We start from the raw sequence: 288,358 nt of genomic DNA, 5'->3' as shown, positions 1-288,358 counted from the left end.
TCTGCCAATACCTTGATTTTAGCCTTGTGAGATTCATTTCAGATTTGGGGCCTCTAGAATTGTAAGAAAATAATTTGCATTGTTTCAAGCCACCAACTTTGTGGTAATTTGTTACAGCAACAATAGGACAAACATATACTAAGTTGGAGAAGTATATTTCATTTTTATATACAAAAGCATACATAATTAGGGTAATATTATTACACGCAGTTTAAAAACCTTATCTTCTTTAGATTTGTATTTTCTCACTTTGCAGAACATTTGTAATTATTACATATATATCGCTATATAATATGATGTCAGGAAATAATGTGTAAAATAGAGCAATATTTAAATAGGGAAAAATACACACACATGAAGATGAGTTTAAAGATGTATAATAATGAACCAGGTTATTTGTTGTATTTACACATTAATCGCACTTAACAGTTGCAAACAACTATATTCTTAAGTTTTCAATTCTTTTTTTTTTTGAAACAGGTTCTCACTCTGTCATCCAGGCTGGAGTGCAGTCCGACAGTCATAGTTCTATGTAACCTTGAACTCTGGTGCTCAAGTGATCCTCTTTCTTCAGCCTTCAAAGTAGTTAGGACTACAGGTGCATACCATTACACCCAGCTTTTTTTTTTTTTTTTTTTTTTTTTTTTTGAGACAAGTTCTCACTTTGTCACCCAAGCTGGAGTGCAGTGGCATGATCTTGGCTCACTGCAGCCTCTAACTCCCTGGCTCAAACAATCCCCCTGCCTCAGCCCCCTAAGTAGCTAGGACTACAGGCACACTACCATGCCTAGCTAATTTTTAAAAAAATTTTCATAGAGATAGGGTCTTGTTATGTTGCCCAGGCTGGTCTTGAATTCCTGGACTCAAGCAATCCACCCACTTCGGCCTCCCAAAGTGGTGGGATTACAGATTTGAGCCACTGTGCCTGGTCCCAGCTAATGTTTTAATCTCACTATGTTGCCCAGGCTGGTCTCAAGCTCCAGGCCTCAAATGATCCTCCCACTTCAGCCTCCCAAAGTGCTGAGATAACAGATGTGAGTCACTGTACCTGGCAATTTCCAAAATTTCTACAATATGCCTGTGATACATGTAAAATTCTCAGAAAAAGCAATAAACATTATTTTTATTTTTATTTATTCATAAATGTTTTTTGAGATGGAGTTTCACTCTTGTTGCCCAGGCTGGAGTGCAATGGCATAATCTCAGCTCGCTGCAATCTCTGCCTTCTGGGTTCAAGTGATTCTGCTGCCCCAGACTCCCGAGTAGCTAGGATGACAGGCATGCATCACCATGCCCAGATAATTTTTGTATTTTTAGTACAGACAGGGTTTCACCATGTTGGCCAGGATGATCTCGATCCCTTGACCTCGTGATCCACCTGCCTTGGGCTCCCAAAGTGCTGGGATTAAAGGAGTGAGCCACTGCGCCCAGCCATTATTTTTATTTTAAATATAACTTGGATTTTACACACTGCTCATGGAAGGTGACACAAGAGACATTAATAAACTAGTTACCTTTTAAAATTAAAGGTTGGTGCCTGAAAATTGATGTTTCCAAATTCACCAAAGCAGAAAGGCAAACAAAATATTTCAGCTCATTATCATAAATGTCCAACATATTTTTATCTAAATGTAAAAACAACAACAACAAAAAAAATGCACATCTTATAAGAAAACATATGGCAAAAATAACTTCACAGCTTGAGTCAAAGAAAAAGTTGGCATTGATGAAAATGTGTGCATATATTCTAAATACAATTTGAAAGGCAGGCACATAAATGTGGGTAACACCTTCCTCATTTTTATGCTAACAGGGCTGAAAGGAAAAGAATTAATTACAACCATCCATTGAAGGCTCCAGGGAGTACTGAAGTTATTTTTATATTTTTCTAGACTTGTCTTTTCCATTTTTTCACTACGCACTTCTATTAGTTTTCTATTGCTATATAAAAAATTGTCGCAAATTTAGTGGCTTAAAACAATATACATTTATTATCTCAAAGTTTCCAAGGGTCAGAAGTCTGGATACAAGCCTGTTGGTTTCTCTGATTACCTTTTCACCAGGCTGAAATCAAGGGGATAACCAAGGCCATGATGTCATATGAGGTTGGAAGTCATCTTCCAGGCTCACTGGTTATTGTCAGAATTGATTTCCTTGTAAATGTAGGAATGAAGTTGTCATTTACTTGCTGACTGCCTGTCTAGGACTGCTCTAGGCTCACAGAGGTCCCTCTCAGCTCTTCATAGCAGTTCATAAACTTGGTTGTCTCTGTCTTCAAAGCTAGCAAGTGAAAAATTTCTGCTGCTTTGAATCTCTCTGACTTCTTTCAAGTATTGACCTGATTAGGTTGGGTACACCTCAGATAATCTTCCTTTTGATTAATCTGAAGTCAACTATTAGGGATTTAATTACACCTGTAAAATCCTTTTGCAGCAACATTTGGATCAGTGTTTGATTAAAAATTGGGCACATATATGTACACCAGGGCTAGGGAGTCCTGGGAAACTGATAATTCTACCTACTTCATACTCTAACTATTAAACTAGCGACTTTTTCCCTAAAGGTCTTGGACTTTTTCACCTCTGTTCTGAATTTCTCATGTCATCCTCCATATTAGAATGCCCCTATCATGTTTCAGTAGGAGAATTTTAAAAATTTTATTTTTTAACACCCTTATTGAGATATAATTCACATACCAAGTAATTCAGTCATGTAACATGTACAATTCAGTGATTTTTACTGTATTCAAAGAGTTGTGCAACTTTCACCACAATTCATTAAATAACATTTTTACTACCTCAATAAAATAAAAAAAATAAAAGTCCAGGTTAGACAGTAGCAAGATGGTTGACTAGAAGTGCCTAGTACTCATCTTCCCCACAAAAAAGGACCAAAAGAACAAATAAACAACTGTAATACAACGAAAGCCTGTGAAGAAGCATGGTGGAGTACAGCAGGGAGTGGTGAAGTCCCTGTGGATCACAGAAAGCGAGGATAGCAGCATAGAGAGAGGAGCAAGGTGAAACTAGGCCGCATAAAACTTAGAAACTAGGCCTCATAAAAAAAGAACTTAAAAAAATTAACACCAGGTGGCTCTGGATAGGGTCCCACCCTGCCTCGATAGGGTCCCACCCTGATAGGGTCCCACCCTGCCAATTCCGGGAAACAACCTCATAGGGTCCCACCCTGCCAATTCCGGGGGTCCCACCCTGCCTCGAAGTTCCCGGAATCAACAACTCCAGGAAAAAAAACCTCATAAGGTCCTGCTCTAATCAATTAGAACAAGACACCTTGCTCAGGCCATAGACAGACCCTATTACCACGCGCCTAAAGCTTTGTTTGAATTTCACACCCTAAGCTGTGTTTGAACTTGTGTTTGCCTATATAAACAGCCTGTAACAAGCAGTCGGGGTCCCAGGGCCAACTTAGAGCTTGGGACCCTAGCGCGCTAGTAATAAATAACTCTCTGCTGTGAATCTCGTGTTGGTGATCCTTCGCGGCGACCCCTGCCCAGGAGGGAATCGACAGTTCGGTTCCAACATTTGGTGCATTGGCCGGGAAGTGGGGTCGTCCGAGGACCCCCGACCCATCCGGCGGAGACCCATCTGGCCCGGGCCACAGACTGCTGACTGAACGGACCTACCAGGTACTTTCGTTTTGTTCTGTCTGTCTTGCCGGCTAACTCTGAACTCTGGGGAGTACTCCTTCTGAATTAAGTGGGGGAGGGGGACAGACGTGTCTGGCACCTTCCCACTTACGCCCCGGGGGACGCCCTGGCGGTAGTCTGGGAGAAGGCTGACGACTCAGTCAGCCTCCTTAAATCTGTAGGCAGGTCGCCCCTGCCGTCTGAGTATTTTATGATCTTGTGGCGCCACTCTCTGGTCGCGCAGCTTCTCCTTACTTGTCTGGTCTTTGTTTTTGATACTTTCGTTTTGTCCTTGTTATACGTGGACGAAATAAGACAGACGTTGACGACTCCTTTGTCTCTGACCCTGACTCACTTCCCTGACGTTCGGGCTCGAGCCCACAACCTCTCCATAGAAGTCCGTAAGGGACGATGGCGAAAATTCTGCTCGTCCGAGTGGCCTACCCTCCATGTTAGGTGGCCCCGGGACGGAACATTTGACCTCCCAATTATCTTACAGGTTAAAGCAACAGTGATAGATCCTGGGCCACACAGACACCCAGACCAGGTAGCCTACATAATTACTTGGGAGGATCTGGTCCGAAACCCTCCCTCTTGGGTGAAACCCTTCCTCCATTCCCCTTCCCCACCCCAGTCTACCCTTCTTGCCTTAGAAGCCCCCCCCAAAAAAAAAATCGGAAACCGGACCCGCATAAGCCAGTCCTCCCAGATGAACCCCAGAGGGATCTCCTCCTTCTTGACCCCCTGCCTCCTCCACCTCAAAACCCCCTTCTGAGACCTCCACCTTACGCTTCACCCTTGCCCCCTGTCTTGTCCCCAGCTCTTTCCTCTACCGCCTCGGCCCCTACCCTTTCTCCAACTTCTCCCTCGGCCCCTCCCTCCACCCCGTCTCCTTCTCAAGCCCCGCCCAAACTCACCCCTCGGACGCCGCCACCGACACCTCCTCGTCTCCACTTGCGGCAGACTGAGGACCCAGATGGCCCTTCCACTTGGCAATCCTCCCTTTTTCCCCTCCGTACCGTCAATCGCACGGTCCAGTACTGGCCCTTCTCTGCCTCTGACCTCTACAACTAGAAAACCCATAACCCTTCCTTTTCCCAAGACCCCCAGGCCCTAACCTCGTTAATAAAATCCATTCTCCTCACTCACCAGCCCACTTGGGATGATTGCCAACAACTCTTGCAGGTCCTCCTAACCACTGAAGAAAGGCAGCAAGTCCTCCTGGAGGCCCGGAAAAATGTGCCAGGACCAGGAGGCCTCCCAACCCAACTTCCCAATAAAATAGACGAGGGATTTCCCCTCACCCGCCCAGACTGGGACTATGAAACGGCACCAGGTAGGGAGAGTCTCCGAATCTATCGCCAGGCTCTGTTGGCGGGTCTCAAAGGGGCAGGAAAGCGCCCCACAAATTTGGCCAAGGTAAGGACCATAACTCAGGAAAGGGATGAAAGCCCGGCAGCCTTCATGGAAAGGCTTCTGGAAGGGTTCCAAATGTATACCCCATTAGACCCAGAGGCCCTAGAACATAAGCCTACCGTAGCTATGGCATTCATAGACCAAGCTGCATTAGATATCAAAGGAAAACTCCAAAGACTAGATGGAATCCAAACCTATGGATTACAGGAATTGGTTAAGGAGGCAGAAAAAGTGTATAATAAGAGAGAAACCCCTGAGGAAAGGGAAGCCAGGTTAGCGAAGGAACAGATGGAGCGAGAGGATCGTAAGGACCGAGTGAGGGATAAGCATTTAACAAAAATCCTGGCGGCAGTTGTGAGAGAAAAAGGACCAGGGAGAAAGGGAGAGAAGCGGAGGCGGCCAGCTGGCCCCCGTGTCTTCGCATCATGGCAGCCACCGCTATGCTGGTCAAGGACTCTGCTAAGTTAACCCTTGGGCAGCCACTAACTATTATTACCCCACATGCTCTAGAGGCCATAGTGCGGCAGCCCCCGGACCGGTGGATAACCAACGCACGCCTAACCCACTACCAGGCCCTCCTACTGGACACGGACCGCATCCAGTTTGGCCCTCCGGTCACCCTAAACCCTGCTACGCTGCTGCCGGTACCAGAAGACCAACCAAGCCCACACGATTGTCGGCAAGTACTGGCTGAGACCCATGGAACACGGGAAGACCTTAAAGACCAAGAACTCCCAGACGCGGATCACACCTGGTACACAGACGGCAGCAGTTACCTTGACTCAGGTACCCGGAGGGCGGGAGCGGCGGTAGTAGATGGCCACAACACCATTTAAGCACAATCACTACCTCCTGGCACGTCTGCACAGAAGGCTGAGTTAATAGCACTAACCAAGGCCCTAGAGCTGTCCAAGGGAAAGAAAGCTAACATTTATACTGATAGCCGGTATGCCTTTGCAACGGCTCATACTCATGGAAGTATCTATGAAAGAAGAGGTCTCCTAACCTCAGAAGGAAAGGAAATCAAGAACAAAGTTGAAATAATTGCCTTATTAAAAGCCCTTTTTCTTCCTCAAGAAGTGGCTATAATTCACTGCCCCTGTTGCAGTAAGGCCAAACCAGGTTTTATTAGAAGCTAGGAAGCCCCCGGTTTCCATATCGGAGAAGCCCCAACTAAAAGCTCCTCAAAGCACCTCCCCGCCCTTAATCTCCCTCACCCTCGCCGACATGTTAGGAATTAAGGTAGCGGCTAAAGTTGAGACCAGGACAGCAGCCCTAGTGCATGGTAACCATCATCTGCAACAACTTAAAGTAGCCATAGATGAAGACCTTAGAGCCATAGAACAATCTATCACAAAACTTGAAGAGTCCTTGACTTCTCTGTCTGAAGTTATATTACAAAACCGACAAGGACTAGAAATTGTCTTTCTGAAAGAGGGCAGGCTCTGTGCAGCCCTGAAAGAGCAATGTTGTTTTTATGCAGATCATTCAAGAATAGTTAAAGATTCTATGGCAAAACTAAGAAAAAGATTAGACAAGAGAAAAAAAGAAAGAAAATCTCAACAAAGTTAGTTTAAAAATTGGTACAACCAATCCCCTTGGCTTAACACCCTAATCTCCACCATCTTAGGACCCCTCATCCTGCTCACGCTCATCCTGACTTTTGGGCCATGCATACTCAACCGCTTACTCACCCTTATTAAAAATAGATTAAACATAGTACATGCTATGGTTCTGACCCAACAATACCAGACCCTCAGGACTGAAGAAGAGGCTCAAGATTGAGCCTCTGACACAAAAAGAGGAGGGAATGAAACTAGGCCGCATAAAACTTAGAAACTAGGCCTCATAAAAAAAGAACTTAAAAAAATTAACACCAGGTGGCTCTGGATAGGGTCCCACCCTGCCTCGATAGGGTCCCACCCTGATAGGGTCCCACCCTGCCAATTCCGGGAAACAACCTCATGGGGTCCCACCCTGCCAATTCCGGGGGTCCCACCCTGCCTCGAAGTTCCCGGAATCAACAACTCCAGGAAAAAAAAGCCTCATATGGTCCTGCTCTAACCAATTAGAACAAGACACCTTGCTCAGGCCATAGACAGACCCAATTACCACGCACCTAAAGCTTTGTTTGAATTTCGCGCCCTAAGCTGTGTTTGAACTTGTGTTTGCCTATATAAACAGCCTGTAACAAGCAGTCGGGGTCCCAGGGCCAACTTAGAGCTTAGGACCCTAGCGCGCTAGTAATAAATAACTCTCTGCTGTGAATCTCGTGTCGGTGATCCTTCGCGGCGACCCCTGCCCAGGAGGGAATCGACAGTTCGGTTCCAACAAAGGCACCCCACCTCTACTGCACCATCTCTTCTGCCAGGATCAGATCAGTTCCAAGTCAGGAGGGACTTCCCTTTGTGAGGAAAAGGTAAGTACGAGGCCCCCAACACCCCACATTACTACCACAGACACCTGCAGTTTTTACTACAGAAGAATTCACCAGTCCTCAAAGGCCCTCAGCCCAGTTTGGGGAGCTGCTTAGAATTTAGGTGGCCACATTGTTCCAGAGGAGGAAACTACATTGTGCACCACCTCCTGCCCCATGACCCAAGCTGTTACAGCATGCTGCCATTCTGAAACCAGAGTCACTGCTGGAGTGTGGCCTACTCTGGGGGCCAGTAGCCTCTTCATCTCTCTTGTCCTAAGGCTCTGCCATCATTCCACAATGCTTACATAGGTGGTTGCAGTGTAATGATCCGACCTGCTCAGAGTGAAGCCACAAATAGGTGTGACTCCAGTGCCCATGCCCATGTGATGTCCTGCCGCTCAAGCAACAGGTGGTTCTGCATAGTGTGAAAACCAACCTTGAGTGAGTCAGGCAAACTGCCATAAACTACAGCTCCCAGCAGGAGAAAAAGTTTCAGTGACCTGCCCCTGGAAGCCCTACCCTCAATCTGGCTGAAATGCTATGGGCCTGTACCCTCTCCAGAGAAACAGCCTGGGTGCCACACTCTGAAACTAACCAAACCAGCATGCTCCTGTATCCTTGGCTGAAGAAACAAACCAACAAAACTTTCTCTGGGAACCCTGCCCTAGAGTTAGCAGAACTGCTTGCTTTGCACCTGCACCCTCAGCCTGAAAAAGAGACTAAGGACCCTATCTCCAGTGATTCTGGCTTCTGACTGGCCGACATATGACATACAGTGCCCCCAGCCTGAAAATAAATTCAATGAGGCCACCTCTGACAAAACTGTGCCACCAATGCCACCATAATCTCCCTTAGCCTAGGCAACTAAGGCATTGGCAGACATCTCTGACATGGATTATAGGAGAATAAACTGCATGGAAACTATACTACCACATTTATCCAGAAACAAAGCTAATGCATACCAACCAACAGACTCCCTAGAACCCATCTACAGGAATAAGTCTTTGCCTACAAAAGCTGCTCCACAAAATTGAAAAAGGTAGGCTATTCCACCAGATGTTCAGATATCAACTTAGGGACACAAGGAACATGAAAAAGCAAGGAAACATGACACCTTTAAAGGAACACAATAATTCTCCAGTAACAGACCACAAAGGAAAAAAAAAAAAAAAATATATATATATATATAGAAATGCCTGAAAAAGAATTAAAAATAATAATCTTAAGAAAACTCAGTGAAAAATATGGGATTATAAATAAACAATTCAATGAAATCAGTAAAACAATTTACTATCTGAATAGAGAAATTTGACACAGAGATAAATATAATAAAAATAAAAATCTTGGAGCTGAAGGACTCAGTAAATGAAACAAAAAGTGCAACTGAGACTTTCAACAACAGTCTAGATCAAAAAGAAAAAAGAATTTCTGAGCCTCGGTTTGGTGGCTCATGCCTATTATCCCAGCACTTTGGGAGGTCGATGCGGGAGGGTAGCTTTAGGCTAGGAGCTCAGAACCAGCCTGGGCAACATAGGAAGACCCCCATCTTTAATAAAGAAATAAACAAACAAGCAAACAAACAAACTTAGGCTTGAGTGGTGGCATGTACCTGTGATTCCAGCTACGCAGAAGGCTGAGGTGGGAAAATTGCTTGAGCCCGGGAGGTTGAGGCTGCAGTGAGCCATGATCACATCACTGCACTTCAGCCTGGGCAACAGAGTAAGACCCTATCTGAAAATAAATAAATAAATAAATAAATAAATAAATAAATAAATAAAGTTCTGAATTAAAAGACAGATCTTTAGAAATAATAAATTTAATAAAGTTATAGGATACAAAATTAACATAAAAATCAGTAGCATTTTATATGGTAATATATGCTATATGTAGTAGCATTTCTATATACTAGTAATGAACTATCTGAAAGAGAAATCAAGAAAATATTCCCATTAAGAGTAGCTATTAAAAAACAAGATACTTAGAAATAAATTGAACCAAGGTGGTAAAAGCTCTCTTCACTAAAAATGGTAAAATATGTTTAAAAAAATTGAAGATTATGAAAATAAATGGAAAGATATCCCCTGTTCAGGGATTCTAATTAATATTGTTAAAATGTCGATGCTGGCTGGGCGTGGTGGCTTATGCCTGTGATCCCAGCACTTTGGGAGGCTGAGGCAGGTAGATCACAAGGTCAGGAGTTTGAGACCAGCATATGCAATATAGTGAAACCCCATCTCTACTAAAAATACAAAAATTAGCTGGGCATGGTGGCACGTGCCTGTAGTCCCAGCCACTCGGGAGGCTGAGGCAGGAGAATTGCTTGAACCCTGGAGGCAGAGGTTGCAGTGAGCTGAGATCACACCACTGCACTACAGCCTGGGTGACAGAGCAAGACTCCACCTCAAAAAACAAACAAACAAAAAGAATGTCCATGTTATCCAAAGTATACATTCAATGGAATCTCTAACGAAACACCAATGACGTTCTTCATAGAAATAAAAAAAATCCTCAAATTCATGTAGAAGGACAAAAGACCCTGAATAGCCAAATAAATCTTGAGGAGAAAATAAACAAATGAACAAACCAAACCAAAAACCAAAAACAACAACAACAACAACAAAAAAAAACAAAGCTGGAGGCAGCACACTGCCTGATTTCAAAATATGCTTCAAAGCTAGAGTAACCAGAACAGAATAGTATTACTCTAAGAACACAGACACATATACCAATGGAACAGATAGAGCCTAGAAATAAATCTACAAATCTCCAGGTAACTGACTTTTAACAAAGGTGCCAAGAAAACACATTGGAAAAATAATAATCACTTTAATAAATGGTACTAGCAAAATTGGATAACCATATGCAGAAGAATAAAACCAGACCCTTATATTTTACCATATTCAAAAATCAACTGTAAATGAAGATTTAAATGCAAGACCTGAAACTATTAAACTACTAGAAAAAAACACATAGGAGAAATGATTCATGACATTGGACTATGCAAATATTTTTTTGGATAAGAGCTCAAAAGCATAATCAAGAAAAGCAAAAATAGATAAATGGGATTGCACTAAACTTAAGCTTCTGCACAGAAAAGAAACAACAAACAAAATGAAGAGACAACCTACAAAATGAAAGAAAATATTTCCAACCTTTATATCTGACAAAGGTTACTGTCCAGAATATATAAGAAATTTGAACAATTCGAAAGCAAATAATAATAATAATAGTAACCTGATTTAAAAACTGGGCAAAACACCTCAGTATACATTTTTCCAAAGAAGATATACAAAAGACCAACAGGTATATGAAAAAATGCTATTAGTAATTATCAGGAAAATGCAAATCAAAACCACAATGAGATTATCACCTCACCCCACGTTAGAATGCCTATTATCAGAAAGGAAAAAGATAACAAGTCTTGGTGAGGATATGAAGAAAAGGGAACCCTTACCCGTTATTCATTGAAATGTTAAGTTAATACAGCAATTATGGCAAATACTATAGAGGTTCCTGAAATTATTACAAATATGACTGCCATGTGACCCAGCAATCCCACTACTGGGAATATATATGAATGAAAGGAAATTAAAGAGATATCTGCACTTTCATGTTGGCAGCACTATTTACAATTGCCAACATAAGAAATCAACCTCAGTGTTCAACAACAGATGAATAAATTAAGAAAATTATGGTATATATACTCAATGGAATACTATTTGGTCATTTAAAAAAAAAAGAACAGAATCTTATTTTACATGAATGAACCTGGAGGACATTATGGTAAGTAAAATAAGTTAGACCCAGAAAAACAAATACCACATTCTCACTCATACGCAAAATCTAAAAACACTGATCTCATAGAAGTAGAGAGCACTGGTTAGCAGAGACTGGGTAGGTAGGAGGGAGGAGAAAATAGGGGAGATGATGGTCATTGGGTACAAAGTTATCATTAGAAAGAAACAATAAGTTATGATGTCCTATATTGCACAGTAGGGTTACTCTAATCAGCAATAAGTTGCTATATATCTCAAAATAGCTAAAAGAGAGGATTTTGCATGTTCCTACCCTAAAGAAATAATGTTTGAGAAGTTGAATATGCTAACTACTCTGATTTGATTACTGCATAACGTACACATGTATCAAAACATCACATTGTATCCCATAAATATGTACAATAACTATGTGTCAATTAAAAATAAAAAAGAAACTCATATCCATTAGCAGTTATTTTCAATTTCCCCCAGCTATCCTCCCCCATCCTAGCCCTAAACTACGAATCTATTTTCTTCTCTACAGATTTGCCTATTCTGGATATTTCATATAAATAGGATACATAATATGCCATCTTTTTTTTTTCTTTGAGACAGTCTTGCTCTGTTGCCAGGCTGGAGTGCAGTGGCATGATCTCGGCTCACTGCAACCTCCACCTCCCAGGTTCAAGGGATTCTTCTGCCTCAGCCCCCCAAGCAGCTGGAACTATAGGCATGTGCCACTACGGCCAGCTAATTTTTGTATTTTTAGTAGAGACTAGGTTTCACCATGTTGGCCAGGATGGTCTCAATCTCTTGACCATGTGATCCTCCCGCCTCGGCCTCCCAAAGTATGCCGTTTTACGACCGATTTCTTTCACTTAGAATGCCTTCAAGTTTTATCCATGTTGTAGCATATATTGGTACTTCATTCCTTTTTATTGCTGAGTAAAATTTAATTGTATGCACAGACAACCTTGTATTTACTCATTTAACAGCTGATGGACATTTTAGTTGTTTCAACTTTTTGCCTACTAAGAACATGCTGTTACAAACATTTTTGTACAAGTCTCTCTATGGACGTACATTTTTGTCTCTGTAACCTGGGGGTGGAATTGCTAGGTAATGGTGAGTCTATGTTTTGAAGAACTTCAAGATTGCTTTCCAAAAGAGAATTCATTTGCATTTAAGTTTTCATTCCTGTCACTATTGTATAGGAGTCCAATTATTGACATCATTGTCAAAACTCACTATTATATATCTATTATATCTATTTTAATACAGCCATCCTAGTGGGCATGAAGTTTGTAGTTTTGATTTCCACTTCTTTAATAGCTGATGTCATTCAGCATCATCTAAAGTACTTACTGACAATCTGTATACTGTCCTGAACCTCTTGATTTTTAAGGTCCATCTAAAAGATCCCCTCCTACATGAAGTTTTTTCTAATTCTGCTAGCCAGTTGTGATTTGTTCTCCTCTGATTCATAACTGCACTCTTGTGTTGAACTTAATTTAATTATTGATCACTCTGTGTAAGATACTATACCAAGAGTAATTGAAAACAAATTTGTGAAGCAGATATTGGTTGATATTTGGTCCTCAAGAAGTGTACAACCATGTCAAAGACATAAAACATATCTGTTCAGGTCACATTGCATATTTTGCTTTCTTCTTTCTAGTGTGTAAAATTGATAGCATGAAATTGCTATCTTATGGCCCAGTGTTATAAACAAAGCCAATAACTATTAATTGAATTGAACTGTAATCTCAGCCCAAATTATCTGTAATTTGGGGATAAATTTAAGAAAAAACTAAAGCAACAAAACACTTCACTTAAAATTATTGTTAGTTTGTTTTCTGTCTTGAAATCTTCTTTCAGGTGAAAGTTTCTTAAAACACAGCCAAATTAGCTCAAACCACCTGACCATTTACGTCTTTCTCTCTAATGTATAAAATCATATAAAATTTTGAAAGAGGGTTATCTCAAATGGCCTCATTTATTTCCTATAAAAAATGCAAATCTCTGAACATTTAATTCCATTTGAATATTATATTCACCTTTCAAAATCAAGCTGAAACGCCTCTTCTTTTATAGTCTTTTTCTGTTTTTGTAAGGCACTTACTTGATTTGTTTCTCTAATCTTCCTATTTTATATTTTAGGCCCTTAATAGCAATTGTCATGTTGAATTGTGGTTAGCTATTTATGCCCAGATCTCTCCATAAACTGTTTATGCTATAGACCATAGTGAGTTTCTCTATAAATTAAATTTTTTAGCTCCTACTATTGTTGCTGTAAAATCCATTTGATTAGATGTTATCCATTTTAGATAATTCAGTGAGCAATATTGAATCTTTTACCAATAGAATCTATCACCAATAGAAAGCAAGAGCTTTTTGCTATTTGTAAAATTTTTCTATAGACTTGAAAGGCAGCAGTGGCAAACATATTTAAAGTCTATGTTTATTTTATGCTTTCCTCATAGAAAAAATATTACATTAATTATTTGATATACAGTAACCTAGCTCCTTTATTTGGGTTAAAATAATATATTTCTTCACCATTAAAAATTATATTTAAGGATTTAACAAATGACTAATTTTGTTTCTCTTTTTTTTTTTTTTTTTTTTTTTTTTTGAGACAGAGTTTCACTCTCGTTGCCCAGGCTGGAGTGCAGTGGTGTGATCTTGGCTCACTGCAACCTCTACCTCCTGGGTTCAAGCTATTCTCCTGCCTCAGCCTCCAGAGTAGCTGGGACTACAGGTGCCTGCCACCATGCCTAGCTAATTTTTGTATTTTTAGTGGAGATGGGGTTTCACCATGTTGGCCAGGATGGTCATGAACTCCTGACCTCAGGTGAGATCCACCCTGCTTAGCTTCCCAGATTGCTGGGATTACAGACGGGAGCCACTGCGCCCGGCCTTTTTTTCGCATTTTTAAAGAATTATTTAAAATTAGCTATGTTATCTTACCAAAAAATTTTCAACAGCACAAAGAAATATTAAGTAGCCAAACTTAGAACAAACCAAAGAGGTTATGCAGGTCTACATAAACACTTTGAGATAAATGCAATTATCAAGATAACATATCATTTTAAAATACTGTGCAGAATTTATAACAGAGAAAAGTCACTGACATAATTTTTTTTTCAGTCTAATCGTGTTTTTTACTTTTTCACCAGAGTTTGACAATTTTCTAAAACAATCTTTTAGGGAACAAGAACTTCCCATTTGAATTGATATTTGTAGTTAACAAGATTTGAAATTTTTTTTTTTTTTTTTGAGACGGAGTCTCGCTCTGTCGCCCAGCCCAGGCTGGAGTGCAGTGGCGCGATCTCGGCTCACTGCAAGCTCCGCCTCCCGGGTTCACGCCATTCTCCTGCCTCAGCCTCCCGAGTAGCTGGGACTACAGGCGCCCACAACCGTGCCCGGCTAAATTTTTGTATTTTTAGTAGAGACGGGGTTTCACCGTGGTCTCGATCTCCTGACCTTGTGATCCGCCCGCCTTGGCCTCCCAAAGTGCTGGGATTACAGGCGTGAGCCACCGCGCCCGGCCAAGATTTGAAAATTTTGAAGGACAGCATTTAAATCTCTTTGTCACTGCTATGGTTTGCACTAAAATGAATGCCTGGCCCTGTAGAGATTTGTTTTAAGCCCACAATAAACATGTCACTTAAACACTCTAGGACTCAACATTTTGTCTTGAAAAATAGGGAGCAAATGTTTTTAATGCCCCTCCCAGATCTAACAATGTATGATCTTTCTGCTCATTTTAAAACCATTTTATAAGGAAATACTTGATAGGTAGTATTTTATATTAGATATGTTTCTAAGGAACAAAGGGAAATAAACAGCTCTATTCTAAAGTAATATCTACTCTGGGCTATTTTTAAATATATTTTACTTTATACTTGCAATGATGTGGTAAGACAGTTATAGCTTTGCATTAAAGATAAAAATGAACAGATTATCAAATTTAAAACAAAACAAAACAAACTTTGTTTCAGATCACATGGCTAGTAGATAACCCAGCTAAGATTTAACCCCAAGACTCTGTTTATATATCTCATTAAGTATACCTTGTATGTTATTTTTACAATCTAGTCAAAACTCAGTGTCTAAGTTTAATATAGACCTGTAATATATGCCAGATTTGGCTCTAGATTATTAATGGCAAACTTCTCTTCCCCATTTCCTCCTCCTCAATGTAAAGCACAAGGTTACTTTTCGCAAAGTATACCTAGAGGGGAGAAAAGCTTTCTCACCCATTGCAAGGTTCATGGCTGACTCCCTTATAACAGAAGACAAATTAAGAGAAAATGTACATTTATCAAATATAAGTTTTCATGACATAGAAGCCTTCCTAAAACAGGATCCAAAGAAACAAGAGAAATTATTTTTTTATGGATATGCATATCAGAGGCGTTCGAACAAGAGTGACTACCTTGAAGAGCAGCTGGGCAAAATTAGGCTGAGACCTGCTGGGCTGCATTCCCAGGAAGTTAGCCATTTTTAGTCACAGGATGAAATAGGAAGTTGGCACAAGATACATAGTCATAAAGACCTTTCTGATAAAACAGGTTGTACTAAAGAAGCCAGCCAAAACCCATCAAAACCAACATGGTGACAAAAGTGACCTTTGGTCTTCCTCAATGCCCATTATATGCTAATGATAATGCATTAGCATGCTAAAAGACACTCCCACCAGCACCATGACAGTTTACAAATGCCATGGCAACATCGGGAAGTTAGTTGCCCTATATGGCAAGGGTCCCCAACCCCCAAGCTGTGGACCAGTACCCATCCATGGCCTGTTAGGAATCAGGCCGTACAGCCACAGATGAGTAGCACGCGAGTGAGCATTACCACCTGACCTCTGCCTTCAGTCAGATCAGCGGTGATACTAGATTCTCATAGAAGTGCAGACCCTATTGTGAACTGCACATGCAAGGGATCTAGGTTGCACACTCCTTATGAGATTCTAACTAACGCTTGATGATGTGAGGTGGAACAGTTTCATCTCAAAACCACCCCATACACTGCCACCCACTAACAGAAATTGGTCCCTGGTGCCAAAAAGGTTGGGGACCATTTCTATATGGTCTAAAAAGGGGAAGAACCCTCGGTTCTGGGAATTGCTCACCCCTTTCCCGGAAAGCTCATAAACAACCCCTTGTTTAGCATATCATAAAGAAATAACTGTAAGTATACTCAGTCGAGCAGCCCACGCCACTGCTCTGCCTATGGAGTAGCCAGCCATTCTTTCAGTACTTTTGTTTCTTAATAAACATCCTTGCACTTTACTCTGTGGACTACACCTGAATTATTTCCCGCACAAGGTCCACGAATCCTCTCTTGCAGTCTGGATTGAGACCCTTTTCTGATAACAGTCATGCAAGTGTATAATTAGAGGACAAAGGCTATGGTAATAAACTACAGTCAACTTAGCAAGGTCTATTAGTTCAGATTCTTCTCCGTGTTCCTGTATGGTATTATTTTCCTCTAAGTATAGGGTGGACACTTCTGGAATGAAGGTTCTATGACCTACTTTAGAGAGAGGCCAACAAATTCTATTATAGCCTCCTTCAAGGGAAAAGCGTGAGGGAAAGTGAGAGTGCACATCCTGCTTCAGTTCCTTCCTGCTTCAGCTCCTTCCTCAAATGCCAAGGTGCTATATTTTGGGTGACATATCCTGAACCCCATTTCACCTAAGGCTTACCCTAGAGTTTTACTTTAAATTGTCCCTCTATTGTCATATCAAGAACACTCTTTTGGAGTTAACATTTAAATGAAAATGCATATTTAGATAATTAATATATTTCAACACAATCAGATGTGCCAAGATTATACAAGCAATTGCTGGAAGACCTTTAAAAAGTGTGAAATTCCACTGACTCTTTTTACATGTAACTTATTAGAAGCAGCATTTTACTCTCAACCAATGAGGGGAAAAACAATCATATTATGAAAGCCAAAATAACGACTGCATTCCACCATCCTGTGTTATTTAAGTCTGCTAATTGCTTTATTTTGAATCCCGGTGGCTTGGTTAATTGAGGTGACTGAAGTTCTTTGAAAACCTCCACTCTTGCCAAACTTGGCTTTTCATGAGTCACTTTGAAGTGACTTGGATGCTTGGTGAAAGGTAGACAAATACAGTCCCACCCCACCAGGTGTCCTTGCCTTCGAAGGCTTACTAACTCCCCAGCTCCAGGAACTAAATTCTATTTGGATGCTTCTAAGGAGAATGCTGAAATCAGAGTACAATAATATTGTGCAAAACTAAATGTTTAAAACTACCTCCCAAGTCATTCTGAATCTCATTACGCAATACAAATGGCCAATTCCAGCATGCCTATATTCCAGAATATCCTCACATAAAAGTTGATTTGAAAAAAAGTAAAAATTACAAATTGAAGTATGAGGTTATTTGAGCTTTGACTGAATATAACTGTTTTGTCACATTTCTTACTTTCTAAAGTAAATGCATGTGATTACTGAGTAATATTAATTCAGTAATGGCAATGCTTGAAAAGTAGTAACTGAGTTGATAACAAGGAAATTTTCCAGATGGTTTTAAATTATAATTCAGCTCAGAACCCGGGTTTCTGTAGACATTTTTTGCCCAAAAATGAAATAAATTTTAACACTAAAACCTGACATGCTAAGGATAACTCGTTAATATAGTAGAATAATATTTCTCCATGTATTATAATAAGAGGATCCCTTTAAATATCAAAAATATTGGGAAACATACAAATGATAGTAATCATTCAGACTGGGAAATTCATTGCTTTTTCATGGAGTTACAAAAAAATTTAAAAACTACTGTTAAATCAAAAGTGGTAAATTATTTAAGAGGAATTATATCAATGAAACCACCTTTGAAAAATTGTAACTGAGAAAATTATGATGGGGAAAGAGAGAGAGAGCAGAACTAACCAACCCCATCTTGCTTCTAACCTCTAACCTGTCCTAGTTCTTTCCCAATTAACCTTGGGAAGGAATTTAGTTTATAGTTTAACTTTGAAACAAAAATAATAATAGCTCTTTCCCAGAAAAAACAAAACAAACAAAAAACCCTTTGCGCACGGGGACCAGTCTGCCTTTGTAGTAAGGGAGGAGACCACCCCTCATATCATCTTATGCCCAACTTCTGCCTCCAAAGAAAGAAGAAGTAAAAACTAAAAGGCAGAAATGAAATCCACAGGGAGACAGCCCAGCACCGCACCCTGGGCCTGGTGGTTAGAGATCAACCCTTGACCTAATCAGTTATGTTATCTATAGATTACAGACATTGTATAGAAAAGTACTGTGAAAATCCCTATCCTGTTCTCTTCTGATCTAATTACCAGTGCATGCAGCCCCCAGTCACGTACCCTCTGCTTGCTCAATCAATCACGACCCTCTCACACGCACACCTTAGACTTGTGAGCCCTTAAAAGGGACAGGAATTGCTCACTCAGGGAGCTCAGCTCTTGAGGCAGGAGTCACGCAGATGCTCCTGGCCGAATAAACAGCTTCCTTCTTTAACTCGGTGTCTGAGGGGTTTTGTCTGCAGCTTGTCCTGTTACAGTAGGACTACAGTAGCTACAGGATTAGAAATTACAATTTAGGGGCCATGGAGCAAGAGTCTGAACTTCCCCAAATTGCTCCTGGGAATAATATCACTGTTGTAAAACCTAAGATCAGTGCTTGAGATATTTTGCAAACTCTCCATTCCAATGCACCAGCTGACAATGTCCAGACCAGTAACCTAATTCAACCAAATCTGTGATTCCACCCAGGAACAGAAGACAGCAAGAACTCACTTCAACCCCCTATGATTTCATCTCCAACACGACCAATCAGCCCTCCCCACTTCCTAAGCCCCTATCCGCCAAATTATCTTGAAAAACTTTGATTCTCCAGTTTTCAGGGAGACTGATTTGAGTAATAATAAAACTCCAGACTTCCTCACAGAATGCTCTGAATGAATTACTCTCTCTCTATTGCAATTTCCCCGTCTAAATTGGCTCTGTCTAGGCAGCAGGCAAGCTGAACCCATTAGGCAGTCATACCAATATCTACATTTATTAAAAATATGTACTTAAATAAAGTTTATTATTCAAATCTCAATAAGGTTTGTTGTACATTTGGATTAACAGGCACCTTGCAACAAATCTATGACTCTCCAGAATTATTCCGCCTCCTGTTTGGTATCCAATGTTGGAAAAAAGAAAAAAAAAAAAAGAATTGGTTTCTAGCCCAAATTTTGAAAATAATTATGTTCAGAACTTATGTAATTAAATTGACATCTTGGTAATGCACTTTATTCTCTAGACTTAATTTTCTTCCCTACCAAAATCAAGGGCTGAATTTTATGATTTTCATGATCCCTTTTAGCATTTCTTTCTGATACATTAATCCATTTTTATGAATTTTAAAAAGCGTTGTGATTGTTCTTGTTATTATGGCAGTGTTATGACATACAGATTGAATAATTGAGTATTAATTCACATTCTTGGATCAATTTCTGTCTACAGCAAAACATATTTTGCTTAATTATTTGTATATTTTAAGTAAAAATATTGTGTGACCTGAGGTATCAAGATCATTGCTTTAATAAACCACTTTAACCACCTATTTTTTTTTTCCAGAATAGCCAGCGTTTCCTCGTAAGTTATTTTCTAAAAACATAAGGATCCCTAGAAGCATGATACGAGGCACTCTTTTTCACTACCACAACCTTCGTTCCTTATGTCTGAAATTTGCCATATGCTTTGTGAACCCCGAATATCTTTTCAGAACTTACCTAAGTAAATTAACATCTTAGTAATGCACTTTAACTGAGACAGGTCTGGGTTAATTTAGAAAGTTTAGTTTGCCATGGCGACGATGGGCACCTACAACACAGCCTCAGGAGGTCTTGATGACATGTGCCCAAGGTGGTCAGAGCACAGTTTGGTTTTATACATTTTAGGGAGACATGAGACATCAATCAACATATGTAAGATGAACATTGGTTCTGTCTGGAAAGACAGGAAAACTTGAAGCAAAGGCAGGACAACTGGAAGCAGGGAGGAGGCTTCCAGGTCATAGGTAGAAAAGAGACAAACAGTTGCATTCTTTTGAGTTTCTGATTAGCCTCTCCAAAGGAAGCAATCAGATATGCAATTTATCTCAGTGAGCAGAGGGGTGACTTTGAACAGAATGGGAGGCAGGTTTGGACTAAACAGCTTCCAGCTCGACTTTTAGCTTAGTGATTTGGGGACCTTCAGATTTAGTTACCTTTCACAGCTTCAATTCTACCAAAGGTGTTGGTAGTCAATAACTGTCATGGATATTTAGCAATATTCGCTGCATTAAAGATTGTATTAATCCCTGTCTTCCTTTTTGTGCTTCGGAAATATCAGACATGGAGTAGATTTTACTTCAGATAATTAAGAATTGGCTCTTGGATCTTGGTTCCAGGTAAATTACCTCTGAGTTTGTGAGAACAGAAAATGTACTGAGTTTTAAAAGTGTCTTGAAAACACATTGTATCAACGTCAATTGTGACTTTTACATAATGCTAAATTTTATGAAAATATCATTACAGTTAATGCTCAAGGATACATAAATTCCATAAAGAAATACCAATTACTATTAATAATATCAGATAAAATAATGCAAAGGATACTATAATAGAAGTCATAGAATCTAAGTTACATTTCTAGCTCTTATAGGAGTTGATAATAGGTAATTTAATTTGGCAGGTAATTTAATTTTTTAAGGACTCTCTGACCCTTGATATACAAAGGGAGGGGGTTGGACCATGTAATATCTAAATGCAGCCCAGTAATTGAAACAGAAAAAAGAAGGAAAGAAGGAAAGAAGGGAGGAAGGGAGGGAGGGAGGGAAGGAAGGAGAGAGGGAAGAAGGAAGGCAAAAGGATAAAGGAAAATGAACAGAACTGATAAAATCATTCTTCATGCTGCTATGTGTAAGGAATTAGATGTACCAGCAAAACCCACTTGTTTCTTCTACTTCTCTCTCCATGCCTACAGTGCCAAATCAGTATCTTATTTTGCTTTTTTTGAACAAAGAACATAAGGTGAAAATGTTGTCAGTGTTTGAGAAATGTATTGCCTTAGGTTCTGCCCCTTTCTCCTCTGCTCTCCTTTTGCTCTTCTTGGTTTGTTGGTTTATTTCAATCCCCTAGTCACCTTTTCCCTTCTCTATTTCTTCCAACATAAATAGAAAGAGAACTCCTGAACACATGTTTTTATGTTCTCTCTTCTTCCCACATAAAAGAGGATCTGAAGGAGCAGGCTGTGGTTGGTGAATGGTGAGTGGTTATGCTCATCAATATGCATACTGGTGTGTCTCTTTAGCTCTTTGCACACTAAATGCTGCTCATCACATGGGCATTGAGTGAGCTCATAAAAGCCCATGGAAGCAGGCAACATCAATCCTCTGGCTTCCAGCTCCCTCCTCTGTTGCAATGAGGCCACATTTGGCTGCTGCACTTGAGAGAATCAGTTTTTATTGGCTAAAATTGCTTTTTGCTTCAGAGCTCGCAAAACTGCCTTAGGAAAAACAAAACAACAACAACGAAAAACGTGGTCTGTTTTTCCCTTTCATGTAGCTTTTGGGACAGCCCAACATGACTGGCTTGTGTGTGTGTGTGTGTGTGTGTGTGTGTACATATATACATATATATATTTTAGAATATATATATTTATGTGACATCTATTTTATACATAAATATATATATATATTATACATAAATATATATGTATAATATATATATTTTATGTATAAAATATATATATTTTATGTATAATATATATTTTATGTATATATAGTTTATGTATATATATTTTATGTATATATATTTTATGTATAAAAATATATATATTATGTATTATATATATTATAATGTATAAAATATATATATTTTATGTATAAAATATATATATTATGTATAAAATATATATATTATGTATAAAATATATATATATATTTTAGAAGAGCCAGTTAAAAAATTATGTTTATAGATACTAGAAAGTTATTTGTTACTTAAAAAAAAGGAAAAAATAAATTGAAAATATGTCAGATCATTCATAGTGCATCCGTCAACAGCAGCAGCTCCCTAACCCTTAGAATCAATGTACTAATGATGGGCCACTATGTCAATTTTAAACTATCAGAAGAAGGAAGGAGTAAAGAGGACCTCAGTAACCTGATTAAGTATTGCAGGTGAGAGAGAGCAGATCAACATAAACAACAATTCCATTTTTATTCAGTGCCCCTTTTCATCTGAAGAAGTGAAGCATTTCAAAATGCTTGAAGCTCCCTCCTGGTAGAAACTTGCTTAGTGAAAGATGCTGACTCATTTCTGTGAATGACGATATTGGATATTGTAATCTGCATTATTTAGCCTGTTGTGTGATATTAATTCATATTTTAAAAAGAAAGGAGAGAAGACAAGAGAGAAGGAAGAGCGGAGAGGAGAAACAGAGATGTAGAAGTGAAGGAAGGCTATATGCCTCAGCTGGAGTAACTTAGAAGCCTGCAGCACAACCAGAAACGTATGCTATTTCCAGATTTCTCATGCAAAAGACAAGTTATAAAAATAGGATTTTATTCACCAGGATGAATATGCAGATTGTCAGAAAAGCAATAACTTTACTGAAAGTTATTGCTATGGATGAAAGCTCCTGATCTAGTTCTGTTATTTTTTCACTGGGATGCATTGACATCTACATGAAAATCCATTCAATAGACACTGTTAACATTTATATATTCTGAAAAGCAAAAGCATGGGCATGACACTCTTAGTTTCTAAAAGAGTTCCATTCCCTAAAGTCATGTAAGTCCAAAATAAACCAAGATCAGAACCGAGAATATTATGGTCCAGATTCCTTTGGCCTATTTCCCGAATGAATTAAGCTTAGTGCATTTGTATGAATTGTTCTATCAATCTTCATTTGTTCATATTTTGTGCCAAGAAATATTTTAGTGTTGAATAACTATATGGTACTGAATAAGGCATATCTCTCTCCCTTTTGAGCTTGCAATCAAGTGGGTACAAACAAAAAACAAATCATAAACACATAAATAAGGCAGTGTTTAAGTGAAGTTAAGAAAAACACTCTAGATACTTTAAACAGAGGAGTTTGAAACAGAAAGTTAATAGAGAAATACAGACAAAATGGTTCAAAAGGCTGAAGAAATGAAGGTCAGAGCCCTGCCACTGGAGCTTGTATGTTCAAAAGCCCTCCAGTGTCGTGTAACCACATTCAAAGAGCTAGTGTTGCGCCACAGTTGCCTCTAGCATCCATGAGACTAGAGAGAATACACTGAAACACAAAATTCGGCCTTTCAATAGCATCTTGGTCTTCTTATCTCAACAACCTTGTTTGTCAGCATAAGCAAGACAATAGCCTGTACTTCACTTCTGTTTTTCAAAAGTTACTTAAAACTCAATTTTGAATGAGGATTCTAGTGCAAATAAGTCTGGTAAGTGTAGATTTTTTAACTCACCAGTTCTGTGCTATAGAAAGGCAGTTTAGAGGGAGGGTAAAGTGGAGGTTGAGTGGATCAATTCACATAATCTATCATACTGCAGATTAAGATAAATAGTATAAGGAAGTAATATAAATGATGTGACAGAAAATAAAATGTCAGTGGTAGTACCTTACTATGAGAGGCTGGTCAGAGAGGGTTCTTTGAGTAGCTGACATTTGATTGTAGACCTGAAGAAAGGCACTGATGTTAGCCATCCGAAGGGCTAGAGAAAAAAAACCTGCAAAGCAATGAGCAAGGGGAAAGACAGTGTATTGCGAAGGGGCTTGATGCATCTGAGGAAGAGAAAGAAGTCAAGTGAGGCTCAAGTGCAACAAAGTGAGAGAGTGGGTCTTGAAGGTATAGCATGAAGAGAGGAAGTCAAGTAAAACCAGAGTCATGCTGGATCTTACAAATCACAAGATAAATAAACAACTACTAAAAAGGTTCAAGCAGAACAGCAATATGATCTGATTCACTTTCTAAACAAACTATTGAGTCTATGTGCTACATAGAAGGTGGATTGAGATGATTCAACACGGAAGCTGGAAAATAAGTTAGGGACTCTGTGATAATCCCTTATGGCTTAGACTCACAGGCATTGTAAGTCGGCTGCAGGAAAACAACAGAATTTGAGGCATAGCATGGGGTAGACCTGACAGATCATGATATGTCCCATGGAACACAGCAAGGGTATATTAGAAAGAGAAGATCAAAGGATGGGTGGAAAAATTCATTGCACTTCAGTGTCTTTTCCTCATCATTGCTGCTGACCTTGTAGCTTTTATTTTTTTCACCTCTTGAACTCGACATTTGATATTTCCTTTAATTCTGACTTTAGTTCTCCTTCCGGACTCCAGTTGTACTTACCCTTTGGATTGAGACCATATCTAACATATGACAAGAACAGCCTAATTCAGTACAGTCTTATCTACTGTTCATTTGAGCTAACATGAGCAGTCAGTTTGGCCAAAAACTTTGCTGATGACTTTGGGGGAGTGATGGTAATTGCATAACTTCAAAGATTAACTTTCCCGATTCTATAAGAACACAGATCTCAAAAATAAGTAAAATAAGTTTCACAACATTTGTTTAATACATTCTTTACAAAATACTTTGACTAATAAATGCATTACTTCAGGATTACTTGATCTGGGAGTGGGTGACCAAGAATTTTGCCCTCCTTTTTCCACGCTGACAACAAAAATATTTATGTTCACTGTGTCAAATGTCAATGCTCAATTTTTTTTTTAGAAATAAATGGCATTTGCATAGTTTGAAAACAGCAGAACTTTAGGGATTTTTGTTGGCTACTTAGTCAGTTATAATTTTCTAACCAGGCTGTGGCAAGCAAACAACTTGAAAGAAAATTGACAGGAGACAAGAAGCTCTAGGTCAAAGAAAATGCTCTTAGATGACAAAATGAATCAAGGTACAGGCAAACACCTCAGAAATAAAGGTGATAGCAAAGTTGAGGAAAACAGATGTTATGTTGACCTCAGTTCATTGGAATCAAGCAACTAATTTGCTTACCATCGTCTAATACTTTGAAATGGTCCCTGAGGAAGCCAGGAGTAGTGGTGAATTTGTAAACTGGATACTTCCACATTTTGGTGAGGTGCAGTTTGTGAGAAGGAAAGCAATCCCTGTTGGAATGCAAACACAATGCTGCAATAACATTAGCATAATGCAAAGTCCCAGCTGACAGTATTCCAGGCAGCAACCTGAAATATGGGGAAATAACCACATCGGTTTTCTATCCATTTCACTGCTTCAGTGAAACACATAGCCAAGCATAACTCAGCTGATAGGTGAGACAGACCCTCCAGCACAATGGGACACTGTCAGTAATACCTTCAGCATATTCAGTCTCAGTTAGAAGCTGAGAGTCTGAGTTGACACTCTTTCAAAAGGTCTAGAGCCTCACTCTCAAACCTGTATCAGTTTCAAGTAGCTAGTCATAGTATTCAGGTCTAAAAATGTATTAAATTACCTGTTTACAGCTAGAAGTCAAGATGCCTGGGTTTTTGTGACCTTGGTTCTATTCCTTAACATTTCTGAGTTTCAATTACCTGTTTTGTTAAAGACATATATATATAGTGAGCCCCATATTTAAGACAGGTCTCAATCAATTTAGAAAGTTTATTTTGCCAAGGTTAAAAACGTGCCTGTGACACAGCCTCAAGAGGTCCTGACAACATGTACCCGCGGTCATCTGGGTACAGTGTGTTTTTGTTCATTTTAGGGAGACATTATACATCAATCAATACCTGTAAGAGTTGCATTGGTTCAATCTGGAGGGGCAGGACAACTGGAAGAGGGGGCTTCTAGGTCATAGGTGAATTTACAAATTTTCTGATTGGCAATTGGTTGACAGAGTTATTATCAGTTGAAAGGAATATCAGGGTATGATAAGGAGTTGTGGAGACCTGGGTTTTATCATGGAGACGAAGTCTCCAACTAGCAGGCTTCAGAGAGAATAGACAATGAGTATTTCTTATCAGACTTAAGGTCTGTGTTGATGATAATGCTGGAAGGGTATAATGAGCCATGTCCAACACCATTTTCCATCACAGTCTGAACTAGATTTTCAGGTAACTCTGGAATGCCCTTGGCCAAGACAATGGGTCCATCTAGATGATTAGGAGCATTAGAATTTTATTTTTGGTATATATATGTACATATATATATATGTGGTATATATATCTTTTTTGTATATATTATATAATATATAATGCATAATATATTTAGTACATTTATTTATAATATTTATTATAAATATATTATATTTATATATAAGATATATTTATTATAATATATAATCCAATGAGGAAAATAATTATTTATCTAACATGTAAAACTTCCTGCTACATGGTAGGAACTTTACAATTTTTTTCTTCTGCCTTGGAAGAAAATAAATGTTGTAATTAAGGAGCATGAGTTTTATAGTTAAAAACAACAGATTGGTTCAGGTGCAGGGGCTCTCACACCTGTAATCCCAGCACTTTTGAAGGCCAAAATGGGAGGATCGCTTGAGCCCAGGAGTTCAAGAGTGGCTTGGTCAACACAGCAAGACTCCATTTCTACAAACATTTAAAATTAAAAAGAATTAGCCAGGTGCAGTGTGTTGTGCCTGTAATCAAAGCTACTTGGGAGGCTGAGGCTCAATAATCACTTGAGCTCAACAGTGTGAGGCTGCAGTGAGCTATGATTGTGCCATTGCACACCAGCCTGCATGAAGAAACAAGAAACTATTTTGAAAAAATAAAACAAAAAACAGCATACTAGGGGCCAAAACATAGGCAAATTATTTGAAATATTTAGCTTCAATTTCCTCATGTGGAAAAGAAAAATAAATGTAACTTCTGAGCTATTATATCACAGAGATAGTTTACGTGTTAGACAGTCTATATAAAACACTTAGCATAGTACGTAAATAAAATAACCATCCCATTCATGTTTATTAGAGGAATTAATAAATGAATGAGTTAATGATGTTCTTATTTCAATTGGAATTCAAATACTAGTTATCTAAATCAGCTTGATCAATTCTACTCAATATATTTATATTGTCACCTCTCAACCTCAGTTTTTATCTAGAAAATGCACTACTTGATTAGATCAACAATTCTCAAACACTCATGCATAAAATAAGCATTCAGAGACTTCATTAAAAATTAAGATTCCTTGGTCACATACCAAAGGAGTCTTAATTAAAAGGTCTATGGTGAGGCCTGTGAATCTGTATTTTAAAAAGCATCACAGTTGATTACGGTTCACTTGGACAAAACATATTTTTTAAAAAGTCTGCGCTAACAGCCATTGCATTACTGGTTATATACCCAAAGGATTATAAATCATGCTGCTATAAAGACACATGCACACGTATGTTTGTTGCAGCACTATTCACAATAGCAAAGACTTGGAATCAACCCAAATGTCCTTCAGTGACAGACTGGATTAAGAAAATGTGGCACATATACACCATGGAATACCATGCAGCTATAAAAAAGGATGAGTTCGTGTCCTTTGTAGGGACATGGGTGCAGCTGGAAATCATCATTCTCAGCAAACTATCGCAAGAACAGAAAACCAAACACCGCATGTTCTCACTCATAGGTGGGAACTGAACAATGAGATCACTTGGACACGGGAAGGGCAACATCACACACCAGGGCCTATTATGGGGAGGGGGTGGGGGGAGGGATGGCATCGAGAGTTATAACTGATGTAAATTACGAGTTGATGGGTGCTGACGAGTTGATAGGTGCAGCACACCAACATGGCACATGTATACATATGTAACGAGCCTGCACGTTGTACACCTGTACCCTAGAACTTAAAGTATAATAATAATAATAATAAAGTCTGGGCTAAGATCTCTCCGGGCTCTAAAGTTTTCTTCTTCATTTTCATTACCACAAACTATTTTAAAAAAAAATCTGCCTGCTACAATTTGAGGTTATTTACTCATTAATAAAAGAATCCCATGATCATATATATGTATGTACAGGCACATGCACAGATGCACACATACACACACACACAAACGTACTCAGCTGAACACTCACAGAAATTCCACTCTCACATCATCTGTACTGTTGATTAAAGCACTTAGTTTTGAATAATGGGAGAAGCAACCATGATGCAGGGCAGCCATGTTGTAAAATTCCTGGAGGTATCTTAATCATACTGATCAGCTAGGTCAGCCAGCTCATATTAGAAATCTCCTATTCAAAATGCCTAAAGGATATTCTCAAAGTCACAGAGTGAAACTGAGACTAAAACAAAAATTGCAGCACTCCTGACCTCATTATACTTCCTACTTCCCAAATAACAATGCCTAAATACTAAATCTCTACATGAGCAACCTGACACTTATCAAGTCCTGTCACGTTCCCCTTTGCGTCTTCAGAACCAGCCCAGGTTTGTGGTTGAAGTGAAGGAATGTAACTACAGGAACCTTTTCTCATCTGTTTTAAATAGCCTCAAATTTCTTCTATAGGAAGGCAGACACCTGGTAATCTCAAATTGAAGCCAAAGCACAAAGATAACTGGTAGAAAACACCAATCACTTCACAAACAGAGCATGAAAAATTTCATCACCCTAACAGCAGATCTGCTTTACTCCTTGTACATTTTTCTATAGAGTCATTTTGTGAATAAATCTTCCCCCTTGGAGAAGCATATTCCATTAGCCGCCAAGGTTGAGGAATGAGAGGAATCGGTGCTGTGTGAAGAGCAGCTCAGTTCACACAGCCTCGGGGCTGGCACCTTCTCAGTCTTTCTTAATGGTGCCTTTTGGGAAAAGTGCCTTCTTTTTATATCGAAACAGAAGTACATTCAATTTCCCATATGGGTATGACCCTAGAAAGAGTAGCAAGAAATAGAAAAACTAGACACTCAAATGTATTTAAGTGAGCAGCATGAAAAAACAGGAGTATTAGCTTCTCTTGTCCAGTTTTATAGTTGAATTCAGGGTAATCTCCAGCCTTTACAGTTACTGGAGGCAAAAATTTAATCTGACGTCAATAACAGGTGATGAATAAATAACACAAACTCAGACACGGGAGTACATGTGTGGTGATCATGAGAATAGGCCTCTCAAATCTCCAAATGCAGGAAGTGTAATTGACCAAGAGTCCCAGCTGCAACCCCTAAAACCCACTGCTGTGTTTGTGCAGAGGACACATTTCCTATGGCAACTCTCAGTCAATGACAAAACATGGTAGAGATCCTAAGGCAGTCTAGCGCTGGAGAAGCTAGCCTCTTCTAACGGATGACTTTGGCTTGCTAAATTTTCCTTAAAATGGCAAGTGTAGTCTAAGATGCTTCCATCCAAACTTTTTTCCTGCTTTCTCCTTCTCCTTCACTCTGGGTCAGACTTATATCATGGGCTGATGACTCTCTCGGACTCTCCTGGCTCCCTCCCCATTTTCTCCCACAGTTTTTTTAAATAACAAATTTCTTAATATTTAATCCCCTTTTGGTGTGCTTATCAGAAAACTCAGACTAACACAAAATACTTTTGCATATTTTTAAATTAAATATTTCAGTAAATTATTAATCAGAGTTGTAATATTTAAATAGGTGGGATAAGAGCATGGTTTTAGTAGGGGATGGACCAAATAAGTTTAATTTTGTTCTAAGCATTAGATCTACTTACTCTGTACAAATAGTACTTCAAGTTGTTCATATTCAGCCAAGTTTATCAGAAGAATATTGTGAAATTTAGCAGTAAAGCTCATTAGTAATACGGTTTACTTGTGTTTAATTTAATCTTTGTAGACGGCAGTCCCTCCAGTTGCCCTAGGGCAAAGTGTCAAATAGATTTATTTTATCGAAGTCTTCATAAAAATGGTACTATGTGTCAAGAGTGCTGTATCACTGAATATGAGACTAGTTAGTAAACATCTTTTCATCAGTGATGTTTGACAACACTGTTCTTGCACGGAGACTACAGTGATGTCAGAAAGCAGATTGAGCACTTTACTGTTTGGGGACCTGAGTCTTTGATGGACATCATCTCTCTAATTCAGTTTTTTGTATGTTTAAATAAAAGACAAATATTCTTTGAAATGAAATATCAAACAGGACTTTAACAAAATAAATTAAAACAAGATAATTATGATTAAAATTGGGACTAGCCTTCCTTAAAGCCCCTGATTCAGGCCCTGATATGCTCCCTCACCAACTTAGGACCCACTAGAAGGAACTGAAACCAACACTCAAATGAAGTCTTACTATTCTCTCTTCAACACTAAATTAATGCGCCCAATCTTTATAAAAATAAAATTCATATATCTAACATTATTAATCATGAAAGCTAATTCACTGAAGGTGATTTATCATAAAAATCACACACTGAACTTCTCACGAGTTCATATTTTTCTTCATGATGAAAAATATATATGGCTTGCAGAGGATTCCTATGTGCAGAAAATCATTTCGTATAGCTTATAAGTCTGACACCACAGTGGTACTCAAATGTGAAAGCACTTTGAAAACAACTGACGCCTTATTTTAAAGCACCCATTCCCTTCCAAGATTTACTAAAAGAGAATGTTCAAAGGTTAAGACCAGAGATTCTGTTGCCAATCAAAGCAAAATGAGATCCCAGAAGTGATTTTGATATACAGGTAAGTTTGAGAACATTATTTCCACAAGAAATAATGAATCTAAATTATTTGGATTAAGGGCTAATTAGTCAATTTCTAATTAAAATTTCCAAGAAGATCCAAGTCTTAATTAAAACTTTGCAGAATATTTTATGATAGTAGGTGGGTTTCTAAATACAGTTTAACTTTACTTTTTCTCATCTATAAGTTAGAGGATATCAAAATACCCATTTCCTGTACAATTTTTATGAGAACATTTTCTTTGAAATATGAAAGCTTAAGTGTTCGTAACATGGGTTTTAAATAAGCATTATTCACCAGTATACACATTGCAAGCTGTATATGAACTATCTGTGTCCTTTTCGAAGGTCAGCCCCTCTACCTGATCATTAGATCCTTCTCCTTCTTGTCTACTCAGGAACATCATTTAGACATTCCTTGTCTCTATTCTGCTTCATGATTGTTATCGACTTTATTGATTGCTCTCATGAAGAAACTCATGTGCTATAGTATCTCTGAATAAATTATCTTAACTACATATCCTTTCTTAGCTGCATCCCATTTCCTGCTACCCTTAAAAATAAAATTTCTTTATATAGTTATCTATATTTTTATCTCCAAATTTTCTCTTCCAGACACCTCATACCTAACATTCCATCAAACACTCGTCTCCATGTAGGTTATACCTGTAATTATATAACTTGGTAAATTAGTCCTGTGACTTGTCTTAATGGAAACAGTGTTCACTCTCTGTGAAATATCTTCTCTTGGCTTCCAGGGTATGACAGTCTTTGTTCCTGCCTTACCACACTGACCATTCCTTCTTAGTTCCCTTTACTTGCTTTTCCTCATGTTTTCAACGTTTTCATGCTGGGATTCTTCAAAGTTCAGTCCATGGCCCTCCTCTCTTCTCTGTCTGTTTACAGAATAATCTTACCTAGTCTCATGGCATTATGCATATGACTCCCAAATTTAAATGTGCAACTTGAACCTGACACACGAATTTCAGACGTGTCAATCCAACTCTCTAACCGACCTCTCCATTTGATGTCTAATAATCATCTCAGAGTTGACTTGTCCTAAACCAAGTCCTTGATATGTCTCCCAAAATTCTGCTTCTTCCACAGTCCTCCAGATTCCAGCAAACAGTAACTCTATTTTTTTTTTTTTTCTTTTTTGAGACGGAGTCTTGCTCTGTCGCCCAGGCTGGAATACAGTGGCGTGATCTCGGCTCACTGCAACTCCCGCCTCCTGGGTTCAAGCGATGCTCCTGCCTCAGTCTCCCAAACAGCTGGAACCACAGGTGCGTGCCACCACACCCAGGTAATTTTTTTGTATTTTTAGTAGAGACGGGGTTTCACCATGTTAGCCAGGATGGTCTCGATTGTTCTGGAGTCTTTTTCTAATACACTACACACAATCTATAGGCAAATTCTGTTGGTGTCATCTTCAAAATCTACCCCAAATCTTACTATTTTTACAGCACTTCAACCACTAGTACCTTATCAAAAACCACTTCTATATTTCTTGTAAATTATTGGAACAGCCCTTTACCTGGTCTTCCTGTTTCTGCCTTTTGCATCCCTTCTTCCTTCCTCTCCTTCACACATACCACTAAATCGCAACACTGCAACTACAGTAATAAATATATCACTTCTGTGTACAAAAGCTTCTGGTGGTCCTCCCCTCACTCAGGAAGTCTTTACAATACTCCACAAGATCACTTTCTGACCTTTCCTGTTGGACTTGTTTTGAATTTCTATCTTGCCCACTCTGTTGCAGCCATAGTCTCCTCCCTGCTGATTCGTAAACACACTGACCATGCTCTTGCTTCAAGAACATTTCTATTGCTGTTCTCTCTGCCGGGAGGACAGTTCCTCTAGTATCCACTCACCTCATTCAGTTTCTGCACAAATGTCACTTTTACAATAAAGTCATTCCTAAAGAACTAACTTAAAATTGTACCCTGCTAAATAGCAATGCCCTTACCTCACTTAGAACACTCTAAAAGTGCTCTAAAGGACTAAATTAGCAATTTAGCCCTTTAGTACCCCACTGATTAGCAATCCCCTTACCCCACTTAGAGAGTGCTCTACTAGTACTTTAGACAGCAGCATCTAAACAGTGATGCTACTATCAGACTAAAAATCACCATCATTAAGTAGATACATAAATTTAAATCAAATAAACTTAATTATCTAATTTGAACATTATATTTCATCTACAATATCCATTTATTCAACAAGTATTTATGGACCATGTTGTACAATTTTCTAGGTGCAGAAGATACATCACTTAACAAAGCAGATCACTATACTTGGTTACTTGGAGTTTATATTTGAATTGGTAAAATATATGGCAGAAACTGAAAGTGTTGTAAAGGACTAAATTAGTAATGAGTAATTTAGCCCTTTAGTACCCTACTGATTAGCAATCCTCTTACCCCACTTACAGAGTGCTCTGCTTGTACTTTAGATAGTAGCATCTCAACAGTAGCATCTAAACCCCTTGGGATTGCTAATTACCCTACTTTAGGAGGTAATTACATGAGGAGGGTGAAGCCCTTATGGGAGGAATTAGGGTCCTTATAAAAGTCCTCGGGGCAGTGGGTCCACTCTCTTTTGCTCTTCCACCATGTGAGGACACAGCATTCAAAGCACCACCTTGGAAGCAGAGATAAGACTCTCACCAGACACCAAACCTTGATCATGGACATCCAGCCTTCAGAACTGTGAGAAGTAACATTTCTATTATTTATGAATTATCCAGTCTGGTATTTTATTATAGCAACATAAAGAGACTGTGATAGAAGGTATGAGTTTTTGTTCTAAATGAGGACTGGGGGTGGTAGGAATTTGAAAACAATGCTAATATAACAAATCAATTAGATTGCTTCTAGCTATTTTATTTTTCTTTCATTAATTAGTAATTCCAATCCAGTTCTGGGTCTGAAGTTTTGCATGTAAAACATGTTCCATTTAGATATTTTCCTCTGAAAGGAATTGGGGAAATATTGCAAAGACAAAGGAAAAGGGAAAGGAGTGATTCTGACATTTATGAATTTGTGATATTATGTACTGAAATTATAACCTGATTGTATGTTTCCACCTAATCTGCATAAAGGGAGGTTATTCAGGTAAACTACTACTGTTACTTATTGAATTATCCCAGTGTCACTTCTCCCTACAACACACGTGGCATCATAATAACATGATGGTGTCACTCTGCCATCTCGAATAAGTAATCAAAGAAATCAAGATGTGAGTTATAATGAGACTGTTGGCAAAGCATGGAATTTCTTATGAGTAATATATTTTTTGTTTGTTTGTTTAAATTTGAGGGGAAAATTATATATTCTGCATTGATAAGTTAAATTATGTTTTTTACTCCATTAAAGTAAATATTACTATTATCTTAAAGATTAATTTTTTTAAGATAAAATAATAATTGTAACTCAAATAATTCAGTTTTAAGTATCTAAGCTTTTTATTAATGTAGAAGAATCACAGATAAATAGATAGGAAAGGGGACTGTGCCCTGGATTTTTTTGTTTTTAGACAGTGTCCTGCTCTGTCACCCAGGCTGGAGTGCAGTGGTGCGATCTTGGCTCACTGCAACCTCCGCCTCCTGGATTCAAGTGATTCTCCTGCCTCAGACTCCAGAGTAGCTGGGATTACAGGCTCCTGCCACCAAGCCCAGCTAATTTTTCTGTTTTTAGTAGAGACAGGGTTTCACCATGTTGGCCCGAGTGGTCTCCAACTCCTGACTTCATGATCTGCCTGCCTCGGCCTCTGAAAGTGCTGGGATTATAGGCGTGAGCCACCGCACCTGGCCAGGAATTTTTTTTTTAAGAAAAATAGAGAATACCTATCCCACAGGATAGGATTATTATAAAGAGGAAATGAGGTAACATTTGAAAAGAATTTTATAAATTTATTATTACTATACTATGAATGTTTGATAGAGAAAGAAAGAACAAATGAAAGAAAGAACACTATTACTAGAATAACAGTTGTTCCTTACCTACACCATCCAGAAAGTTTCTATAATACAGTGAAAACTTCAGTGACATTTTAATTATTAAATCTTGGGGACGATTCAAAACCACACCAAACATACTCATTTAAATATCTCATGACCTCTTGGTTTTAAAAGTTTGTAAGATAACTCAAATTAGCCAATTTTAAGTTTAAATTAAAATAATATATACAATTGTTTTAATCTAATATAATTTCTAAAACTTTAGGAAGTATAGTAAAATCCATGGAATTGGATGTTAAACTTGTTAGTATATTTTAAAGGAAAATCTGCAGGGCAGAAAAATACACAAGGACTAGTTGATCCTTCGAAAACTTCGACTATTGTCACTTCTCAAATATAAATTAAACTTTTAAAAAACTTTGTTTAGGAAGTGTCAAAAATTGTTAATAAGAAAAGTCACCAATAGGATTGGAACATGTTACTTACATTAATAGTGCATACTTTCACGCTTAACATCAGGTTTCTAGAGTTTAAAAGTGTCCCTCAAAGTTCATGTGTTGAAAACTTCATCCCCAATGCAACAGTGTTGGGAGGAGGATTCCAATAAGAGGTGATTAGGGCTTTGCCCTTATGAATGCATTCATGTTGTTATTGCTAGAGTGGGTTAATTATCTTGAGGGTAGGCTTGTTAAAAGGAAGTTCAGGCCCCACTTTATCTCTTGCTTTCCTAAATTCTCTCTAGCCTTTCCACACTTTGCCATGGGATAGCACAGCAAGAAGGCCCTCATCAGATACAGGCCCCTCAGCCTTGGTTTTCCAGTCATTAGAACTGTAAGAAATAAATGTATTTTCTTTATAAATTACCTAATCTGTGGTAATTAGTTACAGCAACACAAAATGGACCAAGGCATAGGTGTTATTTTTCTGCATTATTTTTGGATCTCATCCTGACCTAAGATCGCAATAGCTGTATCATTAGTGAGTCAACTCAGTTGGCTAACAGCATGACAGTAAGATATAAAACCACTCATCACAACAAAATGGGCAATCTCACTTGTGAAGAAGCTAACTCCCCCAAAATGGTAAGGAAAATAAAGCTTCTGTGCAACTAGGTAACATCCAAATGTAGACAAAATGAGAAAAATGTGGTTGATAGAATCAAATTAAAGTGACTTTTCAAATATTCTAAGATGCAATGTATTTTTATTTCTGGAATATCATTTTTGAAACACAGTAGTACATACTCTGCCAAGGGTGAGACAAGCAAATGCTCTTTATCTAGCTTATCTAAATAACCCATATATAATAGCTTATGATATAACCTAATATAAATAACCCGATATATAACCTATGATAATTATAACCTAGAATAATTAAAAATGTTGACTTTTCCAAACCAAGAAATTAATACAGGAGTTTTAAAATACTATATCATCATTACACATTGAACATGGAATATGCAGAGCTGTTTATTCACTGCAAAATTTTGTATTAATTTATTTTTCTATGGTAGTTTGAGAAATTCATTGTAAAATATAGGCTTCAAATTATCTTAATTTTCAAGTTCTCTTTTAAAAAATACTTTCTTCTATATTAATCTTTATTAAATATATACAGCTTTGTGATAAACACTGTGGGGTAGAGAAGTATGTAAGACTTGCTTTTGTCACCAGGAACTTTCAGTCTAGTAAAAAAAAAAAAAGCAAACTATGAAGGATGTGGGTTAGTAAATAAATAACAATGAAGTAAATAAAACTCAGCTCAAACAAGCACACCAAGCCCAATTCAAGGATCCAGGAGTCATAATATATATTTGTCACAGTGGCTTTTCTATGGGAGTTCACCTGCTATTGGGGGAGATAGACTGATATACAGATCATTCTAGTGTAAAGCAGTAATTTACAAAACAGAGGTGAGCACAAAGTAATAAATCCTTCATTTACAGAGTGTTTTCTGAGAATTTATGAAGATATGCTTTCAAATTATACACTAACACTTGTGATCATTTTTAAATGAATGCGCATGAATTAGCCATGGATGATATTACGAGCTTTGGCCTTGGTGGGAGAAGATACAATTTCTGTTAATTTCAGTACTTCCACCAAGTTTTATGATATTGAGCTAGTTCCTGTAACCTCTTCATCATTTCTTTCTACATAAAAAGAAGGGTTTTGCTACATTGGGGTTCTAAATATGGGATCCACTGACACTCAGGAAAAAGTCTGTGGGTAGAATTCACAGAGTCTATAAATTGGAATGGAAAAACAAAATCATATTCACTAACTTCTAATGAACATTTAGCATTTCCTTTCATTATGAATGTGTATGGCTAATCATAGAAATATTTGCAGCACCTCCAAATTTGACACTATGAGACGTCAGTCACAGGTATTTTCATACGACATTATAGAATTGCGATACTTCAATATGCTAATGAAATAACATTATTTCACCCTGTTATGCAATATTTTAATATGTAATAATACATATTGCAATATCACCAATTAAGTTTTTAAAGAATATTTTGATAATTATATTTCAGTGTTGTTGTATTATTTATAATTCCATGTATACATTTTATGAATGTAAAAACATTATTTTGAAAAATGGGTTCACCAGACTTTCAAAAGGGTCAAAAAAAAGGAAGTCAAAAATTCCTGCTATATACAATCTCAAGGACTCAGTACAAATATATAATATTTTCAGCATTGAATTATTATCTAGGGCATTTATACTTTTCTATTCTCACCATGCAATAATTTCTAAGAGTGTTAAGGCAAAACAGAGATTAGTAAAGACTGGAATACATGATGAATTTTTAGGGCTTTTAGCGTATACTAGGGGTGTAAAGCATCTGAACATGAAAATTGAAAACAACAGCAAGTAAAACTAACAAGCAATGCGGCCACATGTTGTAGAATTTCTGTGTGCCTTTTTTCCAGGAACATTAGTTAGCTTAGACACTCATGTGTCTTTAATCCATTTTGGTTTTCTGACCCCTTGGCCTGGCCTCACCAATGTTCCTGTGACCAATCACCTAATTTCACCTTCTGGATCACCTCTTCCTGACACTAGATATCAAGCAGCCTGACAAAAATCTTGAGAAAATACTTAGGAAATCTTCTCAGAGAGTTTTATAGCAGATAAAGACTTTAGTGAAGGCTCTGAGAAATTATAATATTTGGAAAATTAGAGGACGCAGTTGAGGATTTCCCAGCTTAGAGGAACAGATCTGGAGGAGAAGTGCGTGTCTTGGCAAATAAAGATGATGGCCTATCCAGAATCAATTCTATTAATATGTGTGTGTGTCTGCATACATGTGTGCATGTTGTGGGACTGTGGAAAATAATTCAGGGTAGGCATGTAAGCTCAGGTTACACTAAATCAGGAAAACCAGGAATTTAGAAATTATACATGAAGAAAGAGATGAAAAATACTACTTTGAATAAATTACCTAAGAAATAAGGGGGAAATGAATGTATGTACATGATTAGCATCATCATTACTACTTTTATTCTGTGTTTTGTATTGGCTATGCTTTTATGCTACCTGTAATTCTTTCAGAATCTAAAATTTATTTCTTTCTGGATATTCTAGGCTTATTTTTAAATTATTTTCATGGTCTTCATTCTGATTTGCAGAAAGAATAGTGCTGTTCATGATTTTGCTCCTGTTCCACCGACTTGCTGATTTCTGCTCATTTTTTCAGGAGTCACCAGAATGTAAGGTGGGATGGGGGATCAGATTGGGTTAGGCCCGTGATAAACCTTGAGCAAACACTGAGCAAAACATTCTTTGCTCTCTGAAATTATTGCAGTTTTCTCTAGTCTGAGGGGGCCACTTAGCTCTTTCCTTTATTTATATTCTTTATTTACTCACCTAAGCAGTGGATAAACAATGTATTTGGAGCCTCATTAGGAGTTTAATGAACTTTAACAGAAGGAAGTCTTCTGAGATTTCTAACAAAAGTAAACAAACAGGTATAGTTCTACATGGCCCCACCAGCTTAAGTGACAGTATTTAATTTTATAAAATTTAACTAAGATGGAATAAAAATGATATTATTTCTGAAAGGCAAAATTTGCCATATAATAAGTAGATGTGAAAAATATACTTATTATAAAATTACTAAGCAATCTGATAAAAAGATGGGATTCATATCTTGTAATTTAAATGTTTTATAATACATTTACCCCAACATAATTTCAGTGCAGTGAAAAGCAATTTCAGGCCTTCTTTCTACAATTTACAAATTTGTTAAATGGTTACAGTCAGGGGTTTCCTTAACTCAATAGCACTGCATTGATTTACAAAACACCAGCAAAAAGGTCTCAAGAGTTGTTCATATTTACAAAGGAAAACTTTATGTAGTGATTTTTAAGTTGCCTTTTATGAATAGGAATATAAACATGCTTTAGAATTAAAGGGGTATCAAAAGGAAATTTGCCATTTTCTGATGTTTATAGGCTTTTCAGCCTGCTACCCAAAGCTTCAAAAATAAACATAGTTTAGTAAAGCTTCTAAACTCAGGGTGTGTAGAGAAACGACAAGGAAAGAAAGGAAAGAAAATGGTTTGTGTCTGAGATCATGATAAAGTTTATGGTTGCTTCTCACTGGTGAAGATAAACAAAATGTAGCCGAATGGAAGCATATCTTCTGTATCTTGTCCATTTTTACATACAAGGATAAAACATATGAATTGATTAATCAAAGGGTATTTCAGAATGATCAGAGAGACATATAAGTTCTGAAATAAATATTTATACATATAGAGGTATTATTTAGTCTTGATTCTGGAAACATAGAAGTCTTGGAAGCAATTGCAATCTTAACTAGTAGTTCTCTGTCTATGGATTGGTGTTTTTCAAGAATGCTGTTTTCGAGAATTGTAAAATTTATAGGAATTTAAATCTGTTCTTTTGGAGAGTTGTGACAGGTTTTTTATTTTACCATGTTTTTAGAGTGTAGTCCTTTTCTTTCTTGTGAAGATGAATATTATAAACATTGTTTACATGGCACTTACTAGCCTGTTTAAGGCTGTAAACTGCTTCAAATGCTTTAGAAAGTATTTTATTGCTTCCATTTAAATATATAAAATTAACTAATTACAAATTATATATCCAATTATTTAAAATTATTTTAGGATATCTACTTGATTACTAGTGATATGGTTTGACTGTGTCCCTGCCCAAACCTCATTTTGAATTGTCATTCCTATAATTCCCACATGTCATGGGAGGTACCTGGTGGGAAGTAATTAAATCATAGGGGCAGTTACCCTCATGCTGTTCTCATGGCAGTGAGTGAGTTCTCATAACATCTGATGGATTATAAGGGGCTTTGGCCCCTTTGCTTGGCACTTCTCTTTGCTGCTGCCATGTGTAAAAGGATGTGTTTGCTCCCTCTTCTGCCATGACTGTAAGCATGCTGAGGCCTCCCCAGCCATGATGACTGTGAGTCAATTAAACCTCTTTCCTTTATAAATTACCCAGTCATGGCTTTGTCTTTACTAGCTGCATGAGAATGAACTAATACAGTAAACTGGTATGACAGAAAGTGGGGCACTGCTGTAAAGATGCCCAAACTTTGAAAGAGAGTTTGGGACTAGGTAACAGGCAGAGGCTGGAATAGTTTGGGGGGCTCAGACAAAGATAGGAAAATGTGGGAAAATTTGGAACTTCTTAGAGATTTGCAGGGCTCAGAAGACAAGAAGATGTGGTAAAGTTTGGAACTTTCTAGACACTTGAATGGTTTTGACGAAAATGCTGCTGGTGATATAGACAACAAAGTCCAGGCTGAGGTGGTCTCAGATGGAGATGAGAAACTTGTTGGGAACTTGAGCAAAGGTGACTCTTTATAATCTTATGCTTTAGCAAAATGATGGGCAGCATGTTGCCCCTGCCCTAGAGAGCTGTAGAACTTTGAACTTGAGAGAGATGATTTATGGTATCCAGTGGAAGAAATTCCTAAGCAGCAAAATATTCAAGAGGAAGTAGAGCAAAAGAGTTTGGAAAATTTGCAGCCTGACAATGCAACAGAAAAGGAAAATCTGTTTTCTAGGGAGACATTCAAACTGGCTGCAGAAATTTGCATAAGTAATCAAAAGCCAAATGCTAATTGACAAGACAATCAGAAAAATGTCTCCTGGGCATGTCAGAGACCTTCACAGCAGCCACTCCCATCATAGACCTGGAGGCCTAGGAGGGAAAAATGTTTTTTGGGGCCAGGTCAAGGGAAACCCTACTCTGTGCAGCCTTGGGACTTGTTGCCCTATGTCCAAGCCACTCCAGTCAGGGTTAAAAGGGGCCAACATACAGCTCAGGCTGCAGCTTCAGAGGACACAAGCCCTAAGCCTTGACAGTCTTCATGTAGTGTTGTGCCTGTAGGTACACAGATGTCAAGAACTGAGGTTTGGGAACCTCTGCCTAGACTTCAGAAGATGTATGAAATCACCTGAACATCCAGGCAAAAGTCTGCTGCAGGGGTGGAGCCCTCACAGAGAACCTCTGCTAGGACAGTGCATAAGGGAAATGTGGGGTTGGAGCCCCCACGTAGAGTCCCCACTGGGGCACTGCCTATTGGAGCTGTGAGAAGAGGGCCACCATCCTCTTGACCCCAGAATGGTAGATACACCGACAGCCTGCACCACGTGCCTAGAAAAGCCACAGGCTCTCCAGGCCATGAAAGCAGCCAGAAGGGAAGCTGGACCCTGCAAAGGCACAGAAGAAGAGCTGTCAAAGGCTGTGAGAGCCCACTTCTTGCATCAACATGACCTGGACGTGAGACATGGAGTCAAAGGAGATCCTTTTAGTACTTTAATGTTCAATGACTGTCCTGCTGGATTTCAGACTTGCATGGGCTTGTAGCCCCTTTTTTCTGAGTAATTTCTCCCGCTTGGAATGAGTGTATTTACCCAACGCCTTTACCCCTATTGTATCTAGGAAGTTATTAACTTGCTTTTGATTTTGTAGGCCCATAGGCAGAATGATCTTGCCTTGTCTCAGATGAGACTATGGACTTGGACTTTTGTGTTAATGCTGAAATTGATGTAGAAACTTTCTTGCTCACTTTGCCAGATAGGACCTACAGCTGACAACATCCACCGCCACCCCCTGCCTGGGCCTCACTTGGCCCCGGGCCTGCAGCTGGTGGCACCTTGCCCACTCATCTCCCCTTGGCTAATATTGGCTGGCACAACAGCTCAGTCTGAGGCTGGGCTGGGAACACCCCAGGCCACCTATATTATATCTTGTACTCACATATGTTGGTTCCTGAGCTCTTGTCCCATGTCCAAGAAGATTGAGGATACACTGACAGTTGAAGGGTGAGGATGGGTGGAGAAGAATTTTATTGAGTGATGGAACAGCTCTCAGCAGAGATGGGAAGCAGCAGGGGGTGGTGCCCCACCCCTGCAGTTGGGTGGTTTTGTTCTCTCATTGTGACTGGGTCTGGAGCTTTTTATAAACTCAGAATGGTGAATGTGTGCTAATTGATTTGTGAGTATGCAAAAAAGGTTAAAGTGAAGACATCACTCAAAGGAGGTCAAGACAGGGTAGAAAACCAATTAGGAAAGAGCAGTTATATGTAAAATAGGTGAAGGGTGGGGATCAATCAGAGCAAAGTATCCCAAGCAGGAAGACAGGTTCTCAATATGGTCTGAGGCTTTATCTTGGCTTTCAGGCTTTAAACTGTCTTCAGCTTGAAGGTGGAGATTCACTGGGGCCTACCCCTTTCTACCTAGGCACTGGACTGCCTACTGTTACTATCAAAATGAATTAAGACTTTGGGGAACTGTTGGGAAGACATGATTGTGTTTTGAAATGTGAGGACATGAAATTAGGAAGGGGCCAGAGGCAGAATGATATGGTTTGGCTGTGTCCCCTCCGAAATCTCATCTTGAATTGTAGTTCTCATAATCCCCACATGTCATGGGAGGAACCAGATGTAAGGTAATTTAATCATGGGGGCAGTTACTTTCATGCTGTTCTTGTGATAGTAATTGAGTTCTCAAGAGATCTGACGGTTTTATAAGGGGCTTTTTCTTCTTTTGCTCAGCACTTCTCCTTGCTGCCGCCATGTGAAGATGGACATGTTTGCTTCTCCTTCTGCCATGATTGTAAGTTTCCTGAGGCCTCCCCAGCCATGCTGAACTGTGAGTCAATTAAACTTCTTTCCTTTCTTTTATAAATTACCCAGTTTCAAGTATGTCTTTATTAAGCATATGATAATGGAGTAATACAACTAGTTTATTAGTAAGTAATCAAGTAATCTCTTTTTGAGACAGGGTCTTGCTCTCTCAACTGGGTTGGTGTGATCACAGCTCTCATGCAACCTCCACTTCTGGGGCTCAAGCAATCTTCCCACCTCAGCCTCTTGAGTACCTGGGTCTAGAGGCTTGCACTACCACACCCAACTAATTTTTGTTTATTTATTATTTATTTATTTATTATTTTGTAGAGATGTGATTTCTCCACGTTTTTTAGGCTGATCCTGAACTCCTGGGCTCTCATGTTTTGCCCGCCTCAACATCTCAAAGTGCTGGGATTACAGGCCTGAGCCACTGCACCTGGCCCAGCTAGTAGTCTCTTGAAGTACAGAATTGAAACTGGCAAAATAAATTGGCTACAGGTTTTTAGACTGGATTATATTAATATATATTATTAAAAAGATCATACTGTCCCATTATTAAAAATTATTTGAAAATAAAGTCAACCATAATCCCAAACCCTGATGACCCATTTACTTCTTAAATTATTATTTTTCACTTTCTGTTTTTTAGTCAAGGATGTTTTTGCATAGTTTATTTATTTATTTTCATCATTTAGGTATGAGAGCAAGTATTTCAATCTTCATAGGGTTTACCTCTACCTTAGCTAAAGAGTAAATCTCTGTTCCCCTCCCATTGTCATGCTTCCTTATATTTCCTTTTGTTTTCCTTTATAAGACCTTTAATATGTAAAATAATTACTATTTTATGGTTGCTCTTTCCTCAGTTGATGTTATCTTTCTGAGGGCAGAAATGTTGCTTATATGTTTCCAGTTATAGTAATAGAAATAATGCCTACCCTATAATATATAATGAATAAATTACTGAGTGAATTAATGAAAAAATCAGAAAAGCTATCATGAATTAAGGGCTGATACTAAAGATATCAGCTAGCCATTCACATAGCAGTAAAGACTGAAGTCCTTAGATTTCCAATGATTAGAAAAAGCATCTATACTCCAAGGGTAATTCTTAGAAAATACCTTTCTTTTAAGGATGGAAATATATTTTTATTGTTTAATGTTATCATATTGTATAAAATGTACTATAATTTGTTAATTTATTGTTTCAATGATGACCATTTGGCACAGTTCCAATTTGGGATTATTTATGAATAAGATTGCTGTAAATATACATACATTTATAAACCTTTGTGTGAACATTTTATGGACATACTGTTTTGAAGGGTAAATGCCAGACAGTTGAATGCTAGGTTACAGCATTGGTGTACCCTCACCTTTGTAAGAAACCGCCATAAATATATGGCAGAAATATATCCAGAATAATTGTACCATTTTACATTCCCTATAGAGTATGAAATTTCCATTTGTTCCACATACTCACCAATAATTGACACTGCAACATTTCTTTAACTATTTGTATGGATAAGAGTTGTTATCTCTTTATGAAATAGTATCTCTCTGACGAGTAATGATGTCAAACAGTTTTTTATGGGTTTATTGATTATTTTTACATAATCAATAAACTTCTCAAAGTATTGAGTAAAATATATTTTCCTATTGTATTTTTGCTTTTTTAAATTATTAATTTATGTAAGTTTTTGTATATTCTGGATGCAAAGCATTTATCAACTATATTATATATTATATATGAGAAACATAATAATACATAATATATAAATTATATATATATATACACACACATATAATGAAAATAGTATGCTATTTTCTTCCAGTATGCTCATTGCCTGCTTATTTTTTTACCGTGTGTCTCTTTAAGGATAGATATACTCAATTTCTATGAATTTAAATTTAATATTTCCTTATAATAAGGATAGTGCTTTTTGTCCTATATAAGAAATTTTTATTTAACCTACAGTTGTAAAGATACTCTTATTTTTTAGAGAAGCATTATGACTTTACCTATGATTCTTTTAAGTCTATTATCCATCTCAAATTAAATTTTGTCTAACAAGTAAAATAGAGTTAAAGTTCATTTTTTTCCATATGGATATCCAATTGTTACAGCAGCATTTGTTGAAACGCCTTTCCTTTTCTCACTGAATTACACTGGCTCCTTTGTCAAAAATCAGTTGACTATGTATGTGTGATTTTTATTTCTGGACTCTATCCTTGTTTCTGATTTTAAGGAGAAAGCATATGTGGTAGCATTAAGGGTAATGTTATCTATAGATTTTTTTTCATAGATGTCCTTTAAAATAGAAGATACTGTCTGTTTCTAGTTTTCTAAAAGACCATTACAGTGAAACGCTGAATTTTTTCAATTGCTTTTTCTGCTTTTAGTGATTAATCGTATGATTTTCCCCTTTATTCTATAATGTGATGATTTAAACATTGATTAATTTCTAAACCTAGGATTTTGTGAAGAATTTTTGTGCACTATAATGCATTCTCTAGTTTTCTTATTAGAGTCATCATAGATCATAAAATGAATCAAGAAATGTTACTTCTTCCTTTTTCATTTTCTGAAATCATTTGTATAAGATTGATGTTGTACCCTCCTTTAATGTATGATGGAATTGACTAGTCAAGGGAACTGGAACCAGAGTTATTTTTTTAAGAGTTTTTTTTACGAAAAATTCTATTTTTTAGCAAGAAACTTTTCCATTTCTTCTTGGTATTAAATACATTGTTATAAAGTTGTCTCTTATGTTTTTCTTCCTTTTAATTTCTGTGGAATCTGTGGTAATGTCCTTTCATTCTTAATATTGCTATTTATGTTTTCTCTTTTTATTATATGATTAGTTTTGCAAGGGCCATGAAAATTGTTTTACTATTCTTTTTGTTTACTTTATGATCTTTTTATTTATTTCCTATCTGCTTTTTATTTTATTGATTTCTACATTCATGTTTATTTTTCCTTTCTTCTGTTTACTTTGGACTTAATATGCTTTGTTTCTCCAACTTTTTAAGTTGGAAGCTTAGAATTTTTTATTTAGAAATATTTCTTTTAATATACCCATTGCATATTATAATTATTTCTATATATATTACTTTAACAGGTTTTTACATGTTTTGTTTTAATCTTCATTCAGTGCTAAATATTTTCTTCTTTCCCATGTAACCTTTTAGTTCATAACAAATGTAGAAATGTGTTTATTAATTTTCAAGTATTTGGATATTTTATAAATAGTATTATTGAATTTTATTTATTGGGGGTTATTTAAAAAACACATTCTACCTGATTGTAAGCGTTTGAAATTTACTGAGAATTCTATTATGGCCCAATTTGTTCATCTTGGTCAGTGTTCCATGTGAAATCGAAAATAACGTGTATTCTGATGTTAATGGGTGTAGAGCTCTGTAAATTTCATGAAGTGAACTCTTTATTTCTGATATAATTTTTTTAATTCTGAAATTTCCATTGAAGTCTTTTTTATCATTTACTCTTCTCTGTTGAAATTACCTGTTTATGCATTAGTCCACCTGTACCACAAGATGCTTTAATACACTTACCATTGTTATCTTACAATTTTTCCTGACTAATTCTAACATCTGGACCATCTATGGATTACATTATATTGACTATTTTACTTTTCATAAGTCCCTTTTTCCTACTTCATTGGGTCTTTCAAAAGATACATATTTGCCAAATTTTATCTTTACATCTTGAGGTGGTTAATACTGAATGTCAACTTGATTGGATTGAAGGATGCAAAGTATTGATCCTGGGTGTGTCTGTGAGGTTGCTGCCAAAGGAGATTAATTTAACATTTGAGTCCGTGAGCTGAGTAAAACAGACTCATCCTTAATCTGGGTGGGCACCATCTAATCAGCTGCCAGCATAGCTTTGATAAAAGCAAGCAGAAGAATGTGAAAAGGCTACAATGGCTTAGCCTCCCAGCCTACATCTTTCTCCCACCCTGGATGCTTCCTGCTCTTGAACATCAGACTCCAGGTTCTTTAGTATTGCACTCGGACTGGCTTTCTTGCTCCTCAGATTTCAGACAGCCTATTGTGAGACCTTATGATTGTGTGAGTTATTACTCCTTAATAAACTCCACTTTTTATATACATGTATCCTATTAGTTCTGTCCCTCTAGAGAACCCTGACTAATATACATCTTAAAACAATGAGCAGAAACTGAAATGAATGAAATATTTCCCCCAGAAAACAGCATATCTCTTGCTCTCTCAGGCTGCTAATGAAGGAGGATGAGCCGTTTTAATTGGTGATTTAGCTCAGTCTTGGATTTATTGTGGCATTAGATCGATTAAGTTTACCTCTGTCCTTATATTTAAAAGGTGTGGTATTAAGACATTTATTTGTTAGGTTTTGGGTTGTGAGCCCTAGTGAGATTTTCAGAATTCTTGATGCTTTATAACCTAATTAGCAGTTTACTGATTTGTCAAAGATCTCTCTCTCTCTCTCTCTCTCTCTGTCTCTGTCTCTGTCTGTCTCTCTCTCTCTCCTTTATAGCACAGCCAATAGTTTTTTGACTTGCTGGGGAATTCTCTTTACTTTCCAGCCCTACCCTTGTCTTTCTGTTCCTCAGGAAATACAGACTTTGGTTATCTCTGCAGTACACTCTGTGAATATTTGATGCATTTTAGGGTTATTTCTCTGCCCTTCTTTCCTGCTTCCAGCGATTAGCAGGATTATTCTTCGTACTTGGTGAAAGTGGTATGTGTTCTGAGGCATCGCTCTTTTCCTGTCCTCACAGCTTTGAGCATTCTCCTTGCTATCACTGTATACTGTAGGCCCACAGTAAAAAGGCAGTGTATAAAAGTACACTTACTTTGTTACTAGAGATCCCTGGGATTCTAGGCCATCATGGCAGTCAAAATGTTATCACTTCCCATTTAATAGAGATTATTATTAATCCTTTAATGCTAGAAGGATCTGTCCACTGTCACTGGAAGTTGTTACCCTACAGTGAAAGCTGAAAGCTTATACTTATTGACAGGAAATGACAGTAAATTGGGATACCTGAGCTTGGACTTTAAGTACATAGTCTTACAAATTCTGATGAAGTCTATGAATGCTATATATGTACAATTAGGCACAAAATGTGAGGGGGTGATGCCCTGCTAAGAAAAATAGCAGTATCATTTATATTTTGGTTATTTCTCAGGTACAGGAACAACAGTGATGCACACACTTGTTTTCCTTTCCTTTCTTCTATTTTCTTTTCAAGGATACATTTTATTAACTAATCACCATGCTGTGCTTTAGGCCTCCAGAACCTATTCATCTTATAACTGAAAGTTGATACCATACAGCAATCATCCCTCCCCTTCCCTCATCTTCCAGCCCCTAGTAACCACTATTTACTCTTTTTGGTGTGAGTTTGACTTTTTAAATTTACTTTATTTTGAGCTCTGGGATATGTGTGAAGGACGCGCAGGTTTGTTACATAGGTAAACGTGTGCCACGGTGGGCAAACACTTCTTTTCTAAATTCTAAAGGTCAGTGTTTTGAAACTTTACATGCATTGTCCTAGAAGCTGAGCAGAATTTTCTGTGGGCTAAAATACATAAGAGAGACCTATAGGAAATAAGAGCTGAACTGGGAGACAGTGGTATTGATAGAGGCTGCATAAAAAAATGAACCAATATTTTAAAAAGTCATCTCTCTGAAGATGCAAGACAGTGAAGGGATTTGCTTTTAAGTAGTGAGATGGAAAACAGGGATTGCAAATAAGGCAGCATGTTTAAAACAGAGGATATGGACATAAACCACAAATGAGAACAAAGACTGCCCTGATAGCTGCAGCAGTTATGTTTTATTTTTTAAATAGGTTTCCTGTAGTCTTAGGTACTGGGAAGAATGCCAGTATGATTTGCCAAGCCCCATGGTCTATGAATGTACCATGATCTTTCTATCTTAGTGTCTTTGCTTTTTCTGCCTAACATAGTTTCTCATCTTCCTTAACTTTTAACCTGACCAATTTCTTTTCAACCACCAGGATTCAGCTTAGATGATGTCTCCTGAAATGAAGCCCCACTTAATTTGATGATTCTTATTTATTCTTCCTCTGGTCTCAGATTCTTCTAAGTTGCCTGATCAGGAATAAACAACCATAGAGCAAAGTCCACATCCTATATGTTATCTGTCTCCCTCGCCATTGGCAAAGCCCCTGATACACAGTGAGTGCTTAGTGATGATTAAACACTGTAGATAGTAATTGGGTAGTTGTATTTTTTTTTTTCTCTTTTTGCTAGAAGGTCTCACTCTGTTGCCCAGACTGGAGCACATTGGCGTGATCTCGGCTCACTGAAGCCTCCTCCTCCCAGGCTCAAGCAATCCTCTCACCTCAGCTTCCCTAGGAGCTGGCACTACAGGTGCATATCACCACGCTTGACTAGGTTTTAAAATTTTTTGTAGAGATGAGGTCTCACCATGTTGCCCAGACTGGTCTTGAACTCCTGGGCTCAAGTGATCCACCTGCCTTGGCCTCTCAAAGTGCTGGGATTATAGGTGTGAGGCACCCCTCCCAGCCATATTTTTTCTTATCTCAGGGAAATCTTTTTAGAAGGGAAGAATGCTGCAAAGAAACCTCTTTTTTCAGAAAGAAGTGAGAAGTTTGAAGCAAAGTGAGCTACTTGGGAGATGCTTGCTTGTGTAGTCCCTGCCTGACAAGCCTTTCTCCCCAATACCCATGCTCAGATGAGTTTGCTGTGATATGCAATGCTTGGCATCCCCACCATGAAGATGATAGGGTACACTGAATCCAGACGGAAGGAGGAACCCACCTTCTCTTATTTTCTTCCTGAATTTTAGGGAGAGGAACGTTAATGCAGCCAAGCAACTGTCTTACTACTAATTATCTAATGACTCTCCAACAGTTAAAGTCACATGAAACGTTTTTTGCCTTTTTTTTGCATCAGCCAATAGTCTATACTTCAGAATTGCCTAATTTTCTCAAGGATTTTCAATGTTTTTCCTCATGACGTTATTATGATACTTTTCGATCTATGATACCGAAAGTTATCACAGAGATGAGGGCTTTAGGTGTGCATATTTGAAGGAATGTGCATATTTGAGGGAAATATGGAGTTAGTTTTGGAAAAAAGATTAAGTTTGCAAGGATTATCACTACTGACATCGAAAATAACTGCAGAAAGTGATATATTTCACTGCTTATGCCCAGTTGAGCAGGGAAAAAATTCTGTATTAAAATTAAAAACTTTCAAAAACGATCTTAAACCATGTAGGTGTATTTAAAATAAACAAAAAACAAAAAACACAAAAAACTTAGCAAAATTAGAGCTCCAGACACCAAACCACAAAAACTTGGATTACAGAATAATCAAACAATGAAATGAATATGGTTTAAAAAAAAAAAAGTTCCCAATAACTTTGCATTTGCTAATATCAATACTCATGACAATTCTGAAAAATAATTATTATCCTTATTTTTATATAAGAAATCTAAATAAGTTGTATAAGGTAATTCAGCAGAATATATATTTATATTCAGTTAATTTGCCTTTAATACCTCTTTTCCCTGTTAAATATTCCTTTCCAACTCCTCTGTGTGTTACTCACCCCAATAGTATTACATAAATGTTTTTGCATTTGAGTACTGAATAGCAAAGGGGGTAGCATAGTAAGTTAAAGATCCTTGGATTTCAAAAATTATTTTCAACAGGAAAAACAAAAAAAAGGTAAACCTGAGCACAAGCAAGACAGTCCTTCCTGGAAGGAGAGTTAGCTACCTCTCAGCTGCATTAAGAGATTTTACTTTATACACAGTAGCCAAATAGTAAATATTATTATAAGCTTACCAAAATTTTTTTTCCACTTCATAAGATCTCTGAGTCAAGTACTGGAATACCTCAGTTCTTACATTTGGAATGCTCTAGGGATCAGTCCTCAAGTCTTTTCTATTTGTACTCACACTCCTGGTCATGTCATGCAAACTCATGGCTTTAATATCCTCTATATGACAACTAATTGTGAATTACATTTTCAGTTTAGGCCTCTTTCCAAAATTCCAGGCTTAGGTATCTAGCATCTCCTCAACACGTCCTTTGGAATATGTAATTAAAAACCTGTCCAAAACTGAACTTCTTACCTGCCAAAAAGCATGCTCCAGTTATAGGCATCCTTGTACAAGGAGGGGAAAAAAAAGACTCAATTTTCACATGGATCAGGTTAGGTCAAAATCATTAAATTGTTCTCTATAATTTTTGTTTTTCTCTCATATCTCACTTTACATTTTTTACTAAATCCTGTAGATTTTGACATTAAAATATTTTCAGAGCCCATCTGTTACTTGCCCTATTCACTGCTAGTAACTTAAGCTACCATGATCTCTTGCTTGGATCCTAAAATAGCCTCTGAAATATTCTCTAACGTTTTGCTCTTAACCTTTTGTATCCTTTCTAAACACAGAAGACCAAATGACCCTTCTAATATCATGCCATAGCACAGCACTACACTGCTCAAAACCTTGCCATTGTCAAAGTCCATGAGAGGTCCTGCAAGACCTGGCCTCCTGGCCTCTCTGACGTTATCATTCTGCTCCAGCCACACTGGATCCCTCAACCATGCCATGTTTGTTATAGTTTTATTAAGCTTCTTGTTCTAACTGTTTCTTCCAAGAGGGAAAGTTTGTCAAGATACATACAATGGCTAATTCCTCATATCTATAAAATTTTCCTTCAAATCTCTCCACCCAGTGACCACTTTATTTAACGCTGAAACTTACTCGCCCTTATTCAACCCTCCTTTCCCTTATTCTGTTTATTTTTTTATTTTTAAAATAACACTTAACCATCTTCTAATATATTGGGTAATTTACTTCTCTATTATACTCAATTTCATTAAATTCTCTGTTTATTTATATACAAATTATTATGTTTAATATATTAAACTTCTCTATTATATTTAATTTCATTATCTGCCTTTACTCCAGAATATGAGCCCCACAGTGAAGTTTTTTCTCAATTTTTTTCATTACTATATTCCATGTGCACAGAACTGTGCCTGGCACACAGGAGGACACAAAATAAATATTTGCTGAATTAATATTGCATTACCTCAGGCCTCTAATGGTGTGACATTCCATGGATGATTAAAGATATAACTATAAGCCTCAGCCTTTATGAATCAAATTCATGCTTTTGCAAAAATTCTAAGTTAGCCTACAGATGCTAAGAATGAACCAGTCCAATTGCAAAACTAAAGTTAGAAGAAAAAACAGGATAATGTATTTATTTTACTCTTATTCACATCAAAGTTCAATTATAGTATGTGAAATCATTTCAGGGTCTGGCCAGTTTCCTTGACTTAAACACATTGCTTCAAATATTTTTTGCAATTGGTATCTGTAGAAATACATGACTATAACAATGTCTTGTCTTTACAAGGATTTATAGCAATGTTATTTGCTCTAATGGACTTTAAACTCCATCTGTAGTAGATACACTGTCTTATTTTAGGTCTGATAGTCACATGCACTCACCTATCTTCAGATATACAATACTAATTGCTTCTTATATGTCCATCATTTCCACTTACACTGATAAACTGTTTGTCTCAACAAAAATAACATTCCATCCTAAACTTCTACAAAATCCAAAGCCAGGAGAACTAAATTCTAATTATGATGGTGCTGTGTCACCTTGGGCAAGCCAAACAACTTTTTTAACAAAAATAAAACATATATGCGTGTTGCCATACCCTTTATGGACCTTGGTGAATCTCTGAGGGTAGACATAATGTCAGTATTGTTTTGAATGCAAGATCCCAGGTAGCCTCTAACTGGCATAAGATAAAACTCACTAAACACTTCTTGAAATAGTATCTATTATTAACATTACTAAAAAACACTGTTTTTTAATTAGCTACCATGTGTCAGGCACAATTCTATTATCTATTATGCATTAGCTTAATCATAATATCACTATAAAGCAAGGTTAGTGATATTTATCAAAAACAAAACTGAAGATTAGGAAGTTATTAATTTTCCCAGTCATGAAGCTAGTAAAAGGTTAATATGAGCCCTGATCTCAGGTTTCTTTGCTGCTGAGCCTTGATTTCATTTTATACCTACTTCCTAGCACTTTGGTTAAAAATATCACATTATATCACCAATAAGAATTTTTTTTGAAAATTCAAAAACCAGGATTTCTTTTTCTACCAACCAACTTAATATAGTTGAAAGCACTGACAGTAGAATCAGTGGCCATTTTCCGTAAAGGTCATAAACAAAGAGAATGTAGAATGTCTAAGAGCAGTGTTGTTTACTTCAGATTTCTGCTTATCAATTTTTGTTAATTCCCAAGGACATACTGATTTGTAACCATGTTGTAGGTATTCTTCTCTAATCTTTAAAAAATGAAGTAGTAAAAAGAATTTCAGACCATTAGACCCAGAAGATTTAGAATACCACTCAGAGAAGGCGTGAAAGTGAAATATCAGAAAATCCATCTGGGGCCGGGTGCGATGGCTCATACCTGTAATTCCAGCACTTTGGAAGGCCAAGGCAGTTGGATCACAAGGTCAGGAGTTTGAGACCAGCCTGGCCAACATGGTGAAACCCTGTCTCTACTAAAGATTAGAAAAAATCGCCGGGCATGGTGGTGCACGCCTGTAATCCCAGCCACAAGGGAGGCTGAGGCAGGAGAATCTCCTGAACCCAGGAGGCGGAGGTTGCAGTGAGCTGAGATCACACCATTGCACTCCAACCTGGGCGACAGGGCACGACTACGTCTCAAACAAAAACAAAAACAAAAAACAAACAAACAAAAAAAAACAAAGAAAATCCATTTGGGTCAATACAAGCTCCTAAATAATGGACTATTGTGCAGAGGAAACACAGGTTATAATGTTAAACATTTCAAGTCTTAGGGAAATCAAATTATATTGTTTATAAAATTTGCTTTGACAAGTCAATACAACTTCATATGTTCTTATATGTTCTTTCATGTACTAATCTATGAAACTGTCTGCTCTTCCTTTATTGTCAGTGTACCCTGCATTTACCATACACTACTCATTTTACGTTTCTTTCTATTTGCCTAGTATCGTATAATGTTTTTATCTCTGAATCTCAATCATCATCATCTGACACTATATGCCTTCCCACTTTTAATTTTAACTTGAAAAAAAATTTTTATGTGTGTTTGTATGGCATTTAGCCTGTTTACATAATATCAAATAAGGTAATTTCAAACAAAACTAAAGCAGTCTTATAGCATCTTGAGAACAACATACTTAGATAATCAGTTGAATTTTTTTCACATTTAAACAGGTATTTTTGGTTTCATGTAGACTCAGCCTCTGCAATTCGAAGGTTTGTTTAATCTTTAATAGTTCTGGGTGCCATTTATGTTCATTTTCTTAAGATCATTTAATTACTGTCATAATTGTTACTTCTCTCTTCTTCACAAAAAGGATATACTGACTAGTAGGATAATTTTCTGAGCTGTTTTAAAAGTCTTTGCCAAGATGTAAATACAAGAATCTACTCTGTGTGTGTGTGTGTGTGTTTTCTTTTGTAGAGATAGGGTCTTGCTATGTGACCCAGGCTGGTCTTGAACTCCTGGCCTCAACTGATCTTCCTGCTTCAGCCTCCCAAAGTATTGGGACTACAGGCATGCGCCACTGTACCCAGTCACAATCTACAATTAAAAAAAAAAATGTGTGGGTACTATCTATGTTTTTAAAGAACCTCAAGGCAATTCTTGACTTTTAAAAAACTTTAGACATAAAAATAACTGTTCAAACTGAATTATACTTACTTTAGATTTTTCCACTCAGGTCTGTCACTATACTAATATTTTTTCTTGCACCTCTCTTTAACAAACTAGGAAATTGATTCTTATTTGGAAACATTAACTCTCTAGGCCCCAACAGGCTTTGGTACTCTGGAAGAAATCATGGTTTTCTAAACGGAATTCATATTGTTCTCACATTTTCCTTAAATACAGTAATTTCTTCCACACACAAGGAGAGGATCATTTACCAAAGAGCAGTATCTTTATCAAAATATTTGCATTTAATTACATAATGAAATACTATTATGTGCAAGATACTGGGATAGACTATGCCAGGCTCTGGAGAGGTAGGGAAAAGTTAAGAAAATTCTAGTTTAGCACATAGGAGGAAAAGGAGAGACACAAAGTACTTTGCTGATTTAGCAAATTGCAAACAATCAGGAAAAAAAAAACATTATGAATACTACTTTTCTGGAATGTAACTTAGAGGGTTTGATTTTCTACATTTCTACTGATCTATTGTGTGCTGAGGTATATAAAGATATAAAGAGTTGAATGAGGGCCTGGTACTGTCCTTGACATTAACCAACCAAAATAAGCCTAGGTAGAGGAAGGCAATTAGGTGTGGGAGGTGTTGAGGAGGGTTCTGGAAAGACAGATTCCAGATGGGTTTGCATGAGTACACGTTTGAAAGGATGAAAATGAAAGGTATGTTTGGGCACCAAAAATTAGTCCAAATGAGTAGGGGCCTAAACAATACATGGTGAAATATTGCTATTTCTGAAAGGTAGATTAGGGCCATGAGCTGGGTGTGGGAACATGATGCAGGTAAGTCTGCTGCTGCTGCTGCTGACTTTGTTATATCCCAGGAATTATCATCAACTCTCTGGATAAAACATGTATTAGATTTCAAGTAAAAAAAAAAATCCATACTAACTTTTATTTTTCTCTCCTAGAGAAATATACCTACCTGTCACTAAAATACATGTCAAGTTACATAATCTGTTAAGGTGAGAGAGCATAAGATATCACAATAATAGTGAAATATATTCATAAATATTTTACTGATTTTTATTGACTGAGAAGTAGAAACCACTGGTATATAACAAAACAGTCTGATCAATCACTGTATAATAAACACTCACATGTATGTATTTCTGTATCACTGAAGTGTAATATGATGAAGAAAAAATGAAATTGCTATGGGAAGGAGGAGGATATACCTAGACCTAGAGGACATGGAAGACCTCCTCAAGGAAGCAACATTCAATAGAGATCCGAAGCATGAGCAGAAATTAGTTATATAAAGTGGAGTGTGTGAGCATTGAGGTAGGGATTATACAGCATTCCATAGAATGCCTTAGAGGGGAAAGAGAAAGGGATTAAAGAGGTAATAGTGGGAACCTCAAACAGGGGAGATGGTTGTTTAAGCTGAAGCTGAAGATGTAGGATGGGAACATTTAAACTTCACCTGGAAGTGCAATGCCACATTATTGAAAATGCACCAAGTTAGAAAACAACACTGACTTATTGACTCATAACTCAGAATCTAGGTATCTAAAGCTTCGAATAAAAGCAAAATACCAAGAATAAATTATTAGATTAGATTAAACATATTAGAACTCAAAAAACTGTCTTTGCCTCATTTTCAGTACATTTAAGACTGAATTTTCTATAAATTGGAAGCACGTGAAGAGATTAGCTGTTCTTAATAAATGAAGCACAACTCACAGAAGAGTTTGGAAAAACCTATCACCAGAGTTCCACAGATCTAAGTGTATCTAATTCAGTACAAAGAGATCAAGGCCTGAATATTTAGATTCTTTTTTATTAAGTTTTCTAGTTATTGTGATGTGTAACTCTATTGACAACCATCCAATACTGTGAGAGCCTTTAACTCTCTGGACTCTGCAAAAAATTCCAGACCCAGGGTAACCTCAGTTATGGCATATAGGGTTCAGTTGGATTTAATCCAAGTTCCTTCACACTTATATCTATAGCTGTAACAGCCTATAAAAATTGATCTTTACAAACATAAGCCCTACCATTATGAGATCATAAGAAACTCACCAAATATTAGAGATTTTGTATTATACTTTCTTAGACAGAAAAAGAAATGTGGGCTGGGAGCAGTGGCTCATGCCTGTAATCCCAGCACTTTGGGAGGCTGAGGCGGATGGATCATGAGGTCAGGAGTTTGAGACCAGTCTGACCAACATGGTGAAACCCTGTCTTTACTAAAAGTACAAAAATTAGCCAGGTGTTTTGGTGCACACCTGTAATCCAGCTACTCAGGAGGATGAAGCAGGAGAATCACCTGAACCTGGGAGGCAGAAGTTGCTGTGAGCCAAGATCGCACCATTGCACTCCAGCCTGGGCAACAGAGTGAGACTCTATCTCAACAACAACAACAACAACAACAACAACAACAAAAATTTAATCCTTTTTATAACAGCCAAAAGGAGTTTTAGATTAACTGTAATTAACAAGACAACTTAGATCATCAGAAGCCCTCTGTTCTGTCTTTGAGTTACCTGATGATTTTCTCTATTAGAATGCCCTTACATTGAGGGATTTGGAATTATTTTATCATAGACTGCTTTTCTTCATCCTCTATTTTACATTCCTCTCCAATAGCTCATATCTACCCCCTGTATTAGGCCAGCTAATTGGAAGCTTAATTGCTTACATAATTAATACAGGGCAAAAATTAGATATAGAAAATCTTTGAGGATGTGGAAGTATGTATGTGCACACATTGCACACACACACAAATATATACATGTTTTAAGACAACATAATTCTAACTTTTAATTTAATGATTTGTCATGAGCAACCTCTAGGAAAAGATGCATATATTCTCCTTTAAATAGTTGCATAAAATTCTATTGTGAGGATCTAGAGACCTTTAACAAGACTGTTCTTTCTCTCTGCATCTAGTTTAATAACAAACAGCCATTTTCTTTTTTTGGAAAATGTTTCTACCAGAAATAACTATTTTAATTGACAAAAAATTCAATTGTGTACCATTAATTGTATAACTATGTTCATGTTAACGGAAGTGTTTATTTCAGATTTAACAAATAAGAGTAATGGTGCAATAAATAACCCCCTGTATGTGGGTACTTCTATCTTAGTGTGTTATTTATTCATTTAAATTTATGGAGTACAAATGCAATTTTGATACATGCATAATGGTCAAGTCTGGGTTCTTAGGGTATACATCACCCAAATACCTTACATTGTAAGCATTATATCTTAGTGTTTTAAACATGGATAGTTTAAATAAGTAGGAGTACATGGCAAAGAATATGTGTATTTTTGAAATTACCAGTTGCTATTACTTTCGTTTCCCTCAAGTACTTACTACCATTAACAATCTATGAAAATGCTTGTATGCACACCAGTAGTGAACTTAATTTTTGTTTTGAATTGTACTTGAACTGATGAGAAAGAAAATAGTAGCTAGTTGCATTTATTTTCATTTCCTTGAGTGCTAAAAAGCCTGAGCAAATTATAAAGTATTTATTGATGATTCATTTTCACCCTTTATTGTCTTGATTGTTCATACCTTTTGCTAAATTTCTACTGGGAAGTTTATTTTAAATACATAGAAGAATTTTAATACAAGTAGAATATGTACCCTTTAATTTTTTACTTAAAAATATTTTTTCAGGCCTATACTTTTAGATTCTGGATATTAGTCCTTTGTTGAATGCATTTGCAAAAATGTTCTCCCATTCTGTATGTTGTCTGTTTATTCTGTTGATTGTTTCTCTTGCTGTGCAGAAGCTCTTTAGTTTAATTAAGTCCCATTTGTCTGCTTTTGGTCTTGTTGCCTTTGCTTTTGTGGTCTTAGTAATAAATTCTTTGGCCAGGCTAATATTCAGAAGAGCTTTTTCTAGGTTTTCTTCTAGGATTTTTATAACTACAGGTCTTACATTTAAATCTTTAATTCATCTTCAGTTAATTTTTGTACATGGTGTGAGGCAGAGGTCCAGTTTCATTCTTCTGCATATGGTTAGCCAGTTTTCCTAACACCATTGATTGATAAGGGTGTCCTTTCCTCATTGTTTATTTTTGTTGACTTTTTCAAAAATCAGTTAGTTGTAAATGTGTGGCATTATTTCTGGATTCTCAATTCTGTTCCACTGATCTACGTGTCTATTTTTGTACCAGAACCAGGCTATTTTGGTTCCTATAGCTTCGTAGTATGATTTCAGGTTGGGTAATGTGATATCTCCAGCTCTCTTCTTTTTGCTGAAAATTACTTTTCCTATTTGGGTTCTTTTTTGATTCCACATTAATTTTAGAATTGATTTTTCTAATTCTGTGAAAAATGATCATAGGAATTTGGTAAGAATTGCATTGAATCTTCAGATTGCTTCAGCAGTATAGTCATTTTAATGATACTGATTCTTCGTATGCATGAACACGGAATGTACTTCCATTTGTTTGTGTAATCTGCAACTTATTTAATTGGTATTTTGTAATTTTCCTTGTAAAGCTCTTTCACCTCCTTAAATATATTCCTAGCTATTTTATTTGTGGGTGTGGCAGTTATAAATGAGAATGAGTTCTTAATTTGGCTATCAGCTTGAGCACTGTTGGCATATAAAAATGCAAGTGATTTTTGTGCATTAATATTGGATCATGAAATTCGACTGAAGTCATTTATTAGGTCTAAAAGTCTTTTGGAGGAACCTTTGGGTTTACTAAGTATATTGCTGTGTCATCAGCAAACAGAGGTAATTTGACTTCTTCTTTTCCTATTTGGATGCCTTGTATTTCTTTATTTTGCATAACTGACCTGGCTAGGGCTTTCAGTACTATGTTGAATAGGAGTGGTGAGAGTAGACATTCTTGTCTTATTCCAGTTCTTAGGAAGAATTCTTTCAACTTTTCCCCATTAAGTGTGATGTCGGCTGTGGGTTGGACATATAGAGCTCTTACTATTTTTAGGTATGTTTCTTTGATGCCTGGTTTGTTGAGGGTTTTTGTCATGATGGGATGTTGGGTTTTATCAAATGATTTTTCTGCATCTATTGAGGTAATCATATGTTTTTTGTTTTTAATTATGTTTATGTGGCAAATCAAATTTATTTCCATATATTGAACGATTCTTGCATCCCTGGAATGAAGTCCTCCAATTGATTGGAATGGATTATATTTTTGATGTGCTGCTGGATCCTGTTTGCTAGTATTTTGTTAAAGATTTTTGCATCTATGATCATCAGGGGTATTGGCCTGTAATTTCTTGTGTTCTTGTCAGATTTTTATATCAGGATGATACTGTTCCAATGCAATGAATTAGAGAGGAATCCCTTATCTTTAATTTTTTGTAATATTTTAAGTAAGATTAGTACCAGATCTGTGTACATCTAGTAGAATTTGGCTGCAAATCCATCTGATCCTGGGCTTTTTTGCTGTCATTCTTGATACCTTTTAAAATTACTGATTCAATTTCATAACTCGTCATTGGTCTTTTCAGGATTTCAATTTATTCCTGGTTCAATCTTGGGAGATTGTATGTTTCTAGGAATTTAACCATTTCCTCTAGATTTTCTAGTTTGTGTGCATAGAGATGTTCATTGTAGTCTCCTGAGGATTGTTTTTATTTCTGCGGTATCAAAAATACCACTGATTGCACTTGTTTGAATCTTATTTTTTTATTTATTGGTTAATCTAGCTCATAGTCTATCAATTTTGGTTATCCATTCAAAGAACCAACTTTTTCACTGATCCTTTGTGTGATTTTTTAAAATCTCAATTTCATTTATTTATACTGTAATTTTTGTTTCTCTTTTTTCTGTTGGCTTTGGGTTCTTATTTTTCTATTTCCTTTAGGTATGATGTTATGTTATTAATTTTAGATCTTTCTATGTTTTTCATGTAATCATTTAGTATTATAAGCTTTCCTCTTAACACACTTCTGCTGTATTCCAGAAGTTTGGGTATATTGTGTCTCTATTTTCATTTGTTTCAATTTTTAAATTTCTGCTTTAATTTACTATTTACCCAAAAGTCATTTAGAAGAAAGTTTTTTAGTTTCCATGGGACTTCTGTGTTTTTGAGAGCTCCTCTTGTTATTGATATCTAATTTTGCTTAACTGTGGTCTGAGAAGATGCTTGATATGATTTCAATTATTTTGAATTTATTGATATTTTCTTTATGGCCAAGCTTATGGAAAAATTTGGAGAATTTTTCATGAACAGGTAAAAAAGATCAAGAGTCCAATTTGAGTCCTGAGTTTCTTTGTTGGTTTTCTGCCTTGATGATCCGTCTAGCGCTGTGAGTGGGCTGTCAAAGTCCCCCATTGCTATTGTATGGCTGTCTACCTCTTTTCTTAGGTCTAGTACTATTTGTTTTATAAATATGTGTGCTCTGGTGTTCAGTGCCTATGTATTTAGGAAAAATTAAATCTTCTTGTTTATTTCCCTTTATCACTATATAACGCCCTTCTTTGCCTTTTTCTACTGTTGTTGGCTTAAAGTCTGTTTTATCTAATAGTCATGGTTGACTTTGTTGTGTGTTAAGAAGGCTAAAAATAGGCCCCCAATCTCTCCTAGCCTGTAAGGTTTCTGCTGAGAAGTATGCTGTTAGTCCTATGGGATTATCTTTATATGAGAGGTAATTTGGTTCTTTTCTCTAGCTAGCTGCCTTTAATATTTGTGTGTGTGTGTGTTGACCTTGGATAGTCTGATGACTATATAACTTGGTGATGGTTGTTTTGTATAGCATTTTGTGTGTGTTCTGTGAATCTCTTGCATCTAGATTAGGGAAACCTTCCTGAATCATTTCCTCAAGTAAGTTTTCCAAGTAGCTTACTTTTTATTCTTCTCTCTTAAGGGCACTAACACTATGCCGTTTTGGCAGCAGGTTTTTTTTTCATTTGGTGTTGCAATTCAGGCTTCAGTCTCCAGTAATTGGCGCTCAAGAGTAAGAGTCAGCTCTCCTTTGTGTAAATTGGTGATCATTGGTCATACCCTCCCTGACCGTGGGAAAAAGGTTGCAAGGGGGATCATGTTGGGGTGCACTGAGGTTTCAGGGGAAAGAGTTAGTGACTGTGCACCAGTTCCTCATCCTGAGCAGGCAGGAACCGAATTGCATCCTTGGTACAGGGCCCATGACCTTCAGTTCGAATAGACTTTATCCTTCGGCTCCTGGCCACAGTGTAGCTGCAGCCCATGGACACACCTTTCTCCTTGGCTACCTCCAACGTGGGCTCAGGTTGGAGCCTTTTTCCCCAGTTCAGTGTGGACAACTCTGTGGTTTTCCCGCCATCCTTTGCTGGGAGGCTGCCACTCTGTGTAGGGAGTGGGAGTTGGACTCCACCCTTTGGGCAAGTCCAAGCAGTGCAGGCTCACTTTCAATGGAGTTGGAGCTAGCACAAAAAAGCATGAAAAGCACTTTCTCCACGTATAGGCCCCCAGCAGGGAAAACCTCTACTGTGTTCACAACACCGCACTGTTTGGGGGAGATGACTCCCCTCTGCATCCATTCTTGGCTGATGGTGCCACCCTCTTCAGTGATTGGCACTGCAGTTTCCTCTCCTTTGTCCCCAGGGAAGGTTTGTCAGGCTGTGTTTCTAGCTGCCTTAGGGGCAGCCCACATAAAGGGTTAGGTTTGGGAGTTTGCAGTTTTCCAAGGACCTGCCTATGCCCTGTGATTGCCAAAGTTAGAACAGGTTGTGGCGTATGTTTGGGTGTGTGAAGAGGGGTCTCATGATGACACGGCTCAAGGGCAAAGCAGAGTAGATGTCCACCACAGGTGGTGCACAAACAATATGGTGCCTGCCATTTTCATGCAGGCCTGAGGAGTGCGGACATACCTACAAGTTCTGGCCAGCTATTTCTCTGTCACTGGGAACTCCCAAATTGCTAATAACAGTGTTGCCCAGGTCACGAGGGCAGAGGGGCTCCCCAACAGTTTGACAGTTAGCAGATAATAAAAGGGGTAAGGGAAGCAGAGAAGCACCCCCCACCTTCCCTTCCTTTTGGGCTCCACATTCCTTGGAGGTCAATCTCCGTCATACTCTTGCTTTCTTTTTCTGCAGTTCAGCTTCTTCCCATAGGTACTCTGACAGGTTCTGACTCTCTTTCCTCAGTTTTCCATTTGGAACATGTGCATTCATCAGTAACTTTGATCTTCTTTCTGAGGAGAATTGTCACCCAATGTTCCTACTAATCCATCTTAAAAAACAAATGCTTAGTTAAATTATTTCTGTTTTTATTACATACAATCAGAATGTAGGATATAATATAGTTTTTTATTTTATATTAAGCTTTTCTATATGAATGTGTGCACACATGTGCACATACACATATACATACACATACCATTTTGTAGATGAAAGAGGGAAAATATATTATTTGTTGCCAGTATAAATAGCTTTACATTGAAGATATTCTATTTTCCAATTCTGAATATTTGGTATATTAAGATTAGTCTTAAAACCAAACTGCCACAGACATTTAGAAATAATGGATAAAGTATTCTTTATCCAGTTATAATCATTTCAGTACCGTGCTGAGCTTGCAGGTAAGAAATCCCCAATCACCCTAACTAGAAACAATGTGAACTGAATAGTAGAGTAGTGGATGCATAAATTCACTCTGGAACTGATCTGGGTGTTAGAGGAATCAGTCCTTGTAAGTAAGGAATTGAGAGAAAAACAACATCCTTGGGACCCTATTAGGTCTGGGCTCACAGTAAATAGGCAGACTAAAAACAAATTGGCATCGCTGGAAAAATTCTGAACTATAGTATACTCTCCTTAACCAGAGGGAATTTCAACACCCACATTGGATGCCTAAAACTGTAGGTGGTACTGAACCCTATACATACTATGTTTTTCCTAAATATGTATGATAAAGTTTAATGTATAAATTAGGCACTGTAAGAGATTAACAAAAGTAACCAATAATAAAATAGAACAATTATAAAAATATACTGTAATGAAAGTTATGTGAATTAGTTATCTCACCCTCTCTTAAAGTATCTATTGTACCATAATCACCTTTCTTCTTATGATGATGTGAGATGATAAAATGTCTATGGGATGAGATGAAGTCAGGTGAATTGCATAGGCACTGTGACACAGAGTTAGGTGACTACTGACCTTCTGATAGTATGTTGGAAAGAGGGTCATCTGCTTTGGGTTATTCTGGATCATCTAGCAATGACAACGTCAATGGTTGGATGTCAAGAGCAGACAATGTTGATGCGTAACAAGTGGGTAGTGTCTACAGCATGAATATGTCAACAAAGGGAGGATTCACGTCCCAGGTAGGACAAAGCAGGAAGGCATGAGAGTTCATGATGTTACTCAGAATAGCACACATTTTAAAACTTATGTATGGTCTATTTCCGGAAGTTTTCACTGAATAATTTTAGATTGTGGTTAACTACAGGTGTCTCAAACAGAAAGCAAAACTGCAGATAAGCAGGTACTACTCTTTTCATTTCTTTCAGGTCTCGAAGAAGAAGAATGAAATTATCCTATGCAATTTAAAAAATCAGGTTCTGAGTCCTGCACTAATATGGAGATTGCATTACTCTGGAGGAATAGTCAAGTTCTTCCCCTTTCAAGATTATGCCTTTAAAAGTCAGGTCTAGGGTGATAAAACTCCAAGGACTCTGGCAGAAGGAAATGTCATGCTATTTTGGATGATCACATTTCTCACTCAAGTCACAGAGAAACAGAAATAAGAGGCCACTCAAAAGTTGAATGTGTACTTTAAAAATTACAAACCCCTTTACCAAGAGCAATCTACCTGGAACAAGAGAAAACAGACACACGTAGAAGAATCAGAAACCCCCAAACATGAACTGATCCTTAACAAATGAAAGAGCACATTAAATGAGTATGTTAAATTATTTAAATACATTAAATAAGACATCAAACCAGGTACTGTGAAACACCAGTAGGCCTCTCACATATCTTGTGATATGATTTACTCTGAAAAATAGCAAGGAGTAAGTCAAAGAGAAAATAGAAAATTGTTATGTAAACAGGATGATAGATCTGAGGAAATTTCAGAAATGAAAAGTTCTAAATATTTAATTAAAAAGGGCTTAAGTGGTTATAATAGATGGAGCCAAAAATAAAAGAGGCAATATTTGAAAACATAGTGACTGTGATTTTTTTTCAAAAGGTGATAAAGACACTAATCTTCAGAATCAAAAAACACCGTGAGAGTCAAGAAGTTAAATTTAAACAAATCCACACATGGATACATTATAATAAAACTGCATAACACAATTTAAAAAAAAACACACAAAAGACTCATAGCAATTAAAGAGAAGGGAATGTTTACTTATACAAGAACAAATTGCATGTCATTTAATTTCTCAAAAGAAACCGTAGAAGCCTGGAAAGAAATAGAAAAAGGAAAGAGAAGGAAGGAAAGAAAGAAAGACACAAATGATGAAGAGATGTAAAGAAAGGCAAGGGAAGAGGAGGGGAGAGGTGGGCTTGTTGGGGGAGGGAAGAGGAAAAGAAAAAGAAGAGAATAAAATAAAATGAATATTCTGAAGAAAAGTATCTGTTACCCTGTAGGTCTATAGCTATACAATATTGAAAACTCCAAAAACAATTTTAGACATAGGCCAGTTTCCTACTCCTAAAACTTTATTACAATCCTAAATGTGCATGGTAAGCATATTATTATCAATGCTTCAACCTCTCTGTTATGAAATTATATTGCAGTTTCCTCCACTACAGCTCAGATATCCTTCCCTGCCCAGGAACTTTGAGGTTACCCATGTGACTAGCTTTGGCCAATGACAAGTGCCATAATGCAAGCAGAGGTTTTAAATGTTCTTAAATGTTCTCGTGTGGTTTGGCTCGCCTCTCTTGCTCCTGCTAACACCATGAGGAATATAAGCTCCAGGTTTTCTGCTCCTTTAACCTGAGCCCAGTAATGATACATGTGGAACATACTTGACCAGAGACACAGAGTCAAGCCCATCTCATTCACACTCTGAAGCAAAGATGCCCCGATTGACCCAGGTTCAGGAATTAGAAAATATTGTTGTAGGACATTGTTTATTGGAGAAATTGCTGATTAACACAGTGTGTTTCAGGAAGATGGAAAGGGACCTTGGACACAACAAAAGGAGTGGGATGAAGAAATGATGGTGAGCAAATATTTGATGAATATTTGAGAAAACTGAAACAAACATGAACTTCATAAGACAACAAAAAATTTTTTATAATTTCTTATGATTTGACAACAATATTATTTGTGTATACAAGAAGGGGATAGAAATGCAATTCTATGTAGGCCAAGCCACAAAGGTTGGTTTTAAATTAATAGTAATAAAATATTGGATATGACCAAGTTTACCTGCAAACCAGCAAGAATACAACATAATATTATGCACACATGAGAATATTCCTGGACAGAGGTGCACATGGGATTATCTTCCTGGTACATCCTTTATTGCTCTCAAAGTCATGGCCAAAGCTCAGTGTCTATGCTGATTGCAGGAAACTGGGATTCAAGGAATTAGAGGCACACAGAAGCATGTGCTTACAGCCTTTTATCTGAGGTAGTGGGGTAGGCTTATTTAAGGATTTAAGGATTCATATGATTAGAAGATACTTTTGCTGCAACGTGGTAACATTACACATTTTTTGCACTACATTTTCTGCCGAATTACCTAGCTTATGTGAAGTTTGAGTACAGGTAGTCTAGTCACAGTCTACTTCTAAATCAATCCTGACATTCTTAGGATGTGAAATTTAAGGCAACTAATAATTAGTGAAAAGACATACACCTACATTTGTTCCTTTTAATTTATGGTTAAAATTGAGGCTTTATCACTTAGATTTATTGCTTCTTATTTGTCAGTTTTTTCATTTCTTTGGCTCTATCATGATTATGTTTGTTTTCTTACAAATTATTGTTAATTTAGCTGTCTATTCAGTCTACTGATGATTTTCTCCTTTTACCCAAAGTTATAATTAAATTATATTTCTGTATTAATGCACCAACATTAAATTATGACTGTATACCACTCTCACTCTAAAGCAAGGCATTATACTTCCAGACCCAGTTCCCTACAAGATGAGAACTTAAGAAAACTGTACATCCACTCCAAACCCTGAGTGTAGTTGATACAGTTTAGTTATTTGGTTCTAGTTATAAAATGTTTCACCTGTTTCAAACAAACTTATAAAGAAATAAAAATTTCCAAGTCATATTTTCATAATACATTTCTATTTCACTATGTATAATCAAATGAAAATTGAGCATATTTACTACTGACTACTAATTAGAATATATCTTATGGTATGAATTTGTGTACCTTTACTTAGAGTACATTTACAGTGCATTCTTGTCTTCTATGGTTTCCCCTCAATAAAGAATGACACATTTTAAACCTGTACATTTTAAAATTCATCTATTTTCTTTAAACAGTCTTTATTTATTATTTTATCATTTTCTAGCTTGCATTGCTGCACATGAGAAATGCAATTTTTTTCTGGATTCTTGCTTCTTTGCAAATGATGTGTTCTTTCTCTAAGTAATCTTATATAATTTTTTTCTTTATTCTTGGGGCCCGAAAGTTTCTCTAGGATATAGAGACCAGTATTGTTTAGTTTCAGTGCTATTTAGATTCAGCAACTTTCAGTACTGTTTATATTCAGTAAACCCTTTCGACACTGAAGTTTGAACCTCAAATTACTTTTTAAGTTAAAAATATATTATCTATAATAATAAACACTAAAATTTTAATAATTTATTTTGCTCTATCCTTCCCTTCTTTCTGCCTGGAATTTTTATTATTTATATTACTGGTTTCCTTGATTTATCCATAATTTTTCATTTGTGAAATTATTTTCTTTTTTCAGATCTCTGCTATAAGGTGTTTTCTCCATGTGATATGCTAGAATTTTAATTTGTCCTCAGCAGTGTTTTCTTTTCTATCCTCGTTTGTTAAATGTTTATATTTGAAAGTCATATGTTTAGATCTATAAATCAATTTTTGTATTCTTATTGCAACATTTTGACCTTGCATTTTTTTGTTGTTGTTGTTAAAATTTTTGTTTTTCACTTTGATTATTTAAGCTCCATAGGTGCGACCTGTCCCAGTTGTTCACCTTGATCTTTATGCTTTACATGGCTGAAGCTTCTTAGAAGGATTATGTAATATTTGAACCTACTCTTGGTTATGTATTTCATCAGCAGGTATAGAGATGAAGCTATTCAGTGTCATGTCTTGTGGCATAAAATGGAGGCTACAGCTATGGTTATATTTGTCTGTTGGTTTTTCTTTGGAATTAATTAATTATTCATTTAGTGGACCTGTGAATCTTTTGCTAAGTCATTAGGGACAGACTTCATCTCTTTTCTAGGTTTTTCTAGATATACTCAGGGAAGAGGCATTCCCATCCTAACCTCATGTAACAGGACCAGTGCATTTCACATGAGCAGTTTCCTTGCAGATCTAGTAGTGTTAGCCAGTCAGGCAGGTTTTCCAAGTGCCTCCTACTACAAGACAGCTGGTGAAGCCTCTCTCTGGGCAAATTCAATAGCCCTTGCCATCTGCACTCTTTAGAGCCACGAATTCCCTATTTGTACCCCATAGGAAAGGAAAGAATTTTCATCTGCTGCTGGTCCCATACCTCCCACCCAGCACCCCTAAGATAAAACCTCACAATAGAAAAGCAGAAGGAAATCCTGCTCTGTTGGCCTGTGTAGTCTGAAAAAATATTAACACAGCTTCAGTTACATACCATTTGGAACACACCATATGCTGAACCATGATAATTAGCCCAACTTGGATACTGAAAAATCTGAAGCCCTGTAAATTTTGGATAATGTCAAGAAAAGGGAGAGGAAAGAGGAAACAAAACCAGAAAGCATATGCTAGCAAAGCACTAGAAAGTTAAATGATGGAAGGCCAGGACCATCTTCAAAATTATTCTGAAGAGAGAATGTTTACCTTTTCTTGATGAATATTTTTTAAATTTACAGACTGCACTAGGTTTTAATTTTACAAGTTACACCTGCTGGATAAAATATTTTGCTTTTATTTGTTTCAGTATCCTATTTTAGGAAATTAAAAGTTCAAAGGAATTTCATTTCACTGGGGGATATAATACAACTAATGTAGGAACAAAAGATCAACATCTCACCCCTATTCTTCTGTTTTTTTTTCTTTTTATACAATTAAAATGAAATCAAATTTCATAATAGTATTCACATGTTTATATAGTCATAACTTGGTCTTTTTTATACACATGCATTATGAGTTATTACAGAAAAATTTATACGCCCAAACTGTTTAAAATGATTTATTTGCCCATATAGGAGGACATCTAGCCTTTAGTCCAAAACATGCCAAATCTTATATATGAGGCTTTAGATTATTATTTGAAAATATAAATGTAAACAAGGTAAAAACATCAACTTACAGATTTTGAAATTCAGTACCAACACAAATATAGATATATTTCAAAAAGTTAATGTTTTGTAATACAATTCATATGGGCTTTGAATTTAGACAGTCTAGAGCTAAACAATTCTTTCTTTACATAGAGATTGACTGCACAGTTCTGTTGAATGCAGGTCCCAGGCCCTTAGCACCAGCCACATGTATTCTGATTTAGTTCATCTAGAATATGATATCAATGGTTCATGGAGCAGTGACCACACAATTTATTGTTTGAACTGGGTCATTTTTGAAAGTCAAAGGAGAGGCATTAACATTTATAAGGCCAATCGTGGTAAATCACAGTGCATGGTCACACACAGACTACAAGCTGAGAAACTCTGCTCTACTCAAGGTGTTGTAAAGTGACTTCTAGTGTGTTATGGAAATCAAATACAGAAATTAAATTGAAAACTATAATGCTGTGGAGTAGCATTTCAAGGTATTTCTTCTTCCTTTTCCCTTTCTTGCAGAAAGGGAAATAAGCAGAATGACTCACTGAGTGCCACCCTTGTGCCTACACAAAACAAGGCTGCTCCAGCTGGATGCTGCGGCTCTTCCCTGTCCTGTTCTGAGCACCCACCTTACTACTCACAGCTGCCTCTAGAAGAGCATTATACTCCCTTAAAGTTCTTTACTGATTTCTTCCCAAAGTTTAAAAACTGTTGACTTTTCACATATTGCTGTGATACCATCATCACTCACTGACTCAGGAGATACTCTTTGGTCCATACAGAAATAGTGAGAGTGTCCCTTTCCCGGTTTCTGGGCCCCAAAATAACCTTATCTGTGTCCTCATCATCAGCAAGTCTCCACAGTTCATTCCAGCCTTGAATTCCTCGGCTCAAGCAATCCCCTCGCCTCAGCCTCCCAAAGAGCTGGGACCACAGGCGCATGCTACCATGCACAGCTAATTTTTTTTTAGTTTTTATTTACTGTAGAGACTGGGTCTTGCTGTGTTGCTCAGACTAGTTTCAAACTTCCGGCCTCAACTGATCCTCTTGCCTTGGCTTCCCAAACTGCTGGGATTATAGGCATGAGCTACTACACCCAGCCACATTTTAAAGCCAAATAGGGTTCAGTTTATTCCTCAAGACATTAATATTTTTACAAGAAAAATATTTTTAAGCAAATAAAAACAATACAAAAATTGAATAGGAGAAAAGTAACAAAGTTCTATGAGATTTTTACGGAAAAAAAAAATGCATTTTCAGCTGAAAGGTGAGGATAAGAAAAGTACTTACAAATACTAGGAATTTTTTTTTTTTTTTTTTTTTTGAGACGATGTCTTCCTCTGTGGCCCAGGCTGAAGTGCAGCGGCACTATCTCGGCTCACTGCAACCTCTGCCTCCTGGGTTCAAGCAATTCTCCTGCCTCAGTCTCCTGAGTAGCTGGGATTATAGGCGCTTACCACCATGCCCAGCGAATTTTTGTATTTTTAGTAGAGACAGGGTTTCACCATGTTGGCTAGGCTGGTCTTGAACTCCTGATCTTGTGATCCACCCACCTCGGCTTCCCAAAGTGCTGGGATTACAGGCGTGAGCCACCACACCTGGCCTAATACTAGGATATTTAATATAAGTTATGAAAGATGGGTTAGATGCTGGGAGAATGGCTGTGCTAAACACAAAAATAAAACAAAGAACTGTCATGGAGAAGTAAGTTGAGGTTCCTCTTCCGGGAATAACAACTAGTATTAATTTGTACTCACTAAAGCATCAGGCTGAGTACTGAGCAGTAAACAGATTACGCAAGAATATTTTTGAAAGAGTAAAGAAAGCCACATATATGTGCACAGGTTTATTGTTTTTCAAAGTGTTTTCTGCCACCTTGTATACTTGCTTTCTATTTACACTTTCAGAAAAAAAGTACATTTTTAGTAAAATTCTATTTTGCAGTGTGAATCTTTTTGTGTGTTTTCCTTTCCAAGTTTGGAAGCAGGAGAGAAACAAGGGAGTAGGCAGATGGAGAAACAAATATTGACTTTATTACTAAATAAATCTGGCATTGGAATAGGATTCCTAAAGCTGAGTCCCAAAATTAGACTGATTTGCTGTTCTAACAGAAACCAGAAGATTCAGTGAGAAGGATGAGAAGCATCTCCCTCACATGAGAAATGAAACTTTTGAAAACATCACCAAAGTTTTTCCTGTCTTGTACTACAGGCCTCTCTCTACTGACTCGAGGTCTCAGGAGAAATCATGACCCCTCTTGCCTCCCCTGGCTGAACCACCTGGATGCCTTTCCATCATTCTCTATTATGACCCCATATAATGACCTCCTTCCTTACATGTGTTCAGGAGTTGCAAAAAATATATATATATTCTAGATGTCTATTATTTCTCTTTTTAAAAATTCTAAGTACTCAGAACAATACCAAGAAAAATACAAAAGCAAACTTCTTTATAGCTAATTGGAAACTTCCCTGCAATTCTGAAGTATATGTGATATTGGGTATTGTTACAATAATACGCAATATTATTAAAGTATATGTGATATTGTGTATTGTTTACCCTGTGGTGCTACATATGAATTTGTGTATGAAGCTATTCTTTACATTTTAATAAAATGTCAACGATATATAGAGAAAATAATTTTCCTAGGTATCACTGGAGATTCAAAATTTACCTCATATGAATACATTATTTTGAGAACCAATATTTATGCAGCCAGCCAGACAATAAATTGGCTAGAAAGATTGGGATGAGCAGGCATTAAACATCACGTTCAGCTCTTAATGCCTGAATTTCAGACTATTTTCAGGGATGGCATTACTAAGGACTATTTCAGAAGAATAAGAGACTATACCAGAAATGGAAGAGAAACCCTGCTTTTTTTTTTTTTTTTTTTTTTTTTTTTTCTCAGCATAAGCTTTTATCCTACCTATAACCTGATTAAGCATCAATGTCACCTAAGGAGATGTTGATACAGTATTTATATTGAAGCCTCATTCTTCACCCAGTAAATGATTTTTATTTTCCCTGCAAGTGGTTGTATTCAGATAGTGAAATTAGAGACTTAGCTGTTTAGCAGGTTTGAAGATTTTAACTTGTATGCTCAGTCTCAAAACATATAGAAACCATTGAAACACGTCTTGTATTCCCTAATCCAAAATGAACTTCCTGCCTGATTTTCTATAACTACATTCAAACCTTCTTAATCCTGAGTAAGCTCATAGTATTCACATGTATAATATTTTCTCTCATATTTTTAAGAGTCATCAGTTAATACCACCATTGTTTTATTTAAAAATTAGACTCCACTATGTTCTTTATGAGTGTTCATACTCTTGATTTAATGCCCAAATCCTCTGCCACCTTTCCCTGCAATCTGAAGTTGGAGAAAACTATAGTTACTGAGTCACATGAAAGCTATGATAGTTCACATTTGATTTTCAACTCATTTTATAGATGCACAGCCTGAGAACTACCTAGTAATTCTGAATCCATTGCATCCTCTATGGGCATTTCAAAATACTCTGACTTGGGCATAGTTAGTGAATCATGTTTGAGCATTTGGGAGGAACACCACATGCTAACATATCATTCAGCAAGATCCATTTGAAGTTTGCTTTTAGGTGTTAATGATTTGGAGTTTTAATTTTACCAGCCACTCTCTTCAGTCCAATGTTGGGAGATGAAGTGGGTATTTTATGAACCAAATTATGTTTTTAAAAAATTTCTTAAAAAGTTATATTTTTTGCCCATCCTTCATCATTCCCCTGAAAAGGATTATGAAGTTCTCTTATGTAGAATTTTCTAGGATGTTGCTATGAAATTGGAAAATCTTGTCACACCTTGAAGATTCTACACAGACCATGCATACAAATCACTTTATTTGCTGTTGTCTGTCTACTCTGAAATGTTAGTTTTGATCACGCAAAGTTTTTCTTAGCCTGACCTATATAAATCGGAAACAATGTAATTCTCTCTCAAACCTCAGAAAATATGTGCATGTGTATCTCTAGATAACGTGGATAATCAAGTAATGACTAATGGTGGAAAGTACAAAAGAAATCATTATGAAGAATGCATCAATTTGACTATTCCCTTGCTTCTTTATCATGCTTCTGCAAATTTACAGTAACTATGGTTCTTGTTTCTCTTCTACCAAGACAGTTACCAGCATTTAATAAAGTCTCATGCTGAGAGAATTACTTGTGTCTATACGTGTGTGTGTCTGTGGGTGTGTGTGGCAAAGTGATGATCTGCAAAATTCCTATGACACTTGGCACTGAGGATGCTGTCCATATGTTTCTGTTTTGTTTGCTAAAGTCTCTTTGTGCAAACCGGAGGACATCTTTCCTAAATATACTCCCTGGTGATTTCCTGTTACCAATACATGCTGAAACCACAAGGAATTCAAAACAGCCTTTTCATGAAGCTAAATATATCTTACAATTTTGAGATTCTTTGTGAATCAATTTAACAGTGAAGTGATTCTTCAGTTGCTGAAGGCTGAGTGGTCTCTCTGGAAGGCAGAACAGGAGCAGTGGTGCACAAATCTCTGCGCTGTTACTCCTTTTCTTTTACCTTCTATGAAGGCAGCATTCTCGTTGACATACTTAAAATGCCAAATCAAAAGTGTTTCCTTCTTTTGTCTTTCTTTATTCATGTAAAAATACATTTTAAATTAAAAGATAACATTTTAAGTTCCTTTTTTGTGATGTGGTTAATGTATGTATATGAAATCTTTAAAATACACTGAAAGAAATGAAAATTTGTTTTCATCTCTTTTATGATTATGTAAAACATATTCTAAAGAAAACTTATCAGGAGCCCTCCAGGCATATTTATTAATGTTCATTTTCTTCATGGAAATTTGTAGGAGTCAATGTGTCTAAGAAGGACTTATTTATAATGACTAATGACTATACTATTAATGGATTATTCAATGATACTACTTGGTTCTTAGCCATTACATCACCAAACAAACTTATTAGAAGTGAATTCTTTTAGTAAAGAAATCTCAGATAAATATATTGTACTGTATCTAGTAAAGAAATCTCAGACAATTATTATATATCAGATATATATTTGTACGTAGTTGGGGAGTGGTGCAAGGGCAGAAAAATAGCAGAATTTTCGAAACTAAATGTTATCGTTCAGCAGTTTTTCCAAAAGAAAGTGTGTTTCTGTATTCCTGTATTCCATTCTCATGCTGCTAATAAAGACATACCCGAGCCTGGGTAATTTATAAAAGAAAGAGATGTAATTGATTCAAAGTTCAGCATGGTTGGAGGCCTCAGGAAATTTACAATCATGGTGGAAGGTGGAGCAAAAACATCCTTCTTCGCATGGCAGCAGCCAAAAGAAGTGCCAAGCAAAGGGGAAAAGCCCCTTATAAAACCATCAGACCTCGTGAGAACTCCAGTCACTATCATAAGAACAGCAGCATGAGGGGAACTCCCTCAATAATTCAATTACCTCCCACCATGTCCCTGCCATGACATGTGGGATTGTGGGAGCCACAATTCAAGATGAGTTATGGGTGAGGACACAGCCAAATCATATTGTTCTGCCCCTTGCCCCTCCCAAACATCATGTCCTCACATTTCAAAACACAATCATGTCCTTCCAACAGTCCCCTGAATTCTTAACTCATTCCAGCATTAACTCAAAATTGCAAATCCAAAGTCTCATCTGGGACAAGGCAAGTCCCTTCTGCCTATGAGCTTGTAAAATCAAAAGCAAGTGACTTCCTGGATAAATGGAGGTACAGGCATTGGGTAAATACACTCATTCCAAATGGGAGGAATTGGTCAAAACAACGGGACTATAGGCCCCTGCAAGAGTGATATGCAATAGGGTCAAAACAAAGTGGCTACAGGCTTCATGCAAGTCTGATATGCAATGGGGCAGTCATTAAACCTTAAAGTTCCAAATGACCTTCTTTGACTCCATGTCTCACATCCAGGGCATGCTGATGGAAAAGGTGCGTTCTCATGGCCTTAGGCAGCTCTTCCCTTGTGGTTTTTCAGGGCACTACAGTCCCTCTCTCAGCTGTTTTCAAGGGCTGTTGCTGAGTGTCTGTGGCTTTTTCAGGCACACAGGACAAGCAGCCAGTGGATTTACCATTCTGGGGTATGGAGGATGGTGCCCCTCTTCTCACAGCTCCACTAGGCAGAGCCCCAGTGGGGATTCTGTGTGGGGGCTCTGACCCCACATTTCCCCTCCATACTGCCCTATCAGAGGTTTTCCATGAGAACCCCACCACTGCAGCAGACTTTTATGCTCTGCTTCCTCTTGAACACTTTGCCTCTTAGAAATTTCTTCCACCAGATAGCCTAAATAATCTTTCTCAACTTCAAAGTTCCATAGATCTCCACAGCAGGGACAAAATGCCCTCAGTCCCTTTGCATAGCAAGAGTAGCCTTTACTCCTGTTCCCAAAAAGTTCCTCATCTCCATCTGAAACCACCTCAGCCCGAACTTTATTGTTCATATCACTATCATCATTTTGCTCAAAGCCATTCAACAAGTCTCCAGAAAGTTCCAAACTTTCCTACATTTTCCTGTTCTGTAAGTCTCTAGGAAGTTCCGATTTTTCCCACATTTTCCTGTCTTCTTCTCAGCCCTCCAAACTGTTTCAGCCTCTGCCTGTTACCCAGTTCCAAAGTCACTTCCACATTTTTGGGGGTCTTTACAGCAGCACCCCACCCTCTACAGTACCAGTTTACTGAATTAGTGCACTCCCATGTTGCTAATAGAGACATACCTGAGACTGGGCAATTTATAAAGAAAAGAGGTCTAATTGACTCACCATTCAGCATTGCTGGGGAGGCCTCAGGAAACTTACAATCATGGCAGAAGGGGAAGCAAACATGCCCTTCACATGGCAGCAGGAAGGAGAACTCCCAAGAAAAAGGGGGAAAGCCCATTATAAAACCATATGATCTTGTGAGAACTCAGTCACTATCATGAGAGCAGCTGCATGGGGGTAACTGTCCCCATGATTCTGTCACCTCCCACTGGTTCTCTCCCATGACACATGGAGATTATGGGAACTAAATTCAAGATAAGATTTTGGCTGGAGAAATAGCAGGACCATTTCAGTTCCTAAACTCATCAATTAATCACTTCTTGACGAGTCAGGTCCACATTGCTCTACGTGATATAAACAAATGATGTACTCAGAGGCTAATGAATTATGAATAATTTTTTATCTGCTAATTTATACTAGCTATGTTAGATTTCTTTTTTTATTCATCTAGTTATTTCTGCTTCTGTTATATTGTTTCCTTAGGCATTTATCTCACTTTTGGTATTTTTTCTTTGTTTTACATTTGATTTGATAATTAGCACCCAAATTAGAATATTTGTAAAAACTGTGTAAATAGGCACGAAGTGAGCACTTGTACTTTTAATGAACGGTTTTATATATGTTTTTATAGTTGAAAAATTATTTTTTTACTTACTTTTTGGAGAATAGTTGAATATGCCAGACATAGTAGCCATTCAGGCTGTCCACAAACATTACAGTTCTTCTAGGTATAGTAATATTGTGCCTTCTCAACACTTGAAGTTACATGTGCTTGTGAGACAGTTGACTAACAAAATGTAAGCAGTAGAAATATGTGTCACTTTCAGGCCAAAGTTCTAAGAGCCAGTGTGAGAACACATTCTCTTACCACTTACTGTGGTTGATCATGGAGGTAGGTGTCAAGATGAGGTCACTGGGTCTCTTGAGTGACTCTAATAAGCACAATCTCCAACAAAACTTTGGTTGACATGGAATACAACTAACAAGTAAACCTTTGCTTTTATAAGGAACTGAAAGTTGAGTTGCATGTTACCAAGAAATTGAAAATAAATTATAAATTAAACATTAGTATGAGAAGCCATTTATTGGGCCGGGCACGGTGGATCATGCCTGTAATCCCAGCACTTTGGGAGGCCAAGGTGGGTGGATCACGAGGTCAGGAGTTCAAGACCAGCCTGGCCAACATGGTGAAACTCCGTCTCTACTAACAATACAAAAAGTAGCTGGGCATGGAGACGCATGCCTGTAATTCCAGATACTTGGGAGGCTGAGGCAGGAGAATTGCTTGAACCCAGGAGGTAGAGGTTGCAGTGAGCCGAGATCGCACCATTGCATTCCAGCCTGGGTGACAGGGTAAGACTCTGTCTCAAAAAAAAAAAAAAGAGAAGTCATTTATTCATAGCTGTTGCCTTCTTAACAGTAAGGAATCAAAATAAATGAGAAAGTTCCAAATTCAATTATTAGGTTCCCCCCAAATTTGATAATAAATGTATAAATGGATGAGGAATTCACTAGGAAAATAAAAGAATTACAAGAGGAAAATCATGAGTGTATTCACATAAGTCATTATAAGTATTTCTCAAAATGTTTTCTAAAATAAAATTGTTTACTATCAATAGATTTTAAAGTAAAAAGGAAAGCAGCAATAATTGAAAATAATCAACTAATTTTCATTAGCTGATTCAGCTCTGTAATGAATATCTGATAACAATAATGCATTGCTGGTGAAAGTAGTGATAATGTCAGTGTGAGATGGAAGAAGAAGAGCTGGACTGTTACTACGAAGAGGATCTCTTTGACATCAAGGTTGCTAGCATCAGCACCAAGATCACTGTTTCTCATTACATTCAATAGCACTAGAAAAATTTTCTATATTTACAAAATTGTTGAAATTATTGCTGCTTCATTGTCTCATGGAAAATAGACCACAACCTTTTAATTAACATTTATAAATATTTTGTTATTGTTCTCTCCTTTCATCATAGAACTCAGTGGAGAGATGAGGGTGGAGTTTTTTGGTGGATGAACTTTTGGATAAGCTGAATAAAATCTACATAGGCTGAACTCATTTTTATTCCATTTTGTTGTTAAAACAAATGACAAACAAAAGCTTCTGTGCCAGCATTCTCTCTTCTTTCAGGCTGAGTCATTTCCTAAGAGGCTCCTTATCCCTTAAAGTAGACTACTGGCAGATACACCCTAGTATCATTTTAATTACGTTTAAGCAAGCTTGGGGATGGTAGTCATTTAAATCACAAGACATGCACAATATTTTCAGCAATTTCATTAAGTCATTCCCAATACTGAAACTAAAGATTTTCTCCCTTTCCAATAGTATGCAAATTATAGATTACTAACACCAAATAAACACCTAGCAATATTATTACATTTATTCTAAGAAACATTAACATAGGAAACTTGGTTTCTTCTAAACACATCACTATAGGTACAATTGGAAATACAAAAACATTTCATTTTAATAAGGGGAAAATTAGGCAATACATATAAGTAAACTTAATTTAAAAAGTGAATGACCTTTATGAATTAACAGAAATCATTAGATGTACTTAAAACAAGACCTGAATAAATGTTTTTGATTAGGAAACAAAGTATTCTTAAAATTAATATATAAATTTAAATGGGGTTTTACGTGAGACTGCTAATCAGGGTCAATTTTTTAAAGTGTTTAACATAACCTTAAAGTTTATGTGGCAATAAATAAAGGGAGTCTGAAAATAGCAAAGATTATGAAACATAAAATTGTGCCATGTATTGTAAATCCTTTGTCTATACATTTTTAAGTCAAGTTATTCATTTTATCAGCAAAGATGGCTAGAGTGTTGACTGGAGTTGTGATGGATTTATAGATCACTTAGAGTAAAATTGACATACAAAATATATAATAAGTATTCTGATCCATAACATAGTTTACTGCTAAAATTATTTTTATCCTCATGATTTTCAAGTTTCAACAGGCAGATTAAAACTGTGCCTTAATCTTCCTTTCCTGATTTTACAGAATTGCAACATCAATTAGAAGGAAGGACTCTGGGCTCTTTCAGGTCTTTCCCGGTCATTCATACAACCCTGTAGATGCTTGGTCTTCTGGCTTCTCAGTAACATGTCAAGGCTTTTCAAAGTTTTCTGAGGACATTTCATTCCCCAGCTTTGGTCAGCTTCTTGTTTGCTCCAACTGTTATCAATACCTCTTGTAAGCTGCCATATTATTAAACTTTTTAAAGTGAACTAATGTCCATAAAAATTATTTTCTCCATGATCCAAATCAAGTCAGTTATGATTAAGGTCAAATTAATACAAGGCCTGTGAGAGAAGGTTTTCAGGTAACTGCAGAGGGGTCCAGATAATGTCAATTTTCTGTGAATAAGGTTTTACATGAGTTCCAACTCTATTCTGTGTCTACCAGTGAGTAGCTGGTAAGCTACTATTCTTCATGAATACCGCGATAGTGAGTTTTGGGCTTGTAGGGTTACCACATACCTGGGAGAGGGGAATGTGACTACAATGAGTTTAAACACCACGAAGTTCCTAACTCTTACTGAGATTGTCATTTTTTTGAATAACTACTCCTCAGATTGTTGCATGCTTTAATTTTCAAAGTTCTGAAAAAGTTGATATCGGCAATTTTTGCCAAAATTTTTATTGATTTTACAGAGGGGCAGATTTTTGGAGTCCCTGACTCTGCCATTTCTACTGGTAATTATCCTTTTACATTCTTTCTTTCTTCCTTCCTTTCCTTTTTTTTCCCCCCTTATTAAACTGTCTAGGACTGCATTAAAACAATGAATATAAGTAATGAGACCAATATCCTTCCTTAAACTTGAGAATTAACTATAACCTTTTGTCACTGAGTGTGATGTAGGTTTTTTTTCAACTATATACTTTATTATATTGAGTTATCTCCAGTTCTAGTTTGCTGAAAGGTTTTAGTTGTTGTTGGGTTTTCTTGTTTTCTTGTTTGTTTTTTGTTTTTTAGTTTTGCAAAATGTTTCTCCTGCATTCTGAATGTTTTGGGGTAATCATATATTTTTTTTGTCTGTTAATATGAAATACATTGATTTTCAAATAGTAACTATACTCATTCATGTTGTTTTATACTGTTTCTATATTTCTAGATTTAATTTCCTATTATTTTGTTAATTTTGGGGGGTTCATGAGAAAATTAGGTTGATAAATGTTTTCTATTCTTTTGACTACTCATTTAGTCAACTAAAAAAAAGCTTTAACTACCTGAATCATATTTGTATATTTGTAAATTTTGCATTTCAATTTTATTTTTCCCCATGCACTTTGAAGCGTATTAATTAGGTGCTTGTACACTTAGGATTGTTATATCCTTATATCCCATATATATATATATATTTTTTTTTTGAGACAACGTCTTGCTCTGTCACCCAGGCTGAAGTGCAGTAGTACAATCAGAGCTCACTGTAGCCTCGACATGTCAGGCTCAAGCCATCCTCTTACTTCAGCCTCCCAAGTAGAGGTGTCACTATGCTGCCAAGGCTGGTCTCAAACTCCTGGCCTCAAGCATATTCTCCTGTTGAACTGACCTCTCTACCATTATAAAATGTTTTTCTTTTCCCCGGTGATATTCCTAGCTTGAAACCTACTGTGTCTGATATTATTTTATTCAATTCAGCCTCCTTTGCTTAGTGTTTTCACAATGTCTTTTAAAATCTTCTACTTTTAGCCTACTGGTATATTAATATTTAAAATTCATTTCTTATATAACACATATAGTTAGGTCTTTTTAGTCAGCTTGATCTCTGTCAACAAATTGCACTTTTAGATTATTCCAATTAGATTGAATATAACTATCAAAATGGTTGGCTTTGAATCTGCCATCTTGTAGTTTGTTTTCTATTTGTTCCATTTTTCTCAATTCCTTTTTTCCTGTCTTCTTTTGAGTTAAATGAAAACGTTTTATAATTCCACTTTCTCTTCAATACTGGCTTCTTCCTCATCTCTTACTTTAAATTTTCAGTAGATCCTCCAGGGTTCACAATATACATCTTTAACTTATCACAGTTTATTTTCAAATATAATGCTACTTCCTATATATCTTGAAAGAAGATAACAAGATTTTACATCTGTTTCTCTCCTCATGTGCTACTGATGTTATTATTTTTATTTCTATATAATATACACATTTGTATTATTTTTGTTCACATAATTGTTTTCAAAGAGATTTAAATATGAGAATAAAAAACTTTTACATTTTCTTTAGGATTATAATTTAATGGCATTTGCTATTCATCTTTCTAAATTTAAATTTCTATCTTATTTTTTCTCTGCCTGAAGAACATCCTTTAATATTTTTTGTAGTTCCAATCTGTGAGTGATGAAATATCTCAATTGTTATTTGTCTAAATAATTTTTCTTTCACTACATTTTTGAAAAATATTTTGCCAAGTAGAGAACAGTCAGACTGACAGTTTTGGATTTTTTTTCCTCACAGTACTTTAAAGATATTACTATATTTTCTTCTTGCTTGCATACATTTTGCCAACAATGTTTTTTCACTTTTATGTTTGCTCCTTTGCACATAATAGGTCATTTTTTCTTTCCTCTCTAGCAGCTTTTAAGATTTTTCTCTGCATTACTGGTTTTACCAATTTGATTTTGATATGCCATAGTACTGTTTTTTGTGTGTTTATTCTGATTGGGGTTTGTTTAACTTCTTGGATGTGTTGATTTATAGTCTTCACCGTATTTTAAAATTCTCTATTCTTACTCCAGATACTACACTTTCCTTCCACTCCCATCCTTAGCCTTCTGCCTTTCTCCTTCTGTATCTAATTACACTTGTTAGAATATGATTATCACTGTGGCTCTTTTTATTTTCCTGTCTTCTTTTTTTTTGTTTGTTTTTAGATCTCTGTTCTCATTTCCTTCGTATGACTTCGTTTTTACTGATCTCTTCTTCTGTAATGTCTAATCTGCTGTTAATTCTCTACAGTGCACTTTTTATTTTAGTATGTGTTTTTTTCTTTACAGATTTTTATTTGGTAATGCTTTATATTTCTTATTTCTCTATCATTGTCACGTATTTTTTTAATTGGGCACATATAAGCATAAGGCACATATTTATAATTGTTTTCATATTTACAAATGTCCTTCATTGCCAATTGTGTCATCTCTCTTATTTATGAATGTCACTCTTGATTATATTTTCTTGTGATTATGAGGCAGATTTTCCAGCTTTAGTGATTAGATACCTAACATTGTGAATATGATGTTTAATGTTGGATTTTGATGTATTCCTTTATATCGTGATGTAACTTGTTCTGGTGCATAATTAAGTTCTTGGAAACAGTTAAATGCTTGCTTTTAAGTTTTTTGGAGTGTATCTTGACCAACTTTTAATTGAGGGCTAATTTAGACCTTCTACTAAGGTGTCACCCTTCTGAGATTTCTCCATGTCTTTAAAGTCTTCAGCTCTGGCTAATGGGAATAATTGCTATTCCCCGCTGTGTGTAGGCTCTGTGAATTGTTGCACTTTCTTAGTTCCAGTAGTTCTTTCCCTGCTCATGTCATTTCCTCTCACATAGGTGCAGATTAGATTCAGGAGGTCCCTAGGTAGATTCTAGAGCTTGCTCTTTCCTTCTCTCTCTCTTAGCTCCCCTTTCACTGCTAGTCTGTTTTATAAATTCTAGCTACTCAGACCTCTTTAACCTTTAATCTCCGTCTTCCTAAATCTGTGTGGTGGCTTGGTTCTGCTTGGATTTTCCTTCTTTATGCCGCAGCACAGGGACTACTTCTAGGCCAATGGTTTTCAAACTGAAATGATTTTGTTCCATAGTAGACATTTGCAATGTCTGATAACAATTTAGGTTGTTACAACTAGGGTAGTGCTACTACATTAGCACCAAAGCCAAGGATGCTGCTAAACCTTCCACAATGTACAGGTGAGCTCCCTACAACAAAGAATTATCCAGCCCAAAATGTCAACAGTGTACAAGGTTGAAAATATTTTCCCTAGGTAGTTTCTCGGGAATATTATCATTCTCTCAGGTATCATAACCCTGCATGGCTTAATGCCTCAAAGCTGTATTCTGTAATATTTTGTTCAGTTTTCTAGTTATCTGAGTTGGAAATATAAATCCAGTCTTTCTTAGTGCATCATGGCCCAAAGTGGAAATCTTTCTTGTCTCTTGATAATAATATTTGTATTCTATTCATCCTCCTAACTTGCTTATGTACTTAAATTTTATAGATTCCTTGAATGTGTAGACTCTCAAATTAAATTTCCTGCTAATATTCCTTGTACTCACAATGTGTTAAGGTGTGGGCTATGATTAACTGAGAATTGGGGATGCTTACTTTGTAAAAAGGAAGGATATTACAACACAGAGAATAACTTATGCCTCATTTTTATCTCCAAAGCTGCTCTCAAAACTCACAAACTATATATAACCTATCTTTGTGAAGTTTTCTGAAGTATGCCTGCCTGATAACTCCAGCTTTTGATGGGGAGAGGAGGCAGAGAAATTCTAGGCAGACAGGTGTGGGTCCCTGGTGAAGCCCCACCCTAAAGCTGAAAAGCCTGAGATTGTGGCCCAAAGTGAGAATTTACATCCTTGTTTTCCCACTTGAATGTTGCCTTTTCAAAAATCACCTGTGGCCTGCCCCACCAGCCCCCATCCTGTGCCCATAAAGACTCCAGACTCAGCAAGCAAAGAGGAGAAGGGACTGGACATCAGAGACTGTGGCTCAACATCGGAGAGAACCAGCTTGACCTTAGAGGAACAGCTTGATGGCTCACTTTGGAGAAGAATCCAGCTGGAGATGGCTGAACTTCAGGGGCAGATTACCTTCCATCCTATCCCTTCTTCAGCTCCTCTTCCCACTAAAAGCCACTTTCGTTGGCAATAAAATCCCCCACCTTTACCATCTTTTAATTTATTTGTGCAACCTTATTTCTCCTGGATGCCAGACAAGAGTTCGGGTGCCATGAGTACAAACACAAAAGGCTGTCACACTGGCCTTTCACCCTCACTGGCAGAGGGCAGCCGCCTGATGTGAAAACGCAGAAGGCCCACTGAGCTGTTCACCCTTAAGCCATCTTCAGATGGAAGAGCTAAAAGAGCACTGTAACACTCTCCCTCTGGGGCTTCAGGGATCGCATGCACCTCTGCAGATGCTGCCGTGAGGCCTGCACAGTGTTTGCTCCTGCCAGCACCCAGAAGCACTCACCCTGACTCCTGCACCTGCTCACCTATGCACTCCATCCCACAAGAGGTGGACTGCTGCAGGTCTGAGTGAGTGGAGCTCAATCCTGCCAGTGCTGAAGCAGCCAGCTGGTTCCAGGGTTCATGCATTCCAGTTCCCGCCTTATACGCTTGCATGCTCCCTCTTACTAGGAATTGAAAACTGCAGGATGGGTAAATGAGGCACCCCTGTCACGAGTCCTATGAAGGGGATGGGAAAATATCCTGCTTCAGTTCCATTTCTTCAGAGCTTTTAGCCTGATTCCATTAGGCTGTGGCATGTTTCCACCACATTTAGAGAGTTATGGGCCAAGCTCCAGAAAAAGGAAATCACAGAGAGAAAAGCCCAGAGAGAAGACCCTCCTTCGTGGGCTTAGTGTGTGGCACATCTTTCATGTTCCTGATTTGAGTCCCTGATTCTGCAGTTCTTCCCAGGATGGGCTGACATCAGGGATGATTAGTCCTGTGAGTGAAAACTCAAATCTTACTATAGCACAACTTTACCTATGAGACATTAGTACATGTCCCGAAATGTGGTTTATTGTATGATTTTTATTAAACTGAGACCAGTTCTTGATCATGTATTCCTCACAGTAAAATTAAGAGCATGTCAAATGTATTTTAGTTTTTCTGATCTTTTGGAGACAGCTATTCAAGCAAAAGCAAAATATGCTTATATCTAACCAAAAGCATGGTTAACTGCCCAGACTGAAACCAAATGAATTCTTTTTGAATCTTACTTTGGCACTTAGCTTTGTGACTTTAAAGAAGCTAATGTAATGTCTCAGTGTTCTTATCTGAGGTCTTGGATATGTCATCTTGGGATAATACCTATTCCTCAAATGGTAATAATTCTATTGCTGATATTTGAAAACATTTTGTACTTACTTTAACTTAACCAAAACAGTTGAGCAATGGGTTTAAAACACACAAACGCATGCACACACACACACACACACACACACACACACACACACCCCTAATAGTAAAATTATAGCTTAATTCAACAAGTTTCACCTTCAACATTTTATTTTTTAAATCTACTGCAAAAGAAAGTGGGTGTATGAAATATGACTGCTACTGGTATCTGTAGTAAAGGACAGACACCAAGAATAGGCAAAAGATATAACCTGTAGTAAAGAAAGTGAAAAAAAAATAAAAGCAAGGAAGGGAATGTGGGAAGGAATTGTTTCTTTTAAGAACTGGGTGACTCTATTATATATGTTAACCCCTTTGATTCTTGAAATTGGACTACAGGGTAGTTATGCTTATCATCCTGTTACATAGGAATATGAAATTGAGAGAAGTTCAGAAATGCATTGTAGAACACTTGTTCTGTAAGCTGGCTACTAGAATTTGAACACAGGCCTGCTAAATCTAATATGCTTTGCTAAAGAAAAGCACCCTATTTCAACTCATTTCCCTCAGGAAAAAGACAAGTGAGATGATGCCCAATGATCTTTTGTTTTTCTGCTTCTTCACTTTAATGTCATAAAAAAGCCACCACAGTGGGGCAGAAAATTAAACCATTACCACTCAAACACAGTACTCAGACATCCCAAGACTTCTTTATATTATTCCCAAATGCACTAAATCTCCCAGCTCTCAAACTTCCCACTAACCACTAATTTATCTAACAAAGGCTATCAAAACTGATTTGGTATAACAAGCTGTAGCACATTTTTAAAATGCCTAGTATGAATGGACTATGATTGTTGCTAAATTGTTAAACTCATTTTTGAATATCATTTTATATTTTACCAATGTTTAAAGTCCAAAAACATATAAGGCTCTGTTTTAAAGATCTGATTTTCAAGAACATCTATTTATTCTCCTTTGAGGGAAATGGCATTTATTGTAGAGTTCAGGACTCCCCCATCGGCTCTTTGCAAGACCTCATGCAATCTCAGTTCATTTACTCTCTTAAGCTAGTTCCCAACGTAAAAGGAAACACTGTTTACCACATATCTGGCTATAAATTGCTGTGAGAACCAAGGTAGTACTGAGTGTTTTGAAATTATGGAATGAAAGATAATATTCATGTTGCAAATGTGATCAGTCCTGCAGTGACCGTAAAAGAATATACAGTTGATGACGTGGTTGGAATTTACCCAGTGTGAGTGTATGATTCAAGCCCATAATAATTGCTTATTTTTGGCCACTATATAAACCAGAATAAAAGTTGAAGCAAGTATAAATCTACCAACCAGAAATCATTTATCAAAACTAAATGCATATTTCTGTGCTAGTTTCAAATTGCATTAATACTCACTTTCACTATTTCTTTAAGCAAAGTCACACATCTTCATTCCTCTCTCTACCAGATGATATTAAAAGATATTTTGTTAGGAAAGAAGCAAATACAAATGAATTCAAACATCATGTCAGATACTTCTTCCTTGATATTAAGAAGTAAATCAAACTTCAACTCTCAATGCAAAAACGCGTATTAGCCTCTGGTAATCACAAGTTCACGATATTTCCTCTTTTTAAGAATGAGGTAGAGTGAAAGTGGTGGTTATCTGCGTGTCTTATTGAGATATTTGTTTTAGTCTTAATTGATAGTCTTGAAGTCTTAAAATCAGAGATACAGTCAATAATCATTGGGTGGTTACTTTTTTGAGAAAAAAAAATCTGCTGTGTTGTCTATTTCCTACCTACTTCTGTTATAGCACTGTGGGGCTAGTGTTGCTATTAGCCCATTTTATAAATGATACAAGTGAGACTTTTAGAGTGACTTACTCAAGGTTATAAAGTTACAAGCTGTCAAAATAGAATCAAACTCAGGCAAACTGACTTTTAAGTGCCAGAAACGAAATCACTTTACCATACTGCCTAATGTTAATGACTATGAGAAAGGAAATCATTTAAATCCTGTTACACACTGAAGAAACATGCTTACTGCCAACAGTTCTCAAAAGTGGCCCAAATTAATTACAGAAGAGAAAGTGAAAGAGGAACTGGAAAAATTGCCTTTTTTCCACTCATTTTCTAAAGATAACACAGTAGAATTTTCTAGAGGCTAAGTGATGTGTGATATCACAACCAAGTAAAGGCTGAAAAAAAAATTTAAGAATCATACTGTCTTCTATTCAACCAGGCATTAAAAGAGACTTGTAAAACTGTAAAACATTGCCATTCATCTCACTAAATTATTTTTGTTTTTGAAAATAAAACTGTTTCTAAAATATATATTATTTTAAGACATGTGTTTATTTTTACATAAATAACAAGACAAAAAATTTCTAAGTTTAATTTTAATGAAATGTTGACATACATAACTCATATAAAATAGCAGTACTTTGACAGTCTAACACTTTTTAAGAAAGCAAAGGGGTTCTGAGACCAAAATATTTGAGAACCACTACTATAAGGCATTTTAATTACACACCATTTCCTCTGCCTAGGTCAGGTTAGCCTGATCTTCAGAAAGTCTAGGTGTTTTAAAACAATGTATCTGCTTGGATAGATTTATGGCCTAAGCTTATCACCAGTCTATAACATCCTTTTCAAATTTCATTTTGAAAAATCTTCTTTTAAAGTATCGTATAAAGTTTCATTTTGTATGCCCGAATTTTGAAAAGGTCACTAGTTCAAAATCAATGGAGTAGTTTTTCATTCCTTTTAATGTAGGATCAAGTTCATTTTGATTTGGTACTCAGTACATTATAATAACCCACTGAGTGCATGAAACTAAATGAGACAAACTGTATTGAGCAAGTGGCACTCTTGAAGTTTTCATAACTTCGTGTTGCTAGGAAACAACTTTACTATCAGCTCGAAGTTTAAACTTGGAGCATCTGCTTCATTTAAAGTCTGGCTTGCAGGCAGTATAGATTGCACTGAGCATTGGGAGGGGGATAAAAAGCAAAAGCAAAACCAATTACTTTCTAAAAACAACAACAATGTTAAAAGTCTTGAAAGCTGAGGGTCTTATGCTATATTTGTAATTATATCCTTTGGAACTGTTGCTAGAGGGGATGTCTTTCTGCTAACTCATAAACCTGAAGTCCAGAGTAGAAATCGGGATCATTCAGGTTCAAAAGTTCTACGAAATGTAGAGTGAGAATTGCATGATGCCATCTCAGCCTTTGAGGAGGGAGTAAGAGGGGAAAATATACTCTGTGTCGTTGGCTTGCATTTTAACATATTCTTCTCAGGCAAAATTACTACTTTAAGGAAATGTTTTAGGATGTATGCAGACCATATATTCTACCCTTCCTTCTGCCCTTTTCCTTATTGTTTCATATTTCAGCATGTTATGATAAGTCTGGAACAGGATAGAGAAACAGCATATACTGTATTGGCCAATTATTTGTCCTTTTTATGCAAACTGATGCAGTAGCCTAGCACCATTTTTTCAAGGCATACCTGCTTAAATAAATTAATACTAACATTTCTACCATTTCATAAGGGAGGAAAATAAATTTATATCCCAATGAATGGAATGTCACATAACCCAACAAAAGCAAGTTGTGTTACTATTTTCATGTTAACAAATCCAAGTCGTAAAACTTTAACAATTTCTACTGTTTCACAGCATTTCCATCTATATTTTCACTCCTGAGAAGTTTGAAAATTAAAAAAAAAAAAAAAAAAGATCATCGAGAATAAGAGATGAACCACAAAAAAAAAAAAAAAAAAAAAAAAAAAAAAAAAAAAAGAAAGGCTGGAAGAGGATTTTACAGATTTTTAAGAAATATAACTCATCTGCCTGAGCATTCTTTCGGCACTCTCATTTTAAGGTTACTTCTAGAAATAAGAAATGATTTTTAATATTTCCTTCATCTGGAGAAATAACTGTCACTGTTCGGTATTCACGGACTTCCTGCTGAGGACTGCTACCGCAGTACGCTCTGGTCTCACGATAGGCAGCCATGATAAGCAAGGGCCCCTGCACAGAGATGGTTTGAATTATGTGGCTCCCTCCTGCTCCATATAACCATAGCAAGAAGAATGTAACAGTGGCCCTCCATTGGTGAACTTATTACCGTGATTCCCGAGTCATGATCCCGACCCACCTTAAAATATACTGCTGGCATTTTCTTGTCATTGGATTGCCACATGAATTAGCAGTTTAAGACTCTGCCTCCTTACTAACACCAACATCTTATTTGTATGGCTTTGGCGCTAGTTCCTGCCTCCTTGTGCTCTACCTCTATCCCAGTTATCATCTTGAATTCAGTATGCTTTTGGGTCTCTGGTTAAATCTTACAACTTTCCATTCAAAATAACGTACTTTATATTTCAGAACCACCCCTTAGATTTGGTACCTCTACTATGTCCTTGAATTGAATATTTGCATCTGTTTCTTGATATATGTATTTTTCATTTAAAATATTTGCTCTTAAGTTATATAATTTACCTGGTGAAAGACCATACAACACTACTTGCATGTAGTCTCCCTATCATTGATGAACTTGCATGTTTCTTTTCTCCAATAAATTTTATGTCAATTTTACTACATTATTGAAATTCCCCCAGAGTAATGCGATAATATTTATCAACTAGTTTTTATACTGCTGTTGTTTTAAATGAAACAGAGTTGAATTAAGGTCTAACGCATTCCCATAAAAATTGCCTAGGTTTCTTTTTTGAAATCTCATTTTATACAGGCAGTCAAGATATTCAAAGTTGGTTATATGAATAAAAATTTCCTCAAAAAAGTACTCAAATCTATCTCTGGTTTATAGGACAAGATTTTAAAATCTGGATTTAAACATTAGAGGTTGGCTTTGTAGTTAGTAGCTAGTGTTAATAGCATGTACATAGATAAAATGTTATACTCACATGAACAAATTTCATCCTTTGCTTTTGATAGTCTTAGAAAATGATTGAAATTAATGTGACTGAACTATTCTTCTTCCTAAAATAATTTTTGAGAACTGTTTGAAAAAAGTGGTGATAATTTTTTAATGTCTGGCTCAAAACTGATCTCCTGCAGTAAGCCTTCCCAGATAGTCTATTATTACAGACCGCTATTTTTATATTTTACTTTTTATTTCCACTGTATAACGCTTTGCTTTCTTATTAATTGCTTTGGTAATCTTTCTTAGCTGGTGTCGCGCCTACAAGCCCTCAGAGAATACTGCTTTCTTGGATCATGAAGATAAGGATCTCTCTGTCAGTGATATTATTCTTTAGCCTGAACAATTCGTTCTGTATAAAGTAGGTGTTCAATTAGGTATGGGATTATGGGAATACAGGATTATGTATTTATTAGTCTAAAGGCAAGCTATTCTGAGAAAGTTGCTGTCAAAAACTGTGAAAACATGTTTAAAAATTTTATTTATTACTTATAAGTAATATTGTTAGAGAAGAGGGCTGGGAAAAAGAGTAAGTGAATCTCAAACCACATTTTAAAGTTTCTTTTCTGCTAATTTAAATATTTTAGTTTCATTTAAAGGTTTAGTATTATAATTGAGAGTAGAAAAAGAAATTATGTTCATTCAGATTCTTTAGCCCATATACACAATTATATTTCTTTATATAGTTATACAGATTTTAAATTGCCTATTGGGGGTATAAAATAAAGTCTTCATATTGCCCACTAAATCTCATGAATTGTAGATACTTGCTTTTTACTTTTGCTTAAGTAATGCAAGGCCCTTTCCCTTTTTACTTATCTTGTTGACTCCTATAATATATCATCTACTAACTTTTCCTTTATTTCCCCTTCATTTCTCCATTACTTAAAATATGTGATGTAGCCAATTACCAGTTGAGGACATACCTTTTCTAAATGTTTGGGGTTCATATTTGAAGACAATTAAAAATCTTGGACAAAGTTTTTCTATTGTTAAAAAGAGTATTACTAGGTTATACTCCAAATTTTTTTAAAAAAATTCAAATCTAGCACCATTGCTATATTCATCTCCTTTATTTTACCTGAGCAATGTATGATTTAAGAAGACTTACTGACACTTTTTTTAAATTAGAAAATTGATGTTGATACTATTCCTTTCCGTTTGTTAGTTTTCCTTCTACCAGTGAGATCCCTCTGCTGCAGGACTGCTGGAGTTTGCTGGAGGTCCATTCCAAACCCTGTTTGCCTGGGTATCACCAGTGGAGGGTGCAGAACAGCAAAGATTGCTGCCTGTTTCTTCCTCTGGAAGCTTTGTCCCAGAGGGGCACCACCAGACGCCAGCCAGAGCTCCCCTGTATGAGGTGTCTGTAGGACCCTACTGGGAGGTGTCTGCCAGTCAGGATACAAGGGGAGCACGGGGCAGGGGGGTATCAGGGACCCACTTGAGGAGGCAGTCTGTCCCTTATCAGAGCTCGAACTCTGTGCTGGGAGAACACTGCTCTCTTCAGAGCTGTCAGGCAGGGACGTTTAAATGTGCTGAAGCTAGGTCCACAGCTGCCCCTTCCCCCAGGTGCTCTGTCCCAGGGAGATGGGGGTTTTATCTATAACTCCCTGACTGGGGCTGCTGCCTTTTTTCAGAGATGCCCTGCCCAGAGAGGAGGAATCTAGAGAGGCAGTTTGAGTGGCCCTGCTGAGCTGCAGCGGGGCTTTGTTTACACTGTGAGGGTGAAACCGCCTACTCAAGCTTTAGCAATGGTGGAGGCCCCTCCTCCCACCAAGCCTGAGCATCTCAGGTCAACCTCAGACTGCTCTACAGTAACCAAAACAGCACAGTACTGGTACCAAAACAGATATATAGACCAGTGGAACAGAACAGAGGCCTCAGAAATAACACCACACACCTACAACCATCTGGTCTTTGACAAACCTGAGAAAAATAAGAGATGGGGAAAGGATTCCCTCTTTAATAATCGGTGTTGGGAACACTAGCAAACCATACGCAGAAAACTGAAACTGCATCCCTTCCTTACACCTTATACAAAAATTGACTCAAGATGGATTAAAGACTTAAAGGTAAGGCCTAAAACCATAAAAACCCTAGAAGAAAACCTGGGCAACATGGACAAAGACTTCATGACTAAAACACCAAAAGCAATTGCAACAAATGCCAAAATTGTCAAATGGGATCTAATTAAACTAAAGAGCTTCTGCACAGCAAAAGAAACTATCATCAGAGTGAACAGGCAACCTACAGAATGGGAGAAAATTTTTGCAATCTACCCATCTGACAAAGGGCTAATATCCAGAACTACAAAGAGCTTAAATTGATAAGATAAAAACAAACAACCTCATCATAAAGTGGGCAAAGGATATGAAAAGACACTTCTCAAAAGAAGACATTTTATGCCGCCAACAAACATATGAATAAAAGCTCATCATCACTGGTCATTAGAGAAACGCAAATCAAAACCACAATGAGATACCATCTCATGCCAGTTAGAATGGCAATCATTAAAAAGTCAGGAAACAACAGATGCTGGAGAGGATGTGGAGAAATAGGAACACTTTTACACCGTTGGTGGGAGTGTAAATTAGTTCAACCATTGGGGAAGACAGTGTGGTGATTCCTCAAGGATCTAGAACTAGAAATACTATTTGATCCAGTGATCCCATTACTGGGTATATACCCAAAGGATTATAAATCATTCTACTGTAAAGACACATGCACACGTACGTTTATTGTGGCACTGTTCACAATAGCAAAGACTTGGAACCAACCCAAATGCCCACCAATGATAGACTGGATAGAGAAAATGTGGCACATATACACCATGGAATACCATGGAGCCATAAAAAAAGGATGAGTTCATGTCCTTTGCAGGAACACGGATGAAGCTGGAAACCATCATTCTCAGCAAACTAACACAAGAACAGAAAACCAAACACTGCATGTTCTCACTCATAAGTGGGAGTTGAACAATGAGAACACATGGACACAGGGAAGGGGATATCATATATCAGGGCTTCCTGAGGGGTGGGGAGCTAGGGGAGGGATAGCATTAGGAGATATACCTAATGTACATGACACGTTGATGGGTACAGCAAACCACCATGGCACGTGTATACCTATGTAACAAACTTGCACATTCTGCACAGGTACCCCAGAACTTCAAGCATAATAATAATAGTAAAAACAAGGTCCAAGCAGATATGGCTTAGTTCAGTGCAAAAAAAAAAAAAAAAAAGAAAAAATTGAACAATTTTCTTTGAACAGTTGAAAATTGAACAGTTGCATTATAATCAAGTATAGGCACTGTGTTAAGCTCTTTACATAGTGGTGATCACTTGATCCTATAGAAAATAACCCTGATTCCAAATTCTGCTCTTGCTTTTGTAATTACTAGTTTAAATTTATTTTGTAACCATCAGACAAGTTATTTTCACACAATAGTTATTGTGTGGTTTGATTTCTTCTTCATAGTTATTTTGTGGTTTGATTTACTTCTTTTTAAATATTCTCTCTTTTACTTATTTTTTAATGTAGATACATCTTATGATCAACATTATTTTTCTGCCTCAAGAAACTCTTTCAACATTTCTGATAATGCAGGTGTTAAATTATGTCCAACTGACAAACAAAATGGACTCCCTGTGGCTGAGTACTCAAAGTTAAAACAGAACCAGGCAACCATGGCTGGGTGAAGGTGCAGTCACATACTGTATTCTTGAAAAAAATTTTGCTACGGTTTGGATCTGTTTCCCCACTGTATCTCATGTCAAATTGCAATCCCCAGTGTTGGAGGTGGGGCTTGGTGGAAGGTGATTGGATCACAGGGGTGAGGTTCCCATGAATGTTTTAGCACCATCCCCCTTGGTACCGTCATTCTGATAGTAAGTTCTCATGAGATCCAGCTGTTTAAAAGTGTGTGGCACCTCCCCCATCTCTCTATTGTTTCTGCTCTTGCCATATAAGACGTATCTGTTCCCCCTTTGCCTTCCACCATAATTGTAAGTTTCCTGAGACCTCCTCAGAAGCCAAGCAGATGCCAGCCTCATGCTTCCTGTACAACCTACAGAACCGTAAGCCAATTAAACCTCATTTCGTTATAAATTACCCAGTCTCAGTTATTTCTTTATAGTAGTGTGAGAACAAACCAATACAATGTTGAAAAGGTATCACAGGACCTCCCTTTCTGCAATCACGCCAAACCAGCTGCTGTCATAGGTACCAAGATAGACTGCAGCTAGAAATTCCTCAACTAACCACCCACAGACCACCTGAAGAAAGCGAAGCATGTAATGTCTTCCTTAAACGCCATTCAATTCAGACCCTGCACTTGATTGCTTCCAATATTACAGTTTTTGCCTTTATAATATTTTCTAATCTTTTACCCCTGAAGTTCTCCTCAGAGTGCACTTTCATTTTGCACTTAAGGCTTTATCTGCCCAATCTGCAGACTTCTCCTACTGCCTTTGCAGATTCCATTTGTCTTTTGTTAACATGGGTCAGCTGGCAATGAAGTTCTTCAACTTTTCCTTTCTCTAAGAAGGTCTTTCTTTCTTTCACTTTTACAGGATAATTGTACTATATATCAAATTTTAGGTTAGTGGGTATTGTTTTAAATTTTGATACTTTAAATATCTTATTCCACTTTCTTCTTGCTTTCATTGTTTCTAGCGAGAAGTCTATTTTACTTCTTTTATTTATTCCTCAATAGGTCACGATGCTTCTTTCTCTGGCTTCTGTTAAGATTTTCACTTTGCCTTTGGTTTCTGTGATTTGCAAATGATATACTTACGTGCAGTTTTTAGTATTTTTTTCTGCTCAGTGCACTCTGAGTTTCCTAGCTTTGTGGCTTAGTGTCGGTCATCAATTCTGAAATGTTCTTGGCCATTATTTCACCTATTAGCTATTTTTACTTCAAGACTTCGATTATCATTTCACATATTTTGCCCTGTTCTTTCTTCTTTTTCTAGCATTCCAGTTATGTATATGTTACATCTTTTGAAATTTTCTTATAGTTCTAGGATGCCTTGCTTTTTTAGTTATTCATTTTTATAGTTTAGGAGTTCTATTGACCTATCATATGCTCACTGATTCTTTCTTCAGCTGTGTCCAGACTGCTGATAAGCCCATGAACAAAAGACATTCTGTTACAGTGTTTGTGATTTCTAGCTTTAAAAAAAAAAAAAAAAAAAATCCTCTGTGTTTGATTTACCTCTCTCTGCCTATATTACCCATCTGTTCTTGAATGTTGTCCTCTTTTTCATTAGGTTACTTATTAGTCATTTAAAATCTCCTGTCTGAGAATTCCAGCACCTGTGTCATAACAGTCTGGTTGTGATGCTTGGTCTCTTTAGACTGTGTTTTTCCTTGCCTTATGGCAATCCTGGCAATTTTTTGTTGAAAGGCAGACATAATTTATCAGATAATAAGAACTGAGGTGAACAGGTCTCTGGTGTGAGGATGTGAGTTAATCTGGCGAGGAATTGGTCTTTGTTTAATGTTTGCTGTAGCTATAGGTGTCAGAAGCTTCAAATTCCTCCAGTGTCTTTGTTTTTGTCTGTCCCCTGACTTTAGGTTTCCTGAAGTACTCCTCCTTAGAGGAAGTCTGTATCATGCTGCTATCTCAGCAAGGATGCAGTATTGGGACAGTGCAGTCCCAATGGTGTGGTGGTAAGGTGTTGGGAAGAGGAATTGTTCAATAATCTCTCATTTCAATCTCCATCTCTTAGTGAGCCTGTGACTTTCACAAGTATTTCTTCTTGTATAGCTTCTCCACCTCTAGCCCATTAGATAAGACAGGAAGGCTACAGGCAACTGGAGCAAGAATGCTCTTCCCCCACAGCTCTGGAACAAGGCTCTGGTAAGGTCTTTCCCCCGTGGAGAGCATTCCTTTGCTAGAGAGAAAGCCCTGGGCATATTTCACAAGGGTTACTTTTCTCCTCCACTGACAGAGCATCCAGGGGACCTTTCTCAAATATTCACAGTAAGAACCTGGTAGAGTTCCTGGAGGTAAAACCCACAAAAGTATGGGGTTCCCCTAAAACCACAGCTCTCGGGGTTTTCTCACTCTTACACTAATCCACACTCAGCCTCTGGCAATTCACCAAAAATCCTGTTGAAGTGTTCTTGCCAGTTTGTGACACCAATGGTTTCTGTTCCAGGGAAGCACATCTCAGCTATGACTCTAGATTCTCCTGTCCCTTCAGATGTCAAGAGGACTCTTTTTCTTGCAACCTCAGTTCACTGATGAATCCAATAAAGCACATTCATTTTTCCTTTCTAAGCTTTTATTTGTTGTTGTAAGAATGGGGGTGATTTCTCTCGAACCTTTTACATAAAAGCCTTACTGATTTTTAGCAACACACATTCATTCAAAAATTGATTAATTTGCTCAGCAAACAATTATGGAGCATCTAATATATGCCAGGCACTGTATGAAGTGTCGTAGCCATCAAGAGGAGCCAATCAGGATGTGTCTCTGCAGCCTCTTTCCACTGGTAAACCAGATGCAAATATTTTGCTGTCCTAATTATTGAAGGAGTTCCAGGATTCTCTGAAACAAAATCTATCTTTTTTCATTTCAGCTGACACACTGTCAGATGTGCAAATTCCATGTGGGGGTATTTATTTCCTCCTCCTGGTGTCAGGCTGTTGAGTGTGATTTGTACTTCCTGCTGCTTTGCTTCAGGCAAGGGAGGAGGTGACAGCTTCGAGTTGAATAATTAGACTAATTGCAGTACACACTCGAGGTTCTCAAGGAAAGCGCAAATATAGAAAATCAATTTTATAGTATTATTATCCAATTTTACAGTGTGTAATAATATATTTACGAAGCGTCAGCTTCAAAAATAGAAATAAAGACGATGAACATAAACAAAAATAAAACCAAAATAGGCTCTATGCCCAGAAATCCAGAGCAATAAACTAAGTGCAGCAGGAAAATACTGCCTAAAAGGAAGAGTTTTCAGACACACACAAAAAGTGCTTTGAAAATGCTTTCTTCCAGATTGAAAGAGGATTCAACATCATAGCTGTGATAGGAAAATACAAGTTTTCACACAAAGAGACCACAGAGAATGTGTTTATGAACTCTCTCTTAATTTAGCAGTTAGGAAAATAATAATCAGAAATGATATCATACTTGTGTGAGCTCAAAGTCTGACTTAGAACTCAAGTCTCCTGAATGTCAGTTCATGGTATCATCAACAGAGACAAGAACTTTATCTATGACTTTATGTTCCTCATTGATAAGCTTTATGCATAATTCATTGGCAGGATTTAGACAAAATAAACTAGAAGAAATTGGAGACATCAATAGAAGAAATTAACACAGATTCATGAGAGTGATAAACATGCCTCAGAAAGCTGCTGATACACAGGTACCTTGTTTTATCATTGTATTTTACTATATCTGAAGTAAAAATGAGTTTCATAAATTTTGTACAGATAGGGGTCTCCATTAAGTCAAAATTACAAAAAAAAATTCTAAGAACTGAAAGAAAACAATTTACACATCAATAAAAAAACTCTTTTCTCCCTATCACTTTTTTTTAATGGAATGATTTATAGTTTTATGTCTAGATTATTAACAGACATTGATAAATAGCTTTGACTAAATTTGTGCTTTTGCTTCACTCCAGATAGTACTGCTCTGTCAAGTTTTGAAAACATCAGAGACAGAAGCATGAAGCATGCCTGCCCAAACAACACTAACTTTTTGAATTTATATCTAACGGTATCATTGTTATAGTCTGAGATGGTTCTTTGTTTTAAACATTATTTCTCATTTGGTCGTTGAGAAGATTATGATTGTGTCTGTGCTTCTACCATGGCAATTTAAAATCCTTGCTATGGCAAAGAATCCTATTTTTCTAAAAATCATTAGGTGTACCTAAAATTGTTAGGTACGAAAATAAATGTTGGTTTTAAAATATCAATTATATGTGTTTTTCTTTTTCTGATTATGACATAAATATTTCAATAGGTTTGATCATAATAAAAAAATTAGTATCTTTTATGGGCCAAGAAGGCAAATCAAATTAAGCATGCTTGTGCGTGGTAGGAGTGGACAAAGCATGGAGAGCCAGTGGATAAGGAAGGAAAGCCAAGGGAAGCCAGCAAGACATGAGATGAGAAGCAGACAGTGGCTATGAACCCCAAGGGTGGATAGGGTAATTGATCAGTGAACCAAAGCATCAAGGGAAAGAGAAGAGAATTATAACAAGTGAACAGATGCATGCAATTTTTGTAAATGGGAGATTAATGTGATAACTAGGGGTTTCAGAAGTGGAAGGGCAGACCGGTCAGAAATTCACAGTAGTGAAAATTGATAGAAAGCTGACCAGCAGAGGGTGTATTTATCCACGTCTTCTAAAATGTAAATCACCTGGGGATCTTGAAAGAATGCATATTTATAATCTCTAAATCTGGGTTGGAGCACAAGCTGATGTGATATCCATGTCCAGGTGATGTCCATGATGCTGCTCTATGGAGTACACGTTGTGTAGCAAGGTTCTAAGACATTCATTTTATCTTAGCTCTAGCAAAATTCACTAAGATGTGAAAAAACTTCCCATGTTACTGAGCTGAGCTAGTTATCATAATTGGTTTCATAAAAAGTAAATGGTGTTAAAAGCTAAAATGCAAGCTAATTTCATTCATAGAGAATTTAAATACTTCTGTTACCTTAGAAAGAAAAATGATACAAAGAATCCTAAAAATCAAAGGTTTTTTCCCCTTTGTCATTTGGTAGTTTTTGTTTGTATAAGGGTATTTAGTTTGTTTTTATGTAGTCACCAATTATGTAGGAAAAGCAGTTTCGGTGAGCATGAGTGCTCTGGTAATGTTCTGTGGCTTGCTAGATCCAATTGGCTAGATCACAGCACACAGGATTTGTTTTCTTAGATATAAAGGGCAAGTGAATTGGCTTAAATGGTTTTATTTCATGTGGATGGCAGTGCCTTTTATAAAATCTTACACTGAAATGTGCCAGTCTTCTGACAGAGGGTATTTATTTAAATTAAATAATTTTTTGAAATAGGGTTTTCTGAAATAAAAGAAGCCCACTCACCATATTCACCAAAGGTAAGAAAGTTAATGTTTAAAAAATGTAATGTAAATTGGCCAAAAACATAATAAGAATATTCTTTCTAGGAAAATGATATTCTATTTATCATCTTTATAAATTTAGAAACTAAAGACTATGGCATTTACAAATGCTGATACACGATTCCTATATATATAACAAGCATATAAAATCAGATTATTCTGTGCCTATTGTTCATTTTTATATATTCAGTCTGCATATCACTTAACTCCCTTTTACAGAAAGCAGATTAATGTTATTTACTAAAGAATTGTTAAATTATCTTCTTCTAGTTTGCTGATCACTTAGCTCCTCCTTAAATAGGGGTATAGACCTCAAATTATAAAAGCTGCACAAGAGAGTGTAGTTTAACTATTCATATGACTTCGTGCAAGTCACTCAACCTCTGGGACTTTTTCTTTAAGGATAAAATGTAGCAGCGTTACAAAGTGGGAAAGAGGCCGGGCGCGGTGGCTCAAGCTTGTAATCCCAGCACTTTGGGAGGCCGAGACGGGCGGATCACGAGGTCAGGAGATCCAGACCATCCTGGCTAACACGGTGAAACCCCATCTCTACTAAAAAATACAAAAAACTAGCCGGGCGCGGTGGCGGGCGCCTGTAGTCCCAACTACTCGGGAGGCTGAGGCAGGAGAATGGCGTGAACCCGGGAGGCGGAGCTTGCAGTGAGCTGAGATCCGGCCACTGCACTCCAGCCTGGGCGGCAGAGCGAGACTCCGTCTCAAAAAAAAAAAAAAAAAAAAAAAAAAACCAAGTGGGAAAGAAGTTCAAGTCAGAATATCATAGGCATTTTGGCTTCCTAATGATATTAAAATGTCAATTAAAATGTTATAAATAAAAATTATCACTTGAAAAGCATAAGCATAAGCTAATGTATCTCAAAAAAATTGTCTAAAATGGCCTAAACAGTTGCATAAGATACTAATTTTAGTGACAAAATTAGGGGTAGAATTATGTAACTATTTTTTAATTACATAGTCAATGTTGACTGTTTATGAGCTATTGAATGATTACCATGGAATGCCAAGATAATTACTCAAGGCCTGATTCCATCTCAAAATGTCTCCGCGGCTGTAGAGGCGGCTGAGGCCTGTGGATTTTCCTCTGGATTGCCAGCTGCACAGACTTTCCACCAATTAGGAAGCCATAAGCCTGATTCTGCTCATACTCTGCCACCTAGAATCCCATACAGTATTTGGTGCATAAGGGCACTTAAACAGTTTCATGTCAAATCTTGGCTTCACGGAAGGAGACTGACAATATAATTCTTGATACTCCTAGAAGAGAGTTATTTGGCACTCTCTCATTTGCCCCTGAAGTACCCTCTCTTCTCAGTGTTATGCTTCTGTTTCACTGACTAATACCCAACCATCTGTGCAAATGTTTGTGTTCCATGGTGCCTTAGCCCTCTCTCTCTCAAGACTGTCTTTCCAAAGTGTAATTGTTCTGGGTTACTCTGTCCCGAAAATTCTGTCACTCATTAAAATTTATCTTCCACATAGAAATGATCAGATTAATTCAATCTTACCAGTTAAATAACAAAATTGCACAATGTTCAAGTAAAGAAAAAGGTAGAGGAGGATGTATTACATTTCATCACTTTCCAAAAGTCCACTGAGGTATAGGGCTGGTGAATACCACATGAGTTAATCGAAAGTAATAATAAATAAATAAACATTTTAAAAGACCAATGAAAATTTGGTCAGAAATAAAGTATTGATGGTGTTGCTCTCACTTTGATAAACTAAATAACCTAGAAACTCTGTAAAACACCTAGAAATATGGAAGTTATACATTTACAATTATAGCTCATTTTTCAAGATAGCAGGATAAATTTATACAGTAAAAAACAACAATCTGTAAAAGCAAATAAACTTGTGAGTCTGTCTGGGTGGTGATGGCACTGTTAGGGACATTGCCTAAAAAAAAAAAAGTTTTCTTTGAGAATTTGTACTCAAGGGCTTTCCCTCTTCAGGCTTTGAACTCCAAATGTATACAAAATGGTCCAGGGATGCCCATCAAGAAAAACAGCCTAAAGGTTACTCTTGAGTCGGTAAAACTCTTGAGATATATTAAAGAAGCAAAAAAAAAAAAAAATTATCTAAAGGGCTGAATCTTCAACACTGGCCACAGATGACTGTAGGTCAAGCTACGATTATGAATCACAGGGGAAAACAGGCCAGTGTTGAATGATAGGCAGCAGAAAGACGTCAAGAGAATATGATGCTTATGCCTTTCAAATGATCAGCTAGAAAAATATTACAACAAATGCTTTACAGTATTAAAATGTGATTGTCTTAATAGCAACACTTAAAAAATAATAAACCAAGCAGATTTGCAAAATAATAAAATAAAACGTTATAAATGCATAGAAAAGAGCATCATCAAAATTTAATATAGGGACTACTCAGTGGATTAAATAGCACTCAAAAGAAAATTAGGTAAATCAATATAATAAATCTCAAAGAGTACCAAAAAGTAATATGATATATTAAAAAAGAGTAAAATCTCCATTGTTACATTTATGTTTGCAGTTATTAAAATATAATACCTTTCCCACAATATCTATATGTAATACATTTTGCAGATCAAATATACAATATGTGCAAGTATGATTATTCCAAGTTTATAAGTTTCAAAGTTGAGCACTGTATCAACCTAATTTGTTAAATTGAGAAATTTAAGGAGAAACATCACTTAATAAATGTCAAAACATTTACTAAAATTTGATTGCCTGCCCATAATAACAAGAATAAAAAGAAATTTCAAAAATGAGATATATTTTTCTAGAAACCAAAACCAAATATACATTAATTTTGAAACACTATAAAATTTCTTGTTAAATTCAAAAGCAAGGCAGAAAGTAAAGTCGTTGTCATTCAGTATTTGAATGTAATACAAAAAGAAAGCAAAATAAATACAAATGTTGGACAAACAGATAAAATGCTATTAATTTAAATAAGGTTGATTTCAAGAGGTTCAGCAAAATGTTATAAGAACAATAATATTAGCAGGGCTTCTCTTTCATTCTCTTTCATTTTTGGTTAATATTATTAAGAAGTGCTGGGAGTTAAAAATGCTAAAGAATATGAAGTACACAAGAAGTATAAATATGTGGGAATTAGTTATTATGAAAAGAAAGTCAATTTGAGGATGCTCTTTCAATGCAATGTCCTTTGTCTTACTCTAAAGTTGCTGTAATTACAATAAGTGACATAAGCAACAATAATGAAAAATACATATATATAAAAATTAAATTTTGTGTCCAGAAGCAGACTCTCAAATCAGAACATTAAAACATAATAAAGCTACAAATCAATATAAAGAATGTTTTAAAAATAAATAACAATGCAATGATTTTCTAACCATGTAGAATAAAATATAAGCAGATTTCCTCTCTTTCCATTATAAAAAATGAGTGATATACTAAAGTCTAACTGTATTTTATAAAATCAAGAAAGTCCTAAAGGAAATGACATTTTAAAATAATAATCTATAGTACAGTGAAGTCTCCCCAATAAAGGAAAAACAAAACAAAACCAAAAAAAAAAAAAAAAAACAAAGCAAGCAAAACACACAGAAGCTAGACAAAGAGGAAAAAAGATGTTTTGACCATGTAGAAAGTTATTATTTTTTCCTATATCAAGACACGCCGCAGGGTTTAAGTCAAATGAGAATGTGATAATATTTGCAAATCAAGAGAAGAGGTTAATAAAATATTTTCTGTAAGTTAATGACACCAATAAATGTCCTTCAAAATAAATGAAAGCAAAAACACTACACAACTTAAAAATAGCAGATCCTAATAACCACATAAGATGCATCTAATCTTTCTCATTCTCATGAAACTATTCATTTTAAGATAATTATTTTTAACGTTAAGATATTAATTTTAAGATATTTGATTGGCAAGTTACATACCTGTCTAGCTTTTAGCAAATACATATTATCTACGCTACCCATCACATAGGTAATCTTTAAAATTTTGAAAGTTACTATAATAATCTTTTTGTTTTCTTTAACTCAACATTTCCCAAAGGTGTTCTGCCATTTAATCCATCCTGTCTGAATATTATATTAACTTTCTAAGAAACATCTAATTTTAAAAAGCAGAATGGCTATAGAATTTTAAATTTTATACAACATAAATCTTCATTTTTATAAATATAAATTTAGAATTACCAGAAAGGAAAGGCAATACAAACTATTTATTGATACAATTTGGAATTCCTTTCCCTTGCCCTTCTATTAGGAAATGCATGCAAATGTGCATTAGTCCATTACGCAAAATTTTGACAATTCCAATGCTATTGCATATTGCATCAAGTAAAAAACAAAACACAGCATCAATAAAATAAAAACAAAATTAGAATCAACTACACTAGCAAGCGATAGCTTCTGCTTTTCTTTTTACCCCATTACCTCTTTCATGCCCTATTTTATTTAGCTTTCAGATAGTATTTGTAGGTTAGTTCACACACTGCACACATTAATTAATTAAATATGCATTGTGATCTTGTTCTTCTGAGCTTTTCAAGGGAGTTGACTCTCACAGTATTCAAGACATTTTTCTAGTAGAAATTTTGCATTGTCGGTAGACAAACGTAATTTACCAAGTGTTTGCATTAGACTCAATTACATGCATATGATGTAACAAAATCCTATTATAGAAGATAACCACAGTTAAAGTAATTTTAAAAGAATGTCAGATATCCTTCCTCCTGCCAAGTAAGTATTCTTTTCTTTTTAAATTACAGCTAACCTAAAGTTATATCAGATTTAAGACTGTGCAAAATCAACTGTTAGAATCAATCTATTCTCCACTGGCAAAATTATTTGCCTTAATTCAAAATGACATGCTATTTCTTCGAACACTGCACTCAATTTTTAGCACATTTCCCAATAGATCTTTTCTGCACTATCTTATTGGTACCTGACAATTCTAGAATATGTTGCTGAACTTGACCTCTGTATTCATTTACAGATTGCAACATTTAGAAATCCCTCTTGATATAAATCAGATATTTGGAACATGACCAGACAAATGGTATTCATTAGTGGTAGAGTCAGTATTTTTAGGTCATCATAAAAGTCCTTGGACCCAATAAATTAACTGCCCCTTAACTTCCTGTCACCCATCCCCCCAACAAAATGTGTTTTTGTCATGCAGATATTGTGCTTCAGCAGGGGTTGCCTCTGCCATAAAAAGATCATTGCCTCACACCCATAGTAACTCTGGTTGTTCCTTTATTTGCTGGAACTAGAGATATTATTATAAGATATCTGGGCAGGCAGAATGCTAATTGATCCCTAGGAGGCGGGCATAGGAGAGCAGGTCTCACTCTTTGACTGACTTGTTTACCTAGTTCCTTAAGGACTAGACCATAAATTCCTAAATTTACCTGGTTCCTTAACTAGACCATAAATTCGTAAGGGTAAAGATCATATTCCATTCACCTCTGTACTAAATCAGCAGTATGCCTGACTTAGTCTGTGAATTGATGAATGAAATAATTTCTCTTTAGTATGATCTGAACTATTGCAGTACCTTGGAAATAAAGACAATGGTTAAGGAAGAAACAATGGTAATTTGTTGTCTGCTAAAATCAATGTTAATGACTGCTTATTAAAAGTGAACAGACTCCTTAGTCCCATTTGGGCTTTACTGAGGTAAATGATGCTGTTATTATAATATGTATATTATATTTCTGGATGTCTATGAATAGGAAAGGATCTATGGCTATAGCTAAATGAAGCAATGTAAACTAACAAAAGAAAAGAGAAAAGGAAGGGAGGAAGGGAGGAAGGAAGAAAGGAAGGGGAGAGAGAGAGAGAAAAGGAAGAAGAGAGAGAAGGAAGGAAGGAAAGAAGGAAGGAAGGAAGGAAGGAAGGAAGGAAAGAAGGAAGGAAGGAAGGAAGGAAAGAAGGAAGGAAGGAAGGAAGGAAGGAAGGAAGGAAGGAAGGAAGGAAAGAAGGAAGGAAGGAAGGAAGGAAGGAAGGAAGGAAGGAAGGAAGGAAGGAAGGAAAAAGAGAAAGAAAGAGAGAGAGAGAGAAGACAGAAAGACACAAAGACAGACAGAAAGAAAGAGAGAGAGAGAGACAGAGAAAGAAAGAAAGAAAAAGAAAAAGAGAGAGAAAGAAAGAAAGAAAGAAAGAAAGAAAGAAAGAGAGAGAGAGAACAAGAGAAAAGAAAGAAGAGACAGAGGAGGAGAGTCCATGAAGTCCCAAATGCTCACCTAGAGCATTAAGGTAAAGAGAAAGACAATAGGTGAGCATTTGGGGCTTCAAGGACTCTCTAAAATTATATATATAAAATATTTTTACTCTGGAAAGCATGCCCATAGTTCTTTATTATCCTTGCAATGGAATCTGTGACTGCTCCCAAACAATTTAGAATCATTTTTACCTTATTGTCTGTACTATCACTGTTATGTGCTCCCAAAGTACCCACTTTTTTTCCTCTTTAAAAATCACCACCTGACCAAATTCTAGGCTCTAATCCAATCTTGCGTCTATGAAAATTTATCCACAGCTGTATTAATAATCTCTGAACACCTAAAGCACTTGATATTTACCCATAAGATCTTACATTGTTCATAAATTTTTGTGTAGACATCTCTCCAATTAGGTATCAGTGTTTGTGTTTATTTTTTTTTTAACTCTTTCAAAGTTATATAGTATTTTTTACTGTTATAGCACACTATTAATTTATACTAATTATTAGGTATATAGAAACTAGCACTTAAAAACTGACTATAAAAACTGACTGGGTTCATAGAAGAAAGAGTTGTATAATCTATAAAGAAAATATCTGAGAACATATATTTACAAATATTTATGGGAGAACAAAACAGCCAAAAAATACAAGCATATTTGAACTAGAAGAGCTTGAGGATTTCACTATTTCATTCAAGGTTTAGAAACAGAGTAAAAAGTGAACATATTCTTACTTTCATAATTTTAGCAAGACTTTTCGGTTCAAACATTTTTAATAATTAAACAGTGTTTCCTTGGAACATTTCCATTATAACCCACTGAAAACGTGTGCTTCATATTAGCTGGAGGTAAACCCTCATAGTGAACTGTGAAAACCACAAGTTACATATGTATAGCGTGTAGGCGGCCAGGGGAAGAGAAAACATAATGGTATGTAAATGAAAATAATAAATATCTTATAAATCAAAACTCTCAATTTATTATGGCTTTAGGCTAATCCTTTACTTTATGGTCTTGTTTTAGTAAGAAGGCAGGTGGGCAGGCAGGAAGGAAAGAATGAAGGAAGGAGAGAAGGAACCAAGGAACCAAGTAATGAAGGAAGTCTGTGTACAATATAGACTTTGTTGTAGGTATAAAACAATGTGCTTATCATAATTTCTGCTTACTTTTAAAAATAAATGTTCATTTATCGATTAGTCAAGAGCTCTTGCATACAAAATCCATAGGTGAAAACTGAACAAATGGTACATCAGTTTCCTACAGTTGACACAGCCCACAGAAGTGGAAATGTAATTAATTAGATGTCCTTCACAGTTTTGCACCCAAAGTGATTCTGTAAACTATTTTCATGTTGATTGTCTGCATTGATGGACTTAACTGAGTATCTCACCACTTTCTCACCAAAGTGGAAAATGAATTTACACAACCAATGTAGTTAAGGCTGCATGAAGAAGTAATCGTTTGCCAAAAATTAATATCTGGTGTGTATTTATTTAAGGAATGTGACCATCAAATCCTGTAATACATGTCTCAGGGTCATTAAGTATCACAGAATGAATATAAAAAGCCCTTAAATTTCTATTTCATGAAGCACATGTGAAAAGTATTTGAATTTTTATTTCAAAACTGTCACAAACATAGAGAAAGTTTCCATGAAAAGTACAAAGAATATTTTTTCTCAACCATTTGAGCATAAGTTGCTAACACGATGTTCCACCATCCTTAAATACCTAAGGATGTATTTTCTGTAAGCATGGACATCCTTTTATATACCCAACGAAATGAGAAAATTAATGTTGATACATTATCACCATCTACTCAGCGGCCACTATTCAATCGTTCTAATAATGTTCTTTAAGGAAAAAACAACCAACCCAAGATCATGTATAGCATTTAGTTGCCAGGTATTTTTAGTCTTCTTCAATCTTTCCATGACTTTCATTACTTTACTAGTTTTGAAAATTACAGGAAAATTCTTTGGTAGAATGCTCCTCAACTTGGCTTTATTCTATCTTTATGAAGAGATTCCAAAACTGATATATTGAAATTGTATCCATTTAGCAGACAATTTCATTTTCTTCTATTATTGATAAAGTTAATTCGGTTCACTTGGGTCAGGTAGGATCTGTACATTTCTCCACTGTGAAGTTATTCCTTTCTTCCACCTTTTTAATAATAAGTAACTTAAAAGACTACTCTGTAACAGTTTGAAAATGTCTTATTCTTTGTCTTTTTGAAAATGTATTTATTGATTTATTTATGTCAGTATGGAGTCACAGATTACTATTATACTCAATGAGTTACAATCTGTTGTTATCATTATTTATTTTGATGCTCAAATCATTTAAGATTTGGCTGCCAGTAGTTTCTTTAAGTTAGATCCTGTATCCTTTAGATATGTTGCCATCATTGTTTAGGTATTTCCTTGCTTTCTAGCACAAAAAGATGCTCCTGGCTCATCTTATACTTTCTTTGTCCCAGACCCTCAAATAAGCATTTCTCCCTAAAGCTGTGGTTCTTTTGAGAATGACATTTGGAATCTAAGGTCTGGGTGCTAGGTATGCTGATGCTCCTAGGCCCAGAAGACAAAGCTAGCAAACATAGAGGCATGTGTGTGTGTATATACACACATTATTATACACATGCATTTAGACATGTATCTGTGTGCATATATTTACACACATTTACAACTATATACATATTTATATAAATATGTATATATACACATTTGCATCTATATTATAGATAGAGAGACAGATAGATAATTCTACATTTACACTGACATCAGCATTCCAAATCCAACATCACAGGTTAATTCTAGTTTTATACATTTCCATATTTGCAACTTTTTTTCGTTGACAGTGACAAGTTTAGAGTCCATCAGCCCCAACTTTTTCACCTGTTTGAGCTCTACTCTCCTATGTGTAACCCGTCATCTTTGATGCCTGTGTTCTACCCAACCCCCTACCCACTATGGAGATTACCTTTTCACCCCACTCTGAATCCAGCACCCATCCTGAGTCCCCACTGTCACTTCCCTCTCGTACGGGTGCTCTTCTCACTCTACCTGGGCACCAACATCCTGCACCAGGCTGCTGCCAATGACACCAAAGGTGTGACCCTCTCACTTTGTCACTTTGTTCTGTCTGTCTACCTAAGTAGGCACTCTCTTTACCCTGCTCAGCTCCAATGCTCCAGGCTGGAACGCTAACACTGCTGCCTCCCTTCTGCTTGGCTGTGGGGGTCCTCTGCCTCCCACATGCATACCTACTTTGCTCAGTCCACCTAGGCACTTGTAGCCTGAATTGTTCAGGAAGGAAAATGAAGGAAAGACAAAAGAAAGCAAGAAAAAAAAAAAGAGAGAGAGAGAGAGAGAGTGACAGAGAAGAGAAGATATAGAGAGGAGGAGGAAGAAGAGAAAATAAAATGACAATAGATTTTTGAAAGCATACCACCAATGCATGCTTAAAAGCAAAACAAAACAAAATAAATATGCCTGGCAAGGGCTCTGACTGCTTTAAAATTCCTGAAATCTCATACATTGTTGGAGTCAGCGTTTTCTATTACATTGAGTAGTAGGGCCAGTGAACATTTCTAAATAGATTTAGAGGATGAAGAACCACCCAGAAAGAGTACACACAAAGGTTTTCAACAGGATGTTCATCTCTAGGTTCTGCTTTGGTTCAATTTCAGAAGCGCTAAATAATCATTTATAACATGAGACCAGACTTCAGCAGCATGTATTAAAAATAATTTGTGGGGAAAATGTTGTAGATAGAAAAAGAAATATTACCAGAGTTATCAATAAATCAGACTTGGAATTTAAGGCCGGTTGGAACAGTATGGTAGTTAAGAATATGGACTCTGCAGCCAAATGCCTTGGTTTTAATCTTGGTTCAGATACTGACTGTATGATCATGAGTAAATTAATTAGAATATCTATTTCAATTTTCTTCCCTATAAAATGGGGATAATAACAGTAACTACCTCATGAGGTTGTTGTGAGGATTAAATGAAATAAATTTACTAAATGATCGAAGAGATACATTATTGACTGTGTAAGTGCTTACTGTTATTACTGAGATGGGGTGGGGATAGTGGCCACTTGCTAAGAGTCTGCTAGTGTTAGAAAGGGAAGCCTGTCAGTCTAAAAGGAGAAACCGTCTGAATAGGAAAACCAATTTCTTAGAAGACTAGATCTGTGAGTGTAGATAAACAGAAGTCTGGAAGCTAGGTCAGAGGAAAAGCTATGGTCAGCTAATTTATATGGGAAAGTTGAAATGGCATTTAAAAAATTGAGACAGAAATTTTATTCCTGTCTGCTTATGTAGGTAAAGAAGTGAAAAGTCAAGGGGGAGTTTTATGTTGGGTTTTTCAGGGTAAATATATTATAGGCACTTGAAACTATATTTTCTAACACTGAATAATTATCAGCACTTATGATCCAATCAAGTAGCTTCGTGACACTTTTCTGGCACAGAATTACTCTTATTTTTACTTTCCAATTTCAAAGTGATGTGTAAGCTAATTTTTTAGGTTTAAAGTCAAAACACAGGAAAATTGAATCCTGATTTCTCAATATTATGACTGATATTCAAGAAAGAATTGTATATGATCTCTGCATTCCTCCTACCCTGACCAACAAAATACTTTCATGGAGTTCGGAATGGTAAAAACATAATGTGGAGAGAAATTGTTGGACTTACTCAGAATCTGATTCACTATTTCACTTATGTGTGTGTCACTTTGAGTAAATCAGGTCTGAGTTACATTTTTGCAATTGCACCTACTACATAATGTTCTCTGAGAGCAATAGAGATAAAATATCTCTGACATTGCACAATGCCTGGCCCATATTAAGTAATGAAGCATAACACTGAGGCAGAAGTAATGTCTCTTATTAAAAAAATGACATTGATTTTCAAGAACTATACCTCAAAACCCATGCAAAATATATCAGATCATTGGAGAGGTAATAGTTTTGTGCAAATTGCCTACAGGAAGACAGCAGTCAGATCGACTTATATATTTAGTTAAGTTACATGTGTTACTCACAATTATTATGCTTCATTTGATTTGTATGTTTTGTTCTTTTTGATTATTGAGTCTCCATTTCTAAATCTAAACAACATGGATTTTCAAAAGATGCAAGATGGCTAGCAAGACCATCATTAGCAGGAAAGCCTGCAATGCAAAATCTGTAACCACTGCAAAGCTTTTTAAGGCTTGATATTCCAAATACAGATTTTCAGGAGACAGACAAAATATATTTGTTTAATTTGAAGACAGTCACAGTGGAACAAAAATATCATCTAAACCAAAAACATGATTTAGGTTTTTCTGGAGGGAAAAAAATATTACCCAAGAGGTTGACCTTTTTCATTAATTTCTACCAGGAGCAGCAATAAGATTTCTTGCAGATAATCTTTGTTTGCGAGGCGTATGGCTAGCATCCAGATTGTAACACACCAAAGTGTTAAACACAACTGAAAAAGTCACAAATCATACCAAGTACGATGTTCTCAGGTAAGACTTAATGCGTCTTTGCTTCAGAGTGGGGAGAGACAACTGAGGCAAACATTTTGTGATCCCCACATTCCTCAGCTGCTTTCTAATGTCTATCAGAGAATGAGGACATACTCTCCTCTCTGAAGGTATAGTTGCCCTTCATGGAGTAAAAAATGAACAAATGATTACTATATATATTGAAAATATAGCCAGTTACTGAATATATAATGAGGAGAGAGGCTGTTTCTCTTAATGTCTCCTATCTCTGAAGAGAAGGAGGATGTAAAAGCTGAAAATCAACAGGAATGAAGTGAGTGGCAAGACCAATAGGTGCCACTGACCAGGCCTGAGGGTAAATATTAATCCCCCCACTCTAACCACACGTGCTCTCCATCTATCACAACCCTTTCACGTGGATGCCTTAGAGTCATAAGCCCTTAAAAGGGCCAGGAACTCTTTCTTCAGGGAGCTCGGTTCTTGAAATGCAAGTCTGCGGGCACTACCAGCCCAATAAAGTTTACTGGGGCACAGCAGGCCCCTGCAGAGGATCAATGCAGCAGCTGAACACTGGGAAGGAACCAGTGCTTGGAGTCCAGACATCTGGAATATGGTAGGATGGGTCCTGGAAACTTGCCCACTCCATTTGAGTAGAAGCGTAGCCTGATCACCCACGATGTGCCCTTATCGGCACTTTGGTCTCAGTATTGATTTTGATTTGGCTTGACTTGTTTGCAAACAGGAAAGTGAAAGTGAGTACTTGAGTCTGAGCCAGGTAAGGCGAGTGAGCAACCCCTTTGCCCTTTCCTTCTTGTGGTGTTGTTTTGTCTCGGGAGGAAGATGGGTGGAACGCAAAGTAAGCCCACTCCGCTAGGACCTATGTTGAAAAATTTCAAGAAAGGATTTAATGGAGACTATGGAGTTACTATGACACCAGGAAAACTTAGAACTTTGTGTGAGATAGACTGGCGGGCATTAGAAGTGGGTTGGCCATCAGAAGGAAGCCTAGACAAGTCCCTTGTTTCAAAGGTATGGCACAAGGTAACTGGTAAGCCAGGACACCAAGACCAGTTACTGTACGTAGAGAGTTGGTTACAGCTGGCTTTAGACCACCCACAGTGGTTAACAGGACAGGCAGCAGTAGTACTAGCGGCAAAGGGACATACAGCCAAGGAAGAATCCTGCTCCACCCGTCGAAGGGAGTCGACTGCTAAAGTCCTGTCTGACCCAACGTCAGAAGATTCATGGCAAGAAACGGCACCAGTGGCCGCCGCCTTTCACCAAGAAGGAAGGCCTCCCACTCCTGAGCCCACTGCGCTTCCATAAGGCCTACATACCCTTAGGCCACCCAGAGTAGAAAAGAAAGAATGGGGGACCTTGGGAGAAACCCTCCCTTGGCATCCCGTTTGAGGCCTAGAACCGGGATACAATGGCCCTGGGACAGCAACAGTATACTGGAGTAAACGAGGATGGGCACATGGTACAAAGGCGTGCCTTTGTGTACCAACCCTTCACCTCTGCTGATCTCCTCAATTGGAAAAACAATACTCCATCGTATACTGAAAAGCCTCAAGCTATAATTGATTTGCTCCAAACTATTATCTAGAACCACAACCCCACCTGGGCTGATTGCCACCATTTTCTCATGTACCTCTTTAACACAGATGAAGGGAGGAGAGTGCTCCAAGCAGCAACTAAGTGGCTGGAAGAACAGTTCCAGCTGATTACCAAAACCCCCAAGAGTATGTGAGGATCCAATTACCAGGAACAGACCCTAGGTGGGACCCAAATGTAAGACAGGGTATGCAAAGTCTAAACCGGTACAGGGAAGCCCTTCTGGAAGGGTTAAAGAAGAGAGCTCAGAAGGCCACAAATGTTAACAAAGTCTCTGAGGTCATTCAAGGAAAAGATGAGAGCCCAGCACAATTCTACGAGAGACTATGTGAGGCCTATCATATGTATCCACAAGGTGACTCTGAGCAGGAGGCCTCAGACAAGGACAAAGTGGCCTTGTTCAATCTGGAGAAGGGTTACTGGACTGAAGGGGACTGGGCTCATTTGTCCCCAAAGAGCCCATGGTCAGGATGACAGTCAGGGACAAGGATATTGAGTTTCCTGTTGATACTGGTGCTGAACATTCAGTAGTAACCACACCAGTTGCCCCCTTATCCAAAAAGACTATTGATATAATCCGAGCTACAGTGGTTTCGGCAAAGAAAGCTTTCTATTTGCCCTGGACCTGCACTGTGTGGGGGGCATGAAGTGATTCACCAGTTTCTGCACATGCGTGAAAGCCGCTTGCCTTTCCTGGGAAGGCACCTACTTAGCAAGCTGAGAGCCACCTTCTCTTTTATAGAGCACAGCTCTTTATAGCTAAAGCTACCTGGAACAGGAATCATCATGGCCCTTATGGTTCCTTAGGAGGAGGAATGGAGACTCTTCTTAACTAAGCCAGGCCAAGAGATAGGACCAACTCTGGCTAAGCAGTGGCCAAAGGTGTGGGCAGAAGACAACCCTCCAGGGCTGGCAATCAACCAGGACCCCATACTCATATAAGTTAAGCCTGGGGCCCAGCTGGTCAGGCAAAAACAGTACCTGGTCCCCATAGAAGCTCTTGAAGGTATCCAGGTCCATCTCAAGTGCATGAGGGCCTTTGGAATTATAGTCCCTTGTCAATCTCCATAGACTACCCTCCTGCCTGTTCCCAAGCCAGAGACCAAGGACTACAGGCTGGTACAGGATTTCTGCTTGGTCAACCAAGCTACAATGACTTTGCACCCAATAGTACCTAACTGGTACACGTTGTTGGGGTTGCTGCCAGCTGAGGACAGCTGGTTCACCGACCTGGACCTGAAGGACACTGTTTTTTAGCATCAGACTAGCCCCTGAGAGCCAGAAACCATTCGCCTTTCAGTGGGAGGATCTGGGGTCAGGTGTCGCCACTCAGTACACTTGGACCCAGCTTCCCCAAGGGTTCAAGAACTCCCCCACTATCTTCAGGGAAGCATTGGCCAGAGACCTAGGCTGCATGTTGCTCCAGTAGGTCGACAACCTCCTGCTGGGATACCCCATGGCAGTCGGGTGTGCCAAGGGAACGGACACCCTGATCCAACACCTGGAGGACTGTGGGTATAAGGTATCCAAGAAGAAAGCTCAGATCTGCACACAGCAGGTACCTTACCTGGGACTTACTATCTGACAGGGGGAGTGCAGCCTGGGATCAGAAAGAAAGCAGGTCATTTGCAACCTACCGGAGCCTAAGACCAGAAGGCAGGTGAGAAAATTCTTAGGAGCTGTGGGGTTCTGCAGGTTGATCCCAAACTTTGTAGTACTGGCCAATCCCCTGTACAGAGTCACAAAGGGGGGGTGACAAGGAACCTCTGAATGGGGGTCCCAACAGCAACAAGCTTTTCATGAGTTAAAAGAGAAACTCATGTCAGCCCCAGCCCTGAGGCTGCGTGACCTGACAAAGCCATTTACACTATATGTGTCAGAAAGAAAAAAGATGGCAGTTGGAGTTTTGAACCAGACTGTGGGGCCCTGGCGGAGGCCGGAGGCCTACCTCTCTAAATAACTAGACAGGGTTTCTAAAGATTGGCCCCTGTGTTTCAGGGCCTTGGCGTCAACTGCCCTGATAGCATAAGAAATGGATATGCTGACTCTTGGGCAAAACCTGAACCTAAAGGTCCCCCATGCTGTGGTGACTTTAATGAATACCAAAGGATATCACTGGCTAACAAATGCTAGACTAACTAGGTACCAAAGCTTGCTCTCTGTGAAAATCCCCGCAAAACCATTGAAGTTTGCAGCACCTTGAACTCCACCACCTTACTCCTGGTATCAGAGACGCCAGCTGAACATAACTGTGTACAGGTGTTAGACTCAGTTTATTCTAGTAGGCCCGACCTCTGAGAGCATCCTTGAACATCAGTAGACCGGGAGCTATATGTGGACAGGAGCAGCTTCATCAACCCACAAAGAGAGTGGTGTGTGGGATACGCAGTGGTAACCCTGGACCTATCACTGAAGCCAAATCATTGGCCCAGAGTACTTCAGCCCAGAAAGCCAAAGTCGTTGCTTTAATTCGGGCCTTAGGGCTAAGTGAAGGTAAGACTGTAAACATTTACACTGACTTTCTGTATGTCTTCTTAACTCTCCAAGTGCTTGGGGCATAATAAAAAGAAAAAGGCCTGTTGAACACTAGGGAAAAAGGCATAAAGTATCAGTGAGAGGTCCTGCAATTATTAGAGGCAGTGTGGAAGCCCCCAAAGGTGGCAGTCACACACTGCAGAGGACACCAGTAAGCTTCCACCTCAATCACCATGGGGAACTCCCAAGCTAACTCAGAGGCTCGAAAAGCAGCATCCACCCCCTGCCAGGCATAAGTCACAGCCCCCCTGCTCCCTGAGGCACCTGACCTTGTACCTACTTATTCTTGTACCTACTTATTCTTTTTTTTTTTTTAATTTATTATTATTATACTTTAAGTTGTAGGGTACATGTGCATAACGTGCAGGTTTGTTACATATGTATACTTGTGCCATGTTGGTGTGCTGCACCCATCACCTCGTCATTTACATCAGGTATAAATCCCAATGCAATCCCTCCCCCCTCCCCCCTCCCCATGATAGGCCCTGGTGTGTGATGTTCCCCTTCCCGAGTCCAAGTGATCTCATTGTTCAGTTCCCACCTATGAGTGAGAACATGCGGTGTTTGGTTTTCTGTTCTTGTGATAGTTTGCTAAGAATTATGGTTTCCAGCTGCATCCATGTCCCTACAAAGGACACAAACTCATCCTTTTTTATGGCTACATAGTATTCCATGGTGTATATGTGCCACATTTTCTTAATCCAATCTGTCACTGATGGACATTTGGGTTGATTCCAAGTCTTTGCTATTGTGAATAGTGCCGCAATAAACATAGGTGTGCATGTGTCTTTATAGCAGCATAATTTATAATCCTTTGGGTATATACCCAGTAATGGAATGGCTGGGTCATATGGTACATCTAGTTCTAGATCCTTGAGGAATCGCCATACTGTTTTCCATAATGGTTGAACTAGTTTACAATCCCACCAACAGTGTAAAAGTGTTCCTATTTCTCCACATCCTCTCCAGCACCTGTTGTTTCCTGACTTTTTAATGATCGCCATTCTAACTGGTGTGAGATGGTATCTCATTGTGGTTTTGATTTGCATTTCTCTGATGGCCAGTGATGATGAGCATTTTTTCATGTGTCTGTTGGCTGTATGAATGTCTTCTTTTGAGAAATGTCTGTTCATATCCTTTGCCCACTTTTTGATGGGGTTGTTTGTTTTTTTCTTGTAAATTTGTTGGAGTTCTTTGTAGGTTCTGGATATTAGCCCTTTGTCAGATGAGTAGATTGCAAAAATTTTCTCCCATTCTGTAGGTTGCCTGTTCACTCTGATGGTAGTTTCTTTTGCTTTACAGAAGTTCTTTAGTTTAATTAGATCCCATTTGTCAATTTTGGCTTTTGCTGCTGTTGCTTTTGGTGTTTTAGACATGAAGTCTTTGCCCATGCCTATGTCCTCAATGGTACTACCTAGGTTTTCCTCTAGGATTTTTATGGTATTAGGTCTAACATTTAAGTCTGTAATCCATCTTGAATTAATTTTCGTATAAGGAGTAAGGAAAGGATCCAGTTTCAGCCTTCTACTTATGGCTAGCCAATTTTCCCAGCACCATTTATTAAATAGGGAATCCTTTCCCAATTTCTTGTTTCTCTCAGGTTTGTCAAAGATCAGATGGCTGTAGATGTGTGGTATTATTTCTGAGGACTCTGTTCTGTTCCATTGGTCTATATCTCTGTTTTGGCACCAGTACCATGCTGTTTTGGTTACTGTAGCCTTGTAGTATAGTTTGAAGTCAGGTAGCGTGATGCCTCCAGCTTTGTTCTTTTGACTTAGGATTGTCTTGGAGATGCGGGCTCTTTTTTGGTTCCATATGAACTTGAAAGCAGTTTTTTCCAATTCTGTGAAGAAACTCATTGGTAGCTTGATGGGGATGGCATTGAATCTATAAATTACCTTAGGCAGTATGGCCATTTTCACGATATTGATTCTTCCTATCCATGAGCATGGTATGTTCTTCCATTTGTTTGTGTCCTCTTTGATTTCACTGAGCAGTGGTTTGTAGTTCTCCTTGAAGAGGTCCTTTACATCCCTTGTAAGTTGGATTCCTAGGTATTTTATTCTCTTTGAAGCAATTGTGAATGGAAGTTCATTCCCGATTTGGCTCTCTGTTTGTCTGTTACTGGTGTATAAGAATGCTTGTGATTTTTGCACATTAATTTTGTATCCTGAGACTTTGCTGAAGTTGCTTATCAGCTTCAGGAGATATTGGGCTGAGACAATGGGGTTTTCTAAATATACAATCATGTCATCTGCAAAGAGGGACAATTTGATTTCTTCTTTTCCTAACTGAATACCCTTGATTTCTTTCTCTTGCCTAATTGCCCTAGCCAGAACTTCCAACACTATGTTGAATAGGAGTGGTGAGAGAGGGCATCCCTGTCTTGTGCCAGTTTTCAAAGGGAATTTTTCCAGTTTTTGCCCATTCAGTATGATATTGGCTGTGGGTTTGTCATAAATAGCTCTTATTATTTTGAGGTACGTTCCATCAATACCGAATTTATTGAGCGTTTTTAGCATGAAGGGCTGTTGAATTTTGTCAAAAGCCTTTTCTGCATCTATTGAGATAATCATGTGGTTCTTGTCTTTGGTTCTGTTTATATGCTGGATTATGTTTATTGATTTGCGAATGTTGAACCAACCTTGCATCCCAGGGATGAAGCCCACTTGATCATGGTGGATAAGCTTTTTGATGTGTTGCTGAATCCGGTTTGCCAGTATTTTATTGAGGATTTTTGCATCGATGTTCATCAGGGATATTGGTCTAAAATTCTCTTTTTTTGTTGTGTCTCTGCCAGGCTTTGGTATCAGGATGATGTTGGCCTCATAAAATGAGTTAGGGAGGATTCCCTCTTTTTCTATTGATTGGAATAATTTCAGAAGGAATGGTACCAACTCCTCCTTGTACCTCTGGTAGAATTCAGCTGTGAATCCATCTGGTCCTGGACTTTTTTTGGTTGGTAGGCTATTAATTATTGCCTCAATTTCAGAGCCTGCTATTGGTCTATTCAGGGATTCAACTTCTTCCTGGTTTAGTCTTGGAAGAGTGTAAGTGTCCAGGAAATTATCCATTTCTTCTAGATTTTCCAGTTTATTTGCGTAGAGGTGTTTATAGTATTCTCTGATGGTAGTTTGTATTTCTGTGGGGTCGGTGGTGATATCCCCTTTATCATTTTTAATTGCGTCGATTTGATTCTTCTCTCTTTTCTTCTTTATTAGTCTTACTAGTGTTCTGTCAATTTTGTTGGTCTTTTCAAAAAACCAACTCCTGGATTCATTGATTTTTTGGAGGGTTTTTTGTGTCTCTATCTCCTTCAGTTCTGCTCTGATCTTAGTTATTTCTTGCCTTCTGCTAGCTTTCGAATGTGTTTGCTCTTGCTTCTCTAGTTCTTTTAATTGCGATGTTAGAGTGTCAATTTTAGATCTTTCCTGCTTTCTCTTGTGGGCATTTAGTGCTATAAATTTCCCTCTACACACTGCTTTAAATGTGTCCCAGAGATTCTGGTATGTTGTATCTTTGTTCTCATTGGTTTCAAAGAACATCTTTATTTCTGCCTTCATTTCGTTATGTACCCAGTAGTCATTCAGGAGCAGATTGTTCAGTTTCCATGTAGTTGAGCGGTTTTGATTGAGTTTCTTAGTCCTGAGTTCTAGTTTGATTGCACTGTGGTCTGAGAGACAGTTTGTTATAATTTCTGTTCTTGTACATTTGCTGAGGAGTGCTTTACTTCCAATTACGTGGTCAATTTTGGAGTAAGTACGATGTGGTGTGGGAGGAGAATGTATATTCTGTTGATTTGGGGTGGAGAGTTCTATAGATATCAATTAGGTCTGCTTGCTGCAGAGATGAGTTCAATTCCTGGATATCCTTGTTAACTTTCTGTCTCGTTGATCTGTCTAATGTTGACAGTGGAGTGTTGAAGTCTCCCATTATTATTGTATGGGAGTCTAAGTCTCTTTGTAAGTCTCTAAGGACTTGCTTGATGAATCTGGGTGCTCCTGTATTGGGTGCATATATATTTAGGATAGTTAGCTCTTCCTGTTGAATTGATCCCTTTACCATTATGTAATGGCCTTCTTTGTCTCTTTTGATCTTTGATGGTTTAAAGTTTGTTTTATCAGAGACTAGGATTGCAACCCCCGCTTTTTTTTGTTCTCCATTTGCTTGGTAAATCTTCCTCCATCCCTTTATTTTGAGCCTATGTATGTCTCTGCGTGTGAGATGGGTCTCCTGAATACAGCAGACTGATGGGTCTTGACTCTTGATCCAGTTTGCCAGTCTGTGTCTTTTAATTGGAGCATTTAGTCCATTTACATTTAAGGTTAAGATTGTTATGTGTGAACTTGATCCTGCCATTATGATATTAACTGGTTATTTTGCTCGTTAGTTGATGCAGTTTCTTCCTAGCCTCCATGGTCTTTACATTTTGGCATGTTTTTGCAATGGCTGGTACCGGTTGTTCCTTTCCATGTTTAGTGCTTCCTTCAGGGTCTCTTGTAAGGCAGGCCTAGTGGTGACAAAATCTCTAAGCATTTGCTTATCTGTAAAGGATTTTATTTCTCTTTCACTTATGAAACTTAGTTTGGCTGGATATGAAATTCTGGGTTGAAAATTCTTTTCTTTAAGAATGTTGAATATTGGCCCCCACTCTCTTCTGGCTTGGAGAGTTCCTGCCGAGAGATCTGCTGTGAGTCTGATGGGCTTCCCTTTGTGGGTAACCTGACCTTTCTCTCTGGCTGCCCTTAAGATTTTTTCCTTCATTTCAACTTTGGTGAATCTGGCAATTATGTGTCTTGGAGTTGCTCTTCTCGAGGAGTATCTTTGTGGCGTTCTCTGTATTTCCTGGATTTGAATGTTGGCCTGCCCTACTAGTTTGGGGAAGTTCTCCTGGATGATATCCTGAAGAGTGTTTTCCAACTTGGTTCCATTTTCCCCCTCACTTTCAGGCACCCCAATCAGACGTAGATTTGGTCTTTTTACATAATCCCATACTTCTTGCAGACTTTGTTCATTTCTTTTTCTTCTTTTTTCTTTTGGTTTCTCTTCTCGCTTCATTTCATTCATTTGATCCTCAATCGCTGATACTCTTTCTTCCAGTTGATCGAGTCGGTTACTGAAGCTTGTGCATTTGTCACGTATTTCTCGTGTCATGGTTTTCATCTCTTTCATTTTGTTTAGGACCTTCTCTGCATTAATTACTCTAGCCATCAATTCTTCCACTTTTTTTTCAAGATTTTTAGTTTCTTTGCGCTGGGTACGTAATTCCTCCATTAGCTCTGAGAAATTTGATGGACTGAAGCCTTCTTCTCTCATCTCGTCAAAGTCATTCTCCGTCCAGCTTTGATCCGTTGCTGGCGATGAGCTGCGCTCCTTTGCCGGGGGAGATGCGCTCTTATTTTTTGAATTTCCAGCTTTTCTGCCCTGCTTTTTCCCCATCTTTGTGGTTTTATCTGCCTCTGGTCTTTGATGATGGTGATGTACTGATGGGGTTTTGGTGTAGGTGTCCTTCCTGTTTGATAGTTTTCCTTCTAACAGTCAGGACCCTCAGCTGTAGGTCTGTTGGAGATTGCTTGAGGTCCACTCCAGACCCTGTTTGCCTGGGTATCAGCAGCAGAGGCTGCAGAAGATAGAATATTTCTGAACAGCAAGTGTACCTGTCTGATTCTTGCTTTGGAAGCTTCCTCTCAGGGGTGTACTCCACCCTGTGAGGTGTGGGGTGTCAGACTGCCCCTAGTGGGGGATGTCTCCCAGTTAGGCTACTCAGGGGTCAGGGACCCACTTGAGCAGGGAGTCTGTCCCTTCTCAGATCTCAACCTCCGTGTTGGGAGATCCACTGCTCTCTTCAAAGCTGTCAGACAGAGTCGTTTGCGTCTGCAGAGCTTTCTGCTGGGTTTGTTATTGTTTACTGTGCCCTGTCCCCAGAGGTGGAGTCTACAGAGACAGGCAGGTTTCCTTGAGCTGCTGTGAGCTCCACCCAGTTCGAGCTTCCCAGCAGCTTTGTTTACCTACTTAAGCCTCAGCAATGGCTGGCGCCCCTCCCCAGCCTTGCTGCTGCCTTGCTGGTAGATCGCAGACTGCTGTGCTAGCAATGAGGGAGGCTCCGTGGGTGTGGGACCCTCCCGGCCAGGTGTGGGATATGATCTCCTGGTGTGCCTGTTTGCTTAAAGCGCAGTATTGGGGTGGGAGTTACCCGATTTTCCAGGTGTTGTGTGTCTCAGTTCCCCTGGCTAGGAAAAGGGATTCTCTTCCCCCTTGCACTTCCCAGGTGAGGCAATGCCTCGCCCTGCTTCAGCTCTCGCTGGTCGGGCTGTAGCAGCTGACCAGCACCGATCGTCCAGCACTCCCCAGTGAGATGAACCCAGTACCTCGGTTGAAAATGCAGAAATCACCGGTCTTCTGTGTCGCTCGCGCTGGGAGTTGGAGACTCGAGCTGTTCCTATTCAGCCATCTTGCTCCGCCCCCCTTGTACCTACTTATTCTAAAGAAGAGAAGGATTTTCTCCAGGCAGAGGGAGGCTAGGTGATAGAAGAGGGATGATTCCAGTTATCGGATGGAAGAATAGCCATGCCACAAGTGCTAGGAGCTGCAGTCATACTGGCTGTGCAAGAGACCACCCACCTAGGCCAAGAGTCACTTGAAAAGTTGTTAGCCCCCTCCCATACCACAGGGACTCCCAGGCACTCTTCGAGAGCGAGGTGAAATTGAGTTACAGTGATAGCTACAGGCTTTAGGGAAAATTACACAAACAATTTCAGCCTGCGTTAAATGAGAGGTGACCCATCAGCTTATTCTCTCCAGTTCATCCTTTCTCCCCAGGTGATCGGGTGTGTCAAGGACTGAAACATGGCCCCCTTGTGGCCATGGTGGAAACGACCCCAGACTATAGTATTGACCACTCCCACAGCAGTAAAGGTAGAGGGAATCCCAGCCTTGATCCATCACAGCCACGTAAAACCTGAAGCACCTGAGACCTGGGAGGCGAGGCCAAGTCTGTACAACCCCTGCAAAGTGACTTTGAAGAAGACAACAAGCCCTACTCCAGTCACACCCAGAAACTGGTCCATGCATGGCAGAAGCAAGAGGAAATTTATTGTGGGACTTATTTTCCTTAAATTTTGGACTTGTACAGTAAGGACTTCAACTGACCTTCCTCAGAGAGGACTGTTCCAAATGCATACATTAAGTTACTGAGGTAGGGCAAAAAGTTAAAACAGTCTTTCTGTTGTGTAGTTATCATGAATGTACTGGAACTCTAAAAGGGACTTGTCTGTGTAATACCACCCAGTACAAGGTATGCAGCCCAGGAAGTGACCAGCCTGATGTGTGCTATAACCCATCTGAGACCCCTCTGACTACAGTTTCTGAAATAAGATTGAGGACTAGCAACTGGGGCAAAGCTGATATGAATAAAGTAATAACTAGAACAGAAGAAAAAGGAGTCTTCAAACAAGTTATCTTAAAATTGGAATCTTGTGTGGCAATCAACAGTAACCCATATGGAAATAGAATAAGATGTGGCTCTCTAGATTGGGAAAGGGGCTATAGAGTAGAAAATAAGTATGTTTGTCATGAATTAGGACTGCATAGCGAAGATGAGAGAGAGAACTCCCACTAGTTAGTGAGGTTCTCAAAGGGGGGAATGAGGAACGAGGCCATTTCTTTTATCATCTCCTATCTCTGAAGAGAAGGAGGAAGTAAAAGCTGAAAATCAACAGAAATGAAGTCAGTGGCAAGAACAATTTGTACCACTGACCAGGCCTAAGGGTAAAGATTAATCCCCCCACTCTAACTACACGTGCTCTCAATCTATCACAACCCTTTCAGGTGGACCCCTTAGAGTTGTAAGCCCTTAAAAGGGCCAGGAACTCTTGCTTCGGGGACCTTGGTTCTTGAGACGCAAGTCTGCTGATGCTCCCAGTCGAATAAAGCCTCTTCCTTCTTTAACCCAGTGTCTGATGGGTTTGGTCTGTGGCTTGTCCTGCTATAATAACAAGGACTAAAATGGGCCAATTTTTACTGAAACAGGGACCCTTAGGTTGGAACTTATAGCTGTACATACCAAAGATTTTCTAACTAATTTAAAAAATTTTATTCTGTGTAAAAAAATTCTACTAGTACTAGAAATTTCCACTATATTATTTGAACTTGTGCTATTCATGGATAGATGGATCAATAGTACTCTACTTAATTAAAGACATATACAGTATTAATCAATTTTGCTACTATTAGGTTGGTACAAACATAATTGCAGTTTTTGCCACTAGAAGTAATGGCATTAGAAGTAACTTTTGCACCAACCCAATATACTAAGCAACTCCAAAATCTCAGGTGATTACAAAATCAGATTTCTGATTTTATTAATTACATGTTGGTGCCTATAATTCAGCTCCTCCAAGTCTTTTAATTCCAGAATCTAAGGCAGACCCTTGTAATGTCTTTACACTATAGGAATATTTAGAAACAAAATAGCATGGAAAGATAAGCCAGTGTATTAGTAAAAAACATAATATCTTTTAAAGCTCCTGCTCAGATGTGGCACATGTCTTATTCATACTTCACTGGCTAAAACCAACCAGTTGGAAAATTGCAACAACATTATGGAGATATCGACCACGTCACTGAAGATGCTGCAGGTCACAAGGTGAAAGGTGGAAGTGTATAATCTTTGTGACAACAAAGAAGTTGGGAACAATAATTTAGAACACATACTCAAGGTATATTCTTTAAATATAATGGGTGTCAACCTTGCCAAAAGTCATCATTTCTCAGAGTCACAAATGGATAAGCAGTTTGAGATCAGTTTTTATATTGTGATCAGATTGCTGGAGTTGAACAGAAAAAATCAGTTGATCAAATATACGAAGACATAATTTTTCCAGTATATAAATATAAGTAAATAATAAGATCCACCTAATAGGTTGCTAAAAAGTTGAAATAACATAAGTGAAACTCCAAAATATTTGATATAGAGTACCATGTATATCAATAAATTTTATTTTCCACCTAGTTTCTTACTAAGAATCAGTTAAATGAAAATTTCTAGTCCTCAAAATATTCAATATAAATCTGATATGCAGTATGTAACAAATGAAATATTTGAATACATTTTATTGGGCTGTAACAGTGGAGATAAAGCCTGAAATAATATAATGTCTTAAAAATTCTTATATGCCACCTTTCATCTTTTTTCTTACACAAGAGAATGGAAAAAAGGAGGGAGGGAACATGTAACACTAAAGGCTAGATTGAGTAGTTTTATGTCATATTATATGCTCTAATTTTTTTTTTTAATGAAAGGATTTAAATTCCTCATAAATATTTAAAAACTTCATTCAGCATAATATTATTACCAAAGGGTTGAAAAAAACATATATTCCACAACAATATTGATTTTTGACATGTTTTTTACTTCTGTAGATTCCTAAAAATATTGTCATTTTATAAACTTTATTCTCATAAAGAATTCCTACTATGATTTCTTTAGAACATAGCATTTTAAAATGTCTAAATAAAAATGCTAAGATCTGTCAATTGTTCACATTATTAACAATTTGGTACATTTATTTTACTCCAGACTTTTATGGAGAAGAATCAATATAGAGATTAGGAAAAAAAAATCTGGTCCTAGAAGTGATGAGTTAAATTATTATGCAAAGAATTGTATTGTACTTCATGAAATATAGTGATCAAGATGGACTTAACATTCTCTTCAGCTTGACCAAACTACAGACAGCCTTCCACAGCACTATAGGCTACTCACCTCCCTTGTCCTAGAGTATTTACTTTAGAAAACTTGCAATTGTCGATCCTTTGTCTGCCCCTTTGAGGCGTAAATCTTCTCCCAAATTCTTGCCAACTGTCATACCTAGGAATGTCTTCAAAGATCAGTGAGCCATTCCTTTGAAATGTAGTCACCCAAGAAAGATAAGACGTCCATATCTTTATGAAATGATAGAATTCTAACTTTGATAAATACCAATTAGCAAACACAGATGGTCCAATAGCACTGACCAACTTTCCTTCCTTAAAGTCCTCCAGCACATGTCCACTAGCTCATCCCAGTGCTTAACACTCTCCAGCCTTTTGTTTCAGGAGAGTTCAGTTTAAATTCTTTTCCTTATTGCAATAATGACCTATTTCAATAGTCTTGAATAAAGTCTTCCATGCTTGCTTGACTCCATCTAGTGCATATTTTCTTTGACAATATAAATAACTCCTTCCTAGATTCATTTACATACAACCCTAATTAAAGGAAAGAAAATATATTAAAGAATTTCTCGAAGGCTTTAAATTTCTCAAATGGGGAAACACAAAGCAAAATGACTGTTAAGATCTTTGGTTATTTGAGAAGGTGACACCTGCTCCATAGTTTTAACACAGTCATGGGGCTTTACTTCACATCCCCCAAAAAACAAACTTTGAAAGTGACATCATTTGCTTAAGAGTAACTCAAATCCACGAAGCAGCCAAAGAAAATTAAATTTACTTGCAGCCATCCAAATGCTGTTTCACTGAACTGGTGTGTGGTAGAAATAACACTAAGACATAAATCCATTTTCCAATTTAGAAAGACAAGGCTTGGGTGATGAAATGGAGTGCAGAGAGCAGCATTATCATATATTATCATTGAAATATATTTCCCTGGTGGTTTTGCCCAAAAAAGTATGAAATTGAGATAGAAAATAAAACAGGTGATGCTGTAGGCAGAGGGTTGGTGAGTATGCATCATCCAAAATGTGTGACTTGCTTAACACACTGTTGGTTTTCTGATTGATGGGAATTCAGATTATGTCTTTGAAAGTCCCACAATGAAGGTGATGATGGCCCGAGTGCATAAAGAGACTCATTTAAGCTTTAGTGTTCCAATCTATAACCAAGATAGGACACAATAAGTACATAGCGACAATTAGGGTCTTGCTACTGCTGGTGTAACTAATAGTCCTATAGGTGACAGGGAACAGAGTGGGAGGAGAACAAACCTTTCTCATGTCTGTAGGAAAACTGCAAACTCTGAGACTAGGTAGATTGCTTTGAGGTTGTTGAGGAACCCACTGGGGTTAAAGAGACCTGCTCAGTACCCACATTATCTTTTGCTTGTTCAAAGCATAAATAATCTTTCCAAATTATACACACAATTTTTAACAGGTATTTAACTTTTGACTGTTTATTTAGCTTTGTAAAACTGGAAGATATTAAGTTTAGGGTTTCAGTTTAGTGTTTTTCTCAGTAAAATGAGGGACGACAGAAATTGAATAACACTGTGCTTCAATCCTCTAGTGCTGATAAATTAAGCGAAAACTTCATTTAAAAAATCTGCCTATTGTCATCTATGTCTCGATCCATTGATCTATTCTCTTTTTATATGTCTATGATGTACTTATCATCATCACATAGAATATAGTTATTTAGTAGCCATCACAGTTACTGACACCTAACAGATATATACACATACAAACAGAACTTATGGTTCAATCCAAAATTTATTTTCACTTTGTCTCTTGCCATTGCCAAATATAATGGTTTACTGGATCTTAAATAATATTTTGCTCATCTTCTAAAAAATGGTAGTAAAACAGAATGAGAGTGGAATATGTGAGGGGAACCTTGATTCTTTCTACAGAAGCAAAGCAGGGGTATTTGTAGCCACATGTAAGTTCTTTAGCTATGAGTACAAGGACTGGGTAAACTCTCTCTGTGAAAACATTTATATTAAGCTTTCATCATCCCATTTCCATAAGAAAACTTAGATCATTTCTAACAAAAGAAAACAAGAATATGAAAGACTTTAGTCTTTGTATGTTGCATTGGTTCATAAGAATTAAAATATTATTAATTAAATATTTGTTTTAGGAGAACTGAAGATGAACACTTCGTAGGTACCTTAAATAAAAAGAAAAATCATATTTATTTTTATTATATAAAAATGAATATGTTGTCTCAAGAAAGTAAAGTAGTAATCAGGATATTTCTACAAAACTTGACTATTACAAATCTCTCTTCTTTTTTCTATTTTTCTTCATAAGGCTCATATCTTCTTGAACTTCATTCTCAAAAAGGTGACGGAATCAGTGAGAGAAATCGCTTAAGGTAATGTTAAGTAGGAAATAGCAGAACTATATTTTAAAGACCAAAACAAATGTCAGGTGCAGTGACTCACACCTGTAATCTCAGCATTTTGGGAGGCCAAGGCAGCAAGATCGCTAGAGCCCAGTAGTTCGAGACGAGCCTGGAAAACATAGTGAGATTTTCTCTCCATTATAAAAAAAATCAAATTAAAATTAAAATAAAAACCTACTAAAAGCAAACAAAACTCTTACTGATGTTTCTCCAGAGAAGCTGGACATTTCATTTATTGTCTGATTCTAGCATCCTCTTCATTGATTTTTGTTAAGATGAGTCAGAAACCTTCTCTAATCTCCAAAATAAAATGGAACATCTAAATTATCTACATATTCAGTTCACATATACTCATATTGCTACCAAGATGGGCTCACAAAAGATGACCTACCATGGTGCATGAGCTGTTATAATAAACAATTCTTTCTGAGCACCTGTTCAGATAAAGGCAGCCATAGGCCATTACCTTGTACACAATTTGCTTTCTATACTATGTTTATTCATCCAACAAGGAATTGCTAGGATTCTGCTATGTATGAAACATAATACCAGACACTAAGGATATAAAGATGAGAAAGACGAGTCTAATGGACAAAATCCCTGACCTCCTGGATAATATGAAACCCTAACCTACACTAAAAACTGCTAAATGGAATTAGTGTCTCAACCTAAGACAACTGTCTGTGGACTATTCAATGGCTAATATAGTGGCCAGATGAGGCAAGTCTGCTCATTTGGGGAGTCCTATATCATTTTTGGCTAGCAGAACAAAGTAGACACTTATCTGAGAGTGTAAGTTCTCTGTTTGGCAGAGCACCCTAGGATTGTGTCTATCATAGGAACCCCTGTGTCACATCTATTATTGTTTACAATCATTTGTCGCTTAATATGAATATTAATTCATTTATTAAGCATGTATTTGTTGAAACGTTACAAGATGCCAGGCGCTATGCTAAGAGTGAAGAAATTAATCAAATGAAACTCACTTTAATTCGGTGCTTTAGGAATTTACAGAAATTCCAAGTAAATTATATTTGTACAGAATGAAAACATGAAGATTAGGAGATAGCAGGGGGAAAAATGATATTGGAATTCAGAAATGAGAAGCCTGGATTTGAAGATCTGAGAAATGCTGCAAGAAGAAAGTAAGCTTAGGTAGGATTTGACTGTAGAAATTAAGGCAATGGTATTCCAGGCGGAAAATATCACCATAAGAGAACAAAAGTTTGGCAGCAGTAAATTGTATATGACCAAGAGTCTTCAGAAAAGAGGCTTGACAGTTTAGATGGGGATAGATTCAAAAGAATTTTGCTTGACCACTGTAATGTTGTTTTTCTGTGTATAATGGCTGCACTGAGATAAAATTCACATGATATACAATTCACTCATTTTAAATGTAGAAATCAATGGTTTTTAGTACATTTACAGTTGTGTAGCCATCACTATAATTGGTTGTAGAACATTTCCTTCACTGCTAAAGGAAACCTCATACCCATTAGTAGTCACTTCCCATTTACCTCCAGTTCATTTCCCTGTTGGGTCTCACAACCTAAATCTACTTCTATCTCTATACATTTGCACATCTGTATGTTTTATTTAAATGGAATGATACACTACGTGGCCTTTCGTGTCTAGCTTTTTACACTTAAGCAAAAAATTTTCAAGTTGCCAGTGGTGGGGCATGTATCAGCACTTCATTGAATGTGATTTTTTATTTTTTCTTTTGAGGCAGTCTCACTCTGTTGCACAGGCTGGAGTGCATTCGTATGATCTCGGCTCACTGCAACCTCCACTTCCTGGGCTTAAGCGATCCTCCTGCCTCAGCGTTCCCACTCTGTGTTTAACCAATTGAGGACATGAAAATCTGTTTTCCAAAGTGTCTCTAGCATTTTATATTTCCAGCAGCTATGTATGAGGATAAACATTTCTTCACATCCTCACCAGCACTGGTTATTAAGCATATTCTAGATGATAGCCATGTGAGTGAGTGTGAAGTGTACACCACTGTGGTTTTCAATGTATTTCCCTAATGACTAATAATTTTCAGCATCTTTTCACGTGCTTACTGAACATTTGTTCATTTTCTTTGGAGAAATGTCTCCTCAGATCCTGTATCCATTTTGAAAATGGTTTATATATCTTTTTTATTGTTGAGTTTTTATACATTCAAGCTGTTTTATACATTCTAGATACTGGTCTCTTTTCAGGTATATGATTTGTAAGTACTTTCTCCCATTGTTTCTCTTCTGTTTTCATTTTCTGCATGATGTCCTTTGAAGCACAAAAGTTTTTAATTTGATGGCATTTAATGTATCTATTTATATTGTTGCTTCTGCTTTTGGTGTCATATCTAATAAAATTTCTAACTAAAGATCATGAGGATTTACTCCTATTTTTCTTGAACCAGACATGTAGGTTTAGCTCTTACATTTAGGTCTATTATCCATTTCCAGTATTTTTTCTTTTGTGATAACAGGCACAAATGTATTCTTTTCCATGAAGGTAAAGAGCCATTCTGTACTAGTGGCCAAAAATATATTCTTCCCCACTGAATTGTCTTAACACACTTGTCAAAAATCAATTAACCAATAAATGTGGGGGTTTGCTTCTACACATCCAATTGTACTTCATGAATCTATATTTCTATCCCTATTCCAATGACATACTGTCTTGATAACTTTATCTTTGAAGTTTGAAATCAGGAAGTTATAATCATTTAACTCTTTTAAAAGATTTAGACTAATAGTTTTCATTTACATTTTTAAGATAAATTTGTCAATTTCTTCAAGCTCACAGATGAGCCTTTTAGAGTGATGTATTGAATCTGTGGATTATTTTGAGGAATATTGCCATATTAACAATATTAAGTCCTACCATCCAAAAACAGAAGGTATCTTTCAATTTAGGATTTCTTTCAACTATGTTTAACAGGATTCAGAGCGCAAGTTTTGCACTTTTTTGGTTAAATTTATTTTTAAGCTTTTTTAAATTTTATGCTACTTTAAGTGGAATTGTTTTCCCAAGTCCATTCATGCATAGTTGAGTCCCAGTGTGAAAAAATCATGATGGATTTTTGTACTTTGGTCTTGTACCCTGCAATATTGCTGAATTCATATTAGGTCTAGTAGAATTTAGTGAATTCCTTAGAATTCTGCAAACATAAATAGCTTTATTTCTTGCTTTTCAATATGGATGCCTTTTACTTCTTTTGCTTGCCGAATTGTACTACCCAGAACTTCAAGTACAATGTTGGACAGAAATAGCTAGAGCAGACATTCCTGTCTTATTCCTCACCTCGAGGGGAAAGCTTTCAACCTTTCAGTATTAAGTGCTATGCTTGCTGTGGTTTTTTATACATTTCATTTATCAGGTTGAGAAGTTTTCCTTTTATTCTAGCTTTACTTATTTATACTTTAATGAAAGAATGTTGGGTTTCTTTGAAAAGTTTTTACTGTGTCTATTGAGTTTTTTTCTTCTTTATTCTATAGACCTGGTATATTAATATTAATGAATTTTTGAACGTTAAACCACTCTTGTATTCCTGAGATAAATTCCAATTGGTGATAATATTATCATTTTTCGGCCGGGCGCGGTGGCTCAAGCCTGTAATCCCAGCACTTTGGGAGGCCGAGACGGGCGGATCACGAGGTCAGGAGATCGAGACCATCCTGGCTAACACAATGAAACCCCGTCTCTACTAAAAATACAAAAAAATTAGCCGGGCGAGGTGGCAGGCGCCTGTAGTCCCAGCTACTCGGGAGGCTGAGGCAGGAGAATGGCGTAAACCCGGGAGGCAGAGCTTGCAGTGAGCCAAGATAGCGCCACTGCACTCCAGCCTGGGCGACAGAGCGAGACTCCGTCTCAAAAAAAAAAAAAAAAAAAATTATCATTTTTCTATGTTATTGGACTCAGTATGCTAATATTTTGTTGAGGATTTTTGCATATGTAAATATAAGGTCTATACTGTTCTTGTAATGTCTTTGTTGGGTTGTGGTATCAGAGCAGTACTGGTCTCATAGAATGAATTATGACATATTTCCTTTTCTTATTTTTTGGAAGAGTTTGTTCAGAATTGTTATTAATTATTTTTACAATATTTGTTAGAATTTATCACTGAAGCTACTTGGTTCTGAGATTTTCTTTGTAGAAAGGTTTTAAAATTACTAATTCAATTTCTTACATGCTGTAGCCATTTTTAGATTTTTGTTGTCTTTTTCAGTCAGTTTTGGCATTTGTGTCTTCCTCATGATTTGGAAATGTATCTAAGTTAATGCACTGGCATATAATTGTTCACAATATTGCTTTATAATCCTGATCATGACTGTGTTATTAATAACGATGTTTCCAATCTGATTCCTGACGACAATAATGAGTCTTTCTTTTGTTCTACCTAGCTAAAGATGTGTAAACCCTGTTGATCTTTTCAAGAAAGCAAATTTGATTTTGTTTTCTCTTGCATTGCTTTTCTATACCATATATCATTAACTTCTGCTTTATGCTTTTCTTTTTTTCTGTTTGGTCCAGGCTTAGTTTGTTCTTTTTTCCAGTATATTGATGTACACAGTTAACTTATTGATTTGATTTTTTTTAATTATAGGCATTAATTCTACAAATTTCTTCTAAACACTGTTTTAGTTGCATCTCTTAAAAGTGACACATTTCATTTTATTTTCATACTACTCAAATCATATTCTATTTTTTCTTGGGATTTTGTTGTTCACTCATTAATTATACAGATAATGTTGTTAAATTTCCACATATTTGCCTACTTCCCAAATGTCCTTCTGTTGTTGATTTATAATTCAAAAGAAATTAGAACAATAGAAGTAATTGCAGAACATACTATGGATGATTGTGATTCCTTTAAATTTGTTGGGGCTTGCTGTACGGGTTAACTTATGGTGTATCCTAGAGAATGTTTCATATGCACTTGATGAGAAAGTGTATACTACTCTTGCTGGTAGAATGTTCTGCAGAAGTCTTCCAAGTCTGGTTGGTTTAGACTGTTGTTCAGATGATTATTTCTTTGTTGATCTTAAACTTAGTGGCCCTTTCTATGTTTGAAAGTGTGTTATTCAAGTCTCTATTTTTGTTGAATTGTCTATCTTTCCCTCTAATTATGTCAGAGCAGACTCCATGAATTTTGGAGTCCTGTTTAGGTGAATATGGAATTACTTCATTTCTAGATTTACTGATAAGTGTATCATTATAAAGTGTTACTTTTTTGTAGGAAAATTTTAATCTTAAACTCCATTTTGTCTGATGTTTGTACAGCTGTTCTTGCTTCCTTATGTTTGCTTTTTGTGTGATATATAATTTTCTATCCTTTTGCTTTTAGCCTATTTATATCTTTAAATCTAAAGTGTATCTCCATATATTTGGAATCTTTTTTTAAATTTAGTTTTCCAATCTCTAACTTTTGATTAAATTGTTTAATATGTTCACTGTGTTAATTTGTTCTCATACTACTTATAAAGACATACCTGAGAATGGAAAATTTATAAAGAAAAGAGGTTTAACTGACTCACAGTTCCACATGGCTGGGGAGGCATGACAATCATGGGGAAACCAGACAGAAGCAAAGTTATGTCTTACATGGTGGCTGGCAAGAGAGCATGTGCAGGGGAACTCTCCTTTATAAAACCATCACATCTCATGAGACTTATTCATTATCATGAGAACAGCAAGGGAAAACCTATCCCCATGATTCAATTACCTCCTACCACATCCCTCTCATGACATGTGGGAATTATGGGAACTACAATTCAAGATGAGATTTGAGTGGGAGAAGAGCCAAACCATATTATGCACATTTAGTGTTCTTATTGATGTATTTGATTTTGTCTGCCATTGAAGTTTTGGTTTTCTATATATCTCATGTATATTTTATTCATCATTTCTCTTTTAACTTCTTTTTCATGTAGTGACTCCAATATGACCTTTTTTTAGCCATTCTAAAGTTAGTTGGGTTATGTTCTGCCTAACCCTGTTGAGTAGACGATTATTGTCATACTACAATTACTTGTTTAGGCCAAGAGTTTGCTAACCAAATTTCCTACAGAGTATATATAAATCCCTAAGAGTTGAATCAAAGTAATGCATGATTCAGAATGTCACTATTCAAAAACCCATTTTATACAAGATTTTACATACATTTCATTATGCATAGTTAACAATAAGATATTTATTGTTGTCATACTTTATTCAGTACTTCCCTCATTGTCTTCTTTTTTTGAGACAAAGTCTCACTCTATCACCCAGGCTGAAGTACAGCGGCACAATCTAGGCTCACTGCAACTTCCACCTCCCAGGTTCAAGCAGTTCTCATGTCTTAGCCTCTCGAGTAGCTGGGATTACAGGCATGAGCCACCACACTCAGCTAATTTTTTTTTTTTTTTTTTTTTGAGATGGAGTCTTGCTCTGTCCCCCAGGCTGGAGGACAGTGGCACAATCTCAGCTCACTACAAGTTCCACCTCTTGGGTTCATGCCGTTCTCCTGCTTCAACCTCCTGAGTAGCTGGGACTATAGACGCCCGCCAACACGCCCAACTAATTTTTTTTGTATTTTTAGTAGAGACAGGGTTTCACCGTGTTAGCCAGGAGGGTCTCAATCGCCTGACCTCGTGATCCACCCACCTAGGCTTCCCAAAGTGTTGGGATTACACGTGTGAGCCACCGCACCCGGCCACTTTTTGTATTTTTAGTAGACACAGGGTTTCACGATGATGACCAGACTGGTGTCAAACTCCTGGCTCAAGTGATCTGCTTGCCTTGGCCTCCCAAAGTGCTGGGATGACAGGCATGAGCCACCATGCCTGGCCAGTACTTTCCTGTCATAGAGTGTGTCTTAAAAGACAAACATAATAAATAAATCACATTAAATAAATATCTAGTAATGATAGTGATTATAATTTTTTATTTATTACAGTACTTAGAATATTCTATGCACAATAATAAAAGATTTCCTCTGGGTCGAATTAGTTGATTACATCTTGCATTAAAATTAGAGTGATGTATTAATTATAATTTGATATCATGAATATTTACCTTGTCTTGGATACTAAAATTTGATTTACTTGAATTTCAAAAATACATAGCCTCACTGTAATTTCATTTCTAAAAATAAAATGCAAATGCCCTTTATCAGAATTTTAAAAATTGAATTTTCAAGCATTTTGTTCTTATACTATAAAAAAATTGTGTACAAACACTACCTACATGTAAAGACATTAGCAGCCTATCATTTCTAAGGTCACACATGTTTCTCCTCTTCTCAGTTACATATACAAAACCATTGGAAAATTAAGCTTTTTGGATTGCTATTGCCCCTACCATCTTAGCAATGAGATTATTATAAATTCACCTCTAATGGGAATAGAATTGATATAACAAAAACATGTTAACCAGCTGTTATTTTTAAGTCAACATCTTTTTATAGGCTACACAAAAAAGTTGTCTTTTGAAATTTGATGAACAGCAGATACTTACAGAGAAACATAAAATACAATGAATTTCATTATATGCTGTGGATTTTCAATTGAAGAAAAGATCTTTAAGATTTTAACATTTTATGATGTTATGCTTTTTATTACTGTTTTCCTGCAGAAATAAATTATCATTTGCAGATTTCCTTCTCTAAAATTATAAAAACATATTGTATTCTGAGCAATTGATCAATGTGTCTGAACTTTTTAAAATGAATTTTCATAAACTGTGATACAAAACAATTTTAAATGTTATTTAGTTATTTTTAAATGTTTTTAAATTTTCAAATTGCCAGAACTTTAAAAAAATAAGTCTGGAAATTTTCTTGTTAAGTCTATTTTTTGATATTTTATTTTTCTTTGAATATTATAAATGTAATCTTTCTATCATTACTTATAATTGCTTATGGTCATACAAAATGTTTTTAATTCTATGTTTTAGTTATGTTAACAGTCATCTTATTGAATGTTCTTATGATTCGCAATAGGTTGTCTGTTGTTTTGATTGGATTTTCTAGGTATGCAGTGATGTTAATATCACAAATAGATACATATTTTCCCTCTTTGAGAATACCTAATTCTTTCATTTTGATTTGATGTCTTCATACACTGTCTAAAACTTCCTGAAGGAAATGTTAATCATAGTGGTAGAAATTCCCTTGTCTTCTTCCTAATTTACTTTGGAACAATTTTATATTTCACCACAAATCAAGAATGTAGGTATTATGTTCATTAAGTGTTCTCGTGTTTCTATTTTGCTTCCAGCTTAATTTTTAGTTATAAATAATTTTAGTTTTCAGGAAATGGTTTTAATGGGTACCTGTCAAAGTGGTTATATATATGTATTTTTTGTTGTTGTTGTTCTTTATTAATCTGTTGAATTAAATTAGATTGTCTTAAATTTGCTCTTTTTATTCCTAGAATAATATCAGTTTGTTATACTTTTACTGAAATTTATTTTATTTAGCTTCTTAAAATTTTATTTAAGTACTTTAAGTATGTTTTATTGATATTTTTCTTTCCATTTGTGAGGTAATGGTTTAAAGAGTGCATGTCTATATTTTCTTCTTAAATGTTTGAAAAATTTATACATGAAACCATTTCATCCTTCACCCTCCACCCTTTTATTGTAAAAGTTAAATATATACACATACACACAGAGTAAGAGAAATATTTTAACACTTATTTTCTGACCATGCAAAAGAGATATTTTGTGTTCATTAATATTTGGCAATTTTATCTCTTTAACTTTGGCCTTAGATTTTTTTAAAATTATAACATAAAATATTTTTGATTTGTCAGTGAAGTATTTGGATTTTTAAAATATATAGACATCTATTTTTTCTGAAAATGATGCTTTTCTTTAACCCATATGCCCTTTGTGTATTTTTTCTTGGTTTCCTACTTTTGCTAAACCAGCAGTACAGTATCAACAAATACTGATAACAGAAGTATTTTTCTCTAGCTTCTAATCAAAATTCTAGTAATATTTCACCATTAATTTTATATTTTGTTTAATATAAGATTTTAATATATTTTATTGTGGTTAAAAACATATATGATATTTACTATTTTAACCATTTAAAAAAAAAACAGTTCAATGGCATTGAGTATATTCGCCATGTTGTGCAAGCATCACCATTGTCTATTTCTAGAACCTTTTCACCACCCTATCAGAAACTCTGTGGATACTGAGTCTCAGCTGGAAGTAACTTTTAGTGAAGAGCAACATGGACTGGTGTATACTAGCTTTATGTGCAAAGTATTATGGTCACAAGAGCAAGAAGCAAATGAATTTGATTGACAGGTTTGAGAAAATACCAGAATAGATGTGAAATAAGTTTTCTCTTTGAAACATGAGCAGATCAGCAGTAGGTTAAGAAAATGGCAAAGCATATTACAGGTCATAGAAACATTAGAAACAAAGTCCAAGAGGAAGTGAAGTCAATGCTAAGTTTATGAAACTGGATGCAATCCAGTAAACAATGGGTGAGGAGAGTAGATGAAATTGCAAGAAGTGAGATTTTAGAGGATTTTGAAAACTATTTTAGAGTTAGATTTTATTCTGTTAGTCCCAGGAAGTTTATTTGCTATTTTTTACTTGTTGCATGGGGCGAAAGTACCTTTGTTTTTGAAAGTCATTACGGCAGCACTGTAGTGAGAGAAAGGAGGTAAAGAGACAGGTGGAACCAATGTCACCATTGTGAAGCACTGACACCAGGCAGTGGCAGTGGAAATGGAAAGAATAAAACAGAGGGTATTTTAGAATCAGACTTAGTGCGCCTGTAAATCTCCTTTGCCCCTCACAGTCCCTCACTCACCTTTCTTCCTCACCTGCATTGCCAGTCCTCTTTCAAACTGCTGCTCTCTTCATTCCTCCAGTCACGGAAACGAAACCTCCCTATAGCCAATGTTGATCGTACTATTCTCATACTTGAAAGTACTGATGTTGTTCCTCCATACAGATAAATATAATCTTATCTTTTAAACTTGGCATTCAAGAGTCATAATGATCTAACTCTACTACCTTTGCAGACTTGTCACATTTCTAAATGCATCCTGTTTCAATAAAACTATCCTCTACCTCTCTCTAAGACTACTCTTCATTTTCTGCTTTGTGTTGCCTTTGTTCCACGAAATAAAGCCCTACTAATACTTAAAACCTCAACTCAAATATTACCTCTTTAATAAATGTGCACCAAAAGTATTCAGTTAGGTATACACTCTTCTAAATTCTTACGGTGTTCTGCTTTTTTTTTTTTTCTCATGTGAAGAGTTACTGTACATATGGTACCCCATATAGGATTTCTACATGACATCTATGTCTTAATTTCTTAACCAAGTCTCTCATAGATGTTTACAAACATTTAACAAATTAAAGAATTAATACACCCGTTTGTGTTCCATTACACTTAGTGTAAAGTCCAGACTTTTACAGCAGCCTAAAATGCCACGCCTAACCTGGGCTTCCTATCTCTCCGAACTCGTCTACCACCAGTTACCTTTTTATTGGGCATCCGCACCACGTTTGTGCCCCCATTAGGACTTTTATATTCACTACTTCCTCTGTAGGAGGCTCAGCTACTAGGAGGATCCTCGCTACTCTTTTAATTCAGACCTCGCCTTCCTCAATGAGGCCTTCCTTGACTGCCCCAATTACACTCAATCACATCAGGTCTTTCTTTTCTGTTTTTTAATTATCACTACCTAAATTGTCTTTTAAACTTTTAAAGTATTATTAATTTTCCCTCTACATTTTCTGAAATCTAAGCTCTGTTAGAGCAGAGATTGTGTTTTTCACAGTCACCTATGTATTTACTGGGCCTGTAATAGTTTTTAATCCTCAGTTCTCTACACATTTGTTGAATGAATGACATGTATCACACCTTTCAAATTCTTCTTCTAACTAATCTAAAATAAGTAGTAAGCTGGAAATGGGAGTTTAAAACGTGAGAATAATTTTCTCCTGACAAACTTAGCTTCTCCTAAACCTACTGCAGGGGATCAACTGATCAAATTATTTTAGAGGAAATTTTATTTAAGGGTTCATGACATATCCAATGGCCACAGTGATTGAATCAGATACTCCTAGTTGTAATTCACCAGGGATCTGAAATTCTATAATTAATTATCTTTCCATTTGAGAGAACATGTTACCATTACATGAAGATCAGTCCCAGGAACTGGTTTTCAAGGCAGGTTTAACTTGCATACATTGGCCAGATGCAGTGGCTCACACTTGTAATCCCAGCACTTTGGGAGGCCAAGGTGGGTGGATCACTTGAGCTCAGGAGTTCAGGACGAACCTGGGCAACATGGTGAAACCCCATGTTTTGTATTTTGTAAAAATACAAAAGACAGAGTGAGACTCTGTCTGAAATAAATAAATAAATGACATTATATATAATATGTTTCTGCAATAGTGCTACTTCTTTTCCTTTTCTAACTCTTATATTATCCTTTTTGTTTGGTTTTAAACATAACTATTCTTTATGTTCTACAAAAAAATATTTTAATTTTATAGTCTCTTAATTTTTTATTAGTTATAGTCAGTTAGGGATATTATAAGTCACATAGAAAGTTTGTTCACACTTAGATGATAATACTTGTGATCAATGAATCTTAGAGCAAAAAGTGAGGAAAATCACATTATCTTTTTAACCCTTCTAAAAGTTTCCTTTGTGAAAGCAATAATGAATATGTTCTTTATCCTTATCTATTTTAAACCAACAAAAATTCAGTATAAATCAGAGGATGTCCAACCATCATATTAACAACCCAAATGTTAATATTTAATAACAACAGGTGTATATAATGAGCACTAACAATGCTAGACACTTTGCACACCTTCTTTAATTTTCATAACATCCCAGTGAGTTTGTATCATAAACATGTTCTTTTAAAATAAGAAAACTAAAATCTTGTGAATGTTAAAAAATTACAAAGGTCATTTGGCAATCTTTTTAAAGATAGTCTCTTGTTTAAATCCATGTTCTTAATTGTTAACCCACACTGTAATTTTATAACCATGCCAGCAAAAAGGAGGAGTGTAATAACATTTTCAAAGGTCAACCAGTGCTTACCTACAGTTCTAGTTATTGGGTAATATTCTAAACATGCCAAAACTGACCTGCAATATTATGCCTCAGAATTAGGGCTCAAAATTTTTCATTATTCAAACATATATTTCTGTTAATACATAGTATGTGCCTATGTTATGATCTACATACATTCCCTTGCAATCCTTGATGTAAGTCCATAAAATCATCATTAATTTCCAGTTTTACCCAGAGTACCACAACACCTCAATGCTGACTAACTAGTAAGGAGTATGGGATGTAGAGGAAGGAATTAGTATATGCCAGCTCACACATCAACTCACAAATATGCACACATACATATATACACATACACATTTAAAATAGATGACAAAATGAAATTAAGATATTATCCATTTTACACAAATAAGCCAGAAATAGTCACAATAAAATAGGTGAAGCTTCAACAAACGGCCAAATAAAAGAGAAGCAGATAATAAATAATTCAGAGAAGGATAAGAAGTAACTGCTCTACAGTGGGGTGAACAGAGACGTCCCCCTGTGTGTGCGGTAATTTAGCTGGGTCTGATAAGGCCATTTCAGAGGCATGTACAGTTGCAAAAGCAGGTGCAAAAAGTGGGGGGAAATACTAAAGTAATATCATGTAATTAGTTGCCCAAGAAAAGGCAATAGCAGAGTTAAACACAGCTAACAAAGAGGATCTGCTTTGCCTTTTAATTCCTTTTATTTTTTCTTTTTAGCCGTTTTTCAAAAAAAAAAAAAATCAGTAATTTTCAGACTTGACATTTATAAACTAAAATATCAATTTCATTTTAGGTTATTCAATATCATCCTTCCCCTGAAATACATCTTCTTATAGATTTTAAATAATTAAAACAAAACCGTAAATTAGTATTGACTCCCCAAGGTGTCCCACCTCAGTCTTTTTCCTTTTAATTCCTGGAATAATCAAGAGATTTGAAAAGCTGTGTTATGAAACAGGGTGATTATAAATTTTCTACTACTTTTAGGAGAAAAATAAGCTGATTAATAGTTTATGTCTGTCATTTTATATAGCAGCTTGGGAGAGCATTTTCCCTGAATTATTAATAACAAATATAAGCTTGACAAGTCAAATAAATAATTAAACAAGAACCATCTGAGATACATTTGATACTAAATTGGATAGAGATACTGTGGTATAATTAAAACTGCCTTTGCAAATATTATAAGTAGTAAGGAAAACCCAACTTAACTGACTCCATCTTGCTTCTACCAGTCTAGACTACTTTTGCTCATTCCTGTATGAAAGCCATAATAGTCTTTTGCTGATCCCTTCCTTGTTGAAAAATTGAAACTGTATTTGAAAGGTTAACAAAAGGTCACAAGGTTAGAATTATGGCAGGAGCTGAACTTTCCTCAAGAATGGGCGTGGTTAAACAGTAACTATTCATTGCTTATTTAGCTTGCTTTTCTACAAGTTGCCTTCTGCTCCAGACTCACGTAACTAGAGGTCACAAGATTTATTACCTCCGCAACTACTCCTATAGATAATATTACTATTGTGTAACCTAAAGAAGTGGTCTTTGAGATATTTTTCAGATTAAGCATTTTGGCAAACCAAGACACACTACGTAGTCCTGAGACCCACACCAACTCAGGAGCGGACTCAGTTGAGACATCCCTGTGATTTCATCTCCAGTCAATCGTTTCAGTTCCCCAGCCCTCTGCAGGTCAAAGGATCCTTGAAATCCCTAGCCTCTGAATTCTCATGAAAGTGGATTTGACAAATTTCTCCTATTCTCCTTGCCTGGCTGGCCCTGTGATAATTAAACTCTGTCTTTCTTTCAACACCTGCTGTTCTTAGTGCATTGGTTTTTTTTCATGGAAAGCAAGTAAGAAGAACCCATTGGGTTATGACATAATGAGAAATGTATCTGGTTTTTGTCCTTGCTTCCCAGCCCAGAGCTCCTAAAATCCTTAGAATTTCCCTCAGTGGTAGGAGTGTCTTTTGTTATTCATAAGGAGCCCCTTGTGATCACATCAGAGTTTATGCTAATGAGATTTACTTAGGATGGGACACTTAGATAACCTCAGGATAGGACCATTCTTCAGAAAGGCCAAATGATTAAAGGGTTGGAACTTTCAGCCCTACCCAGGAACCTCGAGGAAGTGGGGCTAGGGAGACTGGAAATAAAGTTCTATAAAAACTCTCCAACAACAATATTGGATGAAATTCTATATTGGTAAGCACATTGAAATACTTGGAGAGTAGCACTCCTGGAGAGGTCATAAAGAAGAAATAAGGCTATCTTGATTTGCAGATTACATGTTTGCCTATATAGAAAATCCCAAAATAGCTATCAAAAAAAATTATTGAACCAGTAAATGAGTTCAGCAATATAATGGGATATAAAATAAAATGCAATACCATTTATAATTACCTCATATAAGATAAATACTCAGGTATAAATCTAAAAACACATGTAGACATCTATATAAATTAAATTATAAAATGCTGATTAAAAGTTGATCTGCCTGTAATCCCAGCACTTTGGGAGGCCGAGGCAGGCAGATCAAAAGGTCAGGAGTTTGAGACCAGCCTAACCAACATGGTGAAACCCCGTCTCTACTAAAAATACAAAAATTGGCTGGGCGTGGTGGCACACACCTGTAATCCCAGCCACTCAGGAGGCTGAGGCAGGAGAATTGCTTGAACCAGGAGGTAGAAGTTGCAGTGAGCTGAGATCATGCCATTACACTCCAGACTGGGCGACAGAGCAAGACTCCATCTCAAAAAAGAAGTAAAAATAAAAATAAATAATAAAATAAAACTTGATCTGTCTACAGTGGTCACAACCAGCGAACCAGGTAGGCCAGTCCATTCCCCACAGCGCATATTCTGATATCCTGCTCACAACAGCAAAGTAAATCCTAGGACAGGACTCATCTCCTAATCTACAGATTACATGCCTAGAATCACAGTCCTATTCTGCTGCAGTGTCAGCATGAGCACGGTCAGCATGAGCAAGGTCTCTACCTGCAACAGTGAGTGGGCCAACTACCCAGAGTTGCAGTATCAGAAGAGTCTGGCAGGATCCATTCCTAGCTAGTTCCCACTGGGAAACCTAACTTACCTGCAAGCAGCACAGAGAGGTAAAGCACAGCAGAATATCACTGCCAAGGTTCTGAGAACTAAACTGTCATTGAAACTAAAACTTACAAAATATAGGACTTACATGTAAGCCTAATAATGTGACTCCCTGATAAAATAGAAGTTTTAAATAGGATCATGAGTACCCCATGAAAATGTGCAAAATGTAAAGGATAGAACTGAAAAATCTCTTGTAGTACTAAGAACTAAGAAAAGCATAACTTGACAGAGAAAAAAAAAATCAATCAAAATCAACTCTGAGATTATTCACATGTTGGAATGATATAACCAGGATTTCAAAGCAGTCATCACTAAATTGCTTCAGGAAGCAGTTTCAAATTCTTTTGAAACACATGAAGAAAAACTAAAAATCTTAGAAAAAAATAGTTTTAAAAAATAAATGAATGAAAATGTTAGAACTGAAAAATATATTTTAATAGCCAAATAAAAACCTGACTAGATGTTCTCAAAAGTAACGATGACACAGGATAAAATCAGTTAACTTGAGGAAAGATCAATAGTTTACTCAACCTGAGCAGTCATATTACCATTAAACAAACCTAATTTGCAATTCTAATGCTCCTCTTCCCCAGAAATCTCTAGGTTTAGATGTTTTCACCAGCAAATTTAAAGAATTAGCAGATTTGCTCACTCTTTCAGTATATAGAAAAGAAAGGAATGCTTCTGACTCATTTTGAGGACAATATTACCTGTTAACCAAACCATATAAAAATCAGTAGGAAAAAATACTACAGACTAATATCTGTCATGAACTTAGATGTCAAACCTCTCAACAAGATATTACAAATTAAATTTATGAAGTATAACTATCATGACCAAATGGGATTGGTTTCAAGTATGTGAGAGTGATTGCATATTTGAAAATCAATCAATGCAATTCAACATAACACACCAAGGAAGAAAAATCATATGATCATATCAATTAACACAAAAAGGTTTGAAAAAATCCAATACCCATTTATTGTAAAAATTATCAGCAAACTAGGGATAAAAGAAAACTTGCTCAACTTGATAAAGATCATCTACAAAAACACCTACAACAAAACATCATACCTAATGAGCTTCTACTGAGAACAAAGCATGAATTTCTGCTATCACTACTCTTGTTGAATTTAAGACCAGAAGCTTCAGCCATCACAATAAGGCAAGAAAAGGAAACAAAAAGTACACTGATTGGAAAGGAAGAAATAAAACTGTCTGTATTTGTAGATTACATGTTTGCCTATATAGAAAATCCCAAAACAACTATCAAAAAATTACTGAATCAATAAATGGATTCAGCAAGATAGTGAAATACAAAATAAAATGCAATAGCATTTACATTTGCCTCATATAAGATAAATACTTAGGTATAAATCTAAAAACACATGTAGACCTCTATGTGCTTTAAGTTATAAAATGTTGATTAAAGAACTCACAGAAGACAGAAATAACTGGAGAGACTTACCATGTTTATGTATTAAAAGACAGCATAATAAAGTTCTCAATTCTCCCCAAAGATGTAGAGGTTTAATGTATTCCTATCAAAAATACAGCAATTATTTTTTGGGTATAGAAAAGCTTATTCTAGAATTTATATGGAAAGGGATTAGCCTTAGAACAGCTGAAATGATTTTGAAAAAAAAAAAAGAATAATGTGAGAGGAATAACTCCTACTAATGTTAAAACTTGCCACATACCTATAGTAAAACGGACAATGTAGTACTACTAAAGAGTCACATAAATCACTGGGACAGAACAGAGAACCCAAAAATAGACTCACACAACTACGCACAATAGATTATTGACAAAGGTGCAAAAGAAACTCAATGAAGGAGGAATACCATTCTAACAAATGATATTGGAACAATTAGATATTCTTAGTCCAAAAAAAAAAAAAAAAAAAAAAAAAAACAAGCAAACAAAAAAATCCTTGACCTAAATCTTGCACCTTCTGGAAAACTTAACTGGAAATGGATCTCAGGCTTAAATGTAAAATGTAAATGCAAGATGTTTGAAAAAAATAACTAAAACTCTTTGGGACTCAGAGTCAGGCAAAGAGATTTTATATTTGATACTAAAAGCACAATTCATTTAAAAAATTATAAATTTGGACTTTATTAGAGGAAAAATTCTAATTTTTAATCTAATGTTCTAATTATTAAATGAAAATTATTAATTGGACCTTAATAAAATTAGAAACTTGTATATTGTGAAAAACTATGTTAAAAGGATGAATACAAGAGTCACAGACTGGGAGAAAATATTTGCTAACCACTTATGCATAAAAGAACTATTGTCTGTAATTTACAAGTACTCACAAAGGTTGACATTAAAAAAAGATAATTCAATCAGAAAAATGGGCAAAAGACATACTAGTGGGAAATATAGAAATTATATTATTGAAGACATTACATTATATTTTTATCTGCAAGATAGAACAGTTTCTTTTAAAATTAAAAATAGGCTTACCATACAACTTGGCAATTGTGCCCTTGGGTATTTTTCCCAGCAAAACAAAAACTATGTTCACACAGAAAGGTGTCCATGAAAGTTTATAGCAACATTGCAATCACAGCAAAAACATTAGAAACTACCTACATACCACCTCTTGAGGTGGGAATGTTTAAAGCAACTGTGATACACATCCATACCACGAAATAGTACTCAGCAATAAAAAGGCATGAACTATGGATACACACAAAAACTTGCATAAAACTCTAATAAATTATACTGAATGAAAAAAGCCAGCATCAAAAGTTTAATACTAAGACTATGATCTGACTTATATAGTGCTCTTAAATAACACAGTTCTAGAGATGGAAAGCAAGATTAACGGTTGTCAGCATTTAGAGTGGGAGAGCCTGGGGGTGTGGCTACCAAGGAGCTTATGATGGTAGTTACAGCTTCCTTTGCACCATTTCCTCCAGGCTATTTCCTCCAGGCCACTGGTGATAAAATTGTGATAAAATTTTATAGAATTGCATCACAAATGAATGCATTTATAAATGGTAAAATCTGAGCAAGCTCTGTGAATACTGCCCATGTCAATCATTGGGTTCTGATAATTATACTATAGTTACACAAGGTGTTCACATAGGGAGAAGGTGAGAAAAGGGTGCAAGGGACTACCCTGTACATTTGATTGAAAAATTCATTCAAATTTAAAAATTGTACTTAAAATTCAAATTTAAAAATTCAAATTTAAAAATTGTAAAAAAAAAGCTAATTGTACTATAAGCTACATAGAATCACCTTTTCACGGTAAAGGTTCAAGCAACTTTGAATTGCTTTATTGTCTTCACTGAATCCTAATAGAACATCTTTACTAGGCCCTATTATCTGTCAGATACCTACAGTATCTCAATTAATCCTTCCAAAAAATACTGCCCCATGCTATATGAGGAATGATATAAAAATCAAAGTATTCTGATGTAATGGAATAATGTTTACTTCTAATTTTTAAACTCATGCTTTCATATCTATAAATATGGTTATCTCTGTGAATTTTTACTCTTTTAAAAAGTCTCAAGTTGTGACCTTCATCTTCTCATTTCAAAGGGGAAGTGATTATAGTTCAAAGGATCTTTTAACCACTGTGGTTACATGTAACACGAAGAAGTGTCAGAGGTAAGAGCTGAAGGAGAAAAATGTTTTAACGGCATATATGTTGTGGGAGAGAAATGAGTAGTTATAAATACTCAACTCCTGCAGAAGCAACCTAAACTATCTAACTCAAAGTTTCCATCTTCCATCTTTTCAAATATGAGCATATTTCTTTTGCCCTGAAATAAGAATCTCAGGTCAATCTGAAAATAGAAGAATTTTGCTGCTGATATGTCACATTATTCTTTGAGTGCAGGATGAGAACTGAGGGAGTGCTAGGGGCTTGGCAGCTGGCTTCTTGTCAGCAAGCCATCTCTTGCTTGGTTGGCAAGATTAAAAATGGTTATTGCCTTAGGAAGTAAAGAGTAGCCTGGAGGAAATGGCCTGAAGGAAGCTAAAATGCAGCACTGTAAAATCAATAATATGGCAGAAATAAGGTTATTTAGTCAACAGAGGACCTTTGAAACCTCTTTATGTTCAGAGGGTGCTGTAGCAGCAGTGACAAGTTATAAAGTAAACAAACTCACTAAAATTTTTGGAATTATTTTAGATGTCAGTGCTTGTTTTCTGTGTTGTCTCATTACAACATCCTAAGAGAGAAAGACTTGGGCCTTTCTTTGACTTAGTTTTAATAATATTTCCTTTTATGTAACAACATATACACCTAATATGACTATTAGTATAGTAAGTTTCCATCTGTGGAGCTTCATTTTGTGAGAGGATGGTTGTGTCACACTGACTAGTACATTATACCTATTTGTTTAATTTAAAGCTGAAATTGAGATGATACAATTAAAAATGCAAAGCTAAAGATAAAAGGGCAATAGTGAAGAGAGGCTTTCTTTCACTGGAGAAACCACAGCAAAAAAATTATTTTCCACATCCATGAATGTAGATGGATGAAACATTGGGAGTATCCAATAAGGGAAAGGGTACAGAATGTAAGGATAAGTGGGAATTCCATTTGAACTGAGTAGTAGTATTTTCTGATTAATACGAAGACTCATTTGAAGACCACATGCAAAAGCAATAGCTACCCATAGAAAAATATCAGGGAAAGCATTATGCAGTCTAAGTAATGCTGGGAAAATAAAGCCTTGTAAAGAATGAGACAAATGAACTCAAATTTTCCTAAATGTAATGGCTGAATGACACCTTCAGAATAACCATTAGCACAGGATGAGCTATTAGAAGGAACCAGTCGATCAGTATGAAAACAAAACATAACTAAACAATAAGCAAGAACTTAACTAGTTCGATCTGTTGATGCCAGAAGAGCAATGGGAGAAAGACTAGTGATATCCAGTCTGTATTGCTATTCCCTAGAGTTAAGGGTTCCATTACTGGCTACTAAATTATATAAAAAGGAGAAACTAAAAAGCAGATAGATGTGAATGGGTTGACATAAACTCATTAGCCTGCTTTAGAGTCATCTCCAGGACCAAATGTGAGCCTTTCTTAAAAACGAGAGATTTTAAACAGGATGTATATTTATGATGAATATACAGAAGTAGAATACATAGATATAAATTATGAGATGTGACAAATAAAGGCCTTTTAGATTGGAATGAGATATAGAATATTTATTTCCCTTGCCATCTTTATAGTCTTTGCCTTTATCAGCCTAAATAACAGAGAGAGGCTCTCTAAAGGAGAAGATACGTATTTGGGTATAGAGCATTGCAATGGGAATATGCATGCTATAGTAAATTATGTGTGTATGCAGAGAGGTAAAGGAAGACAAGTATTTCTAAAGGAAAGTAATGAGGAAGATTACAAATTGTTTTGAAATAATTGTCTTTGGCTACAAAAATCAGTAACAAGGGTGCTACGAGTTCAAGTTTGGACAGGCAGTTGCTGGGCAGATGTCCTTGTAGAAATATTTTTTGTTTAAGGTTGCAATGACCTGTGTGTAAGGTTGTGGCTTTTTTCAGCCTTTTTTGATAGTTTTTGTAACCAGGCACATATGCATGAGAACTCTGCTTTCATGGCCTTCTCCAGCTCTGTCTATTTTTGCTGTTCTTGTTTTTCTTAACATTAGTAACAACATTTTGATTCTGACAACTTTCACACCTTAATGAAGTTTAGTGACAGGCCCTTCAAGAGACAGAAGAAGAGGAAAATTCATTTCTGGGGACTGTAATTCTCCAGTGCTCTAGTCTCCATAAGAGATTTTGTGGTTATGCAAAGTGTCAGGGACTTAATGTTAGAGTTAGGGCTTTTTATGAGTCTTACATGGAGGAGTAATTATATTGCAAAGAAAGGATAGCTGTTGTTCCCAACTTTATTCTAACATTCACTTACTACTGTTCATTTCAAACACAAGAAATAAATACCAAAAGGAGACTGAACTCACCCAGTAACTGGGTTCAGAATATTCACTGATGTGTCACTAGTGACACTAATCACAACTAATCTTGTTAATGCATAAGAAAAATCTGCAGCCATTTTTTTTTTTGCAAACCATATATCTGAAAAGGAACTTGTATTTCAAATATATAAAAACTCTAACAGCTCAATAGTAAAAGGCAAATAATCCGATTTAAAATATGGACAAAGGCATTTCTCCAAGAAAGATACCTAAATGGCCAATAAGCATATAGAAAGAATGCTCAGCTTCATTAACCAGAGAAATGCAAATCAGAATCACAATGAGATACCACTTTATGCTCACCACAAAACTATAATAAAAAATTACATAGTAATAACTATTAAGGAGGATATGTATAAATCAGAACACACATACACTGATAGTGGGAATGTAAAATGATGGAGCCGCTTTGGAAACTAGTATGGCATTTTTTCAAAATGTCAAATAGAGAGTTAGCATATGACCCCGCAGTTCTACTTCTAGGAGAAATAGGAGAGTGAGAGCTAAAGGACATGGAGTTTCTTTTATTTATTTATTTATTTATTTAAGACGGGTCTTGCCCAGGCTGGAGTGCAGTGGCACAATTACAGCTCACTGCAGCCTTGACCTCCTGGGATCAAGCAGTCCTCTTGCCTCAGCCTGCCAAGCAGCTAGAACTACTAAAAAATTTTCCATTATTCCTGGCTATTTTTGGGTATGTGTGTATAGACCCAGGGGTCTGCCTATGTTGCCCAGGCTGGTCTCAAACTCCTGGGCTCAAGTAAGCCTTCTGTTTCTGCCTCCCAAAGGGCTGGGATTAAAGACATGAGCCACTGAGTATGCCTGGAATTTTTTGTTTTGTTTCTTGAGGTGATGAAAATTAGCCAAACTTGACTGTGGTGATGGTAGCACACCCGTGAATATAGTAAAAACCACTGAACTGTGTACTCTAAATGAATTGTAGTGTGTACAAATTATATCTCAATAAAGTTTTTAAGAACAAAAGAAAAACCTATAAATACTCGGTTAATTCCTACCATTTTCCAAATATTTGGCAAGATGGGGGTGGGATGGGAAAACAAAAATACATCCTGCCCAGCTAAGCAAATCCATTAAAACACAGCAATGAAAACAAGTAAAAGACCTCATGCTTTAGAAATTAAAAATGACTCATGACAAGAGCTAATGTGATATGCCTTTATGACAGATAATAAGAGACAGGAAAGAAATAGGATGCACAGTATTTGATAAAGCATTGAACTCTAAAATATGGAAAGATTTCAGGGAGGGAATTGATGATAAGTATCAGAGATACAAAATGCAGAAAAATGTTGGATGCTACTAGATCCATCTTGATTCAGTAAACTGCTTCAGTCAATTGTAATTCACTTGTGACGCTACACTAATTTTTTTTTGTTTTGATTCATTTAAAACTATGTTTTCTACACTCTCAATTAGGTTTTCAATGGATATATAACAAAATAAGAAGTCTGAGACCAGAAATTGTTTTTAAAAAATTAAATGAGTTAATTCCCAGTTAATTACAATAGAGGTATAACAATTTATTGGTAGAGTAGATAATATAAATGTTGAAACATAATGAATACTTCTCTGAACTTCATTAGGCTTTCATATACTCATTTCTATTTAATTATAACTAAATCACCACCATTTATTGCCAAGTTGGAAACACTTTCAAATAATAGCCTGGTTAATACTGAATTAAAGTGCAATCTTATGGAAGTTCCTACATAAAAACAAATGAACTAACTAGGAATAAATTTGTCACTATAAGTACTAGCAGACTTACTGTAATTATATCATTATTGCAACATGATATGTAGAAACATTTTAGGAACTGAAGGCTCAAAACAAAAAAGATATATTTAAAAAGTTAATTTTGCTGTCTTAATGGTTTCTCATATCAGTAAAATATTTTGCTTTGGATCATTTGTCATTTGAGCCATTTTATACTGGATTCTCCAGGGCCCTGAATGAAAGATATTTCAAGAGTTATAGATGAAAATGAAGCATAACTAATTTAAAATGATTGAATTAAAAACATTTATCTCCATAATGAAAATTACAGTATGCCATACTAGGTTGCAGAAAGTTTGCTTTCAATTTTCCCTGTTCAAAAATTTTACATTTGTGAAAGATTTGTTGCTTCAAGATTCTAAGTTACTAAAACATCAATGAATAAAAAAGTGATTGCAAATTGTTTTGTTATGATTTTTAAAAATGTGGTATCTTTTGTAGTACAGCAAACTTACTGTAGTGTAGCAAACACACTGCTGATCTCCAAGCCTTACATTTTATGTAATTATCCTTCCTTAATATTTTCAGAAGCGTTTTTGCAAATTGGCCAAAATTTGCCGCTAGTGCATGCATTTGAACACAAAGGATATAGAATGAATTTTTGGCCTTTCTTTTTAATCCGTGCTGACATCTTAGCACAGGGTTGAGCACATTGTAAAATCTAAAACTAAATCTGTCACTTAACTGACCCTCAGTCATTAACAACTGGAGCTTGGAAACAAACCGGTGTAGTTTCAAACTTGGCTGAAATGCCTGGGAAGCAGCAAAGCCCTTTTCACTCAAAGGCCTTTCAGGGACAGCATAATCAGTATTAAGATTTCTCTATCTTCTTTGGCCTCTAGCAACTGGAAACGTCTACTTGGTCATCTCTGTCTTGTGAGGTAGATATTCTTTCTTATTTTTCCAGATGGCATCCAGCTTGTTGTCCCAGTTAACTTCCCATTTTGTATCTGAATGTGACTGTTGTTGAGACCCTGACCCGCTAAGCTCCTTTCCTGCTTTCTGAGTCGGAATCCCCTGTTTAGAGACTCACTGCATCCCTCAGGTTAAGAGTCCCTTCTGCTGCCATCATCCTACTCCATCTCTTCGGTGTCTACTCAGCATTAAGCCAGACTCCAACACACCAGCCAAAGGCAGAGTTATTATTTCTCCTCTCCTCTACACTCTATAACACTGCACTTCTGAATCAAAGCAAGCCCATTTACACAATGTTGTAATATATACTTACATATGAATACTCTCAACTAGACTGCGAGGTCCTCTGGGCTCCTGGTTTTTGTGTTTGGTCATTTAGCACTATCAGGCAATTTTAATTGAGCCTGAGTTTAATATAGAGGGGGAAAAAAAGCAGGCAAAAGCATTTGACAGGCTTGGAAAAATACAAAGATACAGGTAGAACGATTCTGAAAGTTTGCTTTTGTTAAGTATATTTGATAGAATTCAATAGAGTAAAATGCAAACGAGAGAAAGAGGTGTAGGAGCCAAATGAACTATTCTTATGCTCTCTGAAGGTTTAATAGTCTTGGAAATAAACTTGATTGTAGACAGATTAACAGGAGAAAAAGCACACAAATTTATTTTGTGTGTATTCATGGGAGTCCCACAAAATGTAAGACTCAAAGAAGGACCAGATGGTTGAAGCTTAAATAGCACTTTCAGCTACAGAAAGAAATAGAGGCTTGAAGGGTCCTGCAGGGTAGTGGTGACAAGGTATGGGAGGCTGAGGCGAGGAACTACACTGCAAAACAAAGTTGCCTTATTAAATGCAGATAAAGTCTCTTAGAAGAATAGGTAAAAAGTCTGTTTGGTCATGGTGTTCTGGGCATGGAGGCTTTAGTTTCCTCTCCTGCAATGCAAGTTAATGTTCTCTGGTTAATGTAGATTCCAGGGAGAGTGTTGACGGCAATCACATTCCTTCTGGAGAAATTTCTTTAGTCAGATGAGGGAAACCTCAGAGAAGCCCCTCTCCTTTGCACAAAGAAGAGACTTTAATGGCAGGTGTGCAGGGGAATGTCAGAGAGACCTGTAATTCATTTTAATTACAGAATGATTCCTTCACATTGTAATCTAAAAAAAATCCAAAATATAGTATGAAGCAATTATAATTGTTAATGACATGTGTGAATGTTTGTATTTCCCTCCCTGACAACAACCATCAATTCTTGGTCTTGTTTTATCTATCTAGTAATTTTTATAACTCTCATAAGTGGTTGTCTTTCTTCCTCTAACCTTCTCTTATTTCTGATTAAATGGATCTTTATATCAATATGCACCTTTAGTTTTATATGATAGTTATGTTTTTAACTATTACAACATTTTTTGTCTTCAGATATAAATAACGAATTGATGTCCAGTTGTGGAATTAATCACTCCCTTATCCCTACACAGATGCTAGGAGATTCAGCAAGAAAAATAGAAAGAACAGACTTTAACACCTCAAATAGTGTGCCATTTAAAGGTAGTTTTCTATGTACCTTGAGGCATTGAAGGCACCATTTGCACGTATACTACCTAAAACTTAGCAATTTGGATATCTTAGGTGTACATATTATTGCTTTCCTTCTTTGACAAAAAATAAATGCAATTCAGAATATAACTATCAGTTTGCGACCATCCATGCTTCTAGAGCCTTTGGTTTTCCAAATTTCCTCAGCCGAATTTTGAGATAAACCTACAATAATGTATTTCAGCTAACCCAACCACTTTTGTCTTTTGGATGTATAAATTATTTTTGCTGTCTTAAGGAAGGATTTTATCACAGTGGAAAAAAATGAACTGATTCTAAGAGAAAGCAAAGGGTGAAGCATTGTAATTATGAGCTGGAACTTTAGAATTCAATTCTTCTTTCTATCATTCTAGTTCAGTGACTTATGGAAAATTATTTCACCTCTTTTGGACCTCTTCTCATAAAACGAAATAATACCTGTATCAAAAAGTTGTTGTGGGAATTACATAATGCAAATAAAGAGAGCATTGTAAAAGCTATGTGGTAAGCCCTCATTGAATGTTAGTTATTATTTTACTATTCTGAATGGCTCTCAGGGAGAGACAACTGCCACAGTGTCACTTCATTTGCTGCTAAAAAAAAATTAAAAGCTAGAAAACAGGCTAAGGAACATTAACCACATTCCATTTATGAAAATACATTTATTGGAATTTATTTTGATATAATTTCAAACTCACAGGTTGATATGGTTTGGTTCTATGTCCCCACACAAATCTCACCTTGAGTTGTAATAATCCCCTGTGTCAAAGGCCAGACCAGGTAGAAGTAATTGGATCATGGGGGCAGTTTCCCTCATGCTGTTCTTGTGATAATAAATGAGTTTCATTAAACCTGAGGGTCTTATAAGTGTCTGGTATTTCTCCCGTTTGCACTCATTCTCTCTCCTGACATGCTGTGAAGAGGTGCCTTCCATCATGACTATGTTTCTAGAGGCCTCCGCAGCCATACGAAACTGTGAGTCAATTAAACCTCTTTTCTGTATAAATTACCCTGTCTCAGGCATTTATTCATAGCAGCATAAGAGCAGACTAATACAGTAAATTGGTACTACAGAGAGTGGGATGCTGCTATAATGATATCCAAAAATGTGGAAGTGATTCTGGGACTCAGTAACAGGATGAAGCTGGAACAGTGTGGAGAGCTCAGAATAAGACTGGAAAATGTAGGGAAGCTTGGAATTTGCTAAAGACTTGTTGAATGGTTTTGAACAAAATGCTGATAATGATATGAACAATGATGTCCAAGCTGAGGTGGTCTCAGATGGAGATGAGGAATTTCTTGGGAATGGGAGTAAAAGTCACCCTTGTTATGCTTTAGCAAACAGACTGGCAGCATTTTGCCCCTTCCCTAGTGATCTGTGGAACTCTGAATTTGAGAGAGATGATTTAAGGTATCTGGCAGAAGAAATTTCTAAGTGGTGAAGCATTCAAGAGGAAGTTTGAAAAAATAAAAGTTGAAAAAAATTGCAGCCTGAAGATGCACCAGAAAAGAAAAATCCATTTTCTGGGGAGAAATTCAAGCCTGCTGCAGAAATTTGCATAAGCAACAAGGAGCCAAGTGTTAATCACCAAGACAATGGGGAAAATGTCTCCCGGCCATGTCTGAGACCTTTGCGGCAGCTCGTCTTATCACAGACCCAGAGGCCTAGGAGGGAAAAAGATGGCTTTGTGGGCTGTGCCCAGGTCCACCCTGCTGTGTGCAGCCTAAGGACTTGGTGCTCTGCATCCCAGTCACTCCAGCCATGGCTAAAAGGGGTCGAGGTACAGCTCACACTGTGGCTTCAGAGGGTGCAAGCCCCAAGCCTTTGGCAGCTTCCATGTGGTCTTGAGCCTGAGAGTGAACAGATATCAAGAATTGTAATTGGGTAACCTCTGCCTAGATTTCAGAAAATGTATAGAAACACCTGGATGTCCAGACAGAAGTTTCCTGCAGGGGTGGAGCCCTCATGGAGCACCTCTGCTATGGCAGTGCAGAAGGGAAATGTGGGGATGGAGCCCCGACACAGAGTCCCCATGGGAACACTGCCTAGTGGAGCTGTGAGAAGAGGGCCACCATCCTCCCGACTCCTGAATGGTAGTTCCACTGACAGCTTGTACTGTACACCTGGAAAAGCCACAGACACAATGCCTGCCATGAAAGCAGCCAGGAGGGGAGCTATACCCTGCAAAGCTACAAGGGTGGAGCTTCTCAAGACTGTGGGAGCCCACCCTTTGAATCAACATCACCTGGATGTGAGACATGAAGTCAATAGAGATCATTTTGCAACTTTAATGTTTAGTGACTACCCTATTTAATTTCGGACTTGCATGGGGCCTGTAGCCCCTTAGTTTTGGCTAATTTATTCCATTTGGAACAGGTGTATTTACTTAGTGCCTGTACCTTCATTGTATCAAAGAAGTAACTAACTTGCTTTTAATTTTATAGGTTCATAGGCAGAAGGGACTTGCCTTATCTCAGATGAGACTCTGAACTTGGAATTTTGAGTTAATACTGGAATGAGTAAAGACTAGAAGACTGCTGGAAGGGCGTGAAATGTGAGGACATACGATTTGGGAGGGTCCAGGGGTGAAATGATATGGTTTGGCTCTGTGTCCTCACCCAAGTCTCACCTTGAATTGTAATAATTCCCACGTGTCAAGGGCAGCACCAGGTAGATAATTGGATTATACGGGGGCAGTTTTTCCCGGGCTGTTCTCATGATCACGAGTGAGTCTCATGAGCCCTGATGGTTTTATAAGCATCTGGCATTTTCCTTGCTTGTACTCATTCTCTTTCCTGCTGCCCTGTGATGACATGCCTTCTGCCATGATTGCAAGTTTGCTGAGGCCTCCCTAGCCATGCAAAACTGTGAGTCAATTAAACCTCATTTCTTTATAAATTGCCCAGTCTTGGGTATTGCTTCACAGCAGCATGGGAATAGCCTAATACAGTGGTAATTTGCAAGAACAGCACACAGCACCATCATATGTTTTACCAAAATTTGTCAATTGTATACTTTTCCCCAATAATTATGATTCTGTGTGTGTGTGTGTGTATATATCTATAGATATATACACATTAATATGTAAGGAAGCAATTATATGGAATATATATTTATATATTTGCATAGTTATAGATATGATAGTTTAGAAAATACTTATGTAATATATAATTACTTCCAAACATTTTAAGAGTAAGTTGCATACGTTGTGATACATTATTTCAAAAAGCTTAATGTATGTATCCTAGGCATCTGATTTTTTATAACTACTGTATAACTATTAAAATCAGATTCTTTACGAATTATACAATGCTATTATCAATTCACAATCTGTATTCAGATTTCATCCAATATCCCAATAATGCCCATTATAGTATTTTAAATCGTTCTTTCTTCAGTACCTCAGCCTCTCTTCATTTTTTATTTGTTTATGACATTGATATTTTTAAAGAGCAAAGTTTATTTTGTAGAATGTCATACAATTTGTTTTCTGCAGTTTTCCTGTAATTAAATTAATGTTATGCAATTTTGCGTAGAATACCAGAGAAGTGATGCTATTCCATTTTTAGTGCACAGTATCAAGAGGTACCTGATGTCAGTAGATTTCATTACTGATTATGTTAACTTTGATCACTAAGGCAAGTTGTTGTCTACCAGGATCCTTCACTCTCCTATATTTAGCAAGAAGTAATTTGTGGGCAAATAGTTTGAAACTTTCTTGTTCCTCATCCAACTTTCTCCTATTAGTATTAGCATCCATTTACGATTCTTGCTGAGATAAATAATTATTCTGATAACTGCAAAATTGTTCTTTTGTAATCTATGTCATTTCTTCTACCTTTACTGGAAGAGCTTTTCATTCTTCTCCATGTGGTTAATCCTTGTTTTATTTATATATTTATATGAATATGGGCATATATATTATTTTATTAAATGATTTTTTATTAATAACACTCAGCATTAATTTTGATGCCTAGACTGTCTGATATTTGGTCAATGTGAGTCTCTTCAGGCTGGCTTCTGTTACTTTTTAACATGTTCTCACATTATTTGAGCATTTCTTTTCATTCTGAATATGAAAGATGTTTCTGCCTTATCTTATACTTTCCAATCCCAGTTCTAGAATCAGCAATTTTTCCAATGCAATCAGATTTCTTTTATGATAAATATTTTGGGAATAAGATCAGGGCTTTTGGTAATTATTTTTAGTTTTATTTTGTCTAGGCACTTTTAATAGCAGGGCTAGGAAGTAGTATCTGTGTGTGAATGTAGATATATGTATGTATCTGTATCTTCTATATCTATCTTTGTATACTAAAACCACAAGTTGCTATTGATATCTCCAATTCTAATTTAATACCATAAGGTGTGTTAGGATGTAGAGAACAATACCCCAAAGTGCAGTGCTGTAGCATGTTGAGTATTTTTGTATTAAAATAAATTAGAAAACCCTAGAAATAGTAAGAACCAAAAACTTTGTTTTTGTAAACCACAAACATATTTATTCCTCTACAAAGAGTATGCCATCTCTTCAATTTTAAAATATTTTTATCAATTGCCTTTGGAGATTTCTTACTCTTCCTAACCTGATTTTTAGAAATCTCAGCCTGAGCAGACCAATTCACCAGCACCATTGTCCAGCAAGCTATAAATCTATCCTTTGCTAGAGCAAGAAGACACTTAAGATCTACTCAACAACATAGCTTTAAGTGTTTACACAAGGGGTACTCACAGCCATTTCTCACACATTCCAGAGCTTCATAACCCCCTTTTAAATGCTCCAACTCCTAACCCAGTTTCTTTTTATAGTCTATAAACGAGGAATTACCCAAGTGAGATATTCCTTCAAAGCATTGTTGAAAATGGATCAAACATGGAGATATCCCAGATCCTTGGTCTCAAGTGTTAAAAATATTTTATATTAGCAAATAGAACATCGCTAAATATATTCTGTTACGTTCTAATGAGTTTGTATTTCCCCTTTCTGATAACATCTTTAATTTGTTCTGAGACCTTTCTTTTATATCAATATGGTTCTATTATATCAATATGGTCATTTGGTTCTATTGCTTTTAACTACTTTTGATATTCCAGTGGCAAACTCTTCTTTTGTACCCAAATTACCTTTTTATACTATAGTGATGGAAGCGCACTCTCATACTTTCTCATCAGGTAATTTTGACAGGTTATTTTTCTTCTTTGTTGAGTTGAAACTTTTTCTATTACAAAAGCTGTTTCACTATTAACTTTTCCTTGCCTGCATGCCAACTTTGACTAGTTTGGCCTTGGTAATTGCCAAAGTCAAGCTTAAAATCCTGCAGGTAGGCCATGAAGAAGAATGCCACTGAGGTTGCTGCTGTAGGTGAAGTATAGAAAGCTCTCCTCATCCTGGCCTGAGACACCCTCACAGCCTGCATGGGAGTCAAGAGCAGGGCTGTGAGGAGTGAACAGAGAGCACTGTGCAGTGGCCAGTGACACCACCCCAGTGACCACCACACCACCAACTCAGGGTTAGTGGACTCTAGAAGCAAGGACTTTCTAATCTTGTCATGTTTCTCCCTCTTCATCCTCTACAAGAGCAGGGAGAAGCTTGCTCTGGAAATTCCTTTCTCTGATGGCACTTACAAAAGAAATGCAAATGTTTTAATCTCTCTAGGAATCTCATCTCACTGATATGTGGGAGCTAAGCTGTGAGGATGCAAAGCCATAAGAATAACACAACAGAATTTAGGAACCTCGAGGGAAGAGTTGGATGAGGGTGAGGGATAAAAGACAACAAATATGGTGCAGTGTATACTGCTTCAGTGATGGGAGCACCAGAGAGCACCAGGCTCTCACAAAACTCCACTAAAGAACTTATTCAGGTAACCAAATACCATCTGTACCCCAATAAGTTATAGAAAGATAAAATTTTAAAAATAATAATAATCAGGAAGGATAAACTCCTGAGAAGAGAAGAAACTAAAAGTTGTCACCACACCCAGAGATACTTTTTATCTATTCTTCTGAGGACAGCTCCAAATCATTTCTGAAGAGACTTTATCTGAATAATAAGACAACCTTTGTTCACAGTGCAGTTTCACCCCTCACCTTTCTATAACTTGTTGGTCTCATTCAGCTTCCAAAGACAATCATTTACAAACTATTGCCTGCTCTTTGGACCCATTCAGTTCTCCTAAAAATTATTTATAACACCTCAAATTTGTCTATATTCCCCCCAACTCCCTCTTCTCTATGAATAGGGTACATGAGCTTTAACCACTTGGCCTTTATTTGAGACTCATTTCAGGTATTTGAGAAGGAAATAACAGCAACAAAATATAAATAGTTTTAAAAAGCATAATATTTTTCTTGGCATGCCTCCATTCTAATTATCATAGTTTTATTTAAACAAATAGCCTAAACACCTGAACAATCAAGGTAACTTTTAAAATTATCTTATTTAACACTTTCATCAGAGTATTTGGGATGGTCTTGTATCACAGGCAAATTAAAATGGCTAAAACATTTGCAAAACATAAGAAAATATGAGTCAGAAAATTATGAAATACATATATATACCTATATATATGTGTGTATATATATATATCTGCTATTTTCCACATTTTAAAAGGTAAAATGATGAGCTTAAATTTCAGAATTTCTGCTTTCTCTCTCTGTCCCCAATCACTTAATGTTATTTCAGGAAGGATTTGGAAACTGTTAAAATAACGTGTTTACAGGTAATTGTGTAATAACAACAACAGCTGTTCTTGACTCTTGGACAACTTTCTAGTCATTTTGCTATGATGTAATAGTAGAAGTGCTGACTATCATAGGGGTAGTTAAGTTACCGTGGTGTGTACTCACATATTGATAGATGCAATCTACTCAGTTTTGAAACCACAGCAGAATTAACCAAATGGAAAGACAGAGGTCATCACAAAACACTTTAATTTTCTCCAAAGAGAAAATTAAATGGCTCTTATCAATTGCCTTTATCAACTAATTTGTCTAAATATCTGCAAGCAGAGCTGAAGTCATCAATAGGGTCTGTGATTTGAGGGGGAAGTAGGGAAGGTGATCCATTAGCTGTATCATCAGTATTTTCCAAGTGCACATTTCTATAGAAGCACATTCTGGTATTGTCTACCCACAGACTGGGAACAAGCATAATACATCAGAGCAAGACTGCCTTTGAAACATCTTTCACTTTATTTTTCCTATATTACATCATTACTTTTTTCTTACAAAGGAAACTAAAATACTTCTTAACCTTCCTAACCAGCTTGACTTCCTCACTTCCAATGTATGTTATCTTATTGAATGCATCCTCTCAGACCTCTTTCTGTGCATTATATATGCATATATATGTCCACGCCAATATTCTTTCCATTATTCAGGTCACCTAAAGAAAGAACAGCCTTGGGCAATTCAAAGTTTGCACCCAGCCACATGTCTTATTTTATCTAAGTTTATTTAAGTGAAACGTAACACACAGTTCACTGAGAAAGAAAATAAGGTACAGAGAGATACCCTGTAGTTTACAATATGAAGAGTGTGGAAAGAGTGTTACACTTTATCTTTCCAATGGTGAGAGTCGTTGAGGTAGAAATGAGAGAGGATGAAGTCTTTCCTTCTCTCTCTCTCTCTTTTTTTTTTTTTTTTCAGTTTCTTTTCTCTATTTTTATACAACTCTGGTAGCGAACAACTTCAGAAAGCCAGGCTACTACATCAATTTGAAACATTCTATGGATAAAAAATGCTTCCAAAATAGATGGTACATGGCAGTGTTTTCTGTCCCTCTTGATACTTGGTATTATTACTATCATTATAATAAATAGAAATACTATTCTCCACAGGTGACAGCTAGCAATCCTGTCCAAATCTATTGTGAGTACAACAACTTTTGGTAAAATAGTCCAACTCAAAGTTACATTATAAAACCCTCAGTGCATGCCTATATGTCCAAATACATAAAGCATTAGCTAGTGATCAAATTTATCCTGGATGTTGTAGATGCACACTTCAAATAATAAAATAGGAGAATACCAGAAATGACCTAAGATTTGAGTTAGATTGTAACACCAGCCTTCATCTCATGGACACAGCAGCCCCAGAGATGCATCGCTCACGTTCAAGCTTCAGTTAGGGTCCTCCACACAGGCTATCTGAAGTGACAGTTGAGATCCTGGTAAAATGCAGCTTCTAATCACTTTGGTTTCTTTTGTTCACATTGGCACTGCATGATTAAAGCTATTTTGTATTTCACTTAGAAAAAACAAAAGATAAAGACATTTCCAGAAGGCCCAGGTGCTCAAGGGCAGGGTAAGGTGCCTGAATCCACAGAGGGCTTGGCACAGCTCTCTTCTGCTACAACTGGCCTAGAACAACACAGATGGGTTGTGTGCGAGGTGATAAAATGCTTGGGAAGGTGAAACGACTCCTGAGGAGAGGAGCCGGCAATAGCAAATAAGGCATTAAATTGGCAAAGGAAGTGAAAATTTAAACTCACAAACTCTAACAGGAACCACTGAGTATATACAACTCCCAAGTGCCCAACAATTTTAGATGAGTTAAATGGTTTCAGGAGTTTACAAAAAGAGGCAAATGTACTTACATGGATCAGTACTTAAATAATTTTGCTTTATTATTTTTAGTTTATTTTACTAATGGTAATTTTATTTGTAACCCCTCAATTTGTGTAAAATAAAAACAAAGGCACCATCACAGAACACCAAACGACTATGGTTAACATGCAATATAGTTTTAATTTAAAATTTGTTTTGAGATAATTGTAGATTTAAATGCAGTTGCAAGAAATAATCTGGAGAAATCTTGTGTATCTCTTACCAGTTTACCCAATGACAACATTTTATAAAATTATAGTACAATATCATAACCAAGATATTGACATTGATGCTGGTAAAATACAGAAGAGTTCCATTACCACAAGGATCTCGGATCATGCCATGCATTTTGTTTTTTATTATTATTATTATACTTTAAGTTCTAGGGTATATGTGCACAACGTGCAGGTTTGTTACATAGGTATACATGTGCCATGTTGGTTTGCTGTACCCATCGCCTTGTCATTTACATTAGGTATTTCTCCTAATGCTATCCCTCCCCCAGCTCCCTAGTCCTCGACAGGCCCCGGTGTGTGATGTTCCCCACCCTGTGTCCAAGTGTTCTCATTGTTCAATTCCCACCTATGAGTGAGAACATGTGGTGTTTGGTTTTCTGTCCTTGTGATAGTTTGCTGAGAATGATGGTTTCCAGTTTCATCCATGTCCCTGCAAAGGACATGAACCCATCCTTTATAAAGTCTGCATAGTATTACCATGCCATGCATTTTAAATCACTAGATTAGCATATCTAAGTGTTAGCTTAACACATTAAATAAAAGCATGGTGCTGGGACCCATATAAACTATATTTGCTGTTTTTAAGGAATTAAAAATACAATTGGGTAGAAGGTACATAAATTTGCCAAGAGTTGACAATATCTGGCACTGAGAATTATGGCAAGAATTATTATTTATTTAGTACCATTTAGGTATCAAACATTCTTACCATTTAATCTTTATAACTTTTTGAAATAAGTATCATTATTATTGCCATTTCATGGATGAAAGAAATGAAGTTCTTCAGTTAGGAATACATGGAGCTAGAATTTAAAGCCATCTAGACGATGTGTCAAAAGAGTGTGAGGAGGCAGAGATCTCTGGGGAACCCTCAAGATGGATACCCAGAAATTGTGAAATGTGGAATCCACTCAAATTGTAATTAGAACCCAGTTAAGTAAGGACAATCAAATTGTGCTCAACAAAAGGAAAAAGAGGAAGATGTGCAAGAAGAATAATCAATAGTACTGACTAGAAGAATTTGTCTAGGGGCTTGAGCAGACTGGTAGAGTTGGGAGAAAAAGAAATAAAGTAACTATTTTTGTTGATTCTATGACCTTAATTAGGAAAGCCATTATATTAAAATGATGGTGATGCAATAAATAAATCAAGTAATAACAACATTTATTAATGTTGTGACAGACCACATTCTTGGCACTTTACATGTATTACTCCACTTATATTGCACGATAACCCTTTTCCTAATTTCTTCAAAAATGTTTGCTGCCACAACTATTGCTATTACAATAAGTAAACTATGTACTTTGGCTGAATTGAAATAGGCAAATAGTGACTGAAGCACAAAACAAAACAGATTCAACTCTCAGTCTTAGTTCATTTGGGCTTCTATAACAAAATACCATCAACTAGCAGGCTTATAAATGACAGCCATTTATTTTCCACAGTTCTGGAGGCTGGAATTCTGAGATCAGGGAGCCAGCATAGTCAGGTTTTGGTGAGGATCCTCTCCCTGGTTCATAGATGGCAGATGATATGGTATACCTGTGTCCCCACCCAAATCTCATCTTGAATTTTAGTTCCCATAATCCCCAAGTGTCACGGAAGTGACCGGGTGGGAGGTAATTGAATCATGAGGATATTACTCCCATGCTGTTCTCGTGATAGTGAATGAGTTCTCATGAGATCTGATGTTTTTATCATGGACTTTTCACCCCTTGCTCAGCACTTCTCCTTTCTGCTGCCCTGTGAAGAAGGTACCTTTTTTCCCCTTCACCTTCCACCATGATTGTAAGTTCCCTGAGGTTTCTGAGCCATGCAGACCTATTAGTCAATTAAACACCTTTTCTTTATAAATTACTCAGTCTTGGATATTTCTTCATAGCAGCATGAGAACAGACTAATACAGCAGTCTTCTGGTGTCCTCACTTGGCAGAAGAAATGAAGGTGCTCTCTGTGGTCTCTTTCATAAAGGCACTAATCCCTTCAGTAACCCTCTTGATCTAATGACCTTCCAAAGTCTGCACCTTCAAATACCATCACATTGGGGATTAGGTTTCAACATATGAATATTAAGGGGACATAAACATTAAGTCTACTGTGCTCAGTTATTCAAGATCTTTCAGGTATTCTTGGCTCCAAACCCATTGCACTGCTCACTTGCACTCTCCCCAGATAAGTGGGAATTTTGAGATGGGGATATGAGGAGATGATTATGTAAATATGCTTGTGGTCATTGCTAGAACTAACATGCAAGAATTTTATTTTTTACTTGTTCCCTCTGCACTACCATATTTCTTGCAAGCTATTTGGTAATGTTTGGTTTATCAATGTTTTTCTTATAATAGACATGTTGGTGCAATTACATGATATTACAAAAAGTGTCAACGGAAAGTTTATAGACCACTAAGTCACAACTACCACCTGGCAGCAGACAATTTTAAGACTTCACAGATTTTAAGATACAACTGAATTTAGGAACCGTTTGAGTGTGGGGGAAAAAATCTATATTGGAATCAATACAAGTAATTAAGGGCTAATAATTATTAAGCACTTATACCTTTGTTTTTATATTCATTTTGTCTCTCTTCTAATTATAGAAGTTTAGGAACTAATCCTCCTCCAAACCACAAAAATAGTCTTGATATGCACTTTCTTGAATGCCTGACCTGGCCTGTCACCTCCTTCTCCCCAGACATTTCTTCCCCCATCCTTAAATCATTTCTCCTAAAATTCACATTCACGTGTATCTCTTTGGACCAACTTTTTAAGCTAGTTTCTAAAAGTTCAATTCCCTGAACTACTGCTTCTGTTCTGGTGTGTCTTTAAAGCTGCTCATCCATTCTAAACTTTGCTCTGTTCATGGAATATAGCCTCAGGGGCAAGTTGTACTATTTCCCAGAGTCAAACTCTGCCCTTCAACAAAAGTCAACAGGTACCTACAAACTCCTCAGGACATACTTTAGCAGCTAAATTTTTTTCTACCACCTTATAGGTAGCTGTAATTCCAGTTTGCAAGCCATGCTTTTTTATATAAAAGTACTACTAGAAAACAACAGAATTTAGGAAACAAAAGCTAGTAAACGGCTTTTTCAATGACCCAAGACAGGGCCAAGGTGGTGAATTTGAGGGTTGCCAGGAGAAATCCCTTGGGGCAAAAAAAAAAAAGAAAAAGAAAACTCCCCAGACAAAAGAAAATGTCTGAAAGCATTTGATTACAGAATTGAAATAACCATTACTAAGGCTCATTAAGGCCCCTTTCTTTCATGTGAGAGTTGTCAGGTAAAAAACAAGATGCCCATTTAAATTGAAATTTCAGATAAAACGGACAATTTTTAGTATAGGTGAATTATTGTTTATATGAAATTCAAATTCAGCTTGATGATCTGCATATTCGTTGACTAACTCTGACAACCCTACCCTAGATATAAGAATGATATGCTCTCCAGCCCCAGAAAACAATAGATCAGGTGACAAATTTTGGCTAGAAAAATGTCGTTTTATTTTATATTTTAAATATTTTAAAAAGATGGTCATGGCCGAGCTATATTAGAACCCTTGGCAATGTTTCTATTCTAAACACAGAACATATATTGAGTTCAGTCACACTGTGACATATAGTGGCATATTTGCCTTCATGTACTCCTTCCTGTATTGATAATCACATTAATATATAGCATATATGAAAATATTTTCAAGGATTTTCTTCAATATAAACTTTCAGTTTTTCTGAAAAAACTAAAAAGAAATTGAAACACTTTCAAAGACCCCTAAGTATATTGTGGGCTTGCAAAATAGCACCTCCTAAGGCTGATGGATGTCAGTCCTGATTGTTATTCCCTGACTGCATTCCTCTTCTTTAGGATGTTCATCTAAACCAGGAAATTATTTTTCCTTGCAGAGACTCAATCAAATAGTAAGTTTCTTTAACATATCTAGAAGTGTGATTGGTGATGTCAGTGTGTTAGGGGTGGGTAGGATGAGTGTCTTTGGCAGGAAAATCACTGTGTTTAATGAGTTTGCTTTCTAATTGGAGATTAAGACTTATGCACAGTCATACAATCAAGACAGTGGTGAATCAATGAATTTGTAAAAAATATAGAAATGTGATTCTCTAAATACCTTTCATGCTGACCACAATATGGATTAATCTGAAAATATGCTGGGTTATTGGAAGTTAGAAATTTCATATCAAAGGCCTCTAATCCTTTAAATTTTACTTGATGTTGAGTCTCCGTACTCTACCTAGAAAGGTTAATCTCCAATGCCGTAAGCAAATGTTTACTGACTTCTTCCACATGAGTTGAAGAGAGGCACAAAGAATACAACTGGCACTGACCTTCCAGTATAAAGTGGAGGTCGCCTGTCTAGGACTGTAATTAGGATTATCTTTGCCCTGGGTCCTTAGCTCTCACCACAGACTCTTCTTAAACAGGAAACTCAACTATCTGGAAGACTAGAGCAGGCTGTCATTACTCAAAATTTGTTGTCCATCCCTGGGTAATCCCCTGATTAGACAATTGGCTGAGTGCCAGCTGTTTTTGACATGAGATTGAGAATTTATTCTTTCCTCATAATCTTTCAGAGTATTATTTGACATAAGCTTGGTAGGTTACATATGCTAATGATTCTCAGGTTTAGATCTGGGGACTAGTAGCAGATATATTTTTTGTACTATTTTTTGGAGTTCTTCTCTGATCCAAACCGCTGCTTGCACCCAACAAATAATGGGACAGACATGGGTGAAAAGGAGTCCATTGGCAAGGTGCTTTACACTAAAACACTTCACCTCTTATAATGTTTCTATGAGGTAGTTACCTCTATCCTACTGAGAGTACTGAGCTTGAGTGTATTCATGAACCTTGCTCCAAATAATATAGATAGTAAATGAGAGAGTTGGATATTGATCTAAATTTAAGAGTTAAGCGCACATGCTCTAAGCCACACTGTTTGGCTTCCAATTTAGGCTCCATCGTTGATTTGCTTTTCTATTATTTTCACATCACTCATTCTTTCTAGCTACACTGGCATCTTTGCTGGTTATGACTCCTGGCTTCACTTTTTGCACTTTCCATTCCCTCCTTCTGGAACATGTTCTCTGTAGATATCCTCATGATTTATTCTCCTACTACATTTATATCCTTGCTCAACTGTCAGCTTCATTTTGTCTATCAATAAATATTTATGGAGCACTACTACGAATTGAGTATGGTTCTAGGAACTTCAAATAAAACAGAAAACAAAACAAAAATGTTACTGTCTTGACAAAGTTTACCTGTTAGCAGCGAAGAGGAAACAATGGTTGATTAAAAAATAAGTCAATTATATTATATTAGAATATGAGCATGCTGTGAGAAAAGAGAGACTGTAGGAAGTCAGGAAAATTCAGTATCAAATCAGGCAGTAATAATGGGACTTGTAGAGATGTCAACAGAGATTGGATAGGGGGTTTGAGTGAAATCACACTAGGATTTAAGACTTCAAAGGTTTTGGCCAAACTAATGGAATTATAAAATTTTCAATAATTTATCTTGGTTTTTCTAGTTTTTCAAGCCCCTAAGACCTCCCCAGCCATGCCACTAAGGCTGTGAACTTCTCTGGAGAAGAAGTTCAGATACCCCTTAACCTAAGTTTACGAAGTCTTAAACTACGTGTAACAGAAATTAGTTTGTGTATGGCTTGATTCCCTTCCACTCAGAAAAATTAAGGGAGCAATGAAAATGATCTTGTTTAAGTAAGTTGCAACTGTTTAAAAATGACCCACAATCCAGCAGTTAAGATATTTTTTCCTATATGAGGTGAGCAATAAGCACTGTTCATGATAATGCACATTTAATGTGAGCTGTCTACTTCTATGAGGGTCTCATTTTATATGTAGGTGTACTTGTCTGTAAGGAAAGAGCAAGGAGGCAAAAAGTAAATAGACTGTGACACTAAAGATATTTCTGGAGTCATATATTGGTAAGAATTAAAGTACAGTAATTCTTGCAAAAATGAGTTAATGCTTTTGTAACTAATTTGTTCTCAAATGAACATGAAGACCTAACATTCAATATCTGCAACCAATTTTGGCTAAAAACACATTTTTGAATGTGTAATCCAGTATACCTATATTAAGTTCTGCTTGAAGAGTTTCATTCTACTGTAATATAGGCAGGGATACCATGAAAATAATTAAAAGTAGAGGAAAAGTATAAAAAAATTACTCAGGGCAGGGTATGATATCTCACACTTGTAATCCCAGCACTTTGGGAGACTGAGGTGGGTAAATCACCTGAAGTCAGGAGTTTGAGAGCAGCCTGGCCAACATGGTGAAACTCCCTCTCTACTAAAAAATACAAAAACTATCTAGGCGTGGTGATGGAGGTACCTGTAATCTCAGCTACCTGAGAGGGTGAGGCAGGAGAAATGCTTGAACCCAGGAGATGGAGGTCGCAGTGAGCTGAGATAAAACTATCTAAAAAAATTACTCAGCACATTTAGCTTTTCTTTTATAGTAGTTAGTTCCTTGTAAATGAATTTCTGGTGTAAATTGTTCTTCAGTAACTGTATCACAATAGAAACAGCAAAAGACTCACTATTTTGCCACTTAATACCTGTACTGTAATTCTGAAGAGGTGTAATGTAAATTCTGTCTTATAGTATCCTTTCAATACATGTTAATTCCATCATCCTTAATAATTCTATCATCCTTATTCATGTACTTAAGAGTGTTCTATTGGCAGCCTGGCCCACAGTCAGATGAGACCATTAAACAACAGGATTCTGTTTCACTCTGCCCTCAACTCTCTACTCCCCTCCCTAGTACCCTTCCCCTGGCTCAATCAACCAGTCTAAAAATCAGAGGTACTTTTTGTACATAATGTCAAATATTAAAATATATTTTTTATTGATTTGTCAGGTATTAGGTAATTTTCTAGGACTCTGAGCTTATGAGGTATTTAAGCTTTGCCTATATCATTTCAAAGAATATATGGGAATAGATGTTTTTGACTACATTAATTAGCTATTTGGGCAAATTATGTGAGAGATTGTCTGAAAACTTCTATGGCTATTTTTCTTTCTAGAGATTTGCTCTGGACAGCAGTCTATCTGTGCCCCACTAAAAGTAGCAATTTTTTTTTCATATTGCAAGTTTCCAAAGACTGTTTCTGGAGACATTTTGTGAAAGGAACATCCTCCCTCATTGTATTGACATAATATTTTGCTCACATATTTATTATAGTCTATAGGACATAACTTAAGGCCCTTGGAGTCAGAACGAAATATTTTATATTGATATCACCAGCGACTCTGGAAGCACATGTCACATAGAAGGAATGGAAAAAATGGCTGTTAAAATAAACTGGTATTTTTATGAACTCTATCCAAATATTTTATAAGTTTCATAGTGATCTCCATTACTGGAAAGACAAAATCAATGCAGTGCTCACACAGGCAAATCAGTATTGACTGGTGAGAGAAGACTGGTTTCTTGTCAGTTCTTTGACTGGGACCCAAACAGTTCCTCTCTCGGTTTTGGTTTTTTGTTTGTTTGTTTTTTGCCTTTTTTGTCCAGCTTTTAAGTTCTGGGGTACATGGGCAGGGTGTGCAGGCTTGTTGCATCAGTAAATGTGTGCCAGGGTTTGCTGCACAGATCATCTCATCACATCAGTATTATGCCTATTATCTATTAAACTATTCTTGATGCTCTTCCTTCACTTCCTGACAGGCCCCAGTATATGTTCTTCCTCGCCATGTATCTCTGTGTTCTCATTGTTCAGTATCCACTTACCAGTGAAAACATGCAGTGTTTAGTTTTCTGTTCCTGCGTTAGTTTGCTGACAATAATGGCTTCCAGCTCCATCCATGTCCCTGCAAAGGACATGATCTCATTCACTTTTACAGCTGTGTAGTATTCCATGGCATATGTGTACCACCTTTTATTTATTCAGTCTATTATTGATGATCATTTGGATTGATTCCATGTCTCTGCTATTGTGAATAGTGCTGCATTGAACATACACAAGGCATTATGGAATAACTTATATTCCTTTGGGTATATACCCTGTAACGGGATTTCTGGGTCAAATGGTATTTCTAGATATATGAGGAATCACCACACTGTCTTCCGTTATAGTTAAATCAATTTACACTCCCACCAACAGTGTGAAAGAATACCTTTTTCTCTGCAACATCACCAGCATCTATTGTTTCTTGACATTTGAATAATTGTCATTCTGACTGGTATGAGATGGTATCTCATTGTGGTTTCGGTTTGGATTTCTCTAATGGTAAGTGATGCTGAGCTTATGTTTGTTGTCCACAAGAACGTCTTCTTTTGAGAAGTGTCTGTTCATGTCGTTTGTCCACTTCTTAATGGGATTTGTTTTTTTTTTCTTGTGTATTTTGCTTAAGTTCTTTGTAGATGCTGGATATTAAACTTTTTTCAGATGGATAGATTACAAAAATTTTCTCCCTTTCTGTAGGTCGTCTGTTCATTCTTATGATAGTTCAATCTTCATGTAATTGTGTGGTTTTGTATTTTTTGCTGTGCAGGTCTTCAGTTTAATTAGATCGCATTTGTCAATTTTTGCTTTTGTTGCAATTCCTTTTAGCATTTTTGCCATGAAACCTTTGCCCCTGCCTATGTCCTGAATGGTATTGCCTAGATTTTCTTTTATGACTTTTATAGTTTTGGGTTTTATATTTAAGTCTTTCATCTATCTTACTTTTTCTATAAAGTGTAAGGAAAGGGTCCAGTTTTAATTTTCTGCATATTGCTATCCTATTTATTAATAAGGAATCCTTATTAAATAGGGAGACTTTTCTTCATTACTTGCTTTTGTCAGGCTTCTTAAAGTTCAGATGGTTGTAGGTGTGTAGTCTTATTTCCAAGTTCTCTATTCTGTTCCACTGGTTTATGTATTTGTTTTTGTACCAGTACCAAGATATTTTGGCTACTGCAGCCTTATAGTAAAGTTTGAAATCAGGCAGTGTGATGCCCCCAGCTTTGTTCTTTTTGCTTAGGATTGTCTTGGTTATTTGGTCTTTTTTTTGTTTCCATATCAATTTTGAAATATTTTTTTCTAATTCTGGAAAGAATGTCAATGGTAGTTTAATAGGAATAGCCTCGAATCTATAAGTCACTTTGGGCAGTATGGGCATTTTCACAATATTTATTCTATCTGTGAGCATGAAATATTTTTCCATTTGTTTGTATCCTCTCTGATTTCCTTGAGTATTGGTTTGTAGTTCTCTTTAAAGAGGTCCTTCACATCCCTGGTTAGTTGTATTCCTAGGTATTCTATTCTCTTTGTAGCAGTTGTGAATGGGAATTCATTTAAGATTTGCCTCTCTACTTGCCCGTTGTTGGTAATATAGGAATGCTAGCAATTTTTGCACATTGATTTTATATTCTGACACTTTGCTGAAGTTGCTTATCCACTTAAGGGTGACATGATGGGGTTTTCTAGATACAGTATCGTGTCTTCTACAAATTAAGATAATCTGACTCCTTCTCTTCCTATTTGCATACACTTTATTTCTTTCTCTTGCCTCATTTCCCTGGCCAGAACTTCCATTACCATCTTGAATAGGAGTGGTGAGAGAGGGCATCAATTCTTATGCCAGTTTTCAAGGGGAATGCTTCCAACTTTGCCCATTCAGTATGATATTGGCTGTCAATTTGTCATACATGGGTCTTATTATTTCGAGGTTTGTTTCAGTACCTAGTTTATTGAGAGTTTTTAGCATGAAAGATGCTGAATTTCATTGAAGGCCTTTTCTACATCTACTGAGATAGTCATACTGATTTTGTCTTTAGTTCTTTTTATGTGATGGATTATGCTTCCTGATTTGTGTATATTAAACCAGCTTTGCATCCTGGGGATGAAGCCAACTTGATTATGGTGGATAAGCTTTTTGATGTGTTACTGGATTCAGTTTCCCAGTATCTTAAGGATTTTTCATCGATGTTCATCAGGGACATTGGCCTAAAGTTTTCTTTTTTGTTGTGTTTCTGCCAGGTTTTGATATCAGGATGATGCTGGCTTCCTAAAATGATTAGAGAGGAGTCTCCCCTTTTTGATTGTTTGGAATTGTTTAAGTACACATGGTACCAGCTCTTCTTTATACCTCTGGTAGAATTTAACTGTGAATCCATCTGTTCCTGGGTTTTATTTTGGTTGGTAGGCTATTTATTACTGCCTAAATTTCAGAACTCATAATTGGTCTATTCAAGGATTCAATTTCTTTGTAGGTTCAGCCTTGGGAGAGTGTATGCTTCCAGAAATTTATACACTTCTTTAGATTTTCTAGTTTATGTGCATAGAGGTATTTATAGTATTCTTTGATGGTTGTTTGTGTTTCTGTGGGGTCAGTCGTAATATTCCCTTCATCATTTCTTATTGTGTCTATTTGATTCTTCTCTCTTTACTTCTTTATTAGTCTAGCTAGCAGTCTATCATTTTTTTTCCCCAAAAAACCAGCTCCAGGATTCACTGATTTTTTCCAAGGGGTGTTTGTGTTTCTATATCCTTCAGTCCCACTATGATCTTGGTTATTTCTTGTCTTCTGCTAGCTTTGGGATTTGTTTGCTCTTGGTTCTCTAGTTCTTTTAGTTGTGATATTAGGTTATTGATTTCAGATCTTTCTAACTTTTTGATGCAGGCATTTAGTGCTACAAATTTCCCTCTTAACACTGCTGTAGCTGCATCCCAGAGATTCTGGTATGTTTTCTCTTCATTCTCATTAGTTTCAAAGAACATCTTGATTTTGGCCTTAATTTCATTATTTACTCAGGAGTCATTCAGAAGCAGGTTGTTCAATTTTCATGCAGTTGTGTGGTTTTAAGTGAATTTCTTTTTTTTTTTTTTTTTTTTTTTTGAGACGGAGTCTCGCTCTGTCGCCCAGGCTGGAGTGCAGTGGCGCGATCTCGGCTCACTGCAAGCTCCGCCTCCCGGGTTCACGCCATTCTCCTGCCTCAGCCTCCCGAGTAGCTGGGACTACAGGCGCCCACAACCACGCCTGGCTAATTTTTTGTATTTTTAGTAGAGACGGGGTTTCACCGTGGTCTCGATCTCCTGACCTTGTGATCCGCCCGCCTCGGCCTCCCAAAGTGCTGGGATTACAGGCGTGAGCCACCGCGCCCGGCCATTTAAGTGAATTTCTTAATCTTGAGTTCTAATTTGATTGTTCTACTATCTGAGAGACTGTTATAATTTCAGCTCTTTTGCATTTGCTGACTAGTGTTTTACTTCTGATTATGTAATCAATTTTGGTGTCAGTCTCATGTGGCACTGAGAAGAACGTATATTCCTTTGTTTTGGGTGGAGATTTCTCTAAATGTCTACCAGGTCTGCTTGATCCAGAGCTGAGTTTACTGAATATCTTTGTTAATTTTCTGTCTCAATGATCTAATATTGTCAGTGGGGTGGTAAAGTCTCCCATTATTATTGTATAGGAGTCAAAGTATCTTTGTAGGTCTCTAAGATCTTGCTTTATGAATCTGGGTGCTCCTATGTTGTCTGAATATATATATAAAATAGTTAGCTCTTCTTGTTGAATTGAATCCTTTACCATTATGTAATGCCCTTCTTTGTCCTTTTTTAAATCTTTGTTGGTTTAAAGTCTGTTTTGTCAGAAACTAAGATTGCAAACCCTGCTTTTTTCTGCTTTCCACTTGCTTGGTAAATTTACCTCTGTCCCTTTATTTTGAGCCTGTATGTATCTTTGCATGTGAGATGGGTCTCTTGAAGACAGCATACCAATGGGTCTTGACTCTATCCAGCCTGCCATTCCGTGTCTTTTAATTGGGACATTTAGCCCATTTACATTTAAGGTTAATATTGTTATGTGTAAATTTAGTTCTGTCATCATGATGCTAGCTGGTTATTTTGCAGACTTGTTTACGTGGTTGCTTCATAGTGTCACTGGTCTGTGTGCTTCCATGTGTTTCTGTAGTGGCTGGTAATGGTTTTTACTTTCCATATTTAGTGCTTCCTTCAGTAACTCTTGTAAGGCAGGCCTGGTGGTGACACATTTCTTCAGCATTTGCTTGTCTGAAAAGAATCTTATTTCTCCTTCACTTTTGAAACTTAGTTGGGTTGGATATGAAATTCTGGGTTGGAAATTCTTTTTTTTAAGAATGTTGAACATCAGCCCCCACTCTCTTCTGGCTTGCAGAGTTTCTGCTGAAAAGTCTGCGTTAGCCTGATAGGCTTCCATTTGTCAGTGACCTGGCCTTTCTCTCTTGGCTGCCCTTAACATTTTTTCTTCATTTCAACCTTGGAGAATCTGAGGAGTATGTGCCTTGTGGTTGATCTTCTCATGGACTATCTTACTGGGGTTCTCTGAATTTCCTGAATTTGAATGTTGGCCTCTCTTTCTAGGTTGGGGATGTTCTCCTGGATGATATCCTGGGGTATGTTTCCTGAATTGGTTTTGTTCTCCTCGTCTCTTTCATTTACCCCAGTCAGTTGTAGGTGTGGTCTTTTTACATTATCCCCTATTTTTCAGAGGTTTTGTTTCTTCCTTTTTATTCTTGTCTGCCTGTTTTATTTCAGAAAGATAGTCTTCAAGCTGTGAGATTTTTTCCTCTGCTTGGTCTATTCTGCAATTGATATTTGTGATTGCATTATGAAGTTCTTGTGTTGTGTTTTTCAGCTCCATCCAGTCAGTTATGCTCTTCTCTAAATTGGCTATTCTGTTTATCAGTTCCTGTATTGTTTTATTATGATTGCTAGCTTCTTTGTATTGGGTTAGAACATGCTCCTTTCGCTCAGGCAAGTTTTTTATTACAAACTTTCTGAAGCCCACTTTTGTCAATTCAGCCATCTCAGCCTCAGCACAGTTCTGTACCCTTGCTGGAGAGGTGTTGTGGCTGTTTGGAGGAGAAGAGACACCCTGGCTTTTTAAGTTTTAGTGATTTTGCATTGAATTTTTTCTCGTCTTTGTGGGCTTATCTACTTTCAATCTCTGTGGTAGCCGACCTTTGAGTGAGGTTTTTGTGGGGTCTTTTTTGCCAGTGTTGTTATTGTTGCTTTTTTTTTGTTTTTCTTTTAACAGTCAGGACACTCTTCCATAGCACTGCTGCAGTTTGTTGGAGGTCTGCTCCAGATTCTAATTGCCTTGGTCCTTCCCATACCTGGAGGTATCACCAGTGAAGCCTGTGAAATAGTAAAGACGGCAGATTGTGGACTGCAGTTGCTTCTAATCAGCCATCTTGACCAACCGTCACTATGTATTTTTTTCAGTTTTATTTCAGACTTAGCCATATATCTCATCCTGTATTTTTATTTAGATTTCAGGGAAAATGCTAACAAATGATTTTGATTAAGTGTGAAATAATCAGTAGAGATAGCACAAAAATATAAATTAAGGGTACTGCATAATCAAATAAGTAATACACGATTTTGACAAAGTCAACCATTACAAGAATTTTGTCATCACAAAGCATACTTCCATGGTCTCTGGGACCACCTTCCTCTCCTAGAATCCATTGCTTCAGGTTTGCAGGGCTCTAATAGTGTGTTCCAAAGATAGTGAAATATTGGAAACTATAGTTTTCCAATCCTCGAATTGTTCATGATCTTTCAAAAAAGACAACTTTGTACTTCAGTGACATCAGGTCCTATTTTTTTTTTTTTTTGGCATAATAAAAATTTTTATTTTAATTATTTTAAAAACAGAAAAGTTTAGAAACTAAGAGAAAAGAGTAAATAGCAAACAAATGCATGTTATTTCCTTCCACTTCAGATTTATCAGTGATTGGCTTTGAAAATTATTTACTGTGATGTAGGAGGAAAGTCAGACATATTTGGAAGGCCCTTTTCAAAACATAGAAAACTATATAAGGAGGCAAAATCGGAGAATTTTTGTTAAGTCATCCCAACTTGTCAATGATTGTTCAGCATAAACAAACAAAAAATAAATAAGCTTAGATTTGGCCACTTTTCTGCTCTTGGGCATTAAATGCCAGTCATTTTTCACTGAGCTGTAGTCAACAATATGTAAGTCACACCAGCTGCATATATCTAGCCATGGACATTTATTTTCAGAGTCAAATTCTGATGGATTTCCTGAGTGCTATGGGTAACACAGAAACTCAGGTAAGAAAGATAGGCTATGTGCATGCTTGTTTGTTTGTTTGTTTTAATTGACATGGTATGGCAAAACATCAAATAAACATACCCATAATTTTAGTTAAATGCTTTTTACCATACCTCTTGCTAACATAAATCTGCATGCTCTGCTTAGTTCTGCAAATAAAATCACCCATAATTCTAATTAAAAGCTTTTTAGTGTACCTCCTTCTACTACATGCTACTTAATATTCTTCAGTATAATTAAAATCTAATTCCCTTTGAAATTTTTGGACTACTTTACTACTTCCTTGTCCATTTTGTTCTCCAAGGTGAAATAATACTGGAAAATTATTTTCCAAAATCCCTGCCTCCAAAAGGAGAGAAAAAGTGATTTGATTGTTGAAGATACGAAAAGGCTCTTTCTGGTTCTGCTTCCCTGCAGCACTCAGTTTACCCAGCCCCTTCTCTAATGGAAACATGCTTGGGTAGGCACACACTATTCTCTACACATCCCAATGCAGACAGCAGTCCCAAAATTAAAGCTAAGGAACACCATTAACAAATATAGTTTCGACACAGATTTAAACCACATCATTCAATGTGGCTTTTTATCTTTTTCAGTTGAAGCTGATATTTTGATCTACAGTATATAAAATTTGTGTCATTTTCTCAATTGATGTGGAACACAGGGGGCTAAGAAGGAGTGTTTGTAATTATTACCCACAAACCACAACAGAAATTGCAAAAAAGTAATCCCATAGGCACATAACTTAAAAATCACAGAATAAAATCATACGTGTACCACCATTGCAAAGAACAGCTATCATATTTTTTTTTTAAATCAATTTGGATGGAACTGCATTGTTCAATGTAGTAACCTCTAGCCACAAGTGGCTACTGAGTATTTCAAACATGAATGCTACAAATTGAGATATACTGACAATATAACATACACCAGATTATAAAAACTTGGTTAATAAAAAGTAAAATAGCTCAACAATTTTTATATTGATTACATGCTGAAATGGCAATATTTTAGATATGTTAGATTACATAAAAGCTATTATTGAAATTAAGTTTACCTGTTTCATTTTTCTTCTATATTGTAGCTACTAGAAAATTCAAAATGTAGCTTACATTTTATTTCCATTAGACAGCCTAAATTAAAACAATGGAGAAAGTGCAATTTCTTTCAATTTGTGTATAATGTCAATATCTGGGAGGTCTTGAGCAAATGTAATTAAAATAAAATCAGGAGGGCAAAACAAAGACAATTGTAACCAGTGGCACCATTATGCAGTAACTATAACTGATTCCAATATTTAAGTTTCTGTTTGGGGTCAAATTATTACTTTATTTGCATGGTATTCTATGTGACTATACATAGAGTTTCCCCAAAAGTTTCAGTCTCAACAAACAAAAAAGCCAGGAACCTACGTTCTTCTTTTTTGTTGTTGTTGAGGCCCAAGTAATTAAACCACATTAGATTATTTACTGTAAAAATAAAAATAAGTTTCTCTGTTATAAAGGGCTAATAGAGCAATTTATCTCATTCTTTTTCCAGAGGATTTCCTTAGAAACAGTATATCTGAAGTAAATTTTTCAGGGATTAAGCCTAATCTTTGGTTTTTATAGTGTTGGGATACCTCTAAAGTTGTGGGCAAAATACTGTGTAGATATACATAAGAATTTACCCTGGCTGGGCATGGTGGCTCACGCCTGTAATCCCAGCACTTTGGCAGGCCAAGGTGGGCAGATCATGAGATCAGGAGATCAAGACCATTCTGGCCAACATGGTGAAACCCAGTCACTACTAAAAATACAAAAATTAGCTGGGTGTGGTAGTGCGTGCCTGTAATCCCAGTTACTGGGAAGGTGAGGCAGGAGAATTGCTTGAACCAGGGAGTTGGAGGGTGCAGTCAGCTGAGATCGCACCATTGCACTCCAGCCTGGTGACAGAGTGAGACTCTGTAAAAATAAATAAATAAATAAATAAATAAATAAATAAATAAATAAAAGAAAAGAAAAAGAATTTACCTTTTAAAGCAGCTGCGGAGTTCCCCATGAGATACAGGCGACAGGAGGTGCACCTTTTGGTTTCTTGGGGGATATGAGAATTCTGTTCTCTTTCTTCTTCTTTGCTATATAAAATATGTGAGATTTTGTCCTAAATTCATAATCACTGTTCTACTCCCTTATAATGTAAATCTGTTAATGTTTACACAGTAATATGTTGTGTTTTTGCTCTCTCTTCTATTGGTATGAAGGAATATTTTTTATTGATGGGATTGTTTTAATTCCTAACATTATTTAACCTATAATCTGAGTCAGAGTACATACAAATCCCAACGAAATATAAATGCCAAACTGTCACTAAGGAATTTTGATGTAATGAGACAGAGCTAAAGTGGTTTTCTTTTGAAATAATGAAAGGATATTCCAGAAGCTGTCATCACCATAGTTGTTGTTGAAACATTAACGAAAAACCTGTGCCAAGACACATTCAATGTTAAACAACTGAAGCTGGAAATTATTCAGGATTTCATTGAAACCAGTAATTTACTTTAAAGTTAAGCATTAGTACAGAGAGAGCTGAAGTTACTTACTTAAGGACATGTTCTAAGCAAAGTTGGAGTTAGAACCCAGGGGTCAAAGTCTTGTAAAGTGCGATAGTGATTTTTTGTCTTTGATTCAGTCCTACTTTGTTTTAACTTGTCTCATCTCTCTGATGATAATCAGTAAATTAAAACTTGGGCTTTGTCCCAACATGGATGCTTAATACAGGTAGGCCATGAAGTAAAAATGAGTGTTATTCCCCAGGTATGGTCAGCAATCGCCACTAGGCAACACAAATAACATTTTCACCTGCCAGTTCACACTGCACTACTATTCTTTTAAAATAACATTTCTAAATTCCTTTTGTGCTCTTTCTGCATTGATATATTATTCTTTTTAATTAACTTCCTTTATGACAGCCTTTAAAGATACTATTACTGGATGAATAAAAATCTACAATTATTTTGTCTCCTTCTGGACTTCATCTCATTATTTAAGTATTTTTAGCTTGACTCCTTTCCTGCGTCTCCTAACTCTCTCATTTCAACAACACTCTTGGTTAAAGAGAAGAAAATAGCATCCTCAGTAAAATTTCTTAGAAAATTGAGACACAGAATTGACCATTCCCTGTATTCCAATCTTGTGAGACTGTAATCTATTCCAAGGAAATGTTCACAGCATTATAACCAAGTGGCTTAGAATAAAAATCACATTACATTTAGAAACAATGGATATTATTTACAAATACAGTTTTATAAATATTCTCAGGTGACTGTTAATGAAAAGATACAAAGTAGGATATATTTATTCCAAACTGTGGGATTCTCCAGCTCAAATAAACTGTGTGACATTCTTTGATATTCAATATATATCATTCTTAGGCCACTAACTTCATTGGAATTCACCACAAAATGTTAGAGTAGATAGAAGTGATTACTTTAAAAAAGGATAGGGAATATATTTTCAACATACTTGGAGATTACAAAAAAGATTGAATAGCCATATAGATATACTTCTCCCAGGACACAATCTCTACTTTTTTGAAAGTATTAAAGGAAGACGTCTACTCTGTACATTAACATTTCTAAGCTGCATAATAAGCCAACTGGCGTTAGGGCAGTTTTAAATATCTATTTTCACGAGTAGAAGCCTCTCTATTCCTGGGATCCAAAAGGACCTAAAGGAATTGGTGTTCACATGCAAATGTTATTACCTTTTTATCCACCTTTTGTAGCAAGAACCCATTTCACATAACCTCCATCTTGATGGTTTATTTACAAAGAAGGGGCACATTTGTTCAAGAAAGGCATCAAGAAACAGAATTTTCTTGCTATTTTACATGTCTTGAATTTAGTAACAGATACTGATTTTTGAAATACTTCATAGTTATCACAGAGTACTAGATTCATTTAGAAATGGGCTGTGTTTCTATTATGACTTCATTAAAGCAACAATTTATGGGTTGCTTCATTTAAGCAATCTTTAATCCAATAAAACATCAAAACTTTCCTGGAATACAAATTAATTTAGTAAAGTCCTGAAATCATGAACTTCAGGAAAAGTCTTGTTTTTCTTTTTGTTCCACCTCCATCACCATGGGTCACTATCTTGTTATCAACCTATTTATTATCTGTGCCAAATTAATAACCCATTGCCACAACATGGCCCTTAGAGCAGATAGTGAGCATTTTAATTATTATTTAATGACTTAAACCTTTAAATTCCATTCATAATTGTGTAAACTAAACAAAATGTCCCTATTTAAAACAATTATGTGTTTCAAAGCAAGATTTCAGCTTTTTCCTCATTTTTTTTTCTTTTTTTTTGTTGCAGTAAATATTTGCTGTCCTAAATCTTTCTGTAGATGCTCTTGCACACACACATACAAGAACACACAAAAGAATCTACCATGCTCTGACATTTAATTTTATGTGTAAACTTACTGGGTGACAAGGGGGTAGATATTTGTTAAACATTGTTTCTAACTGAGTGTGACTGTGAGAGTGTTTCTGGATTAGATGAGTATTTGAATTGTTAGACTGAGCAAAGCAGACTGCTCTGCGTAGTGTGGAGGAGATTCATCCAATCCACTGAAGGTCTGAATAGAACAAAAAGGCAGAGAAAAGAAGAATTCATTCTCTCTCTGCCTGACTGACTGCTTGAGCTAGACATCAGTCATCTCCTGCCCACAGACTGAATCTTACACCACCAGCCTTCCCAGTTCTCAGGCCTTTGGACTTGAACTAGAACTTATACCATCAGCTTTCATGATCTGCAGGCTTTATGACTCTGACTATAACTATACCACCGATTCCCCTAGGTCTCTAGCTTGTTGCCTGCATTTTGTGGGATGTCAGAGTCTGTATAATAATATAAGCTAATCCCTTATAATACAGTCTGCTTCTCTGGAGAACTCTGATTAATAATCATTTTGTGGGCTGCTGTGAAAGCTATCTGAATGTGTGGAAGTAGCTTTGGAACTGAGTAATGGAAAGAACCTCAAGAGCTTTAAAAGGCATTCTAGAAATATAGACATTAAAAGTGAATCTGGTGAGGTCTCAGACAGATATAAGAAACATGGTACTGGAACCTGGAGGAAGGTTATCTTTATTATAATGTGACAAAGAACTTGGCTGTTCTGTATCCATGTTCTAATGTTTTATGGTAGGTAAAACTTGCAAGTGATGAAAGTGGATATTTAGCTAAGGAAATTACTAAGTAAAGTGTTGAAGGAACAGCTTGGTTGCTACTATGTGTAGTAAAATGCAATAAGAGAACAATGAATTGAAGGAGGAATTGCTAAGAAAAAAGAATCAGAACTTAAGGATTTGAAAAATTCTCAGTCTATCTATATTGCAGAGAACTCAGAAACTAAACAACCATTTGATAAGAAGATAAATATGGGTATTACCCATGGATATAATAAGCCACCCCAGCAGAAATATTGCCAATTTGAACTAAAAAAGGTGAAGATAAAACAAAAATCAAGGGACGCTGTCAGACGTCTTAGATTCTACAGGAGAGGATGACAAAGTTATTTGGCTGCAAACACATGTTATTCTTTAAGAAAAGGAGATGATGACACTGCAGATAATTCAAAGATCATCAAAACTGCCACTCCCCTTGGAGGCACAGGGGCAGAGTCGGTCTCAAAGGGCATGTGTGCCTCTGTAGTTTTGGTGGCCCAGGTGGTGCTGCCCAGTTCATGAGGGAGGGGTCACCCTCTCTGAGAGCCATGTAGTGGTGCCATGCTAGGTCAAAGGGCCAGGGCCACCCCCTAGAACAGGTGGGGTCTGCATAGCTGATGAATTTCAATAACATAATCTGAGATAGAGAACACAAGGAACAGAATCAGTTTGAAATGGAGGGAAAAACGTGTTCCTAATATATTAGTCATAACATTCATTGAAAACATCCTAAAAGAGATTTTCCTCAGACAGTTAGACATTGGCTCAAAGAAAGAACTTGGCTGAAAATTAATTATTATATAGATTGTAACACACTTGCATAATTGTAATTTTAAACAAAGAGAGAATACAGTAAGAAGTAAAGAGTGCCTATAATGAAACTTTGAAAAACTCTTGAATAAGGAAGAGCTGAAGAGAGTTCAAAGACAGAGTAGAAAAACAAGTATTCTATGTGTTCTATGTGTCAGAGGAGGTAAAGCAGTTAAAGTAGTTAAGAGTTTGGGTTTTGAATCTAGTGTTGACAGGTTCAAATCTCATTGCTTCCTCTTACTGTATGAGCTTAGAAAAATTACCTGTTCTTTCTGGGCCACTAACCTCTTATAAAAAATTGAAAAAAACATAGTAACAATATCACAAGTAGCTTTGAGAATTTAATACATGATATTTTAACTGTGGCAAGTATGTACCAAGTGCATATTAGATGATTGCATTTATCCTGACAAATCTTTACTACTGATCAATATGTCTTGAAAATCCATCATGAAAATCTACTTTGAATTAAAGCTTTAATTTCTGACAAATACTATTTCTACCATAAACATAACTAACAATGTAAGTTATTACATTATGAATTTTTATGTGAACAAGAACTTGGAAAAACAATACACACTGTAATAAACACTAAAATGGATATGCTCTGTGAACATAAGAATATATAGAGAGGAAAATTATACTCAAGAAAAATTTTAAACAAATTATCCTTCAAGCTACAATTTGAATTGCACCACTTCTATGAGTTTCTTCTCTTTGAAATGGGTATTTTTGGGATCACAGGCATCAAGTCTATACACTTTGGCCCACAGGAGGGAAGAAAAAAAGTGGAGTGCAAAGATGTGAACTAAAATCTTACATATTACTTTTTCACATATCAAAGTGATTGGAACTTAGTCACATGCTCACATGAAGGTGGCTAGGTGATATGGTTTGGATTTTTGTGCCCGTCCAATTCTCATGAATTGTAACCCCCATTGTTGAAGGAGGAGCATGGTGGAAGTTGCTTGGATCATGAGGGTGTACCTCTTCCTTTCTAGTCTCATGAGAGTGCATGAGTTCTCATGAGACTGGGTTGTTTAAAAGTGTGTATCACCTCCCCCTCCTCTCTCTTCCTCCTGTTCCAGCCATGCAAGACATGCCTGCTTCCCCTTCCCCTTTGGCTATGTTTGTGTTTCCAGAGACCTCCCCAGCCACACTTCCTGTGCTGTCTGCACAGCCATGAGGAAATTATATCTCTTTTATTTATAAATTACACACTCACAGCGAGTTCTTTATAGCAATGTAAGAACAAACAATGCAGAAAATTGGTACTGGGAATGGGGCATTGCTATAAAGATACCTGAAAATGTGGAAGCAACTTTGGAACTGGGTAACAGGTAGAGGTTGGAAGAGTGTGGTGAGCTCTGAAGAAGACAGAAAGATGAGGGAAAGTTTGGAATTTCCCAGAGACTTGTTAAATTGTTGTAACCAAAATGCTGATGGCGATATGGACAATAAAGTCCAGACTAAAGAGGTCTCAGATGGAGATGAGGAACTTATTGGGAACAAGAGCAAAGGTCACTTTCATTATGCATTAGCAAAGACGTTGTGCCCCTGGCCTAGGGATCTGCAGAACTTTTAACTTGAGAGTGATGAGTTAGAGTATCTGGTGAAAAAAATTTCTAGGCAGCAAAGTGTTCATGATAAGGCCTGGCCGCTTCTAGCAGCCTATGCTCATATTAGTGAGCAAAGGAACAACCTGAGACTGGAATTTATATTTAAAAGGGAAGCAGAGCATAACAGTTAGAAAATTTGCAGCCTGGCCATGTGGTAGTAAAGAAAAAACCCATTTTCAGGGGAGTTATTCAAGCCTGCTTATTCAATGTGCCTAAGTATTAACAAAAAGGAGCTGAACATTAACAGCCAACACAATGGGGAAAATCTATGAAGGCCTTTCAGAGACTTTCACTGCAGCCCTTCCCATCACCGGCTTGGACGCCTAGAAATGAAGAATAATTTTGTGGGCTAGGTCTAGGACCCCTCTGCCCTAGACAACCTTGGGACACAGTTTCCTGTGTCCCAGCCACTCCAGCTCTAGCCATGGTTAAAAAGGACCCAGACGCATCTCAAGATCCTGGCCCAGAGGGTGCAAATGGAAAGCCTTGGCAGCTTCCACATGGTGTTAATCCTGCAGGTGCACAGAAGGCAAGAGTTGAGGCTTGGAAGGCTCCACCTATATTTCACAGGATGTGTGGAAATGACTGGTGTCCAGGCAGAAGTCTGCTGCAGAGGTGAAGGTCTCATGGAGAACCTCTACTAGGACAGTGCAGAGGGAAAATGTGGGGATGGAGCCCCTACACAAAGTCCCTACCAGAGAATTGTCTGGAGCTGTGTGAAGAAGGCCACCATCCTCCCAACACCAGAATGGTAGATCCACCAACAGCTTGTACCATGGCCTTAGAAGAGCCACAGACACCCAATGGCAGCCTGTGAAAGCAGTTGCAAGGGTTGTACCACAGAATATGCAGAGGGACAGAGCTTCCCAATGCCTTCAGAGCCCACCTCTTGCATCAGTGTTACCTGGATGTGAGACATGGAGTCAAAGGAGATTATTTTGGAGCTTTAAGATTTAATGACTGCCCTGCTGGGTTTTGAACTTGCACTGGGCCTGGAGCCCTTTTGTTTTGGCCAACTTCTCCTTTTTGAAACAGGAGTATTTAGCCAATGGCTGTACCTCCATTGTATCTTGGAAGTAACTAACTTGTCTTTTTTAATTTTATAGTCTCATAGGTGGAAGGCATTTGCCTTGTCGCTGATGAGACTTTGGACTGTGGACTTTTGAGTTAATGATGAAATGAGTTAACACTTGAGGGACTGTTGAGAAAGGATTATTGTATTCTACAATATGAGAAGGGCATGAGTTTTGGGAGGGGCCAGGGGTAGAACAATACGGTTTGGATTTGTGTCCTTGCCCAAATTTCATTTCAAATTATCATCCCCAGCGTTGGAGAAAAGGCCTGGTACAAGGTGAATGGACCATGAGGGTGGACTTCCCCCTTGCTGTGCTAGTGATAGTGAGTTCTCACAAGATCTGGTTGTTTTAAAGTGTGTAGCACCTCCCTGTGCTCTCGCTTCCTCCTATTCTAGCCATGTTAGATGTGCCTACTTCCCCTTTACTTTCCATCTTGACTGTGAGTTTCCTGAGGCCTTCCCAGGCATGCTTCCAGCACAGCCTTCAGAGCTGTGAGCCAATTAAACCTCTTTTCTTTACAAATTACCCAGTCTCAGGTAGTCCTTTATAGCAATGCAAGAACAAATTAATACATCATATGTTCAGCCCAAACTCAGGAAGTTTAATCGCTAAAAGACAAAGACAGAAAATTACTATCAACAGAAAATGGGATATAATAATATTGCCAATACATAAGAATTCTAATATTGTGTGGTATGAGTACAGTTGGAATAAGGATGGAGGGACAGAAGGTAGAAATATAAAGAAGGGAGAATGAAGGAAGGTAGGGAGGGAGGGAAGGAGACAGGGAATAAATAAAGGGTATGTTTTCAAGATATTACCTGAAAATTTTTCTATTGATAGCTCCGAGTGAAAACATTGATTATAGATGAAACTGTAAACAACAACAAAAACCTATGCAAGAAATAGAAATTATCTGGGAGTTGACACTTGGGTAAGGTTTGGAAAGATCATGGGAACATCAATATAACTATAACGGAAGAAGGATATCTCAAGTAGTGCAGGGGAATTTATGCTTAATATGGAATGTATTGGGTATGAAATAAGAAATTGTTTTTTTTCTTAAGAGAGTAATTTAATAATATTTTATTAAGAAGATTCCATAGCAAGCAAATGTAGAATTTATTTGGAGAGGACAAGAACAGAATCAGCAAGCAAGGTGAGGAGTCTCATGATGAGCAATGAAAATAAGGCAAGGAGAGAGGAACAGAGAAGGGATTAAACAAGGAACGCTTCTAAGGAGGAACTGGCAACAGCTGATAGTTACCAGGGCGTGGAAACCAGATATTTTGAAATTAAAGACCTAATGGGCACACAAAGGAATGGGGTCTAAGGAAGAGTGAACAGAAACCCACAATCCTAGGAGATTATGAGTGCCAAAAAAAAATGTTTCTTTCCTGAAATTTTACTAAGGAAAGAAAACTGCCATCAGAAACTTTTACTTTAATGGCACTTTCTCCTGAGAAATATTGTCTTAGTTTCCAATGACAAGACTGAGTCTGAGAACCACTGAAATTTTACTAAAGAAGTGGTTCACTTCTTTAATAATAATAGCATCTTCATTGAAATTCAGGCTTTTATAAGCCTCCAAATAATGATAATAAAAGGTGGTTGTTATTCTTTAAAAAAGAAGTAATCAAATATTTCAAATTCCAAGTAAATTAAAATATAAAGTTAACCTCTTAAATCATTCAGTGAGAATATTATTTAAGTGTTATAAATTGAGCATCAACTAAAACTTCAAATACAACATCTGTCATTTATTTATAATAAAATATTGTTTTTTGTTTGAAAAGATTCTAAATATATTCTGGATGTTAAGTAAAGTGGCTCTGTCATAAAAATGCATTAATAAATTGAAAGTTAATTACTGTATTTTAAAAAAATATACAATTATAGCATTTTTAATCCTTGAAGCTTTAGGCACTTCACCACTTTTAGAATTAAAGTTAATTAGGAAGCTAAAATTGAATTGCTACATTAATAGAGGTTACATTATTTTTCAAAGGAGAATTCTTAGATCTTTTACTGATACTGTTACTTGTGAATAACATACCAGCCTAAATTACTTTTATTCTGAGATATTTTCAAGCCAACTAATGACTTCAATTTGTCTGGGATTTTTAACTGTTTGATGACCAAAAAACGAAAGAAATACACTTAGAAATAAAGAGAAAGAAAAGAAGGAAGAATAAAGAAAAAAATCAAGTTATTTGGATAATTTCAAATCAATGGGAGGTGAAAAAATAAAGTAAGGTAAACAACTCACTAGAAGAAGAAATGCGAAGACATCAGACATGGGAAAAGCAAAGGTGAAAAAGGCAATGAATTCACTTTACTGGAAACAAGGTTTACATTAATGTAGAAATGGTAAATAGTGAGACTCCCATGTATTTTCTACTACTTGTCTCTCAGAATGCCGGCTGCCAGAGAAAGTGGGCCAAAGGGGGGAAAACAAACATAGAGATTAACATTTAGTTGTCAGCCAAAAAGCAGCTCAGTCTTATTACTATAAAGTCTGACATTCAAAAGTCAAACTCTCACATATTAATAGAACTTCTAGTCATCTCTGTATGCTTCATTTTAAATGTGAATGAACATTCAAAGATCACCATGATTCAGAGGAATGAGCAACAACTGCACACATAGACCCAAGAACACTTGTAAATAAAAGAGGATGGCATGGATCAAGAGAATATCTAAGATGATGTCAGTTGTGTTAGCCAGAAATAGGGTAAATCAGCTTGCCTTGCTGCAGTAGAAAAGAGGGGCTTACACACGTTGTTTATAATAAAATAATAAAATTGCCACGTTTGTTCATGTTGAGATCACATGCACAATTCCGTCACAGAGTCTGAAAAACAAATACTTGAATAGAAACTTAGAAAGTAAATAATAAGTAAAAATAAAGCAACTTTCTAACTCTGGAAGAGAAAAACTTTGTCAAAATAATAAAATACAATTATAGCTCCCTATATACCCTGCTCAGATGTATATGTACACAAAATTACAACAGGCTAAACATAATTCATTGAATCAAATTAGATTACACTATATTGAGTCCTAAGGAGTGGGGAGTGGGAGTTTAAAATGTGGTGGTGTTGAAGCTCTGAGAGTTAAATCTGTACTTTACCCAGAGCCAATAGATAGTGTCTTAAATATTACAAATTTAATAGGTATAATCTAAATTTTAAAACTAAAAATATCATTCTAAGTGAATAATTCAGAAGAATGGAGTTAAAGTCAAGAAGAAACATTTTAAAGAGCAAAAAACTGTTTTCTCAGGGAATCGAAAATCTAGAGAGTTCAGAGACAGGAGGATGGAAGAAAGAACTGCTGGTTTTTACAAGCCTTATAGTCTCATTTGACTCTTTTAACATGTATACGTATTTTTTCAATTTTTAAAAATAATGACTATAGACTTCTGGTTTCCAGTGCAGCATGTGAGGAGCTTAGAGGTCATCATTCCATCCAAGCAACAAGGAAAGAACCAAACAACTGAAAAAAACAACTCTTCTTAGATCCGTGAGAGAAGTGAGGTCATAGGGCAAGTTGCTGTGCCCCAAATTGGAGAAATAGTAAGGGAAGTACAAGAATCACAACTGACCGGAGTGGAAAGCCTTGAGCAGAAACATCTGTGGGAACCCAGTACTGGGAAAGAAAAACCTAACCTACAACTGACAAATTTCTGGAAGCTCACTGTGGACAAGTCTGGGAGTTAAAACCCCAGGGAGGGCCAGTCCTAGTGGGCAGGGCACACCCACACTTTTGTGAGCTTTACCTTCATGAGCTGTACCAGGTTCTAATAGTTGAAGATGGGAGAAAAATCTCCTCCTGTTTCTGGCAGGAAAAGGGCAGAGGTAGCTGTGTTTAAACATTCCAGAACTTTTTGCTCTTCTTAATAAGGCCTGCCCTCAAAAGAAACTATTCTACCAGAGCATAGCCTATTGGAGTATTATCAGAGTCTAACCCACTGTGAGCTGAGACAGGGATACCCAACTCTGGCCCACTCTAATCATCCTGTCCCACCTAAGAAGCGGAAAATCTCAGAAGCACTTTGTGGAGTTTTCCAGCCCAAAGGCACAGACTGAGACCTAATGGTAGGTCTAGAGAACACTTTCCCTTTTACTGCTACACCACTAAAGGCCTGTTTGCTGAAGTTCCTTTTATCCAGTACATTATGCCCAGCTTTCCACAAAAATTACAATGAATATCAAAAGAAGGAATGAATAGATTACTTTGACCAAAATAGGTGGACACAGCCTTTTTTCAGGCACAGTTTTACAGCTCATAACATGTATCTAATAATCCAGCAATGTGAGGGTAAAGTAAAACAACACATCTGGTCAATTTGTATTTATTGCATCATAAAAAAGATAGCAACTATTTCACCAGCAATGCAACAGGGAATTAACCAAGACAGTGAATTACCAAGTCATTTTCACTTGTTCATGATATTTGACCCAATGTCAGATAAATATTTGTCTTTAGTCAATATTATATAATTGCAGTGTATAATGAGGGAAAAATCAGAGAGCAATATCATCTACTTAAAATCTTTAATCAAAGATATTTAAAAGTACCAATTATCTTGCCATGTTTCCACAAGGAATTCAGCATATTAGGAACATATTTATTTTTCACAGGAAAAAAATTTAAGATTTGAAAAATGTTACTAAGTACAACTCTTTGCCATAATCCTATTTAAGTATCAGAAATTGAAATCCGAACATAGCAAAAGTGATACTTTGGAATATGAACTACCAAAAAGAATTAGGATTTTCTCCCCAGCCATTTTCAGACTCACAATATTATAAGTCATCCAGGCCTTGGCCAGTTTAGATGTGTGTTAGTATGAACCATTTACAGTTCCAAAACACAGGTTATCTCTAACTTTTCACATTTCCATCTTTAGGACATTGTGCCCTGCAAATCTGGAATTAATTATATAAAAGATTGTCAAGGTACCTAATGTCCTTTTGGAAATGTGAGTGACATGTTTTTCTCCTTTCTGAAACAAATGAGAACTGCATACACCATCTTCATAGGGCATTTTGCTCCTTGTTCAATGGCTTTGAATCCAATATTCTTTTTATAGTGATTGATTAAAAAAAAATCTTACTATCACCAGTTCAATCTAAGGCCCCAGCTACATGTTTCTTTCACACAGGAAAAGAAGTCTTGCATTCAGTGGAGCTTTTAGCAGAATTCTTGGAGCTTAATAAACATTGAATACCATAATTTCCCAGAGATTAAAGTCATCATGATTTTAGATTTGACAATATGTACGTTTATTACTAAGCAAGAAACAAAACTTGAAAAAATAACTGTTTTTTATCCACAATTACAACCCAAATAGCTAACATTTACTGAGCTTACTATGTAACATTAAGTGCTTTATTTATACTATTTCATTTTCTCACAGCCCTGATATTGGAATGTTTCTAGTAATACTGCCATTCTAAAAATGAAGAAAATGCAACTTCAATATCGTGTAACTAGTAAGAGGCTGAATTAGAATTCAAACACAGTCCTTCTAACTCTATAGCCTAGGTTATTTTTTAATAAATTTTATTTTATTGTGGTAAGCACACATAACATGATAACTACCCTCTGAACAAAATTTTATATATACAATGCAGTTTTGTTAACTATAGGGATAATGCTGTACAGCAGATGTCTAGAACTTATCGATCTTACATCCTGGATAATTGAGACTTTATGCCCAAGTTTTTAGCCATTATACTACAGGATATTTAGGAAGATACAGGCAATTACAAAAATAAAATTAAAATCATTCTTAAATTTGTCACCTAACAATAACAACAGTGACATGTTGGTGGATTTTTCTTCTCATCTTTATTTGTGTTGTGTGTATCTCTGAAAACTGGAATCAAACTAATAGAGTTCTAACATTGTTCTTTTCATTTCAAAAAATACAGTATTTCCCATGTCATTAAATGGTCTTTCAAAATAGAATTTAAAAGCTATAAAAGAAAAACATTTTTACTTAAATGATCCAAAGAATTGACACAATTCTTTATGTCACTCAGCCTGCGTAAATTTGGTCAAAATGACCACGTTTTTCTTCATTTCAGGGACTTTTAATTTCCACCTAAGTTATCAAAATGTACCAGTGGAGTTGCATTTTTTCTTTGCATTCCATATGCAACCTTTCATCTGAAGCAGTTCCAAAGCAAGATGAAAGAATTTAACTCAACTGAGGGATCTAACATCACCTACACCCTAAACGGTAGTCCTTCCTTGTCAGAACAAGGCAGCTGGAGACAAAATAGAGAACTTCACTAGGGATTACCTAAGTGGACAATGGAATTTTTCTTCAAATGTAGTGAGATTTTTAAATTCATTCTTCCAGCTTTAAAAGTACAGAAAGTTCTCACTTTACATTGTTAATAGGTTCATGAAAACTTGAGACGTTACGTGAAAGGATGGAATAACATCCTTTTGTTCAATGTCATTTAGTTATGACGCTGATGAGGAAAAAAAAAATTGCAGTTTCCAATAACCCAACTGTGAAATTAAGTGAAGACCATTTGACTAACTTTTGTCCATTCATACTCCACATGGAAAGGTAGAACACTGGAGCCTATGGTGGATATAGGACCAGAGAAAAGAACGTTTGCTTTATGTAACACTAAATAAGTTTTGGTTGACATGCTTTAGTCCAAAAAAATGAAGATTAGAGTATCTCTAAATCTAAGGGTTCTTTTGAACACTTACTGCTCATTCATTTCCTTGCTCAATATATCCTTCCTGGGGCTACTTAGATTTCTATGGGAATGGTGCAAAGAATACAATCAAAATCATGAATTTATTTTGATTTTCTGCTTACTCTTTTCTTCCACTGTGCAGAAGAAAAATGGTACTTTATATGGATTTGAGTAAAAATAATCCATTAACAGATCACTGGAGGAAAGCAAGCTAAATTATGCTCTCTGTATGTAGAATACTATGGCAGTTGGTTAAGAACATCCATGGGGCATTCTAAAAATACACATGAAACAGGCTGGAGGTAGGGAATTTTAAAGACTAAACAGTGAGATAGGGAAAAACAATATATGCTGGATGTTCAAAAGTACACAACTGGGCAACCTAATATACAGATTTAGTTAAAACTCACATCAGTTTGTTGTGTAGTGAGAAGTATAAGCAAACTTCAGTAAAAGCAATACATCCTCTCCATGTGTGACATATTCATAGGTATAATAGAACAAATTGCCAGGAAGGAGAAGACACTTACTTTACATTCTTACAAAGTATATGGATATAAGTTGAATTAGTGTTCTGTTTCTCTGATTGTCCCTGAGATGGCTGTGTTTTACTACAATTTCCTTTCCTTTCCCCTATCAAATATTCAAATGGGAATGGCCATCTTTTTACATGAGCCCACCTCCCTGGCTGTCACCTTGGACTCAATGAATACATTCTATCTATTCATAACTCAATGAATAAATTCTATCTATTAATGACTACAGCCAGTCAGTCACAGAACTCTTCTTCTGGCCATTGTTTAGTCCACCTCTGTGAAGCACACATACCACTATTTGCAGTCGGTGTTTGTTCTCAATATTGTCTTATTTGAGCTGTTGATAGAGAAATGTTTTCTTTCCGGTGATGAAGCTTTTAAGAACTGAGCTGTTAGTAGGCATACTTCCAGGTACCTTAAGATACCAAGCAGAAATAATGAGGTCAACATACAGAAAGAAGCAGAGATAAAGATGAAAATGATTCTGACTTTTTAGATAACTATCAAAAATCCAGTGACTATATTTTAACTTGTTTGAAAGTGTTTTGTTGTGAATTTTGTGATGAAATAAGATACTTTCTTGTAACAGAAATGAATTTGAGTCTAAATGTAGAGCATAGTTGCGTTTGGCAATATGGCATTGTCTCTGTTGAGTCGGCGGGGGGGAATTTAAGAAAATAAAGTCTAATTTTCTGCTTTTTCTAATTTTTTTCATTTAGTTAAAAATTTATACTAGAAGAATATAATTTTCACCATATATAAGATCATGAGATCATTTCAATAATTAGCTATTGGCATGTGCTGAAATATATACTTTTGATAATCTCTAATTTGGAATTTTGGCTTATGACAGTTAAGGAATAAACAGTGAGATGGAGAAAAGCAATCAGCTTTTCGTCTTATTTATGATAAAAACTATATTCCTCTAGAAAAGTTTATAAAATTTATCTATGAATCTAGAACAGCTCTAAAGTCCATTAAAATTTTAAAGAGAAAAACCTATGCAAATTCTCCCTTGTAGTCACTAACAGTCTAAGTTATTCAAATTGAGTTTATTTGATCCATAGACATCACTTACTAACCCAGGAAAGTATTGTTTCTATGAAGGAAGTATGTTGGTGTGATGCAGGTAACTATCCTGTGGCAGATTCAAATCTCATAGAAATTATAGCTAGCACTGGCCACTATATACCAGATGCATTGACCTTCAGTTGTTTCCATTGAAATTTCAACCATCAGTGGGAGATAAAATCAGTCAAGAAATAGTTGACAGGCCTGTGTTGCATACTGCCGCCTTAGGGATATAATTTATTCCCTGAAATTATTTGGGGTATATATTCAGATTTAGTCCACTAGTATAACATGACAGAAATGTTCCCATAGATTTTAAACGTGAGCTGGGGGAGAAATCAGGAAAAAAAAAATTTGGATTTTCTATCTAGAAGAAAATTATTTTTGATTTAAAAAACAGTGAAATATCTTATAATTTATTTTAAAAAATCTAAGTTGCAAAAATGTCACAGGTCCAAGTCTTCGATCTCCATGGTGAAATTCTACACTAAAAATTATGTCAAAATTCCTGTCCTTTTATATGCTAAGCAATCTATATGATCTTACAACACTATACGGAATCCTGAGTTTTATGCATTGAGTATATATTTTGGGGGGAAGAATTTAAAAGCAAAGACCAGAAATATGAAGGAAAGAGAAAAGATAATCTAATGGTAATTATAATTTATTTGTTAATTAGAAAATATGTGCTGACCAAAAAAAAGAACAAGATATATTTAGGTAAAATATTATGTGAGAAACAATCCAAGTATGGGAATTATAGGAATATATTTTAATCTAACTTTTATTCTTAAATAGCTGTTTGATCTTAGGCAAAACAACGAACTTTGGCCTTCATCTTCTTATCAGATGTGATTTCCAATACATGGTATTTGAGATCTCAGAGGATCAAATATATAAATGCATAATGTTCATGGCAAGTGAGAGGAGGGGGAATTTATAGTGAAGAGAGCATAGGTTAACTGTGAAGGGCTTCCATGGAGAGGTATTTTAGAAAGCATGGAGTAGTAGGAAAGAGGGATTTTGAAGATGATAAAAAAGGACTACATGCAAAGATATCCTAAATAATTAAACATTCGGCCAAAAATGAGTATTTGGAATAGATATGTCCAAATGTTTTCACATTTATTTGCATAGTTGTGAAAATATGGCAGGTTAGTCCAAGAACAAGCTCTGGACTCCAATTCATAGCAGCTGAATCAAGACTCTTTTCACTAACTAGCTTTTTGATTTGGGCAAAGCACTTTAATTTTCATCTGATTCAATTTCTTCAACAGAAAAACTGGGAATAATAACACCTTATAGAATCAGCTGTGGGCTTAAAAATGTATGAGGGGCCTTAGGTCTGGTACATAGGTTTTACTCAGTAGAATATATTGGCTGATATTCTTATCATTTTGTATAGGCAATGCTCATGTTGTTCAAGCCAAAAATTTTGTTCTTAAAAAATGGAGATGAGTGCAAAGTGGAGTGACTCACACGTGAAACCCCGGTGACTAGGGAGGCTGAGGCAGAAGGATTATTTGAGCCCAGGAGTTCAAGGTTGCAGTGAGCTATGATCTTGCCACTGTACTCCAGCCTGGGCAACAGAGTGATACTCCAGCTCTTCAAAAAAAGCGTGGGGGGAGAACCTATTTAATACTTCCATTTTGTATAATTGGTAGGATTCTATCTCTAAAATGTCATTTAGTGATTTAACATATTCTTTTAAGACTTTGATAGGTTTAAGAACCATTTATTGTATACTTACTCTGTAGCAGACACTGTCCTAGAAGTGCAAACATTAAATAAAAATTATATCATAATGTAGGAGGAATCTAATAGTAGTTAAGACCCGCAGCTCTGGAAGCAAACAACCTAGAATGAAATGTTGCCTGTAACTCTTCCTTAGGTTTGGCTTCGGAAGTCACTGCCTTTTTGTTTCTATTGCTTTCTCTGTAAAGTTCAAATAATAAGTATATCTAGTATTATTTTGAAATGAATTAAGATAAAATTTAAGGAACTGGTAAGAGTTTCGAATATACTAAAGTTTAAAAAATGCTTAGTGTTATTATGGCTTGAACTCTGAAAAGAATAAAATAAATTCACCAAAAACCACAAGGTAGTATTGGTTATTAATAATTTGCCTTACTAAGTATATTTTTAGTTCCTTAAAAAAAGTAAATGAAGGTATGTAGTTATGCTGATATTAGACCTCATTCAACATTTGCAAATCAGCAAATTATTATACCTACTTAACAATCTTGGTCCCAGCCCATTCCCTTTCTCGATGATATCCTGGCTTTGTCTCATAAAAGTTCTTTTGCTTGTAGTGGACTCGGGGAGCTGAATTTTTCCCTATATTTTCTAACAACACAATTATATGTTACAATGTCTTGCCAAGGGTCACTTTGCATGTAGGCTCACTTTCCATGTTATACCATGATATGCTTGGTTCTTCAACACACTCCTTTACTTACACTGATTTGGGGTAAGCTTTCTTATTTAAATGATTTATTTAAGGGCTAGAGTCAGGTAGGCTTTCCCAGCCTCCACAGACCTTCAGCCTTGATTACATGGCCATGAAGTGAGTAAACTTCCTGGTCATGTCTCTTTTTCAGCGCTTGCTAACTATTGATGCTTGAATACTGCCAAATTACCAGACAGCAGTCAGGCTAGCTTCATAAACAATGTTGGTAAATCTACAAAAATTCATTTTTTGATGCTGCAAGATTAATTACTAGATATGTACTCTGGCTATTATATGTGGTTAAGTTTAAATTAATTTAAATCAAACAATTTTTAAATGCAGCTCCCTAGTCATATTAAACCCATTCCAAGTGTTTGACTCGTGCTTGTTTTTACACAACAAAGACTAGAATAATTGTATCGTTGCAGAAAGTTCTATTGGATGGTTCTAGATCTACAACATGTTAACACAATAAAGTACCAGCCAATCTGAAAAATCTTTCTGTTTAGACAACTGGCCATTCTCTCCTATCAGCATATTAACATCTAGAAAGTTTCTTGCCTAATATTGCATTCCACTAAGTGACATACTATAAATAAGTGTTGAATTGCATGTGTCGGTATTTTAATGTATAGGCCCTTGCAAGCACATGGGTCAAAAACTATTGCAAAGGAAACAAGAACGTGAGTCACGTTCTACCTGGCCCTGAGCGGACAACAGTGAACAGGTTGGATCCACTAGGAGTGACTAACATTAATCAAATAACCACTGGTGAATTTATAGTTACAAAACAGTGAAAACATTGAATTTTAGGGAATATTGAAAGGAAAATGAGATAAAGGGAAGATTTTCCTGAGAAAAGAATTGTTAAAATCAGTACTGAAGCTTGTGGATCAATGTTCTTCCTGAAGAAAGACATGATCTGAATGAAACCTGGGGTCATGGCAGTGAAGGAAGACATAGCTGGTGCCAGTTGACACCAAGGTGACAGAAGTTGATCAGATTATACAGGCCTCTTAGATCCTGTTGAAACTTTATCTTTAGCACAATGTGAAACCATGAAAATGGCTTAAACCAATAGGAAAATGAAATCAACAGAGACACATTTTGGTAAGATCAGTTTTGCTGCAGTATGGAGACTCAGTAACAGGATGGCAGAGTAGACATGGGAGAAAATTTTGGAAAGCATTTTAGCAGTACTGATGAGAGAGGACAATACCTTGGACAAAGGTTCATGCAGTAAAAATAAAGAGAAGTGGATAAAATTTAGAGATTCAGAATGTTATAAAGAAACTTGCACTCAGGAAGGGGAACATCACACACCGGGGCCTATCATGTTGAGGGGGGAGGGGGGAGGGATTGCATTGGGAGTTATACCTGATGTAAATGACGAGTTGATGGGTGCAGCACACCAACATGGCACAAGTATACATATGTAACAAACCTGCACGTTATGCACATGTACCCTACAACTTAAAGTATAATAATAATATATAAATTTTTTAAAAAAATGTTAAAAAAAAAAGAAACTTGTAACAAATTAAATATAGAGTTTAAAAGAAACAGAGATAGCAGAGATGACTAATTCATATAAGTAAATTTTCATAGAATTAAAAGCATAGATTCACAAACATGAATGCATAGGGATCCATTTATTAAGATAGGAGGCTATGAAATGATTTTAGGGGAAATGGTATGAGTTTAAATTGAGCATAATTTTAAGGATGCGGACCTGGGATGACGGTAGGTCTTAGCTGGAGATACATATACATACATACATACATATATATATATATATATATATATATATATATAAATTTATATAATGGTACTCTGTATCTTGTCTTAAAAGGAAGAAATTACAGAAATCAGAAAATATAGTTAGTAAATAAGAAGTCCACGTTGGCATATCAGTCTGCTATAACATCTTTTAAAAAGAGCCCCTTATGAAATCATTCTGAAGGTCAGACTGATACCTGTTGCTTTCTTACAGTTTGTGTTTCTGAAATTCTCTGTTATGTAGCAAGGCCAGCCACTCCTGATCTATTACTTTCCACATCTGTTATTACAATATGCAAATTATCAAGTTTGCCAAAGTTAGCCTTGGTTGACTATTTCCCACTTTGTATATTATATTCTTTTACAATCTAATTAATAATATATTAAACCTGAGCATTTGCAAGACACACCAGTACCATTTTAACTTTTCTAGATCCCGACAATGGAGTTTTATTAATAATTCACAACAGTGTGCTAAATAATGAAAGCTCTGCCAAAGTGTCTGTCACGTCACCCAACCCAGACCCTTCCTGAGACTTGGCCTTGTTTGTTGTACACAAATGCTATTGGCAGAACTCCACAGGAAAACATGTTTCTGCCAATCAAACCCCAGGAGTTGGGGGCTACCTGCTGATGAATCCACATTGCTGATTCAATTCTGCAAAACATAAAACTCCATAATAAATGTTTTCGAAAACAAAACATAGTACCTGAATATTGAAATGTAAATAAAAATGAATTAACTATACAGACATGAGTGTTTAAAAAGAAGGGTGAAATTTTTATTTGAGGAAAAGGAGAGCATATGGAGAAAATGTGCATTACCCACTAGGCTCAGGAATATACACTGCATTATTATAGTGCCTTATTTCATGATCCTTAACATACTAAGAACACTGGTGGCTGACTAGGAGAAAAGATTAAAAACAGAAACTGAGAGTGACATCAGCAAGATGATGGAATGGGAGATCCTAGCTCCCAGTTACATGCAAGAACACTGATTTTTATAACCACCTATGGGCAAGAATACCTCTGTGACAGTCCTCAAGTCTACCTGAGGTTCCAGCAAAAAAATCCAAGAGTGGACACACTAAAAAGGTAGGAATCAGCTTCACTTTATTTACATCATTCCTCCCTGAAGACAGCACAACTCTGTGTCAAGAGAGGCCCACTTGGTTCACCTTTACTTCTACAGGGGAAAGTGAGAGAAATGCAATAATTCTGCTTCCCCAGACTTGCAGGATATTGCCCAGGAGACCTACTTTTGTCTCTCTCCGCCCAGAACACTGAGGGGATTTGCACTGCTGAATCATTAGGAACATCTAAGAGCAAGGTGACAGGGAAGGAGTGCACAGCAGCCAGTCCCTTGTTCTCAATAACATGCTGTCATTCCTGCTAACCAGCTCATGGGCTCCTCCAAAAGGCCAGACTACTAAGAAAAGGTAAAACCGACAAACCACTAGCTAGACTAAGAAAAAAAGATAGAGGACTCAAATGAACATAATTATAAATGAAAGCAGAGACATTACAACTGATACCACAGAAAAAAAAAGATCATAAGACTATTATAAACAATTATGTGCCAACACACTGTATAATCTAGAAGTGGAAAAATTTCTAGAAATATACAACCTACAAAAACTAAACAATGAAGAAACAGAAAATCTAAACAGTACAATATAAAGAGGACTGCACCAGTAATCGAAAATTTTCCCCAAAGTAAAGCTCACGACAGATGTTTTCACTGGTGAATTCTACCAAACATTTAAAGAAGAATAAATGTCAATCTTTCTAAAACTTTTCCCAAAAAAATGAGGAGGAGGGAACATTTCCAAATTGATTCTGAAGCTACGAAAGAACACGAAAAGAAAAGAAAATTACAGGCCAATATTCTTGATGAACATAGATGCAAAATGTTTTGACAAAATACAGCAAACAAAATTTAAAATCACCTTTGAAGGATTATACACCATGATCAAGCACAATTTATTCTGGGAATACAAGGATGGTTTGACATATGCAAAACAATAAGTGTGCTACATCACATTAATGGAATGAAGGACAAAACCATATGATTATTTTAATAGATGCAGAAAAAACATATGACAAAATTCACCATTCTTTTATGATAAAAACTCAAGAAATTAGGTATAGAAGGGCTGTACCTCAATATAATAAAGTGCCTAAGTGGCAAGCCCACAGCTAACATAGTAATTAATGATGAAAAGCTGAAAGGTTTTTCTCTAAGATCAGGAGTAACAGAAAGGATGCTTACTCTTACCACTTTTATTTTTCATGTACTGGAAGCTCAGCCATAGAAATTAGGCAAGAAAAATAAATGAAAGGCATCCAGATTGAAAATGAAGAAATGAAAACGTTTTCTGATGGCATAATCATATACACAGAAAATCCAAAAGACTACCAAAAAACTGTTAGAATAGATAAATTCCATAAAGTTTCAGAATACAATATCAGAATACAATATACAAAAATCAGTTACGTTTTATACCCTAACAATGAACTATCTGAAAAAAATTGAGAAAATAATCTCATTTATAATAGCATCAAAAAGAATAAAATACTTAGGCATACATTTAAGTTGATAAAAGACTTGTGCATGGAAAGCTATAAAACACTGATGAAAAAATTAAAGTAGACACAAATAAATGGAAACATATCTATGTCCATGGGTTGGGAGAATTGTTGAAATGTCCATACTGCCCAAAGCAACCTTGAGATCCAATGCAATATGGTTCAGGACATGCTATCCCAAAATATGGCACCTTGGCATTTGATAAAACAGAAGAAGAAAAAAAGTCTCTCTGACCTTGCTGCATTGTTTCCCCCTGAAGTCAGCCACATAAGAATTCTTTAAACTTTTTCTAAAGTAGGTCATAAGACTGTCTTTTTAGAGGGGTCCTCCCTATACCTGGAGAAAAGGAATGAAGGCACAGAAACACCAAGAAGAATCTTAACAGAAAGGCCTTTCTGGGTTCCCTTCAGTTTGTTAACATTAGATCAGATTCTTTTGCTCCCTAATTATGCTTCTGCGTGACTGTTGTAAAAATATGTAGTTCTCCCTGTTACCTTAGGTGTTCCTTTCCGAAGCCTCCTGTGTCCCATAAAACTTTTATTAAATATATTTGTTATGCTTTTCTCTTGTTAATCTATCTTTTGTTACAAGGATCTCAGTCATGAACCTAGTAATGGATGAGGAAAGAAATCTCTTCTCCCAAACAAATGTGATCCCTATACAAATTCCAATGACATTTTTTATTGAAGAAGTAAAAGTAATTCTAAAATTCATATGGAATTACAAAAGTCCCAAATAGTCAAAGTGATACTGAGCAAGAAGAACCAAGGTGGAAGCATCACACTTCCTGATTTCAAATTATATTACAAAGCCATAATAAACAAACAGTATAGTCTTGACACAAAAACAGACATACAGACCAATGTAACAATAAAAAACCAAGAAATAAACTTGCATTTATATGGTCAACTAATTTTTGACAGATACCAAGAACACACAATGGAGAAAGGATAGTTTCTGTGGTAAGTGGTGTTGAGAAAACTGAATATCTACATGCAAAAACATTAAAATTGGACCGTTATCTTACATCATATACAGAAATCAACTAAAAGTAGATTAAATATGTAGACATACAACCTGCAACCATAAAACTACTAGAACACAACATAAAAGAAAAGCTCCTTGACATTGGTTTTGGCAATTTTTTATATGACATTTTTTATATGTTTTTTATAGAAACACAGGCAATATAACCAAAATAAACAAGTAGGATCATATCAAAATAAAAAGCTTCTGCCCAGGAAACAAAACATTCAACAAAATGAAAAGGCAACTTATGGAAGTAAACATTTGCAAACCACCTATCTATCTGATAAGGGTTATTGTACAAAATACATAAGAAACTCATACAACTGAATAGCAAAACAGAACCAAACAAAAACCAAATAATCTTAACAAAAATGGGCAAAGACCTGAGTAATTTGTCTAAAAAAGACTTACAAATATGTAACAGATATATTAAAAAGTGCTCAACATTGTTAATCATCAAGAAAATCCAAATCAAACTGCAATGATTTATCATCTCACGATTGTTAGCATGGGCTATTATTTTACAAAAAAAAAAAAGAGAGAGAGAGAGAGAGAGAGATAGCAAATGTTGGTGAGAATGTGGACAAAAGAGACTTATTATAAATTGTTGGTGGGAATGTAAACTGGTAAAGCCATTACGGAAAACATAATGGAATATGTTGAGGAAATATATAGGGTTTATTAAAGAGTTAAAACTAGAACAACTGTATGACCCAGCAATCCCAGTGTTGTGTATATATTCAAAGGTATTGAAATAAGAATCTTGAAATGATATCTGCCTTCCCATGTTCATTGCAAAATTATTTACCATATCCATGATAATGCAACCTTAAATGTTCCTTGATAGATGAACAGATTAAGAAGCGTCATATATTCTTACAATCAAATATTATTCAGCCTTTTAAAAAAGGAAATTATATCATTTACAACAACATAATGCTTACAGGGCATTATGTTAAGTGAAGTAAGCCAGGCACAGAGAGTATTTAACTCTTACTTGAGAGTTTTAGTCTGTTCAGGCTGCTATACTAAAATACCATAGACTAGGTATCTTATGAACAAACAAACCTCCCATAGTTTTGGAGGCTGGAAAGTCCAAGATCAAGACATAGGCAGTTTCCATGTCTTGTGAGGGCCTACTTTTTATTTATAGAGGCACATTCTCATTGTGTCATCACTTAGTAGAAGGGACTAGCTGGCTTCTAGGATCTCTTAAAAGAGCACTAATCCCAATAATGAGGACCTTGCTCTTATAATCTAATTACCTCTCAAAGGCCCCACCTCCTAAAACCATCACCTGTGGGGTCAGGATTCAACATATGAATTGAGGGAGTGGGCACAAATGTTTAGAACATAGAAACGTATAATCTAAAATAGTCAGACTTAGGGAAGCAAAGTAGCACGGTGGTTGCCAAGGGCTTGGGTGAGGAGAAAATGAGGAGGTGATTTTAAAGGGTATGAAGTTTCTGTTATACAAGATAAGCAAGTTTTAGAGATCTGCTATACAGCACAGTGCCTATAACTAACAATACTGTACTGCTATATTTTATACTGAAAATTTGCTAACAGGATAGATCTCATGTTAAGTGTTCTTACCAAAAAGCCCCCAAGACCACCGATTGTTTATAATAAAGGGGGCGGGAGGAAGCTTTGGGAGGTGATGAATATGTTTATGTCCTCTATAATGGTGGTGGTTTCACAGGTGTAAGCTGCTACCCAAGCTCATGCTGCATACATTAAATATGTACAGATTGTTATATGTCAATTACACTTCAATAAAGTGGTCAAATAAATAAATACTCTTTAAAAATAATAAAAGCAGGAAAGGAGTATATATTTTTCCAAAATGGCAGTTCCTTAAACCTGTGGTTTTCAACTTTGCTTATTCAATCATTTGTTGCTTAACAAGGATATATTCTGAGAAATGCATCATTAGGCAATTTCTTCATTGCACAAACATCATAGAGTACACTCACACAAATCTAGATGGTATAGCTTACTCCACACCTAGGGCTATATGGTACAACTTATTGCTCCTAGGCTAAAACTTGTTCAATGTGTGACTACAGTGAATACTGTAGGCAACTGGAGCACAATGGTATTTGTGTAAATAAATATATCTAAACATAGATGAGATACAATAAAAACAGTATAAAAGATAAAAAACGGCACACCATTTGGTAGGATAGCTACCATTAATGGAGCATGAAGGACTCAAAGTTGCTTTGGGTGAGTAAGTGCGTGATGAGTGAACATGAAGCCCTAGAACATTATTCTACACTACTGTAGACCTTATAAACACTGCAAACTTAGCCTTTCCTAAATTTATTTAAAATTCTTTCAATAATACATTAACTTTAGCTTACTGTAACCTTATCTTAAAGCATTTTTACATTTAAAAATTTTTTGACTCTCAAAATAACACTTAGCTAAAAATGCACATTGTATAGCTGTACAAAAATATTTTATTTTTATACCCTTATTCAAAAGTTTGTTGCTATTTTTAATTTTTTCTTTTACTTTTTAAATACTTTTGTTAAAAACTAAGGCGCAAACACACACAATAGCCTAGGCCTACACAGGTCAGAATCATCAATATCACCATTGTCCACCTCCATAACTTATCCCACTGGAATGTCTTCAGGGGCAATAACAAGCATGGAGCTGTCATTTCCTATGATGAGAATGCCTTCTGGAATACCTCCTGAAGGACCTACCTGAGGCTGTTTTACAGGTAACTTTTAAAAATGCATAAGTAGAAGGAGTACACTCTAAAATAATAAAACATATGTTATAGTAAATGCACAAACTAGTAACATAGTTGTTGATTATCATTATCAAGTATGTACTATATATAATTGCATAGGCTATACTTTTATATGACTGGCAGCACAGGTTTGTTTATACTAGCATTACCATAAACATGTAAATAATGCATAATTCTACAACTTTATGATATATACTACAATGTCACTAGGCAATAGGACTTTTTCAGCTCCATTATAATCTAATGGGACCACCATCATATATGCAATTTGTATTGACCACAAAGTCTTTATACAGGTCATAACTATAACAGTAACCTCTGGGGAACATTTAAAAATTTCCAATGTCCTAACATCATCAGCCAAGTTTCTGATTTAATGAATATGAGATGTGATCTGGTCATCAGACTTTTTTTTCTTTTTATTTCATCTAACGTGATTTAAAGATGATTGAAACCACAACATTAGAGTCATCTTCTCAACAATGTGGATTAAAGAGGCAAACCAACTATAGGTGGATTTGTGCCTTCCTGAACCAAACCTATGTTAAGTGTTTGACTTGGATGTTTATGTAAATAAATGAGGGCAAGCTCCAATTGCTAATTGAGAAGTAAAGGCTAAGACACTGACTAATACAGGTTGGTTTCTCTCTTTTCTTTTTTTTTTTTTTTTTTTTTTTTTTTTTTTTTTTTTTTTTTTGAGACGGAGTCTCGCTGTGTCGCCCAGGCTGGAGAAGTTCTCATCTCATGAAAGTACAACAGAATGTGTAAACTGGATTTTCAATTAGAAAGTAACTGTTTCATCTAAGAAAATTTCATGTTTCCAGTTCTTACAGATTTAATCCTTAAAGCCAGAATATTTATGAAGAAGAACACTAAAATTTTCACTTTTTATTCCAGAATGAATAAACTTGACAGTAATCTCAGCCTCTTTTCAAATTTTAAGTAATTAGATGCCAAATAATATTTCCCTACTGCCCCAAGGAATTAAGCACCAAGTTTTTCCCTGTCAAGAACTCCCTTCAGTGGAGATGTACATTCTCCAAATTGTCAATTCTTGAGTCATAATAGTGGCTCTCATGTTCTTTTAGATTTTCAAGATAAAAATCTCATATTTAATTATATCATCCTGTTTACTTCCCACAAGTGATCTATCATCAAATCTCATATTTTCCTGAGAAGTATCTCTTAAATTCTCCAGTTGCTTCTTGCTACCAAGACTTCATCTAGAACATCCTCACTACTTTTTGGGACAAATTTTTTATAGGATGTGTCAACACTTTAAAATACAAATTTTACCAAAATCTCTTTGTCAAGAGTACATAATTGTTCTATATCATTGATAAGGTGACATGGTTTGGCTATGCCCCACCCAGATCTCGTGGGAGGGACCCAGTGGCAGGTACTGAATCATGGGGCAGTTACCCCCATGCTGCTGTTCTCCTGATAGTGAGTGAGATCTCAAAAGATCTGATGATTTTATAAGGGGCTTTTCCCCCTTTTGCTGGGCACTTCTCCTTGCTGCCACAATCTGAAGAAGGACATGTTTGCTTCCTCTTCCTCCATGAATTATAAGTTTCCTGAGGCCTCCCCAGCCATGGTGAGCTGTGAGTTAATTAGCCCTCTTTCCTTTATAAACTGTCCAGTCTTGGGTATGTCTTTACTAGCAGCATGAGAATGGACTAATACATAGGCAAACTCCAAGCTCCAGAATGCTTTCCTTTTTAACATATAAAAGTTAAACCATATCTTAACTTCTTCCACTAACATTTACTTACTATACTTGAAAATTACTCAAAGGAAATCAAATTCATTTACTTATTTGAAAGTTGAAGTCTCTGTCTTATACTTTATTCTATAACATTACAGTGTAGATAGTAGGAAGGACAAGGGTGTTAAAGTGAAATACAACTGGATTCAAACATTTACTTTGTTGATTACTGTTTCTTCATGAGCAAGTTTTTAAGACTTTTTATAGTCAGTTTGTTTATTGTGAAGTGGGGTTTAATAAATGTCAACCTATTGAGTTGTTATGAGTTCTCTAGAAAACGTATCTATCATCTATCTTTCTAGTAGTCTATCCATCTGTCTCTATCATCTATATTGACAGCTCTATGCCATATGTTTCTAACAGCTATCCTCAATAAACAGAAGCTCTTGTTGTTTTCTTTCTTTCTTTCTCTCTCTCTCTCCCTCTTTCTTTCTTTCTTTCTTTCTTTCTTTCTTTCTTTCTTTCTTTCTTTCTTTCTTTCTTTCTTTCTTTCTTTCTTTCTTTCTTTCTTTCTTTCTTTCTTTCTTTCTTTCTTTCTTTCAACACATTATTTCTCTACCATGAAAAACCTGTACTTGGAAGAAAATAGCAGTCCTTTTTCAAAGGGGTTAATTTTCTTTTGTAAGATTCAGGAACTGATGGCTGAGGTGTTATTTTTTTCTTGTTTACAGCATAAGTTTAAACCACAGAAAACATCAAAATCTAGCCTGGCTTTGTTAAGAATGTGTCATAACTTGGAGATTCAAAGGATCTTTGCTATTTAGCTTCCAAGTAAAAGGGTTTGTTTATGGTGTCTACAAAGGTAAGAACAAAATTTGCTAATTAGAAATTGAAAAACTTAGTCAATCAAAAGGCCTTTGTTGTTAGGTTTTGATCATGGCAAAAGGAGGAGTTTTGCATTTGCCTAGACGTATACAAAAGGCAATTTGTTAAAATAGCAAAAGAGCAGCAAAGGCTGTCTGTTTCTCTGCTTACTCTGAATATACTACAAGTAGAAAGCATAGGCTATTTACCAGCTCACCAGTAATCACATTTTTAGTATAAAAGTGGACTCTGCAGAGGCAAATTTATTTAGGCTTAAAAATTATTCATGTTCTTCCTCCCAATCAAATACTACCTGGCACAAATATTTGGCTCTCAATAGGAGAGAACCTATAGTGGGAACAGAACCTTATAAATGGGAGGAGGAAACCTTATTCACTACTGTGATCCTTTTCCTTTTCCTTAGGAAAAGGAAATCAGGGAAGTCTGCATAGCTGACAGGCTAGGAGGGAGAAACCGCAGGAGCAAGTGCACAATGTGGATATAAAATTCTTCTCTAAGAGAGTGTGGAGCGAAGCCATATTTGAGTTGATAACATTATTTTATTCATCTTAAGAAGACACTTTTTGTCATTTAAATTGATTTGGTTAATAGATGACATAGAAGAAATAGAAATACGAGGGGAAAGGACATTTCTCCTTCTCAGAAACTGTGTGCAGGAGTTTGAAAATGCAAGATAGATGGATATCCCAGGAGAATGATTGAGGAGAACGTGATCCTGCAGCAATAAGCAAGCATGAGACCTCTTTCTAGTTTATACATTAGAGTTCTTTCAATTCATATGTGATTTAAAAGAATATTGAAATGCTACCAACAGTGTTTCCTCTTTTCTTGTGAAATGCTTACTTTCAATCTCAAATTAACTTCCATATTCTTTACAAAACTTTCCATTCCACTCACAGACACAGGATTTTCTCCCTTCTCTGACATATGATCTTTCTTTGTGGAGAAAGGGTCATTTATTCTCTGGTGGTACCAGCATTACCCAGGGCAAACTTTTCAGCAACACAATTTGAAATACATCTGAAAAAATGTAACTGCATATACCAGGAATTTATATAAAGAAAATGCATGGAATACATTTAGAGGATATTAATTGCCAGGTTAATTATAAATTTTTTAAAAAGAAACAATTTTAATATCCTACAACATGGGATTAAATAAGTTATGGAAGATTAAAAAAATGGATAGTATGCAATAGTTCATATAAAAATAAGTATATTTACTTATATAGAATTGAATTTGATGCACAAATGTAAATTGCATGATGGTATGTGTTAGATGATCATATACATATAAAACTGCAAAATAATTGCACCAAACTTGTTAACAGTGGTTGTATCTTCATGAAGTTTGACTAATCTAAAATTTTTTCCTAAATTTTTAATATTATTTTACAATGATTGCATTTTCCAATGAGAAAAAAAGCATTGTTATAGTTAGGTACTCTTCCTAATACATACTTTTGATCTTTCTAACTATACTATAAGTTCCATAACGGTGGGGATCTTTTATGTTTTGGTAACATCCCAGCCCCCTTTATCCCCACATTGTGAGTGATCACTCCATATACCCGCATTGTAGTCATCATGATTTGGGGTTATTTCTTACAAAGAATATTTATTACCAGGCCATTCTTCCAATTCTTATCTAAAGTCTCAAGAGAACTAATTCTAGGAGTACTGAAGAGTTTTCAAATCGCACAAGGGTAAAATCAGTAAGCTCCTCAAAGCTGAAATTCTAATTCTAAAGTTACTCTGATTCTAAGAATACGCACTGGGGAGCTCTGGGGACTGTTTCCTTGACTGTCCTGCGTTTTGTCTGTAATGTATTCTAAAGATCACTCTCCTTGACATTACTCTTCCAATTCAAGCATATAAATTCCACTCAGGAATCAGAGTCACTAGATAGTCTGCATGCATTTACAGTGGGGAGGGCAAAGCAGAGGGGAGAGCCCTGGAAGGGTTAGCCTACCAATGAAACATGGCTTTTAACCCCTTGCTCAAATTAGGTCTTAAATTCTCTCTCAGTAAAAACATTGTATAAGCCAAATGTAACATGTGAATATGCAAAGCTCATCGTTTGAAAGAAAAACATCATCCTTCTTCAATTAGGTGCATTTGCTGAAATAAAGGGTGGTGCTTATCCTCTACGTAACATGATGTTGCTAAATGAGAAGATCTGTAGTCAAGTTATACTTTCCAGGGAATGCTTGTCTTACATGTTTTGTTTGGGTTTTTTCTAGAGCTTCATATCAGACAGCACAACAATTGTACATTTCCAAACTGATTTGGAGGATGATACATTCAGATTCTCAGGGGAAGATTCTCTAAAACAAAAATTCGTTGAGCATCTAATCAAGTCTATGAGCTTTGCCTGAAGGAGATGGGGGAAAAAAATGACATGCCTTTAACCTCAGTGGGTCTACAGAAAAGGTGAGGGAATGAAACTTAGACAATAGTTTCTGGAATGTCTATGTCAAGGATTAGGGTTGCCAGATTTTGCAAATAAAAGTACAGAACACTGAAATTTGAATTTCAGAGAGATAATGAATCATCTTTTTATATATTTCATGAGGCATAGTTGTACTAAAAAGTTATTTGTTGTTAATCTGGAATTTAAATTTAACTGGCTGTTCAGTATTTTATCTGACAACCATATGAAGGCACAAGTTTTTAAACCACTGGTAAGTTAGAATTAAAGAGTACAGAATAGCGATTGATAGACAAAACAGGAAAGAAATGCAAGATCCACTCAAGTTACAAAGATAATAATTTAGTCCATTAAAAGTGGGTAAGAGAAACTGGGTGGATGCGAAACTAATCCCATATAAAATCTTGGTTTGGAATTCCTACTTGACATAGTAGTCAGAATTCTGTTATGAAAGGAACTGACTATATTCGCATATGCTGAAGGAGAATCCAGTATGCAATATCCAGACCGAGGTCCTCAAAGAAATCCTTTTGACTTCTAGATAACATTGCAGCTGTCCCAATTTGTCACCCTGTAACTTCAGCCTGCTCAATTTAGCAAAATTACTCCTTTTTAAGGAATGAGTGACTAAAAATCAAAAACGGTTGCATACAGTATAGAGACAATGAAGTAAATAAAACCAATAGCATTCACATTTCTGGATAATCGATCAGTGTCATTTACTCATCTACTTATTTTTGAAATATTAATATTGTTCTTAAAATGATTTTAGACTTTCAAGTTTAATTTTGCAGGTGTAAAAGAATTTGATTATGTGGGTTAACTGTACTTAACAAAGTAAGAGGAACTGATCATTATCAGATTCAGTTATTAGATTCACAAGGGTTGCTTAAGACCTAGGGAGAACTTGCACATGAGGTGGTTATGTCTGCCTGTCAGTCATTTGAAATGCTTTTACAAAATTCAAACATATTAAATCCAGTAAATCATACTTGTTTTTAAATGTTAATGTGTTTAATTAGAGAAATTAAGAATTTATCAAAGAATAAAAAGTATTTTTTCATTTTTATACAAAATTGACTGTATCCATGAATGGAACAAAACGCTAGTAAATTAAATTTAAATATTGATATTAATAAGTTAAAATATTGATAATTTAAACTCAAAGCTTAAGGCCATTTAAATTATAACTTAAATTTATTCCATGTAATTTAAACCGAAGCATTTTAATAGTTCTTTCTACATACAAACTATGGACAGTAAAGCCTAAGATGATAATAAGCAGTATTTAAATTCCCAGGAGTCTTACCTTCTTACAATTCGTATAATTACCAGTTCTTACAATATTTGAAAATAATAAATCTCCTAGTCAGAGTTCAGTAGTTAAGGGGAACTCTGAACACTGTGATTAACATCCTTTGCTTTTTAATATTCAGAAGAATTAATATGGGATAAATTAGGCTTAATATTGTAATAATAAAAGCTTCTTAAATTCAACTGTTGCTGATATAGTAAATTCCATTTCTCCAAAATCACTTACTGTATATGCCTGTTTTAGTAATGATAGCAACAGGAGACAAGAGAAATCCTAGGCAGACAGGGGAGGGTCCCTGACAAAACCTCACCTTCGAGCTGAAAAGCATGAAACCCGTGGCTGTAAGTGAGAACTTGCATCCCCATGTGCCCGCTCTCTCCCAATTGGTCCTTTCTGAAAAGTGCCTTTTTACCAATTGAATGTTGTATTTTCCAAAACTACTAGCAGCCCACTTTGCCCCCATCCTATGCATATAAAGACCCCAGCCAGCAGAGGATAGAAGCAGCTGGATGTCAAAAAAATCACCTGGACATTGAAGAGAGGCAACTGGACATCAAAGAGAGGCACTTTAACTTCAGGGGAGAGTGACCTTCCCTTCCCGTCCCCTTTCCAGCTCCCCTCCCTGCTGAGAGCTGTTTTCATCACTCAGTAAAATTCTCCACATTCGTCATCCTTCAGTTTGTCCACGTGGCCTCATTCCTCTTGGCTACTGGACAAGAATTTGGGATGCACCAGGTGGCAGTACACAAAAAGGCTGTCACACTGGTCCTTTGCCCTCACTGGCAGACGGCAGCCACCCCACATGATGAGACAAAGGGCCCACTGAACTGATAACACACTGCTGTCTGCAGATGGCAGAGCTAAAAGAGTACTGTAACAGACCCTCTGAAGTCTTAGGGTCACAGTCACCCCCTCTGCAGGGCCCACATGGAGTCTGCTCCTGCTGGCACCAAAGCAGCTGGTTCCTGCACTTGCTTGCTCCTATTCCTGCACCATTTGCTCACAAACTCTCTTCTGTAAGGGGTTGAGCAGGTGGACTGAGTAAATGAGGCACTCCTGTCATGATTCTCACAAAGGGGTCAAGAAAATATCCGGCATCAATAACGTACCAGAAACAACATTATAGCCACATAGCAATGAACGAGTATCATTTTAGTGCAATAGAAAGAGCAGTACATGGCTTCTGCAGATAACCCAAGTCTTCAGTTTTTTTCTTTTTAGATTAATTTTATTTTTTAACTGACAAATAATAGTCCTAAATATTTAATGGTGTACAATGTAATGTTTTGATACACGTACACGCTGTGAAATGATCAAATCAGTGTAATTCGTATAGCCATCACCTCAAATATTTAACATTTCTTTGTGGTAAGAACATTTAATATCCTCTTTAGCCTCTCTTGACATAGGGAGACTCCATCTCTAAAAAAATTAAAAAATGAGCCAGACATGGTGGCACACACCTGTGGTCCCGGCTACTTAAGAGGCTAAGATAGAAGGATCATTTCAGAGGTTGAGGCTCCAGAAAGCCATGATAATGCCACTGTACTCCAGCCTGGGTGAGAGAGTGAAACCTTGTCTCAATAAAATAAAATCCTCTCTTTCAGCTATTTTGAAATAGACAACACATTATTCTTAATGATAGTCAACTTGCTGTGCAATAGAACACCAAAACTTAATCCTCTAATCTAACTGTAACTGTTGACCAATCCTCTTTCCTTGCCCACTTTCCCCCAACCCTCACCTCCATCCCCACCTACCTCTGGCAACTACCATTGTACTCACTTCTTTTATAAGTTTGACTTTTTAAATTCTACATATAAGTAAGATCATACAATATTTGTCTCACAGACAAATATGCTCTATTCCTGGCTTATTTCACTTGACATAATGTCCTCTAGGTTCATCCATGTCATAAAAAGTAATAGGATTAATAAAGTTAGGTGACTAGATTTGATATATAATTCCTTCACCAAGATTTACTGGGAAATTGTTTAAAATTACAGATTCCTAGGCCCCTTCTCCATTGTTTCAATAATTTAGGGGTGAGGGTGGGCAGGAATCTGAATACTCTGAAGTCTCTCCAGTTAATTCTAAAAATTAGGCAGGCAGATATAGAGAACACTGGCCTACAAAGTCCTTTGCTACACTAAAATTTCATAATGACAGTCTTAAAGCCTGAACATAGCCCTTTACAAAAGAAATCATAACCAAATAAAAACGTAATGAAGTGTTTTTTAATACTCATTTGAAATAATACCTACTAAAATGCATATTCTATTATAGATAGAGTCACATATTTTTGCCATGAAAACTCAGAGGATCCCCTGGCTTCTCACTGAAGTTAAGTCATTATACATATTTATCTTATGCCTATAAGAAATTTAGGAGAAAGAACTTGGGGTCTTTAACAAATAGTATTCATCCATATTGACTTTTTCTCTTCTATTATTTCAAGAAAATTTGGAAAGTATTTGGAAATTTAATATTCATTAATTGTATGGGATCATTTCAGCAAGTTTCCCTTGATTTAGGCAAAGACAAAAGACCTACCCACAATGGTTACCTCTCAAATCTGTTTTTTTACCAAAATATTGCAGAAATGAAGTGGAATGAAGCCATTCCTGCACAAAGATGTCCAGAGCAAAGAAAAACATGTATTTCATAACACAACTGATTCTCAAAGTCAACATTACATGGCACTGCCTTCAATTCTAAGTAAACAGTATATGGGAGTAGATAGCAGCAAGAGAACCTGGTTAGTCTGCAATCTATTATCTTGGTCCTAATATTTTAGAAACTTGGTTGCTGTAAATGCCAAATTGATACCTAATTGGTAACAACAGCCTCATTTCAGTTATTGTTGTTGTTGTTGTTGTTGTTTTTCTTCGCTCACTGGAAAATGGATCAGTGCTTTGGGGCAGCTAAGATGATTTCCCTTTGAATTGAAAATGGATCCACTTTACACACACAAAAAATTAGAAACTTCCATATTACACACTATCATGTGCTGAGAGCCTGGATGACTTGTCCAGTGAAAACAACTGAAAGTGTTGGTTTGGATGTTTTACACACACACATGCATGCGTAGATGCCCTGACGTGTGCGGGCAACTTAGTAAGATCTATTCAAAGGCTAAAAGTCCGAGGAGAAATCCAGAGCAAAAACTGATCTTTATGGTAGAAAACTGGAGCTGTGGTTTTCATTTCCTTTTGGGCAGCAGCAAACAAAAACAAACAAACACACAAAAAACTAGCCAAAGGGCAGAATGTTCCAAAATAGGTCTCTCAGTAAATGAGATCTAAAGTATGAACATAAAAGAAACCAATGACCTTCCCCAAATGAGGAAATCCCTGCCTTGGTACTCAATGGTTAGAAAAAAGGAATTTCCTTTGAAAAATTGTAACTAAAATCTCACCTTCAAAGATATTATAGTCCTTTTAAATATTATCTAGATGGCCTGAGGGGGCTTCAGGCAGATAATTAAGTGCAAGGTGATCTCCATCTAGTGGTAACCAAGGCAGAACTTGACATGCCCACCACAAATGAAGACCTCAGGTAATTTCCACAAGATTAAACAAACATGAAATTATGACAAAAGTCACAAAACACAAGGAAATAAGGCACCATGACTGAGAGAAACTACAAACAGCATTTTCAGTCCTATAAACACTACCCATAATGAAAGACTATCCATGTTGAAATTATTAAATACCATAAAATTTATGTTTAATATGCTTAACAAAATATGACAACATGGAAAATATAAACAAATTACAAGAAATCATTTTTAAATGACCAAGCTGACTAAAAAGAAAACTAAATAGAACTTCTAAAAAGAAAAATTACAGTAATTTATCTTTAAAGTTTAATAGAACATTGAGTGAACAAAATAAGCTAAATAATTGATAATCTGGAAGATAAATCTGCAGTAACCATGCATCGCGCAGCCCAAAAAGATTAAAAGATGGAAAATATGAAGAAGTTAAGAGATAAGGAAAATAGAGAATAAATAAAATATAAACAATTACAGAAAGATGAAAGAAAGAAAATTGACTGAAAGTAATACTCGATGTGAATGTTTTGAAACTGTTGAATGCCACCAACCACAAATTCAGGAAACTAATGAAAATGTAAATAAAAACAAATATATAAATAAATAAATAAAAATCCACAGTTAGATATAGTGAAATTATAAATTACCAATTGAATGAATATGGGGATAACTCTGAACAAATATTTGTGTACAAAGTAATAAGAACAACACAAACAATGTCTCACTGAGTTTTAAAATGATTTAGATTTTTATAATTATGTATGGTAAATTTTTAAGTGTCATTTCTAAAAATATGGAAACAGAGTGTGTAACTTCCAGTGAAGTTGAGCGGGGAAAGGATGTAATAAGAAAAATAAGTTGAGGAAAACAAAAAGGAGAGAAACAGAAATGTAAGAAGACAGAAAATAAAACATATTAGTCCTCTAAGAAACAGATGCCAAAATGGGATTAGAGAGGTGCAAAGAGATTGGGGAGAAAATGTCCGTGAAAGATAAAGAAGAGACAGCAAGAAAAGGTGAAATGAGCCATGATGATTGCTGATACAATTGAAGGAACAAGGAAAAGAAAGAAAATTGCATAGGAAAAGTCTTACATTTAAGTGTAGTTATTAAAAAAAAAAAAAAAAAAAAAAAAAGGTTTTGCCAGGCCAAAGAGGAGTCCCTGATTCAAGTCTCCCATTACCTATATCTCTGTCTAACAAAAATAGGCTAGCAGTAGCACCCCAACCATATTCTCTCTTTGGCTGAGAGGAGCCCTGGAGAAGTGTGACTTCTTCAAACAACAGGGTGGATCCAGAAGGGAAGCAACTAGGGGCCATAACTCAACTAATGCTAAATCTTTCAATTCATCATGTCTCTCTATATACACACATGAACATTATACATATGAAAAAAAGCTTAATGTCACTGATCATTACAGAAATACAAATCAAAACCACAATGAGATACCATCTTGCACCAGTCAGAATGGCTACTACTAAAAAGGCAAAAAGCCACAGATGCTCGTGAGGTTGTAGAGAAAAGGAACACTTTTACATTGTTGGTGGGAGTGTAAATCAGTTCGACCACTGTGGAAGACAGTGTGGTGATTCCTCAAAGACCTAGAGGCAGAAATATGATTTGACCCAGCAACCCCATTACCGGATCTATATCCAAAGGAATATAAATCATTCTATTATAAAGATATATGTCTACGTTTGTTCAGTTAGGCAGTATTCACAATAGGGAAGGCATGGAATTAACCTAAATGTTCATAAATGATAGACTAGATAATGTGGTACATATATACCATGGAATACTATACAGCCATAAAAAGAAATGAGATCATGTCCTTTTCAGGGACATGGATGGAGCTGGAAGCCATTGTCCTCATCAAACTAATGCAGGAACAGAAAGCCAAACCCCTCACGCTCTCACTTTATAAAGTGGAAGTTGAGTGATGAGAACACATGGAAGAGAACAACACACACAGAGGCCTTTTGTAGGGTGAGGGTTAGGAGGAGGGAGAACATCAGGAAGAACAGCTAATGGATGTTGGGCTTAATACCTAGGTGATGGGATGATCTGTGCAGCAAACAGTCACGGCACACATTTATCTATGGGGCAAACCTGCACATACTCCACATGTACCCCAGAGCTTAAAATAAAAGCTGGAAATTAAAAAAAGAAATTGCTGTACTGTCTTACAAAGTGGCTGTACCATTTTGCACTCCACCAGCATAAACAAGTGTTTCTATTGCTCCACTTCTTCATCAGCAGTTCATATTATGTTTTTAAAATGTTTTGCTTTTCTAATTAGTACATATTATTTTCTCATTTTTTCCTTTTTTTTTTTTTTCCAGACGGGGTCTCATTCTGTTGCCCAGGTTGGAGTGCAGTGGCACAATCAGGGCCCACTGCAGTCTCGACCTCCCTGGCTCAAGTGATCCTCCCACCTCTGCCTCCTGAGTAGCTGGCACTACTGGCACACTTTACCATGCCTGGATAGTTTTATTTTTTTTCTTTTTTCTTTCTTATGTATGTATGTATGTTTGCATTTATATATTATTTGTGGAGAGGAGGTTTTGCTGTGTTGCCTAGGCTGGTCTCCAACTCAAGCGATCTGCCACCTAGGCCTCCCAAAGTGCTGAGATTGCCCAGGCTGGAGTGCAGTGGTACGATCTCGGCTCACTGCAGCCTCTGTCTTCCAGATTCAAGCAATTCTCCTGCCTCAGCCTCCTGAGTAGCTGGGAATACAGGCATACACCATTACACCCAGATAATTTTTATATTTTTAGTAGAGATGTGTCTCACCATGTTGGCCAGGCTGGTCTCAAACTCCTGACCTCAAATTATCTGCCCTCCTCAGCCTCCCAAAGTGCTGGGATTAGAGGCATGAGCCACCGCTCATGGTCCCATTGTTTTCTTAATTTTCATTTTCCCAGTGACAAATTGCAAAAGACAAAAGTCTGTGGCTGTCTTCATTTCCTTAACAGCAACTTTTGTGGAGAGGTTTTTAAGTTTAATAACATTCAACTTAGCGATTTTTCCACCTATCATGCTTTTGATGTTATATCTAAAAATTCGTCATCAAACCCATGTTACCTAGATGTTCTAGTTTTTCAGTTTTATACTTTGGTGCTTTGAACCATTGTGTGTGTGTGTGTGTGTGTGTGTGTGTGTGTGTGTGTGTGTGTGTGTAAGGTATAAGATTTGTGACTATCGCTTCTTGACCTTTTTCAGGTGAAGATTTCTGTCTAGGCTCCTCCTTTGTGTATATGCATCTCCAGTTGCTCTAGCAAAAATTGTTCAAAGACTATTATTTCTCTATTGAATTGCCTACCAAATATCAGTTTAATATTTAGAGTGGTTCTATTTTTGAGCTGTCTATTTTGTTTCATTGGTCTGTGTATGCGTTACTTCTCTAATACTACAATGTGCTAATTGCAGCAACTTTCATAGATCTTGACATTAGGTATTATAGTACTTCAACTTTGTTCTTTATCAGGACTAAGAAGTAGAATTTATTCAGGAAAGTGGTTATTGTTGATGGAGAAGGGATACACAAACAATTTCAAACTAATGGTAATTTATTTTTTATTTAAATTAGGTCATAAACAGGTGTTCTTCATACTTTTTGTACGTTTTATAAGTATTTCTTGGTATATTCTTAACATTACATAACAATTTAAAAACATTTCAGCTTGAATGCAACTCTGCGCATCTACAAACACTTGTAATGCACAAAGGACTCACCGAACCCTTGTGGAAGGAGGAAGCATGTGGGATGAAGGCATTTCTTGGCCACTTGTTGACTCTAACAGCACTGAAATCTCACTAACTGGATAGAGCTCAGAGATGGCTAACAGTTTAAAACAATTATATTTAAACAATTATTTCTCTAAATATTGCAGTAGGAAAAAATAAATTTGTGTAGGAATATTGAACAGAAATAGGAAGACCGTCAAGAAGAGTGACATTGGCATTTGGTCCTTAATTAAAATTCAGTTATCCAAATCTGAATATATTACTCTCCTTTTTCATTGCTAACCATTGCATAGTAAATAAAACCATGCTTTTATCACATATAATATTAATGTTACTTATAAACACATGTTAAAAATTAATAACATTAAGTGTTTACTACATCCCAAGTTTCTTCTAAATGCTGCATGTAGGAGCTCATTTCATCCTCACAGCAAGGCTATGAAGTATTATCAACATTTAAGCAGTTAGAAGAGTAAGGCAGTTCTTTGAATCCAGGAGACTTGTATTCTACTTACTAAATGCATTTGATGTTGACAATGATAATACACATTTAATATCCATCTATTATCTAAATACCACTGGCCAATACTGTGAGGACAAAGGAGTTGATGAAACAGAGTTTTCACTAAAGCAAATCAAACCTCTAAGAGAATGTAATGAAGTAAACCTACATAGAAAACAATGCAGACAGAAAATTCTACACCCATTCTCAGAGGTTTACTACTGTGCATAGGTGTTTTCAGAATTTAGAAAATGAAACTAAACTGTGGCTTTGGGAGGACAGAGAGGATTGATCTCTATGAGCTGAAAATTCCTAAAAATCAAGAAAGACATTTTAATTACCTTACTATTATTACACAAAAATTAAGGGAAGTCATTGTTTTAGTCTGAGGTCCTGTACTAAGCCCCAACAGACCAGATCAAATCAAAATGGCATAACTCATGCTAAATGCCACATAATCAAACGGAAATTTTAAGGAAGCAAATATATCTCAAAACAGATCAGTTTGTCACTTCTGCTTTAGCTTTCAGAAAAAAGTAACCTGATGCTATCCAATCCATTTTTTTTCTATTGTTCTGTTTCTTAGTGTCTAACTTATAAAATGCACTCTTCTGCTATTGAGCAGGGAACACTTTCATCTTATTCTTTTGAATGGATGCTGCTTCAAGCATGAATTTTGAATAAGAGTCACTTCACTTTATAACCAAATTTGCTGTAATGTTGTCTTGTGACATTATCTTGCTTTCACTTTTCTTTGCACACAGTAGGTGTTCAATACATAGCTAAAGAATTAAAAAGCAACACAAAGGAAAAAATAATGGAAGAATTGAATTTTAGTTGGTCCTTAAAAAGAGTGAGCTTTCTTTTGCAGAAGAGAAGATCTAGTAAGAATGATTGAATGAGAAATATAATGTTGAAACACTGGAATAAAATGTAACATGTGACCCATATGATCCCTCATACTTTAATACTTGTTCCTTTGTTAAATGTTTATCCTTGTCTCATTGTGACACTATAGCTTCTTTAGGACAGGGGCCACATATTTTACTTATTGCAGCACTTCTCATAGTACTCCTTATAAGTTAGAATTCAATAAATATTGACTGCCTTTCTGGAGACTCAGAATCTCTCTCTCTTTTCTTATTGCCTTTGTTCCTGAGAATCACATTGCCTCACAGAAGACTAACACATGAAATCAATTACCTTCCCATTTATATTATTCTATTTATAGCTTTTTTCTAATTTCATGGGAACATACAAAAATTTCTCAAGAAAATCATTCAGTTATGAAATACTAGAAACTTCCTGCATGAAATATTGAAGAGAATAATTTATCATATTTGCAAGTTTTTTAAAAAGTATAGCCGTCATACTCCAAAACAAAAGGACCAAGGCTCTCTAGAGAAGTGGCTCATTCCAGGGCTGGGACAAGGAATATCCTGGAGTATACTGCAGTGCTAGAAAGTAATGAAAGGTCAAAAACTAAAAAATTGAATATGTTGAAAGACACAGGAGCCAACCTGAAAAAGTTACCAATGACCAAAGTTGGAACCACTTGAATAATAAAATAAATGTTGATAGTATTGGATTTTAACTAAAATATTCATAAATAACTGAATGAATAAGTATGTGAGAAAGGGCAGTCCTTCGAGGAAAATTATAATGAACACATGTAGAATGAATTAGGGAAATAGAAAATCACCATTAGAAATCCTCAGTGATGATGGCTGCAGGCAAAATCTACCAATGAATGCCAAAAATAGTGGGTTAAAATTGAATGAGAAACAGGATATTTGCATAGACTCCAAGTAGCTCTCTTAAAATATTTATCTTTCTAATTATAGAGAGCAATACTTACCCAACAGTGAAGAAACCTGGCAAATACCACTGTAGACAAACGATCAAGGTTAATATCACCAATAAGAAAATCATCATGCATGTTCTCATATAATGAACTTCTGAAGTCATATCACTTCTGTAGTATTCTTCCCAATAAGGAGATACTGTGCATAGGTGTAGAGTTAATCATGAGAAAATATTAACCAATCCCAAACTGAGGGACATTTTACAATACTAGACCAGTACTCTTCAAAAGTATCAAGGTTATAAAAGACAAGGAAAGACTGAGGAACTGTCATAGACTGGAGGAGACTAAGGAGCCACCACATCTAGATACAATGCGAGATCCTAAATTGGATCCTGCAATAGGTAAGAAATATCAGTTTAAAAAAAAAGCTGATAAAATCTGAGTAAAGCCTATAACTTCACTTTTTTGGTTATTATTAAGATGATTATTGTTATACTAGTATTGTTTTGTAATATAATAATTACTCTGTATATGTAAATTTTGAATTTTAGTAGTTTGGATTTCTCATGAATGGGAGAATAAATCTGTATAATAATAGTAATTAAGGATTTTCTCACTAATTTCATGTCCTGAGCAAAATTATTTGTGAAAAATATTTTCTCTGGTCTTTTATTGAAGGGAACTAGAGATAAATAACTTCGTAATGTCTGCAGGCAAGACTTGCAGCCAGCAGTGTGAACATTCTCAGCAGCCGTTCAAGTGTTCACACCTTCTGCATGCTCAGTCATGTCACAGCATGAGTATGACTCATTCTACCAAGACACTGCTCATACTGGCTATACCAGATTCCCCTTTATAAAGTAAATATTCATTTATTTATTTTACAAACCTGTATTACTCTGTATTATAATGCAAAAGGTTGGTCAGGGTTGGAGGTTCTTTTGTCAAGCTTATGATTGCTGGGAGGATGTAGAATTTCTCCTCAGCCCTCTTAAGTTGGAACAGACCTCTACAACAGAAAACAGATTAACAAGAGAAAGACAAGCAAGTTTATTAATGTTTGCAGCGCACATCTCATGGGAGAAACAGCAATGAAAAGTAACCCAAACCAGTGGTTTTAGAACTTTGGCTTATATAGCATCTTCAACAAAGAAAAGTAATTTTAGAGAAGTGGCAAGACAAAGAAAAACAGTTTTTAGGCTCACAGAGGTGAGAAGCTGTGGGAAGATAAACATATGGGAAGAAATTAATGGAGTAATGTTTGCAGATTCCTCTAGTACCATCTCTGAGCTGATAAGAGTTATCTTCTCATCTTAGTACAAGGGAGCCATCTTTCCCACAAGAATTTTTATGGCTTGCTACATGTAGGAAAGGGCAGTTAAGACAGCTCCTTCTGCAACTGCTGTTTCTCCAGTGCCTTAAGTTCAAAATGGTCAGTATGCCAAATCAGCATATTTTGGGGTGGCATGTTGTGGTTTCCTTCACTATATACTATTTCTCTAGCATCATTTAAATGCTGCAAAATCTGTAGCCCACACTAAAATACATTACAGAGTAATCAAAATATTGCAATGATTATAGAAATTCAGTGATTTGGAAAATCCCAAAGAAAGGAAAATGAGGAAAAGTTCAAAACAACAAAATAGAATAGCTCTTTCACACACGGAGACACATACACACACACGTACACACATTGTACACTTCATGATGTTAAGAATACATTACTGGTATGAATGGATTATAAAACAAGATAAAATTATGACCTTAATACAACTATTAAGTGAAGGAATACATGTCTAAGATTTTATCTAACATATTAATTAGTGAGAAAACCGATAAGACGCTAAAACCAATTTAAAGGAAAATCCAAAAAAACATATATATATATGTGTAGGCAATATATGCTATAAGCAATTTAGGCAATCAACAATGTTGACATGAATTTACAAATAAATGTTAAACTGATCAAAATCCACAGGACAAATTTTATTTGTTTTTCTATGGATAAGAAATCATTTGCATTACAATTGGTTTTCAGCATAGAATAATAAAATATCTTTAAAGACAATGAAAAGTGCAGATATACAAGAAGGGTGTGTTAGATAGGACATCAGTAATCTTTAGGCTCAGTTTCAGTATCATTCACAATATATACTAATACTGGGTACATGACTAGCCAACTATTTATTCATTTTATTTTATAAATAAAATATATTTAATAAGCTTTTACTACATGTCAGGCACTATCCCAAGCCCTGAGCTTACAAAGTTAAATACTGTGAGGATTCTGAGTTTTATCCTGTTGGCAAGGTAACTAGTTAGCTTTCCACAGTTTTATATTTGTATACTACCAAATAAAGCCTCAGTCAGAAACACAGTTTTTGTTTGTTTGTTTTTGTTTTTATTGAGGTGGAGTCTCAGTCTATCATCCAGGATGAAGGGCAGTGGCTCCATCTCGGCTCAAGCTCCACCTCCCAGATTCAGCCATTCTCCTGCCTCAGCCTCCCAAGTAGCTGGGACTACAGGTGCCCGCCACCACGCCCCACTAATTTTTTGTATCTTTAGTAGAGATGGGGTTTCACTGTGTTATCCAGGATGATCTCAATCTCCTGATCTCGTGACCTGCCCTCCTTGACCTCCCAAAGTGCTGGGATTACAGGTGTGAGCCACCGCGCCCGGCCAAAACACAGTCTGTTTACAGTAAAAATCAGCAGCAAGAACAATGTCTTAGTTGCGAATGCTGCTATCCCCATAGGGCAATGGGATGAAGGCAGATGTTAATCTGTGAATGTAGTAGTAGGTTTGCACCACAGGGGAGGGACCCTAAAATTTAGAGCCTTTTAGTTTTTATAGACTGCTGACACACATGACCATCTTCCTCTCCAAAGAGAGAGATTACTCATTAAATACATTTAATGGAGGAAAGAGAAACGGCATCTCTATAGAAAGAGATTTTATCTTTAGGAGGACATAATTTCTAGATTCCAAAGCTTTCTGGTATGCAAAATTCTTAACAGCACCCTTTGCTCAGAAGGCCTGGACCATGTAGGAATATGATATAACCATAATGAATTATCTCACAACATAAACTACTAAAAGACAGATCTTCAGTTTTGGTATATTATAAGAATCACAGTACAGGATGTTTACCTGGGATATTTATTTGCACTAAGATCGTGGAAGCAAAGAAGAAATACCTAATCTGTTTGTGGGAGTCAAGAGAATATTCCAAAGAGGTCAAAATTTTAATATTGAAATGAAATGGGCTGAAATGAAAAGAATGTCTAAGAAATGCCATTGATATGAAAGCATTTCAAGAGGAAGAAATAGTATGCACATTGGAAAGGAATTTGGAAAGAGCGTGTTATTTGGTGAAGAGAAGCAGTTTAACATTCTTCAGTTATAAAATACCAGGAGACAGAATAAACACAGAGGTAGAACCTATACTGTGAAGAGCATTGTGTAATATAAAAATTAGTTGGATGAAATATGTTTTTGGTAATGTGTAAATACAGAAAAATGTTGGTCAGGAAAAAAAGGATTATGTTTTTACGTGTGAAAGAATTTTCTGGCAAAACGTTGTTGAGCCTGGGGAAGTAAGGCGAGAAGCAAAAAGGGAACAATTCTTCTTTTAACCCATGATCTTAAAAAATATACAATAAACTGACACTTTGATTCATTTGATATTGTTATTTACACAGATTACCTTTACAGAAATACCAAACATTCTTACCTATAAACCTGCTTTGATGGGACCAGAACAATTCTTATGCTCTTATTGTAGACTGTGCCAACTTCTGGAATTAGAATTTGAGATTCTTATATATTGAAAAATAAATTATATGTGTAATTATCTCGCACTTTAAAGTAAATTTACATAGCAAACTCAAGAGTTTTATCATCTAACATAAATCTGATCACAGTTCTCTCCACTTTGAGAAAAAAAACTGGAACTTTTACTCCACAACATGTTCCCATTTTAAAGCTAACTGGAACATTAGATTAAAAGCCTTCTTTTACACTATATGTTTTACTTAAAATTACTACAACAGATGTTTACATTTTGTGTGTAGAGGAAGATTCCCTAAAGAATAACAAGTTGGACTGATGGTCTTATGTTTTTCATTGTAGATAATAATAATAACCTGAGGTTCAGGTCAAAGCCAAGGTGAAAAATCCAGGAAATGTTAGATAGGGCAAATTGCATCTCTTTACTTACTCATTTTTGAGATAATTTAAAACTTTTTGTTCAAAGCATTCATCATTTACTAAGCACTAAAATTTGTGTTAAATACAGGGGACATATACAAAGAATTAAAAAAAAAAAAAAAAAAAACTTTTTGGCTGGGCGTGGTGGCTCATGCCTGTAACCCCAGCACTTTGGGAGGCCAGGGTGGGCAAATCATGAGGTCAGGAGATCAAGACCATCCTGGCCAAATGGTGAAACTCTATCTCTACTAAAAATACAAAAATTAGCTGGACATGGTGGCACGTACCTATAATCCCAGCTACTCGGGAGGCTGAGGCAGGAGAATCACTTGAACCAGGGAGTAGGAGGTTGCAGTGAGCCAAGATCACGTCACTGCACTCTAACCTGGCAACAGGCTCTGTCTCAAAAAATAAAAACAAAAACAAAACAAAAAACAACTTTTAAGGAGTATCTCTGCCCTCATTACATTTACAGTTGTAAGAATCTAAATTGTAAATACTTTTAAAAATTCAGAGGAGAGACAGATGTTGAAGAAAGGGTGGATAGACAATACAAAGCCTACTTTGCCAAGAGTAGAGAAGTCTGGTAGGGAATAAACATGGTGGTATTAAAATTGTGATAACACTCAGAACACCTAACTCTCTGCCTGCTATTCAGAGCTCATAAGATCTCCTCTGTGTTAGTCATTTCCTTATTTTTTCCAGCATTTATGAATCCTTATGTGCCATTTGAAAAATGATGCTCAAAACCAATGTAGGGAGAAAGGCAGCAACTCCTATATTAGATCCAACAGTTCTATCCCAGGCCTTCATTCCACTCTCCACTCCCCCATAATAATTTACTTGAGAAGTTGTTTCAGTTCTTTCTAAATTCCCTTGTCTGTGAGTCTATTCTCTAGGTAAAATTCCACACGTGTATGGAATAAATCATTATTCCATACACGTGTATGGAATAAATCCACACATCTAGACACTGGGATCAGCCCTGAAGCTTGGATTTCAATTCCTCCAATTTCTTCTCCTTGCTCAAATACCAATTGTGTTTTTCATTCCCAGGCTTTAAACACTGCTGTTTATCCAAAATCTATCTTATTCATAAAAAGGAGCCTATACTCCAAATTCTAATCTTTATTTCTATTTGAACCCACCCTTTCATACCATATTGTTATAATAGTATAATAAAATTAACTTAATATTTCTGCTAAAAATGTATAAGCAATAAAATATTATTTTCTGATGATATATATATTATCTGCTTAAAATAATTTCTAGTAATTATTCTTTTAGCCTTTACTACTGTCTAACAGGCTAGATGTAGTTAGAATATAAGGTTTTATCTCTAACAGAAAAATGTTTAAATCTCCCCTCCCATTGGGTGATGCAATTTACGCAAAGAGGGAGTTTCATGTCAGTGCTTGTCTTTCCTAAGTGAGAACAGGGTCACTATGCAGTGAGAGCAAGATGGCAGAACAGAAGGCTCCAACAATTGCCTCCTCCTGTCACTCCCACCCCACGAACACCAGTCTAACAACTATCTACACAAGAGAAGCATCTTCATCAGAACCAAAAATCAGGTGAGCCCTCACAGTACCTGGTTGTAACTTTGTATCACTGAAAGAGGCACTGAAAATGTGGAAAACCAGTCTTGAATAGCCAACGCCACCCTTGCCCCTCCCACAGCAGCAGCAACGGGGTGCAGAGAGCATTTCACATGCTGTGGGAGAGACAGCACAGTAATTGTGAGGCATCAAATTCAGTGTTGTGGTAGTATAGCAGAAAAGAAATTCAGAAAAATCTCAGCTGACGCCCACCCATGGAAGGAGCAATTAAAAACCAGTCCTACTCAGAGGAGAATCGCGGATCCCGGTGGCCCGAAATTGAGTTCCCACAAGCCTCGCCACTGTGGGCTAAGGTGCTGCAGGGCTCTAAATAAACATGAAAGGCAGTCTAGGCCACAAGGACTGCAAGACTTAGGTGAGTCCTAGTGCCAAACTGGGTCCAGAGCGAGTGGACTCGGGGGCACACGACCAACTGAGGCACCAGTTGGAGCCGCTAAGAGAGCGCTGGCATTGCCACTTCCCGAACTCTAGGCTGCACAGTTTGCAGCTCTGAAAGATACCCCTTCCTTTTGCTTGAGGAGACAAAAGGGAAAAGCAGGGAGGACTTTGTCTTGCATATTGGCTACCAGCTCAGCCATGGCAGGACAGGGTATCAATCAGAGACCTGAGGCCCCTGTTCCAGACTCTAGCTCCTGAACATTTCTAAACATACCCTGGGCCAGAAGAGAATGTACTGCCTTGAAAGGATGGGCCCAGTCCTGGAAGCATTCATCTCCAGCTTTCTGAAGAACATTTGAGCTCTGAATAACCAGCAGGGATAGTGAAATTCTAGGCAGAAAAGGGCAGGTCCATGGTGAAGCCTGACCTTCAAGCCAAAAAGCCTAAAACCCACTGCCCAAAGTGAGAATTTCTTTCCCTGTTTTCCAGCTCAAATGTTGCCTTTTCCTAAACCATCCATGGCCCTGCCCCACCCCATCCTGTGTCTATAAATATCCCAGACTCAGCCAGCAGAAGGAAGAAGCAGGTGGACGTCAGGGACTATGGCTGGACATCAGAGAGAAGCAACTTGACTTCAGAGGGACAGCTTGATGGCATAACTTCAGAGAAAAATCTGACCGGAGATGGTGAGTCTTCAGGAGAAGATTGCCTACCCCCTCCCCCATCCCCTTTTCAGCTCCCCGTCCCACTGACAGCCACTTTCATTGGCAATAAAATCCCCCACATTTACAATCTTTCAATTTGTTTGTGCAACCTCATTTCTCCTGGATGCTGGACAAGAGCTTAGGAGCCATAAATGCAGATACAAAATGCTGTCATACTAGCCCTCTGCCCTCACAGTCTCACCCTGTCACCCAGGCTGGAATGCAGTGACATGATCTCGGCTCACTGCAAGCTCCGCCTCCCGGGTTCACGCCATTCTCCTGTCTCAGCCTCCGGAGTAGCCAGGACTACAGGCGCCCGCCACCACGCCCGGCTAATTTTTTTGTATTTTTAGTAGAGACGGGGTTTCACCATGTTAGCCAGAATGGTCTTGATCTATTGACCTTGTGATCTGCCCACCTCGGCCTTCCAAAGTGCAGGGATTACAGGCATGAGCCACCGTGCCAAGCCCACACGGATTGATTTTCATATTCTGAACCATCCTTGTATCCCAAAGATAAATCCAACTAGGTGACAATGAATGATCTTTCTAATGTACTGTTGAATTTAATATGCTAGTGTTCTGTTGAGGACTTTTATATCACATCAGAGATACTGGCTTGTAGTTTTTTATTTGATATATCTTTGGTCTTGGTATCAGGGTAATAATGGCCTCGTGGAATGAGTTTTGAAGTATTCCCTCCTCCTATATTTTTCTGAATAGTTTAATAGGATTGGTATTAGTTCTTCTTTAAATGTTTGGTAGCATTCAGCAGTGAAGCCATCGGGTCCAGAGTTTTTCTTTACTGGGAGATTTTTTTTTTATCATGGCTTCGATCTCATTACATATTATTGGTCTGTCCAGGATTTAGCTTCCTTCTTAGTTCAATCTTGGTAGATTGTATGTATCTATAAATTTGTTTCAATTCTTTTGGATTTTCCAATTAATTGGCATATAGTTGCTCACTAATGATCCTTTGAATTTCTGCAGTATCATAGTAATATCTCTTTTTGCATTTCAGATTTTATTTATTTGGATCTTTTCTCCTTTTTTCTTAGTTTGTCTGGCTAAAGCTTTGTCAATTTTTGCTTATTTCAAAAACCATGTTTTTGTTTAATTTTTTGCGTGTGATGTTCATTTCAATATCGTTTATTTCTTCTCCAATCTATTATTTCTTTTATTCTACTAAATTTGGGGTTGATTTGTTATTGCTTTTCTAGGTCTTTAATATGCATTAGATTATTTGAAGTTTATTCTACTTATTGAGGTAAACACTTATAAATTTCCCTCATGCACTCATGCACTCTTATAAACTAAGAGGGATGCTTTTGCTGTATTACATAGAGTATCAAGACAATCCAGGAAATCATTACCTCACCAAAAGAACTAAGTAAGGCACCAGGGACCAATTCTGGAGAAACAGAGATATGTGACCTTTCAGGCAGATAATTCAAAATAGCTATTTTGAGGAAACTCAAAGAAATTCAAGATAACACAGAAAATGGATTTAGAATTCTATCAGATAAACTTAACAAAAGGATTGGCATAATTAAAAAGAATCAAGGAGGAATTCTAGAACTGAAAAATGAATTAGGCATAATGAGTAATGCATAAGAGTCTATAACAGAATTGGTCAAGCAGTAGAAAGAATTAGTGAGTTTGAAGACAAGCTATTTGAAAATGCACAGTCCAAGGAGGCAAAAGAAAAAAAAAAAGTTAAAAAAAGTGAACCACACCTATAGGATCTAGAAAATAACCTTGAAAGGGAAAATCTAAGAGTTATTAGCCTTAAAGAGGTGGTAGAGAAACAGGTAGGGGTAGAAAGTTTATTTAAAGGGATATTAACAGATAACTTCCAAAACCTACAGAAAGATATCAATATCTAATTACAAGGAGGTTAAAGAACATCAAGCAGATTTAACACAAAGAAGACTAACTCAAGGTATTTAATAATCACACTCCCAAAGGTCAAGGATAAAAAAGAATCCAAAAAACAGCAAGAGTAAAGAAACAAATAACGAACAATGGAGCTCCAGTGCATCTAGCAGCAGACTTTTCAGCAGAAACCTTACAGAAAAGGAGCGAGTAGTATGGCATATTTAAAGTGCTGAAGGAAACAACGACAACAACTTTTACCATAGAATAGTATAGCTGGTGAAAATATACTTCAAACACGAAAAGAAATCAAAATTTTCCTGGACAAGCAAAAGCTGAGGGGTTTCATGAACACAAGACCTGTCTTAGAAAAAATAATGAAAAGAGTATTTCAATTGAAGAAAAGGACATTAATGAGCAATAAGTAATTATCCGAAGGTACAAAACTCACTGGTTATAGTTAAGTACACAGAAAAGCACAGAATATTATGGCACTGTTACTGCGGTGTGTATACTACTCTTATACTAAATAGAAAGACTAAATGATGAACCAATCAAAAATAATAACTGCCACAACTTATCAATACATACACAGTACCATATGATATAAACAGAAACAACAAAAAGTTTACCAGATGGAGAATGAATTAAGGTGTAGTTTTTGTCTTATTTTTGATTGTTTATGCAAACAGTGCTAAGTTGTTATCAGCTTAAAATAATGACTTATGAGACAGTATGTGCAAGCCTCACAGTAACAACCCAAAAAAATAAAAAATAAATACAACAGTTACAAAAAAATAAAAAACAAGAAACTAAATCATTTCAACAGAGAGAATTACCTACACAAAAAAAGAAGACAGGAAGGAAAAAAAGAATGAAGAGACGACCAGAAAATAACCAGAAAATAAACAAAAAAATGGCAGGAGTAAGTCCTTACTTATCAATAATAACACTGAGTGTAAAAGGACTAAATTCTCTAATCAAAAGACATAGACTGGCTAAATGAATGAAAATTCAAACCCATTTATCTATTGCCTGTAAGAAACACACTTAACCTATAAAGACACACATAGACTGAAAATAAAGGGATGGAAAAAGATATTCCATGCCAATGGAAACCAAAAAAGAGCAGGAGTCACTATACTTACATCAGAAAAAAATAGATTTCAAGACAAAAACTATAATAAAGGACAAAAAAGGACATTATATAGTGATAAAAGAGTCAATTCAGCTAGCAGATATAATAATTTTAAGTATATATGCACCAAACAGTGAACAGCCAAAAAGAGAAACAGATTCCAATACAGTAATAGTTGGAGACTTCAACAGCCCACTTTCACAAATGCACAGATCTTCTAGATGGAAAATCAACAAAGAAACATCAGATTTAATCTCCACTATAGTCCAAATGGACCTAATATTTACAGAACATACCATCTAATGGTTGCAGAATACACATTATTTTCTTCAGCACATGGATTATTCTCAAGATTAAATCATAGGTTATAAAGCAAGTCTTAAACATTCAAAAATATTGAAATATGATGAAACATCTTCTCTGACCACAATTAAATAGAACTAGAAATTAATAATAAAAGGAATTTTGGAAACTACACAAATACATGGAATTAAACTACATGATCCTGAATGACCACAGAGTCAACAAAGCAATTAAGAAGGAAATTAAAACATCTTGTGAAACAATTGACAATGTAAACAAAATATATTAACCCTATGAGACACAGCAAAAGCAGTATTAAGCGGGAAGTTTATAGCTGTGCCTACATAAAAAAGGAGAAAAAACTTCAAATAAATAATCTAACAGTGCATCTTAAAGAATTAGAAAAGCAAAAGCAAACCAAACCCAAAACTAGAAGAAAAGAAATAATAAATATCGGAGAAGAAATAAATGTAATTGAAATGAAGAATACAAAAGATCAATAAAACAAAATGATGTTCTTTTGAAATGTTAAACAAAAATTGACAAAGCTTTAGCCAGACAAACTAAGGCAAAAGAGAGAGAAGACCCAAATAAAAAAAAAATCAGAAATTCAAAAGGAGATATTACAATTGATATAGCAGAAATTCAAAGAATTATTATGGCTACTATGAGCAACTATAAGTCAACAAATTGGAAATTTTTGAAAAAAATGGACAAATTTCTATACACCTATATAACCTACCAAAACCAAACCACAAAAACATCCAAAATCTGAACAGAGAAATGACAAGTAACAAGATTGAAGCTGTAATAAAAGGACTCAATAAATGGTTTTGGGAAAACTGGATATCCATACACAGAAGAATGAACCTGGACACCTATCTCTCACCATACAAAAAAAAATCAAATTTGAATGGATTGAAGACTTAAACCTAAGACCTCAAACTATAAAACTACTACAAAAAAATTGGGAAAATATCTAGGCATTCATCTGTGCAAAAATTTATTGAGCAAGCACAGGCAGCAAAAGCAAAAATGAACAAATTAGATCATGACTGTTAAAATGCTTCTGCATAGAGAAGCAAACAATTAAAAAAGTGAAGAGAGCCACAGAATGGGAGACATATTTGCAAACTACCCGTCTAACCAGAGATTAATAACCATAATATGTGAAGAGTTCAAACAAATCTATGGGAAGAAAATTTAATAATACAATCAAGAAATGTGTAAAACATGTGAAGAGATATTCCTCAAAAGAAGATATACAAATGGCAACAGGCATACGAAAAGTGCTCAAAATGAATGATAATTAGAGAAATGTAAATCAAAACTGCAATGAGATATCATCTCACCCCAGTTAAAATGGCTTATATCCAAAAGACAGGCAATAACAAATGCTGGTGAAAATGTGGAGAAAAGCAAATGCTTGTACACTGTTGGTGGGAAGGTAAATTAGTACAACCACTATGGAGAACGGTTTGTAGTTTCCTCAAAATACTAAAAATTGAGCTACCATATAACCCAGCAATCCCACTGCTGGGTATATACCTAGAAGAAAGGAAATCAGTATTGAAGCAATATCTGCATTCTCATGTTATTGCTGCACTGTTCACAATATTTAAGATTTGGAAGCAACCTAAGTGTCCATCAACAGATGAATGAAGAAAGAAAATGTAGTACATATATGCAATGGAATACTATTCAACCATGAAAAAGAATGAAATCCTGTCATTTGCAACAACATGGGTGGAACTAGAGATCATTATGTTAAGGGAAATAAGCCAGACACAGAAAGACAAAAATTACATGTTCTCACTTATTTGTGGGATCTAGAAATCACAACAATTACACTCATAAACAGAGTAGAAGGATAGTTCCCAGAGGCTAGGAAGGGTAGTAGGGGAGTGGAGAAGAGGTGGGGATTGTTCATGTATACCAAAAAATAGAATTAAAAGACCTACTAATTTATAGCACAACAGGGTGACTATAGTCAATCATAATTTAATTGTATGTCATAAAATAACTAAAAGAGTACAATTAGATTATTTGTAAAACAAAGAATAACTGCTTGAGGGACTGGATATATGATCTTCTATGATGTGATTATTACGCATTGCATGAGTGTATCAAAATATCTCATTTACCCCATAAATATATACACCCAATATGTACCCGCAAAATTTAATAAAATTTTAAAAATTTTAAAATGAAATGAAATAAGCAATGGGCAAGTTTTATCAAGTCACAAAATCACCAGATGTTTGCTTCTAGAGAGGAACTAAGCACTATTTAGTTCAAATTATTCCTTTCACAAATGCAAAAACCTATACTTAAATCAGAGTTTATAAAACTATAGGTCATGGGCTGAATCCAGCCACCTATGTTTTATAAATAACACTTTTTTGAAACACAGTCTTGTCTAATTATTTGCACATTTTCTAAGACTCTTGTGCTACGGTGGTAATATGAAGTAGTTTCAATAAAGAGCATATAATCCACAAAGCCGAAAACATTTGTTTACTCTCTGACCTCTTCAGGAATGTTTGCCAACTAATTTAGATAGCATGTATAATTTGCTCACAATCACACTTTAAATTAGTGGCAAAATTTGTCTAAAATATATTTTTACTTAGTGATATGTTCTTTCTATTCTACCATATTGCTTCACTGTGTCCAATATTCTAGTGCTAAAATTAAAGACCAAATTCAAAAGTGGTAAGAAGGAAGACAACAATTACAGTTACAAATGGAATTTATCCAGTGCCACTTAAGTGTTTAAGAGCTACTACTTCAACTTAACTACTCAGTCTTCTGCATGCCCTCCAGAGAAAATGTCACAGGTCACATTACATTTTTTATGATGATTTACCCAATGTCACAAATTTATCAAGGTGTAATTAATTTAGTGGCAATAAATTAAAATAAAATAGCAATAATTAGTAGTCTATACTAGTGCAGGCTACATCTATACTAGAAAATAATAAAATAACTCTGCAGTTGGAACTCTTATTAAAATATTTTTCTCTTTTAATATAAACACCAAAACTCATTATTCAATCATATCCATGTAGCTGAGTACCTACAAAGAGATAATATACTGAGAAAAATTATTAAAATTCAAAAACTGTAAATTAGACATCCCCAATATGTAGTCCCTGGACCAGTAACATCAGCATCATCAAGGGAGCTTGTTTAAAATTCAAATTCTGGGGACCCACCTCAGACCTACTATGAGAAATTCTGGGAATGGGATGTAGCATTCTGTGTTTTAACAAGATTTCCATGTGATTTTTAGTCATGCCTAAAGTTTGAAAAACACTGCTCTATATCAACACAGGCAATAAAGAAACACCCTAAAGTATAAAAAGAAAATAAAACAGGCAAATAAGCATCATTATAGATAACAACTTGCACATCATTTATTTCTAGTTCATAAGCCATGTTAATAACACCCTACCTTACAGAAAAGTCACTTCTAGTCAACAACTAATAAGAGTTCTAGAAACTTTGCCAAGTATCATCAGTAAGTTAAGACCAAATATTCATAAAGAAGAGAATGATATAAGTGAATTAAAATAAAGAGTCTGCCTCCAATTTGACTGCTGAAGCTTTTAAGCTATTACCATCCCTCTTCCCTTATTGACTTAAACTTGGGCAAATTGATACGAAAGCCCAGTGCTCCTTCTGTTGGCACTGGTAAGAAATTTAGACCACATAAATCCCGCTAAGACAAACTTTGCCCCAGTACACCTACCTTTACCATCATAAAAACCCCAAGCCAGTCTCCTTTACCTGCTCTTTCAAGCCATTCTGTATCCATTTAAAAACCACTCTATTCTCTGAAAAAAGTTCATTTTCTGAGTACTAAACCTTCTCATATCTTCTTGGTGCATGTATGGCACCACCAGTATTGAAATCTGAACAAAATTTTGGATGGCAGAGAGTCTATCCTGTTTCTACACGATAATCACAACACAAATTCAAAAATTTTTTCTCATCTACTAAAAATATATTCCAAAAGAAAACCTGAAAAGTCCTGTCAGAAAATGTAAGCTTCCTCTGTTGTAGGTTTCAGGCAAGATATTATATATATAACTTACGCCTTTATTTTAGGAACATGATCAGAAGCTATACTTTTTCAGCAATAAAATTCTACCACCCCAAGATCACTGTATTAAATATTTGTGCCACAGGGATTGAGATATGGCTACATATACACTATAAAAGAAGAAGTAATTGTTCTGATAATCACGACACTAAGAAACAACAGGGAGAAAAGCAGCTTCAGGGACAATATTCAGTAGCTAATTGTTCAACTCACTGGTTCACATTGCTTGTAGACACTGAGTCTAGTTATGGGGTAAATCAAAGTGAATAAAACTCAGCTGGAATTTTGACACCAGTAGTATTTTTCTTTAGTGTTGCTTCCTGGAAAAAAAGTTAAAAATAATGCAAAATCTACAAAATGTCAAGGGAAAGGCAAGATAGCAAAATGGAAACTACAGACAACACAAATTATTGTAGAGCAACTCAAGCTTTGGATATTTTGGATGTACTTTTCAACTGTTAATTTTAATTGACCATAAAATCCAAAACCTCAGAGGAGAAATTGTGTAAAAACTGATACTCTGATGAGAAATAGACAATAACTCCAGACTTTAAATATAATAAAAATAGTTTTCCTTAACTCTTTCACTGTTTTTAAAAATAAATCTGCTGCCGGGCGCGGTGGCTCAAGCCTGTAATCCCAGCACTTTGGGAGGCCGAGACGGGCGGATCACGAGGCCAGGAGATCGAGAGACGATCCCGGCTAACACGGTGAAACCCCGTCTCTACTAAAAAATACAAAAAAACTAGCCGGGCGAGGTGGCGGGCGCCTGTAGTCCCAGCTACTCAGGAGGCTGAGGCAGGAGAACGGCGTAAACCCGGGAGGCGGAGCTTGCAGTGAGCTGAGATCCGGCCACTGCACTCCAGCCTGGGTGACAGAGCAAGACTCCGTCTCAAAAAAAAAAAAAAAAAAAAAAAAAAAAAGATCTGCTTTGCAATTAACGACTGCATGTTAGCTTCAAGGTGAAGTACTTTCATTCTTTCTGATAAGGTAGTTGTTCAAGTTTTGGCCATAAACACCAAATTCTGATTACTAAGCCCTAGGGTGATTGAGTGCTATAAAACATAGCAGAACATAAAGCCCAGACTCTTCAGACAGATGATATGTACTTCTATGAACACCCAACAGCCGTGACAGCTGGCCAGCAACTTAATATTCGAACAGCATAGCCATTTACCATGGAAGAAATCTAAACATCAAATTATTCTTTTACTGTTTGATTACATGAAATCACAAAAATACAGATAGATCAAAGATAATTCAACCAAGTGCCTATTAAGATGAATTCATTGTCAATGAGCTAGATGTGATAAAATTTAGTTATAAAATTATAATAGCTGAGGCTTATGTAGTTTAAATCAGCAGAATCACTGAGAATCATTGGTTAATTCATGCTTGTTTCTAAATTATCCAGAAACCTGGTGAAAGGATCAGAGAATGAGATCTGTATTATGTATGTCACTCATGAAGTTTCTAACAGACAAGCTTTGTGCCATTGTGAACACATATACAACTTAACAGTATTTAAACTATTATTTGTTCTAAAATATTCCATCAAACATCAGGTTGTGAAGAATTATTAAACAGAAAATTGAGAAAATGAAGTTAAAAAGGTCTGAGGTAGGCCGGGCGCGGTGGCTCATGCCTGTAATCCCAACACTTTGGGAGGCTGAGGCGGGCGGATCACGAGGTCAGGAGATGGAGATCATCCTGGTTAACGCTGTGAAACTCCGTCTCTACTAAAAATACAAAAAATTAGCCGGGCGTTGTGGCAGGTGCCTGTAGTCCCAGCTACTCAGGAGGCTGAGGAAGGAGAATGGTGTGAACCCGGCAGGCGGAGCTTGCAGTGAGCCGAGATCTCACCACTGCACTCCAGCCTGGGCAACAGAGAGAGGCTCTGTCTCAAAAATAATAAAATATCCTGGTGAACACGGTGAAACCTCGTCTCTACTAAAAAAAAAAAATAAAAAAAAAACTAGCCGGGCGAGGTGGCGGGCGCCTATAGTCCCAGCTACTCGGGAGGCTGAGGCAGGAGAATGGTGTAAACCCGGGAGGCGGAGCTTGCAGTGAACTGAGATCTGGCCGCTGCACTCCAGCCTGGGCGACAGAGCAAGACTCCGTCTCAAAAATAAATAAATAAATAAAAATAAACAAGAAAAATAAATAAATAATAATAAAATAGAGAAGTCTGAGGTAAAGATGACACTGTCAGAAACACAGAGGACTTCTAGGAAATAAGGCTGCTTAACAAGAAAAAGAGAACAGAAGAGAAGCTCCTTCAAAGGACTCACGATATTGTTTACAAGAACACTAGAGTTTTGCTTTAGAAGAAAGCTCTTAGCAGAATTAAAGGAGACCCTTAACAACTGCTTGATGTCTAGTTATACAAGAAAGTACATAGCAGGCCTAATTTAACCAAAATAAAAGAGAAGTAATTTACCTCTCATTTACTTGATAAGCTAACAAAGATATTATTTGAGCATTGCTGTTGTTGCAGTTCAGACAATTATGGCTAGACGAGACCAAAAAATTACCCTATTTCTTAATTCGTTTTAAATATAATAATCTATATACAAACGAGTATGTATAGGAATAACTTACTTTGATGTTTTACTCTGCTTTCTGTATTGCTTCTGAAGCATTTCTTTGTTTTACCAATTTGTTTACTGGTATCTGACTTTTATGCTAGAGACTTCCATTAAAATGTCAAGTTATCTTTGCCCTTTAATTTATTCTTTTTTTTTATTTTTTATTTTTTTATTTTATTTTTTTATTATTATACTTTAAATTCTAGGGTACTAGTGCATAACGTTCAGGTTTGTTACATATGTATACTTGTGCCATGTTGCTGTGCTGCACCCATCAACTCGTCAGCACCCAACTACTCGTCATTTACATCAGGTATAACTCCCAATGCAATCCCTCCCCCCTCCCCATAATAGGCCCCGGTGTGTGATGTCCCCCTACCCGAGTCCAAGTGATCTCATTGTTCAGTTCCCACCTATGAGTGAGAACATGCGGTGTTTGGTTTTCTGTTCTTGTGATAGTTTGCTAAGAATGATGGTTTCCAGCTGCATCCATGTCCCTACAAAGGACACAAACTCATCCTTTTTTATGGCTGCATAGTATTCCATGGTGTATATGTGCCACATTTTCTTAATCCAATCTGTCACTGATAGACATTTGGGTTGATTCCAAGTCTTTGCTATTGTGAATAGTGCTGCAATAAACATACATGTGCATGTGTCTTTATAGCAGCATGATTTATACTGAGGAAATTACTGGAAGCTTTCTTTGCAGATAATTTCGCTGAGAATCACTGGGCAAATAAATTACTATTTCATTGGAGAATCTCTAGATGTCATTGTTCTTTTATCTTGGATGGTAAGTTAAATCAAGGAGGAATCTTTTACTTCTCTTCCAGATACTGAGTGGGAGAATGCCAGTAATCTGGGAGCTAAACTGGGGAAGGTCACTGTGTTAGGCCATTTGCATTGCTATGACGAAGTACCTGAGACTTGGTAATTTATAAATGAAAGGAGTGTATTTGGCTCATTGTTCTGCAGGCTGTACAAGAAGCATAGAGGCAGCATCTGCCTCTTTTGAGGGCTCAGGAAGCTTCCATGCATGGCAGAAGGGGAAAGGGAGCCAGTGTGTACAGATAATACGGTAAAAGAGAAACAAGAGAGGGTAGAGGGCAGTGCCAGACTCTTTTTAACAATCAGATCTTACAGCAACTAGTAGACTGAAAAGGCTCATTACCACCAAAATGGCATCAAGCCATGCATGAGGGATATGGCCCCATGACCAAATACCTTTCATCAGGCCCCACCTTCATTACTGCAGCTCAACTTTCAACAGGAGATGTAGAGACGACAAATGTTCAAATTAGGTTAGTCACAGTTTAATTTGGCTATTTAGACAATCCCCTTATTAACTGTGTGCTTATTCCCATTCTACTCTATTGTCTGTCATTCATGAGTGTGGAGCATCCTTGCTTGGACTGTTCTAGGAGGTAAAATCTCCAGGGTCCCCTCCACCTCAGGAAAGAGAAGGCTTTTTGAGGGTATCTGGGGTGTCTTACTGTTCCTTATAAAATTTAATCCAGTATTCTAGTGTTAAGTTGCTCTCATCAAGGTACTTAGTGCCTCCAATTCTCTTTATAGCATTAGTTAGCTTGTTTGTTTTTTTTCCTAAGGCTTGCACTCAGATTGTCTTTTTATCACTCTGCCAATTCTGATTTTATTTATCCATCCATTCTGCATTTTTCAAAAGTTCTCAATTGCTCTGTCTTCCTCCATTTATTTTTTTTTTGTGAGTTTAGACTTTTTAAAATTTATCTCATTTATTTTTATTTTTTGTTTGTTTGTTTGTTTTTTTGAGACGGAGTCTCGCTCTGTCGCCCAGGCTGGAGTGCAGTGGCGCGATCTCGGCTCACTGCAAGCTCCGCCTCCTGGGTTTACGCCATTCTCCTGCCTCAGCCTCCTGAGTAGCTGGGACTACAGGCGCCCGCCACCGCGCCCGGCTAATTTTTTGTATTTTTAGTAGAGACGGGGTTTCACCGTGGTCTCGATCTCCTGACCTTGTGATCCGCCCGCCTCGGCCTCCCAAAGTGCTGGGATTACAGGCGTGAGCCACCGCGCCCGGCCAAATTTATCTCATTTAAATGTAGTGGATTTTAAGAAACAATTTAGGTAAAGACACATGTTCAACTTTCCAAGTTAACTAGAAATTACCACATTCCCTTCTATTCCTTAGCTTTTATCTCCTACCCATTGGTGTTATTCTTCAGTCACTTTGCCAAACTCACTAAATCCAAACCACTTCCCATCTCTTAATTTTTACTTATTTTATTTATTTCGCCTTCACCTGAAGGTCTTTTTCCCTTTGGAATGGTATTTCTTCACATGCATTATTATTCTGTTCACACTTCAAAGCAAAATCATAGCTAACACTTAGTGAAACTCATTTATCTGCCCATCTTGAATTATTTTCTCTTTCTCCTGTATTTGTATCCTCTCCAATTTTGTTATAAAATCAGTATTATTCTGCCTCGATTTAGGCTTCCTTTTCCCCCAGATTTTATTCTACTTAAAAGTTAAGACTTACTCATCTCAGTCACTTCCATATAGTCTGAATAGCATGTCTGTAGTAGTTATTTAAATGCATATTTGTTGAATTAAAACAAATTGAACTCTAACACTTTATGAGAAGATGCTATATTTCTTCTGCTCCTTCATTTTTATGTCTTTTTACTTCTAGGAGCTAAAAGTTTAAACACTTTTATCCAGTATTAGAACTGAGAATCTTGTATCCATTTATCTCTCTCTTTCTCTTTGTCTCTGTGTGCATTTAAATATTTTTTTCAATAGTTTTTGGGATACAAGTGGTTTTTGTTGCATGGATGAATTATATAGTGGTGAATTCTTAGATTTTAGTGAACCCATCACCCAGGTAGTATACATTGTACCTAATGTGTAGTTTTTTTCTTCATATCCCTTCTCCTACATTCCCCCTTATGAGTCACTAAGGTCCATTATATCACCTGTATGCCTTTGCATACTCATAGCTTAGCTCCCACTTGTAAGTGAGAATATTTGATTTTAGGTTTTCCACTCCTGTGTTACTTCACTTAGAATAATGGCCTCCAGCTCCATCCAAATTGCTGCAAAAGACATTATTTCATTTCTTTTAATGGCTGGGTAATATTCCACTGTGTGTGTGTGTGTGTGTGTATCACATTTTTATTATTCACTCATTAGTCAATGGGCACTTAAGTTGGTTCCACATCTTTTCACTGTGAATTGTACTACTATAAACATATGTGTGAGAATGTCTTTTTCACATAATGACATATTTCTGTTTGGGTAGATACCCAGTAGTGGGATTGATGGACCAAATGATTTAGCTTTTTAAGGAATTGCCATACCGTTTACCACAGAGGCTGTACTAATTTACATTAATTTACATTCCCACAAGCAGTGTACAACCATTACCTTTTCCCCACATCCATGCCAACATCTATCATTTTTTGACTCAATAATGACCATTCTTGTAGGAATATTATTTCATTGTGGTTTTAATTTGCATTTCCCTGATGATACTGATATTGAGCATTTTTTCATATGTTTACCATTTGTTTATCAACTTTTAAGAACCATTTATATCCTTTGTCCAGTTTTTCATGGGATTTTTTTCTTGCTGATTTGTATGAATACCTTGTATATTCTGGACACTAGTCCTTTGTCTAATGCATAGCTTGCAAATATTTTCTCCCATTCTGTGGATGGTCTGTTTACTATGCTGATTATTTCTTTTGCTGTACAGAGCATTTTAGCTTAATTAGGTCCCATTTATTTATTTTTGTTTTTGTTGCATTTGCTTTGGGGGTCTTAGTCATAAATTCTTTGCCTAGGTCAATGCCTAGAAGAGTTTTTCCAATATTGTCTTTTAGAATTTTTATAGTTTTAGGTCTTATATTTAAATCTTTGATCCATCTTCAGTTGATTTTTGTATACAGTGAGAAATAGGGATTCTGTTTCATCCTTCTACATGTGGCTTGCCAGTTTTCCCAGCACCATTAAATAGGCTGTCCATTTCCAATATACATTTTGTATGCTTTGTTGAAGATCAATTGGTTATATATATTTGGCTTTATTTCTGGGTTCTTTATTCTGTTGCACTGGTCTATGTGCCTAATTTTATACCAGTGCCATGCTCTTTTGGTAACTATAACCTTGTCATATAATTTGAAGTCAGGTAATGTGATACCTCCAGATTTGTTCTTTTTGCTTAGAATTGCTTGGTCTATTCATGCTCTTTTTTGGTTCCATATGAATTTTAGGATTTTTTTTTCTAATTTTGTTAAAAAATGATGTTGGTATTTTGATGGGAATTGCACTTAATCTATAGATTACTTTTGACAGTATGGTCATTTTCACAATATTGGTTTTTCCAATCCATGAGCATGGAATGTATTTCCATTTATTTGTTTCATCTATGATTTCTTTCAGCAGTGTTGTGTAGTTCTCCCCGTAGAGATCTTTTACCTCCTTGGTTAAATATATTTCTAGGTAATTAAGATTTTACTAATAAATAAAATTAAGCTAATGAAATTAACGTAACTTATGCATGGCACTCTTTGGAGTTGAGAAAGCCACATAATTAGTGTAGTTTTAAAACTGGTTTTAACTGACAGCGTAATTGGGGAAATAAGACTTACATGGAACAATTTATAATTCAAAGCAGTACAAAATAAAGAGTTAGACTGTGGGTTCTGTGAGGGCCCAGATAAACAGTGAAAATTGTATGGGTATAATCCTTTTTGAAGAATGGATAAGAATCTAAAGGAAATAGAAGAAAAAAGGGAAAATGTAAGTGAAAACAAAATATTTGAAAACCTAGAAAAACTCTGAGACTTTATAGGGAGATTGGTCTGACTAAAGTAACAATAGGCCACTTGTGGAGAATTGTGGAGAAATGTGAATCTGCTAAGAATATGAATATGAATAGTTTGAAAACAGAGGCATCATAAAAAAGGAGACAGGGAGCTTCTAATCAGTCAAATATGACACTGAAATTAGACAATTTACAGCAAGGCTCCTAAATAATGGCTATGATGGGGGGATAGTAACTGGAAACCAGAATCAGCCCAGAAATTCTAGATTATAGATTCTTAATCCCAAAAAGACAATACTGATGGGACAATGAAGAGCAGGAATGATAGAGAAAATCTTCTAGATAGTGTTCAGTTTATCTCTCATTTTCAATTGCTTTTTTCAACTTGTTTTGTTGTTGTTGTTGCTGTTGTTGTTAAGGGGTCATATGCTCAAGGTGCTTGCTGAAGTTGTGATGAGGTTCTTTCTACAGGATGTGCTCAATGAGGTAAGTTTAAGGATGGTTAAAGGAACATAACTCTCAAGTGACAAATTACTAGGTACTAATTCTAAATGAAAAGAGGAGATGGCTTCTCAGTGTGAACACACTTCCAGTGTTAGAGGAAGTACTAGTTAAGAGACAAGATGGGATAATCTCTTGTGCTTAAATTCTATTTTTTAGAAAATTTACTTTCTTTTTGTGCTTTTTTTAATCTAATATTTTTAATTTCCAAATTAAATGGTATACATTTAATGTGAAATTTTATCAAATTTAGGATATTAGGAATCCAGAGATACAGGTCTTAATCTTCATATCTTATTCATAAGAGTAAATTTTTTTCCTTTACAGTGCCTTATAAATGGGTGATTATCTAGCCCACGGGAAGAAGCCAGGTAGATGCTGACTATAGCATATGTCTCTCATATGCTTGCTACTTCTTGAAATTCTAGAAGCTCAGATATTTTCCCAGGTTTTTTTTTTTTTTTTTTTTTTTTTTTTTTTTTGAGACGGAGTCTCGCTCTGTCGCCCAGGCTGGAGTGCAGTGGCGCAATCTCGGCTCACTGCAAGCTCCGCCTCCCGGGTTCACGCCATTCTCCTGCCTCAGCCTCCCGTATTTTCCCAGTTTTAAGGCATTACCTTTTGTTTCAGTGAAGATGGTCTGGGAGATGAAGTACATTTCAGTCTGACTTTTACTGGACATGTCTAAGGGTAGGTCTTTTCAGAGTGCAAGTTTTGACAGGAGAATGATCATGAAAGAAGACAAAAGTGTTTGGGGGCTTGGGAGTTGGAAAATGCACCTAAAGAAGGGAAAAACACTACATTAAGTAGAATGACAGCAATATTTCTGCCAAAGACCAACTTTCTTCAATTTGCAATCCCATATAGGTTCATTCAGAGGTAAATTACAAACCCAGACATTAGCCTAGAATGATTGGTAGCGCTTTTATAAGGACATGTCTTGAAACAGAAAATTCACAACTAATATTTTAATCATTTTTTTTTCTTTCTTGTCACTCTTGACTTCAATTTGATAATAGTCAGGTAAGCATTCCAGGAGCTACTGGGCTAAAGTACTTCCGGATAATATCCCCACTGTCTCAGGGATTAGTGGTCATAGGTGACCCGTTAAGAATGAGACATTGTGTCAATTCCAAAGTTCAAGCAGAGCTTCACCTCTAAATCTATTTTAGATAATTCTTTTGATAGTTGGAATATAATATATCTTGAGATCACTGCTTTTAATTAATGATTAACCCTCTGCCTTTATCTTAATTCCCTTTATCTTCATCAGTGAAAGAGTCACACTGTGCCAATGAGGATTGTTGGGTTGGAGGTCAGAAGCAAGTGAACCTTATTTCATCTTTAGTTTGAAATTACATTTCTTTAAATATTGCTTCAAGGCAAAATTAATGGGTATAAACAGAAAATGCTCAAGTATGAGAAAAACAGACTTCAAGGTGAAGTCTTTAAAATATACGGCTCATGAAGAAAAAGCATCCAAAAGGCATATATTTCCGCTTCTAGGGAGTGAAAAAGATGAGCCATAAAGTGTAATCGTTTTATATTAGCAACTTCCATCTTCTCACATTCATAATTGCTTTAGCTAATGCAAAAGTGAAGATTTTAGTATTATCAGACATTTGTTTGGGTGAACAGGACAATGTGATCTAACAAAATAGTAACACAGGATGCAATAAAGTACTACTTTAGAAACGACAGCAAGAGTTACACATTCCAGCGGTGCTGGGTCCCATGATCCTTAAATTACATATAAATAATTAATACGCATACCCTAATGCCAGCTTCTGTGCACTACATTTAGTATGAATTATACGGAAATGCTTCAAAAATGCCTTTAATAGTCAAGGGAATTGCTACCCTCCAAGATATGCAGGAAATAAAATCATTTGTTTGAAAAATAAAACGAAAACAGAAGATCTGATTTAAAAACATTCAGGAAAGGCAGGTTTCTTGATCAAATATCTTGTTTTTTATGCGTGTTTTATCTTTTAGGATTTGTACTAGCCTTCAGGAATACAAAAGTGCGTATGAGTCCTTAGAAAAAGAACATGGTGAAATCACACAAATAACAAAACTGCTGAACAATTAGGAAGTAGTAAAGGGCAAGTCCTGAGAGTTAGACAGCTCCCTAGAGGGGACACTTGAATAAAGAGTTGAGTACACCAAGGAAGAGATATATGTATTTTTAAATGTTGTATGTCAAAGCAAAGAAAAATTCAATATGTATTTGGAAGATTTAAGAGAATCTATGTAGGCTATGCTTATGATCATAAAAATGTCAATATATGACAATACTAGGGTTACTCCCATGGCTAGGCCAACATGTCAAAACAGTTTTCACCTAATGTTAGGCAATAGTTGCTCCTGATACCAACTGGGCTGAGAACTGAGAAAGAGGCCTTCAAGTGCTAATTGAGGTTCAAAGAAATCATTTCACTGGAGGAGTTTCATGGGACCAATGCCAGTGGCCCCCATGAACTGCGCATTGCTCTGAAGTTTTGAAAACATAAGACTCCTTGAATTACCTCAGTTTTGTTCTTTCATACTTATGCATTCTAGTAGGTGGGTTTGACGAGACCCGGCCCTGCTGGTCTTTAAGAATATTCAGGAAGGGCCGGGCGCGGTGGCTCAAGCCTGTAATCCCAGCACTTTGGGAGGCCGAGGCAGGCGGATCACGAGGTCAGGAGATCGAGACCATCCTGGCTAACACGGTGAAACCCCGTCTCTACTAAAAAAAAAAAAACAAAAAACTAGCCGGGCGAGGTGGCGGGCGCCTGTAGTCCCAGCTACTCGGGAGGCTGAGGCAGGAGAACGGCGTGAACCCGGGAGGCGGAGCTTGCAGTGAGCTGAGATCCGGCCACTGCACTTCAGGAAGATAGTCAATTAACAACATACATTATTGCCGGAACATAAAACTGGTTAAATTGAACTGCAGATGATTTAGAAGAGTCTAGGCAGCACAGCTAAGTTAATTTGGAGGGCTCTAGAGCCAGAATGCCTGGATTTAAATTCTGAAACCACAATTTACTAAATGATGACTTTGAGCAACTTGCTTAAACTTCATTTACCTTAGTTTCCTCATCTATAAAATAGTTATAACACTACCTAGAGCCTTCATAAAGTTATTGTAAGGAACGAAGGAGTAAACACATGTAAGCCACTTAGAATAGAACCAGCACATAACAGTAACGCTACAAATCTTAGCTAAAATTACTGTATCATAAAGATTCAGAGTTTGAGCTCTGGAGTCATACTGCTACTTTGATTTCATTTCTTACTGGATGAGAAAGTTCTAACTCGGCTCCTATTGCAGTAGCACCTACTGCAAAGGTCATTATGTATAACCATTAGCAAAATGCTCAGTTCTCAATGTGTCAGCAGTTAAAAAAGCCATCACTGTTATTCTTGATATTTTATAAGATTTTCAAACACTATTATAAAATCAGATGCTTTAATTTATGGACATAATAGTTATAAAACGTTATTCAGAGAAATAGTGGATATCTTATACATTTTTATCTAATTCCTGAAATGGTCTCTCAGCCTGCAGACTTTGAAGTTTTTCAGAAGCCAGAGAGAGGGGACAGAGGAGAAGCTATTTTATTACGTTGAGTGGTAAATTATACTCATTTTTAGCATGCAGAACTAAATTTTCATAGTATAAAAAAAGTCTAGCCAGAAGCTTTGTCTGCATGACCATACAACTGGGAAAATCTGTATTTTGTTAACAAAGTGTATATAAATATGAAGAGACAAACAGTTATTGTCCTTAACAGTTATTGTCCTTAGAGTAACTGTGTTTGTTTCGATGAAAGCAAATATTTACAATATTTGCTGTAAATAATATACCTTGACAGACATACAAAATAATGTGACATTTCCTCCTTTCTATAGTATTAAGGATCAAACTTAGTTGATCCACACCAATTATCTGGATATAACTTGCCAAAAATAAAGCGATTTCAACATATGAAGACAAAAATCAAATTATAAATGTGTTCTTCCAAGTTTTATCTAGTGAATCAAGTGAATCTAGTAATAAATGAGGTACCAGTAAGTGATTCGTACAACCAAGATCGATTCCACTATGTTCTCAATATGTAAAAAGTTTCATTAAAATTAGGAAGAGCTTTTTTTAAAAAAAAATAATTGCTTATTTTTATGAATATAGGGGTACTGGTGCAGTGATGTCACTAAGATACACTGCATAGTGGTGTAATCTGGGCTTTTAGTGTACCTTTCACACAAATTGTGTACATTGTACCCAAAAGATAGTATTTCATCCCTCTTCTGACTCCTTTCTTCTTACCAGTTGTAATCTCCAGTGTCTTTTTTTATCACTTTGTATCTGTGTGTACCCATTGTTTAGCATCTATTTATAAAATGAGAATAGGTCGTTTTAAATTTTCTGTTCCTGAGTCATTTCACTAAGAATAATAGCCTCTAGTTCCATCCATATTGCTTCAAAAGACATGAATTCATGCTTTTTCATGCCTAAGTAGCATGTCATGATATACATATACCAAATTCTATTTATTTAACTTTTTGGTTCAGGGGTATAAGTGCAGGTTTGTTACATAGAGATAGTGTGTGTCATGGCGCTTTGGCATACAGATTATTTCATCACCTGGGCAATAAGCATAGTACATGATAGGTAGTTTTATGATCCTTTCCCTCCTCCAAACCTTCACCCTGTATCCATAAATAGGCTTCAGGGTCTGTTGCTCCCTTCTTTGTGTCCATGTGTTCTCAATGTTTAGCTTCCACTTATAAGTGAGAACAAACAGTATTTGGCTTTCTGTTCCTGTGTTAGTTTACTTAGGATAGTGGCCTCCAGCTTCATCCATGTTGCTGCAAAGGACATGATCTTATTATTTTTTATAGCTGCATAGAATTCCGTGGTTTATAGGTACCACGTTTTCTTTATTCAGCTTACCATTGATGGGCATTTCAGTTGATTTCATGTCCTTGCTATTGTGAATAGTGCTGCAGTGAATATACATGTATATGTGTCTTTATGACAGAATGATTCATATTCCTTTGGGTATATCCCCAATAATGAGATTTCTGGGTTGAATGGTAGTTCTGTTTTTTGTTCTTTGAGAAATTGCTACACTGATTTCTACAATGGTTGAACTGATTTATAGTTCCAACAACAGTATATAAGTGTTCCCTTTTCTCCACAACCTCACCAACATCTGTTTTTTTTTTTTTTAGTTTTTAATAATAGCCATTGTGACTGGTATGAGATGGTATCTCACTGTGGTTTTAATTTACATTTCTCTAATGATCACTGATATTGAGTTTTTTTCATATGCTTGTTGGCCACATATTTGTCTTCTTTTGAAAAGTGTCTCTTCATGTCCTTTGCCCACTTTTTAATTAGGTTGTTTTTTTCTTGTAAATTTGTTTAAGTTCCTTATAGATGCTAGATATTAGACCTTTCACAGTTGTATAGTGCAAAAATTTTCTGATTTTGTAGGTTGCCTGTTTACTTTATTGCTAGTCTGCTGTGCAGAAGCTCTTTAGTCTAATTAGATCCCATTTGTCAATTTTTCCTTCTATTGCAATTGCTTTTGGAATTATCGTCATAAAATCTTCGCCTGTTCCTATGTCAAGAATGGTACCGAGGTTGTCTTCCAGGGTTTTAGAGTTCTGAGTTTTTGTTTAAGGTTTTTTTTTTGAGGGGGGGGGGTGGATTGAGTCTCCCTGTGTCACCCGGGCTGGAGTGCAGCGGCGCCATTTCAGTTCACTGCAAGCTCTGCCTCCCGGGTTCCCGCCATTCTCCTGCCTCAGCCTCCTGAGTAGCTAGGACTGCAGATGCCTGCCACCTCACCTGGCTAATTTTTTTGTATTTTTAGTAGAGACTGGGTTTCACCGTGTTAGCCAGGATGGTCTCGATCTCCTGACTTCGTGATCCACCTGCCTCAGCCTCCCAAAGTGCTGGGATTACAGGCGTGAGCCACTGTGCGCAGCCCTTAAGTCTTTAATTCATCTTGAGTTGGTTTGTGTGGTGTAACAAAGGGATCAAGCTTCAATATTTTACATTTGGCTAGCCAGTCATCTCAGCACTACTGACTACAGAGTCCTTTTTCTATTGCTTGTTGTCATCAACTTTGTCAAAATTAGATGGCTGTAGTTGTGCAGCTTTATTTCTGGGGTCTCTACTTTGGTCCATTGATCTATGTGACTGTTTTTGTACCAACAGCATGCTGTTTTATTTACTGTACACTTGTATAGTTTGAAGTAGGGTAATGTGATACCTCCAGCTTTGTTCTTTTTGCTTGGGATTGCCTTGGCTATTCAGACTCTTTTTTTGGTTCCTTATGAATTTTAAAACAGCTTTTTCTAATGTGGTGAAGAATGTCATTAGTAGCTTCATAGGAATAGCATTAAGTCTGCAAATGGCTTTGGGCAGTATGATCATTCTAATATTGATTATTCCTATCCATGAACATGGAGTGTTTTATCATTTTTCTGTATCCTGATTTCTTTGAACAGTGTTTTGTAATTCTCACAGAAGAGATAATTCACCTCCTTAGTTATCTGTATTCTTAGGTATTTCATTTTTTTCTGTGGCTATTGTGAATGGGATTGTATTCTTGAGTTAGCATTCAGCTTGGACAATGTTGGTGTATAGAAATGCTACTCATTTTGGACATTGATTTTGTAATCTGAAACTTTGCCTGGCATGTTTATCACATCTAGGAATCTTTGGGGAGAGACTAGGGTTTTCCCAGGTTGAGAATCATATTGTCTGTGAAGAGAAACAGCTTGACTTCCTCTCTATTTGAATGCCTTTTCTTTCTTTCTCTTGTCTGATTTCTCTGGCGAGGACTTCCAAAACTATGTTGAATGAAGTGTTGAAAAAAGGAATCCTTGTCTTGTTCTTATTTTCAAGAGGAATGCTTCCAGCTTCCACCTGCTCAGTATGATGTTGGCTGTGGATTTGTCATAGATGTCTCTCATTATTTTGAGTTATGTTACCTCAACGCCTAGTTTCATGAGGGTTTTTAACATAAAAGAATGTTGAATTTGATCAGAAGGTTCTTCTACATCTACTAATATGAACATGCGGTTTTTGGCTTTAGTTCAGTTTATGCGGCGAATCACATTTATTGATTTGCATATGTTGAACCTTTCTTGCATCTCAGGATTAAAGTCAACTTGATTGTAGTGTTTTAGCTTTTTGAAATGCTGCTGGATTTTGTTTTCTAGTATTTCGTTGAGGATTTTTTCATCAATAATCATCAAGGATATTTGCTTGAAGTTTTCCTTTTTCATTGTGCCTCTTCCAGCTTTTGGTATCAGGATAACGCTGGCCTCATAGAAAGAGTTAGGGAGGAGTGCCTCCTCCTCAATGTTTTGAAATACTTTCAGTAGGAATGGTACCAGATCTTCTTTTAATTCTGGTAGGATTTGGTCATGAATCCATCTGCTCCTTGGATTTTTCTGCTTGGTAGGCATCTTGTGACTGATTTAACTCTGAAACTCATTATTTGTCTGTTCAGAATTCAATTTCTTCCTGGTTCAACCTTGAAGGTTATTATGTTTCCAGGAATTTCTATTTCTTGTAGCTTTTCTAGTTTGTGTGCATAGTGGTGTTTGTGGTAGTCTCTGAGAGTATTTGTAGTTCCCGTAGTCATTTTTTATTGTATTCATTTGGACCTTCTCTATTTTTTCCTTTATTAGTCTAGCTAGTAGTCTACCAATCTTATTTATTCTTTCAAATAACCAACTCCTGGATACTTTGGTCTTTTGTGTGGCTTTTTGCATTTCAATTTTCTTCAGTTCAGCTCTCATTTTGGTTATTTCTTCCTCTATCGTGGGGGTTGCTTTTCTCTTTGTTTTCTAGTTCTTCTAAGTGTCATTTTAGATTGTTGAGATCTTTTTCATTTTTAATGTGGTATTTAATGCTATAAACTTTCTTAAAACTGCTTTAACTGTGTCCCAGAGATTCTTCTATGTTGTATCTTCGTCTTCATTCATTTCAAAAATGTTTTAATTTCTGCCTTAATTTCATTGTTTACCCAATAGTCATTCAGGAGCATGTCATTTAATTTCCATGTGATTGCATAGTTTTGAGTGTTTTCTTAGTATAGATTTCTGTTTTTATTGTGCTGTGATCTGACAGTGTGTTTGGTATAATCTTATTTTTTTCTAATATGCTGAGGATGGTTTTATGTCTGATTGTCTGGTCAATTTTAGAGTATTTTTATTATGTGAAGATGAGACAAATGCATACTATGCTGTTTTGGGATAGAGAATTCAGTAGATACCTGTTAGGCCCGTTTAGTCAAGCGTCAAGTTCAAGTCCTATTTATCTCTGTTCGTTTTCTGCCTCAATAATATGTATAGTACTGTCAGTGGAGTGTTGAAGTCTCCCACTATTACTGTGTGGTTATCTAAGTCTCTTCCGAGATCTCTAAAAACCTGCTCTGCAAATCTGGATGCTCCTGTGTTGGGCACATATATATTTAAGATAGGTCTTCTTGTTGAATGGATCCCTCTACTATTATGTAATGCCCTTTTTGTGTTTTTAAAATCATCTTTGGACTAAAGTGTATCTTGTCTGAAATTAGAATAGCAACCCTGGCATTTTTCTTTTCATCTTGTATATTCAGCAAGAAGGTCACACTGCACAATAAGAAACAGGCAGAGGAGATGGCGGCCTTCCAGGAGGTCATGAAGGGACTGAGCCTGATGGGGCAGCACGGCTCCAGCTCCAGAAATCCCAGTACCTGCAACTGGGCCCAAGCGTGGCCAGTACTACGGCGGTTCCCTGCCCAGTGTGAACCAGATCGGGAGTGGCACCATGGACCTGCCCTTCCAGACCCCCTTCCAATCCTTGGGCCTGGACACCAACCTGACCACCAGGCACCATGGGCTGCTGAACAGGGTGTACTGGGAGCGCAGCTGGCTAGGCTCCCTGCACCGCCTACACCTGTCAAGGGACAAACACGAACGGCAGGCCAACAGCTACCCCTAGGGCACACTGTACCTCTCGCCACCCGTGGACACCAGCTGGAGAAGGACCAATTCTGACTCTGCCCTGCACCAGAGCACAATGACGCCCATGCTGCCAGAATCCTTTACTAGTGGGTCCCAGGACATGCACCAGAAAAGAGTCTTACTGTTAACAGTCCTGGGAATGGAAGAGACCACATCAGAGGCAGACAAAAACCTTTCCAAGCAAGCGTGGGAAACCAGGAAGACAGGATCCACGACCAAGTCCTGAGCGGAATCAACATCTTCCCGTCCGCAGACCAGAAAAACACTACAGCCCTGATCTCCACCACCCACAATTCTGGGGGTTCCCTGCCCGGCCTGACCAACATCCACTTCCCCTCCCGGCTCAACCCCGAGGAGCCCACCTCCCCCACACTGAGTAGCTCCAGCAGCACCAGCAACCTCTTGGCCAACCTGATGCACCTGGGCATCAGCGGCGCCGGCCAGGTGATGAGCACACCTGGCTCCCCTCCGCAGCACCGTCCAGCCAGCGTTAGGCCCCTGTCCCTGAGCACAGAGGTGAGCCATCAGCAGGCATTGCCCACCCTGTCCCCACTGCCATCCATCACTCAGGCCGTGGCCTTGGATGCCCTGTCTCTGGAGCAGCAGCTGCCCTACGCCTTCTTCACCCAGACCGACTCCCAGGAGCCGCTGCTGCAGCCCCAGCCTCCGCCGCCCCCTCTGCCTGCGTTCCAGCAGCCGCCACCCCCGCCGCCCCCACAGGCGCCGGTCTGCCTGCCCCCCGAAGGCCCCCTGTTGCCCAGCACCAACCTGAGTCCTGGGCCACAGGCGCCCCCGCTAGCCGTCACGGTACCATCCTGTCTCTTCCAGTCCCCCCGGAGAATCCCGGCCAGCCGTCGATGGAGATCCACATCGCCTCGATGCCGGCTCTGTAGCAGTAGCGGCACTAGCCCCGTCTCCTCGCCAACCAGTCTCCCACTTCGCCAGTCTCCAATCAAGGCTTCTCTCCAGGGAGCTCCCGGCAACACACTTCCACCCTGGGCAGCGTGTTTGGGAACGCACACTATGAGCAGCAGATGGCGGCCAGGCAGGCCAATGCTCTGTCCCACCAGCTGGAGTAGTTCAACATGATGCAGAACGCCAGCAGCTCCCTGTACAGCCCGGGATCCACGCTCAACTACTCGCAGGTGGCCATGATAGGCCTCATCGGCAGCCACGGGCGCCTGCCGAACTCACAGCAGCTGGGCTACCTCAGCCACCGTGGCATCCCCAACATCATCCTCACAGTGGCAGGAGAGTCTCCCCCACTCCCCCAGCCTCTTTAAAGAACTGACCAGCTCTCTGGTTGGGGTCGGCGACGTCAGCTTCGACTCCGACAGCCAGTTTCCCCTGGATGAACTCAAGATCGACCCCCTGACCCTGGACGGCCTGCACATGCTCAATGACCCCGACGTGGTTCTGGCCGACTCAGCCACCCAGAACACCTTCCGGATGGAGCGCCTGTGAGCGGGCGTGCCGGCACCCTGCCACTCAGCCATCCCGATGGCGCCTCCCCAGCCCGGGGACAGCAGCGCTCAGTCCCTCACCAACAGCTGAGCTTGTGATTCTGAGCTTGCAATGCCGCCAAGTGCCCCCAGCCCCTCACCAACAGCTGAGCTTGTGATTCTGAGCTTGCAATGCCGCCAAGTGCCCCCAGCTCGCCCCCGGTTGTCCACCACCTGCGAAGCCCAATTGCTAGGCCGCGAGCCGAGCGTCCACCCACTTGCCGGCCCGGGCTGGGCTGGGATCCGAGGCTCTGAGCCCCCCGCCCCCGCAGACCCTCCCTGCACGTGCTCCCTAGCCCGCAGCTCCAGGGCCTGAGTCGTCCACTGTAAGATGCGGGAAGTATCAGCTCTCGGCACGGCGAACAGGCTTAGGGGAGGGGCGCGCGTGGGTCCGCCAGGTCTGTGGGCCACGGTGCATTTTCTGACCAGCCCTCACTGCCTTCCTCGGTTCCTGGTCCCCCAACCCATCGGCCACCCCCAGCCCGTGGTCAGGTAGAGATTGAGCCCGCACGCCACCCCAGGGAGGAGGCGCCAGAGCGCGGGGCAGACGCAAAGTGAAATAAACAATATTTTGACGGCAAAATTATATACATATATAAAATATATATAATAAACATAATATATAAAAATGCTGAATTACACCCCTCTTTCTTCTGGCTTGTAGGGCTTGTGCTGAAAGTTCCACTATTAGCCTGATGGGTTTCCCTTTGTAGGTGACCTGTCCCTTCTCTCTAACTGGCTTCAATTTTTTTTTTTTTTTTTCCCTCTCATGTCTCTCTTGGAAATCTAATCATCGTGTGCCTTGGGAATGGTCATCTTGTATAGTATTTTGCAGTTCTCTGCATTTTTTTTTGAATTTAAAGTTGGCCTCGCTAGTGAGGTTGGGAAAATTTTTCATAGACAATAGCCTCAAATATGTTTTCCAAGTTGCTTCTTTTTTCTCCCTCTCTTTCAAGGACGCTTATGTTGTAGAGTTGTAGATTTGGTCTCTTTACACAATCGTATATTTCTGATAATTTTTGTTCATTCTTTTTTTTCCTTTATTTTTGTCTGCCGAGTTAGTCTAGAGAATTAGTCTTTGATCTCTGAGATTCTTTCCTCAACTTGATCTATTCTACTGTTTGTTTTGTTTTGTTTTTGAGACGGAGTCTCGCTCTGTCGCCAAACTGGAGTGCAGTGGCATGACCCCGGCTCACCACAACCTCTGCCTCCCGGGTTCAAGCAATTCTCCCACCTCAGCCTCTGGAGCAGCTGGGATTACAGGCACATGCCACCAGACCCAGCTAATTTTTGTATTTTTAGTAGATACTGGGTTTCACCATGTTCGCCTGGATGGTCTGGATCCCTTGACCTCATGATCCATTCACCTCGGCCTCCCAAAGTGCTGGAATTACAGGCATGAGCCACCGCGCCTGGCCTATTCTACTGTTAATACTTGTGCTTATATTATAAAATTACTGGAGGGTATTTTTCAGCTCTGTCAGATCACTTTGCCTTTTGCTTACAATGGCAATTTTGTCTTTCAGGTCCTCTATTATTTTACTGTAATCCTCGATTCCTTGGATTAAATTTTGACTTTCTCCTGAATCTCAATGATCTTTGTCCTTATCAATATTCTGAATTCTATGTCTGTCATTTCAGCCTGCTTAAGATCCTTACTGGGGAACTAGTGTGGTCATTTGGAGGATAAAAGATACTCTGTCTTTTTGAGTTTCCAGAGTTATTTCACTGGTTCTTTCTCATCCGTGTGAGCAAATGTTCTTTTAACTGTATTGCAATTTGAGTACAATCAGTTGCTTCCTTTTCTGGATGTTTTCAGAGGGCTGAGGCTTTGTGCAGGGCCTATATTTGTAGCTGAATTCTTTCACAGAGGCATATATTTGCAAAGACTTTACCAAATTTTTTTCAATTACTCATTAATGGACACAAGTTGATTCTATAATTTTTCTATTGTACATAGTGCTGCTATGAACAAATGAGTGCAAGTGTCTTTTTTACATGATGATTTATTTCCCTTTGGGTAGATTCTAATAGTAGGGTTGCTGGATCAAAGATTAGTTCTATTTTTACTTCTTTGAGAAATCTCCATATGGTTTTCCAAAGAGGTGGTACTCATTTACATTCCCATCAGCAGTGTATAAGCCTTCCCTTTTCTCCACATCCTTGCCAGCATCTGTTGTTTCTTCACTTTTTACTAAGGGTCATTCTGGTTAAGATGGTATCTCACTGTGGTTCTAATATCCATTTCTCTTCTGATTAGCAATGTTGAGCATTTTTCATACGTGTATTGACTGCTTTTATGTCATCTTTTGAACAATATCTGTTCATGTCCTTTGCCTACTTTTTGATTTTTGTTGTTGTTGTTGTTGTTGTTATTGTTGTTGTTGTTTTTCTCATTTGTTGAGTTGAGTTCCTTGTAGATTCTGGGAATTAGTACTTTCTCAGATGCATAGTTGGCAAATATTTTCTCCCATTCTGTAGGTTGTCAGTTTACTCAGTTGATTACTTCTTTTATAATCTTCTGCTGTGCAGAAGATTTTTAGTTTGAGTTCCATTTGCCTATGTTTGTTTTTGTTGCATTTTCTTTTGAAAATTCAGTCCTAAATTATTTGCCTAGAACAATGGGCAAAATATCCTCTTGGGTTTTTATAACTTCAAGTCTAACATTTAATCCATAGGAGTTAATTTTTGAATATGGTGAGAGATAGAGGTCTAGTTTTATTTACCTGCATATGGTTCAGCCGTTATCCCAGCACCACTTATTGAATTAGGTTTCTTTTCCCCAGTGTATATTTTTGCTGGCTTTGTAAAAGATCATTTGGTTTTAGATATGTGGCTTTATTTCTGGGTTCTCTACTCTTCCATTTATCTGTGTGTCTATTTTTATACTAGTATCATGGTGGTTTGGTTAATATAGCTTTGTAGTATAATTTGATGTCAGGTAATGTGATGCCTGTAGCTTTATTATTTTTGCTTAGGATAGCTATGGCTATTTGGACCCTTTTTCATTTCCATGTAAATTTAATTTTTTTTCCTATTAAAGAATGATAGTTGACAGAAATTGCATTGAATCTATTGATTGCTTAGAGCAGTACCGTCACTTTAATGATATCAATTCTTGCAATCCATGAGCATCAATGTTTTTCCATTTGTGTCATCTATCATTTCTTTTATCAGTGTTTCATAGTTCTCCTTGTAGAGATCTTTCACCTCCCTGGTTAAACGTATTCCTAGGCATTTCCTATTTGTTTTGTGTAGCTATTGTAAATGGGATTGAGTTCTTGATTTGGTTCCCAGTTTGATGATTATTGGTGTATAGAAACAACTGATTTTTATAATCTGATTTTGTAACCTTATTCTTTACTGAAGTCACTTATAAAATCTAGGAGGCTTTTGGAGGAGTCTTTAGGGTTTCCAGGTATAAAATCATATCATCAGTGAACAGAGATAATTTGACTTCCTCTTTGCCTATTTAGATGTCTTTTATTTATTTCTTTTGTCTGATTACTGTGACTGTGACTAGGACTTCAAGTACTATGTTGAATAAGAGTGGTAAGAGTGGTCATCCTTGTCCTTTTCCCGCTTCTTAAGAGGAATGCTTTTAACTTTTCCCATTCCAGTATCATGTTGTCTATGGGTCTGTCATATATGGCTTTTATTATTTTGAGTTATGTTCCTTCTGTGCCTAGCATAGCAAAGGTTTTTCATCACGAAGTGCTGCTGAATTTTATCAAATGCTTTTTCTGTATGTATTTATATAATCATATGCTTTTGTTTTTAATTCTGTTTATGTGGTGAATCATATTTATTAATATGCATATGTAAAACCAAACTTTCATCCCTATAAAAAAACCCACTAACCCACTTAGTAACATTATATTATCTTTTTGATGTGTTGTTGGTTTCAGTTTACTATCATTCTGTTGAGGATTTTCGCGTCTATGTTCACCAAAGATATTGGTCTGTAGTTTTCCTTTTTTTGTAGTGTCTTTGCCTGGCATTAATATCGAGGCAATGCCGGCTTTATAAAATGAGTTAGGGAAGATTTCCTTCCCTCAATTTTTGGGAACAGTTTTAGCAAGTTTAGTATTAGTACTTCACTGTGTATCTGGTAGAATTTGTCTCTGAAACTACTTGGTCCTAGGCTTTCTTTATTATTAAGATATTTTTTATTACCAATTTACTTTCACTACTTATTATTGGTCTGTTCAGGATTTCTACGTCTTCCCGATTCAATCTTGGGAGGTTGTATGTTTCTAGGAATTTATCCATTTTCTCTCGACTTTCTAGTTTGTGTACATAGAGATGCTCATAGTAGTCTCTGATGATCTTTTATGTTTTTGTTGTATCAGTTGTAATGTCATCTTTATCATTTCTGTTTGTGCTTATATGAATCTTCTCTATTTCTTGGTTAATCTAGCTAGCGGTCTATCAATTTTCATTATCTTTTCAAAGAACATATTTTTCATTTCATTGATTATTTGTTTTTTGGTCTCCATTTCATTTAGTTCAGCTCTGATCTTTGTTATTTCAGAGAAACAAGCTGGGCGGAACTAGACTGGGCTAGTCCATCTATACATCCTCTAATGGCAGGTATAAGCACTAGCTTTGTTGGGGTGTCTGGAAGGCAGTAGCCAAGTGGCAAGAGATGTCCCTGGGCATGGAGTAGAGAAATCTCCACTTCCTCAAGTTCTCCACCTTGAAATGGATGGGCGGCCCAGACTCCTAATCTAAGATATGGGTGCTTCAAATGCCTGGAGGTACATTCAGCCATGGAGCAGAGGGGGCGCTGCCACACCAGAATCTTTGCACCTAAAAGGAGGGGTGGCTCAGGCTGAGCAGGTGCACTGAATGCCTGGAAATATGCCCTGGTGTGAAGTGTAGAGGTTGCTGCTGCATGAGAAATAAGGATCTCTGCATGAGAAATAAGGGGTGGGTCAGGCTCCTATATCAGGTGAGTAAGTGTGACAAAGGTCTGAGAATATGCCTGGGTATGGGGTAGAGACAGTGCAACCGTGTAAAAATTTCTTCACAGGAAAGGAGGGATGACTCAGATTCCTAATCCAGGCAAGGGGGTGGGCTGAATGTTCAGAATTATGCCCAGTTATGAAGCAACAAAGACTCCACTGCATCAAGATCTCTCTGCAGGAAAGGAAGAACTCAGGCTCCTATCCACATGAGTGGATGTATTGAATGCTTGTAATTATGCCTGGGCCTGAGGTGGAGAGGATGGTACTGCACCACAGTCTCTGCACAGAGAGGCATGGCTCAGGTCTCTATTCTAGGCCACTTGGAAGGTCAAATGCTGGAAATATGTCCCCCAGAAAGAAGCAGATTAATTTCTGTGAAGCAGAGTAACTGCTGCTGCAACAAGGTCTTTGCAGGGGAAGGGAAGGTAATCTCAGGGGTGGGGTGTGCCTCCCTCACACTTCTCTAAACTTGTGAGGCACACTCTCCTGAGTGACCAAAGGAGCAGACTACCCAGCAATGACACTAGTCCTAGGCTGCAAAGCTGTTCCTGGCCACACAAATCATGCCACCCAGAGAAGCAGTGGCTTCAGCAATTCTGCTCTAGTCTGATGACAGGAAAGAGCCCAATTCTAGTGCCTACTGCAGGGGTGCAGTCTACACTCATCACTCAGTTCTGATTGTGGGTACCCTTCCTCTGCTCCGGAGTACGTGCTCCAGTCTCCAGCCAGAGTCTAAAGTCCCTGTGGCAGCTGCCCCTGCTGGGTCACCAAAATTACTGACTTTGTATGAAACTAGATTGAAAACAGTGTCCTCTCAGTCCGAGTCTGGGAAAATGTCCACAGCTTTTCCTGGCATCTTTCCCTCATACCCTCTCCCAGGCTCTCCCCATGTTAGCTCTGGGGCTTGGGAGAAACAAGGTGCTCTTTGGATGAATTTCTAGTTAAAAAGTGAATCATAGATGAAGACTGCCTCTTTTATGCACTGAGGCTTCACTCACTTTTATCAGTCAAATGCTGTCACACAGGCTGCTTGTAAACCTCTTCCCCAGTATCCGGAGTGCCCTTCACTTTTTGGGTGAATTCTATATTCCTTCTTGAGTAAAAGCTCACAGTGTTGCTCTTTATATGGCTTTTTGCTATTTCCAACTAAATGAAGCATGCTAAAAGCCTCTAATCGACCATCTTAGGAAAGAAAAAAAAAACAAGAAGAGCTTTAATGAAAAAGGATTGGTCGGCCAGGCACGGTGGCTGACGCCTGTAATCCCAGCACTTTGGCAGGCTGATGTGGGTGGATCACAAGGTCAGGAGATCGAGACCATCCTGGCTAACATGGTGAAACCCCATCTCTACTGAAAATACAAAAAAAATTAGCCAGGTGTGGTGGCAGGCACCTGTAGTCCCACCTACTTGGGAGGCTGAGACACAGGAATGATGTGAACCCTGGAGGTGGAGCTTGCAGTGAGCCGGGATTGCGCCCCTGCACTCCAGCCTGGGCGACAGAGAGAGACTCCATGTCAAAAAACAAACAAAAAAAAGGATTGGTCAAGTTATGGTATAAGAGTCCTTGCTGGCCGGGCGCAATGAGTTACACCTATAATCCCAGCACTTTGGGAGGCCGAGATGGGCAGATCACTTGAGGTCAGGAGTTCGAGACCAACCTGGCCAATATGGGGAAACCCCGTCTCAACTAAAAATATAAAAATTAGCGGCCAGGCGCGGTGGCTTACACCTGTAATCCCAGCACTTTGGGAGGCCGAGGTAGGCAGATCACAAGGTCAGGAGTTCGAGACCAGCCTGGCCAACATGGTGAAACCCTGTCTGTACTAAAAATACAAAAATTAGCTGGGCATGGTGGCGGGCATCTGTAATCTCAGCTACTCAGGGGGCTGAGGCAGGAGAATCACTTGAACCTAAGAGGCAGAGGTTGCAGTGAGCCAAGGTTGCGCCATTGCACTCTAGCCTGGGCAACAAGAGCAAGACTCGCTCTCAAAAAAAAAAAAAAAAAAATTAGCTGGGCATGGTGGTGCATGCCTGTAGTCCCAGCTACTTGGGAGGCTGAGGCAGAGCAATCGCTTGAACCCAGGAGGCGGAGGTTGCAGTGAGCCCGGATCGTGCCACTGCACTCCAGCCTGGGTGACAGAGCGAGACCAAGTCTCAAAAATAAAAAATAAAAATAAAAAAAATAAACATTCCTTGCTGTTATAATATGCACTGCCCTTGTGGATATCTTCACTGTTTTCTTAGATCATACAAAGTATAATTATCTCAAAAGAATATTAGTTAAGGTGTTCATTATTTAAACATTGATTACTTAATGGAAATTGGTGAATGATCACAGAATCACCTTGATTGAATCTAAAATAGATTGATATTTATAGAGATATAGATTCTAAGATCATCTTTGAACTCACCCCTGGTGTTCATTTTCTACTGCATTGTCACAGACACAATGTCAGTCCAGCAGCTCTTTTTTATTACGTTTTTGGCAGATCTTCAAATGCCTTACTTACACCTGCTATTAAGGGATGTATAGATGGACTTGCCCAGTCCAGCCCCAACCAGCTTGTTTTCACCCAGTTCAACCCCACCCAGCTTGTTTTCCCTCTCTGGAACCAAGCAGGGAGCACAGACCACTGTGCACTCTATAGGACAGCTCATTGCCTGAGGCAATAGAGAGCATCTCACAGTAAACAAAGATCACTGGTTACAGGGTAGCAGCAGGCAATGAGAGGGCTTGTGCAGAGAAACTCCCATTTTTAAAACTCTCAGATCTCGTGAGACCCATTCATTATTACAAGAACAGGATGGAAAAGACCCACCCCCATAATTCAATCATTTTCCACCCAGTCCCTCCCAAAACATGTGGGAATTATGGGAGCTAGAAGATGAGATTTGGGTGGGAACACAGAACTAAGCCATATCATTGACTTAAAAAAATAAAAATCAATCAATCCTAAGGCCATGCATGCCACTTCTCTACATATGACTTCTATCAATGACATAATCCTTCATAATCCTTATTCCTTATGACAAACCAATATTAAATCACAGAAGATGAAGAACAGTTTTAGCAATCCACCAACATTCTTGTTTTCTTTTTCTCTCATTTCTACTTCTTGCTTTGTCACTGAAAACTAAGAGAATTTCTTTATGTATTATTCTGTTCTCACATCACTATAAAGATACTACATGATACTGGGTAATTTATAAATAAAAGAGGTTTAATTGACTCACAGTTCTGCATGGCTGGGGAAGCATCAGGAAACTTACAATCATGGCAGAGGGTGAAGAGGAAGCAAGGCATGTCTTACCTGCTGGCAGGAGAGAGACAGCCTGCAGGGGAAACTGCCACTTTTAAACAATCAGATCTCGTGAGAACTCCCTCACTAGCAGGAGAATAGCATGGGGGAACCACCCCATGATCCAGTCACCTACTGCCAGGTCCCTCCCTTCACACATGGGAATTACATTTTGAAATGAGATTTGGGTAGGGACACAGAGCCAAACCTTCTGCTGCTTTTTAAAGAAAATCCTTTTAAACAGTAGACAACAGATATGTAAACATCTTGAGGAATCTACCTCATTTAATACTTTTCTCCAAGTTACTTAGAAGCTAAAGTCCTACTGAAATACTCTGAAGAAGGCAGGTCAAGCATAGATTTTTCAAAATTAAGCCTTATATAAACAGGATATTCAAACAGTCGATTTCCTAGCTCTTCTGGCTTGTTCTCTTTTTATTCCAAAATATTGATATTCAAACATCTTGTCTTTGGCTTATCCATCATCCCACCCTCTTTTCTTGACTTTGATTTGATTTTAGAGTACACTGAAAAATTCCATAGTTTCTGTTGGTAAGAAATTACAATCCATACATTATGTTTAAAATTGTAGAGAAATTATCTCTAGAGAGATAGCCACTATTTCAAGAGCCTGGATGCCTAAGGACAATCACAATTATGTATTTCTCCCAATTTGTTAACTCATATGTCAGAATTATTTCTGGAAAATCAGACCCTATGGAGAAATATTCTGAATGTCAAGATAGTGATTTTAAAAGGCAATGTATGTAATAAAAGGCAGAAGTAAGTCACTTTATTTCACACACACACATTGCTTCTACATTTAAAGAAGTGGGGTTTGATTACAGAAAATTTGAGCACTTGGCCAAATTATCATTTACGCAATATTATCAAGGAATAAGGTAGAGCTTAATAGTCCAGTATGTGGTTAGAAGGTTTGCAGAAAAGGAATCATATTAAGATAAAGCTGGTGGGTCCACCCTGTACTGCACATTCACTAGCCCAGTGAGCTCTTAGAAGATATGAGCTGGCCAGAGGCCTTTTACTTCTTTTTTATTCTTTTTTTGTTTTTTTTTTTTTTAGACGGAATTTCACTCTGTCACCCAAGCTGGAGTGAAGTGGGGCAATCTTGGCTTACTGCAACCTCCACCTCGCGGGTTCAAGCGATGCTCCTCCTCAGCCTCCCAAGTAGCTGGGACTACAGGCGTGTGCCACCACACCTGGCTAATTTTTGTATTTTTAGTAGAGACCAGGTTTCACCATGTTGGTCAGGCTGGTCTCAAACTCCTGACCTCAGGTAATCCATCTGCCTTGGCCTCCCAAAGTGCTGGGATTACAGGCGTGAGCCACCATGCCTGGCTGAGGCCTTTTACTTCTATTCAAAGGACAAAGTTCTTCATCTGAAGACAATTATATAAAATGGTCTAATTGCTAAAGAATTATGAAGGGTAATTTAGTAATACTAGAAGTTTAAAGGGAAAAACTATCAGAGCATATTCAGACTTTAAGCAATCTTTTTCCAAGGGGTTTGGAAACGTATACAAAGATTTCAACTGTCTTTTCAGATAAGCAGGGGCAAATACTTATGCTTCTCAAAGCTATTATTTCCTCATTTGGGAAATCAGAAAAATATCATCTGTTTTGGTGGGTGTATTTAATGAGACAATATATATTAAATAGGTGACCAGTACTAGGGGCTAAAGAATGGTAGATTTTATCATGAATATAGCAAATATTAAGATTTTGTCATCATTAACAATGAAAACATTTTAATGGTATGTTAAATACTTTATTTCATTCTTAAACCAAAGATGCTGGATGAAATAGAACTTTCTTGGTGACTTGGTATCATTGGTAGCGCATGTTCTAAGAGTGAAACCACTAGATTTTTTAAAATCTTGTGTGGCTTTTTGCCTAGCATCTTGGTTCACAGCTCTGTCTGTCCAGAAGTTTAAAATTGAAAGAAATCTAACTTCCAAATTGAGTAACCCTACATTTTTTTCTTAACTCTGATGTTACTTTTGAAATTGATGAGAAAAAGTTTCCATTCAAAGGCCTAAATAGCAGAATATATTTTATTCTGATAACTTCAGTACAGAAAAAATAAAAGTGACCTGCACTGGGAATAGAGAAACAATCATGTTGAAATAATTATAGTTGAAAAAAGAATTCTCAAATCCAGAGTTGTAATAAAAATGTGGATCAACCTGGGAAATAAGAGATAGCCAGGAGCAAGTAATATTTTTCACCATTTAAGGTTAACTGAGAAAAAATGGAGGTCATAGGCAAAGCATCTGAGTTACTGGCAGATGATTTCACCCCTCTAGAAAGGCTTTCAGATAAGAAATTAATAGCTAGAGAGACAATGTATCAAAGGAATTTAAAGTTCATTCTGGACTCAAAAGATAAAAATCTCCAAAATATGTATTTTGAGGTAAAGCTTGACAAATTTATTAGTTTGGGGGGAAAATTTAACATAGGTGGTCCAGACAACATCAGAATTAAATGAGATACCACACAAAATTTTTAAAAAAAATTAACCCTGTAGTCAAGTTTCACAAAGACACCTGGCAGGGGTTTCCTTTTACTGCTGAATGCCAAGACAATAGAGCCATGAGGAAAGGGGTGAATGAAGTCCACATTTCAGTCGGGAGCAGGAAATTAAAAACATCACAAAGGGTTTCGTGTTTCCTATTAGGGAAGAGGGCAGGTGGATTCAGGACAAGGTGAAACTGGAGAACCATCTCCCTAGATGGCTGCAATAGGATAATGCTCTCTGATTTACCTATCAAGAGTAAGGTATTGAATTATTTTTGGAAGTTGGTGGCAAAATAACTGTTGCAATGATAAATAATGGACTATACCAGACTAATCTATAGTTTTGTATTAAATATAACTTGTACTAAAGCAATTTTGTATTAAAAACAAATCATTTAAAATAATCAAAATTAGCATGTAGGTTACAATGGGTGCTTGGATGTGGATGTAGAAAACAGCAGCAAGCAAATGCTTGACTGGATTTCAAGTTGTGGGGGAAATGAAATTTAGAATGGTCTAAATGTTCAAGGCCATAATTTATAATAATTAGAGGGCAAGCTCTTGGTGGTTAGAGTATATTCATCTTTAATCTGTACTGATTTTTAAAAAATAAGTAATTTAGCTTCTCATTGGTAAACTCTTTGACATTTTTCAGAAAATATTCTTAACCAAGCAACAGTATTTCTAAAATAATGCTTGTGTGCCTCGTACCAAGATAAATAATATGAGCTGTGTGCAGTGGCTCACACCTGCAATACCAGCAACTTGGGAAGCTGAGACAGGAGGGTCACTTGATATCAGGAATTCAAGACCAGGTTGGGCAACACAGTGCGACTTGATCTCTACAAAAATAAAAAATTTACCTGAGTGTGGTGTTATGCACCTGTAGTCCCAGACACTTGGGAGGCTGAGGTGGGAGGATTGCTTGAGCGAGTTCGGGGCTGCAGTGTGCTATGATCTTACCACTGCACCACACACTGGGCAAAAGAATAAGACCTCATCTCTAAATAATAATAACATAAAATGTAGAGGAGAACTGTGAAATAAACACCTCTGCCTTTGATTCAAAGTCGATGTTACAAAATTGTTGGAATGTGCTAAATGCTTACAAACAAACTGGTGTGTAATAGCTCATAAAACCAGAAGGAAGTATAAACAAGGAGTGCTCAGAGAAGCTAAGCGTAGACAGGGAGAGGATACTTGCCTCCATTGAAGAGGTACACTTTGACTTGAGTGTTGTCAGCAGAAATGTTCCAGGAGAAGCTGGCTGCAAATACCGTGTAGAGAGAGATGACATGTTGAAGAGCCCATAGGCAAAATAGGAAGATAAGTTGGCTGGAAATACTGTGTGGAGAGAGGCGACATGTTAAACGAGCCCATGGGCAAATTAGGAATGTTATGAAAATGGAATACATTGAAAAATGGGCCCCATTCTGCTACAGAAGTCATTGGGAAAAAATGTACTATTTTTTACTACTAAAAATCAATGCATTATTAAAATGTAGTTGAAGACAGTAATGTGTCCAAAGCAGACATTATCCAAAATCTCCATGTCATCTTCATTTTACACTAGTTTTCTTAAATCAGGAGAGAGTGGTTCATTCTAATGCTGAGTGTCATAATGAAGACTGTTTCTAAAAATTGTCCCCTTGTGATGTACAGGGAGGACTTCTGGACCATTGCCTTTTCCAGTTCCATGGGTTGAGTCTATTTTCAAATGATAAACTGACAGATTCTTGGATAATGTGTTCCTCTCTTTCTCTATCTCATCGTGTGGTCAGTTCAACTCCCTCTATAGCACCTCTATTTTCTTTTTCTTAATTTTACTTTAAGTTCTGGGATACATGTGCAGAATGTGCAGGTTTGTTACACAGGAATGCGTGTGCCATGGTTGTTTGCTACACCTATCAACCCATCATCTAGGTTTTAAGCCCTGCATGCATTACGTATTTGTCCTAATGCTCTCTCTCCCCTTTCCCCCACTCCTGACAAGCCCCAGTGTGTGATGTTCCCCTCCCTGTGTCTATGTGTTCTCATTGTGGAATTCCCACTTAGAAGTGAGAACATGGAGTGTTTGGTTTTCTGTTCCTGTGTTAGTTTCCTGAAGATGATGGCTTCCAGCTTCATCCATGTTCCTGCAAAGGATATGAACTCATTCCTTTTTATGGCTGCATAGTATTCCATGGTGTATATGTGCCACATTTTCTTTATCCAGTCTATTGTTGATGGGCATTTGGTTGGTTCCAAGTGTTTGCTATTGTAAATAGTGTTGCAATAAACATACGTGTGCATATGTCTGTATAGTAGAATGATTTATAATCCTTTGCATATATACCCGGTAATGGGATTGCTGGGCCAAGTGGTATCTCTGGTTCTAGATACTTGAGGAATCGCCACACTGTCTTCCACAATGGTTGAACTAATTTACACTCCCACCAACAGTGTAAAAGAATTCCTATTTCTGCACAGCCTTGCCAGCATCTGATGTTTCTTAACTTTTTAATAACCGCTATTCTAACTGGTATGAGATGGTATCTCATTGTGGTTTTGCATTTCTCTAATGACCAGGGATGATGGACTTGTTTTCATATGTTTGTTGGCTGCATAAATGTCTTCTTTTGAGAAGTGTCTGTTCATATCCTTTGCCCACTTTTTTTTATCTTTGTTGCTTTAAAGTCTGTTTTATCAGAGACTAGGATTGCAACCCCTGTTTTTTTTGTTTGTTTCCATTTGCTTTGTAAATGTTCCTCAATCCCTTTATTTTGAACCTATGTGTGTCTTTGCATGTGAGATGGGTCTTCTGAATATAGCACACTAATGGGTCTTGACTCTTTATCCAATTTGCCAGTCTGTGTCTTTTAATTGGAGCTTTAGCCTATTTACATTTAAGGTTGACATTGTTATGTGTGAATTTGATCCTGTCATCATGATGTTAGCTAGTTATTTTGCATATTAGTTGATGCAGTTTCTTCATAGCATCATTTGTCTTTATATTTTGGTGTGTTTTTGCTGTGACTGGTACCAGTTTTTCCTTTCCATATTTAGTGCTTCCTTCAGGTACAGCTCCCTCTTTCTTAGCTTCCAGAAGATTTTCCTGGTTTCAGTTAACTATGTGTTACATACTTTATCTGAGATTCCTCAGCCTGTTTTCAATTCACATTTTAACAGTTGTCTATTGTCTTCTGCCCAGAGTCCAGCTCTGTTTTTGCACAATATAATCAGGAAGAGGTACTGGAATTTTACCATTTTCAGTCTTTTAATTGGGTATTTTGATCCTCTCTACTGTGTAGCCGAGGCTTTTGTCTCATCTCAAACAGTCCTGTGAAATACATCTTGGTTGTCCACGCATGGTGAATACTAATCAAATGAGAGACATTACTATGACAGAGAGGAGCAGGGAGAGGGAGAAGGAAGAAAGAGAGAGAGGAAGAGGGAGAAAGATCTCAATTGCTCAACTGAGCAATTTCAGAAAGTGTGTGGAGACCAGACTGTTGAGGAAGCCATGTGCTTTATGGCCATCTCTGCTACATCAGAGATCTCAGAGAATGACACAAATCTTCATTTGCAATTTAACACTTGGAATCAGATATGTAAAAATACGCATTTTTTGGCAAATATTTTAATAAAAAGAATACTCTTTAAAAAGGAACTGTATTTATAAACTTCCAAATTATTTGTATATTTGATTATATGCAAATCTATAGGAAATGAATAAAAATGGTACAGGAAGCAACCAAAAACAATGTTTAGACCATATCTGAGTAGCATGACTTTTTTTCTGGAGAAGAAATATTTTCATGTGTCAGAAATTCAAATTTTCAAGGATTTCTGAGACATTTTTATTCAAAAGGCCAATGTTCTTTTGGCTTAGGAACCCCACCAGTTTGGTATGGATTTGACGTAGGAAAAAACCACTGTTCTTTCTCATTCCTCCTCTACCAGTCATTGTCAGAGAATTCCATTAATCTCTATAAAACTAGATTCTACCTTTCTCAAGTTGATAAACTCTTTATTTCACAAATATTTAGAGCATTTATGCCGCTTCACAATCATGATTTTATTGGCATTACAGATGACATGAAATTGAATGTGGCTAGGTCAAAGTAGATTCCTGGCATAGTGGGCCTCAGCCCTACAGATTTTATTCCCAGATCTATCACAGAATAGCCTGTAGTCTTGGACAAACTACCTGTATTCTTGGAGTCTATTTCCTTAGTAATATGCAGAGTTACGTGACACTAGGAAAAAAACAGTATATAACATTTTAAAAAGGAATTTAATATTTCCATTAAAGTAAATTAACATCTTAATGTTATACCATTTTTTGGAAATAAGTTCAGCTCTGAATGCATAATATTGCCCATAAAATCCATCCATTGAAAAAAACTAACATATACAACATCCTAATATTTTTGTACTTATAATCACAAAGGAACATCAAAACTTTCTTTTGAAGTGGCAATGCCTACTGCACTACACTTGATATTTGTTCAGCGTGCTTGTAAGAAATCTTGTAAAGTAATGAAGTAAAGGGAAGCTTTTTTAAAAGGTTTAGGAAAATTGTGTTATATCTTAAGTTTTGAGGACTGTAAATCTCAGCTATTTACCAAAATGGATTAAAAAAATCTGACAACAATGAGCAGTGTATAAGCTAAAATATTGAAACAAGGAGATTAAAAACTAGAGGGAAAGAAAAGTCTAAATCAAGACAGAAGAATATTAGTTTCATAACAGAGGTACATTTGGGGCAAAAGAAAGATACGTTAATTTAAGATGAGCAGATAAATAACTTTGCAAAATTCCAGATCTGATTTGGCTTTGAAGTATGGACAGAATATTAATATATAAGAAGAGAGAGCATTCCAAAAGGAGAAACCACCTTCTGGTTGAGGGTGGGAGAAGAAGGACGAACAAAAATGACTTGGTAAATAATTACTATTTTTTTTCTCAAGATGTAGGCCCAATGTACATGAATACCTCTATATTTAACAATGAAGAATCATATGGCTTGGAAGTGGTCATGTGCTCTGGGTGATCGCAGCAGAAAGAAAGAATTGTATTGAGCCCCATTCTTCACATTCTTCCTCTAGCACAGAAGGACAGAGGGACCCCCTCAAGTGCTGCCAGAGTAAACGAGGGAAGATGAAAATTGTTCTGTGACCCATAAAAAGTAGAGTTGAGAGAAAACTAGAGTTTCCTGTGCTTTTGTTTTATTCCTTTCACTTAATTTAACGCCATGAGTTACCAGGAAACCATTTAGTGCTCTTAAACTAAATGGAATATTCAAGCCCTAACACCCTGATAAATAAAGTTCACTGTTTCAGGTAAGTAAACGCATCCTTTTAGGGGCCATTTTATGTCTTGGCCCAGCAAGTTTACTGCTTTGAGATTTGTCCTAGGAACAGGAGTAGGGAGGTGGAGTGGATTGACTAAGATTTTAGCCCCTGGCTTTTAACAAAATCCACAATCCACGAGTAGTTCTCTCCTTGAGGACTCACTAACCTAAATTTCTCTGCTTTCCTGAGTTTGAAGCCACAGATTAATAGTATTGTGATTATTTTCTTCATGGGGTTTAATGCACCATTAGTTTCATATTAGATGCCTTTAACTAAATGTATCTGCCAATAATTGTTTTAAAGGATAACCAATTGTTTTGACAACTATAGGGCAAGGCTTTCAATAGCTAGAGCAGCATTAAATTAAAGGTTTGTAAAACTACCAGAATTGGGCTTTGAAAGTGCATATAGTGTTCAAGTCTACCCCTGAAATGCTCTCATGCTAAGTGGCTTATTATTTCCACTAGCGTAGATACAGGGATCAGATGGCCCCTTGGTTTATACCCTCATTATAATGGCATCATCTAGCACTACCATGACTAATTTCCCAGGCTTATCTCTCTCTGGTCACTGTAGGAGTTTCTGTGGAAAATGCCATTTCTTTTAGAAAATGTGGCAGTTATGAATATATTCATCTCTAGACTCTCATGCAAATGCTTTCAATGAAATAGATAAAAATCAGCTCTATGGAAAAGATATCTCATGCTTATGACACTTCAGAGGATACCTGTGCTAACATGACCAACAGAGCAATTCCTCTGTTATATGCCCCCTAATGATGCATTCAGTTAGATATTCTGAGCTGCAAGTAACAGATACAATTCAACAGATGGCATCTAGAAAGAATGATCACTCCTGCTCTTTCTATGTTCCCCTCATGTAGGGCAACACTTCCCCTGACTTCTGTAGTCCTATAAAGGGAGTGCTTCCACTTCACTCCTAGCAAGCAAGGGCAGACATGCTGCGGAGTCCAGTTTTTTTCTTTAACTGGGTCAGAATCTTGGCCAATCTAGGGTGGTATATGCTTAGGGTACAGCCAATTTTATCTCCTTTTGTGCAGCTTTTTGCACAGGCTTTGAAGCAAGGAGGCACCCTTAAATCTTCCTCTATTTATTGGAAAAGTAATAATAACAATAACAACAATGGGAGTAGTGAAAACAACAGCTATTATGGGGTTGGATGTGTCATGGACTGATTGTGTCATCTTCAAATCCATATGTTGAACACTTAATCCCCCATGTAGTGGTATTTGATAATGGGGTCTTTGAGGGGTAATTAGAGTTAAATTAGGTCATGAAGGCCAGGTCCTTATGATGAGATTACTGAGTGGCTTTACAAGAAGAAGATCTCATTTATGCACTGAGGAAAGGCCATGCGAGGACACAGAGAGAAGACAGCTGTATGCAATCCAGAAGGAGAGCCCTCACCAGGGACAGAATAGGCTGGCACCTTGATCTTGGACTTGCCAGCCTCTAGAACTGTGAGAAATAAATGTCTGTGGTTTGAATCACTTAGTCTATGGTAATTTGTTATAGCAGCCCAAGAAAACTAAGAGAAGAGAAGAGGAATCTGGCATTCTTTTTCCAGTGGAGGAACATCATCTGATACTTGTGGCCTTTCTCCCCAACTATCCCTTAGTCCTCCTCAGAAACAGATAATAGTCTTATCTGATTGGAGAGTTTGAAAAAAGGATCTGAGCAGGTTGACTAAGAGCCATCTGGATTTCCTTTTTCAGAGCCTGCCTATTGACAGAACACACATGTTCTGGTTTCCTCTCTGCTGTATGGTAGGAGACTGTCCCTGGAGGAGATATTTGTTGTGCATAGTTCCAGGTGGAGAATTACGTTAATTCAGGAATAAAATGTTACCCTTTAGTTGCAGCTCTGAAACCACATTTCCAATCAGTGTATTAGTAATAATTAGATCTGTACCTTACCCTTACACTTACTTTATATTGATTCTGAACTCAGCGGGAGAACAGGGGTATTATTTATGAACCCCCTAAATAATCTTTAGATGTACCAGTGATAGCATCTAAGTCTCACATTTATGGGCCATTTACTATATCCTGGATATATACTGAAAATTCAGTATCGTAGCACAAGGGTGCTACAGAGGGACTCTAAAAACAGAAGGCCTGGGTTCAAATCTCATATATGTCATACATTCTGTAATTTGAGATAAATTACTTAACCTCTCTGTCCCTCGCTTTACTCACTTGAAAAAATCAGAATTATACTAGCTCCTACCTCACAGAACTATTGTAAAAGTTCAATGGATTACATATTATATGCTTAGAAAAATATCCAGCACATACTACATGCATAAGGGTTATCTAACATTCCTTACTACAACCAATAAAGTACCAAATTAGTCTCAATTTTATAGATGAGCAAACTGAGACTCAAAAAAATTGAATATATTTTTCAGGAAGTTCCCACAGTTAGCAAATTGCAGAGTTGGGATTTAAAGTCATATCTCGCCAACTATGTTTTTTTCCCAGGAGGGATGTTTATCAAGACAGAACTCTATCAAATTAGAATAAAAGGTGAAGGGTAAGCTAAGATTCCTTCATCTATCTCGTGTGTCCATAAAAGGAAGGAATATCCACTCTTTCGCATTGCAACAATCTTCCTTGCATACCTTTTAATGAATGTCGTCCTTTCTTACCATCTGTGTATAATCAAATATACATGACCATGTTTTAAGAGTTTCTCAAGGCTATCACTATACTTACATTGAAGCTATCATTCAGATATTTATAATAAGTTTCCATTCTTAAAGACCCTTATCACTCACCTTTTGTCAATATGAGAAAAATCATAAGGATATTCTTTATGGTTGGAGACTTTTGTGTATGACATTGCTATTTTTAACAAAAATCTGCTAAGTCATTTAAAACAAGTCTTAGTGAACCATTTATTTAATTTTTCCTATAGATTCCAAGTCCCAGTTGGGTCAGATTCCTTGGCAATCAGAAACTTTTTCTACCCAGCTTTACTTCTTGATGGAACATTATTTCCAGTTTAGTGGTACACTTCAAGGACAAAAATGGTCCATAATGAAGGGAAATGCCACAGGAATATAGAAAAGAGTCTTACACAGAGGCATGAACTCTCACTATATACTGCCTGTTCCCAGCCCTGATTCACAATGAATGTTCCCAATTTATTCACTATCAACCGATTGAACTGTAGCAGCAAGAAAGAATATTATAAGGCCGGGCGCGGTGGCTCAAGCCTGTAATCCCAGCACTTTGAGAGGCCGAGACGGGCGGATCACGAGGTCAGGAGATCGAGACCATCCTGGCTAACACAGTGAAACCCCGTCTCTACTAAAAAATACAAAAAACTAGCCGGGCGAGGTGGCAGGCACCTGTAGCCACAGCTACTCGGAAGGCTGAGGCAGGAGAATGGCATGATCCCGGGAGGCGGAGCTTGCAGTGAACTGAGATCCGGCCACTGCACTCCAGCCTGGGCCACAGAGCAAGATTCCGTCTCAAAAAAAAAAAAAAAAAAAGGAATATTATGAAAGTCTGGATGATAGCCAGCAGCAAATTCATCATCCAGCAGTCAGGGAAAAAAAACCTAGGCTAGCCTGATGAAGAAAATATAGGTCCACTTGAAGAAGACTCTGAAGGACCAGAGGGAACCGGGTATAAACAGTATGGTCAAATCAACTCAAAAAATGGAGATGCCAGCAACCGAGAGTCCCATCTAGTTACTTGAGATATTTCTGAGAAAACCTTGACAAATTATACATTATTTACTCCATTTCTGGTGTGATTTTTGCCAACTCATATACCAATGCATGTAAGAGACTTTATTTTATAAGTAGCCCTCTCCAAAACACAGAGAATGGGGCCGACAATGTTGCTTTCCTAAGGCAGAGCTCAGCAGGAAGCAGCAGCTCTCCTAACTTGATGCCACTGGCTTTTACTCACAGGGAATCTTGAGCCTCTGACTCCGAAGCTGGAAATAGAAGGCTGTCACCAAGAGTAGAGAGGTGGATTGCTCAAAGTTATTAAATATGTCTATATATGACAGTAATTATTCCTATTATTTATCCCTACCTGAATGAAAGGACTTCTTAATTAGTGCCTGAGGAAGTAAATGAGGATGTAACTGACAGAAACAGTATGCACAGTTTTGCTATAATGAAGCCAGTCATGTAATGAAGCAAAAGTCAGTTTATCACCCTACTCAAAAGGATACTCCTACACTGCCATTGTACATCCTGTATGAATTTTACCCTTCACCATTATGAAAACTGTGGGACCTCAGCATGCATATGATACATGAAATTTTCTTGACCTTCCCTAATTTCAGCTTGTGCATTTTTAAATGAAGTTTTATACAAGGATAAGGCTAAAAAACCTCAATGAAGCTGGGCGCAGTGGCTCACGCCTATAATCCCAGCACTTTGGGAGGCTGAGGCGAATGGAATACCTGAGGTCAGGAGTTTGAGACCAGCCTGGCCAACATGGTGAAAGCCCATCTCTACTTAAAATACAAAAATTAGCCAGGCATGTTGGCAGGCCCCTGTAATCCCAGCTACTCAGGAGGCTGAGGCAGGAGAATAGCTTGAACCCAGGAGGCGGAGGTTGCAGTGAACCGAGATCATGCCATTATACTCCAGACTGGGGGACAAAGCAAAACTTCATCAAAAAAAAAAAAAAAAAAAAAAAACCCTCAATGAATAAGGAGAAATTGCTATGCTATATGTAAAAGGATTATAATTTTTACTTAAGGAAATAACTTAAACCAAGTCATTCTGGAAAGCTATGAAAGACTCGCCGTGTTTATAAGAAAGTAAGGGTAAATTAATGAAGCCAAAAAAGAAGACAATGGAGAAAGATAAATATTTAAGGAAAAGAGGAACATCGAGGGTTTGTTTTCTTCCAATTCCACGAGGCTTTCCTTTCTCTGAGAGAATTCTCTTCTCTCAACCTTCTTGTTAGAAGGCAGATTATCTTTGGCAGAGTCTCAAAAACTCTGCCTCTATCATCTTCAGTTCTCTACATGCCAAAGAATGTGATGTGAGGCTTCTCTTTTGTTCCTTCTGGATAACGTGGAAAAAAAAATCATGGTATGTTTGGGGAGATTCTCAATGAAATGTCATTTCTACAGAAAAAAAATTTTTTAAGAAGAACAACTACCTGTTAACATTAGAATTGGCCAACACATATCCCATATGTATTCCTGAATGAGTTTCACTGAGATATATTATAAAGATAAACATAAAAAGCACCCGCTTTTTTTCCAAGATCCACTCCTAAGGCTCAATAGGCATCTGCTCTTGAGTAGACCAGGAAATGTTTATATATTCTTTTCCACTTATTGATTGCATTAACCTTATACATTATCATGTTTTCTCATCTATATCATAATACCGAATACTATTTTTAACTATATTGTTCTATTTATGGTTCTTCTATGCAAATTTATTATGAATTATTTGAAGGGAAATTCATATTATGGTACATTTCTTTTGTGCTTCCAAATATACAGGAGCCCATAAGTCTATTAAAACACATGTACTTATTTCATACATTTATATATTAACATACACATGTACATTAATGTTTGGTTTAAAAATCTAGAACTAAAGGATCACACCATATCTTCCTTACAGAAGGTTGGTATTTCTCTCATTTCAAGTGCTGCTAATGTAAATAACAAAATATTTGATGCAATTGACTCTAAACAGATCTAAACAGATCCAAATGCTTTCCTAACATATTAATTTTAGAATTTTAGACCTAGAAGGCACCTTGTAAACTGTTCGAACTAGTTAGCTTAGTTTTCTTTTTTTTTTTCATATGAGAAGTCTGAAGATCATAGATATTTAATGGTTTGATCATGGTGGCAGATTATTAGCAGCAGATCCAGAATTAATACCCAATCTTTCTTATTCTTTATCACTAATATGAAGCTCTGTCTTCTTATTCTAATATTCCTCCCATATTACAAAACGTATTATACTTATTTTTTAAAACTAGAGATTTAAAAATATATTTTCAAAACAGTTAGCAATAATCCCATCTCTCAGAAACAATCAATATTTTTGATATATAGTTCCAGCATTTATATATTAGAGCTTAATGTTCAAGTGAATATCTCTCTTCTTATTTGCATGGTTTTGATTGTCTTTTCTATGGAAATATTAAATGTAAAAGGAAGATTCTGGCTATTGTAATGTGCTTAAAGTTATTTTTAACAGAAATATATTACATAAGAATATTTAAATAATATTAAGCCATGTAGCTTTTTCTTACACAGAAACCCAAAATATTCCACAGGTTTAAGAAATGCTTTAATCTGAGCAGAAATAGGAAGCTTTGACCTTCACCCATTGTCTCCTGTCACACTGAGCTTCAAAAACATCTTAGAGTAACTCTGAAGCTGTGAGAACTTGGTTTAAAAGCCATTACCACAGGGGGGTCTGTAGCTGATGCATGTTGATGATGCTTTCAGTCTTCGTTCTGACCCTTTTATAAAAGTTCTGCTCTTTCACTACACTCACTTTGCACGGAAACGTGATGCTGAAGCTGAGCTTGACCTATAGCCATGGACAGCTTTCTGTTGCCAAGGTCACTGAGGCAGTTTCTTCTTCAGGGTATGTGGGAGTTACAGAACAGAAAGAAAAAGGATTCTGTAGTAGCAAATTCTTCTTACATCAAAATTGGCAGCTTTCATAATTTTACCTGAAATATGTTGTCGTGACATTTCCAGTAAGACTAATAAAACAACTTGAAACTTTTCATACCCACTTCTTCTTGTACTTGAAAATGATGTAGACCTAAATAATATAAATCATATAACACATTTTTAAATTATATCATTAGTTTATTATATCTTAAAGCAACTGTTTTAATAGGTGGAATTTGCCCTTCTTAGGGATATTTAGAATATTTTTAAAAACCAATAAAAATATATTAAACAATAATTAAAGCTTGCTCTCTTGTTCCAATATCTAATTATTACTTCAACATTTCTTCCATGAATTACTCCTCGTTTACATGAACTACTGCCTGAAAAATACCCTTGAAACTACATGTAATTATAAGGCAAGCAATAGTACAAGTCTAGGGCACCAGATTCCTGCATGTTCATGGGTATTAATCAATTTAAAACTAAAGACATTGATGATTAAATATGTAAAAATTAAAACAAATTTTAAACTCTATTAAGAATATGTACGCTACAGATTTAAAAGGTAAATAAAAATATTTACCCATGGGACCAATCAGTCTCTTTAGGTCAGCCACAGAGTTTCTCTATCTCAGGACGAAGGCACATAATTTTATGCTGTAGCATCTAGGTTAGGGAATAAAGAAAAAAGTGTCCTGTAAAGATTTAGTAGTCAACTCATCCTATGTACTGATAGTGTGACTTTTTCCTGGGAAACTAAACATGTTACTATCTTTATCTCAAACTCACCACCAGACCAGGGAGGAAAGATGCCTCTTAGATGAAGAAACTAGTCCCTGATATGATTCTAGAATAAAAACCATACATTCTAAACCCCAATTAATTCTTCATACTTCTTCACACTGTTACCAAAACACCAAGGGGTTCAGTCTAGGCCCTGCTGCTCACTGCAAAGAAATCCAATGGCTGAGACACTTAGTAAAACAATGAATAGTGCCAAGGAAGAAAGCGTTAACCGCAGCCAGTCTCAAATCCATCTCCCTGGGGGACTGAAACTTGGGGCTCATATAGCAGAGAAGAAATGAAACAATGTGTAAGAAAACAGGAACTAGGGAAGGAAAAGGAAGCAATCATCATGAATGAAGGGTTCAACATCATTGTCGGATATGGTAATCTGGTGAATTTCAGTTCTTTGATACTTTTTTTGAGAAGTCTGAAGGTCATTTCCTGAGGAAGAAACTCAGATAAAACAAATATGTTTCACGTTTTAAGGCCATAAGTGAACATTTCTATGTCTATTCAATAAAACTATCTATGGAACTATTGACTTGGTTTCAACATCAACAAAGCCATCTAAACCGTTTGAATTTTAAAAAATTATTAAAAAGCAGTTGGTTCAAAACAACGAGATACCACTTTTCTAACAGTATTTATTTCATTTTAAACAATGGCTTATTTTTGAAAATTTGGAAATTTCTTTAATGTAAAAAAATAAATTGCTGGTAATCACACCCAGTATAATGACTATCATCAAAATGAGAGATAATAAGAAGTATTGACAAGCCCATGGATAAATCTGAACCGTTATATACTGGAAATGTAAAATGGCATGACTACTGTTGGAATCAGTTCCTTTAAGTGGAAGGCATAAAATTAGCAGAAGAATAAACAATTTCATATATATATACATACTCAAGGGAAATAAAAACATATCTACACAACAAATGTTCATAGCACTAGGATTTATAATAGTAAAAATAAGTGGATAAAACTCATCTATCTATTGCCTAATGTTGTATATTCATACAATGGAATATTAATTCAGGCATAAAGAAATGAAGTACTGGTACATGCTACAACTTTTGAATTTTGAAACATTATGCTAAGCGAAAAAAGTCACAAAAGATCATATATGATATAATTCCATTTACATGAAATGTTCAGAATAGGTAGTTGTGTAGAGACAAAGTAGATTAATAGTCTCTCATCCGTCTTGAATTAATTTTTGTATAAGGAGTAAGGAAAGGATCCAGTTTCAGCTTTCTACTTATGGCTAGCCAATTTTCCCAGCACCATTTATTAAATAGGGAGTCCTTTCCCCATTTTTTGTTTCTCTCAGGTTTGTCAAAGATCAGATGGCTGTAGATGTGTGGTATTATTTCTGAGGACTCTGCTCTGTTCCATTGGTCTATATCTCTGTTTTGGTACCAGTACCATGCTGTTTTGGTTACTGTAGCCTTGTAGTATAGTTTGAAGTCAGGTAGCGTGATGCCTCCAGCTTTGTTCTTTTGACTTAGGATTGTCTTGGAGATGCGGGCTCTTTTTTGGTTCCATATGAACTTTAAAGTAGTTTTTTCCAATTCTGTGAAGAAACTCATTGGTAGCTTGATGGGGGTGACATTGAATCTATAAATAACCTTGGGCAGTATGGCCATTTTCACGATATAGATTCTTCCTATCCATGAGCATGGTATGTTCTTCCATTTGTTTGTGTCCTCTTTTATTTCACTGAGCAGTGGTTTGTAGTTCTCCTTGAAGAGGTCCTTTACATCCCTTGTAAGTTGAATTCCTAGGTATTTTATTCTCTTTGAAGCAAAATGTTAGACCTAATACCATAAAAATCCTAGAGGAAAACCTAGGTAGTACCATTCAGGACATAGGCATAGGCAAAGACTTCATGTCTAAAACACCAAAAGCAACGGCAGCAAAAGCCAAAATTGACAAATGGGATCTCATTAAACTAAAGAGCTTCTGCACAGCAAAAGAAACTACCATCAGAGTGAACAGGCAACCTACAGAATGGGAGAAAATTTTTGCAAACTACTCATCTGACAAAGGGCTAATATCCAGAACCTACAAAGAACTCAAACAAATTTACAAGAAAAAAACAAACAACCCCATCAAAAAGTGGGCAAAGGATATGAACAGACATTTCTCAAAAGAAGACATTCATACAGCCAACAGACACATGAAAAAATGCTCATCATCACTGGCCATCAGAGAAATGCAAATCAAAACCACAATGAGATACCATCTCACACCAGTTAGAATGGCGATCATTAAAAAGTCAGGAAACAACAGGTGCTGGAGAGGATGTGGAGAAATAGGAACACTTTTACACTGTTGGTGGGATTGTAAACTAGTTCAACCATTATGGAAAACAGTATGGCGATTCCTCAAGGATCTAGAACTAGATGTACCATATGACCCAGCCATCCCATTACTGGGTATATACCCAAAGGATTATAAATCATGCTGCTATAAAGATACATGCACATGTATGTTTATTGCTGCACTATTCACAATAGCAAAGACTTGGAATCAACCCCAATGTCCATCAGTGACAGACTGGATTAAGAAAATGTGGCACATATACACCATGGAATACTATGCAGCCATGAAAAAGGATGAGTTTGTGTCCTTTGTAGGGACATGGATGCAGCTGGAAACCATCGTTCTTAGCAAACTATCACAAGAACAGAAACCCAAACACCGCATGTTCTCACTCATAGGTGGGAACTGAACAATGAGATCACTTGGACTCTGGAAGGGGAACATCACACACTGGGGCCTATCATGGGGAGTGGGGAGTGGGGAGGGATTGCATTGGGAGTTATACCTGATGTAAATGACGAGTTGATGGGTGCTGACGAGTTGATGGGTGCAGCACACCAACATGGCACAAGTATACATATGTAACAAACCTGCAAGTTATGCACATGTACCCTAGAACTTAAAGTATAATAATAATAATAATAAAATAAATAAAAAATAAAATAAAATAAAATAAAATCACAGTCACCAAGAGGCAGAGCCAGGATTAGAACCCTGGTCTTCTGACTCACGGGTCCTATATAAAAAAAAAAAAAATAAAGAAATAAAAAAATAAAAAAACAAAGTAGATTAATAGTCTCCTAGTCGTGGAAGGGTTGAGGGGAAATGGGAAGTGACTAGTAATGGGTGAGGTTTATTTTGAGGGTGATAAACATGTCCTACAATGGATTGTGGTGACTGCGTAATTTTGTAAATGTACAAAAACAAAACAAAGCACTGAATTTTATATTTAGAATGGGTGAATTCTATGGTATATAACTTATATCTCAAAAAAGCTCTTTTGAAAAAAGTAGTTGATGTTAGCAAAGCAAATGCCCATTTCTTCCACATATTTTAACTTACTGGGCAAACAACAAACTCAGGATTAACTACATCAGTGAAATCAAACTATAAACTGAAAAGTTACATTTTCTTGAAATGGTCTACAGTTAATACCAAATCACCTGGAATTAAAAGTCAAAATAATTTTACCAACCACTCAAATTGATCTAGAAAGTAAGTTGTTTATCATGATGAGGACAGAATGGAGAAGAAAACTAAAAGATTGCATGGGTAGTCCCACATATTCCAGAAATTGGATCTCTGTTACTTAGGGAATGAACATGGCTGTTTTGAGAAGATTTTAATCTGGATTTTTGCTTCTATCATAACATCAAAATCTGACATTTTTTATGTGCTATACGATGATTTGCAGATTTTTTTCCCCCCAAAGTTCTTTAAAGGGAAACCAATAGGAAGGAGTACAGAGTTACTTTTTAGATGCCTGGTTGATTTGTTTCATCATAACCTTTAGGCCATCTCCAAGGATACACACTTGCTATACAAAGTCCAAGTGATCTTTATGATCAAAAAGCCAAGTTTCCATCCAGGATTGACACAGTTATACCTAATTGCCAATTCACTTTAGAAAACTGGAATATTATAATTCATTAGGATTTCTTCAAAAAGAATTATTACCAAAGTCCTTTCAGAAAATATTTGATCATGGGTTAAAAATACATGAAAACAACAAATATTTTGCAGGTTGTGTCTGAATACTTTAAATGCACAAGTGTCTTGTTTCAGCCTGATTTTGAAAGTTAGCTACCGGTAAAAACAAACGTAATAGGTCAGGTGCGGTGGCTCACGCCTGTAATGCCAGCACTTTGGGAGGCTGAGGCAGGCGGATCATTTGAGGTCAGGAGTTCGAGACCAGGCTGGTCAACATGGTGAAATCCCATCTCTACTAAAAATTCAAAAAAAATTACCCAGGCATCATGGTGGGCACTTGTAATCCCAGCTACTCAGGAGGTTGAGGCAAGAAAATCTCTTGAACCTGGGAGATGGAGGCTGCGGTGAGCCGAGATGGCACCACTGCACTCTCAGAATGGGTGACAGAGTAAGACTCTGTCTCCAAATAAAAATAGAATATATATACGTAATTTTCCTGTTGTATTGAATAAAATAAATCAATGGGCTTTTTGACAGAAAGTAAGTTTTATATTTAAAAACACACTAAGAGATCTAAAAGTAAAAACCACGGGATTTGAATACCAATTTTTACCTATCTGATTTTGGACAAAGTACTTAATCTTTATCCCACTCCTCAATTGAGAAAATAGGATTAATAGTATTACCTTACACACATCTGCAAAACAATGCCAAACGAATCTAAACAATCAACATTACGCCCTTTCTAAAGGTCACTGAAATGAGTCAAGCCTCCACTCCAATTATGCTAACAGTATTTGAAAACAACAGTTTCTTTTCTCTTCATACCAACAGCATAGTTATGATAGTTCTTCTAGAGTAATAAAGATGCTCTTAATCATATGATACTAATATGAAAATATAAGGCTTGCAACATTCATATAAATATTGATCAAAAGTTAGATGGAATCCACTGGCAGTTCAAAAAGATTTAAACCCGGCTTAATCTTTTGAGTATCACTTCAAATGGCAACTGAGTTATAATAGGGAGACCTGTGGTCAGAGAGAATGAACCTTAATGAAAATTAATTTCAAAGTCAAGATTGGTATTAAATAGATCCACTCAAAACAATGAATGAGACCTCATACTTGTATTCACTTCTGTTAATAAGTATCAACATTCTCATTATAGAGAGAAGGTTTTAGAAAATATTGCTGATGGTCGACATGTAAAAATCAAAGAAAAAATTCCAAAGTATAAATTATTACCCCTTCCATACAATTTTCAAGTACATTTTTACTGAGAAAGATGTCAAGTGATACTTGGTAAATATGAAAACCTCTTCTCACAACGTCATCATTAAAATGACATTCCAGATCAGACTGTAGAGTTATAGTTTCTAAATAAGAAGTAGCTAGATTAAAAAATGGATATGTATCACTTGATCTAAATGTGGATAAAAACCTCTCTAAGCAATAAAACAAACAGAAAAATTATTTTAAACAACAGAAAAAAGTTACTACACTAACTTCTTTTACCTTATACATTTTTAAAACTCTATCAAATAATAGTCAAATACGAATGTGCAGAAAATTAGTTTAAATCTATGTCATAAAATGAATTGAAAATTTAATTCAACTGAAAAATTGAATAGAAAATTTATTGAGGTTTTAAAGGTCAATTAAAGTTATAGAAAAACATATAAAGAAGAAAATCAAAGAATATACAAATGGCCAATACACTTACAAAACATTTAAGCTAATTGATCATGTTAAAGTCTTAAAGTTTACTCTGCAATTAGCGAAGAGATATTTTACATAAAAATGCATAGAATTAAAAATGGGAGAAGAGAAAAATTACCCATGAACCAGGTGCAATGCTAATTTTTAATAGTTCTATAGAGATATGACTCATATTTCATACAATTCACTTATTTAAAGTGTATAACATTTTAAATGGTTAAATGGTTTTTAAAATATTCAGAGATATGTGCAGCCACCACCACGGCCAGTTTTAGAACATTTTAATCTCTTCTAAAAGAAATCCCATACTCTTTAACTACCACCCTCAGATTTTCCCATCCCCACCCTCCAGCCTTAATCAACCACTAATCTATGTTCTATCTCTATAGATTGTCCCTCTTATGGACTTTCATATGAATGGAATCATGTAGTTTGTGGTCTTTTGTGACTGGCTTCTTTCAGTTAGCAAAATGTTTTCAAGGTTCATCATGTTGTTGTATCTATCAGTACATCATTCTTTTTATGGCTGAATAATATTCTGTTCTATGAATATATACCATATTTTGTTATCCATTCATCTATTGGTAAATGTTTTTAAATTTCTTTATTTCTAATTTTTAATTTTTGTGGGTACATAGTAAGTATATGTGTTTATTGGATACATGAGATATTTTGATGCAGGCATACAATGCATAATAATCACATCAGAATACATGGGGTATCCATCATCTCAAGCCTTTATCCTTTCTTTGTATTACAAACAATACAACTATACTCTTTTAGTTGTTTTAAAATGTACAATAAATTATAGTTGACCACAGTCACCCTCTTGGGCTGTCAAACATTAGATCTTATTCATTCTCTTTAACTATAGTTTCATATCTATTAACCATTCTCATTCCCTCCCACCATTACCCTTTCCAGCCTCTGTTAACCATCATTCTACTTTCTATCTCTATGAACAATTGTTTTAATTTTTTGTTCCCACAGAAGAGTAAGAACATACAAAGTCTGTCTTTCTGTACCTGGCTTTTTTCACTTAACATAATAACCTTCAGCTCCGTTCATGTTGTTGCAAATTACAGGATCTCATCATTTTTTATGGCTGAATAGTGCTCCATTGTGTATACTACATTTTCTTTATCCATTTGTCTGTTGATGAATATTTAGGTTCCTTCCAAATCTGGGCCATTCTGAATAGTGCTTTCATTAACATCAGCATGCAGATATCTCTTTGATACACTGATTTCCTTTCTTCTTAGTATGTACCTGGCAGTGGGATTGCTGTATCATATTGCTGTTCTATTTTTAGTTTCTTGAGGAATCTCCAAACTGTTCTCCATAGTGGTTGTACTACTTTGCATTCCCACCAACATTGTATGAGGGTTCCCTTTTCTCCACATCCTCTCCAGCGTATAAGCCATTTTAACTGGGGTGAGATGATATCTCATTATAGTTTTGATTTGCATTTCTCTGATGATCAATTATGCTGATCATGTTAAAATCTTAAAGTTTACTCTGCAATTAGCAAAGAGATATTTTACATAAAAATGCATAATTAAAAATGTGAGAGGAGAAAAATTACCCATGGACCAGGTGCTTGCTATTTGTATGGGTTCTTTAGAGAAATGTCTATTCAGTTCTTTCACCCATTTTTAATCAAAGTATTTGTTTTTTTTCCTATAAAGTTGTCTGAGTTCATTATATATTCTGGTTACCAATCGCTTGTCAGATGGATACCTTGCGTGAATTTTCTCCCATTCTGTGTGCTGGCTCTTAACTTTGTTGGTTGTATCCTTTGTTATGCAGAAGCTTTTTAAGTTGCTGTGATTCCATTTGTCCATTTTTACTTAGGCTGCCTATGCTTGTAGGATATTACCTAAGAAACATTTGCCCTGAACAATGTCCTCAAGCGTTTCCCCAATATTTTCTTTCAGTAATTCTGTAGATTAAGGCCTTAAATTTTAATCCATTTTTATTTTATTTTTGTATATGGAAGAGAGAGGGGTCTAGTTTTTATTCTTCTGCATACAGATACCCAGTTTTCTCAGCACCATTTATTGAAGAGGTTGTCTTTTCCCCAGTGTATGTTCTGTTGCTAAATGTTTTTCATGCATTATCTCTCTTAATTCTATTCAGAATCCCATGATATTCCCTCATTTTAGTTGAAAAATTGGAAGTAACTTGGTATATTAAAATGAATTAGTTGCTGGAGTCGCTGAGATTTAAATATGTACTGCCTGCCTATCTTTAGAACCTATATGCTGTAACACTAGGTTCCACCTCCTTAAACATGTTTATCATAAGTTGACCAATAATTCCAATTCCAGGAATTTTTAAGAAGAAAATAAATACTTACAGAAATATTGGTATATAATTATTATATACAAGATCATTTATAGAAGTGAAAATTTGAGCATAATTTTATCATATAATGACTGTGGACTTGTTAAATTAAGGCATGTCAATACCATGAAATATCATGCAGTTATAAAAATAATTTTCCCAAAAGTAATAATATAGAAAATTGAAGAGATCATAGTTCTAAATGTAAAAAAACATTGTGCAATACTATATATAATTAAGTAAAACAGATTCAATAGTTCACATGTTCATCATTTATAAAATAGGTATAATAATAATATTGACTTCATGGGGATGTTGAGATTAAATATGTTTATATATGCAATGTGCTACAGTAGTTTATGTACACTTTATATAACTGTTGGGCACACATGCACAGGAACAAACACCAAAAGACACACAGATACACACAAAAATTCAGAGCAGAACGATTGTGGGTGATCTTCATACTCTTTCATATTTTTCTATATTTTCCACATATTCAAGAAAAATCAAACTATGTATAAAGAAATGTTTTTTGGGAGGCCAAGGCAGGCGGATCACGAGGTCAGGAGATCAAGGCCATCCTGGCTAACACGGTGAAACCCCGTCTCTAGTAAAAATACAAAACAATTAGCCAGGCATGGTGGAGGGCACCTGTAGTCCCAGCTTCTTGGGAGGCTGAGGCAGGAGAATGGCATGAACCTGGGAGGCGGCGGAGCTTGCAGTGAGCGGAGATCGGGCCACTGCAGTCCAGCCTGGGCAACAGAGCGAGACTCCATCTCAAAAAAAAGAGAAATGTTTTAATATAAAGTAGTGACACAACAAAACAAAGAGAAACATTTTATTCAACCTTTGTTCCATGGGATTTGGGCATTTTAGCTAAAGTAATCACTACAGGTTTATCATGGAACATGAGGATAGAGAGAGAAAAATCATTCCAAAACTCTCTCTAACCTATATCCCTAAGTGTGAAAAAGTGATTTCTTTTTATAGACCTGGGTCTGCTTTGAAAAGTAGATAATCAAAATGATCCCAGTTAGAAACAGATGCTTAGCAATCTTGAAATGAGTGGTAGGATATGTGGCAGAATTCTTTGTCACCATCAGATGTTGCTTATTAACCCCCCACCTAGCTAAGCATGCCGTTAGACTACAGAAGAGTCTGCAAAACTACTGTCTTCCCAGGGAACAAGTTGTTGACATGTCAGTTGCAGAAGATAGTTTTCCAAAATCACTCATACGGTCTTCTTTTTAATAGCCCATACTTAATTAACACTCTTTGTCCTTCCATTTTATACAATATAAGACAGTTGTCATGAACTGATTTAACTTGCTGTAGCATTTCACTAGAAACTAAAAGCTTTTATATCACTTTTGCATCATGCAGATACACAAAAAGAAAAAAGGAGTCTCCTCAGAGTAATTGATTTTCACATAACCACCTGCCTATCAAGTGACATGCCATCATTAGCATAGGAGGCACTTCCATGGTTCCAACTTAGAATGACACATTCCACTTCTTTTTCTTTTCTTTTTTTTTAAAGACGGAGTTTCACTCCTGTTGCTCAGGCTGGAGTGCAATGGCATGATCTCGGCTCACTGCAACCTCTGCTTCCAAAGTTAAGTGATTCTCCTGCCTCAGCCTCCTAAGTAGCTGGGATTACAGGCACCCGCCACCATGCCCAGCTAATCTTTGTATTTTTAGTAGAGATGGAGTTTCACCACGTTGGCCAGTCTGGTCTTGAACTGCTGACCTCAGGTGTTCTGCCCGCCTCGGCCTCCCAAAGTACTGGGATTACAGGTGTGAACCACCACACCTGGCCCCACTTCTTTTTCTAAATAAATGTTTTGCAGTACATTATTCTCTGATTATAAAATCGATACAGGCATACACTTTCTTATCTCAAATCCCAAAAAGCGATCAATCGACCTTTGAAAATAAAGATTTTGCCACAACTTATTGTGAAAAAAGCTGACCTGAACTGAGTTACCACAAAGCTGTATTAACATCACTTATTATGTATATTAAAACATTTTGCTGCAAATATCAATACACTTGTTTACAGAAGGTTGTCTCAGACCCCACTGAAGGTGTAACCTAACATAAAATGTACATATCAGAAAATCATCCTAAAATTTAACCATTTCTCAATTCTAAAACGTATTTGGTTAGATTGGTTTTGAAAAGGGGAATGTAGACCTGTATATTCTCATCACGAAAACATTATACAAAACATTATACAAAAAAGTATAAGAATTAAAATGAAGATAAGTGTTATGCCACTACTCAGAGCTGACAAATGTGAACATTTTGATGAACTGGTTGTTCCTACAGTTACATATGCCTAAAAGATGAATAAACATGCACTCTTTTGTCATTTATTTTTACTGCATTTAATGCTGTATCATGAACTTCTTCCACTGTAAATATAGATTATGTCATCAAAATAAAATACTGTGTATGTGTACTATAACATACGTAAACAAATATCTGTTTTTTAAAGATATTTAGGTTGTTCTAAAGTCACCACTATAAAAAACACTGTGATAAATATCCTTATACATACACACCATTATTTCAGTAGGATTCATTCTAGGCCCAGGTTGGTAAGTAGGATAGCATGACTATATTAAATTTTGACACTTACTTTTCAAATTACCTTGCAAAAGGATAGCACCAACTGACATCTCCATATACAGTATAAACAGTGCTCATTTTCTCACACCGTCATCAGCATTGGGTATTAAAAAATCTTTTAAATTAAGTATTTTGCACCAGCCAAGTACAAGTCAAAAAAATAAAAAATAAAAAAAAAAATCTTTCTTTTATTATATAATAACCTGGACAGCTTAAATATATCAGACAATGGAGTAACTTAAGGAAAGAAATCTAAGGAGAGGACAACGTAGCTTGTCTCCTATTTACAATTTTTGAAAAACAAAGTTTGTTTTAATTGATTATTAAGTGACACATTATTTTCTATTGGATTTTTAAAATGAGGGAGGCACTGGTGAATATCTGTGGGACTAAATTCCTTCAACATCCAAATCTAAAAATGAATTAATATATGAGAAGTTACATCAGATACACTAAAAAACTACCTCCAATTTGTACAACAAAATTAATTCATTTTTTAAGAAATGCAAAGACAAACCTCTCAGGAAAAGTATGTATATTTGTGCACTGGGGATGATTAGCTGTGGTAGATTGAGAAATTCACTGAAGATGGCTGTTTCTTAATTTACTTACTATTTGATTTTGATAAAAAAGACACGGACTTTTTCTGTGTCTCACAGTTTTTACAGGTGAAAGGAGAACAATTTTTTAACCAATATTTCAAGATACAGTGAGAATAACTTAGCTTAACTTTTTCTGTATCTCAGTAAATTTATAGGTGAAATGAGAATAATTTAACCAATATCACAGGGTACGATGAGGTTTAAATGAGTTATCATATATGACAACAATCAGTATAGTCCTAAAAAATAACAGTGCATAACTATTAGTTTAATTGTAATAAAAGTGGGTTCTCATAATTTCATTCATTCATTCAACAAATGTTTCGTGTGTATATTTATTGCTGTTTTAGTATTAATCTCATTTGACTCTACTCAGCAAAAACATTGTGGGAAATACAGATTCTGTTCAAATTGCGGTTCTGCTCCTTAATAACCTGTCCACTCTTTAAGTTCCTCACCTCCAAAATGGTAATTTTCATTCCTGTTTCAAACAGCAGTTGTAAGAATTAAATGAAGTAACGCATCTAAAGAACTGGGTTTGATGCACATAATCAGTGCCTAATCATCTTGGTGGTGGTGGTGGTGGGTAGTCGAAGTTCCCATCCCACTGCCTCCCACAGAGCTGGAGCCATTCAACATCAATTTGCTTCCTTCTTACATTTTCTCATTGGTTCATAGTGAAAGATTATACCACATACCTGGCAAGCCATTACAGGAATAGAGGACCCACCAGAAAACCTAAATGACAGGGTGAAAATTAATCAACTAGAAAGTTTCCAACCAAAAAAAAAATTAAAAATATGTATTTTTCTGAGAACAACCCATTCTTTATTAACATAGATGATGAACATACAGGAAAATAATAAAATATAAATAGACTATGAGAGAATGTGCCATGATTACTAGAAAACCCCAAATAAAAATTTCATTGAAAATAATAATTATTTTTAAAATAGTTACTCCTCTCACCACCGCAAAAGAAAAAAAATTAAACCTACACTTTCAGTATAGTACTTTGCTCTTTAAGGGAAATATGAGTCATAATTAAGTAATTATAATTTTTGAAAGGCATAATCTATTCTAAGTTCAAATCCATTAATTTCAAAATAACAATTTTTTTAGTTTTATGTATCTTATAATGACAACATATTTGACAACCATTATTTTATACTCTAAAACCACAGTCATTGATATTTAAAAAGCCATGACTGCATCATCAAATAAAGCACATATTTGCTCAATTACCTGGTAAGCTTGAGTGCACAATGACATTCAATCTAAATCATTACAGCAAAAGAACAGTAAAATGATTCCAGACTTCAAATGTCTTTAAAGTTTGGATTAGCTGCCTTCATGGAAGAAAACAAAGCCCCAATTTATTTATGGAAATATTGCCTTTGTAAAGGTCAAGGGTGAATCCCCAGGGAATCAGTTGCTCAGCTAGCCCCATAAATTGTTTTTACCCTTTTAACTTTCTCATTCTGAGCCACAATGGGACTGGGTCATAGGACAAAAAGGCACTAACGAGGACCGTCTCTATAGTTTCAACAGAAGCAGAGAGACAGATGACTTGGCAGGGCAGCTGTGACATTATGAGCATTAGCCAAACAACTTTGTAGACTGTT

At 36.7% G+C, this 288,358-nt stretch overlaps 2 long non-coding RNA genes and 1 pseudogene across 2 annotated transcripts; all 3 read left to right on the top strand.

The window, feature by feature from the left end:
- The first annotated feature begins 53,352 nt into the window (after window positions 1-53,352).
- LOC114671827 (uncharacterized) lies at window positions 53,353-71,738 on the top strand. Its single transcript, XR_003721961.2, has 3 exons — window positions 53,353-53,370; window positions 55,737-55,790; window positions 71,125-71,738. It is a non-coding gene; the product is annotated as an uncharacterized LOC114671827 (long non-coding RNA).
- A 22,254-nt stretch (window positions 71,739-93,992) lies between these two features.
- LOC144333957 (uncharacterized) lies at window positions 93,993-97,856 on the top strand. The gene is made up of 3 exons (XR_013403098.1): window positions 93,993-94,104; window positions 97,307-97,410; window positions 97,672-97,856. It is a non-coding gene; the product is annotated as an uncharacterized LOC144333957 (long non-coding RNA).
- Window positions 97,857-113,925: 16,069 nt separating this feature from the next.
- LOC718507 (CREB-regulated transcription coactivator 1-like) lies at window positions 113,926-251,828 on the top strand (annotated as a pseudogene).
- The last annotated feature ends 36,530 nt before the right edge of the window (window positions 251,829-288,358 follow it).

The sequence above is a fragment of the Macaca mulatta genome, chromosome 13 (assembly GCF_049350105.2).
Source record: "Macaca mulatta isolate MMU2019108-1 chromosome 13, T2T-MMU8v2.0, whole genome shotgun sequence".
Classification (NCBI taxonomy): Eukaryota; Metazoa; Chordata; class Mammalia; order Primates; family Cercopithecidae; genus Macaca; species Macaca mulatta.
The sequence above is the reverse complement of the archived record's forward strand: the minus strand, read 5'-3'. Positions and strand labels throughout refer to the sequence as shown.